This window comes from Eulemur rufifrons, chromosome 8, assembly GCF_041146395.1.
Source record: "Eulemur rufifrons isolate Redbay chromosome 8, OSU_ERuf_1, whole genome shotgun sequence".
Classification (NCBI taxonomy): Eukaryota; Metazoa; Chordata; class Mammalia; order Primates; family Lemuridae; genus Eulemur; species Eulemur rufifrons.
The window spans coordinates 37,580,923-37,803,666 of record NC_090990.1 but is presented as its reverse complement, the minus strand read 5'-3'; the positions used below and the strand labels follow the sequence as shown (position 1 = coordinate 37,803,666).

Sequence of the window (222,744 nt, the reverse complement as noted above, 5' to 3'; positions counted from 1 at the left end):
GGGTCTTGCTATGTTGCTCAGGCTGATCTTGAACTCCTGGCCTCATGTGATCCTCCTGCCTTGGCCTCCCCAAGTGCTGGGATTACAGGCGTGAGCCACCACAATGGACCTGATGTTTTTTTTAAATTAGTTTCTTCCATAGTCTTTCTCATCTCAATAAAAGGCAGCTCCATCAATCCAGTTGCTCAGGCAAAAACCTGGCATCATTTTTGACTCTTTTCTTTCTCTCATACCACACAGTTAATCCTTTAGCAAATCCAGTGGGACCTACCTTCAAGATAGACAGAATCTGACCACTTCTTATCACCCCTCCCCACAATGCTAACACCCTGCCCCAAGTCACGATCACATCTGGATTACTGCAATGATCTCACATTTGTTTCATCAATTTCTGCCCTTGTTTACCTACAATCTATTTCCCACAATAGCCCAAATAATATTTTTTCATTAATTTTTTATTGTGGTAAAATACACATAAGATTTACCATGTTAATCATTTTTAAGTGTACAATTGAGTGGTATTATTAATAAATAAATTCATAATGTTGTACAACCATCACCACCACCCATCTCTGTAACTCCTTCTGTCTTATTAATATAAAACTAAAACTCTATATTCATTACACAATAACTCTTCATTCCCCCGAACCACTCTCCTGGCAACCACCATTGAACTTTCTGTCTCTATGATTTTAACTACTCTAAGTATCTCATATGAATGGAATCACAGAATACTTGCTCTTTTGTGACTGGCTTATTTCACTTAGCATAATGTCCTCAAGGTTCATCCCTGTTGTAGTGTATATTGCATAATTTCCTTCCTTTTTAAGGCTGGATAATATTCCATTGCATGTATATACCACATTTTGTTTATCTTTCATCTGTCAACAGATACTTGGGTTGCTTCCATGTTTTAGCTATTGTGAATAATGCTGCTATGAACATGGGTATACATGTGTCTCTTTGAGGCTCTGCTTTCAATTCTTTTGGGTATATACCCAGAAGTGAAATTGCTGGATCATATGGTAATTCTATTTTTATTTTTTAAAAAATAGCTACAGCAGCTGTACAATTTTACATTCCCACCAACAGTGCACAAAGGTTTCAATTTCTCCACATTCTCACCAGCACTTATTATTTTCTGTTTTTTGATAGTGACCATCCTAATGGGCATGAGGTGGTATCTCATTGTAGCCCAAATAATCTATTAAAAACCTAAGCTACATCATATTCTTTCTCTGTTCAAACTCTCCAGTAACCTTCCATCTCATATCATTTTCATCTCATTCAGAGTAAAAGGCAAAGTCTTTAAAATGGCCTACAAAACTCCACATGATATGGGACACTATAACCTTTCTGACTTCCTTTCATAATCATGTCATCATTTCCCTCCCTCTGCTCCAGACATTGGCCTCTTTGATGTTTCTTAAACCCACCTAAATCCCTGCCTTGCCTCTGCTATTCCTTTTGCCTTGATTGCTCTCCATCCTAGGCATGTACTCTTGGTCACTCTCTCACTTAAAGTCTTTTTTCAAATGTCTACTTATCTGTGGGGACTTTTCTAACCACCGGTAAAATTTCACCCTGTCCCCACTTCTCCTATACTGTCCCATCTATCTTTCTCCTTATTAACTTATGATTTTACATATTTATTTTATATATAATTTATATATAAAAATATATACAATTGTTCCCCTCTTTCCATTGAAGTATAAGCTACACAAAGGTAGGGTTTTTGTTGTTTTGTTTACTGCTATGTGCTCAGTGGCTGGAACAGCCTACCACATCACAGTTACTCAAAAAGTACATCACAGTCATCCCTTGGTATCTGAGGGGCATAGGTTTCAGGCCCCCTGCAGATATAAAAATCCATGGATGGTCAAGTCTCTTATATAAAATGGCATAGTATTTGCATATAACCTACACATATCATCTCATATACTTTAAATTGTCCCCAGATTACTTATAATACCTAATAAAATGTAAATGTTATGTAAATGGTTGTTATATTGTATTTTATATTTGTATTTTTAAATTCATATTGTTGTCTTTTTTTCCGAATGTTTTTGATCCCTGGTTGGTTGAATTTGCAGATGCAGGAATGCAGTGCTGACAGTTTTGTTAAGTTAATGAACAAATCCTCATGATAACCCTATGAGGCAGATTCTATTTTTATCACTACCATTTTATAGATGAGGGAACTGAAGTTTAGATAGGCTAACGACCTTACCTCAAATCACACTAGCATGTGGCATATATCAATTTGGAATCAAGATGTGTTTTCCTTTAAAGCCCACATCTCTAACCACTGTGTAGACTGACTTTTTTCTATTCCTATAATCAGTCCTAAATCTATTATCACTGCTTTCTGCTACAGTTTTGGCCTCAATAACTGTTAACTGAATCTCTTCAAGGGCTCTTTGACCCCACTGCTCCATCTTTTACACAGAGCCAAAGTGACCTTTCTTGTGTGTGTTTTTCTAAATGTACAATTAGGTGGTTTTTAATATATCACAGAGTTGCACAAGTCTTGCCATTATCTATTTGTAGAACATTTTCATAACCCCAAAAGAAACCCTATACCTAGTCACAGTCACTCCTGATTCTGTCTACCCTGTGCTCCTGGCAACCACTAGTCTACTTTATTCTGGACATTTCAAAAAAAATGGATTCATATAATATGTGGCCTTTTTTTTTTTTTTTGAGACAGAGTTTTGCTCTGTTGCCCTGGCTAGAGTACAGTAGCATCATCACAGCTCACTGCAAGCTCAAACTCCTAGGCTCAAGCAATTCTCCTGCCTCAGCCTCCTAAGTGGCTAGGACTACAGGTACATGCCACCACGCTTGGCTAAGTTTTTCATTGTTTGTAGAGATGGAGTCTTGCTACATTGCCCAGGCTGATCTCAAACTCCTGGCTTCAAGTGATTCTCCTGCCTCAGAATCCAAAAGTGCTGGGATTACAGCCTCGTTCTTTTTTATTGCCAAATAACAGTCCATTATATATCACAGAGTATTTATTCATCAGTTGATAGACATTTGGGTTGTTTGCACTTTTGGCTAATATAAATAATGCTGCTATGAACAACCATATACAGGTTTTTGTGGGGGCATATGTTTTCAATTGTTTTGGCTATATATCTAGGAGTAGAATTGCTGGGGCATATGTTAGCACTCTGTTTAACTTTTTGAGGAACTGACAAATTGTTTTCAAAGCAGCTGCACCATTTTACATACCCATCAGCAACATGTGAGGGTTCTAATTTCTTCATATTCTTGCCAATACTGGATTTTTGAGACAATCTCAACAAATTCTTTCTTTTGTATGTGGATATTCAGTTGTTATTGTCCATTTAAAAAAACTATAGCCATTTTAGTGGGTGTGAAGTGGTACCTCATTGGGGGTTTTCATTTGTATTTTCCTAATGACTAATGATGTTGAGCATCTTTTCATGAGCTTTTGATTATTTGTATATCTTCTTTGGAGAAATGTCCATTCAAATCATTTCTCCAATGTTTAATTGGGTTATTTGTCTTTTTATTGTTGATTTATAAGAGTTCTTCTCTTATATTCTGGGTATATATCTTCTGTATATTTTGGGTACAATTCATTTATCAGATATATGATTTGCAAATATTTCCTCCCAGTCTTTGGATTGCGTTTTCACTTTCTTGATGGTGCCCTTTGAAGTACAAAATTTTTAATTTGGTGACGTCCAATTTATCTAATTTTTGTTTTGTTGCTTGTGCTTGTGTTGTCATATCTAAGAAATCATTGCCTACTCCAAGGTAGTAAAGATTTACTTTTTTTCTTAGAGTTAAGTTTCTTCTAAGAATTTTATCGTCTTACATTTAGGTCAATGATCCATTTTGAGTTAGTTTTTGTTTATGGTATGAGGTGAGGGTCCAACTTCAATCTTTTGCATGTGAATATTTAGTTGTCCCAGTACCATTTGTTGAAAAGACTATTCTTTCCCCCTTTGAATTGCCTTGGCACCCTGGTTGAAAATTAATTGATGTATAGGCTTATTTCTGAGCTCTTGATTCTATTCTATTGAGTTCTATGTCTCTTCTTATGCTAGTACCATACTACCTTAATTATCATACCTTTGTAGTAAGTTTGAAATCAGGAAGTGTGAATCTTCCAATTTTATTCATTTTCAAAATTATTTGACTATTCTGAGTTCCTTGAAATTCCATATCAATTTTAGAATCAGCTTGTCAATTTATACCAAGAAGCCAGCTGGTATTCTCAGAGCGCCTGCATTGAATCTGTAGATCAATTCTGAGAGTATTACTATCTTAACAAGCTTAAGTCTTCCAAGTCATGAACATGAGAAATCTTTCCATTTATTTAGCTTTTCTTTAAAATTTTTCAATGATGTTTTATACTTTTTAGTTACAAGTATTGCACTTCTATTAAATTTATTCTCAAGTATTTTTTTCTTTCTGATGTTATTATAAATGTAATTGATTTTTTTTTTTTTTTTTGACAGAGTCTTTGCTCTGCCTGGGCTAGAGTGCCGTGGCGTCAGCCTAGCTCACAGCAACCTCAAACTCCTGGGCTCAAGCAATCCTACTGCCTCAGCCTCCCGAGTAGCTGGGACTACAGGCATGCGCCACCATGCCTGGCTAATTTTTTCTATATATTTTTAGTTGGCCAGATAATTTCTTTCTATTTTTAGTAGAGACGGGGGCTCCCTCTTGCTCAGGCTGGTCTTGAACTCCTGACCTGGAGCGATCCGCCCACCTCGCCTCCCAGAGTGCTAGGATTACAGGCGTGAACCACCGCGCCTGGCCTGTAATTGATTTTTAAATTTCATTTTCAGATTGTTCATTGCTAGTGTATAGAAGTACAATTGATTTTTGTATATTGGTCTTATATCTTGCAACCTTGCTGAACCTATTTATTCTAATAGTTTTTTTGTTGTTTCCTTAGGGATTTTCTACATATACAAGATCATTTCATCTACAAATACAGTTTTACTTCTTCTTTCCCACTATGGATGCCTTTTATTTATTTATTTTTATTGACTAATTACCCTGCTTAGAACCTCCACTGCAATGTTGAATAGAATAACCTTTCTGTAACACAATTTTGGATTTTTATTCCCCCCCCCCCCCCCAGAATCTTTCTCTTTTTTGTTGTTATGGAGACAGGGTCTCATTCTGTTGCCTGAGCTAGAGTGTAGTGGTGCCATCATAGCTCATTGCACCCTCAAACTCTTGGACCCAAGGGATCCTCCTGTCTCAGCCTCCTGAGTAGCTGGGACTACAGGCATGCATCACCACACCTGGCTAATTTTTTTTTTTTTTTTTTGTAGAGACAGGGTCTCACTATGTTGCCCAGGCTGGTCTTGAACACCTGGCTTCAAGTGCTCTTCCCACCTCATCCTCCCAAAGTGTTAGGATTACAGGCATGAGCCACCATGCCCAGTCTCCCTTGGAACTTTTCAATGACTCCACATTGCCCTCAGGATAAAGACTTCACTTTTTATTAGTTTACAAGGCCAGTTTAAATCTCACCGTGGCCTTGTACCCTCACAAGCTAAAATCCAACCCAACTGAATTATAGTACTTTTCCCCAGCTCCTTGCTCTCTTTTGCTTCTGGGCCTTTGTGAACATTATTCCCTCTGCCTGGTATACTCCCTTCTCCATTCATCCCTTGCTTCACCAAGATAGTTAGTATTCATGCTTCAGGTTCCAGTTTATACATAGCTTCCTCTAGGAAGCTGCTCCTTATCCTACAGCACAGATGTTGTATTCTTCCTGTGTGTTCCCACATCACTGGGCTCTTATTCCCTTAATTACATTGCATTTTTAACAGCCATTTTATTTGTCTATCTTCCTCTGTAGACTGTGTGCTCCTTGAGGGTGGGGACTATGTCTTTTTCACTTTTGTAACTCCCCTGCCTTGCAGAATGTACTGAAAACTTACTTGTTGAGTGATTGATTGAATGTATGAATGGGAAGAAACCCACTGATCTGCCTTTTATAAGTCCCAGTCTTCAATAAACCTGTTCTTTGGAATTTTAATCAGTGGTCTGAAAATAAGCCCACCAGGCCAGGAGTTTTTGGGATGTAGTTCAGTGCTCTTTTATGGGCCTGAGATAATTAATAAACCTTTGATGTTCCAATCAGAATCTTCTCTTGTTAAATAACAAATTTTTTTCACAATAGTCTTTGTGTGGACATTTAATTATAGGGATCATTTGTTTTATATAGAATTTCAAATTTATGGTCTTTCAAAAGCATTTGGTTTTCTTGAATCCAATTCTTCAACATTTAGGATTTTCCAGACCCCATTGCATTTTGATGTAACAAAAACTACTCAAAAAATGAGTAGCTTGTAGAATCCTTGTTGTGTGCTAAGAACTTCATATGAATTATCATAATTTCATCCTTGTAACTGCTCAGTGAGGCAGGGATTATCATGCACCTTTTCACACATGAGGGACAGAGTGGTTAAGTAACCTGTTCAGGTTCTCAGAGGCAGGGCCAGGATTTGAACGGAGGCCCTTTTGACACTATATTCATGCTTTAACCATTTACTTCCTCCAGTGTACCCATTTACACATAATTTGTATGATTTTACAAATGTAACAGGTATATCTTACTGGAGGTTAAGCTTGAAAGTCAGTAAGAAAGGCAAAAACTGTATGGTGTCAAAATCATCCTTGAAAAATTCTTTAAGATACTCATTCAATATAATATACAGACACACTGTGTCTGCAAAAGCTCAACACAGTCAATTTTGTCCATCAGTGTTAGGTCAGATCTCTGCTTCTTCTTTTTATTTTTTTCTTCTTTTTTGAGACAGAGTCTCATTCTGTTGCCCAGGCGAGAGTGACGTGGCGTCAGCCTAGCTCACAGCAATCTCAAACTCCTGGTCTCAAGTGATCCTTTTGCCTCAGCCTCCCGAGTAGCTGGGAGTACAGGCATGCGCCACCATGCCCAGCCATTTTTTTTCTATATATATTTTTAGCTGTCCAAATCATTTCTTTCTATTTTTAGTAGAGACGGGGTCTTGCTCTTGCTCAGGCTGGTCTTGAACTCCTGAGCTCAAAGCAATCCACCGGCCTTGGCCTCCCAGAGTGCTAGGATTACAGGCATGAGTTACCGCGCCTGGCCCTATTTTTTTCTTCTTTTTATTCAGTTCCCATAGGGACCATCAAAAATTGCTAATGTCAACTATATTTCAAGTCCTCATGTCAGGGTATTGGGAAAAGTTTTCAATTAGCAATAATCACGCCTCAGATAAACCTCACTGGCTACGATACTGCCACTACACAAAGCTGAAATCCCTGCTTCTTTAGTTGAGTACCAGCTGAAATTCTTGCCTTGCATATGGAGACAATGTTGAAAAATAATGATGTAAAACACTTTCTTTAAACACTAAGCATTCAAGGTGTATGAATACATTCATATATAGTTAAATGCAAACATTATGTTGCTCTTCTATTGACACACTTTGATTTTCTGGACTGGGGGATAGAGTAGGTAGTGCCTCCAGTGTAAGTAGGTGCCATTTTTTGGTGGCTGTTAATGCCAAATGTTACTGTGAAACAGGACAGAGTCCCCTCAGACTTTTAAATTTTAACAGGTTTACTTCAGATCTCTGTTAGGGGAGGGACACAGTGTTTATTAGTAAAGCTAATAAACATAGGGCATTTACAAAGATAACCAAATTCTTCATCATCATCATCACAATGGGTCAGTTCACATTCATTGAGCACTTATTTCCACGTGCCAAGTACTGTGCAAAGTGCTTTATAAGCATTGTCCTTTTAATTCTTTTTTTTTTTTCTTTTTTTTTTTTTTTTGAGACAGTCTCACTCTGTTGCCCGGGCTAGAGTGAGTGCCGTGGCGTCAGCCTAGCTCACAGCAACCTCAAACTCCTGGGCTCAAGCGATCCTCCTGCCTCAGCCTCCCGAGTAGCTGGGACTACAGGCATGCACCACCATGCCCGGCTAATTTTTTGTATGTATATATTTTAGTTGTCCATATAATTTCTTTCTATTTTTAGTAGAGACGGGGTCTCACTCTTGCTCAGGCTGGTCTCGAACTCCTGACCTCGAGCGATCCACCCGCCTCGGCCTCCCAGAGTGCTAGGATTACAGGCGTGAGCCACCGCGCCCGGCCTCTTTTTTTTTTTTTTTTTTTTTGAGACAGAGTCTCACTTTGTTGCCCAGGCTAGAGTGAGTGCCGTGGCGTCAGCCTAGCTCACAGCAACCTCAAACTCCTGGGCTCAAGTGATCCTCCTGTCTCAGCCTCCCAAGTAGCTGGGACTACAGGCATGCGCCACTATGCCCGGCTAATTTTTCTATATATATATTTTTAGTTGTCCATATAATTTTTTTCTATTTTTAGTAGAGACGGGGTCTCGCTCTTGCTCAGGCTGGTCTCAAACTCCTGACCTTGAGCGATCCACCCGCCTCGGCCTCCCAGAGTGCTAGGATTACAGGCGTGAGCCACCGCGCCCAGCCCCCTTTTAATTCTTTTACTCACTCTCTAATGTGGTTTGAATAAAACTCAGGGTCAAAGACTTTTAATAATGTGACCATAGTGTTATAGTTTATAAGCAGAAGACTGTCATTCAATCTCAAATTTCATTCCAAAGCCCATCCTCTTAACCACTGTCCTGATGTTAGGGTTCCTGACCTATAATATTGACTTTTCATTTTAATTTAATATAATTTAACTTAATTTATTTTTTGTAGAAATGAGATCTTGTTATGTTGCCCAGGGAGGTCTTGAACTCCTGGCCTCAAGCAATCCTCCTGCCTCAGCCTCCCAAATAATTGCAACTTTCTTTTGAAAGGGTAGAATAGATTCCTTGGGCTTTAAAGAAAATCCAGGCCACTAGATTTGAAAATACCATTAACACAAAACAAAGATTCTCCTTTGCTTCCAGTGGTGATTTTGTATCTTTAAGAATCTCCAGACACATTTTTCTAAGCCTCTTCTGGTCCAGCCATGATTCCCTCTGGGTATTTCCTAGCACCTCTTCCATCCTTCTCTCTAGTTCCCCCCCTCCCATCCCCACCGTGCTCCATTCCACCAAATACCTCAGCATGCCCCTCACAGTTTTGCTCTTCTGTGCTTTGCTAACACTTACCTGGAAAGACTGGCCCCAATGTAGGTCATGTTTAGGAATTTGATGAGAAATCCCCGTAGGATTTTAACCAGGGAAATGATAAGATCTGATTTATATTTTAAAAAGATCATTTTGTCTGTAATATAGAGAATGGACACAGGTACAATCACAAAGAAGGGAGATTAGCTGAGGAACTTTAGCAATGGTCCAGGAGAAAGATAGTGGCAGTGGAAGTAGAGAGAAGTGCTCAGATCTGGAATATATATATATTTATTTTTTTTTGAGACAGAGTCTCTCTCTATTGCCCAGGCTAGAGTGAGTGCCGTGGCGTCAGCCTAGCTCACAGCAACCTCAAACTCCTGAGCTCAAGGGATCCTCCTGCCTCAGCCTCCCGAGTAGCTGGGACTACAGGCATGCACCACCATGCCCGGCTAATTTTTTCTATATATATTTTTAGCTGTCCATATAATTTCTTTCTATTTTTAGTAGAGATGGGGTCTCGCTCTTGCTCAGGCTGGTCTCGAATTCCTGAGCTCAAACGATCCGCCCACCTCAGCCTCCCAGAGTGCTAGGATTACAGGCGTGAGCCACCGCGCCCGGCCTGGAATATATTTTGAAAATGGAACTAGGATTTTAGATACATATTAGAGATTGAGCCAACAGAACTTGCTGATAGATTGGACTTGGGCTATGAGAGAAAGCACAGAATCAAGGAAGAAAAGTGATGAAGGCCTGAACAAGGCATCCTCTATTTGTGTTATGATGTGAGATATTCAATACATAGTCATGGTTTTAGACTGAGACACAGCTGTGATTATGGCTTAGAAAATCTTCCACTGAAAGAGTTGTCTATTTGTCATTATACTTGTGGTGGGGGAATATATTAGTTTTCCTCGACTATATGAACCAACATCATCAGCACCTGCTATGTGCCAGACACTGAGCTAGCTAGGCTCTTTCACAAAAGTTGCATCATTTAACTTTCCCCCAAACCCAGAGAAGTTACAATATCCTCATTTTAAAGAAAAAGGGAACTAAAACTTAGTTTATGATTTAACTGAAGTTATGCAGCCAGTAAAGGGCTGGGCTGAGATTTGAAGTCAAATTTGACTCTGAAGCCTATGCTCTCATTACTGCACTGATTCAAAGGTACAGAATCAGGATCCTCCCAAACTTTTTTCCTCATTACATGAAGCCTTCTGTTGACTCTCATGTGCCCTACTTTAGAGCCCAAGGCTGACAAACAGGACAGCTTTGTTCTGTCTATAGCCCATCCTCTGATTTGCCTTGTGATTTAGGGCAAGCTTCTTAATTTGATGGTGTCTCAGCATTCACGTATGTTAAGCAGAGCTAGTAATTACTTATGGAGAAAATGCTTTGAAATCTTCAGATGAAAGGACCTGCAGCTATGAGTGCAACTATTTTCTTTCCTGTGGTGTTCTTTTTTTGGTTTCTTATATCTTCCAGGACCCTTCATAAAGGATAGAGAGGAAAGGAAGGAAATAGAGCAAGTATAAAACTGCATTTGCTTTTTCACTAGAAGCCAATGGCACTTTGGGAACATAAATGTAATAATCTCCCTTACTCTATGATATTCAATAAATATGACTAATGGATAAATAAATTTTATTTAAAAAACCATTAAGTGAGCTTTGGAAAACCACTAAAATCCTTTAAAAAGTGATTTCTATTTTTGTATTCTAGCTACTTAAGCCCTAAAAGTTCTCCAGTAGGAAGAAAAAGGAGTTAATACTTACCTAGTATCTTGGCCGGGCGCGGTGGCTCACGCCTGTAATCCTAGCACTCTGGGAGGCCGAGGCGGGTGGATCGCTCGAGGTCAGGAGTTCGAGACCAGCCTGAGCAAGAGAGAGACCCCGTCTCTACTAAAAATAGAAAGAAATTATATGGACAACTAAAATATATATATATACAAAAAATTAGCCGGGCATGGTGGCGCATGCCTGTAGTCCCAGCTACTCGGGAGGCTGAGGCAGTAGGATCGCTTAAGTCCAGGAGTTTGAGGTTGCTGTGAGCTAGGCTGACGCCACGGCACTCACTCTAGCCCGGGCAACAAAGCGAGACTCTGTCTAAAAAAAAAAAAAAAAAAAAAAAAGAACAAAAAAGGAGTTAATACTTACCTAGTATCTGCTGTGTGCCAGGCATTGGGCTTTCACATGTAACTTCATTTAATCATCATCATAGTGTGATCAGGTAGGTGTTATGATTACCTTCAGTTTACAGGAGAGGAAACTATGGCTTAGTATTGTTCACTGACTTCTCCAAAATCACAAAACTAAGAAGCTGCAAAGCCCAAAGTGGACCAACCTGGGCCTTCCCAGTCCTAAATTCAGGCTTTTACCAGGACATCTTGCTGCACTGAAAAGTTAGCAACGATGATAACTTTGAGCTGTCCTATCACACCCCGGGTGTGTGTGGCATTTAAAAATCTCTTGGTGCTTGTTCTTTTCATGGCTCAGTCCCTGGCACAGGGATGGTTATTTGTGTAGCACAATTGTTATTATTGTGTAGCCTCACATATTCTTTCTGCCCTGGGCAAACACGAACAATGATGGGCTATATTTATGAAACCAGCAGCTTGAAAGCATGAGCTCTAGATTACCATTACAATTGTAGCATAATTTTTTTAATCGTTTAGCACCATTTATATGGAAGGCCCTTCTCAAAGTTTCATACAAATAAACTGGTTCTTTGTATATTCAGAGTATTCCTCATAGTTTTTTTCAGTTTCAATTAATCATCCTGCATTTCTCAATTTTCTAAATGCTGACATTGCAGATGTGCAGTGTTCATGAAGAGTTGATAGGATAGTCACTTTCAAAAGCTAAAAAATAAAAAATAAATAAAAATTGTTGTGATTTCCTTTAAGGGTGGCTTGGGGAGGAGGAGTGAAGTTAGAGTAGGCTAGAAAGATGGCCGATGACAAAGCTGTTCATGATGCAAGGTCTCCTCTTTAGGCTAATCCTGTGTTCAGGTTTATCATAAATCCAGAGCCTCATCTTCAGCTTTCCGTGTTCATGAGCACCATTTTATCAAGTCTTCTTGGGGTGATTAATGTCTGCAGGACACGAGTAACATGCCCTAGGAAAAAGCATTTGAGTCAGAAGACATGAGCATAATTCTCAACCTTGTCATTATGAATTTGGACAGATTCCCCTTCTGCAAAATAAGATTAAAATAATCTCTATAGGGTTGTTATTGGGATTAAATGAAATAATATATATGAAAGCAGTAATTTTTGGTTATTAATATTCAGATTTAAGTCATCAGACACAGCTTTGTTTACCTAGGGAACTTTTCCAATGACAGGGATATGTGTGTCAGCTGTTCAAGGCACACCCCCCACCCCACCGCCTTGTAACTAATGCATCTGCAAAACCAACTAAAAATTATTGGAGGTTGCCTGAGGGGTAGAGAGTTAAATGGTGATCTTGAAGAATGGTATTTTATAGCTATAACTTATTGAACGTCTAGTCCAGGCCAGGCTTTTTGATAGGCCTGCACGGGCTCTAATCATTATACCATCCCTACAAAGTACATATTATTATCTTTAATGTACACATGAGGAATATGAGGCTTAGAGACACAGAGATATTAAGCTGCCCTAGAAAAAAAAGGTAAGTCCTTTTTGTCTGCTCCATGCAGCTCATTCTTGTTACAATGAATCAGATCATAAGATATCTTCCATTAGCTACACTTTACTCTCCTAAAATAGATTTGAGATGTGACCCAGTGCTTTGATGAGATCTGGGACACACATTTGCAAATTATCATTGGTGTGTCATTAAAAAAAAAAAAATCTAGTCTCAGAAGTTCTAGGCCTTTTTTGGAGAGTTTGGCCTATCACTCCTATTCCTGAAGACCTGCTCCCACCCCCCCACTACATTCAAGTAATTAAGAAGCCATTACAAATTATTGGTGGTCTGAAAGAGGGTGTAGAGCAATTCCCATATAATGATCTTAAGCAAGTCTTTCCTTTCCTAAGCATGTCTGATTCTTTTTATCTTTTGTTAACCAAGACCCAAGCCTGCTTTCAGGCTCTTACTTACACAAATTATTTATAAAATATTTGTTCCTTGATTTCCTAATCTGTAAAATGTGGATAAAGTGAAGATCCAAATAATAACTACTCATGAGATTATGTGTTCATTTCGATTGAACAAACTTTTATAATGTACCTATTAAACAGCAGGAGTTGTGCTAGATGCTATAAACAGAAACATTTTATAAACTGTGAAAAGAAGTACTATACAAATACAAGGTGTTATTTATTTTTTAAGAGGCAGGGTTTCACTATGTTGCCCAGGTTAAACTTAAACTTTGGGCTTAAGCAATCCTCCTACCTCAGCCTCCCTAGTAGCTAGGTCTACAGGGACCGGCCACTGCACCCAGGTAAGGTGTCATTTTTGATCTAACATAAATCATAAAAAATTATAACAATAACCATTCCTTACATTTCCTCCGTATTTTCCATATTGATTTGCTAATTTTCATATATGAAAACTGAGGTGCAGATAGGTTAAATGGTTTGCCTGAGGTCACTCACTGACTCCAATATTCTCTTTATTACCACACACTGCTTTTCCAGGAATCTCTATGCAATAGGGATTCCACCTTGTTCATCCAACAGTAATACCTTGGCTCTCATATGGTTTGGAGGAGTCCCCTTGAATAGCAAGTGAAATTGTACTCCCAAAAGCAATTTACTCCATGATTTTCAGATTTCTTAATTTGTATATCTATAACTTCAGGCACTTTCATATGTGTTATCTCATTCATCTTCACAACAACCCTAAGGTCATACAACTAGTAAATGGTAGAGCCAGGATTGTAATCGGGATGTTCCTGATGTCTGAGCCCTACTTATTTCACTATACTATACTGCTTTGGGTATTAGTTGTATAATCACTTAACCTCTGTGACCCTCAGTTACCTCATTTGTAAAGTGAGTATGATGATTACTTCCTTTTAGAGCTGTTGTAAAGCTCAAATGTGGTAATGTAAAATATGAAATGCCAGTAGAAACATGAATTGTTGTCATAGCTGATAAATGTACCAAAGTGGAGTAATTTAAAACAGTATTTTGGTGGGGTGCAGTGGCTCATGCCTGTAATTCCAGAATCCCAGAGGCCAAGGTGGGAGGATTGCTTGAACCCAGGAATTTGACACCAGCTTGGGCAACATAGCAAGATCCCATCTCTGTGCTAGGTTAAACTGTGAGAGAGATGTAGTGGTGAGTCAACTCCTTGTCCTTAAGAATTTTACAGTCTAGTGAGGTGCAGACAAGCCCTCAACTCTTAAAAACAAGGCCGAGCATAATAAAGTCATATAATAAGTATAATAAAGCTCATATCAGAACAACTTGGAAGTGGGGTGTGAAGTTCCTAGAAGGCATCTTGAAGTAGATACCACATAAGCCAAAGCTTTGAAGATGAGAATTTCAAGTAACTGGTTATTTCAACTGAAGGTTGGCAGCATCAGAAAGTGTAGGATGTGTTATGTTTAATACAGGCAGGAACTAAGGCCATTACTGAGCACAAACTACAATGCTATGATCTTAGGATATAGAAATATATCAAAAACGGTCATTGCCATTGAGGAGCTCTTAATATAGAGGGGTACATGGGTGTAAATCATTATTAGGGTGATGATGACTTCATAAAGTAGAGAACAAAGGTTAGAAAGGAGCATATGTAACTCTGACTTGGGGAGGAGAGAAGATACTTTGCAAAGGAGGTGACACTTGAGTTGTGTCCTGGAAAAGGAGGAGGAGTTTGCCAGGTGAACTGCAAGAGGAGTTGAGAGTGCTGCAGGCACCTGAGCAGGTCCCAGCATTCTCTTATTGAATTTTCTAAGTGTGACAGGCAGCAGGCAACGAAAGTATCCTTCTCCCTTCCAAGTAGATTTTGGCTCTGGGTGGGAATGACTTAAAAGTCTTTTCAATAAAATGGCAGATGGTTAAATGAAAGGCTTTGGAGTCCAATTTGGATTCTAAGCCAGGTATCTAATCAGCGGTATGACCTTAGGTAAGACACTTATTTGTGCCTCAGTTTCCTCATGTGTATAACCTGTTTGTGTTTCAGTCCCCTCATTCATATAATTCAGAAATAAAGAGCCTAGTACAGAGCCTGGCACATATAAAGTGCAGTTGTTATTTTTTTGTCATTGTCTCATTCAGTCCTTCAAGCAACCTGAACTGTGGGTATAATTTCCCCCATTTTTCAGAAGCAGAATCTCAGAATAGGTAGGTGACCTGCCTGTAAAGTTCACGGGACAATCTGGAGACGCCTCCGCAGCCCGTCCACTTTAAATTTATATCCGCGCCGGGTTTTCCCAGGCGGCCCCGGGGGCAGGCTCTGGTCCCGCGGCTGAAACTCCGGCGCCAGGGTTTGCGCGCCGCCGCGGCCAGCTCGGGCGGGCGGGCAGGCGGGCGGGGCCAGGCGGGGCGGGGCGGGCGTGAGGAGGGAAGTTGTCGAAGTTAGGGGAGACGCCCGCCCGCCAGCCCGGGCCTTGCCTACGGCCGCTCCCTCCGCCTCCTCCCCGCCCCGAGCCCCCGTCTACCCGTCCTTCCTTCCCCTCCCGTGCATGATGGAAACACCATGGCTGCGGCGGCCCAGCTCTCCCTGACACAGGTAATGCCGCCCGCCAGTCCGCCGGGCTCAGCCGGCCGGTGACCCCGGCTCCCTCCCCCCACCGTCCCAAGCTTCGCTTACCGGGGCAGCTTCTCTTGGCTCGTGGGCCGGGCGGCCGGTGTGTGTGAGGAGAGCGTGTGTGAGAGAGGGAGGGCGCCATCCCAAGCCGGAGCTCCGCCACGGCAGCCGCGACTCCGCCCCGGTTCGGTCGGCGCCCCCGGCCCCGCCCCGCGCGGCCCCCACCGCCCACCCCCGGCCGGCCCCTCTGAGTAGCCCCAGAGTGGACTGTGACCCCAGCGTCGCTCAGCCGGTGTCGGGCCCGGCTCGCTCCAGTCCGCTTTCACCCGCCCAGGAAGTTTCCTACTTCCAGGCCAGGCGCACCCCAGGTGAGCTCCTGTTGAGCTCGCGCGGATCAGCCTCACCCCCTGGCTCGCTCGAAGCTCGCCCGCCCCCGGTTAGAGTTGCCTCCTCGAGCCGGGCGCGCGGGCCCCCTCTAAGCCGGGCTCTCCTGTCTGGACTGCTCTTTGCCCACTGGAGTCAAGCGAAAGCCCTCCTTTCCCAGCAGTTTAGTCAGTCTCGCTTCCAGATAAGTCACATCTTACCCGAGTCCCTCCTGTTAGCCCCTTCCTGAATTCAGTCTCTTCTCCTGTGCAGGTGTATCTTCTTGTCAGACCGCCGATTCAGTCTTTTCCTGCTCACGGCGACTTCCACTTCCCTCCACCCCCTGGGGGCTCTCCCCCATCGCTGTCCAGATGGTTCCCTTTAACAGGTGTGGTGGGTCCGCCAGTCCTGGTGCTAGGACCTGCGAGCATTTGTCCAGGGGGAATCTACACCTAAACTTATTCTCAAGGTCTTCCCTCTTGCCTTTTTGCTTCCCCCGGAGTCCTAGTCCTTCACCTAAAACCTCTACACACTCGCTCTGGGAACTTGGTGCCTCCCACTATAACCACGTTGCCCAGGATGACGAGATGACAGACACCTGCCCGTCCCTTCCTGCTCCTCTGACCGAAACTCGCCCCCACCTCACCTTCTCAGCCCGATCTCTCCAGAGGCCGGCGGCCATGTACTTCCCAGTCGGGACCCAGCCCAGCGGGCGGGCTGCCTTGTGGTGTTTCCCTGCCATCTTGTAGTCTCCCCGGCCTAGATGTGTCGGTGTTTCTAAGACTCTAACACTGGCATGGGGCATACGTTTGGGCAGTAGTTTTCTGTTGGGATCAAGTGGCTTTGGGATGTTTTGCCTAGCACTCTAGGATGAAGAGATGGAGTAAAAATGTCTTCTTAGGAACCAAGATTCACATAAAAATATTTGCCTCAGGTAAAAGTCTGCAGGAATTACAAATCTCCTAAGTGGAATCTTTTTCCCAGCTTCCCAGTTTATTTGGTGTTGGTTGTCCTGTTCAGGGAAGAATCCTTTAACGTGGAATGTGGTGGTTTACATGAATCTCTTTGGGAGGGTCCTCCCGAAACTCAAATTTGAGGAATGCCTACATTGACTTTTAGATATTTACTTTCCATGAGTCTGGTTAGTGACTTGCATTAAATAAGATCCGAGTTGGCAGGCTTTTTCTGGCTCTGTTGACCAATTCTGGCAGTTTTCCCCTCGTGAAGATTTTGTTCTCTTGAAGACTTCTGTAGAATTGCATATCAGTTGTGTGAGTACTTTATTCCCTTCCTGGGTAATACTGTGTTTTTAGTTTCTATTTACTATCATTCATCTCTAGAGAATTGCTTCAGGCTCTGTCAGTTTGATAATCACTTAAAAAATTTACATATGTTCTTGTGGTTATGTATTTAGGTATTAACATGTACACAGAGTAAATAGTGAATCAGTAGTGGGTATTATCTTTCAGTGTCTCACATACAAGAGAACATACATCGGTGGTTAATTTTTATTGATGATTCAAATAAGTGAATTTAAAATATTTTGATTTTAAGACACAAAGAGGCATAAGATACATTGTAAAGGCACAGGAAAAAAGAACCTTCCCAGTTGTTAGTATACCCTAATGTGCCTCCTTGTTATTTCAAAACTTTGCAGATTTATGTTTTTTTAATTTAATTTTAATTTTTTAATTGCTTGAGCCCAATAAACAGATAACAATGCATTTTAGTTTCACATTCATTATTGATCTGTTTATATCACCCTCTGTGTTTCTCCCCTCCACCCTCCCAACACACACCCTTACACGTAGGCATAAAAAGTGAGAGATCCTTCAGGGCAGGGACATCTTTTAACTCATCTCTATCCCTCAGTGCCTTTTAACTCATCTCTATCTGGAAGAAAGTGATTAATAACTATTGGATAAATGACTGAAAATTCTAAAGGGCTCTATGACAGTTATGAAGATTAAACAGATGCTGAAGTTAGTTTCTGCCCCTGGTCATGAGATGATGATGATTTTAAAGTAAGTTCATTCGTTCATTCAACATATATATATATGTATATATATATCTATTTTTGGAGACAGAGTCTTGCTCTGTCACCCTGGCTAGAGTGCAGTGGCATCATCATAACTCACTGCAGCCTCAAACTCCTTGGTTCAAGTGATCCTCCTGCCTCAGCCTCCCGAGTAGCTGGAACTACAGGCATGCACCACCACACCCAGCTAATTTTTCTATTTTTTGTAGAGACGGGGTCTGGCTTTTGTTTAGGCTGGTCTAGAACTCCTGAGTTCAAGTGATCATCCTGCCTTGGCCTCCTAGAGTGCTAGGATTACCGGCGTGAGCCACTGGGCCTGGCCTATTCAACAAATATTTTTTTTTTTTTTTTTTTTGAGACAGAGTCTCGCTTTGTTGCCCAGGCTAGAGTGAGTGCCGTGGCGTCAGCCTAGCTCACAGCAACCTCAAACTCCTGGGCTTAAACGATCCTCCCGCCTCAGCCTCCCGAGTAGCTGGGACTACAGGCATGCGCCACCATGCCTGGCTAATTTTTTCTAATATATATATATTTTAGTTGGCCAGATAATTTCTTTCTATTTTTAGTAGAGACGGGGTCTCGCTCTTGCTCAGGCTGGTCTCGAACTTCCTGAGCTCAAACAATCCACCCGCCTCGGCCTCCCAGAGTGCTAGGATTACAGGCGTGAGCCACCGCGCCCGGCCAACAAATATTTTTAAAGTACCTGTTATGTACTAGGCACTGTGCTGGGATTATCTTGTTTATAATTTTTGCCTTTTTGCAGTACTGACAGTTTGGGGAAAAGTGTGAAAAGTGTTTTAGTTTATGCCTTCCTTCCTCTTTCTCTGCCTGCCAACACTCCAACCACCAAAATAAGTTATATAAATTATTATGTTCTAGCTTCTTTAGATGATAGAATACTAGACTAACATAGCATTAATTCCAGTCCCAGCTTTGTGAACAGCTAACTGTATGGATTTGGGTTAAATCTCTTGGTCTGTTTTCTTAACTTTAAAATTCATTCTACAAATATTTGTTGAGTATTCACTATGTGCTAGGATTTATTCTGTGTAGTGAGGATTATTAATGAACAAAATAGATAATTATTGAAGCTTGGAAACAAAACATGGAACTTTTATTCTAGTAGGGAAATTTGAATTAGCTGGTCTAAGGATGTTTCCAACTCTAACATTCTGTTTTATAGATCATATTCTATGATTAGTAGATCTAGTGGTGACTTTCTCAGGATACTTTAGGGCTACACAGCCTTAGTGTTTTCTAATTTCAGTTTTTTTCACTAGATGTTCTATTTTCTTCTTGTCAATAAGAAGTAAAACATGAGTGAGAAAGAGCTTGATTTTTGCTTATAGATTACAAAAAAAGATACTTAATACTTTCTCTTTTTTAAACTTTTCCAGTTGTCCATTTCTTCCTCTAATGCCTGTATCCCTAATAATAACAACAATACTATTTGCTTCCCTGGGTATTACTATATGCCAAGAATTTTACTTCTGTTACTATAACAATCCATTTTACAAATGAGGGAAGTAATTTACATAAGCCAGTAATTGGTAGAGCTAAGATTTAAACCAAGGCCTGTAGGACTTAAAGCTGTCTGCTATGCTATAGTTCTCTGTGTACTAGATGCTTGGCATGTCCAATGCTCCTTTCTGTTATTGATTCCTTTTTTCAGTATGCCTTGTTTTAATTAGGTAGTAAACTTCTTGAGGATAAGTCATCTCTTTTGCCTCTGTATCTCCAGTGCCTTTGATGGTATCTTGATGATACAACTGTGTGTGCACAATTAATGCTCTTGATGATAAAGGTTTGTTTTACTGAGATATGATGTGAGTATTTTAAATATTCTTCCAGCAGTTCGGCTTTGTACTGAAGTTTTCTTGTTTTAGTTTAGTGAGAATTCTTTTTTTAATAATAAAGAAGCCCTTAAAAAGGGACTTAATAAAAAAATCTTACTATATGGTCTAAAACAATAGGTGGTATAAAAGTACTTTTCCTTTTATTGCTTTTATTTATTTATTTATATTTATATTGTAAAGTCAGGGTCTCTAGAGTCCAGAGTCTGTCACCCAGGCTGGAGTGCAGTGGAATGATCACAGCTCACTGTAACCTTGAATTCCTGGGTTCAATTGATCATCCTGCCTCAGCCTCCCTAGTAGCTAGGACTACAAACATGTGCCACTATGTCTGGTTAATTTTTAAATTTTTTTGTAGAGATGAGGTCTTGCTGTGTTGGCCAGGCTGGTCTTGAACTCCTGGCCTCAAGTGATCCTTCTGTCTTGCCTTCTCAAAGTACTGGGATTACAGACATGAGTCACTGTGCCTGGGCAATGCTTTTTTTTTTTTTTTTTAATTGCAAGAGTGCTATAACTGTATTACAGAAAATTTAGAAATCAGAGAAAAAACTCCTATGATTTCATAGTTTATAGTGTTTTTTTCAGTTTCATTTTTAAAGAAAATACACAATGTGTGCCAATAAATGTATCACCTTAGTGGTCTGTTTTAACAATTATGACATTAAATATAGGACAGAGTTTGAAAATTACAACGTGTTCTCAGAAACAGAAAAGGAATATTTTACTCACCATGGCAGATATCTGGGTTCCTACTATGGGAAAGGCACATTAATGATATTTTTCTTTTTTGCCTGTAATTATGGTGCAGTGTATTCAGGAAATCTGTGCTTCCTTCAGAGATATCTAACCAAACCATTCTCAAAGATGGCTTGGAATGTTCAGCACTTGGGAGAGGTTGTCATAGTTAAAATTAATTAGAAACAGTTGGGTTTGTCCAATATAGAGTCTCCCAGGAATAATCTTAAAAGTGTATTTCTTTGTTTTCACTCTATTTGCAGACAGAAAGCTAGTAACATAGTATTAATAACGTAGTAGAAAAAGATTGAGCATCTTTAGTGACCAATCGTAGTTCTGAATCTCTGTTAATTCTAATGTTCTGATTTTAAGGGCTCAAACTAAGATGTTTTACTTGTTCTTCAAGGAATTAAAAGCACTTTATAAACATCTTTGTTTTGTGAGTTTAGGGCTTAATAAAATTGGAAGTCTAGAAACCAAAATGGTCTGAGAGAAAGAGAGACAGATAGATATATGATTACTTGGAGAATTGGTAGAAATAATAAATGGAAAGTTAATCTAGACAGAGTTTATTAGACCCATATGATGGATTTTCATTTTAAAGCAGTTGAACCCTCATCAACAAATAATGACTTCTTTAAAAATTATTAGGAGCTTGTATTAATAATAATCTGAGGAATGTTGTAATCTGAATGTTGTATTACAGTAAAGTGGAAAATTTTTATTTAGACAAATGATCTAACCCAGTTGAGCATGCATAGAAAAAAGAGCGGAAGGCCAGGCGTGGTGGCTGATGCCTATAATCCTAGTACTCTTGGGAGGCCAAGGCGGGAGGATTGCTTGAGGTCAGGGGTTAGAGACCAGCTTGAGCAAGAGCGAAACCCTGTCTCTATCAAAAATAGAAAAAAATTAGCTGGGCGACACCTGTAGTTCCATTTACTTGGGGAATGGGGTGGTGGAGGCTGAGGCAGGAGGATCACTTGAGCTCAGGAGTTTGAGGTTCAGTGAGGTATGATGACGCCACTCACTGTACTCCACCCTGGGCGACAGAGCAAGACTCTGTCTCAAAAAAAGAAAAAAGACTGGAAGAAAAAAACGCTAAGATTTTATAATAGCATGATTATAGTTTTTATTACCTTATTTTCAACAGTGAGCATGTATTCTTTCTGTAATCAACTGATTTAGCATTTCTATATGGCAACATTTTTGAAAATTTACTCATTTAAATTAAAACCAGTAGCTGTGTAAAATATCTACACTTAGATTTCATTTTAAACATTCTCATCTTTGGGTTTAGAGAAATTGCTCAGAGAAATGATAATAATTATTATAATTGGTTTGGAGAATTCAGTTAGAGGACTAATTTATAATTTTGTATGCTGCTTTATAATTTACGAAGCATTTTATGTTCTTTCATTTGATCATCACAATAAGCAGTGAACTAGGCTATTATTATCATCGTTTCAAATTGGAAGATACCGAGGCTCAGAATTAGGGACTTAAGTTTTATAGGTTGTAAATAAAAGAGTCAGCAGAAATCCATGTTTAGAAAAAAAAAATCAAAGAATGCTAGTGAAAAGTCTCCTTCCTGCTTTAGGGCCTCAGTCCCTTTTCCAGAAGCAGCCATTCTTGCCAGTTTCTTGTATGTATTTCCAGTAATAGTCTGTGTATATATAAAAAAAAAGTGTGTGTATATATATCACACACATATATAGTGTGTGTGTATACATATGCACACAATGTATGTGTGTATATATATATTTTTTTGAGTAGGCTGCTTAACTGACCTAGGAGATTGTCCTAGATCAGTACGTTTAGATCTTTGTCATTATTTTCAAAACTTCATGGTGTTCCTGTATATGAATGTACCATTATTTATTTAACAAGCCACCTAATGGTTTATATTATTTTTGACCTTTTGTTATTAGCAAGAACACTGCGGTGAATATTCTTTTACATGTCTTTGTGCACTCATGTGAGTATATGGATTAGTTTCTAGTGGATGTAATTGTTGGGCCAATGGATATTTTTAATTTGTGTAGATACTGCTAATTTGCATTCAGAAACGTACCAGCAACAGTGTTTGGGAGTGCCATTTCTTCCACAGCTTCAGCAGCATAGTATATTATCAAACTTTTTGACCATTGTCAATCCAATATATAAAAATGATATTTTGGGCCAGGCGTGGTAGCTCACGCCTGTAATCCTAGCACTCTGGGAGGCCGAGGCGGGTGGATCGCTCGAGGTTAGGAGTTCGAGACCAGCCTGAGCAAGAGCGAGACCCCATCTCTACTAAAAAATAGAAAGAAATTAACCAGACAACTAAAAATATATAGAAAAAATTAGCCGGGCATGGTGGCGCATGCTTGTAGTCCCAGCTACTCGGGAGGCTGAGGCAGGAGGATGGCTTGAGCCCAGGAGTTTGAGGTTGCTGTGAGCTAGGCTGACACCAAGGCACTCTAGCCCAGGTACCAGCATGAGACTTTGTCTTAAAAAATATATATGGATATATAAAAAAATGGTATTTTATTGTTTTGCCATTTCTTTAATTATGGGTAAGGTTGAACTTATTTTCTTTTTTCTAGAAACCATTTGTATTTCTTTTTTTGTAAACTGCCTGTTTAGTCTTTTGCCCATTATCCTGTTGGGCTCTTGGTCTTCTGTCCCACAGATTTGTAAGAGCTCTTTGTGTATTAGGAAATTTGCACTTCTTTGCAAAATTCTTTGCAAAAATTTTTTTCTCTTTAAAATTTTGGTTTTGGCATTTTTTTCAATTTATTTCTTTTTTTAAAATTTCAGAATATTATGGGGGTACAAACATTTTACATATACTACATACGTTACATATGTTACATATATTGCATTTGCATCGCCCAAGCCAGAGCTACAAGCATGCCCATCCCCCATACAGTGCATTCCGCGCCCATTAGTTGTGAGTTTACCCATCCCCTCCACCCCCCTCACACCTGCCTGGCAACCGATGAATATTACTTCCATGTGAGCACCTAAATGTTGATCATTTAGTACCAATTTGATGGCGAGTACATGTGGTGCTTGGGCATTTTTTGATTATGTAGAAATACTTAAGTTTTATATGTTTAAGTTTATCAGTCTTTTTTCTTAGAGCTTCTGCCAAATCTAGATTTTTAAATTTCAGGAGCAGAATAATATACCTGCTAGAGCAGTGGTCCCCCCAACCTTTTTGGCACCAGTGCCTGGTTTCATAGGAGATAATTTTTCCACAGAGCAGGGTAGGGGGGATGGTTTCTGGATCATTCAAGCGCGTTACATTTATTGTGTCGTCAAACCTGTCTGCTAATGATATCTGTATTGGCGGCTGCTCCCTAGTGCTAGCATCACCGCCTCAGCTCTACCTCACTCAGATCATCAGGCATTAGATTCTTACAAGGAGCCGCAACCCTGATCCCTCACATGCGCTGTTGACAGTAGGGTTGGCACTATGAGACTCTAATGCTGCTGCTGATCTAACAGGAGGTGGAGCTGAGGCGGTGATTCCTGCGATGGGGAGCCATGCAAGCGATGGGGTGGGGAGCGGCTGTAAATACAGGAGAAGCTTTGCTTGCTGGCCTGAGGCTTACCTCTTGCTGCGCAGCCTGGTTCCTAATAGGCCAGGGACAGGTACTGGTCTGCAACAAGGGGTGGGTTGTATGTGTGTAAGAGTGTGTATGTGTGAGAAAGAAGAGGTCAATAGTGGAATAATAATAGCAATAATTAATACTTACTGAGCACTTATGATGTATCAGGTACTGTTTTCAATAATCTTTACAGCCTTTTGAACTTTTCAATAATCTTTACAACCTGGTGATCCTTATATCCCTGTTTTACAAAAAGAGAAAACTGAGGTACAGAAATGAAGTAATTTGTTCAGGGTCACAATACTACTAAGTTGTAGACCCAGGATTATAACCCACTAGTCTAAACAACTCAGTATTGAGTGAATCTGCATTTTTAAGGAGAGAATGGCTCTGATGGACGTCATTGTGGTGCCATTTCTTGGTTATAACTGAACGTATGTTCTAGGCTACAGTATCTTATGTGAAAATCAACTTATTGCGTAGGCCACATCTCTAGAAAGTGATTGTTGTACCAAATTATAGTGGAGGGTTTTTATAGACTTAGTAGAAGGTAGTTTTATATTTTGTAACCTTTTAAGTTTATTGCTCATGAAAACCTAAGCTTGTTTAGGTTAGTGTACATCATACCAATATTTACTTTTTAGCTAGTATTCTCTTAGATATGATTATTTGGACTTAGAGTTTCTTCAGTATTTTATTGCTAATGACAGTATTTATCAGAGAGAAATACCCTAAGAAACAAACCTTTTTATTCATTAAAACCTGGAACCATTAGTTCTAAAGATTTCTGATGCTCCAGATATAAACATTTTTGAGAACTAGCATAAAATAATGACTGATCTTAGGTTTTGAATTCAGAATGTCTTAGATTGATAGATTTTAGTTATTTATAGAGCTATTAATTTTTATGAATGTTCAATTAGAATTTTGATAGATCGCTGATACTAAGAGTTATTGATAACTTCATTCTATCTTATATTCTATAGGTATAACACATATATCATTATGCATATATTAAAAATATGAAACTTACATGTATTAAAGGTGCTTCCAGTATTGCTGATTGATTCTCTTTTATTTCAGAAAACATTTACTGAATGCCTCCTGCGTGTCACTACTAGGGTAGGCCTTGGACATAGAAAGAGAATAAGACCATGACACTCGCTGTCAAGTTTTAGTTTTTTAGGGAGATAAACACTGACTTTCTTGTGTGGTTAAGTACTATGATGAAAGATGATAGAAGTGAGGCACTGGGGTGCTGCGTGAGTATTCTGTGATTATCATGGAACTTTTGGCAATAATTTAGTTTTTAATTTTTTAGTGGTTTTATAGTATCCAGGGTTGATAACTTTAGATGCCATTTTACTTAATAGGACAACATAAAACTGTAGGAACATTTGATTCAATGCAAATTTTGTTTTGGTGCATAGGGTCCACATTGTGGGATATAACATCCATTATCTTTTAGTATGTAAAATATTTTGTGTATTTATTTTAGCACAGTATCAGGATTCTCATCCCAGGGATACTGAGAGAAGTTTTATATAGTGGCAAGTAGGACTTAGTACACAAACGTGGATTTGAATTCTGGTTCCACCATTTGTGCTATCTTTGGGTGACCATGGCAAATTACTTAAACTTTAAACTTTCATTTGCTTATGTATGATGTTTATACGTTGTTGGGATATAGGAGACATTCAGTAAATAGAATTGTTTTTATTATTACTGATACTTATGTTCAGAATTCACATAAATATTTATTTAAATGTTGTTTTATTTCTAATATTCTTTATTCATTCAAGAATACTTGGAACATGCAGAAAAATAGTAAGAAGATGGATCACCATCCACATCATTCTTTAAATTTTAGTTTTTTACTTTTTTTGAACATGGTTGTAATCTCTCTCACACATATACATATGTATGTGTACATATATATAATTTTGTATTGTGTTTTCTTCAGTTTAACATTATAGGTGTTTTTCTATGTGGTCTTCATAAGCATCTTTTTAATGTATATCCTTGGAATATATTAATTGGGTGCTTTATAGTCTACTTAATTAAGCCCTTATGTGGTACAGATATTTTATATATGTATCAATTGTGATTAATACTGTTGCAAATAACTTTTCCTGAATTCTTTTCTATAGAGTTAAATGTGGTACTTGCTGTATAATTGAATTATTTTTCTTTTTCTTTCTTTTTTTTTTTTTTTGAGACAGAGTCTCACTCTGTTGCCCAGACTAGAGTGAGTGCCGTGGCGTCAGCCTAGCTCACAGCAACCTCAAACTCCTGAGCTCAAGCGATCCTACTGCCTCAGCCTCCCGAGTAGCTGGGACTACAGGCATGCACCACCATGCCCGGCTAATTTTTTCTATATATATTTTTAGCTGTCCATATAATTTCTTTCTATTTTTAGTAGAGATGGGGTCTCACTCTTGCTCAGGCTGGTCTCGAACTCCTGAGCTCAAACGATCCGCCCACCTCGTCCTCCCAGAGTGCTAGGATTACAGGCGTGAGCCACCGCGCCCGACCTGAATTATTTTTCTATGTGTACCTTTGAGTTTTGAAACCAAACTTGAGTCATTTTTTAGTTTATATTCTTAAGATCTTCAATGGCGAGGCAGACAGGAGCAATAATTAACTTAGGAGCAATAATCTCAAAAATATTGAAGGAATTAAGATGAGTATATTTAATTTGGTTGCAAAGGCCATTTATAGCTTGTAAAAGTTCACTTAACATGGGAAATTGGCATTAAAAGTTGTGAGCTTGAAGAAAAATGAAATGTTTCAGTTTATATGCAGTTTTCACTTTCTGCAGTCTATGTTACTTTCATTCTTATTCTGTTCTATGTTTTGTTTTGTTTTGTTTTTTTCCTGGCACACTTTGATGCAGGGCCTTGTAATATCTGGGGGTGGATTCTGGACCATCTGGTACTTTAGAACAGTTAAAAAATGTAACTCTTTTGACTCTACTTTGAGCCATACTTGCTTGAAATGTCCTGGTTTGTCTCTGTGTTTGGCAAGTTTTCTTCTTTATACCCTAACAGCTTTTTATGACTAATTTCTTCCTTAGCACAGGAATTTTAACAGTAACAGTGTTCGTAGATTAAAGTGGACAAGAGTTATTTTACTATAACCTCCCCCAAAAAACCCTCATAAGGAAAACCTCACAAAACATTCTGTTTTTTAAATAAGTGTGTAATTGACACAAATATTTAAATGTTCATAAATATTAAAAACTGAATATTTTTAGGTACTAATTATGAGGGTATGTGGAAAGGAAAGTATATTCTGCAAATTGTAAATTTACTGAGTTGATTTGTAGTCCTAGTTTTAAAATACTCCATGTGTCCAAATTAATTTTAAAAATTATATCTGCATTAAACAATATGAGCCATTGTGCACTTCCAGAAAGCTCTAGAGATACTGAATTTATAAAATATTTAAAAATTGTTTAGTTGTTAATAGACTTTGAACTTTCTGCCTTTTTTTTTTTTTTAGTTCATAAAATAGTCAACCTTTAATTCAATTTAGTTAACTACTAACCAAGCCTAGTCCTGGATCAAATAAAAAGTGAAGCTTTTCTCAAAGAATGCTAGTTTCAAGACACTGAACTGTTCACTGGAGTTAGACAAGTGTTTGGAGATAAGTTAATGCAGAATTCATTGGTATTTGCAGACAGTCCAAAGATACTCTTTTGCAAATTCAGATCCCCCTCCCTTCATTTCAGTAATCCTGAGGGCTGCAAAGTGTAAAGTTCTGGACAAGATAATCATCACAAGGCGCAAGACAGCATGCATGCAACCAATTCCATAGCAGCCAGTGATATCATGTTTAGACTTCAGTAAAACAGTAGCATCCATTCTATTAATGTTTTAGTTTTTGAATGCATTTATTTTATAGATCTTTTCATTAAGGGCTATAAACAAAGTTTACATCATCTTTTATGTTTGTAAAAATTAAGAAATAGAAAATTAACTTAAGTCAACATCAATTTAAATCAACATAAGTAGTCACAAGAATTTTCCTCCTTAATATGGGGTGCATATACAAGGGAACTTCAAAAAGTTCATGGAAAAATGAAATTAAAAGATAAAAATTAAAAAATACAGATATTATTTCTCAATATAAACTCCATCAAGTTCAAGACCCTTTGTAAGCAATACCAGCGATTTAGTCCATTCCTAAAGAACTGAGGGTCCTGGAATTTAACCATGTCAGTGTAGTCTTTTTTATATTATTAACTGAAAGAAAAATGAGTGGCCTTTAAAGACTTTTTCAAGATTAGAAAACAAAAAGAAGTCAGAGTGAGTTAAATCAGGATTGTAAGGTGGATGCCTAATGATTTCCTGTTGAAACTCTTACAAAACTGCCTGCTTGATGAGAGGAAGGAGCGGGAGCATTGTCCTGGTGAAGGACTCTGGTGAAGCTTTCCTGGGTGTTTTTCTGCTCAAGCTTTGGCTGGCTCTGTCAAAACAGTGTCATTAATAAGCAGATGTTATCATTCTTTGGCCTTCCAGAAAGTCAACAAGCAGAATGCCTTGAGCATCCTAAAAAAACTGTTGCCATGACCTTTGCCCTTGATGAATCCTCTTTTGCTTTGACTGGACCACTTCTGCCTCTTGGTAGCCATTGCTTTGATTTTGCTTTGTCTTCAGGATTATACTGGTAAATCCTGTACACATTCCATCTCCTATTACAATTCTTTGAAGAAATGCTTCACGATCTTAATCCCACTTGTTTAAACTTCCTACTGAAAGCTCTGCTCTTATCTGGAGCTTATTTGAGCACAATGGTTTTGGCACCCATTGAGTGGAAAGTTTGCTCCATTTTAATTTTTCACTCAGAATTTTGTAACCTAACCCAGTTGAGATGTCTATGGTATTGGCTATTGTTTCTGCTGTTAATTGTTGGTCCTCTTTAATCAGGACATGAACAAGATGAATTTTTTTCTCGTAAATTGGTATCTGCCATGGTGGGCTTCACTTTGAACATCATCTCTTCCTTTCTTAAAAGAAGTTATCCATTTGTAAACTGGTGATTTCTTTGGGGCATTGTCCCCATAAACTTTTCATAAAGCATCAGTGATTTCACCCTTCCTCACCCTAGCTTCACCATAAATTTGATGTTTATTCTTGGTTCAGTTCTGCAGATTTCATGTTGCTTTGATTGGGGCTCTTTTTAAATTGATGTCTTTTCCTTCTTACTGACTGAGACTAGATCCTTGTTATAGAAATCTTCAAATTCTTTTTTTTTTTTTTTTTTTTTTTGAGACAGAGTCTTGCTCTGTTGCCCGGGCTAGAGTGAGTGCCATGGCGTCAGCCTAGCTCACAGCAACCTCAAACTCCTGGGCTCAAGCAATCCTTCTGCCTCAGCCTCCCAAGTAGCTGGGACTACAGGCATGTGCCACCATGCCCGGCTCATTTTTTCTATATATATTTTTAGTTGTCCATATAATTTCTTTCTATTTTTAGTAGAGACGGGGTCTCACTCTTGCTCAGGCTGGTCTCAAACTCCTGACCTCCAGCGATCCACCCGCCTCGGCCTCCCAGAGTGCTAGGATTACAGGCGTGAGCCACCACGCCAGGCCAGAAATCTTCAAATTCTTGATCAAATAAATCTGACAAATGATGTTCTCTAAGAAAACCATCGTTCAATTTTATTCTACCTTCCCTGCATATTTTGAGTAATTATCTTCTAAAGACCCATGCATCTTTTCCCAATATCTCTGAAGGTATAATTTTTTTCCTCCTTAATTCCCTCATTGTGGCAAAGCATGTTTCAGAAGAGGGTTTGTTGAATTAAAAGTCAGCGTATCCTATCAGACTCTCACACTCCTCTGGAATCACATATCTATGGCCAGCTGTGCCAAGAGCTCCTACATTATCTCTGCAGCAGAGAGCCAGAGACCCATCAGCATGTTCCTTGATTCATCTCAATTTTGATCCTGCCTCTCTGCTCCACATCCTCAGGCACAGCCCCTCAAGAAGCACAATGGTGCTGGATTAAGCCAGGACAAGTGAAAACAGGAGGAAAAATCCTGTTTCTCTTTACAAATTTTTATTTTTTACTTTATAAACAGCTTGAGACGTTCACATATCATACAGTTTACCCATTTAAAGTGTATAGTTCAATGGTTTTTAGTCTATTCTTAGATAGGTGCAGGTATCACTTCAGTCCGTTTTAGAGTATTTTTGTTACTGCTAAAAGTAAAGCCTGTACCCCTCAGCTATCATACGTCTGTTTCACATGCTTCCCTCAGCCCTAAGCAACTATTAATCTACTTTTTACCGCTATAGATTTCCCAATTTGGATTTCGTATGAATAGAATCATATAATACGTAGAGTCTTGTGGCTGGCTTCTATCAGTTAGCTTAATGTTTTTGAGGTTTGTCCAAGTTAGAGCAAGTATCAGTAATTCATTCCTTTTTTGAATACTATTCCATTGTGTGGTTATACCACATTTTGTTTATCTATTTGTCCATTGATGGACATTTGGGTTGTTTCTACCTTTTGGCAATTATGAATAATGCTATTATAAACATTTTATGTGGATATATATTTTCATTTCTCCTGGGAATATATTAAGTCATATGGAAACTCTGTGTTTCATCATTTGAGGAACTGCTGTTTTCTAAAGCAGCTGCACCATTTTATATTTCTAACAGCAATGTACAAGGATGAGGATTTCTCCACATCCTGTCCAATGATTGTTATTTTCTAACTTTTTGATTCTAGCCATTCTCATGGGGGTAAAGTGGTATAATTGTTTTTTATTTTCATTTCTCTGATAACTAATGATGTCAACTATGTTTTTGTGTGCTTATTAGCCATTTGCATATTTTCTTTGGAGAAATGTCTATTTATGACTTTTACCCATTTTAAAATTGGGTTGTCTTTTTATTGTTGTAAGAATTATATATTATAGATACAAGTCCTTATTAGCTATATGATTTGCAAGTATTTTCTCCCAAACCATGTGTTTCTTTTCACTTTCTTGATGGTGTCCTTTGAAGCACTTTGAAGATTTTAATTTTGATGAAATCCAATTTATCTATTTTTTCTTTTGTTGCTTATGCTTTTGGTGCCATCTTTTGGCAAATCCAAGGTCATGAAGATTTATCTCTATGTTTTCTTCTAAGAGTTTTATAGTTTTAGCTGTTACATCTAGGCCTTTTATCTATTTTGAATTAATTTTTATATATGGTGTGGTATGAGGTAAGGGTCCAGCTTCATTCTTTTACTTGTGGATGTCTTGTGCTTGTGGTGTGGTGTTTCAACACCATTTGTTAAAAAGACTATTCTTTCCACATTGAGTGGTTCTTGGAACCCTTGTCAAAAATCACTTGACTGTAGATGTATGGGTTTATTTCTGACTTTTAATTCTGTTCTGTTGATCTATATGTCTGTCCTGTGCAGTACAACACTATCTTGAGTACTATTTGCTTTGTAGTAAGTTTTGAAATCAGGACATGCTAATCCTCTAAATTTGCTTTTCTCTTTTCAGCATTGCTTTGGCTATTCTGGGTTCCTTGCAATTCCATGTGAATTTTAGAAGTCAGTTGAGATTCTCATAAGGATTGCATTGAATTAGTTTGGGGAGTATTGTCATTGTAACAAAGTCGTCCTATCTATTAACATGGGATGTTTTCCCATTTTATTTATATCTTTTTAAATTTTGTTCATTGTATTGTAGTTTTTAGAGTATAATAAGTTGTGTACTTCTTTTGTCAAATTTATAACAAATAAATTATGAGTTGTTAAATAAAACTCTGATGCTTTTGTGAATGGAATTGACTTCTTAATTTTTTTCAGATTGTTCATTGAAAGTATATAAAAATACAATTTTTGTATATTGATCTTGTATCTTACAACCTTGCTGAACATATTTATTAGTTTCAATTGTTTTTAGTGGATTCTTTAGGATTTTTTTGTATGTAAGATCACGTCACTTACAAATACAGATACTTTTATTTCCCCACTCCAGTCTGGATGCCATTTATTTCTTCTTCTTGTCTAATTTCCATGACTAGAACCTCCAAGATAATGAATATGTGGCAAGAATGGACATCCTTATCTTGTTCTTGATTTTTTGGGGGAAAGTGTACATATTCAGTACCTTTAAAGTATGTAGTTTAGCCATGAAATAAAACCTAGTGTTATTTGAAAGAGGTTTTTAAATTCACATTTTGGTTATGTTGCTCAGGGATTTTTGAGGGTAGTCCTTGTACCATCAGCATCACTTGAGGACTTGTTTGAAATGTAAATTCTTAGATCCCACCTGGGACCTAACTCTGAAAAAGAACCAGAAACTGGGGGTGGGAAGTTTACTTAGCCTTTTGCATGGTAAATATAGTTCCTCCTAAAAACAAAACTAATAATGCTGCTAATGAGTAAAACATACAAGGGTTTCAGGTTTATGAAACATGTGATATTCACAAAGGCTGTTTATAGTAGACATTTTACCTCCCCTCCACTCCCCTCCCTTTTCCTTCCCTTCCCTTCGCTTTTTTTAAATCTATAAGGAAACAAAACCCAGAGAGGTTGCCAGTTTTCTATGCTTTTGGGCAGTGGTTAAAAGAATGAGTTCTGACATAGTACCGCATATGGCTTAGAATTCTAGTTCTATCATTTGTTAGCTGTGTAAGTTTGGAGAACTCATTTAATAATCTCTCTGTTTATCACTTCTTGGCCTTTTAGCTAAGATCAAGTGTAATAATCTTTCTGTGTTTCAGATTCCACATATGTAAGATGTGAGTAAGAATGCCTGCTTTATAGAGGTGTGAAGATTAAATGAGATGATACAAGTAAAGTGCTGAGAATAGTACCTGGCCCATAGTAAAAGTTCTTAATAAATGAAAATATTTTCTATTACAATTTTTTTTTTTTTTTTTGAGACAGAGTCTTGCTCTGTCGCCAGGCTAGAGTGCCATGTTGTCAGCCTAACTCACGGCAACCTCATACGCCTGAGTTCAAGGGATCCTCCTGCCTTAGCCTCCTGCCTGGCTAATTTTTTCTATTTTTAGTGAAGACGGGGGTCTGTCTCTTGCTCAGGCTGGTCTGGAACTCCTGACCTCAAGTGATCCTCCTGCCTTGGCCTCCCAGAGTACTAGGATTACAAATGTGAGTCACTGTGCCTGGCCTGAGATCTACCTTTTAAAACAATTTTTAAGTGTACACTGTTGTTAACTATAAGCATAGGGTGGGGAACCTGTGGCTTTAAGGCCATATGTGGCCTTCTGCGTCCTTAAGTGCGGCCTTTTGACTGAATCCAAATTTTACAGAACAAATCCTTTTATTTTTATTAATGCATTTTTGTTCCTCTTACATATTTTTATTTTATTTTAAAAATGAACATATTTAAAATACCAAAGAATAAGTTTCAATGAAATAATCTTCCCAGATTGACTAGTACAATTAGAATATTGGTAAGCCATAAGGGCTAAATTGATGGCTGCTACATGCATGATTGAGTTCTAACTTCCCCTACCTGACTGACACCACTGCTCTAGGAGGCTGGTTGGCAAGTGTTTATGGGGGTCAAGTATTCCAGTCTGTTACCAGGTTTTGACAACAGTGCACTGTGTTTATGTTTGAAGTGGAATTTATGAATAGTTGCAAAGCTCTACAGTATTTTTTAATTCTGTGAGCTTAACAGCCTATCACGTCAAAGAAGACTAAGAATGCTGAAGGAAGAAAACAGATTCTTTAATGAGGATTGGGAATTGCAATAGTCTCTTGTTTCTGCTAAAGATGATTTGCTTGCTTTGTGATACTGCAGTATCAACATTACAGAAATTCAATGCTCATCAGCATTATAACACTTATAAGGACCACAAATATTTTAAATTAGAGGGAGAGATGCGAAAGATTGTATCATAGAAATTAAAAGATGAAAAGCAAAAGCAAAGACAATTCTTTCAAGCAGCAATAAGACCTGGAAATAATGCCACTGAAGCAACTTATAAAGTAGCTTATATACTCGGTGCAAAAAGGAAAGCCATTCAGTGATGTAGAAATTGTGAAAGAATGCATTGTTAAAGTTATAGGATGCTTAGACCCCAATAATGTTTCAAAGAACAAACAACTATCTCTTTCAAGGAGAACCATAACTGATCAGCAGCATGAATTAGCCTTCAACTTAACAACTTCATGCAATACTTCAAAAGGAAAATATATATTATTCAATTGCTTTGGATGAGTCAGCTGATACTACTGACTCGGGGCAGGTTTCATACTTCTTTCGGATCATAATAGAAGATTTTCTTTGTTACGAAGCATTACTTTTAGGCACTCTTGTGAACAGGACATGGGGAATAGATATCTTCAACAACTTTCAACATAAATGTTGTGAAGTTGACTGAATTTGTTAAATTTAGTGAGTGTATGTACAGACAGTTCACCTTCCATCACAGGAAAACAGGAAGGGTTTATTGTACAGCTTAAAAAAAAGTATTAACAGATGCAGATGCTCTCATGTCTTTACATTGTATCTTGCATCAGCAAAACCTGTGTTCAAGCTACTATTTTAAGTGACACTTTGCAATAATTTATAAGTATTGGTAACTATATGCGTGCAACACAGCATCTTCAGTTTCTGTAACATGCTAACATTGCATGAGTGTAGATTTGCCATATCATTTTAAGAGTCTTGGTTATCATAGGGAAAGGTGTTAGCCAAAATTTTTCCCTGTGAGAACAGATAGTTAAATTTTATGAAGAACAGAATCAGCAATGTGAATTACTGAAAGAAGATATGTGTAGGAGTGCAGCATTTCTGTGTGATATCACATCAAATCAAAACGACAGAAATTTATTTCTCACAATGGAGGCCAGGAAGTATAAGATCAAGATGTCAGCAGATTTGGTGTCTGGCGAAGGCTGATTTATCTTTCCAAGATGGTACCTCTTGCTGTATCCTCACATGGCAGAAGGGCAAAAAGGGACGAATGCTGTGTCTTCATTGCAGAAGAGATGGAGGGGCAAAAAAAGTAGAGTGCTGTGAGGACTCTTTTATTAGGGCCTGAATCCTATTTATAAGGGAGGAGCCCTCATGACTTTATTACTTCTAACCTTAATACTGTAGCATTGGAGATTAAGTTTCAACATGAATTTTGGGGGAATACAAATATTCAAATCATAGTAATTGAGGTAATTTATTGAATACTGTACTGAAAGTAAAAAACAGAATGGTTGTATGTATACTTGAAGTATGGTTTCTACTAAGAATGTGGCTTTCACACCATTGTAAAGTTGAAAAATCGTTAAGTTGAATCATTGTATGTTGGGGACCAACTATAGTGGTGATCATTACACAGCATTGTGAATATACTTCCACTGAGTTATACACTTAACATCACATCATCCATGAAAATTTATGATCTGCTGGGTACGGTGGCTTATGTTTGTAGTCCCAGCGACTTAGGAGGCTGAGGTGGGAGGATTGCTTGAGGCCAGGAGTTCAAGAACAGACTGGGGAACGTAGCAAGACCCTGTCTCTAAGAAAAAAAAAAAATTGAAAAAAAGTTTTCTTTTTCTTTTTTCTTTCTTTCTTTCTTTCTTTCTTTTTTTTTTTTTTTTAAGCAGGTCTGAAAAAAAGTTTACCCCAGCATGGTGGCACATGCCTCTAGTTCCAGTGGCTGGGGAGGCTGAGGTGGGAGGATTGTTTGAGCCCAGGAGTTTGAGGCTGTAGTGAAGTATGATTGTGCCACTGCACTGTACTCTGGCCTGGGTGATAGAGTGAGACCCTGTTTCTTAAAAAAAAATTATGAACCATTTGAAATATATGAGTATGTGGGTATTTCTCTAGGTCTTTCTTTTCTTTTGTTCCTTTTGTGAGTTGGATAAATAAATTTATCAATGATCAGGCAGAATTGAGGTTTTCAGGATAAAAGCATAAAACCCAGATGTAGGGAAGTCACATTGTTATCTTATGGACTAGTTGGGGAAAACGGGGGTTTATTAACTTTTTTCCTAATTACAAATCTGTAGGTCATTATTTGAATCTCTTTCACCTTTATACTTCACATTTACACACTAGAATTCTGGGTGATTGATTTAAGTGATATTTTTCTCTGCTACCAAAGGACTATGGCAAAAAATGTGTAAGATTTAACAAAAAAAAATTTTTTTTTTGCTTAAATCAACACAAATTTATTATTCTACAATGCTGGAGATTAGAAATCTGAACCGGGTTCTCACTTACCTAAAATCAAGATTTTGGCAGGGCTGCTTTCCTTCTGTAGGCTCTAGGGGAAAATCCATTTCCTTGCCTTCCCTTTTCCAGCTTCCAGAGGCTGTCTCCATTCCTTGGTTCATCGCCCCCTTCCATCTTCAAAGCCGGCAAGGGCTGGTCTGGTCTTTCTCAAGCTGCATCACTCTGACACTCGATTTAACAAATTTTTATATGTCATGATACTTCTAAGATGTGTAAATTGGGTTATAGACATGTCCAAGTGGTCTTGCTTGGCTGATTAATGAGTGTGTCTCATCCTTTGTTGCTTGCTCATAGATGAAACAGTGCATCATATTCATGTATCATTGCAAGGACATTAGATCATATTCAGCCTAATCTTTGGGTGTGGCATAATTAACATTTTTGTGATCTTGGGCAAGTTGCCTATTTCCTTGTATTCTCATTTTACACGGAAAAGGGATTTTCCCCTCAATCTTAAGATCCCCAATTTTCTTCCCCTATTTTTTTTTTTTTTAAATGAGAAAGTCTCACTCTGTTGCCTCGGGTAGAGGACAGTGGCGTTCTCATAGCTGACTGCAACCTCAGACTCCTGGGCTCAGGCAATCTTCCTGCCTCAGCCTCCGAAGTAGCTGAGACTACAGGTACACACCACAAGGCCCAGCTAATTTTTCTGTTTTTCTCTGGCTGGTCTCGAACTCCTGAACTCAAGTGATTCTCCTGCCTCTGCCTCCCAGAGTGCTAGGATTATAGGCATGAGCCACCTCACCTGGCCTATTTTTCTACTGCTTAAAATTGATAACAAAAGAAATTTGTTAGCTGACTAGCAGAGGAGTTAGTTGTGATACGGTCACCATTGCTCTGCACGTCTGTACTTGGTTGTCCATAGAAATATTCATCAAATGATTACTTCATGTGAGGTGGTTACATTTGTAGAGTCACATGAAGTTGAATTTTAACTTAAATTTGAATCCCTAATTGTCTTCTAAGAAATATTCTGTAATGCAATATTGAATGTATTTTTTTTTCTGTATGCAGCATGCAGAAGATTCCTTGCTCATTTCTTTCTTTCATTTCATTTTTATTCCCATATAAAATATTTATGATCTTCTGTGTGTTAAGTACCATTCAGGCCACAGGACAATGAAAAAATTCTGGAACTCAGATTCTAAGTGTCCACTGCCATATGTCACATACTAGACATTAGACTGTAGTAATTGCAAAACTCTTGTAGTATGTTATAGAATTTTCAAAGCAAGAAGAGGTCAATGTGTTGATATATTACTAAATGACTATTATACAAACTCTGACTGTAATTGAATTAATTTACAAAACGAAACTAGGAATTTAAACAAACAGAAAAAAGGAAATATAAGAGAAAACTGCAGTATTTTAAAATATTTTTTAAACTGATGAGATCAGTGTTAGAAGTGAGGCCTAAATTATAGGAAGCAGCAAATCAGTCTGATTCTATGCATAGTTGCCAATGGCTGCAAGCAATTCAGAAGAATCTTCAGATTTTGAATATGAAGAAAGCTTTGACTTAATGTTTGATTGTGATCCTAGGGCAAAAAGGTGGATAAATGTATGCAATCAAAGGTTAATAAAAAAGTGTTCTTTTAAATTACCTCTATTTTGGCAGTAAATTATGTTAAGTGGAAAGTAGCATTTAACAATTAAAGATTTCTTAGAATTAAGGAAATATGGTATACTTCTGAGTGCTGTTAGGTTCAAATGATACAATTTATATGGAAGATCTAAGTAAGATAATGGTGAATATAACAATAACATTGCTCATAGAGGCAACAAACCAAATCATTAAGAGTGAATGTCCTTAAATCAGACACTTAACTATGTGTGTGACTTTGAGTCAGTTACTCAGTTTGTTAATGTCTCATTTTCCTCACCTGTTAAATAGCTGTAAGAGTATGTGCCTCATCAGATTAAATGGGCTTATTGTGTAAGTACTTGGAGTATAGGAAATGCTTAATAAGGATTCAATATGTATTCTTGTTATGAACCTTTGAAATACTGTATGTGTATGATTTTAAAATATAGTGTTATATAAATTCATGCTTTACAGTTTAACTTGCCATTTTAAAAAGCAACATTTCATGCCAGGCATGGTGGCTCACTTTGGGAGGCTGAGGCAGGAGGTTCACTTGATGGCAAGAATTTGAGACCAGACTGGACAGCACAGCAAGACCCCACATCTATAAAAAATACAAAAATTAGCCAGATGTGGTGGCACATCCTGTAGTCCCAGCTACTCAGGAGGCTAAGGCAGGAAGATGGCTTGAATCCAGGAGTTTGAGGGTGCAGTGAGTTATGATGACTTCACTGAATTCTAGCTTGGGCAATAGAGGTGAGACCTTTTCTCAAAAAAAAAAAAAAGGCAACATTTCATTGCTGATTCTTTTGGATCTCTGGTACCCTGTTAACTGAAACATTTTTTTGTCTCCTTTGTACAGTGCTTATATTTTTCTCTGTGAATGAGCTACTCGTCATTTGTCTATATAAATATCAGCATGTTTACTTACCTTCAACTAGTCCAGGTCACCTTTTATAAATTAAAGCTGTTCTGGGCTATTAATCGTCTCACCCAATTGGGTGGCAGCAGTAAACTCTGAGAGTTTGCTATCTACCACTTTGTAAGTCATTACTATTTAAATCATTGATAAGAATTCGTTTTCCCAGGTTCTTTGCTGTTTTGGAAATAAGAAATGGAACAACTAATAAATATGCAAAAATGTAGGTTTTCTGAGATCACTTTAAGAAACTGACTTATTTGGAAAATGGCATTTTAAATTACACTTGAGATAAAAAAGTAAAGTTGTATGGGCATATTTTTTTTTAAATGTTTGGTCTATAGCGTGAAAGGAAGTAAAATAGCAAAGATTTCTGTTGGTTTATATTCCTTGGTTGGGTGTATATGTTTCTGAATACTAGTCAAGAAAAATAAAACCCTTGCTCTACATACTTGCCGGCAAAAAAAAAAAAAAAAAAAAAGCAAAGAAAAAGAAAAAAAAATTATATAAAGCTCATTTTGTCAGCCAGTTTTATATATACTTACATTAGAACCTTTTTGGTTGCAATTGATAAGAAGCACCAATTCTTGCAGTTTTAAGCTAAAATGATTAGCTTATGTAAATAATAGGTACAGGAGTAGAGCTGGCGTTAGGTGTGTTAGGGTCTCAGTGATTGCACCACTCAGTTTTTCCTTCATATCTTGGCTCTAGTCTCAGACAAATTTTCTGAGTACCATTTGTAGCACCAAGATGATTATAAAGCTTCAGGTTTGCATACTTTTAAACTCCAAGTCCAGTGGAAAAGAGAGCCTTTTTTCTGTTAGCTTCCACAGAAGAACTGAGATTTTTTTTCTGATGAGATTGACTAAAGCCACAATTCTACCCTGAAATAGTTGTTATGGAGGGTGGGTTGAAAAGTAGGTTTGCCAGAAAGAATCAAGGTTACTGATTGTTATGAGTTGAGTTGTGTCCGTTCAGAATCCATATGTTGAAGTCCTAACACCCAGTACCTCAGAATATGACTTTACTTGAAATAGGGTTGTTGCAGATATAATTAGTTAAGATGAGGTAATAGCTGGGCATGGTGGTGGCAGCCGGTAGTCCCAGCCACTCAGGAGACTGAGGTGGGAGGATTGCTTGAGCCCAGGAGTTTGAGGCTGAACTGAGCTATGATTGTGCCACTGCACTCTATCCTGGGTGACACAGTGAGACCCTGTCTGGGGAAAAAAAAAAGGGTCAAGGAAGTAAGAAGCCAGGATGTTAGATGGGATGTACAAATTGTTGTTGAAGTCACCCAGTTTGATGGAGGGTTGGTGTGGAGAAGAAGACAGTGAGCCAGGTGCCAAAGCCTTAGATGAATGAGGTGGAGCGACTAGGAGGTTAAGAGATAACAGTGATAAGGAAGAGGAGAGAGTAATTTAGTTGAAGGGTAAGAGCCTCAAAAGAATAGAGCTTTATTTTGTTTTTGTGTTTAAAACAAGCAGTTAAATGGTATAATATGGATAAGCTACTGGTGAGCTAAGAGGACTTTATTTGCATTTCTAGAACCTGAAGTAGGTAGGCATGTCGCTAAAACCAGACAGCTACTATTTAAGAGGGCTACAAGGAAGGTGAGAGAATTTTTATAAATTCATACATTTAGTCATTCAGGCTTAAAGATTATGCTTCTCCAGTGATCTCTGTTTTTTTTTTTTTTTCCCCTAGAATGGCATATACAGGGCTCACTAAATCTTCTGATAAGTTACCAAAGCTATTTTTTGTGTTCACTCTGTCATTGTGTCACCTAGATTTTTGATAAGGTTGAATTGGAACAAAAACTAGTCCATTATTGGTTTGAGTTGCTGGTATGGTGTGTTTATACCCCCTGTTTTTCAGTAGTATCTGCTTGTATATCTTTTGTAAGTTCTTTATTTAAAGTCCCTTTCATTTTTCATTTCTGATGATCTCTAAAGCAAATATATTCTTCAATCTGGATTTTGAAAACTTTTTTTTTGGATACTGTACTTATAGTATTCCTAGGTCTTTGCCTGCTAAATATGTTATCCATATATAATGGTTTGCTGTGGAACAAACATGAAATGTTAGCATGTTTACAGAATGGAACATTACAAATTTTACTAGAATGTAAGCTCTTTTGAGGGCAGGAGCACTATCTGACTATTGTAACTCCAGACACCTGAACCTATTGTCCTATACCTAGAAGGCATTCAGTTCATGTTTGTTAAATTATTAAGTGAGTTGGGAATAAGAGAGCTGAGGATATTACTGTACATTCTGTAAGGGAACTGCTCAGATGGCTGCTTGTGTTCCTCTGTGTCCTCCCACCCTCAAGCTCTGAAGGTGAGGAATGCTCAGGTGACATGCTTTTCTCTACCCTCCCATTCCCTGCACCCTAGCTTCAGAGTTGTTCTCATTGCTAAAATTTCTCTATTACTGGCTTTGTTTTGACTCTTCAAGCAGCCTCTGATTTCTGTTTTCCTTGTTCGTTTGGATTACTGTTGATCACTATTGCTTCTTTTGATTTTTCATTCTTGTCTTTTGTTTACTATTAATTTTCATCCTATTTCCTTTGCATGGTGAAATATACAGGTCTTTTTTAGACATCACAAGCCTATCAGAAGGTTTTAGTCTTCTATCCTGAAAACTGTAAACACATGTATAAAAGCATAGGCTCTTCTTGGTTGTATTCGTCTAGTACTTTGGCCTTAGGAGTTGCTATTCCACCATTAAAGGGGTGATGGTCATGATTGAGATGGGAGTTGAAAGGATGTAATGGCTAGTCCCAGTCTGTTTCTCAGTCCTCTTGAAAATGGAGTATTAGAAGAAGGTGGAATTCTAAGTAGTTGAATTTTTTTATGTTAATATGTCAAAATTAATTTTATGGCAAATTACAGAAAATTGTATGCATTGTAAAACCTATTTTTTATGTTCACTGATACTGCACTGTTACTCATTTTATTAAATTTTTAGAGAGAGCAAAACTAAAAAGATTTTGAGTGATTTATTTGAAGGAATAAAATCTGTTCCATTGTCTTCCTTTCACTACCTAGACTTTATATCCATTTGCCATCACTACAGTGTTCTTTTTGTCTGAATTGCTGCCTCCTCTCTGTTTCACAGTGGCCTTCAACGCTGTCTTTTCATGGGAAGTTGCAAGAGGCAGTACAGAGAGGGCCCCATTTACCCTTCATCCAGTTGTCTCTAATTGTAACACCGTGTATAGCTATAGTAAAGTAACAAAACCAGGAATTCGAAATTCGTATAATTCACAGACCTTATTTAAATTTCACCGGTTTTATAGATACTCATTTTTGTGTTTGTATATCTAACTGTATACATATATAATTTTATCATGTGTGGATTCATGTAACTACAACTGTAATCAAGATTAAGAACTATTCTATCACATAGATCCTTTTTTTTTTTTGAGACAGAGTCTCACTCTGTTGCCCCAGCTAGAGTGCCGCGGCGTCAGCCTAGCTCACAGCAACCTCAAACTCCTGGGCTCAAGCGATCCTACTGCCTCAGCCTCCCCAGTAGCTGGGACTACAGGCATGTGCCACCATGCCTGGCTAATTTTTTATGTATATATTTTTAGTTGTCCAGCTAATTTCTTTCTATTTTTATAGTAGAGATGGGGTCTCACTCTTGCTCAGGCTGGTCTTCAACTCCTGAGCTCAAATGATCCGCCCACCTCGGCCTCCCAGAGTGCTAGGATTACAGGCGTGAGCCACCATGCTCGGCTCACATAGATCCTTTATGCTGCCTGTTCATAATTGTATCTACTCCCCTCTCTACTTTATTAACTTATGTACTGATTATTCTATATCATATGACTTTGCATTAACTGAAAGAAGATTGGCATTATGTTTTAGGGGTTGTCTATTTGTTTTTACCCTTTTCTACGTTGTACTATATCACCATTTGCAATAAGACTAAACCATTTAAAGTTTCAGTTCGTTTTGCATGTTACAGAATCTTGTAAGTCATGTAATCTGACATCTCTTTCCACATAGCCATCCCAAAAAATAACACCAGAAATTCCATATGAAGCAACTCTTGACATTTAATTATTAACCTATAAATTTCTTTAGTGACTGGGACCCCTTTATTTTTTTTTTCTATCTGATAGACTTTGGTGTTAGATTTCCTTATGTTTTAACTTTTGCTAGATTATGCTATACTAAGAAACAACCCAAAATATCAGGAGCTAACGATAGGACAGGTTTATTTATTGCCCACATTATAGATTCCCTAGAAATCAGCTATGTTTCTGCTTTATAATTCTTTTTCATTTCAGGATCCAGGCTGGAGGAGCAGTCCCTATTTGGCAGAGAGAAAAAACTGGCAGAAATACACAATAGCTCTTAAAGCTTCTACTTGGGCCTAGAACTTTCTCGAACTCTTGAGCTCAAGCGATCCTCCCACCTCGGCCTCCCAGAGTGCTAGGATTACAGGCATGAGCCACCACACCTGGCCTAGGCCTGGAACTTTCTCACATTTCTTTGGCCAAAGTAAGTCATATGGCCAAGCCCACTGTGACACCTACAGAGGCACACTACAAGTCACAGGGCAACAGGCAGGGATGTTAATACTACTTTTATAGAGATAGGTTATATACTGTGTGTGTATGAGAGAGAGGAATAGATGATGGTGAATTATAATACCACCTACCATGGTATACTATGCTACAGTTTTGTAATAACTTTTTTGTTAGTAGAGCTTATTATATTCACATTTGTTATGATTATGTCTGGAATTATAATGACAGGTTGTTTTCTTAATGAAAATAGCAGCTCCTTTTGTTTTGTTTTGTTTTGTTTTTGTTGCATTAGTTAGGATATTGGTTCAAGCCAAAATCAGTAACTTAAATAAGAGATTCTCTGTCAAGTAACAGTCCAAGTGGGTTAAGTGTTCTAGGGCTGATATGGCAGCCTCGTGGTGGTGTCAGGGACCCAGGCCCTTTTTTTCTTATTGCTCTGTTATTCTCAACCATGCTTTCCATCTCTCAATCTATTAATAAGAGAGCTGTTCCAGGCACTGTCACTAGATCTGCGTTCTAGCCAGCTAGAAGAAGGGCTGGGAGGTAGAAGGCATTTCCTTTCTTTTTAGGTACACAGCCTGGGAGTCGGACACATTTCCTTCCACATTCTATTGATGATAACTGGGATTGCAAGGGAGTCTGGGAAATGTAGATATTAGCTGGGTATCCATATGTCTATGTCAAACTTAGGGGTATTACTACTAAAGAAAGAAGAGGAGAAAGGATATTATGGGATAACTATTAGGTTGGTGCAAAAGTAATTGCAGTTTCAGACTGAATTTTAAATCATTATAATAGATATCTCGTTTTATTTCAATTTTAATTTACATAAAACCCATGAAAAATAGGTAGTATTACCATTTTACAGATAAGGAGACAGGATTTTCAAAGAGGTAAATAAGATTCAAGATCCTATACCTGTGTAGTAATGGAATGGGCTTTGAATCTAGGTCTATTTGATAGCAAAACCTGCGTTTTGTTTTTACAAACCTATATTGACCTTCTAACATCTCTTATTTACAAGCAGTTTATATTTTTCATACCACTAATAAATAGCAATTGACTCTTTAGAAGGAATTCTGATATTTATGAATATTTAACTTTGTGACAACTAAGAGTTTATGATATTGCCAATGGATAAGTAATCACTTTTAAGTTATAATAACAATTTTAAAAGGTCAAATTTTTATTTTAACAACTGGAGTTAAAGTTTTCCTTTAGAAATTAATGTAGTTGTTAAAAATTCATATGCAATTTTGTATACTGATCAAATTTTAGATTTTTGTATTTTTCCCTAAATTGAAAATGACTTTATTGTTTCATTCTATTTATGTAAGTAGGACATGCTTATAATAAAAAAGTTTTCATGGGCTTCAAGTGAGTGACAAGTGAAAAAAAAATTTTTAGAGAATACAGAGTAATACAAAGAATATAAAAGTCATTTATGATCCCATTATCCAGAGATAATCACTATTACCATTTAAGCTATATCTTTCAATTTTTTTCTTTATGCATTTATTATGTGTGATTTTTTTTTTTTTAGTTTAAAAAGTGATCATATTTAGTGTCTGACGACAATAACAAAAGTCTGTTTCACTGAGGCACGCCAAAAACACTCTTTAGTCATCTTCCTTGATCAGAGACTTGGCAATTTGGATAGCTTTTTCCATTCTCACTTAGCTGTATCACATTAGTATAGTAATCAGAACACTTTAGTGAACTAAACCCTTCTCATATGGGATTATGTAGTAACCAGTGAATCTGTAATGTGACAATAAGGTACAGTTTGCAGCTCAGGATTTCCTACTATGTATGAGGGTCTTTCCCTGGGTACTAAAAAATCTAACTAAAATTAACTCTTCATTACTGAGGGAACATACTTCACTTGCTTTCTCCAGCAAAGAATTTATATTAATACCCTTGTCTGTAAATAAGTGGAAGACTGTAGTTTTTTATTCAAACTGGGATATTGTTGAGAATGAAAGGGGGTACTACAAATATTTAAAATTCTAAACATTTTTTGGAATTTTTTTGATCATTGAAATGGTTTTTATTGCATTGGCAAATCAATAAAATAGTTCCATTCATAGTCTTTTTTTCAAAAATAAAATTTTCTAAAACATTTCATTGCACATTATAACAAAATAAAAAAGTCTTTACATAGACTTTATTTCTTTTTTGAGCAGGGTCTTGCTTTGTTGCCCAGGCTAAGGTACAGTGCTGTCATCATCGCTCACTGCAACATCAAACTCCTGGGCTCAAGCGATCCTTCTGCCTCAGCCTCCCAAAGTGCTTGAATTACAGGCAGGAGCCACTGTGCCTGGCCTACATGACTTTAACTGAATATTTACAAACACAAGCAGAATAATTATTTTTAGTAATAACCACATTTTTATCAGTTTCTTAGTCAAATCTGTCTCTAATATTGTGATACTTTTCTGAACAATGTAATTATTTTCCAATATGCTTTTACTAGTTTTAATTTTTTTATAAAATTGTCTGCAGCCTGACTGTGGCACATCGTGCTTGTAATCCCAGTGCTTTGGGGGGCTGAAGTGGGAGGATTCCTTGAGGCCAGGAGCTTGAGGTCAGCTTGGGCCACATAGTGAGACTCTATGTCTCTACAAAAACTTAAAAAAATAAAAAACTAACTTGGTATGATATCGTGTGCATGTAGTCCTATCTACTCGGGAAGCAGGAGTTGAAGGTTGCAGTGAGCCATGACCGTATCACTGCATTCTAGCCTGGGCAACAGAGGTAGGCCCTGTCTCAAAAAAAAAAAAAAAAAAAAAATTGCAGTATTTTTCAGAGTTGTATTTTATGCTTTGTGGTTATTAACTCCTACAGTTGACTCTTCATTTTAACTAGTTACATTTTTAATTGCTAATGTACTCTGTACATGTGCTGCTATACCCAGTTAGCATAGGAAAAATTTTGCTAAATGGAGATTATTTTTTTTTTTAAGACATGGGGTCATGCTCTGTCATCCAGGCTGAAGCACAGTGACATGATCAGAGCTCACTGCAACCTTAAATTAAGCCTGGGCTGAAGTGATCCTCCTGCCTCAGCCTCACGAATAGCTGGAACTACAGGCATGTGTTACCATGCTCAGCTAATTTTTAAATTTTTTGTAGAGATTGGGTCTCACTATTTTTCCCAGGCTGGTCTCAAACTCCTGGCCTCAAGTGATCGTCCCGCATTGGCCTTCCAAAGTGCTGGGATTACAGACGTGAGCCACTGTGCCCAGCCTGGAGAATATTCTTAATTCTAATTTATTTCTTATTGAAAATTATATATATATATATATATCATTTCCAGTATTTTTACAGGCAGTATCTTTTTGGATCTATTAAAAGTACTCTCTTTGGTAAACCTAGTCAAATAATCTTGTCTCTATGATTATTTTACATGTCTCACCAAATTTAAATGCTACAAAACTGTAGGCCTTCTGTAATTTTATTACTTTCCAGTACGGAATAAAAATTTATCCAGTTAAGACTCTTGATGAAACTCCTACAATTTATTTTAAAGTATAATTTTAAAATTTTAAAATTAAATCTTGTGTACTATTTGAGCTCTCATCATTTAATTTTTCAGTTCTCCCTTTGCTTTTTTTTAAAAAACTGTATTTCTTATTTATTTTCTAGAACTTTTATTTTTGTTTTTTATTTCAGAGTATTACAGGGGTACAAAGGCTTCGGTTACACTAATTGCATTTGCGTCGCCTGAGAAGCACGCCCATCCCCCAGTGTGCACCGCATCCCTTAGGTGTGGATTTACCCATCCCCTCCTCCCCGCTCCCAGCTGCCTGACACTCCATGAATATTATTCCCTTTGCCTTTAAAGGATACATTTCAGTGTTCTGGCAAACTTTGTTTATATTATTATGTCATTAAATCTGAAATGTCTGATTTCAAATCAATAGTGTAGTTTATTATATCTCAAGAAGCAGTATAATTAATCAAAGTGCGTGCCTAAACTATCAACACAATTTTGCCATCTTAACATCTTAATGGTAGCTTGTTTTTTTTTTTGAGACAGAGTCTTGCTCTGTTGCCCAGGCTAGAGTGCTGTGGCATCAGCCTAGCTCACAGCAACCTCAAACTCCTGGGCTCAAGCAATCCTTCTGCCTCAGTCTCCCAAGTAGCTGGGACTACAGGCATGCGCCACCATGCCCGGCTAATTTTTCTATATATATTTTTAGCTGTCCACATGATTTCTTTCTATTTTTAGTAGAGACAGGGTCTCGCTCTTGCTCAGGCTGGTCTTGAACTCCTGAGCTCAAACAATCCACCTACCTTGGCCTCCCAGAGTGCTAGGATTACAGGTGTGAGCCACCACTCCCGGCCTACTTTTTCTTTTTAAAAAAAATTTTCCATTTCTTTTTTTTTCTTTTTCCCTGCTGCACGTGAAACTGCAAGGTAGCTTGTTTTAAACAGCAGCAAAGAAGTGTTTTCCACAGCTTGTTGAGAATTGAATGTTTTTCCTTGCAAGAAGTGGTCCAAAGCCTGGAAGAAGTGGTAGTCAGTTGGTATGAGGTCTGGTGAATACAGTGGATGACAGTTTCCAAGTCCAGCTTGTATAGTTTGAGCAGTGGTGTTTGTGTGACAGTGTTATCTTGCAAGAGTATTGGCTTGTCTCTGTTGACCAATCTTGGCTGCTTAATTCTAAGCATCCTCGTAATGTTGTCCAACTGGTTGTAGTAGACATCCACTTTAATGGATTGACCAGGTTTCATGAAGCTATAGTAGATAATACCAGCGCTGGACCACCAAACAGACACTGTTAGCTTGTTTTGGTGAATATTTGGTTTCATCTTTATGTCGTGACAGCAAAGAAAGGCAAGCTTTGAGACGATTTCTCTTTTGACACTTATTTTAATTCATGCAGAACTCATCTATCCAGCTTCTTTACCTTGCTCATTTGTTTCAGATGGTCCAATATTGTTGGAATAGTAATGTCAAATCTTGCTGCTTATTCATGCATAGGTTGAGATGGATTTGCTTCCACTACAGCTTTCAGCTCATCGTTATCCACTTTGGCCTCAAGTCACCCACATGGTTCATCTTCAAGATTAAAATCACCAGAAAGGAACTTCTCAAACTATCGATGTACTGTGCATTCATTAGCTACATCCTTCCCAAACACTTCATTGATATTTTGAGCTGTCTGTGCTGTATTGGTTCCATGATGGAACTCATATTAAAAAAAAAACAAAAAAAACCCCACAAATGTTTTACTTACCCATGGTTTCACAAAAATTCCTCTAAAAAAATATTGCAAAGATAGTCACAAGCCAAAACGTGCATTTGAAAGAATGAGGATGTACTTTCACAATAAAAAAAGAAACAAGAAATGTCAAAATAAAATGTCAGAGATATTAACTGTCAAACTTAATACTTAAGGAAATTGGACATTTTATACTTAATAACCTATTTGTTATTTGCTAAAAGCTTCAAAAGCTGAAGTTTTTTTTGAGCTTTAGTCATTGAACTTTAATCTTCGTTAAAGGTTTCCAACTGATTTTGAGCAATATGCTACCAATTTTTAGAGGACCTGTTTTCAAAAAGATTTTTTACTGAGACATTAGGTGGAATTTACAAGGTAGTATTTTTTTGAAAGTACTACTAAAATCTGATGACAGGCCCCAAGGAGAGTACACACATTGTTATGTTGAAGTATTTTTAAAAATTATTTAAGACCTTTATTAACAGGTACATGCAGTTTGTTGATTTTGTTTTTAAAGAAAACAAATTGTAAACTTTTGTTGCACATTAAAAATGAATTTTTTAAAAATCTCAACTTGACCAGATATGAAACAATTTAAAAACCTTTAAAGGCGTATTGAGAAAAACCAGGCTTTTTAAAAAAAAACATGTTTGTTATTACCAAAAAAGACATCTTTAGGTAAAAATAATAAAAACCCCATGCTGCATAGATAATACAAATAGTTTTAGTTATCTGGTTAACAACAAAAGCAAGCACTTAAGGTCTTCAGCTCCAATCTTTTGTTCATTTCTTATTGCTGGAATTTCATGTTCATTTCTTCTTGTTGGATGACTAAACCTATGATGGTAGAGATGGTAAGCTGGCATTTGCTCATCTCTGCCCTGCTCAGCCTCCGGAGCATATGAATTCTCAGCTGGTGGATCGGTTGCTTTTGTCTCTTTGCCTCTTGTGGTTCAGGGTTTTCTGGGCGTCTGCGTTGGTAATTGAAGTTGTGGTGGTACCGGCGTTGAGGTGGCTGCTTACCTTGGGTCTCATCTCCTTGATTCTCTTTATCTTCTTCATTGCCATCCTCTCTGGACTGTCTTTGGTGAGGAGGGCCCCTGCAGAATCTTGGTCCATAACCACCCCCTACATATTCTGTCTTACTGGTCTACCTTGTTCTCCTGCACCCTGGTTGTCAGCAGCCTCCATCACTTCTCCCTGCACACAGGAGGGTTGGAATACTGTGGTCAATGCTCATAGGGTCTCTGCATGTAGGAGAAGGGAACCTTTGCCTGCACTAGGGCCGGGGTTGTTGGGCCTGGCCTTCAGGAGCACTCTCCAATCCCTTGATCCCTCGTTCTTTTCGCCACTCTCACTATTCTGGTAATTGCATGGTGGACCCCTGCAACATGGCTGCCTATTGACTGCCTTGAACTGCCTTGAACCAGGGCCTGTAATATTTGCTGCTTCCACACACCCTTTTCTCCTTCAACAACGTCAAACTCCACAGTCTCTCCATCTCCTACACTGCGAAGGTACTTCCTGGGGTTATTCTTTATGGCAGTCTGGTATACACATACTTCTTCCTTGATGTCATTCTTGTTGATGAAACCATATGTGTTTCTTACATTGAACCATTCTACTGTTTCCAAAGCCTTCATTGCAGTGACCTTCTTGTCTCCACTGTCAGCCTGCCGATGTGAGGCTACCCGGGCCACTGCTCCCTGCACTGCTGCCTATGGTGCTGCGGTTGATGTCAGCAGCTCTGAGGAGGGGGCTGCTGCTGGGCCTCGCTGTTCATCGTTGAGGTGATGTTGACTGGCTGCTCCCGATGTGTGATGGTCACAGTGGAGGGGCCGCTCAGGGGTGTCTGGGGTCCACTCTCTGTTCCCGCTACTGATTGAACTCTGAATTTTTTTGTGTGTGTTTAATCTTCATCGAATCAGCTTTATCCTTAAAAATTGTGGATATATGAAAACATTTATAAATTTTGATAGTTGCAGCTAACTCATTAACAGTGATGTCACTAGAGCTCCCATGATAAGTAGTAATAACCTCAAAGGTTTTAATGCAAATTATCTGTCCATCTATCTTCTGGAGAAATGAAAATTTAGTGTGTAGTTCTTTTTAAATACAGTTTCTTCTTTTTAGTTCATTGTTCCTGAAAAGGCTAATGAAATAATAAAAATGATTACCTAACAACAAAATAAACAAACAGTTGTAGATTTATATCATAGAGTAAATGACAAAACCACCCAGAAGTTTTCAGACTGTTGACTCCTTGCATGTACTTCATTTGTACCTAACCCGTAATTTCCCATTGCCCTAACTAGCTCGTGGCCTGGTGTATCTTACGGGTTACTGTACATATCACTGTATTGGCTGGCATATCAAATAGCCAGCAGGAGCACCGGTGTCAAATATTTCCCCTAATATTTCTCAAGACATTAGGAATTAGCTGCCTATGGTTGCTTGTAAGGATATTTCTAGTGAGTTTTCTGCATGCTGTCCTTGAAAAGAAGGTGTTAGTTGTGTTGTATCTGTGAACAATCAGGACAAGAAAGATGGAATTATCACTAGTTCTCTTTCAGATTTCATCATTTGTTCAAGTGGTTAAAGCACACACTATTAGGTGATACCTTCGCCAGAAACTAGTTATATACGATAGAGGTGTACTAAACTCATCCCGGTTTATTTTAATGTATTTTAGTGTAATGATTAACAGTAGTTCATTTTTAAAAATGAGAAATTTGAGACAAATGGTAAACTGAGTGGGATACTGGGACAACAGATTGTAAATCAAGACTGTCCTGGGCAAACCAGGACATATGGGAAGCAGCATAGAGCTTGGAGTGGGACAGGTGTAAGTTTAAGTCTTGACTCTGCCTTTTAAAAGCTCTGACAGGCTAGGCACGGTGGCTCCCGCCTGTAATCCTAGCACTCTGGGAGCCCGAGGCGGGAGGATCACTCGAGGTCAGGAGTTCGAGACCAGCCTGAGCAAGAGCGAGCCCCGTCTCTACTAAAAATAGAAAGAAATTATATGGACAACTAAAATATATATATACAAAAAATTAGCCGGGCATGGTGGCGCATGCCTGTAGTCCCAGCTACTGGGGAGGCTGAGGCAGTAGGATCACTTAAGCCCAGGAGTTTGAGGTTGCTGTGAGCTAGGCTGACGCCACGGCACTCACTCTAGCCTGGGCAACAGAGCGAGACTCTTTCTCAAAAAAAAAAAAAAAAAAAAAAAAAAAGAATAAACTTTTCTTCAAACCATACCCTTCTTTTCTGCCATTGCCTTCGATCCTCAACTGGACTATTAAATTTATTTCATAACTTGCCTCTATATTCTGCCTCTTCTTTATCTCTCCAGGTAAATTATTATAATACCAAGATCTAATACCAAGTCAATAACTTTTGAATCTGTCCCCTTTTCTATCCTCATTTTCTTTACTTCTACCCTATCAGATGAGGCACTTAATAAGTTGTCTTCTATAAAATTTCACAATCTTATTTCCCATCCCTTTTACCATTCAGAGCTCCTGGCTGTACTTTTCAGACATAACTGTGCTTTCTTTTGATTGTGTGCCTTTGTGCATGCTGTTATCTCTGTGTAGAATCACCCTCTCCCCATCATCTCCATACCTCAAGTTCCTGCTCTGTGTCACCCCGATGAAGCCTTCCTGTACTCCAGTCCTGGTTCCAGAACACTTTTACACATTCATATGTAGGCAAACCTGAGCCTTTAAACATTGATGCTCCTAAGCTGCCTTTTAGATGAGATACTAAGTTTGTTTATCAGCTGACCAAGGAACCCTTTGAACTGTTGTGTGAATTTAATGGCACTGCCTGCCTGTAAGCAATTCAGATCTGATGACATCACTGTCATCTTTTTCTATATCAGTTTGCATATTCCTCTGATTATTTTATTGAAGTGGTTTTTGAACTGTATTCATAGGTACCTTGGGTACTTGGGTAGAGGATGAGTGCTTGGGGCTTTGGACCTCTCAAGTGGCTTTAACTAAAGCATTTCACCCCAAATTTGTTATATGTTGGGTTTGGGGATAAAATTGGATAAGGAAAAGAGTTCTGATGTAAAAAATAAATTTAAGATTCTTGTTATATTTCTTGTCTACTTGGTTCTTAGTAACCCATGTGCCTGTCTTTCTTTATTCCGTCTCTTGGCCCTCTCCCAAGAAGAAACAAAACCAAACTTCTTGAAATCAAGGGTATCTTATTCATCTTTGTTTCTCAAATATCTGTTGATATAAGTTATTGAATAGCATATAATTTCTGTTTATTTATTTATTTTAGTTATCAAGTGGGAATCCTGTATATGAAAAATACTATAGACAGGTAAGATTTTAATTTCATTGTTTTCCTAGATTGAACATAACATAGGCTGTCAATTTTTGATTGTATGCATGTAGATTGCCAGCTAGCTGGATGAATTTTGACACCTGGTTTTCAACTTCTTGTGCTTTAGCCTCCTACTTTGAGTACTTAATGCTTTTTGACGAGTTCCCAGAAAAGTGAAGGAAAGATAACTAAGTCTGAACACTTACTTGTTTCAAATATTTATGTTAAAAAGCCATACAACATTAAATATATTTATTCAGATATAAATATCCAAATTAATTTATAATACAGATAGAAGTGGCTTTTATTTATTTATTTATTTTTGAGACAGAGTCTCCGTCTGTTGCCCATACTAGAGTGCTATGGCATCAGCCTAGCTCACAGCAACCTCAAACCCCTGGGTTCAAGCAATCCTCCTGTCTTAGCCTCCCAAGTAGCTGGGACTACAGGCATGTCCCACCACGCCTGGCTAATTTTTTCCATTTTTAGTTGTCTGGTTGATTTCTTTCTATTTTTAGTAGAGACAGGGTCTTGCTTTTGCTGAGGCTGGTCTCGAACTCCTGACCTCAAGTGATCCTCCTGCCTTGGCCTCCCAGAGTGCCAGGATTACAGGTGTGAGCCACCACGCCGGGCTTATGTTGTTTTTAAGACTTATTAAACTATGATTTTCACAAAGTGAAAACCATGACTCTCATACAAATGTAAAATGAGCATGTGTCAAGGGTTTTATTCAACTCATTAATTACTGGGAGAACCAGTAAGATGTAAAATGAGAATATGAGTTATGGAGATTTATATTCTTCATCAGACAAAATCCAATTTGCATTGGATAAGAATCATTTGTATTACTATCAGTTTTCTATAATTTAACCTCTACCCCTACAGAGTATAAAGTAGTATAGTCAGTAGAAAGTCAATCAAGGGTGCATACCATAGATCAGATAATCTGTGGAGGGTATAGACAATCTTATTTGCCCATTTCCAAGTATTGGGTCATTTTTCCTAACAGTCTTCCTTACCTAGTGATCATGATCACAGAAAAGGCTGGTTTGGCTATCTACATCAGTGGTCCCCAACCTTTTTGGCACCAGGGACCAGTTTCACGGAAGACAATGTTTCCACCAATGGAGGCAGGTGGTGATGGTTTCGGGATGATTCAGGCACATTACATTTATTGTGCAGTCAAACCTCTCTGCTAATGATAATCTGTAGTTGCAGCTGCTCCCCAGCGCTAGCATCACCGCCTCACCTCTACCTCAGACCATCAGGCATTAGATTCTCACAAGGAGAGGGCAATCTAGAGCCCTCACATACAAAGTTTACAGTAGGATTTGCGCTCCTATGAGAATCTAATGCCGCTGTTGATGTGTCAGGAGGTGAAGGTGATACAAGCGTGATGGGAAACAGCTGTAAATACAGATGAAGCTTCGCTCACTCCACCTCCACTCACCTCCTGCTGTGCAGCCTGGTTCCTGACATAGGCCACGATGGGTGCCATCCTCAGTCCAGGGGTTGGGGACTGCAGATCTACATAGTTGTAGCAAGTATTAATTAACCATTATAGGCTCTCTTGGTTTTTACTTGCCAATCTAGAGGTATATACTATTTAGCAACTTCTAATGCTGGAGAATTAATTTCAGCCTGAAATTTTTAAAAATCTCAGATTGTATTTTTGAAAGCCTTTGTTATTTATTCATCCATCTTGAGGCTAGGATCCAAACCTTAGAAATTCTCTCCATCATATTTCACCTTCAGTACATATAAATTTGAGTGAATTTATCTCATTTTGAGGTTTCCCAGTTTTGCTAAGGTTCCTAGCCTGCTGGAAAGGGATCTTGTTTGCTACCTGTGAGGCCGGGACCTTACAACATGCAGCAGGCCAGTTTTTTGGGAGGGCTTTGTAGATGTTGGTATCACAGAAAGTTGATCCTTATTCTGTCTGAATAAAAGGGAATCATTCTTAAATATGGCCTTGTTTTACACAATTGGTTTGTCGTGATTAAAAAAGAACAAATTGTTATTGAACCTATGTATTAATTGTATTGCCAGAAAGAGTAAAGACATTCAATGAAAGTATTTACTTTGAATTCTGAAGGGTCAGTGAGAATCAGATACAAGTAAACTATTTCATTCAGTTTACAAAAGCAGAGCCCATTCTTATAAATTGAGGGTTGAGAGAGCCTAAGAAGAAAAAGAAAGGGCTTCTTCACATATCCATTTAGGAAATCGAACATTAAAAATAATACCAACAGTATTCTAAGTAAATATCCATGATTAAATTTTCCTTAGCATTTCATTCAGTCCTGTGTAATTAATTCTTGTTCAGCTGAATCTTGGGTAAGAAGTCTGCTTTCATGAAGTACGTCTGCTTCCGGATTGAGAAACAGTCCTGGAAATCCTGACTTAAGTCTACCAGTACAGTGTGAAAGTATTCTAAGTGATGTCAGCTCAGATGTCCTTACCCAAAAGTCCATTTTTTAATAATAATTCAGAATATGTGGAATAGTATATATCATATACTGTAAAGTATAATCCTTTTCATGATGTTCTGAGACTTTCCTTGTTGAAGAAACAGCTTCTAGCCTGTAGCTTATGGCAAGGCCTTTATCAGAGTATAACAGAAACTGCCTGTAGATAACAAAGACTAAATGGCTGTGTTTAGTTTATTATGGTAACCAAAAGAATGGAAGATAGTAAAATTATTTATTGGGATATAATACATAAATATTTCATAAGATCTTGATTGATGTTTTCCCTGAATACTTCTATATTTAGGTCATGCTGGGTGTAGATATTCCTTTTCTACCCTGGTCACAGAGTGGGCAAAGAAAAGGAGTTCTGGAGAATTCTAGAGGCAGATTTCCCAACCCTTTCTGTACTTCCTTCTTACCCTAAATTTGAAGGATTAGGCAATTCTTAATTTTTTGCTGAGTGCCTGATTTATCCCGCATTCTAGTACTTGAAAGAAAGAGTTTCTCTTTTGCTGCTTTGCTGGGATTGGACTGTCTGGAATGCTTTGTACTGTATGTTTACAGTAAACTTAATCTTTTAACTAAACTGGAAAAACAGCTATCTCATAAATATCCTAGTATCATATTACCTTTCCCATAACTTTTTAAAATTCACTTTTTATTTTTACAAATAGAACTTTAGGAAATCTTTATAAAAATGAGAGTCTTTTATTTTTATTTTTATTTTTATTTTTTTCCTGTTCTATGACCTCATTCTGTCTTAAAGGAAAGCCCCCAGTCACTTAAGTGAATGTGTTTCCCCTAATGTGTTTTAGGACCTTAATAGTTTTTTAAATGTTTCTTAATGTTTATTATGGAATCACTGCTGGTTTTAGAGCTGATAATTGGTTTGACTATTTTAAAAAAGTGCTCCCTTTTCTAAGAGTAGGTATAAAAGCAAAAGGTGATGATTTAAAGATGTTTGAAGAGGCAGATAACACAAGAAGCGAATCCCATTTGTCCAAACGACCTCTCTAGGAAATGCTGCCCTTTTCCTCCTTTTGCCATTTAAGTTTATTGGAATTTAAATGAAAACTGTAGAAGATGGGAGTCAGAAGATACATGTTGATGTTACAACTCCACTAATTTGCATTTACTTCTCTGAGCTTAAGTTTTCTCATTTGTATAGTAGGCATAAGAAAAAACACTTTTTACATTGCAGTGTTGTCTAGGTGGTACTCTACTCATATGGCTCTCCACATATTCCTTGGCTCATATTAGTTTGAGGATTCCTGTTCCTTTCTTGAAAAAACTGGTTCCCAAATCACAGGGATGAAAAGCAGGTAAATGATGATAATTTTGCCTTTGTGTTTTGTTATCTACTTATGGTTTCTATCTTTTCAGGTTGATACAGGCAACACTGGAAGAGTGTTGGCTTCTGAAGCTGCCGCTTTTCTGAAAAAATCAGGGCTTCCAGACTTGATACTTGGAAAGGTAGTATTTGTTCATTATAATGAGATTGTAGTGAATATATAGTACTGTAGATGAATTGGGTACAAATTCAGAAATATACCACTAAGAAACTTAGAACTGAGGCATAGAAGCAGTTACAAAAATGGGATAGAAGGAATTTGTGGTGTGGTGATTTACCCTCTTGAAAAGTAAGGTGTTTTTCAGATTTTTAGAAATAAGTTCCTTTTTAGTAGGATGAAATGAAGAAGTAATACTACATTTGATGGGGAGCAACAGTGCAGACTGGGAATCTTGCCACCCACTCAGATTTGGCTGTATCCCTACTTCCTCTATTGTAACTGTTTCTGTGTTTAATGTGTGGTGAATAGAGTGGGGAATGAGAAGCTTTGGAAGGAGCACAAAGAGGTGGAAAGCCCCTCTCCTGTCAGATCCTTATACATGATACTGATATATATTCAAAATCCTGAAAAATAATCACTATTAGTTTTAATTATTCACAAATAAACATTAACCATCTCAATTTGTCCATAGGAAAGAATATCATCTTAATAGGGATCTAAAATAAGGTAGTATTTTCTGGTAGAAAGAGCATTGGACTCAGAGTTAGAACCTGGGTTAGTGAAAAAAACATTTGACTGGAAGTTAAAACCTGAGTTTTAGTTCATTCCCTGATACTTGAATGTTCTTGAGCCAAATCACTTACTCTCAGTGGGCCTTAGTATCTTTGTGAAAGGTTGCACTAAATAATCTTTAAGGTTTCTTTCTACTCTTAATTCTATGATTCTTATATCTGATTACCAGAGAGTATGGGGTTGTAAATTACGGAGGTTTAATTTATCATTACGATGATTTTCTTTTAAAATGTAGATTGATATTTTTTTCCTCCCTAAATTTCAGATTTGGGATTTAGCCGACACAGATGGCAAAGGTATCCTGAACAAACAAGTAAGAATCAGAGATTCATATGAAATTTTTTTTGTTTTTTTTTAAAGCTAAGAATTGGTTTTTTACCAACATTAGGGTTTTGCAAGGGCAGATGTCAGAACAATGAAAATATTTCCACTCACTAGATGTTAAAATAACTAATTTCTAAAGGTTAGTGTTAGTTTAGTGACATTCTTTTCCTGGAGTTTGTTTTTCTGTCTTTCAGAGAGGCTTTGCTCTTTAATTAAATTTCTTGGGGATAGAGGGTTATAAGTAAAAATGGATTTTGTTAGCAAATGTTAAGATGGTATTGCCCAGTACATTTGAAAGGAAGCTCTTAGCTAATTAAACTTCAGTATTCTGGTCCAGGTCTTACCTCTGATACATATACCAAAAAACAGTTTACTGATCAGAAGTAAACTCTAGACCAGAAATACATGGAAGTGGTCATGCCTAAGGGTGTTGCATATCATCAGTGTACTTTGGAGTGCTGACTGTTGATTTCAGCGTTATATGGGATTGAATTCAAAGTTTGCTACATGCTGATACATTTGCTAAGGGCCACTACTCAAAGCTAATTCCCTACTATGGGGATAGCTGCAACAGGATCAAACCCAGAAAAGATATGGGAAAAATTAGATGAGAGTGTCAGAATACCTAGTCTTTTAATTAAGATTTCAGGGCTAGATTGTAGTTCCCTTTGGAGCCTCTGGGTGGAAGGGCTAGTTCAGTACATTCCAGACAGAAAGACTAAATTCATATGGAGTACCCAGGTACTATGCATTCAAGTTAGCAAATATTTGTTGAGTACCTGTTATGAGCCAGGCTTCAGAAATGCAGAGGTGAACATGACAGATGTGGTGACTATCTTAAGATTTTACAGTATTATAAATTCTTCACTGATATTCCTGGATTTTAGATGTTGAGTTTGAATTGTCTTCATTACTTCCAGGTAGTTGGATTTACTTTGAATTTGCATTGGAGGCATACATTTTCGAATTAACATATGAATGAAAGAAAAGAAGCCAATACTTACAGTTTCTATGTGCCAAAAATGACACTAAGCACTTTTCCTCTTATTGTATAGTTTTTATTTCATTGCTCATAATACACTGCAAGGTAGATATTAGCTACACTTTTGTGGAAAAGTTTTATTTAACTTGATCATGGCCTCATAACTTTAAGTAGCAGAATTAGAATTTAATGTAGAATTATTTCACTTCAGAGCCCATACTGAGTGAGTGCACCTGATTACCTAAGAGTAATTGAATCTCACATAGAGTGAGAAAAGAAAGACCAGTGTTGGAATACTTAAGATACTAGCATTTAAAGGTCGAAGGAGGCATTGACTCCAAGAGAAGAGGCTCGAAAGATCAGAGGAGAATTAGGAGAGTTTTATGAAACTATGTTGGTGGAGGAGAGCTTCAGGGAGGATCATACTTTCCCAGGCTGCAAAGAAAGAATAAGCAGGATAAGGTTTGCTTTTTTTTTTTTTTTTCTGGTTTAAATCAGGTTATTATATTTGGTAGTTAGGAGTTTATTTGTGGCATAGGCTGTAGTTTCTTTAGCTAATAGTGGGAGTTGAAGTCAGATTTATACAGAAGCTTGTGGAATGAATGAGATAAAAAAGGGTATATCTTGAAATAGCATTTGTTTTTCCAATAAATGAGTAAAGGCAAAGGATTATATAAAGTAGACAGCCTACAAGGTGATAACAATAGTAATTGGGTATGAAGCGTGTATGGGAGAATAGGGGGTTTGAGAAAAGTAGTGAAGGGTTGGTTGCATCAGCAGCTGTACTAGGGTATTGACAAGTTGGAAAAGTTAAAACTGGAGTAAAGGCTTTTGTTTCATGTCTATTCCCAGACTAGACTCTAACTCAAAACAACTGAAAACCAGTTGCTTCAACATTTATTTATTTAGTTAGTTAGTTAGTTAGTTTGGGACTGAGATTTCAAATGCTAAAAATCCAGGGACCTTTGGTGGGAGAGAAGGGATTTGTAAGTATTTTGAAGTCAAGCAGTCATAATTGTTTTAGGTGCTACACAGTTACTCTCTGTAGTGATTCTGGAATAGCAATGGCTGAGTCTTTTGAATTACTGATCTAGTTTCAAAATATATAATCTCATAATCCAGAGATGCCTTTTGGTAACATTTAAGTTATTATTTCCTTCTAGGCTTTTTTTCAAAATTTTTTCCTCATTTAAATGATAAAATACATCTCTTAAAATCATTATTCTTTGAAATGTGCATATTCTGTATAATTTCCACTATCACAATTTAAATATCATAATTTAAGTAGTTTCCCATATATATTTTATCTGCTATTTGTAATATTAGGAGCATATTTGTCTTTTCTCAATTTTAAAGCAATTGTTTTTGAAGTAAATGTGCTATTATATTTGGTGCTACATAAAAACCCTGGAGTAATTGTGAATTGTTTAATATTTTTAGATTGTAAGCATTCATATAGACAGTAGAGAAAGAGAGAAAGAGAAAGAATACTCTTAACATTCATACATTTTTTCCTCAGGAATTCTTTGTTGCTTTGCGTCTTGTGGCATGTGCCCAGAATGGATTGGAGGTTTCACTGAGTAGCTTGAACCTGGCTGTTCCTCCACCAAGATTTGTAAGAAATACTTTTAGATTTAAATTGTATTTTTATTTTTTAAAAATGATACCACATAATTTGAATAATATAATTAATATGTTAAAGAAATTCTCCCTTTAACCCCTATCACTCAGCTACCTGGATTTTTTTTCTTGGTGACTACTGCTGTTATTAGTTTCTTGTGTATCCTTCCAGAGTTGTTGTATGTGTATATAAAGAAATATAAATATGTATTTCCTCATTTTATGTTAACTGTAGCATACTCTACATGGCAATTCTATACCTTTTTAAAATAATGTAGTTTAGAGATCTTTATATATCATTATATAAAAGCTTCCTCTTTGTTTTTTATAGCTGCATAGTATTTCCTTGCTTGTATTTATCATAATTTATTTAATTTCCTATTGATAGGCTTTTAGCTTATTTCTAATCTTTTATTATAGTAAATGCTACAATGAATAATAACCTCATATATATGTCATTTTGCATGTGCAGGAATATATTTATATATATAAAATCCCAAAAGTGGAAATACTGTTCCAAAAGTTTTTGCCTTTGTAATTTCCATATATATTATCAACTTGCCTTCCATAGTGGTTATTCTAGTTTACACTGCCACCAGTAACTGTTTTGAGAGTCTGTTTCTCTATACTTTTGTTAGCATGCTGTTGTAAATCTTTTAGATCTTTATCAGTTTGATAGGTGACAGTATGTAAATGTGATTTTAAATTTGTTCTTTTGGGTTAATGGAGTGAGGTTGAATAGCTTTCTTATGCTTAGGAGACATTTACATTGCCTTTATGTGAATGTCTGTTTTTAGCTTTTGCTCATTTTTCTTGAATTGTTGTTCTTTTTCTTATTGAATTCTAGAGACTCTTTAAATATTAGGAAATTAGCTCTTATGTGAGTTGCAAATTTTTTTTTCCATTTCTGTCATTTGTCTATTCTTTTAAGAGACAGAATCTCCATATGTTGGCTCTGTTGGCCTCAAATTCCTGGTTTTAAGCAATCCTCTAACCTCAGCCTCCTGAGAGGCAGAGATTACAAACTCAGGCCACCCTACCTTGCCCTGGTTTGTAGTTATTTTTTATGTAAATAAATTGTGAGGTTTAAAATTTTTTCTTCTTTCTTTTTTTTTTTACATTTAAGTTTGTCCTGATGTAGGGTGTGAGTATGGATTCAAGTTTGTTTTTTTAAGATGGCTACTCTGTAGACCTATTAAAGATTGATTATTCAATAAACTGTCCCTTCTTAATTTGAAATGCCACCTCAATCATGTGCTAAATTTTTATATATATTTGGTTGCTTTTTGGATTTTTTTTGTTTGTTTGTTTTTACCCATTGATCTCTCTGTTTATTCTTATGCTGGTCTTACATTGTTTTAATTATTGTATTTGGTAACATGTTTTTATATCCAATATGGCTAGTTCTCTCCACACCACTCTTTTTTTTCAGAAATTTCATGACTCTTCTTGCTTGTTCTTAAACTCAATATTTTAGAAGTTTTTGGTTTTCATACTAAGAATTTAACTTCAGTTTAGAGAATTTCTGCACTTTCATGTTTATGCATGTACTCAGAGGGTTAATTTAGGGATGTGTTGCCTAACTATATTATAGTTACTTATTGCTTAGTGATGGGGATACGTTCTGCAAAATGCATCGTTAAGTGATTTTGTCATTGTGCGAACACCACAGAATGTACTTACACAAGCCTCAATGTTGTAAAACCTACTACACACCTGCGCTGTATGGTGTAGCCTATTGCTCTTAGGCTACAAACCTGTATAGCACGTTTCTGTACTGAATACTATAGGCAATGGTAACACAATGGTAAGTTTGTTTATCTAATCACAGAAAAGGACAGTAAAAATATGGTATCATAATGTATGGGACCACTGTCATATATGTGGTTCATCATTGACTGAAATGTTGTTACATGGCACATGATTATATTATAAATGTTTTTCAAATATGTTTCTCTGTCTGTTCAACCAGATAAACATAATAACTTGGGAATGCAGTTAATAGGGATCATGTACTTGTAACTTAGAAAATGCCAAGTTGGGTGGTTTTCCCAGTCTGCTTTCGTCAAACAATGTTGGGGAAAAGTCACCATTTAACAGAGCCCTATATATTTTTGTTAACATTCAGATATCTTTATCTTGATCTCAGTTGTAGGATTTCTTCTATAATACTTCTGTGTTTTAGTTAGTGCTCCATAGTTGTTTATGCTACTAACTCCCTGAAGATGTTTTTGTTTCATTGGTACTTAGATGAAGGTCTAGTAAGTGTAAAATCATGTTTTGTGTGCATTGAGAGCCAGCATATTTTATGAATATATTTAAATCCAAAGACCACTTTTTCTTCATTGCTTACTGATATGAGAATCTCACTTCTTTGTGTGCTATCCTTTCCTTTTTAGCATGATACTAGTAGTCCTTTGCTAATCAGTGGAACCTCTGCAGCTGAGCTCCCCTGGGCAGTAAAAGTAAGTAAACTTTTTAAAAAACATCTTTATTTCAGAGTATTAGGGAGTACAAGTGTTCTTATTACACGGATGAATTGTATAATGCTGAAGTCAGGGATTTTCATGTGCCCATCACCAAAATAGTGTACATTGTACCTGATAGGTAAGGTTTATCCTTCACTATACTCACCCTCCCCCCTTCTTAGTTTACAGTGTTCTTTACACCTGCAATCCCCAACCCGCAGTCCGGAGACCAGTACTGGTCCATGGCCTATTAGGAACTGGGCCACACAGCAGGGGGTCAGCAGTGGGTGAGCAAGTGAAGCTTCATCTGTATTTACAGCCACTCCCCATCACTTACATCACCATATAAGCTCCGCCTCCTGTCAGATAAGCTGTAGCATTAGATTCTCATTGGAGAGTGGACCCTACTGTAAACTGTGCATACGAGGGATCTAGGTTGCACATGTGCTCCTTAAGAAAATCTAATGCCTAATGATCTGAGGTAGAGTTGAGGTGGTGATGCTAGTGCTGAGGAGTGGCTGCAAATACAAATTATCATTAGCAGAGAGGCTTCACTGCCCAATAAATGTAATGCGCTTGAATCATCCTGAAAGCATCCCTTCACTCCCCCGCGGGGTCTGGGGAAAAATTGTCTTCCATGAAACCAGTCCCTGGTGCTAAAAAGGTTGGAGACCTCAGCTTTACACCACTTTATGACGGTGTGGTGATAGCTCGCACGTATTAGTGAGAACATATGGTATTTGTTTTTCCATTCCTGAGATACTTCACTTAGGATAATGTTCTCCAGTTCCATCCAAGTTGCTGCAAATAACATTATTTCCTTCCTTTTTATGGCTGAGTAGTACTCCATGGTATATATATCATGGTATGTATATCACCTTTTCTTTATCCACTCATGAATTGATGGCACTTAGTTTGATTCCATGTCTTTACAATTGTGAATTGTGCTGTGGTAAACATTTGGGTACAGGTGTCTTTTTTATATAATGACTTACTTTCCTTTGGGTAGGTACCTAGTAGTGGGATTGCTGGATCCAGCAGTATGTCTACTTTTAGTTTTTTGAGAGATCTCCGTATTGTTTTCCATAGAGGTTGTACTAATTTACAGTTCCATCAACAATGTATAAGCATTCCCTTTTTACTGCATCCTCACCAACATCTATTGTTTTTTTTATTTTTTTAATGATGGCCATTCGGATGGGGGTAAGGTGGTATTTCATTGTAATTTTAGTTTGCATTTCCCTGATGATTGGTGATGTTGAACACTTTTTCATGTGTCTGTTGGCCATTTGTATATTGTCTTTTGAAAAAACTCTTCATGTCTTTTGCCCACTTTTTAATGGGGTTATTTGTTTTTTTCTTGGTGATTTGTTCGAGTTCTTTGTAGATTCTGGATATTAGCCCTTTGTCAGATGTATAGTTTGAAAATAGTGTCTCCCATTCTGTAGGTTGTCTGTTTACTCTGTTGATTATTTCCTTTAGTGTGCAGAAACTTTTTAATTTGTCTCATTTATTTTTGTTGTTGGTGTGTAAGTAAACTTTTTAATCATACTCTCCTTACCCTTGCTTTGCTTCCTACTCACATACATCCTCTCCCTCTCCCTCTAAAATGTATTGCAATCTGCATTAGACTTGCATATGTATGTTCAAGGACAGTAGGGAAGTTCTGGTGCTGGAAATCTTTGAGGGATCTTTCAGCTCTGTCAGTCATTTTGTGATAATTATTAATAGTATTAGTCTGATTTTATTTCTGCCATAGTGTTAAAAAATGGTGATGTCATAATCCTTTATTAACTAAAATATTTGATGAACAGGTAATTTACCCCACTGGTAAATTTTCTTGTTTGAAAATTCTGGTTAACTAAGTATTCTTTTTATGGCTTAAAACAAAGAATTCTTTATGAAATCTTTTTCAGAAATGGGTATTTTGTAGCATAGTTTTTCAGAGACAAAATATTGGCTATAGATATCTTACCAGATTTTTTAAATTTGTAATTTTAAAACAGTATTAGAATATAGCAGATCAGATGATCTTTGATAAATGTGTACAGGTTTTTTTTTTTTTTTTTTTTTTTTTTTATGTTTTTGAGGCAGAGTCCCGCTCTGTCACCCTGGCTAGAGTGCCGTGGTGTCAGCCTAGCTCACAGCAACCTCAAACTCCTGGGATCAAGCAATCCTTCTGCCTCAGCCTCCCAAGTAACTGGGACTACAGGCATGTGCCACTATGCCCGGCTAATTTTTTCTATATATTTTTAGTTGTCTAGCTAATTTCTTTCTATTTTTTAGTAGAGACGGTGGTCTCACTCTTGCTCAGGCTGATATCAAACTCCTGAGCTCAAATGATCCGCCCACCTCGGCCTCCCAGAGTGCTAGGAGTACAGGCGTGAGCCACCGCGCCCGGCCAGTTTTTTTTTTTAAACTATTTTGATTTTTATGTCTGTGTATGCTGTGGCCTGTTAACTAATTTTATAAAGTGTAGGAATTTGGCCTTAACTGGGTAAATGAACAATAGTTTTCCAAATTATACAAGTAACTTTCAAGATTTTTAGGAGATACCTTGTTATTTACAAGAAAAAGGAATCTTGCTTTGGGAAAAATAGAGGAATCTTGATATTTATTCCTTATATCAGCAGTCCCCAACCTTTTTGGCACCAGAGATGGGTTTCATGGAAGACAGTTTTTCCACGGAAGGAAGGTGGGCAGGGATGGAAGCAGAGCTCAGCCAGGTGATTTGAACAATGGGGAGGGGAGTGGCTATAAATACAGATGAAGCTTGCCCCTTGCTCACCTCCTGCTGTGTGGGGCTGCCCCTCCCCCCTCCTGGGTTTCATGGAAGACAATTTTTCCAACAGGAGTGGGGTGGGGGTTGGGGGGTTGGTTTGCAGCTGAGGTTTGAGACCATAGCCTTATAGCAATGAATTTATTTTTAAAAATTTGTGTGAATTTGAAGTATGCCTAACACATAAACTTTCTATGTTTAGAAAGTCACAGAATGTCACTGACTAGCTGTATTATAAAAGTTACTTTCTTGTCCTTGGTCTATTTAAGTGAAAGGGTTGGACTCCTTGCTTTTCAAAGCCCTTCTGTCTTTCTGAAATCTTTTGATTCTAACCTAGGAATAGAAAAACAAAGATGGTGTTCCAGCTAAAAAAGAAATGAGGAATACTGGAATCTTGAGTAGAGTCACTTTGAAATTATAATTTGCTATAATATAAATATTTTTTTCTTGCATGTCCTTCCAATAAATACTATATTTTGATGAAAGTGAAAATGTTTTATAAATGATAATTGAAAAAAACACGTAGTCTCTTCTTTGAGGACTTGATTTTTATAACTGCAGTTAAATCCTTTTCACCATTTTTTAACTTATGATTTTTTTTTTTTATATTGTAGTCTGAAGACAAGGCCAAATATGATGCAATTTTTGATAGTTTAAGCCCAGTGAATGGATTTCTCTCCGGTGATAAAGTGAAACCAGTGTTACTCAACTCCAAGTTACCTGTGGATATCCTTGGAAGAGTAAGATATTATTAAATTCTAAATGTAATTTTTATTTTAATTTTATATCTACCAGGAACACTTATAGCTGCATTCTTAAAAAATACACAGATCTTAATTTTAACACATCAGCTGCCATGTGAGTTGTGTTTAACTCACGCTAGTTTTGAGGCTGGGGCCTTGTGAAGCATATGTAACTCACATGTCTCTTTACCTTGGGAGTTGGCAACTCAACCTGCCATGCTGTAACATAAATGTTACGTGATGGGTGGCCCCCTGGGCAAAACCCTGTAGTTGGTTCCTGAAAATCTTACTTGTTGATGTTCTTATTGTTACAATTAATATTGACAATTTAATTGCATATAACTCACACACTGAAAACAATAAAGAATAATAAATTTTTCATTAAATTACAAAGGATCGTTTTGTTTTCGAAGTTCTAATGCTATTTTCATAATAAAACACTGCAACCCCAAGGAAAAAAAATTTTTTTTCCAATGTGGCAGTGAATGTGTTAAAGTTGTATTACAAATTTTTTTTTTTCTTTTTTTTGAGACAGGCTCTCACTCTGTTGCTCAGGCTGGAGTACAGTGAGGTGATTATAGCTCACTGCAACCTTGGACACCTGGGTTCAAGTGATTCTCCTGCCTCAGCTTCCTGCATAGCTGGGACTATAGGCCCACACTACCATGCATGGCTAATTTTTTTATTTTTGTAGAGACGGGGTCTGGCTATGTTGCTCAGGCTGAGCTCGAACTCCTGACATCAAGCGATCCTCTTGCCTGAACCTCCCAAAGTTAGCCAGCCATGATGGTAACACCTGTAGTCCCAGCTACTTCGGAGGCTGAGACAGAAGGATCGATTGAGCCCAGGAGTTTGAGGCTGCAGCAGTGAGCCATGATGACACCACTGCACTCTAGCCAAGGTAACAGACTGAGACTCTGTCTCCAAAAAAAAAAACACGGAGGAAAAATAAAGAACTTTGAAATTTAAAAGTCTTAGTGAAGGCAAAGAATTAAAGTCTTGCAAGTATCTAGGAAAGAGATCTAGATAGACATGAAGTTCAAGTTAAGGAGTAGAATATATGATTTCAGAGATGAAACTCCTTACAATAAGACACCGTGATACAGCCATGGAGTGGTGGCAGGATTATAAGCGTGAGCCACTGCACTCAGCCATGTTACAGAACTTTTTGTGTTCTGACTTAATATATAATATTATTGCCAATTTATTTCTGTATTTGCTTATTCCCTATAAAATATGAGTGGTTGAAATTACTTTTATATATAAACCCCTTAAGTAGGTCCTTTTTTCTTTGTGCTGATCTCCCAATTGCTTGAGTTCATTTCCAGAGACCATTAGTATTTTACATCTGCCACCCACTCCATGGCTGTATCACGGTGTCTTATTGTAAGGAGTTTCATCTCTGAAATCATATATTCTACTCTTTAACTTGAACTTCATGTCTATCTAGATCTCTTTCCTAGATACTTGCAAGACTTTAATTCTTTGCCTTCACTAAGACTTTTAAATTTCAAAGTTCTTTACTTTTCCTCCGTGTTTTTTTTTTTGGAGACAGAGTCTCAGTCTGTTACCTTGGCTAGAGTGCAGTGGTGTCATCATGGCTCACTGCTGCAGCCTCGAACTCCTGGGCTTAATTGATCCTCCTGCCTCAGCCTCCCAAGTAGCTGGGACTACAGGTGTTACCATCATGGCTGGCTAGCTTTTTTTATTTTTAGTAGAGACAGAGATCAGGCTGGTCTTGAACTCCTGAACTCAAGTGATCTTCCCACCTTAGCCTTCCAGAGTGCTAAGATTATAGGCATGAGCCACCAAGCCTGGCTTCCTCTTTTTTTTTTTTTTTTAATTTTTTTTTTTTTTCATTGTGGTAAATACAGATAACATGAAATTTACTATCATAACCAATTTTAAATTTACCAGTAAGTAGTATTAAGTACATTCACATTGTTATGCAATCATCACCACCATTCATCTCCACAACTCTTTTCATTTTATAAAACTAAAACTCTTCCCCTATCTTTTGGTCCACAGTTCCATGTCCTTATCCTTAGCTCTTTTTGTCATGTTATTCTGCCATCTCTTCTGAATGTTGGAAATCCAGCTTTGCATGAAGCTAATTATCTGCTTTCTCTGTAGTTGCCTGTGGACTACTGAGAAAGTCTAATAAAATTGATGTTACCGTAAATTTATCATCACCAACTTCAGCTGGGTTCCTCCCTATTGCCAGCCACTCTTGTGCTATTTCCATAGTGATTTCTATCTATCTTCTTATTTCAGACCATATCTCCTCTCTTTAAACCTCTTGACCTTTCTTTAATTCCCTGCTTAAGTATATTACATAGGGTCAAATCCTTGGCTGCACCACTTCCTAGTTTTGTGACCTTGGGGAGATCATTAGAAAACTATGTCTGAGTTTCCTAATCCTTAAAATGGGAATAATTCCTTCCCAGTTTATAGGGTTGTTGGGATTAAATGTGATAATGTATATAAGGTGCTACTACAGTGCTTGTTCCATCCTCTTTGGATGCTAGCTGCCATGATGATGATGATGATGATGACCACCATCCCACCAGGACTAGCATACTATTATTGGATCAGTGTTATATAGATTTTAGGTGCTCAATAAATGTTGATTTTTTTTAGTATTGTTTCCTATGAATTATTTCTCCAATGTGTGGTCAGTATGAAATTTCTAAACTATAAATGTAATCTTGTCATTTTATTACTTAAAACTAACCCTTTAGCAGCTTCTCATATTAGAATACATTCTAAACTTCTTTCAAGGCATTTAATGATCAAGTATTTGCTCATCTCCACTCTTAACTCTCACCAGTACACTTTCTTTCCCTGCTCCCAAGTAGCGCATGAAATGAAAATAACATTAATCTTTCTCAATTCTTCTCTTTTTAAGGTTTGGGAATTGAGTGACATTGACCATGATGGAATGCTTGACAGAGATGAGTTTGCAGTTGTAAGTAACCTAATGCTCTTAAGATCTTTAACATCTTAATGATTTTCTCATATGAAAATTTCCTCTTGTAGTTTATTCTTAGAGGAAAACTATATTTCGATCAGATTCTTGGTATATACCTTTTTAGCTAGAATTTATAGGCAGGCAATAAATATTTCCTAAACAAATGGATAACAGAAAATGTGTATTTTTCCATCTTCATTTTATTTGAATTTCAGGTACATAGGACTATATGCTTTGGATAATATACTATAAAGATGCTGAGCGATATTATCTTTTGTATCACAACTTGACCAGGTATCTCAGTACCTGCTTCTGTTACCAAATAATTTTGCTTCAACTATATCCCCTAATTTTCATATTTATTTCATTAAAAGGAAACATAAATAGCACTTTAGTTTCATTTCATTTATGAAGTCAGAAAAGTTTTGACATGTTATCTGATGTTATCTGATGGCATGTTATCTTAGTAATTGGATAGTTAATTCCAAATAGGATTGTATTCATCTCTTTCTTAAATGTTAGGTAAAACTCTGTTGTGAATTTATCAATGGTAAATCTCTGATTTTCCTTTCATTCACTTATTTCGAAGTTAGTCTGTTTAAATTTTATATCTATTCTAATTTTGCTAAGGAGTTGTCTATGTCTTTAATCTTCAAACTCGTTGCTACAAATTTGCATTATTCTTTTAATCTCTTCTGGTTTTGTGGTTGTGCTCTTTTCTCATTCTAAATCTTAAGTATTTTTTTTTCTGTCTCTTTTTTTGTTTAATGTGATTATGTTTGATTTATTGATGTTTTAAAAGAACCATCTTTTGGATTTATTTATCCTTTCTATTATGTTTTGACTTTTTATTTCATCTTTTTCAGCTTTTATCTTAATTCCCTCTTTCTAGTTTATTTTTGTTTACTTTACAAAGAATACTAAATATATTTACTTCTCATCATCTTTATACTGAAATCATTTAAAGAAAATTTTTCCCCCTGAATACAGGCAACTGACTTTTCCTAGGCAACTGACTTTTTTTTTTTTTAAATAAAAGAAACCTTTATTAAAAGGATAATTTAAGAATAATAAATACAATTTGTGGGGAATTATTACTTTAAATTTTGTATTAAGTAGTAAACACCCATGTATCTTCTCCCAGATTTACTAATTGTTAACTATTTTGCCATATTTGCTTTCTCCCCATATGCATTCTTCAGAAATTTTTCCAACTTTAAATTCTAGTTTGTGTGATTTTAAATACTTCCTCTCCTGTTCCCTTTTTGTTTGAATTACCTGATATTTCTTACGTTTATTGTAAGAAATATCTTGAAAATGGCACATTTTCTCTTTCTAATGTTTTATCTCATTTGATTGTTTCTGTCTAAAATAATGATGTACATATTGATTTTGTTTGCCTTACTGTATCTATTTATTTTACATTATTATTTTCTCTTTTTTTTCTGTTCCTTATTGTTGCTGATTATCAAGTTGTAATTTATTCATTTGTCTCCCCTTGTTAATGTGAAAATTCTCTTCTAATGTCCTGTTTCATTAATAGTAAATACAGGTTGAACATCCCTAATCTGAAAATCCAAAATCTGAAATGCTCCAAAATCTGAAATTTTTTGAGTGCCAACATAATGCCACAAGTGGGAAATTCTACACCTGACATCATGTGATGGATCACAGTCAAAACTTGTTTTATGCACAAAATTATTAAAAAGTTTATATAAAATTATCTTTATGCCAAATGTGTAAGTTGTATATGAGATACAAATGAACTTTGTGTTTAGACTTAGGTCCCATCTACAAGATATCTCATTATGTATATGCAAATATTCCAGAATCCAAAAATACCTGAAATCCAAAACACTTCAAGTCCCAGGCATTTTGGATAAGGGATTTTCACTCTGGACACTTTTCCCTGTACTCATACTTATTTCTTCTGTATTACTTCTTTTCTTTCTCTCTTACCTTACAACACCAGAAGATTTTAGAATATTTTTCTGTAATGCAAATTCTAGATTTTGCTCAGTTAATTTAGTTCTTTTGATTCTAGAATTTTCCTTGCAATTTTTTCAATATTAATAGTTTTATTAGTATTCTTTTCATTAGAATTTGCCTGATACATCTTTTACTTTCCTTTTACTTTCATGAGTGGAACAACATGATCTATACTATTTTTAAAAATTATAATTACTACAACATAGTGTAACTACAATTGCAAGTCATTGATTTGTCTTTATTTATAATATTTACAAGCATCAAAATTTTTTAAAAACTGAATTTTAAGAGTTGCTCTCACTCTTCCTTGAAAATTGATATAATTTTAAAAATACTTTTACAACAGTGGAATAACTAAGATAAGAACATTTTAAATTTATTTCCTAAATAATGAAGTATAAAGATAATATACTTATTCATATGATTAGTCCTTTTGGCAATTTATACTCTGCTGTGTTTGGTCTGTTGAAGTATAATATAGGATTTTTTTCCCCCAAAATTTCTTGCTTTACTTATTAATAAAAACTGAATTGAACTTAAGAATCTTTATGTTTAGGACTTACCTTTAAAATTCTTACCATTTCTCTTTGGATTAAAGGTTTTTGTTTGTTTGTTTTAAGGACCCAGTATCTGCTCTTGTGTTTATTTTTTGAATGGGAACAGAAAAAAATGAAATCAGTGAGAGATTCTAACTTGGTTTGTTGAGTTACAAGATAGATTTTTTTTTAAGAATAACTTAATTCATCAATGAACCCAAACTTGATTCAACCTGAATCTTTATGTTCTAGGCTTACTCTTAAAATTCTTTTTTTTTTTTTTTTTTTTTTTTTTGAGACAGAGTCTCACTCTGTTGCCCGGACTAGAGTGCCTTGGTGTCAGCCTAGCTCACAGCAACCTCAAACTCCTGGGCTCAAGCAATCCTCCTGCCTCAGCCTCCCTAGTAGCTGGGACTACAGGCATGTGCCACCATGCCCGGCTAATTTTTTTTCTGTATATATTTTTAGCTGTCCATATAATTTCTTTCTATTTTTAGTAGAGACGGAGTCTCGCTCTTGCTCAGGCTGGTCTCGAACCTCCTGAGCTCAAACAATCTGCCCGCCTCGGCCTTCCAGAGTGCTAGGATTACAGGCGTGAGCCACCACGCCCGGCTTCTTAAAATTCTTAATCAATTTCTCTTTTCATTTATAGCATAAGTGGGATTTTTGGTTTGTTTATTTTTCTGATTAGAATTAATAAAGAAATAAATATTCTAATTATATAACTTCTGTTGCCATGTGAACCTTTAATTAATGGCCCTGTTTCTTTTCAAATGTAAAGATTTGTTCAGATTCTCAGAAACCCAGTGGTGTAATTAAAAATCCAGAATCTAGATATCTTTGAATTTTTTTGATTTCTTTAAAGTGAATTTATAAACATCAGGCGTTGGCATGGCCATGGGTGTTCTGGCCACAACTAAAATGACTTGTGAGTTTTGTGTATGTGAATATGTATGTGTATGTACATATATAAGAATAAAAAATAAAGTGGATTTAAAAAACTGTATCAACCCCCTTGAATCTGGATTTTTTAATATCTGCTATGTATCGGTATTCTGTTTACTCATTGATGAATTATCTGAGTAGATTATAAGGATATTAGAAATATATCTCCCAGTTTTACTTCTTACCCATTTAGTTTAGTAGAAAGTCTCTGATGGCACATTAAGGGGACATTTTGCAAAGGGGCAAAAATTTTCTCTCTGTTAAGAGAGAAAAGTTTGAAAAGTCAAACTGTTTATAAAATTTTGGTATTGCCCTTGAACCAAGGGAAGTGACTGATAATTATGTTAAAGTTTATTGTTTTCTTTGTGGGACAATTTCTGCAAGTATGTAGTCTGCAAGTATGCAAGTATGTGAAATAGTTCTTTGTTTTACTAAGGCTGAATCTACTGCTTTTAAATTTAAAAGGAACGGCCCCTAAATCTAGTAAGCTAGTATTTGGTGAATAAGCTTATGCTCATGCTTTTTCATAGATTTTTAGGGCTTAACAAGATCCTATAATTTAGCTCCTCTAAGCACAGCAATTACTAGCTTAGAATATGGGCTGAACCTGAGCTTTCTAGAGTCATGCTTTTTTTTTTAAATGAACTTTAAATTTTGGAATGATTTTACATTTACTGAAGAGTTGTAGAGATAGTACAGAGTTTCCCAGTACCCCTCACTGTTTTCCCTTATTGTTAACATATTACATTAGCATAGTACATTTGTCAAAACTAAGAAACTAAGATTACTATTAACTAAACTCCAGACTTTATTTGGGTTTCACCAGTTTTTCCTTTCTGTCCCAGGATCCAATCTAGGGCATCACATTGTATTTAGTTGCTATGTCTCTTCAGTCTTCCTGGTATATGACAGTTTGTCAGTCTTGCCTTGGTTTTTATGACTGACATTTTTGAGGAATACTGGCCAGATATCCTGTAGAATGTCTCCCAATCTCGGTTTGTCTGATATTTTTCTCATGATTGGAGTGGAAGAATAGGTTTTTGCAGAGAACGCTGTGGAGGTGAAATGCCTTCGTCATCACATTATATCAGGGGATACATGGTATCCATGTGACATCACTGGTTATGTTAACCTTCACCACTTGGTTAAGATGGTGTTTGTCAGGTTTCTCCATTGTAAAGTTACTGTTTTTACCTTTTCCTACTCTATTCTTTGGAAGTGTAGACTCAGGACGTTTTTACATCTATTTATTGTTTTTTACGTTCTCACTAAGCCATAAATTTTTCTGTTAGGTATGTTATACTGAAAGTGGTCTAAATTTTTGTCAGTAGCATTTGTTGGGTCCTCATCATATGGAAGAGTTTTTGGCATTTGGAGATTTATAAAGGAGCTGTACTTGTCTGTATTAACATGTATGACATTGTATTGAAATTAACTTTTTACATATCTGCTGAGGTCAGGAGTTGGAGACCAGTCTGGGCAACACAGCAAGACCCCATCTCTACAAAAAAATTTAAAAATTAGCCAGGTGTGGTGGGGCACTCCTGTAGTCCCAGCTACTCAGGAGGCTGAGGCAGGAGGATGACTTGAGCCCGGGAGTTGGAGGCTGCTGTGAGCTGTGATGATGCCACTGCACTCCAGCCTGGGCAATAAAGGGACATACTTTTCTGTGGGGGGGGGGGGGGGAAGCTAATTAATTAGACTCCTTAAGTGACTCCAACATGCAGCCAAATTGGAAAACGAAGCTCTAAAGAAAGTTTGGGTATGGTAAAGGCATCATAGAGCACCCATGACTCAAATTAAGTGGGCAGGTTGTATCATCAAAACCTTTTCTTGGTCTGGTGAAGGAGGCTGGACTCAGTCACCAGAATGGAGCACAGCTGCCCACCCCACACCCTCTTAAAAAAAAACAAAATAAATAAACTTTTTATATATCTGCTGTTATATTGGGTTGTAAAAATGAGGGATTTTTTTTTTGTTTGTTTAATTTTTTACAGACAGGGTCTTGCTCTTGCTGAAGTTGGTCTTGAACTCCTGAGCTCAAGCAGTCCTCTTGCTTTGGCCTCCCAAGAGTGCTAGGATTATAGGTGTGAGCCATTTCGCCCAGCCGAGATCTTTTTACCTTTGTATTTCTGGTGCTTAGCCCAATACAGTGCCTGTTGGCCCGCAGTTTCTTAGTAAACATTTTGTTGAACTAAATGGATAAAGATAACTTGTACTACTTGGAAAATGCAAGAAGTACATGATAATTTTGATCCCAGATTGTAATTTTAAGAAATTATAACAAGCAGTTCAACTGCTTGAGTAAACCAGTGAGCAAGTAAAACTCCTAAGGAAACTCCTAAAAAGACTGGTTCTCAAAATGTGGTCTTCCATCAGCAACATCAACATCACCTGAGAACCTATTAGAAATGCAAATTCTTGAGCCTTGCCCCAGACTGAACCTGTGTTATAAAAGCCCTCCAGGTGATTCTGATGGCCACTAAAATTGAGAACTACAGCCTAAAAGCATGGACGATGAACAAATATCAGAAAAAGTGAGCAGCTATTGTTAACTGACTACAACAATAAAGTTAAATTCTCTCTTTTTCTAATTTAGGTTCATTTTTGATGCTTTTACTTTGTTTTCTTTCTCTCTTTTAGAGACAGAGAGTTACTCTGTTGCCCAGGTGCAATCATAGCTCACTTCAACTCCCAACTCCTGGGCTCAAGCTATCCATCCTCCGTAGCCTCCCAAAGTGCTGGGATTATAGGCACATGCCACCATGCCCGGCTTGGTGCATTTACTTTGAAATCATCAAAAAGACATTCTAAATGTTTCTTTGTGAAGTGTCTGTCTCTACCTGTATAAATGCATTTGATAGTACATTTCAGTTTGACAACTAGTTAATAGCCATATTTTTTTGTTATTGTTGAGTATGGCCCATCATTTGATTTAGTTGCAATTTTTGTTTCAGTGGCAGACTTGAATAGGATAAAGTGCAATGTAATAAGAAAACAAACAAAATCACAACTTAGCAGTATTAAAAGTATTCTGTTCACTTTTTCTGTTTCCTTTGGTGGAAAAATTTTTGGCTTCAGTTTTGTCAGGGAAACTATTTTCAAGGCAACATGGAATCAATAATTGTATTTTTTTAACTTTCAAAAAAATGTGTTGTCTATTGGTAGCAGATGGCTAACATTGCTTTTTTGCTTCTAGTGTCCACTTTTCCAGAAAATGATTCTCATCTGCGTTAAGAGGAGTGCTGACTGTTAATGTGCATGCTAGTTACTTCTCTTAGCTTGGTGCCAATCTAATATTACCGTACATATATTTTGAATTTGCTTGAAAGTGTTTGCTAGCCAGATTGTTTTCTTTCTAGAGTTTCAAGCTTTTGGAGATAGAAAGTTTGTATGTTTCTAAAACTGAAACTGAATTCTTCCAAGTTGGCTAGCAAATGGAGAGAGGAGAATTCTTGGTTTGGGTCAAGTGGTAAAGTATGGTTCCTAGACAAATATCATCAGCATCACCTGGGAACTTGTTAGAATGCAAATTCTCAGGCCCAATCCAGGCCTTACTGATTCCAGAATTCTGGGTGTAGGGCCCAGAAATCTGTGCTATATCAAGCTGTCCAAATATTTCTGATCCCCAGTAAAATTTGGGTACCAATAGGTTAATGCTTAGTTTTATTGGTTATAAAGGAAAACATGATATTGTAAAATTACATGGGTGCTGCTAACAAAGCTGGTTAAACCTGGAAGAAGCAAGAGCTTTGTAGCCAGAAGATCTTGGTTTGAACTTTATCACTTCTTTAAAATATTGTGTTGGGCAAGTTACTTAGCATCTCAGCCTCAGTTTCTTCATTTGTAAAATGACATTAGTAATCATGGAAATCATAGATCAGTCTTATTCTATTGTGTGTTCAATAAATTTTGACTTGGAAGCCCTACAAAAACATATAATTAAAAACAAATTTCCTTTTGTGTAGAATTAGGATTTGTAGCGAAAGAAAAAATTAAGAAGAAATGTAAACTTTCTTCTGGTTGCTCTTGGAATCTTTCTGGAGATTACTCTGAGTAATTTCTTATGCTTAAAGATAGCCATGAAAACTGTTCATCTTCTGAAAGTCTTGAAGGTGCCTTGAATCCTTTAAATGGGGAGGATACCATCTCTACAAAAATTAGAAAAATTAGCCAGGCGTGGTGGTGTGCACCTGCAGTCCCAGCTACTTGGGATGCTGAGGCAGGAGGATTGTTTGAGCCCAGGAGTTTGAGGTTGCAGTGGTGCCACTACGCTCTAGCAGGGTGACAGAGTGAGACCCTGTCTCAAAAAAAATAAATAAATAAAAAATGCGGAGGATGTATCCTGGGACAGTCTATATGCAGGTTGTCCCATTTTGTACAAGTGATTTATGTATTTATTAATTAAAAATATTTTAAAGTAGGCAATACATTCTTATGGTTCAGAAATCAATATAAGAAGATATTCAGTGAAAAAATTCTCAGTTCCATCCCTGCTCTCAACTGCTCCATTTACCCCTGCATTATAACCAGCCAATTTTCTTACTTTCTTGTTTATTCTCCTAGAATTTCTTAATGCAAATGTAAACAAATGTGAATAATTGTTTCCTCCTTACCACAAAAGATGACACATTATATACACTGGTCAACACTACTTTTTCATGTTAAACGGTATATCTTGGATGTCTTTTAACACCATTATTCTCTTTTTCCTGGTCAACTTTATTGAGGACTACTTTACATACAACAAACTGCATCCAATTTAAGTCTATAATTTGATGGGTTTTGTCAATTATATACCGGTGAAGGCACCACCACAGTTAAGATAGAGAATGTTTTCCATGATTTTTTTTAATGCTTCATAGTATTTCATTATATAGATATACTGCAATTTTTTAAATCAGTTTTTTTGTAGATGGGCACTTGGGTGCTGATACAAACAATGCTGCAATTAATAACCTTTTGCGTATAGCATTTCATATGTAGGCAGGTAATTTAAGGATAGATTCCCAGATGTGGGATTGCGGAGCCAAAGGGGAAATACATTTGCAATTTGGTGGGTGTTGCCAATTTGCCCTTCATAGTAGGGCAATTTGAGCTCTTTAGGACAGGAAAAATAATTTTTCCTCTTATAAGTTCTTGGCTGGGACCCCTGTAACAAAAGTCAGATTAACAAGAGAAAAAACAGAAGTTTATTAACATGTATATATTTTATATATACATGGGTGAAACTCAGGGAAATTGTAACTGTCAAAGAGGTGGCTTACAATTCAGGCTTATGTAACAACAAAGAATAATACATTTTTAGAGAAGTGACAAGACAAAAAAAAAAAGGACTTTGAGTCTCTAGGGGGCTACAAATTCAATAAATGGGAAACTAATGGTCAATAAAAACTATTTAGGAAAGTTTGTTAGGTAAATTCTTCTGGTGGCATCTCCAGGCTGAAAAGGGTCTAAAGTTGTTTGGGGAGGAACTTTTTATTTTTCCTTGTAGAGAGAGGAAAAGGGACACCTTTGTAAATTTATGTACTGCTTTTAGGCAAATACTGGGAGGGCAGAGAGCTTTTCTTGTATCTGCTACTTTTCAGTTGTCCTCAGCTCAAAATAATCCTTATACCAAAGTAACATGTTTTGAGGTGGCATATTTTGCTACTCCTCAGCTTCCACTAGCAATGTATGAGAATTTCCTCACAATTTGGCAACAAAATATATTATGAAACTTTGGATTTTTGCCAATTAGAGGGAAAATGGTATTTCATTATAGTTTTAACTTAGTTTTCATGTGAGTTTAATTGAGCATATTTTTATATGTTAAAGGATGGGCCATTTATGACATTTACTTTTCTATAAAATATCTATTCATACTCTTTGTCTATTTTTCTGTTGGATTTTGGTTTTTCTTCTAATTTCTAGGACCTATTTGTATATTAGGGAGATTACCTCTTTCTTTGCTGATACTTTTTTCCCAGATTGTCTTTTGCCCTTGACATTACAAGTATTTTAGTTGAAGGGTATGTCTCTAAGTTTTTGCTAAGGATATCTTCCTAAAAATTGTTTAGCTTTGATTTCTTTCCTTTTCTCCCTTCTTCCTTTCATCCTTCCCTCTTTTCTTCCTCTTTCCCTCCCAACCTAATTTCTTAAAAAAGGATTTGAGATAGCTTGAAGATGATTTGTTGATAAACAGTAATCAATTGGGTGAATATTAAATTGTTTTAATATATATAACCCTACTTCATTTATTTTGAAGGCCATGTTTTTGGTATACCGTGCACTGGAGAAAGAACCTGTGCCAATGTCCTTGCCTCCAGCCTTGGTGCCACCTTCCAAGAGAAAAACGGTCAGTATATCAGGCTCTGTGCGGTTGATCCCCTCTTCAGCATCAGCCAAGGAATCTTACCACTCCTTACCACCTGTAGGCATTTTACCTACGAAAGCACCATTAAGACAGGTATAGATTTATCAGTGTTATAGGATTTTTTTTTTTAAACAAAAGTGCATGGCATTTAACAGTTGATTACTTGATAAAGATATAAGGAACAATCAAAGGGAGCAAAAATTGAGAGCTCCCTCTGGTTGAATCTACATAATGTGATGTTCCAGAGGAGGCAGACATTCCATCTACATTTGGCCTTAGGGAATTAAAGTTAGAAATAGAAGATGCTCCATGCTAACATGGCATGCTTGCCCTGGCATGATTAATAGTTGTTTTTGTTTAAGCTCTTGTTAACTCTTGATTTTGGGGATTACATTATCCAATTCTGGGTTTCCCAAGGCCTTTTTTTCCCCTCTAGCCTACCTCATACCAGGTTGAATAAAGGCAGATAATGGCAGGATATGCAAATCAGCTGGCTCTAGTTAAACTGCTTGAGTGAAGGTATAAAAAATGAAGATGGAGAATTATCTGAATATTTTGTTTATACAGACTCAGTTACGTGTATTAATGTGGGCATTCATAAATCAAGAGTTAACTATGCTTGAATTTACTCATTACTTGAAAAAAAGTAAAGTGTACATTTATAAATATAGTACTAACTGACCTATATTTTTCTTCTATTATTTTCACCACAGCATTTTGATTGAGATATGATATGGAAATGATACACTGTTGCTGCAGTTAGAGGGTAGAATTGTTCAAAATTAGTGACATACTGTCATCGATTAAAAGATGACGCTTTAGTTTGTTTCATTTTGGCAGAAGCACTGTTTTTTTCCCCCCCTGTAGTGGGTTGTATCCCCTGCAGAAAAAGCTAAATATGATGAAGTCTTCCTGAAAACTGATAAAGATATGGATGGATTTGTATCTGGATTGGAGGTTCGTGAAATCTTCCTGAAAACAGGTTTACCTTCTGCCTTACTGGCCCATATTTGGTAAGACTTTATTTAAATTAATTTTTTTAAAAATATGATTTTGTATTAACTCCAGTTTTATGCATTCTTACTTTTTGTCATTTATAAGTAGGACAGTTTTTGTTTCAAAATTCTTTATAGAGAAAATTTAAATCTGAAGAATTCTTCTGGGTAATAGACAAAAGCTTGACAATGGGTTCTCAAAAGCTTGAGAATGAAGCATTTTAAGATTGACAGTGTCAGTTAATTGTTTTTAGAATGTTAAAATGCAACAGCTGTTTATATCAGTTAAAGTTAAAATCTTGTGAGAGTATAAATATTGAAATTTAAACAATATAAAAAACAGTATCTTCAAGGCATACCTGTATAATTCTGTAGGGTGTATGTATACTTTCAAACCTTTACATAGGAATAATATACATGGTTCTTAAAAAAGACGAACCTGGCTGGCCCACAACTGTAATCCCAGCACTTTGGGAGGCTGAGGTGGGAGGATTGCTTGAGGCCAGGAGTTAGACCAGTCTTTACAACATATTGAGACCCCCCCCCATCTCTGCAAAAAATACAAAAATTAGCCTGGTGTGGTGGTGTGCATCTGTAGTCCTAGCTACTTGGGAGGCTGAATTGAGAGGATCAGTTGAGCCCAGGAGTTCGAAGTTATAGTAGAACTATGATCACGCCACTGCCCCCCAACCTGGGTGACAAAGCAGAGTGAGACCCTGTTTTGAAAAAGAAAAAGAAAAAAAAAGAGACAAACCTTAGTGTCTTTAATGAATTTCATATAAAATGAGATAATGTGTATGAAAAGCTTTGTAGTGTGCCTACTACCAACTACCAATCTACCTAACTATACCGGAGGTTATCTTGAGGTTTCAAGAGGCAGCAAACATTAGAAGAACCACATAGTTGTAAAGAGAAACCTTAAAAGAACAGAGGAGGACAATAGATCTGCCTTAAAAGGAACAAGAACCCAAGACTGGGAAAGCTTAAATATGCATAATTAGTAATAACTGCCACTTTTGAGTGCCTAGAGTAGGCACTATGCTCAATGAATGGCAGCTGTCACAGGCTTGGCATTATGCCCAGACTTATGTCTTTAATTCTCATGGTAACTTTGCACAAAGGGTGTTATCATCTTTACTTTAAAGATGAGGAAACTAAGGCTTGGAGAAAATTTTACTGAGGTCACAAGAAGAAATAAGTAGAAGGCTGGAATTCAAGGTTTGTTTGATACCATATCCCATAGTCTTTTTATCACATCCTACTGGCTTTCGATGAATTTAACAGATTAGGATTTCAGAAAGCTAAGCTTTAAAAAAAAAAAAAAAAGAAAGAAAGAAAAGAAAATAGAATAAAACTTTTGCTGTTTTTCTCTTCAAGTGATTTTGTAAAGCTTTCCAGATTGCTGCCTTCTCCTCACATGTGATCTCCATTTGCAGCTGTTCATTCTGCTTTGGCATGATCCTTGTATCCGCCTACTCAAGAGTTGCAGGAAGCAAGCTGACATGAAAATTTTTGCTTGTTTTAGAATCATTCTAGTGCCACCAATGAATCAAATTTTTTGAGAGTTAGGTTTCATCTTTAACATTGTTTAATGTTAAAAATTTTGGGAGTAGGGAATGTTGGAATTCTTTGGCCCACCACAACTCTTACTCTGTAGTGGTTTTGGAAATTGGTAAGAAAGCACAAAGTAAACTCAGATTAGAGGATCCTGCTACACACCAGGGTGAACATATAGCTTCAAGTTGATGTGACTGTCTTTTTAAATTCAGCTCATTATTTTTAAAAAGGTACATAGTTGTACTTTCTCCCTGGATTTTTTAGAATAGTAGTTGTCACATTTATAATGTTCATTTTGTTTATTTGTGCAGGGCATTATGTGACACAAAGGACTGTGGGAAGCTTTCAAAGGATCAGTTTGCATTGGCTTTTCACTTAATCAATCAAAAGTTAATAAAGGGCATTGATCCTCCTCATATTCTTACTCCTGAGATGATTCCACCGTCAGACAGGGCCAATTTACAAAAGGTAAGACAACTTAAAAGAAAAACTGAATGGATTAATTTGAAAGGAACAAGTGCGATGTCAAATTACAGACTTGATTTGAATGGAATAGTAGAAAAAAATGTATCTAAGAGCAGAGCAGTATGCTGTTTGTGGTTTAGTTTGTGCCTACAAATAAACCGGAGTGCCTTGTATGACATCCTTGGCCTGCAGTTTGTTTACTCCACCATTCATTAATATGATAACTATATTTTCCAATCTTAAAATTGGAGAAATGTGGTCTTTTTCCTTCCTGGATTTGTCAATCAATTTTTATGAATAGATTATATTGTAAAATTTAAATGAAAGCTATAAGAATTATTGTTTGGTTTGATGACTTACTCTTACAGAAAACAGTACAAATTTGAAAACAAAACCTAGGAAATGATGACTGCTTGGTATAAATTTTACATCAGACAAGCCTCCAAGGAAAACGTTATGTTGAGGGTAAATCTCTGTGGTTTATGCTATAGGTGACCCCTCATTTCTAAGTGTACAGCAGAACTCCATATCTGAACAACTAGATGCATGTTTTAGCTACCTTTGGCTTCTGGATAGCAGTAGGAATTTTCAAAACTACATTGTTTTAGCCACGTTGTGCTTTGGTTTTTCTCTCCTAATCTAGAAACCATTCCTCGTATAGAGTATTTACAATATCTAGGCCTTTAACAGACCTTTATTTATTTATTTATTTTCTTCTTCTTTTTTTTTTTTTTTTGTAGAGATGGGGGTCTCCATACATTGGCCAAGTTGGTCTCAAATTCCTATCCTCAAGCTGTCCTCCTTCGTTGGCCTCCCAAAGTGCTAGGATTACAGGCATGAGCCACCATGCCCAGCCTAATACACCTTTCAAAGGACTTATATCCTGTAGTAGCTATTTGCCTTTAAAAATAAATACACCATCTCTACAAAAAAATAAGAAAAATTATACAGGTGTGGTATAGCATGCACCTGTAGTCCGAGCTACTCAGGAGGCTGTGGTAGAAGGATTGCTTGAGCTTAGGAGTTTGACGTTGCAGTGAGCTATGCCACTGTACTCCAACTGGGTGACAAAGTGAAACCTTATCTCTAAAAAAATAAATAAATAAATAAAAATGAATACTAAATACCTTGTATCTTTATATCTCTTGTGGCTTATAAAGTAACTATTGTTGTGATTCTTGAGAGTTGTATATACAGTAATAGGAGTCGTCAAATGTGTGGTATGAGGAGAACTCTCTTTAAAATATCAATAGAATACTTTGGTTTTACATTAATTTTGTCACATGAATTTTTTAAAATCCCATTTTAGCAAACCTAAAAGTCAAAATTGGAGTTTTTTTCCTAAGTAAACTAAATGAAATTTATAGCCACCAGGTATATACAGAGAGTTAGTTATAGGACTTTTTATCCTTGTTTTTTTTTTTTTTAACATAGAACATTCTGAAGCTATTTGTATATCCTTATTTTTAATAAAATAAATATTTGATTATATACTTGAGCTATTTTTGAGGGGGAGAACATTTTGTGAATTTTTTGAGATTCCTTGTGTTACATGACATGGGTTCCCTAAATTGTGAAGAAAGCTGAAAGTAATGCCACCCAGAAAGATAAAGGCTATTGAATTTGTATTTTTGCCTTTTGCTGTATAACTGTATCTCAGTTATGGAATACTCTGTTGTTTCATCCTTTCTTTCACCTATGCAGATTGATTTTTTTTTCTTGCCTTCCTCATTTTATTACGTACTTAGTCTCCTACCAATACAAATTGCAAATATGACAAATTTCTGAAGCAAATTATGTTTATTAGATTCCCTATAACATTAGAAGACACTTGAAATTGCATCTATTATACAAAGTTTTTTTTTTGTTGTTGTTGTTTTTGAGACAGAGTCTCACTCTGTCACCTGGGCTAAAGTGCCGTGGCGTCAGCCTAGCTCACAGCAACTTCAAACTCCTGGGCTCAAGCCATCCTCCTGCCTCAGCCTCCCAAGTAGCTGGGACTACAGGCATGTGCTATCATGCCCGGCTAATGTTTTCTATATATTTTTAGTTGTCTAGCTAATTTGTTTCTATTTTTTTAGTAGAGACGGGGTCTTGCTCTTGCGCAGGCTGGTCTTGAACTCCTGAGCTCAAATGATCTGCCCGCCTCTGCCTCCCAGAGTCAAAGTTTTTAATTTAGTAGATTTGGCTGGGCACGATGGCTCATGTCTGTAAAAGCACTCTGGGAGGCCGAGGCAGGAGGATCGCTTGAGGTCAGGAGTTCAAGACCAGCCTGAGCAAGAGGAGAACCCATCTCTACTAAAAATAGAAAAATTAGCTGGCTATGGTGGCAAATGCTTGTAATCTCAGCTACTTGGCCAGCTGATGCAGGAGAATTGCTTGAGCCCAGGAGTCTGAGGTTGCTGTGAGCCAGGGTGACGGCACAGCACTCTAGCCCAGGTGACAGAGTGAGACTCCATCTCAAAAAAAAAAAAAAATATAGTAGATTTGTGTGGAGTTCATTTACTAGAGCATAGACACCGTTGTCTACTTGTGTCAGATACCAGTATTATTCATTGAAATGGGATTTTATCACTGTTGTGTTATCTATTAACCAAAAATTTTAACCTTAAAAATTAAAATTTGTATCTTTCAAATAATCTCTTTTCTCTTTATAATCTGATTTTTTTTAGTACTGCATTTTTTGCAGCTTTGACTAATCCTTTTTGAATGTTGCTTTCCTTTCTGTGTTTTTTCTAGTTTGGACTATTTTTTCCATTCTGCAGCACTCTGCTTTTCGCCTTTCTTGTACTGTCAGTTTCTTAACTCTACTCTCTCTCAAGGTTAGAGCTTTATTTTATGCCTTTTTTAGCATTAGACTTTTTGGTTTACAAGATAGATTTTGAAATTAGAGGTTTTTTTATTCAGCAAAGTTGATGCAGAGAAAATATACTTAAGCAGCATGCTTTTGTCACATGTCACTTGGTCCTTGTGTAAATTTTAGCTTGCCTTTCCTAGGCTGTCTGATCCACTTGAAATCACCAAAGTGGAATTTTTGTGTAATGCACAGAATAGGGTGAGAGAAAATATTTTGAAAGAAGGGAACATACTACATTTTTCTTTGTATGCCCTTCATATATTCATATAATATGAGCTGAACTTTTTCTGCGCTTCCTGGTTGCATGCCATTTTAGAATCATCTGGGGTATCACCTTCTAACTTGTTTGAGGTTAAATTAATTTCTCTCACTGTCTCTTTATTTGATGTTTTTGATGGCAAAAGACTATCAAATGTGAGTCATTTTTTTTTAAATTAGTATGATAGAAGAGGTGTGGAAGTCATGAGTTTCTTGGTATACTTGCACCTCTGAAAACAAATTTCTCAGTACCATTTAAATGATGTCAGTTACTCTTGGTGATAAAAGTGAGACCAGTGTTAATTTTTCATTTTGTTCACCTTTCTAGCTATCTGGCCAGGCTTAGCTCATAGTTCAAGGTTAGAGTTAAAATACTAGTAAATAACTGTCACATTCAGAAATTCACTTTAAATTTTCTAAATTAATTTAGCATTGATAAGAGTCTGTGTATCAGTCAGTAGAGCACAGTAAAATAGTTGAAGTGTACTTGATAAAAATCTGTAATTAATATAAAATTGAGATTAGCATTAATTGAAGCCTCATAGTTGAGTTTTGGTATTGATAATGAAAACAAAACAAAACAGCTAAGTACTAAAAGTGCAGTGTAGCATAAGGAAATATAGAAGGAGGAATTATTTGAATTTACTTTTAGGGTAATGGTTTCATTTACCTAAATGATCTTGATATGCAAGTACCAGGGGTCATAGTGTGAAATAACACTTGAATCTAATCAGAAGACTCTTGATCAAACTACCTGTTAGCTGGATTCAACTTCGAGCAAGTCATTTAATCTGTTTCCTCAGCTCTAAAATGGGGTTAATAATAATATCTGCCCTACCCTGAGTCCACTTTTCAGATTAGTTTTGAGAATTAACTAATGGATTTGAAAGTACTTAGTGAATTGTAAATGAGTATACAAATATAAGGAGATGGGATATTACGAGTTTTTAGGTTTCTTCTGTTGGTGACATACATTAACTTTACAACAACATAAGTATTAATACTAAGTTTTATATCCTACTAATAAGTTCATCAATATGTCTTAGTTTTTATATGTTCAGTCCTCAGTTTTAACATTTCCAAATCATGATTATTCTGTAATTTGTCAGTCTGGTTTTAGCATTGATTGTGGGTCAAGTATTTGAGGGAGCAGTTATCTTTTTTGTGCTGACCTCAGCTGGCTATGTGAGGCATCAACAATAGTTCACAAAGGAGATTGAGCCAAGGTAGAAACTACTTATTGGGAGGCCACATATTTTAAGAGCATATTCTCTTGAGGTGTGAATCATAACAATAGCTTGCATTTATAAAATATCATAAAGTTTGAAGAGTGACTTCACATAACATTATCTCATTTAATTTGTAAAGTGGGCAAGGCAGAGATTATTTCCCTATTTTACAGGTGAAGATCATGCAGCTAGTAAAATAGCAGGGCCCAGAATAAACCCAGTTAGGTTTTCTAACTACAGGTACCATTCAGAGACCAATTTTGGCACCTTCAGTATTGAAAGAAAACCATATATAAAGAATGTAATATGAAGACAGTTTTGTATGTGGTGATATTAGTATTTATTATGGAACATGCCTGTGCAGTTGGCTTTACTTTAAATAGAGTAGATGCTAAAAACATTTAACAAAAGTAAATATTTGTTAAATTGAATAAGATCACTCACCATTATAATTCTGAAATGCAACAAAAAGTGATGTACTTAACTCTGTGCCAGAATGACATGAATAAATCACCATCCATTTGCCCAAGAAATTTACACTTCAGTGGAGGAATTAGTTTATATATGTGGTGTCTGTTATCTGTTTTACTGCAAGGTTCTGAACAGGCTAGGATCAAGTGACAAAGACATTGGGATGGAGGTGAGGATGGGGGTGTATATTAAAGAATAACAGCTTTTAGAGAATTTAAGGAAAATGTCTTAGTATATAACTAAGTATATAATTGTACCAAATATGGTTTTCTTAATTAAAAGTGTTAGTAATACAGTAAAATATGCAATGCCTGTGTCTGTGTAGAGCTTTTAATGTTTTTAGTACTTTGCTATTTATTACATAATTTTATAGTAATAATGTATAATTGTGAACTTTTTGTTTTTAGAACATCGTAGGATCAAGTCCTGTTGCAGATTTCTCTGCTATTAAGGAGCTAGATACCCTTAACAATGAAATAGTTGACTTACAGAGGTAGGTAAAGTAAAACTCATACACGCGCAAAGTATATATATGCATATGTGTATATATGCACACACATCCTTCTGTTTCTAATGTATATTTTGGTAAATGCTACCTTACTTGGATAAGTACCATAGTTCTATTTGAATAGAATCACTGTATTTTATTTCGTCAAATATAAGGCAACCTTTAATTGCAGGATGTGCTATTTTCTTATGTACCACTCAAAAAAGAAAGAACATTGTCAAATAACTACTGATACTACTGATTTCAGATTGTGAAAAATGTGAAAAAAAAATGTATGTCTTAGAATGAATGAAAAATAGTTTTTCTCCAACCTTAGATATTTGGATAATATGGCAGGGAAACATTTGTATATAATGCATTTAATGGAATGTTAAATGCAGATACCATGCCAAGAGCTTTCATAACTGTTACTTGATCATCACAAAAACCTTGTGAGTTGAGACAGGTAGTGTTATTCCTATTTTACAGGTAAGGAAGTTAAAGCATTTAGAGGATTATTTTGCCCAAAGTCATACAGACTTGTCAGCTGTAGAGCTAATACCTGATCCTAGGACTACTTGATTCTACATTGAATCTTTCTTATATGTGAATACTGTACAGAACAGACACAAACACAATTAGATTTGAATCTCACTGCACCTGACTGTCTCCCCTTTTTTAAACTTCACAACACTTTTAAGCAAATAATGGCTGATATATTTTGTTATATTGATGGTATTGAGACATAAGGGGATTAAATGACTTATTTGGCCTATGTGGCAAGAACTTGACAATGATTTTACTTCATCTGTGAGACTACATTGAGATTTCTGTAGAGAAACTAAGTTGTTAGAGTTTTTTAGTTTTAAGAAAGAACTCAACTCAAACTAACTTAAGTGAGAGTAAATTTATTGACTTGTGAAACTAAAACATTTTAGAGGTAGGATGGCTTAAAGTATAGCTTGATACTGAGGCTCAAATGATGTAATCAGTTCTCTTCCTTACTCCGTTTCTTGTTTCCGTTTCCACTGGCTTGATTCCATTTTCAGATAGGCTCCCCTTATGTTGGCAAGAGGGCTGTAGCACATCTAGCTTCATGGACTTATAAGTTCAAGTTTGGTGGAGAGTGCCTCTCTTTTGGCAGTTCCTGGGAAGGTCCTGGGATTCAGTCTGATTGGATTGGCTTAGGACCATGCCCACCTCTGAATCAATCAGTGGCCATGGATGTATAAGTTATTGATTTGTCATGAACACATTTGTTCTGGGATTGAGGATGGGGGTAGTTTGCCTACAAGAGTGCTTGGAAGGGGGAATATCCCTGAATGAAAATTGGAAGGTATTGCCAGAAGGAAGAATGAATTCTGGGAAGCAAATGTCTATTGCAGGCATATGTCTACTGTAGGCAATATAGCTTTAAATCTACAGTAATTTCAGTGATCATTTGTAGTATCATCTGCCTCTTTTAACATTTTGATTTGACATTTTGTAAATTTAGTCTGGGAACCTTTTAAATATCATTGTTTAGTTTTGAACACATCTGCCTTATCCTAAATTCTACCAAATTCTTATTTTGATTACTGAGTCTATAGTGGTGTTTTAGACTTTTTATTTTCATATGGTCCATAAATGGTCCATAAACATTTTTGCATGCCTTATATGCATAACATACGTTTTATAGTAGCTAGATTTGAAAATACTTGTCTTCTGTGCCTCTTAAGCTTATGAAAATGGACACATACCCCAGTGTTCTAGGCCTTGCTTGACTTTCAGCAGTACTTGTTTAATGTATAAAATGTTTCTATAATGAGTTTTAGTAGGAATTAGAGCATCATAGATAGAATGCTCTTGCCATTGCAGACATTTGTAATATGTGTTACAATTTTGGTCAACTAAGATTTCAATAACTTTTGGTAACCATAATGTTAAGTTATACCAGTGGCAGTCTTGTGTAGTGAATGACAGCTACCAACATAAAAAGAACATATGTAACATTTCGTAACTGTCTTATTACAAAAATAAAAGTTTCAAAATTTTGTTAGTTTTTAGGTTGTAGTCACATTTTATAAATGTGTAATACATTTATACATGATTTGACTTTTGTGAAAATATTTTCCCTAGGCTTTTAATTTTAGGTGAGATCTACAGTGTAGGCAAACTTCCATCGTCTGTCAACTCCACTAATGTCATAATGAGGCTCATCTACCCATGCTAGAATTATGGTTGTTAAAATTCACTTTTTTAAGTGGTTGTATTAGGTCACTATCACCAAGTCTTCAAGGTGTACTACATTGTTTTTTGTTATTGTGAATAACAGTTTTTTTCTGTGTGAAGTTATTATTCTTTAGCCTTTAAATCTTTCTTTTATTAATATATCAGGATGTAATAAGTATGACTACAAAATGGGAATAAAGAATTTAAAGAGATTTTGTTTGTGGCTTTTACTAAATTGTTATCTGAAAAAGACTAACCCCTTCTTTTTTGGTTTTGGGGTGAAGATATCTAATTTTAGTCCAGGGATCAAACATAAATAAACAGCATCCATAATGTGGAATTGTAATGTGTGTGTAATGAATATGGTGCTTTACAATATTTATTTTTTCCTCTCTTGATAGTTATAATATATATTTGTTGTAAAAATTTGGGAAATACAGAAATGGATAATGGAACAAAAGAATATGTTTCTTAGAATAATATTTTGTTTTCAGCATTGCAAACCCATGGAAATATTGAAAGCTATATAAACTGGAGAGTTGAGTAAAGAATGTTCTTTATTATTGGTCAGAAAATGAGATGCTGTTGTTGTCATCTTTTTTTTTTTTTTTTGAGACAGAGTCTTGCTCTGTTGCCTGGGGTAGAGTACAGTGGCATTGTCATAGCTCACTACAACCTCAAACTCCTTGGCTCAAGCGATCCTCTTGCCTCAGCCTCTCATAGTGTTAGGATTATAGGCGTGAGCCACTGTTCCTGGCCTGTTTTCATCTTGAGTTCACCAAGTTGCTTCTAGTAGAAAATATAAGACATTGAGAGCTTGGGGCAGGATACCTTTTAGAATTATTTTCTTTAAATTTTTTATATGGTTCGTTCAACATTTGCTATTAATTTAATGATTTAATTATGTCAATCAGATAAAGTTGGCAGGATTTTTTAACTTAAAGAATGAAAAGCAATATAGGTAGTTGTAATATAATACTCATCAAATACCTGGATCTCCTGCCTGAGCTCAAGACCTATATTTTTTTGTTGCCTGATAGTGTTTTCATCTGAATGTCCAGTGGAACACGATTTCCTAATCTTCCCCTGATCCCTGTCCTTTACCTCCCTTTCTTAGTGACATCACCATTTATCTAGTCACTCAAGCTAGAAACCTGAGGTTTTTCTTTCTTTTATCTTTACTCTTCTGTGAAATGTCTCTTGAATTCATTCCTACCTTTCCGTCTTCTTTGCCTGATCAACTTCTCATCCTTCAAATCTCATTTCGTTTTTTTCTAAAGCCTTCCTGACTTTACCTCCCAACTCTTTGAGTCTTATTTAAGAGCCTATCTTATATAGTCTTTGTATTTACAACCGTCACACCAGTTTTTACCATACTTTATTATAATTGTCTGGGTTTTTTTTTTTTTATCTCCCACTAGATTATGTGCTGCTTAAATATAGGGGCTGCTTGCTTATTCACAGTTGTATCCCTAGTGTTTAGCTTATAACAGATGAGAAAAAAATTTATTCAATATTGTTGAAATCAATCTTCTCTATTCTACTGTTTCTTTCTTAAAATGTTAGCTTTTATCTTTTATCTGGATCATGGCTGTAACCTTCTCATTGGCCCTCTGCTTTGAGCCTTTCCTTTCTTTCTTTGGACCATCCTACTTCCAACTGATATATAAAATACTACTCAGATCCCTCAGTGATTCCCCATCTCCAGCTGGATCCAGTTCACTTCTGAGCATGGTTTAAAGGCTCACTATTTATGATGTTCTCTTGGCATTCTGACCATTCTTCTGCCTTAGCCACCTTTCATGCTATGGTAGAATCATCCTCCCCTATGATACTGTAGAGCTTATTGAGAACAGACAGTGTATTTGCTCTTTGTACTCTCAGTGATTAGCAGACTGCTTTAACCTACCATTTTAGCTTCATCCCTTTTCTCCAGCCATGTGGTGGATGGGTGGGCTTATTCTCACTTCAATATGCCACCACCTTTATTCTCCTATACCTCTTATCCTACTAGTGTACCTTTTACCTTGTGCTTCAAGGCCCAGCTTAACTATCATATCTTCTGTCAAGCCTTTTCTGAAATTTTTAGATTGCTCCTTGCTCTTTCTTTTACTTCCAGAGACTTTATTCCTTTATTATAGTATTTGCCACAGTTTATTATAGTAATTTATATTTCTTTTTTGGTGAATTTTGAACTCTTTAAGGGCAAGAGCTATGTCTTATTTTTTTTGACAGGTCTAGAAATTAACCCACACAGTACCTGACACTGTAGAATCAGCATAGGGTAGTTGGTTGAATGAATCCATCAAAGTATGTTATAAACATTAGGATATTACCCAGACTTAATTCCTGCAAAGTATATAGCAGAATAGAAGCCATATGTTAAATGTTGAAGTAAGGCAAAAGATCCTCTGAATAATAGTTTATTTTGAAGACTATAGAAAAGAATCTTATACGTAAAAGATTTTTTTAATCTTCACAGGGACAATAAAGTTAGTGGACTGATTTTTCAAATTCTGCAGAATTTGGAGATTTTTTTTTCCAATTTCTAAAATTGTGGTAAAATACACATACCATAAAATTTATCATCTTAATCATTTTGTTTTTAATTTCAAAATATTAATTAAGGAGGCATAGGTGTTTTTATTACATAGATACATATGCTTGGGTCAGGGCTTTTGGTGTGCCCATCACCAGAATAGTAGTCATTGTATCCAATAGGTAAGAATCTAACCATTTTTAAGTGTACAATTCAATGGTATTAAATACATTTCACAGTGTTATGCAACTGTCATTACCATCCATCTCTAGAACACTTTTCATCTTGTAAAACTGAAGCTCTTTACCCATTAAACAATAGCTCCCCATTCACCTCTCCCCTCCACCCTCTAGCAACCACCATTCTACTTTCTGTCTCTGAGTTTGACTGTTGTAAGTATCTCATGTAAGTGGAATCACATACTATTTGTCTTTTTGTGACTGGCTTATTTCACTTAGCATGATATCCTCAAGGTTCATCCATGTTGTGGCATATGTCAGAATTTCTTTCCTTTTTAAGGCTAAATAATATTCCATTGTACTTGTGTACCACATTTTGCCGAGGTGTTCATCTATCACAGACATTAGGGTTGCTTCCATGTTTGAAGTAGCTGTTGTGAATAAGGCTGCTGTGAACGTGGGTGTACAAATACCTTTTCAAAACCCTGATTTCAGTTCTATGGGGTATATACCCAAAAGTGGACCTGCTGAATCCCATGGTAATTGCAGACATGTTTTTGGTCAGGGATTTTCTTTGAGTCTGATGAAGGCTATTAGACCCGGCACCCAGAACAAAAAGAATATGTATACCTCTATACACTGTTTTGTACTTATTGAAGGAGTTCCCAGACACTTAGAAACAATTCATGAACCCATTTTTGAGAACTTTTGCTCTGAAAGTAAAATGCCTCAGATAGAGAATTTCTTTATATTGGAAATGATGAAACATATTAATAGATTGCTTTAGTCACTTGGATGGTGTGTGTGGTGGTAGTGAGTTGTGCTGAGGCAGGAGTTAATATTTTGTCATCTAAGTAGCTTCTACTTCCTTCCTGGCCCTGTCCTTTTAGCAAGAACATCAGGAAGTAAAAGCCACATCCTGTCAGGCCTGTTTGTTATCCTGGTCTTGGGCCAATAAACAGGACAGATAATTATAATATTAGTTATTGGGCATTGTGCTATGCCTGCTTTATGTAAATTCTCTTATTGAACTCTTGCAACATCCCCGAAAGGTAAGTATTTTTATCTTGATTTTTCAGATAAGGAAATGAACAAGTTTTCGTTTTTAAGAAGCTTTCCTTGATATCTGCCTCAGCTCAGGGAGCACTCAGTTTCCTTCACTCAGAGCACTTACAGTACTGAATTATATTTCTTTCCCCAGTAGATACTGAACTCTGTGATGGCACAGACCAACTCTTATTTCTAATGAGGCAATATAGTGTAGTATTTCAGAAGCTGGGCTTCTTAACCAGATTTCCAGATTGCCTAACATGACTTGGGACAAATTTACCTAACTATCTGTGCCTCCATTTCTTCATTTATACAATGGAAATATGAATAATACTATGCACAATGTTTGACACAGTTCTTGGGACATGGTAAACTCTCAATATATGTTAGCCTTCGTCATTGTCATCATCATCATCTCCAACACACAGCTCAGCATTTAGAGCACAGACAGGGTTTACTGAATAGCTGCTTACAAAATATTGAAGTAGCTAAATGAAATCTCTTCCTTAATTGAAGAGAGATTGGAGCTATGTAGCCAGATAGCCAGATTCTGTTTTCCTAAATATGTAGACCTTTGCCATAGTCATATTCAAGAACTGATTTATAAAAAAAAAAAAAACCAAAAAAAACCCAAAACTTTAAAAAATATTAGCATAGGGTTTGAATTTTTGAAAACTTTGTTTTTGGTTTGGTTTGGTTCAAATACCATTAGAATCCATTATGTCTATAGAGTTCATTGCTTATACTGTCAAATCTGGAACTCTTTTGCTTATATAATCCAACTTGTTCTGTTTCTGACTCTCTAAAGACTGTGACACTGACACTAAAAGGTCTCTGTTGTGACTGCCTCAAGAATGGCAGTACTGGTTAATTGTGTAGCTCTAGGTTATAATGTGCATTTGTTTGTTAGCAAAGAGGCAACCTAAGTGATTTTCACATAAAGTGTATGAATCATCATTAAAACTTCTGTTTAGGCTGGGTGCAGTGGCTCACACCTTTAATCCCAGCACTATGAGGCCAAGGCTGGAGGATTGCTTTAGGCCAGGAGTTGGAGAACAGCCTGAGCTGGTAGAGACCGTGCTCATCTCTACAAAAAATTTTAAAAAACATTAGTCAGATGGTGTGGTGCACGCCTGTAGTCCTAGCTACTTGGGAGGCTGAGGTGGGAGGATCCCAGGAGCCCAGGTTAGAGTGAACTGTGATTGTGCCACTGCAACTCCAGCCTGGGCAAAAGATAAACACCGTGTCTCTAAAAAACAAAATAAAATAAAATAGACCTTCTGTTTAGGGGTACTCCTCTTGTTTGAAGAATTGGACCTCTGCTGTCCCATACAGTAGCCACTAGCCATGTGTAGTGATTGAGCACTTGAAATAAGGCTGGTCCAAATTAAGATGTGCTGTTAGTATAAAATATACTGGATTTCAAAGACATAGAATGAAAAAATAGAATTTTAACTATCTCATTAATATTTTTATATTTACTACATGTTGAAATGTTAATATTTTGTATATATTAAGGTAAATTTCACTTGTTTCTTTTTACTTTTTAATGTGTGGCTATTGGATCACTTAAAATTGCATATGTGTGCCGGGCGCGGTGGCTCACGCCTGTAATCCTAGCACTCTGGGAGGCCGAGGCGGGTGGATCGCTCGAGGTCAGGAGTTCGAGACCAGCCTGAGCAAGAGCGAGACCCCGTCTCTACTAAAAAAAATAGAAAGAAATTATCTGGCCAACTAAAATATATATAGAAAAAATTAGCTGGGCATAGTGGCGCATGCCTGTAGTCCCAGCTACTTGGGAGGCTGAGGCAGTAGGATCGCTTAAGCCCAGGAGTTTGAGGTTGCTGTGAGCTAGGCTGACGCCACGGCACTCACTCTAGCCAGGGCAACAAAGTGACACTCTGTCTCCAAAAAAAAAAAAAAAAAAAAAATTGCATATGTGGTTTGTATTATATTTCTATTGAACCTGCTATGGTCTGAATCAATTGTATTTTGTAAGAATTACATTTCTTTTGTGGTTCTAGTAGCTTATTAAGGAGCACTTACCTCTTTCAGTAGAGCAATATTTGTTAAAATGCGTTAAAGTCTGTCTTTGGGGAAACAAAAACATCCACCAAGAAATTTCAGCACCTTGAGGATTTAAGAATCACACTCTGCCAACATATTGGAATCCTAATTGCTATCACTCTGGATGCTTTATTACAGCTTTCAAAAAGCCAGTAAATGCTTTGCTTTTATACCAATAAATAATATAATAATAATAATAATAATAATAGCTGAAGCTTATTTAGCACTAATTGTGTGCCAGGTATTGTTCTGGAGTCTTTCTAAGTGTAACAAATTAATCGTGACCATCAACTTTATTATCCCTATTTCATAATAAAACTAAAGCTTAGTTTTATATTTTTTTCTTTTAGTTTTTCAATCTTTTGTCCTTCTGGATAAGTAGAATAAATGAATTATTTTGTGTTTGCAAAGCAAACTTTTATTTCTCCTTTAGAAAAATGAACCATCTGATTCCAGTTAGGTTCTCTTTTCAAAGATTTATGCCCATGAATATATTCTCTGACGTATTTCTCAAAAATAAAACTCGTTATAATAGACAGCCTCTCAGAACTAAGTAAGAAGTTTATTTATTCCCATACTACCTTATACACATAAACTTTTACAGCATTTATCTTGAAATTATTAATATATTAAATATCTCAACTCCTTCACAAAGCATTTCCAGACTGGAGTAATGTCTTTTGATAAACATATCAGTACTCTGTGTGCAGCTTATTTCACAATTCATCATGCTGCCCTCACTAATATTAAGGAAGCCTTTTCTGACCCTCTCCAGGCAAAATCAGGTTTCCATTCTCTGTTTCCCACAGCACCTGTTGCAGCACCCAGTATACTGCATTGTAATTATCTCTTTACATTCCTCTCCCCAACCCCTCACGCCTGGTGTGTGTGCACATACACTGAATTGAGAGTTTCGTTATGGAAGACACTTACCTCACTGTTTTATGCATCCCTAAAGTATAGCACAGTAACAGGTATGTGATAGGATTCAGTATATGTTTGTTGAGTCAGTAGATAAGTCTTAAAGTTGCATAGAGGTGTATCCAGTTCTGTTGTATATTTTTTTTCTTTCTCTTTTCATGATTCCACATATTATATGTAAAGTAGATATTCTCTATAGATTCAGAAACTAGAACTTATAAAGAGTTTGTTGCTGTTTAAGTTTTTATTTAGCATCTACTATAAACTAGGTGTGTTGGCATAAATTACGTAATCTTTTCTGCAATTGTGAGATACAAGTTTTATTATCTCTCTTTGAAGGGAAGATAACTGAGGCTTAAAAAAGATTGTGACACATCTAACTGGAGCTGGTTTAGGCAAGAACGGGAATTTGATGACTCCATAAAATTGGAAGAGCAAGGGTATAGGTGAGGGAAGTGTTAGGGTTCTCCATAGGAACAGAACCAATAGGATGTATCTATACGTATATATAGAGAGATTTATTTTAAGGCATTTGCTCACACGATTGTGGGAGCTGGCAAGTCTGAAATCTGTAGGACAGGCTGGCAAGCTGGAGACCCAGGGAAGAGTTGATGTTGCAATTCAATTCTCAAGGCAGTCTGGAGACAGAATTCCTTCTTCCTTGAGGGACCTCAGTCTTTTTCTTTTAAGACCTTCAACTGATGTGATGAGGTCCACCTGTATTGTGGAGGGTAATCTGCTTTACTCACATCTACTGATTTAAATGTTAATCTCACCTATAAAATACCTTTACAGTAAATATCTGGATACTGTGGCCTAGCCAAGTTAACACATAAAATTAACTACGATAGGAGCCAACGCCTAAGTCCTACCAAGACTCACTCTCTCCATGATTGTCACCTCAGCTCTTTTGTGTGAAAATTTTATTTATTTTATTTTATTTTATTTTATTTTATTTTATTTTTTTGAGGCAGAGTCCCACTCTGTCACCCTGGCTAGAGTGCTGTGGTGTCAGCCTAGCTCACAGCAACCTCAAACTCCTGGACTCAAGCAATCCTTCTGCCTCAGCCTCTCAAGCAGCTGGGACTACAGGCATGTGCCACCATGCCCGGCTAATTTTTTCTATATATTTTTAGTTGTCCAGCTAATTTCTTTTTATTTTTTAGTAGAGACGGGGTCTCGTTCTTACTCAGGCTGGTTTTGAACTCCTGAACTCAAACGATCCACCCGCCTCGGCCTCCCAGAGTGCTAGGATTACAGGCTTGAGCCACCATGCCCGGCCTGAAAATTTTATTATTATTATTTATGCAGGGACAACAGCTGCCAATAGCACCTGGACTCACATTTGCCTATCTTCAGCATTTCACAGGAATGATTTTTCTTAAGAATGAGTGTGATAATCCATGTAAAGTATTCATCATATAGTACCAATTATGTAAATGCCTAATAAATGTTAGCTTCTGTAATGTATTATTTTTAGTAGTAGTAGTAGTAGATATGCTACTGGTAATACTACTTTTTTATTAGTTCCAAATAAAGGCAGCCGAGGTAAAGATTCCGATTGCTTTGGCTTTGGTCACAGGCTCATTCTTAAATTAATCCCTGTGATTGTGAGGTAGGGTACTGTGACTGGTTAAGCTTTGGTCAGGAACCAATTCCTGGCCAGTCAATGCTCAGAGAGTTAGAGTCTATTAATAGGTGGTATCTTCTGTTTGAAATATATGAGTAGAAAGACATTAGGTCTATCTCTCTTTTAGGGAGAAAGAAGAGTAATCTCTTAAAAGGATTGCTGGACTCTAGAAGGGAAGGTCAGCCAGAACAAATAACTGTTACAGTGATTTAAGATAATCTGTGATAGAGACAGTATTTTAATTCTGGACTGTTTTTCCTCAAATCCTATGCTTTAAAAACCATATAATGAGTTTCTAAAAGTAGAGAGCAGTTAGATGATTTTAAATGATATTTAATTATATATGTGATTATGTTATTTATTCTACAACTATTGGATCAATGTTTTTAACCTTTTTTGTAATGCATAATTCCTTTTAACAAATTTAAAAATTACTTCATCAGCATTATTTAAGATTCTGAATAATGTTATTATTTAGGCTCAAAGGCTGCTTTTTTTTTTAGTTATATGACATCTACATTTTGCTTTATAAATCCTAAAATGGTAGAGATATTAGCATCTGCATATGAAAAATTAGATTGAGGCTCTAAAAGGTTAAGTGACCTAATCAGAGTCAGAAAAAATATTTTTCAGCAGAGCCAAGTTGGAATCCAGGTCTCTAGTTTTTTTTTTTCCATTTTCTTGCTCTCTATAAGACCCAGATGCCTTACTGAAGACCGTATAATGAGAATATACTGCCTTTCTCTATTTGCTTGTAAGAGAGGTTGACAGTTAAGCTACTTAGTAATAAGAGCATTTTTATGGTTAAATGTGCCCCAAAAAGATTTCTATAAATATGTCTCAGGATTGAAAAATACAGCTTTGTTAGTTTCTACAGCTTTCCATAATAGTTTCCAATGGTTTTTAGTTTGTATTGTTTTCTGGTTGTAAAACAGTGGATGCTTATGTTCGGAGAAAAAAACATAAGAGTGTATCTGGGAAGGACTTTGAAGATGGTTTAATCCTGTCTCTATGATAATATTAGAATTATCAAAACAAAGACAGATGGCTCACTCCCTATTCCCCATACACAGAGCCTGGGAAAATGGAGGTGAATTGCGTGGACTCAAGGTCCCTCAGCCTGATTGTCCTTGTGAATAGCTTTTGACTACTTCATACTGGGTTTATGCAGTTAGCAACCTTAGGCTTCTGAAAGCCTACCTTGGGCTTTGCTTTCCCTGATGGTTCAGATACTAGGTTCCACAGAATAAGAACTGTTAACCTTTGCAATACCAGGGAGCTCTATCCCTGACCTCTGTATATAGCTTTGGTACTTGTGGATTCCTCAGGATACGCAAGCCTCTTGGGAGTGGATAAGGCCAGGGAGCTAGTCAAAAATAAAAGGTGAATAGGATCATTTCTTTTTCCTTTTCTGTATATTACTAAGGTGAAAGCAATAGCTTTTCCTGTCATGACATCCAGGATTAGTGGTGGCTTGGGCAAAATACTCACACCTATTTTTTAATTATAACTTACATCTATCTGTCTTTTCCACATATATTGGGGGGCTCCTTGGGAAGGTGCATATAAATACTACTTTTTATTGTGACACAGATCCTTGAAAAGGGAATGAAGTTTTAAAATTACTAATGTTAAACAGAATGCTTTGTATTGATTATGCATCCATCACATGTAGAAAAAATAACATGTTGTTCAAAAGAGGGGAGAATATAAGAAATATGGCCAAGCATCCTTAGTGTATCTAAATGTATGTTTAGATATTTTTACTTGCCTGAAATGAGAATAATTATAGAGGTTAAGAGCTGTTGCAAGACAACAGAATAACAGTTTGACATTTCTGAAATTGTAATCTAGGTCAATGAGAAAATTATTTGATTTTCCATCTGATTTACATGTCGGTCAGGTTTTTGGTCATAATGCTTTTTATAGAAAATAATATAACTGAATACTTAATTTTTTTAAAGTTTTCTATTTAGCAATGTATGTTATAGTACTTGGTTTTGATAATAAAAGAGATTATGAAACCAGAATTTTACTAGATAAACATGAATCAAAATTTAAATTTAATTGTTCTTTGTAGTAAGAGGAATTAATGCCTAAAGATCCCTATGTTTTATTTAGTTGGGAATGGTCTTCAGGATATGTTTGGAGACTTCACCACCACTTCTTCCCCTCCTCCTTACTCCCCCATACAACTCAGATTATGAAGAGAAATTTATCCTCTTCAAGCTTCCTCCATTTTACCCAAACGTAGACTGTGTTTGCTGGTTATAGCTGAGAGTCCTCTGTAATCTGTTTTCCATTTCCACCAATTGCGTTTCCTTCCTTTGCTCTCCCATTCTTCCGTCTTGGCTACTTTGAGTTAGCTCACTGCCTTCTTTGCAGCCGTATTTTCCTGCTTGCACATTTGATCTTAGCAGACACTGTCAGTGACAACAGTTAACAGCAGAGGAGAAAGAATTCAATACAAATGTGTGTGCAGTGCTAATCTGTGACACCGTAATGTTTTCTATTTTTGTTATTATCTACTGTTGAAATGAGGAGCTAAATTGGTATTGACCTTGTGTGGAATGCCTTTGAGGATTTGGGATTGGAGTACGGGGCTAGATTTTCATGTGACTTATTTCTAACATGCTGCAGCAAGACTGAAAACACTCATCTGCTCACATAAGGAGGAAAGAAAAAATTTCCAAGATTGAGCTTGCAGAATTTTCTGGTATTTTCAGATTTTTTTCCCTGTGTTTTTCTATTTTTGAACTTTACCTAATTCAATAAGGGTTGGAGGTGGGAGATGGCCTTTGTATAATAAATAGATTGAGGTATGGAAGGACTTGGCTGCAACAATGATTCACATGGTAAGGGACTGTTTAAAATCTCCACAACATCATGACCCATATTGTGACCCATCTGACAAACGGTTAGTGAGCTCCTTGGCCATCTCAAGTGTTTAAAAGTAACAGTATACAAATAGGTTTATTCCTATGCTTTCTTCCATACAAATCTTGAGAACATTGTGCCTGCATATCCAAAATAGTTGATTTTTGTCTACATTTAAAATCTCACCTCCAAAAGGTGAGAAATATAAATGAAGCATGCAGTTGTCCCTTAAGTATCTGCTTTGGTATAATTTTCTCACTTCCCTTTATGCTAGAGCTAAATGGAGCCTGAGCTTACATTTTGGGTTATGTCTGGGACGGAAACTGAAATATAGTCATGAAGCTCAAAGGAGAAACTGCTATACTATCTGGAGGACTTCTTAAATGCTAGCCTCCCTTCTCCATGTTGCTTTCTTTTACATTTCCCCCCACCCCAAAAATGTACTGCAGAATTTTATGGTGGTTGTTTTTTTTTTTCTTCTTATTTTGTAGAAAAGAAAGTGAAGGGAGCTCTGTGTGTGTGTGTGTGTGTGTGTGTGTGTGAAAGAGAGAGAGAGAGATTTCAGTACAGATGGGCAGTTAAATTTGTTACATCAAAAGAAATAGCTTTATTTTGTAATTCTGTATCTAAGGTTGCTTGGGATTCATTCATAGGAACCCAGGTGTAATTGAAGCATATAAGAATTTAGATATGATGTTTCAAAGTAAAAGTGGAGCCCAGCATGTTTGACTTGAAGAGTAGAGGAGATAAATGCTACTGTGATTCTTTTTTTACTTGGTATACGTTGTTTTATATATTTAATCAATCAGGTTTAATATGTGATCCTAAAATAGCTTTTTTGAGCAGATGTGGTATTTGATAGAGCAAATTGCCTGTGTATTAACAATCTTTTCCATTTTCTCTGTGTTGTTTCATTCTAAAATTGATGCACACCAGTGATTTAAGGGGAAATTAACACTTCAATAAATGTCTTTTTCCTTAATATTGTTGATTGTTTCTATTAGCCATTTTCATTTAATTTGACAGTGCTACGTAAGGGTTAACCTTACAGAGCTGATGCAACTCCTCCTTTTCTTGACCAAAAATTTTCATTGGACAGTATTTCCATAGCAACAGTGAGATCAGTGAAACCTGAGTGTTTCATTGATTATTTTTCTCCTCTTCCTTTTTTAATCTATTCTTTTTTCACCACATTTTAGTGAGAAAGCGATTTTTTTTTTTTTTACAAACAGAGCTGATATTGATTTCTAGTCCATAAATAATTAGAAGAGGGTAGAAAAATCTGCCCTTCATTTAAAAATTGAATGTTTCACTATGTATTTAAAAAGCGATTCAGGATTAGGAGGATGGATAACCATACCAGCTGTAGCTGATGTTCTCAAATATTCTTGCATTGTTTGCTGGTCTTCTAGGGAAAAGAATAATGTGGAACAGGACCTTAAGGAGAAAGAAGATACTATTAAACAGAGGACAAGCGAGGTTCAGGTAAGTGAACCGTAAAATTCAGTATTCTAGTTCTGATTTAGGACTATTCATTTTAAATGTATAGGGTCATTTACTATTCGATGGATGTGGTATTAGGTCAAGGCAATACTTAATATTTATATGATATAAATGTCTTTTGCAAAATGATTGTTCTTGCTTTGAATTCTGGCCTGTGAAGATTGCACTGCAATGAGAAAGCAGTATTTTTCATGTAGATTTCTAATTTTGAAAGTATTTTTTTAAATGATATTTACTTGCATATTATATCATTAAAGGTGTGAGTTTGACTGACTTACAGTGCGAATGTTACTGCATCGGTAAAATTAAATAAGTGAGATCATCTCATCATCATTATCATCATCGTAAAAAACCAAATTGCTTTTTCATGCATGTGAGATTTTGTTAGCTAGGAGACCTAGAGTGTTAAAGGACTGTTTCTCATAATAGTGGTAGGGTAGAAGATGATAGAACAATTTAAAATAGCATATTATGAGTAGCTTATCTTATTAAGATATACTTAGTATATCTTAAACTTTGACATAAAGAGATTTAATCTATTCTTACTAAGTGCTATGTTAAATAGTTTCATTTCACAAAGAGAAAAGATAATAAAACCTGTTTCTGTTTGGGAAATGATCTTTTAAAAAGAGCGGGGTGTTTCAAACATTAAAAGTATGAAAAATTGGGCAGTATTTTACTTAGAGCTGTAAGCAGTACATGTGGCCATGTTATTGGGGTACTGTTTCCTGAATGCTGCACTAGCACATACAGGAAATTGGATGTAGAAGCACTGGTAGCAGTTGCTAGGGAAAGCTCATAGATGAGCATTTTTTAATGTGTTACTTCTATGTTGGATTTCCCTGCTTGTCCTAATAGTTTTAAGTAGGTGAAAGCTCTAAATTGTTAGATCCATTGTTTTGTTTTAATGCAGGACATTCATTAGAGATTATCAGGTAGACTATACTAGGGTGAGGAGAATGATTTACTGGAGGATTGAGGAAGAAGCCAGAAAGACTTCTTGTTGAAATTTATTCTCTGGTTGGGTGATTACATTTTTATGTTTACTGCATTTTTCCTAAAGGCAATGCAAAAGTCAAGAGATCATCACCAATATATTTCTCTTTCTGGCAGTGAGATTGGGTGGGGATAGGGGAGTAAGTTACCTGAATTACATTATTTTGTGCAATTTTTGAGAAATGCTAAAGAGTCACAAACTTTAAGCAGTTATTGCTGAAAATAGTTAAAGAATGGGAGATAAAATAATCTACAAGAGTTTTCACAGTCTGAAGAAATATAGTTACTGATATAATCTTGGACAGCTGCTGAATTTAGCCAGTTACTGTTTTAAAATGCATATCTTGTGACAGACAGTGGTAGTTTGTTATTTGAGTACATCTACCTGTTGGTTTTTCCCTATTGTGTCTTTTGAGGATGTGAATTTAAACAGCCAGTTTAGAAGAGCACTAAAATTTACATTGTTCCTTTTAGGCTAAATGGGCTATCCTTGAATATTTGGTTTCTTATAATAGAAGTTTTTCATGACAGAATATAGAAGTTTTGTTGTTAGTCAGACTTTCTCCATGATTTGCTTGTCCTTTTTACTCAGTGGTGATAGTAAGGTATATGTTAACCTTAAGCTTTGCGAAATCCAAAATTTGTGATTGGCACAGGAAGTCCAAAATGTTGAATGTTTTTTGCGTTAAGGTGCTCCAAGTAAAGCATCTTAAGAGCATAGATAGTATAGACCAAGTAGTAATGGTTGAACATAAATTTGTTGAAAGAACTCTGGATTAAAGCTTTGGGTTAGTATGCTCATTACTTACTCCACCCAAATATAGGTATCTCTGTGTTACCCATGATAATGAGGCACTAGACCAAGAATGACATGAATAATTGAAATCTACAAGTAATTAAAACTCTTCATTTTAGTGATCATTTCTAATTTTTTGAAACACAAGATAACTTACCATAAGTGGTAGTAAGTAGATTTCATTACCTATTTTTAGTTAACTCTGATTTACCCATTGGTAATGAATTAAAATCTATTAAGTAACTCCAACTCTCAGTACTTATTTTCTAATTTCCCTGGCAAAAGGTAATTTACTAGAACTATTAATGAAAACAGAATCAAAGGAACTATACTTCACTGCTTATTTCTTTCCCCACTTTTTTTTTTTTTTTTTTTTTTTTTTTTTTTTTTTTGAGACAGAGTCTCACTCTGTTGCCCGGGCTAGAGTGAGTGCCGTGGCATCATCCTAGCTCACAGCAACCTCAAACTCCTGGGCTTAAGTGATCCTACTGCCTCAGCCTCCCGAGTAGCTGGGACTACAGGCATGCGCCACCATGCCCGGCTAACTTTTTGTATATATATTTTTAGCTGTCCATATAATTTGTTTCTATTTTTAGTAGAGACGGGGTCTCACTCTTGCTCAGGCTAGTCTTGAACTCCTGACCTCGAGGGATCCACCCGTCTCGGCCTCCCAGAGTGCTAGGATTACAGGCGTGAGCCACCACGCCCGGCCTTCTTTCCCCACTTTCTAATAGAGGTGCTAATGAGAAATGCTAAAACAAAGACAACAGGAAAGAGAAGTAGGTGAATTTAGGCCTGTCAGTGAGCGTCTGCTTAATCCAAACTTGGCTTTTCTGAGTGTTCTTGCTTTTCTCTATAATAATAAAGTCACAAATAGTGATTATAGGAGCTCATATCTGAAGCACAGAAACCAAACTTTCAAAGCCAAAAGGTTTGAGTTTGTTTTGTTTTACATTTATATAATCTTCCTAATTCAATTAAAGTAGAAAATCTGCTATATAATTAATGTCTGAATTTTTGTTTCCTGTCTGCATTCCCATGAATTTACCATCTTGAAAACTTTTAGTTCAAGATTTTTTTCTTGAAGATGACTTCAAATTTAATTTCATGAGATGATCACTAGCTTATATGAGGTACACTACTAGTTGATCAAGTTCTGTGGAAAAATTAGGCCCAAAGTGATCCAATTCCAAGGGGGAAAAGTTGTAAAAGGACATTTTATCTCAAATATTTATAGTTTTTGGCTTTTTTTGTTTGTAAGGAGAGAAGGTAGACCCACATTCTTACCTACCTTAAACTGCTTATTTACAATCTTATTAAAATTTTTCTTCTGACTAGTCAACGAATATTCAGAGATCTACCCTCATATGTATTCTTCCTTCAGTTTTACATAGAGGTTTATAGCAACAATTTGAGAGCTTGTTTGGAGGTTCTAGCAGGGGAGTGCAGCTACTCGTATACCCTTGACCAAAGAATGGTTCTCCTCTATTGGGGAAGGTCATCCTCTTTGACTCACTTGCGCAGCTTAGGGAGGGACACACATGGAGCAGTAAGGGAGGAAGGGGACACCCGCCTAGCCGACCAGATCAGCCGAATCAACCCTGGCAATCAATGGGTTGACAGATGTCGCAGCCAGATCACCCTCACATCCTATAGCAACAATTTGATATCAAACAAACTTGAATTCAGTTTCTGGCTCTGCTACTTCCTAGGTTTGTGATCCTAAGGAATTTGACCATTCCATACTTTAGTTTTCTCTTCTGTAACATGGGATAACAAAAATACCAAACATTTAAGAGCTGGTATAAGAATAAAATGAGGTAATACAGGTCAAGTGCATCACAGAGTGATTTAAGTATTCACTAAATGTTCTGATTAGTTTTATTACTCTGTGCCCTGCAGTCATCTGCTTATCACCCTCCCTTCATCTTCAAGCTCTTTCTTCTCTGATTTCTGTCAGAATCAGCATAGGATTTTGCACATAGGACTCCCCAAGTCAAAAATGCCCCCTGTTTTGACTATTGCTGCCACTGTGCCACCAACCTATTTTGCTCTACTTTTATTGCTTTGTGTGGCCATTTTTTGCGTTCCTATCCTTTTAGTAATCCTTTCAGTCTGCTGTTTACTCATACCACTGTGGTTTGATTTTTTTCCCCCCAGAGCCAGGAGTAATCTTAAGGCCAAATCTCTTGGTCCTTCCTATATTTATTACTGCTTTCTTGGGCTATATTCTCTTAGATATCTTCCTACCTCTCTGATCCTTTGGTTCTGTTGCCTTTGCCAGGGACAGGTGGGCAGACAGACTCTATGTGTACGCCTCTCTCTCTCTCTTTCTCTACCCCTCCTCGCCCCGACTTCCTTCCTTCTCCATACCCCCTGTCATCCATATGCTGATGATACCCAAGTATTTATTAAACTCTCATCCCTCCTAAGTGCCAGCCCCACATCTCCAGTTAACAATTTTGGTATTTATCATTTTAAGGTCAATATGTCTAAAATGAATCTTACCTTGTTAAAAACTTGGCTTCAAGTTTGAACTTTCTGTCAGTGTTTTTCTTCCTTACTACTGTCACCCTTATCACCTAACATCTAAAATTTTAGTCAGATTATTAAGCCCTTACCCCATCCTCTCTTGCCTTTCTTCCTAAACCAATTTTAGTGTCATGACTCTCAGATGTGAAAATCTTTACTATTTTCCTCTGCCACTGTTAATAATGGGAGGCTGTCATACCTCACAGATTTATTGGGGATAGAGAAAAAGATGAAGTGCAAATGCTCCTCATTTTTGGCTGATTGACTCTGAACTGTGTGCCTTAAATATTTTTCTTAGTCCCACTTGTATACCTTTTGTTGTTATAATCTAGAATGTTCCCTACCTCCTTGCTTATTTGAATTCCATTCATGCCTAAAAGCCCAGCTGACATCTCACCACTTCTCTTAAACTTTCCCTTCTCTGTCTCATTAGTCTACACCAGTCTTTTTCTGTGTTGGAACTCTCTCAGAGGAGTATATATGCACTTACATGGCATGTACCATATGTTACCTTATAGTGTCAGTTTGGTGTGCATGTATATAGATTCCAGTATCTTCCAGCTTATATATTATGAGCTCCTTGAGCTTAGATATTGTGCCTTGGATCATATCTTCCACTGTATTTGGTAAAATGTTATTAGTTGGAGGTACAGTTAAAGAAGCTGTTAACAACAGAAATGAATACACTTTGATTTTGTGCATGGAATTAACAGAACAAGGCACACCTAGAACCCACAGGCAGAAAGGATTGGAAGCACGGTAAGTATCATGAAGAGTCAGATTTTTTCATATTGTTCATAGTACCCTCATGCAAAAGAAGTTCCCAATTATTTATACTTTATCAATAAAGATTCAGTAATTCCGAGTAATTGTCCATATGTTTTTCATTTTAATTCACTTGGTTTTTTTCTTAGATGAAGAAGGATGACTTATCTTAGTTGGAAATAAAATTAGATCCATGAGCTCAGCATTTGTTTCCTGGCCATAATGCTCTTTAGAACTACTAGGAAACATATGATTGGGAAATAAAGGCAGGCTGTAAATGGGGTTTTCTAACACCTACCCTAGTTTAATAGGCTTCCTTTCTGTTCTTGGACTTAAACATATTGCTCTATAATTCATACATTTTTATATTAAGAATAAGCCTAGGCCAGGCGTGGTGGCTCACGCCTGTAATCCTAGCACTCTGAGAGGCCGAAGTGGAAGGATTGCTTGAGCTGAGGAGTTCAAGACCAACCTGAACAAGAGTGAGACCCCGTCTCTACTAAAGATAGAAAAATTAGCCGGGTTGTGGTGGCACTTGCTTGTAGTCCCAGCTACTTGGGAAGCTGAGGCAGAAGGATTACTTGAGCCCAGGAGTTTGAGGTTGCTGTAAGCTAGGTTGATGCCACAGCATTCTACTCAGGGCAATGGAGTGAGACTCTGTCTCAAAAAAAAAAAAAAAAAAAAAAAAAAAAGAATAAGCCTATAACTTCCCTTTTGAGTATTAGGGCAACAAAGTGAATATACCTGATTATTTCTAGTTTGGAATCAGTCTATAGAGTTGTTTTTTTAATCAAATAAATAATTAGCACTTTGTTTTTTAAAAACTAAATTTTTCTTTTTTTTTTTTTTAGCAACATACACCAAATGTCTGATAATTAGCAATTTCTATAAGATTACTTAAATCTTTAAATTTTTGCTATGATGAGGCCACTGCATCCTAGCCTGGGGCAACAAGGCGAGACTCTGTCTGGAAACAAAACAAAACTTAAAATTCTACTTATTCTCTTTAATAATTCTTTTAGTATTGGTATACTAGTATATATGCTTTGCATGTTTTTTAAAGTGTTTTATTCATAAATTAGTGTCCTTTTGCTTATTTTTTTACTCTGTATTTTCTATGAAACAAATATAAACATATTCATGTTGTTATTATTTCATAGGTTTAATTCTTAAGTTACTTCCTCATTTGTAAATCTGACTTGGGTTGCTAAAAGGAATTAAGTTTCTAATATGTCTAAGAGTTTTATGTATTTGCTTAAATTTTATTTCCACTACCCCGTAGCACTTTATGGGGTATAGAAGGATGGGAGTGAGTTTGTCATTTTTAGTAACTTGATTGTTTTCTAGAAAACAGGACATTTTCCTTGAAGTTTCTTTTTAAATAAAGCCAGAATTCCCAGCTGAAGTATCCCTTCATTCCTGTATGGGGAACCTTGGATGTGGCTTGCTTTGGTATTTTTCTAAACCAAACCTTAGCAATGTATTACACTGGACTTGTTCACTTCATCCTCGCCATTCTCCAATTGCTGTTATCCTCCTTTCTTTTGCTGTTAATGGCACCGGTAGGCAAGTAGAACATGATCAGGGGAAACAGAGCAGAACTAGGAAAGCATCTGCCAATGTCTTCAGTCACCGGAGAGGATGGCAGTGCTGTGGTCATGCACTGACCCAGTAGAGGATTTTCCCAAAGGGCCAGCTTAGGTAAAATTATCCAAGTTCAGTGGAAGGCACTGTTTGCTAGGAGAACCTGCCACTGCTCTAGTTAAGGACATAGTGGGGGAGGAAAAGACGGGGACGAGAGAGGTACATCTGTTGTCTTCATTTAGTCTCAGGATAAGCAATCTGTACCAAAATAAAATAGCCAAGTATATCTGGATACTGATATTGATATGGAAATTACATTGCAATTGTAATAACCTTACAAGTAATTTTGCAGTGAAATGTGATTGTTATTCTTGTTAGCATGTATATTTGCATCTATTCATTTTGAGTTTGTGCAGTTTAATAATTTTAACTCTGCTTACTGAAAAGGAAGACCCATTTTGTATGTGGATTAGTGTTGGAATTTTTATAGAGTAGATCTTTTTTCATATTTAGAAATAGACATAGAGAAACATTAATTATAATGAATTTTAGTATGGACATCTGTCCTGCTTAAAGCTTCTCACTAGTATGAGACCTTTTCTCAGTAACCTTTTCCTCAAGGCCTATAATTTTATTACCTTATGGATTTTTACTGCAGCTAAGAAATGATAAAAGACAGTGAGGCTAGGAAATTTGAGTGAATGCGTTTGCTTTTTGGAAGAGAAAGGGCCAGAATGAGTAAATATTATATTGGTTTGTTTATTTGCTTTCCTCTTACATAAGCCTGTCTTCTGAGGTTATGTTTAAGTGGCTCACCAAAAATACTCTTTTTGAAAAATGGTTCAGTTTATTTATTAAAGGAACATTGATTCTATTATTGGTAGTTCTTACATAAAAATTTAGTTACATCAGAATATTTTTATATTGGTGTGAAACCACCAGAGATATAATACTTTAAAAAACAGCAAATTTAACATTTTCTGATTATAAAAGTAATATCAGTTCATGATAAATTTATAAAATACAGAAAAGTATAAAAAAGGAAAAAAGTATTTCCAGAGAGAGCCATTGTTAACATTTTGTTGTATTTTCTGTGAATATACATAAAAGGCTTTATATTTATTTGTGATCATACTGTATATGCATGTCCTAGAAATTTTCTTATATGACCCTTTTAAGGTAAGTTGTATTTTTCTTCATTGGATTTATAATAAAAGATACCAAAATTATATCTGACTATAAAGACTAGATATTATTAGAGATGTGAAGTCCTAGATTTTTCTTTGTGGTATGAGGAAGGTGAGAAATAAGACTAGAATACTTGCTGATGGGGATAGGTAACATATTTTTCATATTTGCACCCCTAAATGTTTTTAATTAAAGGGAAAAAAAACATTTTTTCCTAGGATTTAAAAAAATGCTTTTGGTGCCATACTGTTATATATAACCTATGTAATAATTTTATGAAGAAAGTAAGGAATTTACAATGGATTATTTTCCCAAACTAATAAAATTACTTTAGAGTTACAGGTGGCATTCTTTGAAAATACTTTGTGGCTGAATTATAAGAATTCTTCAAACCACTGTAATTTTTCAAGCTACTATGTTAAAGTGAAGTTGTTTTTCTGCTTTCTCAAAAGTAAGAATAGTACATAACATAATGTAAAAAACAAATATATAACCACAAGAAAGATATATGCCACCGTGACATGCTAAAGCAGTAAAGATTATTTCCAAATAATGAAAATTTTAAATGTCAGATCAGCTTTGGTCTATAGATTATAAAAATTTTGAAGAAGTATAGAAGTACAGGTATTATTTAAATCTTTTAAAAAAACCATTTATCGTAGGTCAGTTTGAGGCTAGTATTAATATTTAGCTATAGAGTTATGTTAAAAGAATTCACAGTATGTTAAAACAATGTAAGTCCTTTCTTTCTGTCAATCTCAGGCATGTTTCTCATTAGTTTCTCCCACATACTAAAACACTAATACTTCATTAATCCCCTGGAATGTGCTAGGCATTTTAGTAGATTTTGGACAATCAAACAATGATGAAACATGGGCTCTACCTTCAGCAGTTTATAATTTGGAGGTAACTATGATATAGTGTAGTAAGTGTGACAATTGAAGTTAGAGCCAAACTGCTATAAGAACCACAGGTAAAGGAAGCCCAAGATGAGTCAGAGGAGATTAAATTTGGCTGGGACTTGAAGAATGAATATTGGGTTTCCAGATACCTATGGTATGGAAGGACATTTAAGACAGAGGAAATGGCTTAGGGAAAGGTACAGGAACATTGAAGTATATTGTCTATTGGGGAAAGAAGAGGGTCTTCTGAGGCTGGGTCACAGGTAAATATGAGGAAAAGAAGATAGTAGAAGAATAGAGATTATTTAGGACCCAGATTTGAAGGTTCTAATGTGTCTGGCAGCAAGTTTTTACTTTATCCTACAAATAAAAGGGAACATCAAATATTTTACAGTGATTAAAGAAATCTTTGCAATGAATTATTTTTTAAGACAGTTGGACATTTGAAATAGGAAGAAATGAAGGGAGAAAAACCAGTTATAAATCAAGGAAAGGACAATGAAAACTAGATAACTTTGTACACACCGAGATTTTAAGGTAGAATCAATAGGACATGTATGAACGGAGAAAGTCAAAGATGAACCCGGCTGGGCACGGTGGCTCACGCTTGTAATCCTAGCACTCTGGGAGGCCGAGGCGGGTGGATCGCTCGAGGTCAGGAGTTCGAGACCAGCCTGAACAAGAGCCAGACCCCGTCTCTACTAAAAATAGAAAGAAATTATATGGACAGCTAAAAATATATATAGAAAAATTAGCTGGGCCTGGTGGCACATGCCTGTAGTCCCAGCTACTCGGGAGGCTGAGGCAGTAGGATCGCTTAAGCCCAGGAGTTTGAGGTTACTGTGAGCTAGGCTGACGCCACGGCACTCACTCTAGCCCAGGCAACAAAGCAAGACTCTGTCTCAAAAAAAAAAAAAAAAAAAAAAAAAAAGATGAACCTGAAGTTATTAGACTGGGTAAGACAAAAATTGAAGTCATTTTATACATTCATTATGGGTTTATTGAGAGCCAATGCCATGTGCATATCTAAAGCTCTACTCCATATCTGAGTATAGATCAGTTAACAGTATAGGCAAAGGTAAAGATTTAGGCACAAAAAAATTTAGACATGCTGGTAAATTAATGATACAGTACAAGGCCTCACACTGTTGAGGACCTTGGTGTAGTTGGGTTCCCAGGGGCTTCTCCACAGGTGTCAGGTAGGGTGGAGTGAGCAGCTGTAAGTTTCTCTAAGTGTGGGCTTAGGAGCCTTTGCGTCAGAACCACCTGGGGCCCGCTCCTGGGGTTCTGATTCAGTAGTTTTGGCATGTGACCCAGGAATCTGTATTTAATAAGCTCCCCAGGTGATTCCCAGGAGTGCTTGGGGCTGAGAACCTGTGTCCCAGAGTGAGGAGGATGGCAGGGCTGGGGCAAAGACAGTCCGTCACGTTTCCACCAGTTTTGTATGTGTTCTGGGGCCTGATGCTGGGCAGGGCAGGGCAGTGCCTCGCAAGTATGACCACTCTCCTTGGTACTTTGCTTCTTCCCTTGCAGCCAACCTAAGAGTTGGGTGGAAAGAGGCATGTCAGCTGAGCCTTGCCCTCTGCCCTTAACCGGAAAAGTTATTTTTGATCACTTGCCAGTCTCAGAAGACTTCACCCCTCCCACCCCATTTAATTATGAAAAATTTGAAACATTCTGAAAAGTTTAAGGAATTTTACAGTGAATGCCCATAGACCACCATCTAGAAAGTATAGTTAACGTTTTATTGTAGGGAGAGGAGGCTGTGTAGGAAGAAGAAAAAAAAATGATAAAGCACTAAAGGAGCTCACTGTTTTGAAACTATGATCACATAGACTCACAGAATGTTAGCACTGGGGGAGTCTCAAAATCATCTATTGTTTTGGCATTTTTAAATGATTTTCTGTTCCTTCAGTCTCTTTGTCTATCAATGCCAAACTGTCTTAATTATTTTAGCTTTCCAATAATACATGATACCTAGTAGGGTAAGTCCTTTTACATTGTATAATGTAAGTTTTAAATTTACACTAGAAATTATAAGTTGCACATTTTATAATGTTCTTTTTTTTCACTGCTCTTCCAAATATATTTTAAAATCAGCTTTTCATGTTCCTTGAAAAACTCTGTTAGATTAATTAGGAGAGAATTGACATCTTTATGATATCATTCATTATTTACTAAATATTTCTGGAGTACTTTCTACATATTGGGAACTGGGAATACAGCAGTGAATAAAACTTACAAATATACCTGGACCTACTATCTAGTAGAAGGAGATGGACCATAAACAAGATAAATAAATTATGTACTCTATTATTTACAAAACTTTATAGCCAAAAACTGGGAACAATCTAAATGATCATCAACTAGTATATCCCTACAATGGAATACTATTCAGCAATAAAAAGGAACAAAAGGAATAAACTACTTATACGAGCAAGAACACACATGATTCTTTAAAATGTTATACTAGGCTAGGCATGGTAATTCCAGTCTGTAATCCCTCTAATCCTAGCATTTTGGGAGGCTGAGGTGGGAGGATCTCTTGAGCCCAGGAGTTCAATGTCACAGTGAGGTATGATCATACCACTGCATTCCAGCCTAGGTGACAGAGTGACATCCTGTCTCAGGAATAAAAAAAAAAAGTTACACTAGGTGTAAGAAGCCAGATAACAATAGATTGCCTGTTATATGATTCCATTTATGTGAAATTTCTGCAAAAGGCAAAATTATACCAACAGAAAGCAGATCATTGGTTGCCTGGGCCTTGAGATGGGAGTGGGGATTGATTGCAAAAAGAGTATGAGTTAATTTTTTTGGGTGATAGAAGCATTCTAAAACTGAATTGTGATGATGGTTGCAAAAGTGTATAAATTTACTAATTGAAGTGTATACTTACTGTGGGCAAATTTGATAGTATGTAAACTATACCTCAATTAAGCTGTTTAAAATAATTATATGCCAGCATGCCAACACTGAAAACATTATGCTAAGTGAAAGAAGCCAGTCCCCCCAAAAAACCACATGTTGCGGGATTCCATTTATGTGAAATGTCCAGAATAGACAAATACACAGAGATAAAAAGTAGATTGCTGGTTTCCTCCAGTGGGGCAGAGGGAAGGTCCAGCAGGGAAGTGGGGAGTGACTTGCTCATGGGTATAGGGTTTCTTTTTGGGTTGATGAAAATATTCTAAAATGGCTTGTGATGATTGTACAAATTTCTGAATATACCAGAAACCATTGAATTGTACACTTTAAATGGGTGAATTGTATGATATGTTGAAATTGTCTCAATAAAGCTGTTCCAGAAAATAAAGAAAATTATAGGCTATATTGAGGCAGAATTAGGAGTGATATGGGGAGGTGATGGTGGTAGTGGTGAGGAACACCTCACTGAGAAGGTAGCAGTTGAGCAAAGACTTGAGAGCAATGAAGGGTTGATGACGATTCCCCATGTGGATGCTTAGGGAAAGAACTCTGTAGGAAGAGAGGGTAATCAGTGAAAGAACCTAAGGAGGCACATATCTGGCATGTTTGAGGCACAGCAGTGAGGCCAGTATGGGTGAAATAGACTGAGCGAGGAAGAGGTCAGTAGGAAATGGAGTTGGGAGATGGGGTCATGTAGGACCATTATAAGGACTTTGGTTGTGGTTCTGGGGTTTTTTGTTTTTGTTTCTATTTTGTGGTTTTTTTGGAGACAGGGTCTCGCTCAGTTGCCCTGGCTGGAGTGCAGTGGGCTCAAGCCATCCTTCTACTTCAGTCTCCTGAATATAGGAGGGGACCACAGGTGTGTGCCACCACATCCTGGCTAATTTTTTTTTTCTAGAGAGAGGACCTCACTATATTGCCCAGGCTGGTCTTGAACTCCTAGGCTCAAGCAATCCTCCTGCCTAGGCCTCTCAAAGTGCTGGGATTACAGGTATGAGCCACCACGTCCAGTCAGAACTTTGGTTTTTAAAGTGAGTTAGATGGGGAGTCATTACAAGGTTTTTTTGGTTTATTTTTTTATTTTTATTTTATTTTTTAGAGGTGAAGTCTCACTATGTTGCCCAGGCTGGAGTGCAGTGGCTATTCACTAGTGCACTGTAGCATCAAACTGCTGGGCTCAAGCAGTGCTCTTGCCTCAGGCTCCCAAGTAGCTGGGACTACAGGCACGCACCATCACACCAGCTACTGTGCAAGGTTTTGCATAGAGGAGTGACATGATCTGACATAGGCTTTTAACAGTAGCTGCTATGCTGAAAATACACTGAAAAATAGCATGAGTGGAAGCAGGGATACCAGTTTGAAGGCAGCAATCCAGGAGAGAGACAAGAGTGACTTGGACTAGGGTTAAAAAACAAGTGGTCAATTTCTGAATATTTTTTGAAGTAAGAAGCAACAGGATTTGCTGATAGATTACAGATAAGATGTAAAAGAAAGAGAAGATTTAAAGAAGACGCCATTTTTTAGATCAGAGAAACAGAGAGGGAAGATTGAGGTTAAAGCAGATTTATGGGAAAATGCCCAGAATTCTGTTTTTAACATGTTAGAGAAGCCCATTGGACATCCAAGGACAGATTTGAGTAAGCAAATTGAATATATAAATCTAGAGTCTAGGGAAGGTCTAGGTCCTCAAGTAAAGATTGTGTTAATATTTAGAGCTTTTAGTACTTTAATGCATCCACAGAATATATTCAATAAGACAAGATTTTATTTCCCTTAAGATAGACTTTAAATTATTAACTAAACTTCCTCTGCTCCCAATGAGAATAAATATGTTAATTTTGTTGTATTTCAGGATCTTCAAGATGAAGTTCAAAGGGAGAATACTAATCTGCAAAAACTACAGGCCCAGAAACAACAAGTACAGGAACTCCTCGATGAACTGGATGAGCAGAAAGCTCAGCTGGAGGAACAACTCAAGGAAGTCAGAAAGAAATGTGCTGAGGAAGCCCAGCTGGTAACGTCTGGCTGTTTACTGCTGCCTGCATCTATACATAACCTTAGTTGCTTTTCTTGGCTTAAGATGAAAACATTCTCTACTTTTTTTGTTGTTGTTGTTAAGTGGCAAACTAGTCAGCAGTTGGGCACATGAGGGAGATGGAACAAGGTTCATTCGAAATTACAGGCCCTCTTTAGTGGAAATAGAAGGGCACTTCATGTACTGTTCTTCCAAATTTTGGTTGGAAATATGGTATCTATGCTGTCAACTCTCGTGTATCCCTCCCCTAATTATCCTTCTCTACCAAAAATATACATCTAAAAACACCAAAATATAAACTAAACAAATAAGTGTGTTGCATATGGAACATTTTAATGACCTCTTCTTTTTTTTTTTTCCTGCTCTTACTGTCATTCCCAATGACCTCTTCTTTTAATCCCCCTTTCTCATCATTCACCTCCATGTTACAGATCTCTTCTCTGAAAGCTGAATTAACCAGTCAAGAATCGCAGATCTCCACTTACGAAGAAGAACTGGCCAAAGCCAGGGAAGAGCTGAGCCGCCTACAGCAAGAAACAGCAGAATTGGAGGAGAGTGTGGAGTCAGGGAAGGCTCAGCTGGAACCTCTTCAGCAGCACTTGCAAGATTCACAACAGGAAATCAGTTCAGTAAGTCTTTGTACAGCAAGAAATATGTTCAAATGGACCCTCATATATCCTTTTAGTCAATAATACTTGCCAACTTCTGCTCCTTCTCCCTCTGGTCTAGTTTGCTATTCATTTTTCAGTCATTTTATGCAAATAGGTTTCTTTTGTTTGTTTGTTTTGAGACAGGGTCTTGCTCTGTTGCCCAGGCTAGAGTACAGTGGCATCATCATAGCTCACTGCAGGCTCAAACTCTTGGGCCCAAGTGATCCTCCTGCCTCATCCTCTCAGGTAGCTGGGACTACAGGTGCATCCCACTATGCTTGACCACAAATAGATTTCTTATTACCTTCTATATGTTAAAAGTATCATACATCTTATACAGCTGATGATTATTATCATTGGAGTAGTGATTAAGAGTGTGGGCTTTGTGGTTAAATGGTCTAAGTACTGGCTTTGCCACTAACTATATTACCTTAGTATCAGATTCTTCAACTTTAAAATTGGAGAATTAACAATTCCCCCACGTCTTAGGGCCACTATGAGGATTAAATGAGGCAAACCTGTGAGACATTTTAGCATAATGCTTGGTATGTAAATGCTCAGTAAGGGTTAACTTATTTTTATGAATAAAAGCCTAATGTTTTCTCTTTTATGATTCCAATTTTAAATTCAGTTTTGTTCATTTGGAAACCTTTTTTTTTTTTTTAATTAGGAAATCGTTCCTTCTGTAGATAAATGTGCAGTGTGTACTTTGTCCTGTATATAGATCCTTTGCTTTTTTATTTCTAGGCTCCTCTACATGGAGGCTGATGTTTTAAAGAATGATAGTAAGGCTGTGCGTGGTGGCTCCTGCCTGTAATCTCAGCACTTTGAGAGGCTGAAGCAGGAGGATCACTTGAGCCCAGGAGTTCAAGACCAGCCTGGGCAACATAGCGAGACCTTGTCTCTACAAAATATTTTTTTAAAAATTAGCTGAGCATGGTGGCACATGTCTGTAGTCCCAGCTACTTGGGAGGGTGAGACAGGAAGATTGCTTGAGCCCAGGAGTTCGAGGTTATAGTGAGCTATGATTGTGCCACTGCACTCTAGCCTGGGTGACAGAGCGAGACCCTGTCTCAAAAAAAACTTAACAAACTGTCTTAAATAGAATTGTTTGATAGGCAGATATTTTCACTTACTGCTTCATCTTTATGATGGATATTATTTTAGTGTTAAGGTTTTAAATACTAGACTGTAAGATGTAGTAGGTCAAGAAATTGATTCAATGGTCATGATAAATTGTTTTTTAAATAAAATAAAGACTAGGAAACATCAGTGCATTCATATTCATGAAGGATAAGTATTCATGAAACTTGTTTGCATGTATATGTGTATATATATGACTACACACATATGCATGTGTGTTTCTACATTATCAATATATATGTTTATGTGTATGAATACATATGCACAGAGACATATCCAAATATATACATATATATTTACTGTGTTAGAATGCATATATTTCTTTCTAGGGGTTACAATAAAAATAAAAGTTTATAAGCCACTGCTCTATAGCACTAGGATATACAGGGATTATGCTGTGTATTACAAATACGTAGTGTTTTTATTTATTTATTTATTTATTTTTTAATTTTATTTTTTTTTAAAAAGCGTACAGCGCCTGGTATTCCCAGGCAGTCTCCCATCCAAGACTAACCAGGCCTGACCGTGCTTAGCTTCCGAGACCAGGCGCGTTCAGGGTGGTATAATTCTAAGTAAAATGCAATTGGTGTATATATACACATACCATATATATATGCACATACCATATATATATATACTGTGTATATATACATATGCTTGTTAATGCCTACTATTTAAATTTGTAGATATAATACTAGTGTTCATTCAGTGAACATATATTAAGCATTTATGGTGTGCATCATTGTGCTTGACATTGGAGATACAAAGTTTATAACAAAAGTTGTGGTCTCTACCCTCAAACAGCTTAAGGCCTTTAACATTTTAAAAAATGCAGTGAATTAGTAGAAAGAGGACAGAAGACAAACAAGATGCTGGGAAAACTTAACCGCTATGATAGTGAGAATTGCAGTGTGCTATTCACTTTTACATACATTGTCCATCATTTATATAGACCTTTACATTTTAAAGAGTTCTTTCAAATATCTTTTGAGCCACATAACAGTCATCTGTGAAAGTGTTCTTACTCCCTCTGGGGATTAAGAAAAGAAAACTTGAAGAGGTTACTTTGACTAAGATCTCCTAAGTAGAAGAAGATAATAGAACTAGGTTTACACCTTTTCTAATCCAGTGTAGTGTTATTTCCCCAGGTATGACCTTGAAAAGACCTGTAGTCAATTACAGACTCCAACTTGAGCAATTTAAAAATCTTATGGAGAAGATAAAATTGAGGGAACAGAGCCTTGATTTATGAAAGGTTGATAGATAATTTATGTTTGCTAAAAACAAAATACACAGCATGGTAATAAGGGAAATTCAAATGTAATTTTTCTAAAATATATTTTATGAAAAATGGAAACTATTCACTAAAATTTTATTTGTCCTTTCTTTTTCATTGGAAACTTAATGAATGTGCCTTCTGAATTTTTTTGAGATATTTGTAAATTTGTTTTTCTTTATTATAGATGTTGGTATAAGTAAGCATTTATTCTATTGTCTCTGTTCACAACATTGGCTTTTTTAATATAGTACAATTTGTTCAAATCTTTCTGTGTCCCACTATTGTTACAGGAATATAAACTCACGTGGATGATGGGGTCAAAAAACTTTGAGTGTTCCTTATTTAATATGCTTGGCATAGCATTGATTTACAGCATACTTTCTAGGGTTCTAACACATTAATAAGTAGTGCCAGAGCATAGGACACTAGCTCATTTTACCTTTGTCTTCATTGCCCTCCTTCCCAATAGGAATATGGATGGTTCCAAAGCATTGTGTACTTTTCTTCAACTTCCTTTATCTCTCCTAAAGCTTCATCACAAAATCTTCTCTTTCTCAGTTACTTTGCTTTTTCCCCAGGACCCTGGCCCTTCTTTTTCTAATTATACCCCCAAAGACTGCCAATTTACAGGTATTTGAATCAAAATTCTTAGAGGTTTCAAAAGATGTACAAAAGCAAATCCGTGTATCGTGGAATTTTAAGAGGAAAACTTATTGGGAGAGGTTACTGAAATCTTTTTCTGTAAGTCATACAGCATTCTCAGAAGATTCTACTTAAAGGAAGCAAATTTTTCCTTGACCAAGTCTAGGAGTATAGCCATTTTTATCGTTCATGTCTTTCTTGTAATAAATTCTGTTCTGTGTTTCTGCTTTGTGTTGGTAGATGCAAATGAAACTGATGGAAATGAAAGATCTGGAAAGTCATAGCAATCAATTAAATTGGTGCAGTAGCCCACACAGCATTCTTGTAAATGGCGCAACAGATTATTGCAGCCTCAGCACCAGCAGCAGTGAAACAGCAAACCTTAATGAACATGGTGAAGGCCAGAGCAACCTAGAGTCTGAGCCCATACACCAGGAGTCTCCAGTGAGTCTAATAGTTCTATAATCTTCATAATCAACTTCCTGATGCAGTCAAAGTTTTGTTGTCATCATACCTCATATAAATATGTGGGCCTTGCCTCATCTGAGGACAATTGAGATTTCTTTTTTAGAGGCAGAGAGTGGGTCCTGATCGAACAATTCTAACAGTTTTAATTAGTAGAAATATGTAATTTTAGTTAGCTAATTTATTTTTTATAGAGCATGTTTTTAAAACAGAGTTCTATAGATAAAAACTTTTTAAAAAGTTTTTGAAGTACCCTCACCCAACACTAAAAGTAATTCTTTATTACATAATATTGAGGGCATTCACTTACCCATTATTTGGAGAACAACAATCATATGCAAGAGTGCTGTATTATGTGTGAGAGCAACAGAGACAAAAGACCTTTAACCCTTCCTTCAAGCAGCATACAGTCTAGTAGTATAGGGCTGTGATAACGGAAGCACAAGATATTCAGGCAGGACAGTTTGGAAAGGGCTTAGAAAGGATTTTGTAGGGAAAGCTTTGCAAGTGAGCCTTGACAAGTAAGAAGAGGTTAAACAAAGAGGAAGGTGATAAATTTCTGAGAGAACAGTATTTGCATAGGTACAAGGTGGGAGAAATCATGTAGCACAGAATCGTGAGAAGTTTTGAAGGATATATTGTGATGGTGGGGAGGATACTGGTAAGAGATGATGCTCTCTCCTAGTAGGCATCTGCATTACCTCTGTCTGGTACTTTATCAAAATACAGATGTATATTCCCTATCCCAAATTTGCCAAACTAGAGTTTCTGGGATGAAGCCAGGTACATATATTTAAAAACCAAATTCTATAGGTGATTGTGATGTGTACTTGGATCAAAATGACCAGGTACTTTTAGGTTAGGAAGAATCAGAGGGTAAGAAATTTGGATTCATCTTAAAGCATTGGGGGATTTATCTTACTGCAGTGAGTAGCCATTAAAGAATTTTAAACAAAGAAGTGACATAATTAAATTTAGAAATGTGGAAAATGGATTGGAGAGTGAGACTGCACACATAGAGATACGTTAAGAGACTGTTGGAAAACTCTATGTAAGAGTTGTTTGTTTTAGTCTGCACTGAATCAGTAACAGGAGAGATGATGAGAAGAATACAAGTTTGAGAGGTGTTAAAAATGAAAAATTAACAGACTTGATTTTAGTTAGTGAAGTCATATGTACATTATACAGTTTTCTTTCCATCACAAAAGGCAGATTACTAGGTTATTCTTCAAACACATAAGAGTAGTATGAAATAAAGATTGCCTCTGCTACTTCTTTAGCCTTTTACTCACTGTCAGGAAAGCAATGGGAGGCCGAGGCGGTAGGATCACTTGAGGTCAGGAGTTCGAGACCAGCCTGAGCAAGAGTGAGACCCCCGTCTCTACTAAAAATAGAAAGAAATGATCTGGACAGCTAAAAATATATATAGAAAAAAATTAGCCAGGCATGGTGGCACATGCCTGTAGTCCTAGCTACCCAGGAGGCTGAGGCAGAACGATTGCTTAAGCCCAGGAGTTTGAGGTTGCTGTGAGCTAGGCTGATGCCACGGCACTCTAGCCAGGGCAACAGAGCGAGACTCTGTCTCAAAAAAAAAAAAAGGAAAGCAATGGGAAACCACTGAAGGACTTGTAACCAGAAGGGTCATGATAAAATTCACATTTTGATCTATTACTTTGACTACTATGAAGAGGATAATTGGAAGAGCATATATTAGAGGTAGGAAAGCAGTTGGAAGGAAGATTACTACATTAATGTGGACCAGAAATGATGATACTGTAATGATAGTGACAGTGAAGATGGAGAAGAAGGGAAAGATTTGAGAAAGGGTTACGTAAGAGGTAGAGTGAGCAAGACTTAGGAGTCTTATCTAGCTGGGGTTTAAAGAGGACCTGGAGGCTCCTGACATGAGTAACTTTGATGCTTGATGACACTGTTTTCCTAAGAAAGATCATTCAATAAATATGTTCTGCTTTAAAAATTTTAAATTTTTAAATAATTTTTGGTTATCCTTTGTCAGTTTCCTCTGCCAAGTAGAAAAGTATATTGTTAGTCCATCAGCATTAATATTTTGTAGGCAAGAAGTAGTCCTGAAATACCACCTTCAGGTGTGACCGATGAAAATGAAGTGCTGACTGTAGCTGTTAATGAAGAAGTTTGTCCTGAATTTGACAGTGACAGACATTCAAAAGAGGTAAAAATAATTTTATATTTAAATGTTCTCATAGTCAGATGTGGTGGTATGTGTCTACAGTACTAGCTACTTGGGAGGCTGAGGCAGGAGGATCACTTGAGCCCAGGAGTGTGAGGCCAGCCTTGGCAACCCTGGGCCTTAAAAATATATAAACAAATTAATTATTTAATTTTAAAAATATTCTTATCACTGGTTTCCTTAGATGAATTAGACTCTGTTTTAGGCTAAGAAAAGAGAAAAATGTGCTAAATGTTAATAACTACAGAATTATTTGTTATATTACCATCAGTTGATCTTTCAAAGTATGTGTATGACATGAATATGTATTATTTTATTATAAAATGTTACCTTCTAAAACTTTGGTTTCTAAAAAAACTTTTTTTTAATTTAAAATTATTTTTAGGAAGATCCATTTAATGTAGACTCAAGTTCACTGACAGATCCAGTTGCAGATACAAACTTGGATTTTTTCCAGTCTGATCCTTTTGTTGGCAGTAAGTACTCTTTTTTTATATCATAGATTTACCCCCAAAAAGGGCTTTTTAATATATTAAACTGTGTAAGAATCAGGGCTTCGGTTTTGAGAGCCAACTTGTCACAATAAAAGTAGAAATGAGAGTGAGGGGTTTACATGTTTAAATTTGCTAGTATTTATCTTCCACAGGCAACTAAATCCTGGGACTAAGCCTTTGAGTATGCCTTAGGAGCCCCCACTCAAGAGTATGTTTCTTCAGATAGGGACCAAAGGAAAGAGATGTTATAGACCAGTGGAGGAGATTGGGTACTCTTATACTCTTAAGTCAACCAGCAGTTATTTACTAAAAATGCCAAACTGTGTTTTTAAAACTGTGGAAGATGTAGCAGTGTTAGAAGTCTGATCCCTCCCCTTTAAGGTGCCTACCTTAACTCTTATTGAAAAAACAAAGTTTGATAAATTAAAATGTCTGATGTCAGTATAAAACATGTTAAATACTGCTTGTGTCAAAGCTTTTTTTCATTTTCATTTTATTTCCAAAATTACCTTGTGAAACTGCTTGGTTACTTGATGACAGTTTTAAAGATGGGAAACTAAGGCACACAGGCAAAATAACTTGCTCAGGGTTTTGGCAGAAATGAACTCAGATATTAGAACTCTTTTTCTTTTCAAACATCAAACAGCTTTATTGAGATATGTAAAGTGTTGAAAGATATAGAAATTGTACATTTAAAGTGTACAATTTAATGGTTTTCAGTATAGTTCCAGTTTTATAGTCATCACCACAATCTAATTTTGGAACATTTTTCATCACTCCATAAAGAAACTCCATACCCAATAGCAGTCAAGTCTCAGCCTCCAGCCCTAGGCAACCACTAATCTACTTTCTGTCTCCGTAGATTTGCCTATTCATGGAATTATACAATATGTGTTCTTTTATGTCTGCCTTCTTTAACTTAACATAATAATACCTTCAAGGTTCACCCATGTTGTAGGATGTTTCAGTACTTCATTCCTTTTTATTAACGAATAATATTTCATTGGATGGATATATCACATTTTACTTATTCATTGGTTGATGGACATTTGGGTTATTTCCACTTATGAATAAGCTGCTGTGAACATTTGTGTACAAGTTTTTGTGTGTATATATGTTTTTGTATCTTCTGGGTATATATCAGGTCATATGGTAACTATGTTTAATTGGTACCTCTATGTTTAATCATTTGAGGAACTGTCAGACTATTTTCCAAAGAGGCTGCACCATTTTACATTCCTACTAGCATTGTATGTGGGTTGCAATTTGTCTATCTCCTTGCCAACACTTGTTATTATCTAACCTTTTAATTATACCCATACTAGTGGGTATGATGAATGGTATCTCATTGTGGGTTTGATTTGTGTTTTTCTAGTGAGTAATGTCAAACATCTTTCTATATGCTTATTGGCTATTTGTATACCTTCTTTGGAGAAATGCTTATTCAAATCATTTTGCCCATTTTTTAAATTGGGTTATCTTTTTATTGTTGGCTTGGGAAAGTTCTTTACATATTCTGAATACAATTCCCTTGTCAAATGTATGATTTGCAAATATTTTCTTACATTCTGTGTTGTCTTTTCATGTTCTTTATGGTATGCAATTAAACATGAAAGTTTTTAATTTTGGTGACGTCTAACTTATCTATTTTTTTCTTCTGTCACTTGTGCTCATATCTAAGAAACCATTATCTAATCCAGAGTCACAAAGATTTATTCCTATGTTTTCTTGCTCAAAGAGTGGTTTTCTCACTCTGTCGCCCCAGGTAGAGTGTAGTGGTGTCATCATAGCTCACTGCAACCTCAAACTCCTGGGCTCAAATGATCCTACTGCCTCAGCCTCCTGAGTAGCTAGGACGACAGATGCCTGCCACCATGCCTGGCTAATTTTTTCTGTTTTTGATAGCTTTTGCTCAGGCTAGTCTTGAACCCCTGACCTCAAGCAATCCTCCCACCTTGGCCTCCCAGAGTGCTAGGATTACAGGTGTGAGCCACCATGCCCAATCCCTTTAAGAGTTTTATAGTTTAGCTATTACATTTATATCTTTGATTCATTTTGAGTTCATTTTTTTATATGGTGTGAGGTAGGTGGTATATGGGTCAAACTTTATTCTTTTGCATGTGGATATCCAGTTATCCTAACACCATTTTTTTAAAAGACTGCTCTTCCTCCATCGTTGTGTTCTTGGTACTCTTGTCAAAAATCAAATGACCATTAATGTGAGGATTTATTTCTGGACTCTTCAATTGTATAAAATGATTTTTTTTTTGCTTTAGTAAAGCTCAATATCTTCATTTCTGAATGGATGTTGATAATACTCTCCCAGTCTTCTTGTGAAGGGTAGAGGTTTTGTTAGTAAAATTTTTGCTGTCTTATTTGTCTACCCCTCTATCTGTAACCTCAGCTTGTGATCAAGGTAAGTATAGTTGGCTCTACTTCAAATTTGCCTCATTAGCCAGGCTCAGTGGCTCATACTTGTAATCCCACCTCTTTGGGGAGGCCAAAGGTGGGAGGATCGCTTCAGCTCAAGAATTCAAGATTTCAGTGAACTATGATCATGCCACTGCACTCCAGCCTGGGTGACACAGCAAGACTCTCTAAAAAAACCAAATTTGCCTCTTTCATGAGGTCTGTTGAGTTCTGCCTATATACCCTATGTTATTATTTTATGTACTTTGAGGTGGAGTTATTGATTTGCTTCAAGAAACTTTGCTTTGCTTTTGTTTTAAAGTAATAATGTCACAACAATAAAGGTTGTTATTTTGATTTCTGCTTATTTATTTTATCACAGGTGATCCTTTCAAGGATGATCCTTTTGGGAAAATTGGTCAGTATATTATTGAGTTCCATCTTAGCTTTAATTCAGTTCTGCTTAATTATAAGCTTATGTTGTATTTAGAAATGAGAGGTTACAAATTGAGTAATAACAGTTATAGGAAATGGACTTTCTTTTTATTTAGTTTTGAAACTGATCTAAAGCACCAGTAAGATGCTGTATGTGCCTGGCATTTTCAGAAAGAGAGTGGTATATTCTTGTGAATTTGCTTAATAAACTGTTAGCTTTTAAAAAAATGATGTTAGTGTTTAGACTTTGGTGCTTATAACATTTATTTTGATTTCTCCTTATTAACTAAAGGTTACATGAGCACAATGACCTACACTACTACAGAGTTTAGAAAGTAATTTTGTCTTCCTAAAATTATAGCCCGTTCATTGAATGGGGGGAAAGAAACTTCTAGAAGAATTACTAAATGTCAGACTTTTAAAGATATTCTTTCTTTGGGAGTTTTTATTAAAATAAAGCAAATCTTGTTTATCATTCAGTTCTGCTTCCCAAACCCGTTCTAAACTGTTGGCTGTTAGTCATGAGCTCAGAGAGAATACATTTAGATGTTTTTGTTGTTTTATTTAATTATGATAGGATAGAATAAAGGGATATAAAATTAAATTCCTTGCAATTATATGCTACTTTAAAAAATAAGTGTATTAGGTGAAAGGCTCTGTATCTTTTGTCAAAATCACAAAGGAAATCTATGAAATAAGTACCTAACTTTGATTCTGCATGAGTTCAAAATGTCTTTTAAGGCAATAATTATGCCTACAGGTGATGGGAAATTTAGTGCAAGGATTTTGTTAGTCACTTATATTTGTGCTTTATTTTCTTAGATCCGTTTGGTGGTGATCCTTTCAAAGGTTCAGATCCATTTGCATCTGACTGTTTCTTCAAGCAGTCTTCCACTGATCCTTTTGCCACTTCAAGCAATGACCCTTTCAGTGCAGCCAACAATAGCGGTACTACATCGGTAAGTGGGAGGATTAAAAACTCTTAAATGGTTAATGTGTCCTAAGTGAGTTTCTTGAAATATAGTGATGAAAGAATCCTCATTTAGATTACTTCTAGTGAGTCATGTAAGAATTTCAGTCTCATACCAACTCATCTAGTTTTTGGTTCAGACTGGCATTTCATAGTTTGATCACCCACTGGAATTAACTAGAGTGACTTACAGTGTCCAAAAGTGAAGTCCATCCTTCAAGGGAACAAATCTTATCCCATGGAGAGTATTTAAAATGATCGGAAGTCCATAAGCTAGTAAAATTTTTCTAAAATGTTTGGTGTGTTATTAAAATAATGAAAATTACTTTAAAAGGAACCACAATGATGTTTTAGAAGATAAAATCATTGTATGTTATTTCATAGACACATCTGTAATATTAATCTTATAAAGTACTAATTCCCACTAAATGTCAGGCTCTCTTTACAATGGTACAGACCTACAACAACAATCACTATTTAATAACTACACCCTGTGATCCAGGTACTTCTGTGTGTTTTACATTCACTGTTTCTAATTTTCACATCAACCTTATAAAGGTGTTGATACCCCTTATTTCAAAAATAAAGGACACTGGGACTCAGAAAAATTAACTTACATGCTCAAGGTCATACAACTAAGTGCTTTGTCATCTGGAGGCTTCTAAAAAAATCTTTATATTATGGATATTTAAAAATACTCAAAATAGAGTAATATAATGAAATATTTAACAAACCTCCATGTAGCCATCATCCAATTTTAATAATTATGAATCGTTTTGGAGGTTTTTGGTATTTTTTTTTTTATTTATATTTGGAGACTTAGTTTTTAAGGCAGCAGTTTCATGTCTATAAGTAAACTGGACTCACAAAGGGGCAATTGGTTGATAGGCATTTGAAGCAAAAAAATTTTTCTTCTAATACTCTTAGATTAATAATACTTCCTTAAAAGAGTAATTGATTCTTTTAAACTTTTTAGTGTTTTTGAATTGCTTCTTTTCTCTCTTCAGCAAAGAGCTACTTGGCCAACAGCTGGTATTTTCCATTGATGTAAAACTGGATAAATACCTCTGTAACTGAGTATTTGTTGTTTCCACAGGCTACTGGATACTCTGTTTTCCTATAACACTTAGTTGCAATGTAGACCCATTGCACCCATTTGCCAAATTCTTCTAAAATTGCTGCAACCTGAATTCTTTTCCTCTTCACCTCTCATTCTCTAATCCTATCATTTAAAGAGCAAAAAGCCAAATCATCTGTTCCTAATTTAAAAATAAACATGTTCCTTCTGTTCCTCTCCCCTGTGAGGTTTTTCTACCATTTGTTCTACTTTTTCTTTTTTCTTTCCAGATTTCAAAAGGAACATTGCCCTCGTTGGCAGCTTATGATTTCACCATTAAAAATGAAACAAAGCCTAAATTGGCAATATGATAACAGCTGTAGTTGATCTAATCTCTTCTATGTACCAGGGATGGTTCTTTCTATATATTGTCTCATTTAATTTTCACAATAATCCTATGAGGTTGTTATTGTCAAATAAAGTAAATGAGGCTTAGAGAGGTTAAGTTGGTATTAGGTCATTAATCTGAAATATCCAATTTCAAATCAAAAGTATAGTTTATTGTATCTCAAATAAGAAGCAGCACAGTTAATCAAAGTATGTGCCTAAACTATTGACACAGTTTTGCCATCTTAACAGTAGTTTGCTTATGCCAGCAAGGAAGATGCCTAGAGAGTGAGTGGCAATGAAATCATGAAAGGTGTTTTCCACAGCTTGTTGAGAATTGAATGTTTTTCCTTGCAAGAAGTGGTCCAAAGCCTGGAAAAAGTGGTAGTCAGTTGGTGCAAGGTCTGGTGAATACGGTGGATGACAAGAAAGTTTCCAAGTCCAACTTCTGTAGTTTGAGCAGTGTTATTTTTTGTGACATGTAGTCTTGCAAGAGGATTGGTCTGTCTCTAACCAATCTCGGCTGCTTAATCAGAAGCATCCTCATCATTTCGTCCATTTGGTTGCAGGAGACATTTGCTGTAATGCATTGATCAGGTTTCATGAAACTGTAGTGGATAATACCAGCGCTGGACCACCAAACAGACACTATTAGCTGTTTTTGATGAATATTCAGTTTTGTACTGTGTTTCAACACTTAATCTTTATCAAACTATTGTGCCAAATTCTTGCAATTGTCAAAAGAATCCCTTTTTCATCTCACGTAACAAAACAGTATAAAAATGGTTCGCCTTTATGTCATGACAGCAAAGGCAAGCTTCGAGACAGTTTCTCTTCTGAAGCTTAATTCATGCAGAACCCATCTATCCAGCTTCTTTATGTTGCCTGTTTGTTTCAAATGGTTCAATATTGTTGGAATAGTAATGTCAAACCTTGCTGCTAATTCACGCATAGGTTGAGATGGACTTGCTTCCACTATAGATTTCAGCTCATCATTATCCACCTTGGTCTCAGGTCACCCACGTGGTTCATTTTCAAGATAAAAATCACCAGAATGTAACTTCTCAAACCATCAGTGTACTGTGTGTTCATTAGTCACATCCTTCCCAAACACTTCATTGATATTTCTAGCTGTCTGCGCTGCATTGGTTCCATGACAGAACTCATATTCAAAAATAACATGAATGTTTCACATCCATGGTTTCACAAAAATTCCTCTAAAGAAAAAATGTGAAAGATAATCACAGGCCAAACATGTGTTTGAAAGAATGAGGTTGTACCTTCACAATAAAAAATAAAACAAGAATTGTCAAAGTGAAATGTCAGAGAGATCAACTGTCAAACTTAGTACTTACGGAAATTGGACATTCCATACTTAATAACCTAGTTCTTTGGGGAAATTTCTTCAACTTTTCCCCATTAAGTATGATGTTGGCTATGGGTTTGTCCTATATGGCCTTTATTATTTTAAGGTACATTCCTTCAGTGCCTAGTTCATTGAAAATTTTTATCTTAAAGGGATGCTGGATTTTATCAAATGCTTTCTCTGCATCTATTGATATGATCAGAGGTTTTTGTCCTTAATTCTGTTTATGTGATGTATTATTAATACATTTATCAATTTGCATATGTTATACCATCCTTGCATCCCTGGTATAAAAACCCACTTGTTCATGGTGTATTATCTTTTTGATGTGCTATAGGATTCTATTTGCTAGTATTTTGTTGAGGATTTTTTGGTCTGTGTTCATCAGGCATAGTGGTCTGTAGTTTTCTTTTTTTGTTGAGTCCTTTTCTGGTTTTGGTATGGGTAATACTGGCCTCATAGAATGAGTTGGGGAGAATTCCCCCTTCCTCAATTTTTTTTTTTTTAGAACAGTTGGAGGAAGATTGGTATTAGTTCTTCTTTGTATGTTTGGTAAATTTTGTCTGTGAATCCATGTGATTGTGAACTTTTTGGGGGGAGATTTTTTATTGCCAAATCAATCTTGCTACTCATTATTGGTCCACTCAAGAGTTATATTTCTTCCTGGTTCAGTCTTGGGAGGTTGTATGTTTCTAGAAATGTATCCATTTCTTCGAGGTTTCCTAGTTTGTGAGTGTATAGTTGTTTCTAATAGCCTCTGATATCTTTTATATTTCTGTGATATCAGTTGTAATGTTTTCTTTCTTCATTTCTGATTGTGTTGGATCTTCTCTATTCTTTTCTTGGTCAGTCTAGCTAGTGGTTTATCAATTTTGTATATCTTTTCAAAAAACCAACTTCCTCTCCTTGTTCTTTGTATTATTTTTTTGGTCTCTGTTTCATTTAGTTCTGTTCTGATCTTTGTTATTTCTTTTCTTCTGCTAACTTTGGGTTTGGTTTATCCTTGTTTCTCTAGTTCCTTGAGGTATGATGTTTAAGTTGTTAATTTCTGATCTTTCAACTTTTTTTTTTTTTTTAAAGAGACAAGGTCTCACTCTCTTGCTCAGGGTGGAATGTAGTGGCACAATCATAGATCACTACAGCCTCAAACTTGTGTGCTCAATCCTCCCACTTCAGTCTCCCAAATAGCTGGAACTACAGGTGTGCGCCACCATACCCAGCTAATTTTTCAAAATTTTTTTGGTAGAGATTGGGTCTCGCTATGTTTCCAAGCTGATCTGTAACTCCTGACCTCAAGCAGTCCTCCCTTCTCAGCCTCTCAGTTCAGTGCTCAGCTGGGATGACAGGCATGAGCCACACCCAGTGCTGATCTTTCTATTCTTTTTTTTTTTAAACCAACATGACCTGAGATAAACTTTCTGCTTTTTGATGTAGACATTTAATGCTATAAACTTCCCTCTTAGCACTGCTTTTGCTATATCTCATAGGTTTTGATATGTTGTATTTTCACTTTCATTCATTTCAGAAAAATCTTAAATTTCTGTGATCATTCAGGAGCATGTTGTTTAATTTCCATGTAATAATATTTGCATAGTTTCTGAAGTTTCTTTTCATATTGATTTCTAGCATTATTCCACTGTGGTCTGAGAAGATACTTGATATGATTTTGATTTTCTAAAATTTGTTAAGACTTAGTTCATGGCCTAATGTGTTCTATCTTGAAGAATGTTCCATATGCTGGTGAAAAGAATATTTATTCTGTACTTGTTGCGTAGACTATTCTGTAAATGTCTGTTAAGTCCATTTGGTCTACTGTCCAGTTAGACCAGTTGGTGTAACCCTAACCCAATGTTTCTTAGTTGATTTTCTGTCTCAATGATCTGTCTAATGCTGTGAGTGGGGTGTTGAAATACCCCACTATTGCAGTCTGTCTCTTTCTTTAGGTCTAGTGATATTTGTTTTGTGAATCTGGGAGTTCCTAAATAAATATATATATATTTATATATAAATATATATATATTTTATATATATTAGGATTATTGTATCCTCTTGCTGAATTGATGTTCTTATCATTATATAATGAACTTCTCTGTCTTTACTGTTTTTTACTTATAATGTGTGTTTTATCTACTCTTGCTCACCTTTGATTTCTGTTTGTATGGAATCTCTTTTTCCACTCCTTTACTTTTAGTTTATATATGTCTTTACAGGTACAGTGAATTTCTTGTAAGCAGCTTATAGTCAATCATGTTTTTCTTATCCATTGTGCTAGCCTATATCTTTTGAGTAAAGCATTTAACCCATTTATGTTCAAGGTTAATATTGATATGTGAGGCTTTATTCCTCTCATGTTGTTAATTGTTTTCTAGCTGTTTTATGAATTCTTTCTTTGTCTCTTTTTGTCTATGTGGTTTGATGAAACCACTTTGTGGTTTTGCCATTTGATTCTTTTCTCTTCTTTGTGTGGCTGTTTTATAAGGCCTTACATTTTATATTTTTGTGTTTTTTTTGAATATTGACCTTTCATTTCTGTGTTTGAGACCCCTTTGCATGTTTCCTATAGGACTGATCTAGTGGTGACGAATTCCCTCAGTGTTTGCTTGTCCAGGAATAGATACCCTAAATAGATTTTCCAATTTCTTTGTATTGGTTTTCTGATTTCTCTTGTATTTCATTTCAGCTTCTTTAAAATCAATATTTTGAATTCTTTGTCTAGCATTTTGTGGAGTTTTTTTTTTTTTTTTCTTTTTCTTTTTTTTTTTGAAACAGAGTCTCACTCTGTCACTGGGCTAGAGCGCGGTGGCGTTGTCATAGCTCACTCAAATTTCTGGGCTCAAGCAATTCTTTTGTCTCAGCCTGTTGAGTAGCTGGGACTACAGACATGTGCCAACCTGCCCAGCTAATTTTTATATTTTTTGTAGAGACGGGGTCTCACTGTGTTAGTCAGGCTGATTTTGAACTCCTGGCATCAAGTGATCCTCCTACCTTGGCCTCCCAAAGTGCTGGAATTATAGGTGTGAGCCATTGCACCCAGCCAGAGACTCTGTCTTTTTAGGGGGGGAAAAAAAAAAGGAAAAGGACATTAATGGAAAAACTGGTGAAATCTAAATAAAGTCTGTAGTTTATAATTTTGTACCAGGGTTAATTCCATAGTTTTAATAGATATACCATGATTATATGAGATATTAACATTAGAGGAAGCTAAGTAAAGAATGTATGGGAACTCTGTACTATCTTTACAACTCTTCTGTAAGTCTAAATTATTTCAAAATAAAAAGTTAAAATAGGCCGGGCGCGGTGGCTCACGCCTGTAATCCTAGCACTCTGGGAGGCCGAGGCGGGTGGATCGCTCGAGGTCAGGAGTTCGAGACCAGCCTGAGCAAGAGCGAGACCCCGTCTCTACTAAAAATAGAAAAAAATTATATGGACAACTAAAAATATATATGTATAGAAAAATTAGCTGGGCATAGTGGTGCATGCCTGTAGTCCCAGCTACTCGGGAGGCTGAGGCAGGAGGATCGCTTGAGCCCAGGAGTCTGAGGTTGCTGTGAGCTAGGCTGACGCCACGGCATTCACTCCAGCCTGGGCAACAAAGTGAGACTCTGTCTCAAAAAAAAAAAAAAAAAAAAAGTTAAAATAGTGTACATCTATAAAAATAGCAATTATATGGAGAATAAAGAAATGAATACTACCAAAGTCAGAATTGTGATTTGAGAGGGCCACATGAAGACTTCTGAGGTTGTTGGCAGTTTGCTGGGAGATGATTACATGGGTGATCACTTAATACTTATTTGTTAAGCCATAAATCTATTTCAGGCACTTTTATGAATGAGTGTTTTTCATAGTTAAGATTAGAAAATAAAATATTTCATTTAGTAAGATTGCAAATCACTTGGGGGAAACATTTGTCTCTAATGCTTGTATTCTTTAATTAATCTAGAATTTGGAGTGGAAATGAAGTTTTAGCCAAGAAATGTTGCCGCTCTCATTCGTGGTTTTATATAATTTGTTTAGGTAGAAACAGTGAAGCACAATGATCCTTTTGCTCCTGGTGGAACGGTTGTTGTTGCAGCAAGTGATTCAGGTAAAGAAATAATTTATCAATTTTATTGAGCATTAAACATTACATTTTAAGATTCTTTTTTCTTTGTCTCTAAACATTCTTCCTATTATTTATGGCTTTAAAATTATTCATAATTTGATTCAATCTACTGGCTGGGCACAGTGGCTCACACCTGTAATTCTAGCAGTTTGGGGGGCCAAAGCGGGAGGATTGCTTGAGGCCAGGAGTTTAAGACCAGTCTGGGCAACATCGTGAAACCCTGTCTCTACAAGAAATAAAAACATTAGCCAGGTATGGTGGCACATGCCTATAGTCTCAGCTACTCAGAAGGCTTGAGACAGGAGGATCACTTGAGCCCAGGTGTCCAAGGTTGCAATGAGCTCTGATCACCCCAGTGCACTGGAGCAACAGAGTAAGACCCCATCTCTTTTACAAAAACAAAAGTCATCTACCAATAATAATAGCAACAAGCATTTCTATATCACTTTCTACTTTTCTTATTCATTCGTTATCTTATTTATCGTTCATGTTAAAAATCTTATTAGAATATGTATTCTACCCAATATCAGTAAAACCAATAGAAATATTTTGCTTTATAAAAGGCAGTGCTGCTTTGCAGCTTCAGAGTCAACATTGACTCTAACAGATCTGCGTCTAAGTTAAAATATACATGGCCTCCAATAGATAATGAAAATACAAATAGATTCTGTTAATAATACAGAGAAAAGCCAAATGTTATTCTAGTATCCAATCTTCATGCTTTATTTATGATATCTAATTTTTCATTTATTCTTTTAATAACCTTCAAATAATAGCTTCATTTTAAATGTAAGGAAACTGAGCACCAGAACATTAAGTAACTTGATGAAGATTGCACAGTTTAATAGATTTAAGCCAGGTAAAGCCAAGCTTCAAACCTAGGTCTGACAGAGTCTAAAAGGTTTTCAACTTAAGTAACTCTGCTTCTTTTCCACTATTCATTTAAAAATAAAACAGATAAACAGATCAGCTATTGTTTGGGAGAGCAGTAAATTAGAGGAACGTGAACTCAAACATGTAAATAGTTTAATGTCGTGCCGAAAATAGTTTGCTTTAGTTTTCCAGATGAATATGGGGCAAGTTGTTACAAATTTACTAATTGAGACAAATTAAAGATTATGAGCATAGAAAATGATTAGTAGAAATACCTTTCCAAATTGCATATCTTATATTGAACAAATGGTAATAAGATGAGATTTGGCAGAGTGCATTGTTTTCAATTTGGAAGTGAACTCCCAACATGAGTAGCAAGAGTGTGGAATGTTAAAAGGAGGTAAATAGACAAGATTTAATGTAGTGCTGGATATTGATTTAAACAGAAACATAGAATGAGAGCAAATGAGACTTCTAAAAGGCTTGTATTAAAAAAATAATAAAAAATAAAAGGCTTGTATTAACTGTGGTTAAATTATATCTTAAAATAGATGCTTATTACTAAACTGGTTAATTAATATATTGCTAGTGATATTATATGATTAGAAAGGCTAACCTAAGAGAATAAAATGAAAGGTTAATACATTTATAATTAACTCTTAATTGCCCACACTGTGGAAATGGTAAGCACCATAAAGTTAATTAAAGCTACAAAGATTTAAAGAAAGGGGAGATCACATTAAGGGCAAATCATGAGTGATTTCAAAGGAGAACGTGGCTTCTGTGGTACACCTTGAAAGCATGAGCTAGAATTTTAGAAAGTAGATACTGAGAGAGAGTGTGTGTAAAACAAATAGAGCACCATGAACAGGGTATGGAGGCAGTACATATACAGCATGTTCAAGGAAAAACAGACATTTTGCCAAGAGCTTTTTTATAGGTAGAAGAATAGTCAGGTTAAGGCTGAAGTGGTAGATTACAGTCTTACTGTAAATGGTTTCTAATGGCGTCTCCTCTGTTGGTCTTCCGTTTAAATTCCAGCTCCTGGTTATTTCCTGTAAAGTGGTAGAATAAATGACTGTAGTAGCCTAGGAAGGGCTAAGAATTATTATTGTTAATCATGATAATAATAGCTACCATTTAGTGAAGGCCTTGCAGAGTTCCAACACTCAATGCACTAACCATTTTCCTGGTGTCAGTTAATTCTTGCAACAGCTACATGACATAATTGGTATTATATTTATTTTACATATAAGGAACATCAAGGCATGGAGAGATGAAGCCATTTTCACAAGATTAAAGAAACAGTAGTAGATGGACCCAATTCAAATGAAGTGTCTGGTTTTCCACCTGCCTCTTTGGTCATTCTTTCTCAATCTCCTTTGCTGATATTTCTTCTTTTCTCCAACCTCTTAATGTTGTGTTGTTCCAAGTTTTAATCCCTAGACCTCTTTGCTTCTCTATCTGTATTCTCTTGGGGAACTCATCTAGTTTCACTGCTTCAAATACTGTCTATATGCTGATTTTCATCTCTAGTCACATCTTTCTTGAACTCCAGACTTACATATCCTACTACTTATTTGATATCTCCACTTGAATATCTGATAGATACATCTGACACCAAACCTGCTTCTTTTGGAGCCTTCCCTATTTTAATTCATGGCGACTTCATCTTTCATCTTTTTTTTTTTTTTTTTTTTTTTTTTTTTTTTTTATTAAGAGACAGGGTCTCACTCTCTTGCCCAAGCTGGAGTGCAGTGGTGTGACCACAACTCACTGTAATCTCAAATTCCTGGGCTCAAGCAGTCTTCCTGCCTCAGCCTCCCAAGTAGCTAGGATTACAGGCACATGCCAGCACACCCAGCTAATTTTTTTTTTCCTTTTTCCTTTTTTTTTTTCAATAGAGATGGGGTCTCACTATGTTGCCCAGGCTGGTCTCAACCTCCTGGCCTCAAGTGATCCTCCCACCTCAGTCTCCCAAAGTGCTGGAATTAAAGACATGAGCCACCACACCTGGCCTCAACTTCATCTTTAATGTTTCCCAGACCTACAACCTTAGAATCATCCTTGGCTCTTCTTTTTCTCTTACTCTATCTCTAATCTGTCAAGAAATCTTATTGACTCTACCTTTAGATTATATTCAGTAAAAGCCTTACAGTGACCTACATACCTTTCCAACAACATCTCTTAGCATTATTCCCTTTATTCACTCTGCTGCAGCCACACTGACCTCCTTGCTGTGGCTCACACAACAGTCTGGTGTTCCTTTGGCCCTTTGTGCTAGATGTTCCCTCTTCCTGGGATGATCCTTCTCCATATAACCACATGAAGATCTCTATTACCTCTAACAAATTTTAGTTCAGATGTCACCTCCTCAATGAAGCTTATTCTGGCCACTCTATCTAACATTTGCAAATACCACTACCCACCCCAGCACTCCCACATTACCATTCTGTACTCTTTCTTCTTTCATAATGACTTACTACTTTTGAGCATACTATATAAATTACTTTATTTTTCTCTTACCTGTCTCCTTCTCCTCCTACTAGAACTTAAGGACCATAAGGAACCAGGATGTTTATTTTCACTGATACATCCCAAGGTCCTGGAAATATGCCTGGGCACTAATATTATTGAATAAATGAGTCAGCTACTCTCCTCAGAGAGCATATAAAGGGAGCCCAATCAATGAGAATCTTTCTTGAGTGGAGGGTGGAGAGTGGGTGGATACTATTTATTTTGTTCTGATAATATGGTTTTTTAAATTGTGGTAAAATATACACAACAAAGTTTAGCATTTTAACCATTTTTAAATGTATAATTCAATGACATTTAAGTACATTCACATTGTTGTGTAACCATCGTCACCATCCATCTCCAGATCTTTTGTCATATTTCAGAACTGAAATTCTGTACGCGTTAAACAATAGTTCTCCATCCTCCCTCTCACCAAACCCTAGCAACCATCATTCTGCTTTCTTTCTCTATGATTTTGACTATTCCAGGTACTTCATATAAGTAGAATCATAAAGTCTTTGTCTTTTGTGACTGGCTTATTTCACGTACCATAATGTCCTCAAGGTTCATCCGTGTTGTAGTATGTATCAGTTTCCTACCTTTTTAAGGCTTAATAATATTCCATGGTGTATACATACCACATTTTGTTTTTCTATTCATTTATTAATGGACACTTGGGTTGCTTTCATATTTTGTCCATGTGAATAATGCTGCTGTGAACATGAGTGTACAGATATGTGTTTGAGTCGTTGTTTTCGATTATTTTGGGTAGAATTCCAGAGGTAGAGTTGCTGGATCATAAGGTAATTCTATTTTTAATATTTTTAGAAATGCACATACTGTTTTCCATAGCAGCTGTACCATTTTATATTCCCACCAACAGTGCATAAGGGTTTCAGTTTCTCCACATCTCTGTCAACACTTACTACTATCTCTTTTATCATAGTACCCATCCTAATGGGTGTAAAGTGATATTTATTTGATTTGCCTTTCCCTAACAAATGGTGATGTTGAGCATTTTTTCATATGCTTATTGGCCACTTGTATATCTTCTGTGGAGAAATGTCCATTCAAGTCCTTTGCACATTTCTAAATCAGTTGTGTGTTTCTTATTGTTGAATTGTAGGAATTCATTATATATTCGAGATATTAACCCATCTCCTATATAGAATTTGCATATATTTTCTTCCATTCCATGGGTTGCCTTTTCATTCTGTTAATATTGTCCATTTTAATTTTGACATCCATTTTATCTATTTTTTCTTTTGTTGCCTATGCTTTTAGTGTTATAACCAAGCAAGTATTGTTAAATCCAATATCATGAAGCATTTTTTTCTGTTTTCTTCTATAAATATGGGTTTTATAATTTTAGCTCTTATGTTTAGGTCTTTAATCCATTTTGAGTTAATTTCTGTATATAATATGAGTCCAGCTTTATTCTTTTACATGTGGATATCCAATTTTCTCATCACCATTTGTTATAAAGACTATCTTTTCCCCAATGTGTGTTCTTGACACCTTTGTTGGATACCATTTGACCATATATGTGAGGGTTTATTTCTGGACTCTGTATTCTAACCAGTTGATCTATATGTATATCTTTATGTAATACCACACTATTTTGATTACTGTAGCATTGATATAAGATTTGAAATCAGGAAGCTTAAGACCTCCAACTTTGCTATTTTTAAAGATTGTTTGGGCTATTTAGGGTCCCTTGAGATTCCATATGAATTTTAGGATGAATTTTTCTATTTCTGTAAAAAGATGTCATTGGGATTTTGATAGGAATTACCTTGAATATGTAGATCATCTTGGGTAGTATTAACATCTTCACAATATTAAGTTTTCTAATCCATGAATACAGGTTGTCTTTCCATTTATTTGTGTCTTTAATTTCTTCTAGAACATGTTACAGTTGTCAATATATATTAAGTCCTCTTTGGTTAATTCCTAAATATTTTATTCTTTTTGATGCTATTGTACATGGAATTGTTTTCTTAATTTCCATTTCAGATTGTTCATTCTTAGTATTTAGAAATACAACTGATTTTTTATGTCAATTTAGCTACTTTGCTAAATTCAAATATTAGTTTCAATTTTTTTTGTGTGTGGAATCTTTAGGCCTTTCTGCATATAAGATCATGCTTTTTTTTTCTTTTTCTTGCCTAATTACCCTGGCTAGGATTTCTAGTACTATATTGAATGGAAATGTTAAATGCAGGCATCCTTGTTTTGTTACTTATTTTAGAGAAAATATTTTTAGTCTCTCAACATTGAATATGACATTAATGTTGGTTTTTCATATATGGCCTTTATTATGCTGAGGTAGTTTCTTTCTATTCCATGTTTGTTGAGTGTTTTTACCAAGAAAGGATTTCAATTTTGTCAAATGCTTTGCTGCATCAATTCAGGTGATTGTGTGTGCGTGTGTGTGTCTGTGTGTATGTTTCTGTCATTCTGTTAATATGTTATATTAAATGATTTCATTGAACCATCTTTACATTCCAGGCATAAAGCCTACTTGATTGTGGTATATAATCCTTTTAATGTGCCATTGAATTCTGTTACTAGTATTGAAGATTTTTGTGTCGATATTCATATAGAATATTGATCTATACTTTTCTGGTAGTGTCTTCATCTGGCTTTCATATCAGAGTAATGCTGGCCTCATAGAATGAGTTTAGAATTTTTCCCTCCTCTTATAATTTTTTGGGAGAATTTGAAGGGATTGATCTTAATTCTTCTTTAAATGTTTGGTAGAATTCACCACTGAAGCCATCTAATCTTGGGCTTTTCTTTGTTGGCAGGTTTTTGATTATGGATCCAATGTCTTTACTATCATTGATCTATTCAGATTTTCTGTGTCTGCATGATTCAGTCTCCATAGGTTGTGTTTCTTGGAATTTGTCCCTTACATCTAGACTATTAAATTTGTTGATGTACAATGTTCATAGTGCTCTCAACAGTCCTTTTTATTAATATATCTGTGAAATTAGTAGTAATATCCCCTCTTTCATTTCTGATTTTAGTTATTTGGGTCTTCTCTCTTTTCTTCTTAGTCTAGCAAAGGAATATCAATTTTGTTGATCTTTTCAAAGAACCAACTCTTGCTTCTGTTGAGTTTCTGTATTAGATTTTCTATTCTCTGTATTGTTTGTCTGTGTTCCAATCTTTATTGTTTCATTCCTTCTACCACCTTTGAATTTAGCTTGCTCTTATTTCTAGATCCTTAAGGTGTAAAGTTAGGTTGTTAATTTGAGTTCTTTCTTCTTTTTTAATGTAAGTATTTATAGTTAGAAGTTTATCTCTTAGCACTGCTTTTGCTGTGTCCCATAAAATTTGGTAGTCTGTGTTTTTATTTTCATTTGTTTCAAGATACTTTCTGATTTTCATTATGATTTCTTCTTTGACCCATTGGTTGTATAAGAGTTTGTTGTTTAATTTCCACATATTTGTGGCTCTTCCAGTTTTGCTTCTGCTATTTGATTTCTAGTTTTATTGTATTGTGACTAGAAAGGATACTTCCATAATTTCAATTTTCTTTTTTTTTTTTTTTTTTTTGAGACAGAGTCTCACTTTGTTGCCCAGGCTAGAGTGAGTGCCGTGGCGTCAGCCTAGCTCACAGCAACCTCAAACTCCCGAGCTCAAGGGATCCTCCTGTCTCAGCCTCCCGAGTAGTTGGGACTACAGGCATGCACCACCATGCCCGGCTAATTTTTTTTCTATATATATTTTTAGCTGTCCATATAATTTCTTTCTATTTTTAGTAGAGATGGGGTCTCGCTCTTGCTCAGGCTGGTCTCGAACTCCTGAGCTCAAACAATCCGCCCACCTCGGCCTCCCAGAGTGCTAGGATTACAGGCGTGAGCCACCGCGCCCGGCCTCAATTTTCTTAAAAAATTTTTTTTAATCACCACTATACTAATGAGGAATTTTCTTAAATTTATGACTCTTGCTATGACTTGGGGTCCAGTTGTCATCTGTGGTGTATGTATCTTGCTCTATTAACCTATATTTTGCTCTTGCTCTATAATCCAATCTTGCTCTCCCCCTCAAATTTCACCTCATGCTTGCCTTTAAAAAACAAAAAAAGACATGTTTTATGGCCTAAAGTATGTTCTTTCCTGGAGTATGTTCTATGTGCATTTGAGAAAATGTGTATTCTGCTATTATATTATTGGGTACAGTGTTCTGTATATGTCTGTTAGGTCCAATTGTTCCAAAGCAGCGGTCCCCAACCTTTTTGGCACCAGGGACCAGTTTCATGGAAGGCAATTTTTCCATGGATAGGGGAAGGAGGAAGGAGATGGAGCTCAGGTGGTGATGCGAGCGATGGGCAGCGGCTATAAACTGTAAATACAGATGAAGCTTCACTTGCTCCCCCACCACTCACCTCGTGTTGTGTGGACCCCTGATTCAAGGGAAAACAATTTTTTCCATGGTAAGGGCAGGGGTTGGAGTTCTTCAGACCCGTCTGCAGACAGGGCATTGGGGACTACAGCTCTAAAGTAATGTTGAAGTCGCTATTTCCTTATTGATCTTCAGTCTGTCATTCTATTCACAATTAAAAGTGGGATAGTGAAGTCTTTGACTGTTATTGATGTAGAGCTGTCTGTTTCTCCCATCAATCCTGTCAATGTTTGCTTTATATATTTTGGAAGCATATTTGGTGTATGTGTGTTTATAGATATTTTATCATCTGGGTAAATTGACCCTTTTGTCATTATATAATGTCCTTCTTTGTCTCTTGTAACATTAAAGTCTATTTTGTCTAATATTAGTATAGACTTCCTGCTCTCCTTTGATTACCATCTGCATGGACTATCTTTTTCCATCCTTTCCCTTCCTGTCTTTCTTTGTGTTTAGTTGATATTTGGTAGTGGCATGTTTGATTCCCTTCTCATTTCCTTTTGCTCTTTCCTCTGTGGTTTCCATGGAGATTACATAAAACATCCTAAAGTTACAACAGTCTATTTTAAACTGATAAAACAATTTCAGTTGCATAAAATAAACTGCTCATTTACAGCTCTGCTCCCCATTTTATATTATTGAAAGTCACAGATTACATCTTTATAGATTGTGTACTCATTAACATAGATTTATAATTAATTTTTATGTTTTTATCTTTTTAAAAATTTTTTTTAGAGATAGGGTCTCGCTCTTTCACCCAGGCTGGAGTGCAGTGGCACGATCATAGCTCATTGCAGCCTCTGGCTCCTGAGCCCAAGAGACCTCCCACCTCAGCCTCCTAAATAGCTGGGACTACAGGCACCACACGAGCCACCAGACCTTGCTAATTTTTAAAATTTTTTGTAGAGACAGGGTCTCACTATTGTTACCCAGGCTGTTGCTCAGGCTGTTCTCAAACTCCTGGCCTCATGTGATCCTCCTGTCTCAGCCGCCAAAATTGCTGTGATTACAGGCGTGAGCCACCATGCCTGGCCTATTTTTTTTTTTTTTCATCTTTTGAATCTTGTAGTAACACTTATCTTAAAACACAAATACATTATACAGCTGTACAAAAATAATTCCTTTCTTTATATTGTTATTCTATAAGCTTTTTTCTATTTTTAAAATTTTTCTCTCTTTTTTTTTCGTTTTTAAACTTCTTTCTTAAAAACTAAGACACAAATATATACATTAGTCTAGGCCTACACAGGGTCAGGATCATCAATATCACTATCTTCCACCTCTACATCTTGTCCCACTAGATCTTCAGGGGCAGTAACACGCATGGGGCCGTCATCTCCTATGATAACAATGCCTTATTCTGGAGTACCATCTGAAGAACCTGCCTGAGGCTGTTTTACAATTAACTTTTTTTTTTTTTTTTTGAAACGGAGTCTCACTCTGTTGCCCCAGCTAGAGTGCAGTGGTGTCATCATAGCTCACTGCAACCTCAAACTCCTGGGCTCAGGTGATTCTCCTGCCTCGCCCTTCCAAGTAGCTAGGACTACAGATATGTGCTACCACACCCAGCTAATTTTTCTATTTTTTGTAGAGACAGGGTCTGGCTCTTGCTCAGGCTGGTCTTGAACTCCTGAGGTCAAGCAATCCTCCCACCTTGGCCTACCAGAGTTCTAGGATTACAGGATGAGCCAGAGTGCCCATCCTAACATTTTTTTATTAAGTTTTAGAAAGAGTATACTCTAAAATAAAAATTTTTATCTAAAATAACAATTTAAAGTATAGTAAATACATAAACCAGTAACATAGTCATTTATTATCATTATCAAATATAGGTTGCGCATCCCAAATCTGAAAATCTTAAATTTATAATGCTCCAAAATCCAAAACACTTTGTGCACTGACATGATATGCCAAGAAAATGTTCATTGGAGCATTTCAGGTTTTAGATTTTCAGATATGGTATGCTAAACTGGTAAGTATATATAACGCAAATATTTCAAAATCTGCAAAAATCTGAAATCCAAAACAGTTCTAGTCCCAAGCATTTCAAGTAAGGGATACTCAACATGTACTATGTATTGTACATAATTGTATATGTTATACTTTTATATGACTGACAGTGCAGTAGGTTTGTTTACAGTAGCATTACCATAGACATGTGAGTAATGCATTGCACTACAGACATTATGATGGCTATGAAGTCACTAGGTGATAGGAAATTTTCAACTCCATTATAATCTTATGGCACCACCATCTTACGTGTGGTCTGTCATTGATCTAAACGTTGTTATGTAGTGCATGACTATGTATGTGTATAGCGTGTGTGTATTTCTCTCCTCTGCCCCCTTTCCATTTACAAAGAAAAGAAACTGAAACCTTTTTTGTAAAGTCTTTCTTCCATATAAACCTATGTATTGTTGCTTCTTTACTATCTTTGAACTTTAAACTTACTGTATAGCAATTTTGTACATGTATATCACTTAGTGAAATCATGAGTTCCTTGAAGGTAGGCATTGTGTCTTATTCCTCTCTAATAAATCTGTAGTACTTAGACTTGAACAAAATAGAGCTTAGTAAGTGCGAGTGGATGGGTGGGTCAGTGAGTGAGTGAGTGAATGAATGAATGGATTGAAGGCCAGCTTGGGAAAATGGATCCTTCATTGATGACTAACACCTATACCTGAAATTATTCATGGGTAGCTCTTGAAGGTTTTTTTTTTAATGAGATTGAGCTTGATTATCTTATAGCAGAACGGATCATGGAGGAAAAAAAGGTTTCTTCCTCCTCCCAGGATTCTCTGGTAGATAGCTATTCTTTGGGAAACTTTTATTTGTGAGCCTTAAAACTGTTTTCCCTTATTCTGTGTTGTTGCTTGTTGTACTAAGAAATATTATGATACCTGTTTGGAAGATCCTTAATAGATGGTTTCCGTCCTTTTTCTTTCACTATTTTCAACAAATATGAGCCTCTCCTATATGCCAGACCTTGTGTTAGGCCCTGAGGATACAGTAGGAAACAAATCAAAGTTCCTGTCTTCATAGAGCTTATATTGGAAGATAGGCATTAAACCAGTAGATGTCACGTACTGGTGAGTGCTATGATTAATCAGGGTAAGAGGATAAAAAGTAATATACCTAAAATGTGGCTTTATCATTCACACCTTCACGAAAAAGCTTATCAGCATAGCATGATAAATGTATAAGAAAAAAAATAACCGGAAAAAAGTCTATTAAAGAAGTATGCTAAAAGGGTTATAGGGGTTCTTTCTGATGATGAGATTTATGGATGATTTTTTTAGTAGGCTTTTATATATTTTTTCCAAAGTATTCATTACCTTTCTTCTTGGGGAGGAGAGGGTGCTAATGAGGTCACGTATGTATTTAAAGCCTGGTTCTGCTGGCTTATAGCTCCTTTGTGCATAGGAAGAAAGCCACCTACCTGGTTTCTCCTGACATATTTCTGGGACTTCCCTACCAGGTGTCTCACATGTGAGCTGAGCAAGTTCAACTCAGTGAGTCCTTCCAGCTTCTAGACAGACATCTGCTGCTTTTTTTCCCCCACCCCCTGGTGGTTGCCAGCAGTCTTTGGCGTTCCTTGTGGTGGCATAACCCCAATCTCTGCCCCCACACCCTGGTTTTCACATGACCTTCTTCTTTGTATGTGTCTTCTCATTGGTGTCTTCCAGTGGCACCAGTCACTGGATTTAGGGCTCACCCTAAATTCAGGATGATTTCATCTTGAAATCTGTAATTATATCTGCAAAGACCTTATTTTCAAATAAGGCCACAGTTGAGATTTCACTATGTAGGGAGGAGTCAAGGGTCCCAGGTGTAGGACCCAACATGCTCCTGTTTGAAGGGCTGGTGTTTATGGAGGGCTTTCTGTGTACCAAGTACTGTTATTAACTCATTTAATTCCCACAGTAACCCAGTGTAGGTTACATCTGGGGAAACTGAGGCAGCAAGCTGTTCAGTAAGATGCCCCAGGTACACAGCTAGTGAGTTCAAGTGCTGGCAGGGACCTGAAGCCAGGCTAGCTGACTCTGGAGTCCATGTTTTTTATTGGTTTGTTCTTTTAAGAGATGAGGTCTCGCTTATATTGCCCAGGCTGGTCTCCAACTCCTGGCCAAGCCATCTTCCTACCTCAGCTCCCCCAGTAGCTGAGATTACAGGCGTGTGCCACCATGCCGGTGGTGGGGGGAGTCCCTGTTCCCAACATGATGCTCTACCACCCGGGGCAAAAACCTGATTCAAATTAGCTAAGGAGGAAGGAACTTAACTCGAAAGACCCTCAGGCAGCCTCATCAAATCGAAGGATGGGCCCTGGGAAAGGCTGGGGATGACCGGAGCCAAGGCGCCTATGCTCCCCACCTCTCTCTGCTTCTTATCAACCATGATCTTCATCTGAGAAAGCTCTTCCCAAAGTCTTAATTTCCCAATTTGGGCAAAAGTGCTTTGTCATTCATCTAACAATATAATACATTTCCCCAGTGTTTGGACTAGTACTAAATAGGTCAATTATGAAGAAAGTGTAGAAAAACTGTCTAGTAAGCTACATGTTCTTCATATAGAAACGTCATTTTTTAATTAATTTCTTTCACAATGTACACTTCACAATATTTCAGTCAAACCTGCCCTAACTCAGTGTTGTTGCACACGTGTTGTGACTTCTTGTAAATGCTGTGCGACAAGGGCAGAGAAAAGGCATGAAGCACATTTTTCATTCCCTCCAGTGAAATGAGTCCAACTCCTTTTCTCTTGTCACCAATCAGTAGAGCTTTTGTACCCTGCTCAGGCTGTACCTCAGCCGCTATAGCATCAGGAATAACAGGAAGAGGAGGAGAAAGAAGGGAAAGCCTGAAACAGTACCCGTGATGATGCTGAGCCCTAGGCTGGGCACTCAGCAGATGTGTGTTAATGAAAAAGCATCTTTTATAGCTAAAGTTGTAGGATTTCCTGTAACCCTGGACTTTTCAGCATCATCTTCAGGATCATAATTGCTCATATCTCCCTAAAGGACTGATTTTTCTATGCTTCTACCCACTCCTTTCACCCACTTCTATCCCATGCCTTGGTGACAAATTAAACAAAAATAATACATCTTCCTTGCTCCTCTCATTTTAGTAATTTACCTATTACTTTACACATTTAAATGGGTGAGTGGGCACACTTTTGTTCTAAGAATGGTTTGATGTAAAGATGAAGAGTTGAGGAAGACCAAGGAGAATTATTCTGTGTCTCTTTGTCTCGCCCTCTCTTTTGCAATTCTCTTTCTTTCTTTTTTTTTGAGACAGTCTCACTCTGTTGCCTGAGCTAGAGTGCTGTGGTGTCAGCCTAGCTCTCAGCAACCTCAAACTCCTGGGTTCAAGTGATCCTTCTGCCTCAGCCTCTCAAGTAGCTGGGACTACATGTGTGCACCACCACGCCTGGCTAATTTTTTCTATTTTCAGTTGTCCAGGTAATTTCTTTCTATTTTTAGTAGAGATGGGTTCTCCCTCTTACTGAAGCTGATCTCAAACGCCTGACCTCAAGCAATCCTCTGGCCAGAGTGCTAGGATTACAGGCGTGAGCCACCACACCTGGCCACAATGTTCTTTCTTCTCCTTCCTTTCCAACTCTTTCCTTTGTTTGTTTCCACCTTCCTCTTTTGGGCAGCAATTGCTATAAACATTCTTTGACTTTATTGGTAGCCCTAATGCCTAAATAGGTGAAGCCTATCTCAGAGTAGACAATTTCATTCCAACTGACAATGTTAGTCTACTTGGTATATGCACCATGATAGAAGAGATAACTTCTCATGCTTGTGCAGCGTTGCTTAAGTAATGCTTTTTCAGTTACTATTCTTTCTGCCTGGTAGCCTGATGTCTCTCCCATACATCCATTTATTTGGCAAAACCCATTCCTTATTCAAAAGACTTTGCAAAAGCTCAAATGTAATGGCTTCTTTGCTACTTTTCCTGATTGTCCCAAACCTTAGTGACTGCCACTAATAGGTTTTTCATACTTCTCTAATAGCTCATATAAAATTGTTTTATTGTTGTTTATATATCTTTTCACCAGACTGTGAACTTTTCAAGGCTAGGAACTGTATCTTCTTATTTTCTTGGATTTGGCATATTGTCAATAAATGTTTGTTGACTGTTCATTCTTCTTTAGGTAGGACTTATTCCCTGTTTTCAGGACCTTACTGTCAAAAAGGGTGATTATCAGCCAGGTGCGATGGCTTACTCCTGTAATCCTAGCACTTTGGGAGGCCAAGGCAGGAGGATTGCAAGAGCCCAGGAGTTTAAGACCAGCCTGAGCGAGGGCGAGACTCCGTCTCTATAAATATTAGAAAAATTAGGCAGATGTGGTGGCACATGCCTGTAGTCCCAGCTTTTCAGGAGGCTGAGGCAAGAGGATCTCCTGAGCCCCGGGAGTTGGAGGTTGCAGTGAGCAGTTATGATGCACTGCACGCTAGCCCAGGCAACAGAGCAAGACTCTGTCTCAAAAAAAAAGGCAGGGGGGTGATTATCAATCAAAGACAACCATGGTACAAACTAGAATGCAGTTAGTGCCACAGAGAAGGAAAAAAAAAACACTTCTTGCTGTGGGAATTAACGATACCTAGATTACTCCATGATTTGTGGATGAGGTTGCATTTGAAATGGGCCTTGAAAAACGAATGTGAATGGGTACGGTGCACACTGTCTGGGGGATGGACACGCTTGAAGCTCTGACTTAGGTGGGGCAAGGGCAATATATGTAACCTAAACATTTGTACCCCTGTAATATGCTGAAATTTAAAAAAAAATTATAAAAGAAAAATGAATGTGAAATGTGACATTAATGCTATTAGCTTTTTGTACTTCTTGATGTCTTCATTAGCAATAACTTAACTTGATAGGAGCTGTATTATTTGATACATATTCCAGAGGCTTAAACACTTTACCTAGAGTTAGTTCACCTGTTTTCTATCTTGAATCATTCATCAGCTGATTTATATAAAGGAATACATTTTGTGGGATTATCATTGTGCACTCTTTGTGAATGTGAGTCATAAATTTAGGAATTAATATTTGAGATTAGATATTTTCCATCTGTCTGAATGTTACTAACCAAAAGATGACGTGAAATCCAGTGTCTTTCTGCCCTCTTACATTGATTTTCTTTATTCATTTTAGCCACAGACCCGTTTGCTTCTGTTTTTGGAAATGAATCATTTGGAGATGGATTTGCTGACTTCAGCACATTGTCACAGGTAATCTACAGTAATTAATGGGAAGGGAAAATATACTTTGTTTCTACCAAAGGAGCAATCCACCTTTCAATTGTATGACCCTCTCACAAAGTTGCAACTTGATTTCAGGAAGTCACAGCAAATGTTGATTTCAGATAGAAATGAAAGATAAGATATAGTTAAACTAGGCTGGGCAGGAGCAGTGGCTCATGCCTGTAATCCTACCACTTTGGGAAAATGAGTCAGGAGGATCCCTTGAGCCCAGAAGTTTGAGACAAGCCCTCGGCAAGAGTGAGACCTTGGCTCTACAAAAAATTTTAAAATTAGCTGGGCATGGTGGTATACACCTGTAGTCCCAGCTACTTGGGAGGCTGAGGCTGGAGGATCACTTGAGTCCAGGAGTTGAGCTATGATGATGCCACTACATTCTAGCCTGGGTAACAGAGCAAGACTCTGGCTAAAAAAAAAAAAAATTTAGTTAAAGTGTACATATTACTGTATATAAATAGACTATGTTGATGGTACAGGTAATTATAAGTTTCTGTTGACAGGTTTGCTCAACAAGTTCATATTTAGAGTTTTCTGTCTTTTAAACATATTTCTGCCAATTGAACTACATTTTTCCCATTGACTGTCTCTGTCAATAGCTGTAAGATCTGGGAATTCATTCCATCCTCTCTGTATTGGTTACTTGATTTTAGGTCCTGAGGTTGTTAGGGTCAGTATTAAGATAATTAATACACAAAGCCCAGCATTCAATGTCCATTACTTTTTTTTTTTTTTTTTCCTTCTTTGAGATAGAGTCTCACTCTGTTGCCCGAGCTAGAGTGCCGTGGTGTTAGCCTAGCTCATAGCAACCTCAGACTCCTGGGCTCAAGTGATCCTTCTGCCTCAGCCTGCCGAGTAGCTGGGACTACAGGCATGTGCCACCATGACCAGCTAATTTTTTCTATATATTTTTAGTTGTCTAGCTAATTTGTTTCTATTTTTAGTAGAGATGGGGTCTGGCTCTTGCTCAGGCTGGTCTTGAACTCCTGAGCTCAAACCATCTGCCCGCTTTGGCCTCCCAGAGTGTTAGGATTACAGGCGTGAGCCACCGCGCCCGGCTAATGTCCACTACTTATTTTCCAGTGTATAGCTCTAGTATTGATTCAGGCCAAGAGAGAAGGATTAGAGTTTATGTCAAATTTTTATAACATTGCTTCTCAACTGGTGGTTATTTTGCCCCCTAAGGAATGTGTGGCAATGTCTAAGACATTTTTGGCTGGCACAACTAGGTGGGGATAGAGGCCAGGGGTGCTGTTAAACATCTTACAATCTACTGTCTAGCCCCCCACAACATACAGTTATGTCCAGCCCAATATGTCAATATTGTCACTGTTGAGAAACACTGGCCTAAATAGATCTATAGTTGTCAAGTCTGATTCATTATAGAAAAGTGAATGTTTCATTACTCCACATATGCAAAAAGCAGGGTCTTTAGACACACATTAAGACTTACCATTCCATGGGATCAGTTTGCTTTAAAAAATTGACTTTCAATTTGTCCTTATAGTTTATCAGATAAGATGCCATTTTCTTTGCATTAGTATTAAATCTTTCTTATATTTAAGTGCATTGGGAAGTGTAGAATTAGTGTTTTTTTCTTTGATTATCATTTGGATCAGATATTCATTTGAGGGAAGTCATACAATCTCTTTAAAATGGGGCTCAGTACATCTTATGGCATAATGTTTAGGAAGAAAATTAAAAATAAAATGGTACCCAGGTGGTGTTGTATTGAATATTGCCTAAAACTTGACAAACCTTTAATCTAGAATTGGCTTGGTTTGGTTTGATCTGTTGCTCTTAATAAGTAGTGATGTTAGAGTCACTACTCCTATAGAACAATTTATTTTTTTAATTTCTCACATTTGGCCCTGAATGCAAAGGTAATGGCAGTGGTCTCAGAATTGAAATAAATAAAGCTGCATAATACTTAAATAATTCTTCTAAGTGCTACATGACCATGCATATATATATAAAACCATGTGTAAAACATTTCTTTTTAAACAAGGTCAACAATGAAGATCCTTTTAGTTCAGCCACATTGAGCTCTGTCAGCAGTGTGGTTACTACAAAAAATGTGTTTGAGGAAACATCGGTCAAAAGTGAAGATGTACCCCCAGCACTGCCACCAAAGATCGGAACTCCAACAAGACCCTGCCCACCACCACCTGGTATGAGAGTTGGTACATTTTTTCATCAACTAGATGCCTTTTCTCTTTCTGAAAAGTATTGTGTAGGCCTTGCTTATATAAAGGGCCTTAAACAAAACAAGTCAAACACATGTTAGAAGCCTGCTGCTGTCATTTGTTTTGACCTCAATACAGACTTATAGATGTGTGCCTAAGAGACCAGCATATATAACTGTCATGAACTGCCTTTCTAGAAAGAGCTTTTCTTTCCTTAGTCATTTCAGAAAGACAGTAAATGGAGAAAGGAAAGCATCAATGAAATCTCTTGCTTTTTGGAAGCTTATTGATTATCATTTGAACAGCAGTTTCCTGTACTTTAATGTTTTAATTATGATTTCTGTAAGAGCAGATTAATTCAAAGTCCCCTTCTTTTCCTGCAAAATATAAAATCTTCCTTAAATCCTTTAATGTGAGAATATATAACCTCTTTGGTAGCCAGAATTCAGCAATATGGTGGTTTAAAAGCAAAGTATTGCTTTACTTAAAGAAAAATAGGATTTTAGCTCACTTAAAAGACTCTTTTATTTTATATACTGAATTTTTTTTTTTTTTTGGTCCCAAAACAAATTCTTTTTTTTTTTTTTTTTTTTTATTTCAGCATATTACGGGGGTACAAATGTTTAGGTTACGTATATTGCCCTTGCCCCACCCAAGTCAGAGCTTCAAGCGTGTCCATCCCCCAGATGGTGCTCATTGCACTCATTATGTATGTATATACCCATCCCCACCTCCCCCTCCCATCTGCCCGACACCCAATGAATGTTATTACTATATATGCACTTAAGTGCATGGTCAGTTAATACCAATTTGATGATGAGTGCATGTGGTGCTTCCAAAACAAATTCTTAATAGCTTTATTTTTGTTTGTTTTTTCCTTGTGTGTATGTATGTGTTTAGCACTATACAAAGGAAAGGTTTGTTTTGTTTTGTTTTGTTTTGAAGGAAGATAATAAAGTTCATAATAAGTAGCTAAAAAGGTAATCCCCTGAGTAGTTATAGTGCTGTTAAGCTGTTGTATGAGAAGACACGTTTGGCACATTTTTTTTAAATTGTATATTATTCTTGGGAAATTTTTACTCTCAGTAGTTATATATTATTATTCTTGCCTTTTCATCATAACCCCACTGTGGTATTTCTTGAGCAGATATTTTTTTCTTCCTTGACTTAAAGGAATACATGTATAATTGTTAATACTCAATTATCTGTTGAAAAATCAGATAAATGAGTTAAGTGCTTTTGGTCTTCTAAGGAAAAGTAGCCTGTATCATATATTGCTAGAGGTAAAAAAACAAATAATAGTCAATTTGCTCATTTAAGTTTTTATACCTGTACAGTGCCAATAGTGAAGTTATTTTTTAAATCCTAAGTAAACAAAAAAATAATAAAATAAATCCTAAGTAAAATAATATACTACTGCATTGATTAAATCTAAGCATCTTCAGCAAATTCAGTGTATAAAACAGATAAAGGAATTTTTGGAAAGAGCACTTGACTGAGAACCTAAAGATCTGGGTTCTGACCATGAGCAAAATAATTTTGTGATGAAAGAATTCATAGCTACCAAGAGTCAAGAGAGTGATTACCGACCAATTACGAAAAATGTGACCCAAAAGATTGCAGAATACAATAAAACCATTGTGGATGCTCTACATAGTACTAGCAGAAACTGAGTCTGAATCAACTAAAAGTCTCTAAAGAAGTATCCTCTTCCTGCTAAACTTGGTACAAGCTGACTAAAAAAAAAATAAAAGAACAACTTACCCTTGAAGTGTTTTACCTGAAATTTCTGAATGCTGTAACTTTTGTGGCCTCTTTGAAGAGTAATATTTTAAATGTAATAGTTCAATAAATAGTTTACATATTAAAAAAAAAAGATCTGGGTTCTAATTCTGGATATCCCCTGACTAGCTCTGTGATTTTAAGTATATAATTTGCTATGTCTGAGCCTCAGCTGCCTCAGCTGTTAAATGGTGGCAGTAATTCTAATTTTGCCTACCTTCACAGGATTGTTGGAACGATTAGTTGAGATATGAGATGAGCATCTTTTATAAGCTGCTACAGTGATGGAATCTGTTGTTATTATTGCTATTACCAGCTTAATGCATTTTAGGAAAATAAATTTAAAGATATTTTAACTCCTTATTACCTTTTCTTCAAGAAGTGCTAAGTTTAAGTAAGTCTTTAAAATTAGAGAACTGGTTTGAAAATGATAATTAATTAATGAGTGACTAACAAGACTATATGCTATTGTTTGGTCAAACATTATTTTATCAGCAACCACAAAGATTTAGGTCCTGGGCTTCAAAACATTGTTTATTCTTTAGTTTGAAATATTGTAGATGACAAAAAGTAGGTGAGGTTTTGCCGAGATAAGTTTTAATTTTATTCTCCTAGGTATTATATATAGATCCAGAGAAAAATCAGAAGAATTTTGCTATTTTTCAAAGGTCTTTTGCCCTTATTCCATTAGTGGACAACTGTATAAGTACCAGGCTGAGGGTTATAACAACAGAGGCCGTTTTTGTCTTTATTCTTTATTATTCTGCTTCTATTTTATCCATTCTTCCCTCTCTTCTTGAGAACATGCTGCTTTGGGGGAACATTTAATTTCTGGACAAAAATAATGATTCCTGGTCCATCTTCCCTTTGCTATTTTTTTCATTGAGCTGCACATAGCTGGGATGTATTTGAGAGATTGTATATGAAAAATTTGAGAGCAGGTTGTTGGTGTGGCCATTTAAAACAATATTAAGAACGTGTTTTAGGTACTCACCCATCTTCTACTTGCTCAGTTCTTTGATGCTCTCTGTGTACATGTTCTTGTGTGTTTGTGTTTGCTGTATATACTGGTTGAGTTAATTGTAATGATTTTGATCCAGGGAAAAGACCCATCAACAAATTGGATTCTTCTGATCCCTTTAAACTGAATGATCCATTTCAGCCTTTCCCAGGCAGTGATAGCCCCAAAGAAAAAGATCCTGATATGTTTTGTGATCCATTCACTTCTTCTACTACTACCACTACCAATAAAGAGGCTGACCCAAGCAATTTTGCTAACTTCAGTGCTGTAAGTACTGTGAATGGGCTATTTGGGGGAAAATCTTTCCATTTACAGTTTAAAGAGTTTTCAAAGATTACAAATTTGCATCATTTTAAGTAAATTTACCAACATACTAAAAATGATCTTTCATTCTTCCCCCAAGTAAAACCTCTCTTTGATGATTCTACAATTATTCCACCGCACAAATGATTTTAGTAGTCTTAGTTCTTGTGATATTTATAAGTTATTTTTATAAACCCTTCTCTTAGTCTTGGTAATATAAATTTAAGTAAAATCCTGATAGTTATTATTTTGCAGATGGTTATGGATGATGGTGATTTAATAGACCGTTAGAGTGTCATTGCTGTCTGCCCACTGGATGAATAATGCCAGTAATGAGCTTGTGTATTTGTAACTGTGTATGTGTGTTTGTGTATAAAGTTCTAATGATTTCTGGAGACCAGTCAGCAACCATTATATGAGAGGATAGGGCCAGAGATTCTTTGAAGAGAAAGTAAAACTATTCACTATATTTCTATAGTAGCTTTTTAAAAATGTAAATATAAGTTTTAGGAAATAAATGATTGTCAAGATCTAAACAATCTTTAATTCACTACCTCTAATTTACTAGCTTCTCGTATTTTTACTTTGCATTCTCAGAGCTAACAAAAATAGGAAAACTGTTAGAAACAGTGGAGAAGGGTGCCATGATAATGGCATAAGCAGGGCCTATAAGATCACAGCAATGGGACAACCAGCTATGTAGGTATCACTCTGGAGAGACATGAAATGTCCTATGTTCCATCATTATTTGGGTAAAAACAAGTTACTTTATTTTTGAATAAAATTCTTGGAGTAGGTAACAAAATTTCATTTTCCCAGTTGTTATTTTGTTTGTTTTTCAGGCAAAAAGACCTTTATTATCACTGCCTATTCTATAACACAGCAGTTTTCTTCTGTTTCTTACCCTATGTCCTTGAGATGGTTTTGGAAGTAGGAGATCTAGTGGCCAGGTGATCCAGCCACAGTCTGCCTAATGTTTCCTCCTCAGTGTAGCACTGGTCACTCAACCAGTTGCTTTATCCCTGCAGCTATTTCTAGTTCGAAAGGAGGTTTGCAAGAATCTGCAGCTGAGCTACTCAGCTTTTGAATCGGTACTCTCAGTTCCAGTGGCTTCTCCAGAATGTGAAGGAACAAAAATAGGAGTCAATATTTTGAATATTGTAAAAATGGAGTGTCAGAATTACATTGACTTAACTTTCAATGGGTGGAATTTGATTTGTTTCAGGCAGAGAATCAAGAATTGGCCTTCTAAGTAGATTATAATTCTCTTAGTGTAAAATAACCCTCTGGCAGTTTGTGGAATTTAATATCTTAAATATGGTTTTAGCAAGTCAAAACCTGGTTGGAATGAACCTTGAACAATAGCTGAGGCATTTTACTTATTTTATACTCCAAAATCTCAATATAGTATAATATAAAGCAGCTTATAAAAAACATTTCTTTTTTCATTGTGAAAGATTTGTTAAGTATTATAAGTTTCCAAGGTTCACTTAATTCTCCAGGGGCAACAGCTACCATTTTCAAAAGCCCTGACAAATTCTTTTATTTCATCCTTTTACGGGATTCCTTTCTGTGACAAGACTTGAAACCAAGTAGAATTTGGTATTTAGTATGTGCCAAGGTTGCTGTTTTGGGTGGATAAAAATATTTCCCCGACCTAATAATTACTAGCATTAAGGTTTTATTTAGACTGGGTCTAAAAGTTCTCAAAGCCTGGCAAAATCTTCAAAATGCTTTTCTTTTTTTTGAAACAGAGTCTTGCTCTGACACCCTGGGCATTATCATAGCTCATTACAACTTCAAACTCTTAGGCTTAAGGGATTCTTCTCCCTCACTCCCTCAGCCTCCCGAGTAGCTGGGACTACAGGGGTGCCACTACACTCGGATAATTTTTTTTATTTTTGTAGAGACACACGGGTGTCTTACTATATTGTGCGGGCTAGTCTCAAACTCCTGGCCTCAAGCAATCCTCCCACCTTGGCCTCCCAGAGTGCTAGGATTACAGGTGTGAGCCACCAAGCCTGGCCCAAAATGCTTTTTAAAAAAATAATTTGGTCCACATCTTGCTTAGTATACCCAATACTCTTATGTATAGCAAAATCAGCATTCTTTTTTTTTTTTGCTTCATAGTTTTTCTACATCTGAAGGGCTGAGATAAGGTAGAAAATCACCAGTGGGATTAAGTTAAAAATAATTTATCATGTGAGGATGCTTACTAAAGTTGAAGTTAGCAGATATTTTACATTAGATCAGAAAAGGCTAGGCCCTCTCCTTTTATTAAATCTCCTAATTTACCTTAAGCATTTCTACTTTAAGTGATAAAATTTTTACTGTTCAGTTTTATAGATATTCTATCTGTAGACTGAATTAATTTCATAAACCACAGTTTAATAAATGGTTACAATTAAATGTTTTTTCAGAAGAAAAATTAACAAATAACAAGACTATTTCCAGAATCCTTCAGGTGAAACAAATAGTTAATGACCTTTTATATTGCTTTCTTTTTCTTTTTATTTGTTTTACTCATTGGTTTATTCATTCATTCATTTGTTCATTCATTTGATCTTTTAAATGGCAGTATCCCTCTGAAGAAGATATGATTGAATGGGCCAAGAGGGAAAGTGAGAGAGAGGAAGAGCAGAGGCTTGCCCGACTGAATCAGCAGGAGCAAGAAGACTTAGAACTGGCTATTGCACTCAGCAAATCTGAGATATCGGAAGCATGAAGAATTCTTTTGTCCTTTGTCAACAATACAGTACTCTTCTGCCTGAATACTGAAGCTATTTACAATGTGTATCAAAACTACCTATAAGCATGGGAATACAAAATGTTTGAGATTCCTGTAAATGTGACAAAATTTTAGGTTTTTGTTGGTTTTTGTTTTCTTTTTTACTCCATTTCAGGTTTGTCACTTTTTTTTCCTGTAAAAGCAGTAACCCAGTCAGATAACTTCACTGAGGCCTCTGCCTATGCCTGCCTATGCTACTTACTTGTAAAGCTAGAGCACCCAAGCTTCTGCCTTCTGGAATATAGAGAAATAGTTTCACCCTGTGCTATACTACCTTGTTCTGTAGTTATTCTGATGATAGCCAGTGGGGTTCTTAAAGTTTGCAGTCTTCTCCCCTGATTTGAATGGCTGAGGGAGGGTAAGGGAAAGAACATCTTATTTCTTTTATGACTGGTGGAAATTGGCTAGTTTAAAGTGCATTTTTGTATTTCTCATAGTAAAAATACTGTTTAATTTGTTTTTTAGAGACAAGGAAAAATATTTCAATATTGATATTAAAAAGGGACGCTTTAGGTTGAACCATTATAGCTTTAGATTTGATCTTTTCCTAAATAAAAACGTTAAAGCTTCATGTGTGAAATAAATTTTTAAAAAATTTCTCTGGATTTAAAGAATTTTAGATCAACAGATACCTCTCCATATGTTTGGTAATTAATAAAATCAGTTTCTTACAAATAAGATTTGTAGGCAAATGTTCATTTTAAGTGCTAGCAGTGGAGAAAAATTATCACCTAAAATATCCCCATCAGTATAAGGTAAGCAATCATCTTAAAATGGCAGCTATTCTGCCTTTACTATGGCCCTGCCCTCTTTAGTTCATAATAGGTTTGTTTTAGTACTTTTGCAGAAGAAACTTTAGCAAGCTAGAACTGGAAGGTACTTTAATTTTTCTTTTTCTTTTTGTTTTTTCCTTTAATGAAGGCTCAATTACTTGAAATGTAAAAACTTCCACTGAATACAAATGGAAAAAGTGATGTGTATTAATTATATTGCTTTTTGTCCATCTTTCTGGTTTAAATTATTTACTTTTCAGTGTTTTTCTCCTATAAAATTGGCAAGCTAGCAAAAATTCTTATTTTTTTAATTGGGAGAGAAGAGACCTGCCAAATTATCAAAATTATTCATATGTTAAAAGACCATTTCCTGTAAAGCTGATCTAGCAGACAAGCTGAATTTGAAATAGACTGTGAAGTAGGCTATAACTTGTAATCATATTTTTTTAAACATGAGTTACTGATTTAGATGATGTATTGAATACCATGATAAAGAAAAATGCACCTAAAAACATTAAAATTCTCTGGGGTCACAAGTCAAGGTGGTTTTGATTTGTGTTAATTAGAGTAACTTACTGCCTAGCCTATAAATAAATTCCAAAATATCCAATTCATTTTATCTTGAAATGGTGCTTTTTTTCTTTCCATACACAATTGGACTGCTGCAGTTTAAAACAAACCACCTTCTTGCACTGCTAACTTTTTTCTACCTTTGTAAATAGAAACATTTCAGCACAAAAGTCATACATATGAAGCAAGGGCTGCATCATAATTACAAGGCTTTAATTTTGATAAACTAATCCAGCGATCTAAGGATTTACTACAAAAGTTGATTGAGACGGTAGTGTTGGGAGTTGTGATAGGTGGTGTTTTTTTGTTTTCTTCCCCTTACTCTTTAGGAAAAAGGTAAGTTGACTTGAACAACCTTCTTTTGCACTGGGAAAATGAAGATATGTTTGAAATGCTTTTAAAATATTTTTTTTAATTAAAAAAACACTCTAGAAAATATTAAATATATGTAACTTATAAACACCAACTTTTGATGTAATAAGTGTACCCTAATCTTATGTATGTTTAACTGGATTACATAGATTCTTATCTTTTGTTAAAATATGTATACTCAGTGGACCAATACAATATTAAAGTGTGTATATATTATATAAATATATATCTATATCTCCATGCTCACTTGTGTAGGATGAATGTCTTAGAGTCGTTGTGATATTTTATGTTGTTGACTCTGGCTCCAGGGCCTGTGCTTGAAAAGGACAGTAAGTACTGCCTGAGAGCTAAGTGGCACTACTTACAAAGTTTTAACCATCTTCTACATACTGGTTCAGGTTTATTTGGACTCTCTTTATAGAATTTTCTCTTATGTTTCAGACTTCTAAATTGTAGCCTATAATTATGAGAATAAACTTTAAATAATAATAAAACATACTATCCATATATCCAATTTGCAGTGGAATTTTGCACAGTTCTCTGATTATGTCCATGCTGTGTCCAAGGAGAGCTAGGTATATGATCGGCATAGATTAATATGTGGAAAGTGTTTGGGACAGTACCTTGTATAGAATAAGTAATAAATGTTAACTATTATTTTTAGTTATCATGTCCTATTTTTATGAAAGAAAGATAGGAAATGTGTATACACAGAGACAGTGCCTGAGAACATACATGGTTTTATATATATTTGTTGAATAAGGATTTGTGACATGGACTCTTGGAAGGCACTATGATCTAATAAATTCATACAATCCTGGGTTTGAATCTCTTTTCTGCCATTTTTGATAATGTAAGGTAAAGATGACTTTGAGAAAGTTATTTAGCCTCCCTAAACCTCATTTTCCTCATCTAATGTACATCATAATACCTAACTCACAGGATTGTTCTAAAGGATTTTACTTTGACAGCTTTTTAATATTATTTATTTTGAATAAAGAAATTCAGCCACATTATTAATAGTGAAAATAGCTATTGGTATTATGTGTGAAGCACTCTAATAAGCATTTGATGTATCTTATTTAATCTTCACAATAGCCTTAAATATAATAGTAGGCACTGTTTTACCCTATTTTAGAAATGGTAAAACTGAGGCTCAAAAAGGTTAAAATAATGTGCTTCAGATCATCCATCTAATAATACGTAGATGAGCTAGGAATTGAATTCTGGTCTCTCTGATTCCAAGCATGATATTCTTCCGGTATACCATGCATTGTTTCATTTTGTGTGAAAAAAATTTGCCTATAGGCAATGGTAGCAATAGGACAAGATAAATAATAACAACAAATAACATTTATTAAGCTCCAGGTGTGATCCTAAGTGCTTTACACATGTTAGTTCATTTAATCCTCACAACAGTAACCCCGAAATGCATAGTTTGGGTACCTCCTCATTTGACAGAGGAGGTACCCAAACTAGGCCACAGTTATGCAGCTACTAAGTGGCAGAGCTGGAATTTGTACCCAGGAGACTGGCTTCAGAAATTTAACCGCTACTGTCTTCCTGTTAAGGCTGAGAAGCCAGAGAAGAAATATCACTAATAAAATAATCCATGTAATCTTTCTGCTCTTGAGTATTAATGAAATAAACCTACTACATTGCGCATGGCATCTTACGAGACATTTTCCAATTCATTCTCCTATTTAACTCTTACGAGGGTTTAGAACAGTTTCTAACACATGAAATCACTCAATCAAATTAGTTGCTAATATTACCATAAGTGATAAATATACAGGGGAAATGGCCAGCCTTGCTTTTTATTAAAGAAATATAAAATTTAAAACCACAAGTTTAGGAAAAATGAAAAATAATTTTTCAGTGCTGACAAGGCTCTGGAAAGAATACATAAAAGGGAGGCAGAAAGTAAGTTTTGAAGTCTGAAGTAGCTCAGTGTATGTGGCTAGAGTTTAGGTTTGTGGGCAAAAGAGAGGGGTGTTCCTGTTTGTAAGAAAGATCTCATTGGTGGTGATTTGAGGGATTGCTTTAGGAGAAGACTAGGTAAGGCAGGGCGTGCAGGTAACAGATGGTTGCAGTCATGCAGGTGAGATGGTAACTTAAAATGTGGTTGTGGCTGACGCCTGAGAGAAGGGGACAAATTTGAGAAAGATTTAGGAGAATTAACAGGCCTTAGAGTCTGATTAGATATAGATGGTGAGGGAAAAGGAGTAGGTCTCAAAATTTAGCAAGCATCAGGATCACCTGGAGGGCTTGTTAAACTGCAGATTGCTGGACCACCAGAGTTTCTGATTCAGTAGGTGTAGGTTGGACTCAGGAATTTGCATTTCTAACAAGTTCCCAGGTGATTCTGATGTTGCTGGCTAGGGGCCTCACTTGGAGAACCACTGGAGTGGACTCTAAGTCTCTTTGTTCTCCTGCAGGTTTTATTAAATCCACTCAATCACTTTGCAATGCTATTGCATCTTGTCATTCTGTATTTGACCTATGTGTTTTGCATCTTAGTGTAAAGCATCTCCAATCTTCCTTGTGAATAGTTTTTAAAAAATAATGGCAAGCTAACATTCACATGACATTATGTGCCCAGTACTATTTGAAGTGCTTTATTATATATACTGATTAATCTCTATAACAATCCTTTAAGTTAGGTACTGTTATTCCCTGTTTACAGATGAGAAGGCTGAGATACAAAGGGGTTAAATAATTTGCTCAAGATCACAGAACTAAAAAGTGTCAGAGCTAGGATTCAAACCCAGGCAGTCTGGTTCCAGAATTCATGTCCAATCATTCTTTTCTACTGAAACAAGTTTACATTAAAATACCTTTTTTTTTCATGCATGGATCTATAATGTACCTCTTATTGCCAGAAAGCTCTGTATTGTCTGTGTTTTGAAAATACGCAGTGAGAAAGTCATTATCGTTCCATTGACTTTTGCTAAGACCTGTTGTAAGCTGCGCTAGGGACAGAGAAGACTCACATGAGGGCCTTGCCATTAGTGCTATAGTAGAGCAGATACATTTAATTTCATAACATCTCATATTAAGGATTACCATAAGAGTGCTGGGACACCCAGAGGGGGGAGAGACTAGTTCTAGCTGAGAGGATTAGGGAAGACTTCCCAGAAGAGGTGTCACCAGGACACTGTACTAGCATTAGTATTAATAAAAGCATATATGGTGACTGTTGAATTTTTTTTTAAAAAGAACAGCTCTCACAAGGCCATGCCATTTGATGTTAGGGCTCTGTCAACTAGGAAAGGCCAGCAAACAGTTTCCTAGGAGGCCTCATTTAGGTGACATTCATTGCTTTAGTGAATTCAACCTAGTCCAAGGTCTAACCTTTAAGTTTAGAAACCTGATATTCATCAGTAAAACAGAGACAGCTTTCATTAACCAATTCACAGGGACTGATAAAGAGACCAGAATGTCACTTTCAGCTTGGAGTACTACTCCCTCTCCCTTGCTGGTGCGTGGATGCCTCCTGCCTCTGAGGCTCCTCTCGATTTCTGTAGCCAGGGTTGCCTGGGCTCCTCCGAGGGACGTGTTTCAGATTAATATGTTCAATCAGGTTACAATCTGGTTTGGCTGGTTGGGTAGCTATAATGTCTCTTTGGAGTGACTTTGCATATCTTTGCTTTAGTCCATTGTATGTAAATCTTTAGTATGTTAATGAGCATCATTTTTAAAACCATGAAATAGAATTTGTTATTTGAATATGTACTGGGTTACAAGATAAAATGAAAGCCACTGATTTTTAAAATCTCTTTTCAAATAAATGCAGGTCTTAATGTTATGTATCCAGGTGAATGATGTAAAAGATTACCTCATGGAGGGGGAGACCTTTCTACAGAAAGACCCCACCCATTTTTTCTTCCCTACCCCACAAAGTGGGGTAGAGTGTGTTCAGCTGCCCAAGACCTAAGGGCTTAGTTTCAGCCCCTCCTTTGTTTCCTCTGGTGTCAGAACTTGAGGATTGAGTTATTTTGCAGGAAGGAAAAGAGGCAGGGAAAGTAGCTGACACTGAGGACCTTCTCTGAGCCTGGCACCACAGCTCTTTATGTATAGGTATATATATATATATAAATAAAAAGTCTTAATCCTCACAACACTTAAAACAGATAGAAAATATGAGGTATAGAACTGAGGGGATTGGGAAAGGCTCTAAGCAAGAAGTCCCCGTCCAGCACATAGCAGACCCAGCACCCCTCTGAGCCTCTGTAGGACACAAGAGACTCTGAACAGAACTGCCTGTTCAGCCTATGGGCCTTTTAATGATAGTTGGACGTGTCAAGAACAAGACAACCCTGAACTGTTCTCATCCAGCATGTGGGTCTCTATGTGGTCTGTCAAGTCCTGAGTTAAAGATCCTTCCAAGCACTATGACATACAGAGACCTGGATAGGGTAGAGGCTCCACCTAATTGAATCAAAACTCTAGGCCTAGAATAGGAAGAAGCAGGTTAGGAGTCCCCCCCCCCACCCCCCACTCCCTTGCAGAATGCTGACTTAATCATATAGGAGCAACAAAAACTCTGATTCATCACAGTTTTCCTGAGAAGGTTCCTGGCCTTATAGAAGGAATCCAGACATCGGAGTCTTATAAAAATGAATCTAAATTCTGGCCTTATCATTTCCTAGCTGTGTGACTTTGGGTGACTCTGTTAACCTCTCCGGTTCTCAATGGGGATAACAGTTCTTTCACAGGGTTTTTTGCAAGGATTATAAAGATGGATATAAAGTCTTGGTTCCTGTTGCATGACAGATATTCAGTAAGGAAGAGCTATCATGCCCATGTTTAAGAAGACAGAAAAGGTTATAAGACAGTTTAGGGAAATGTGAATCTATGAAGGGGATAAACATCAATTATCTTGAAAGTTCATCTATATGGAACACCTCATTTCCCTCTGATTCTGGGTAAAACTATCACTGTAAGAGGTGCACATAACACATACTGTGTGTCCGACACTATTCTGTTTTGTTTGCATTAACTCGTTTAATCCTTAAAACAACCCTTGTAATAGGTTCTGTTATTGTCCTCATTTTACTGAGGAGAAAACTGAGACACAAAAAGGTTAAGTAACTTGCTTGAAGCCATATAGCTAGCAAGTGGTGGGGCCAAGAGTCTCACAGTGTGGCTCCAGAGTAAGAGAGGCAGGGAAGAACAGAACCTATTCTGCCTTGGGATCGTTATGAGATCCAGAATAAAATAAGCTTGGGAAAGTGGTTCACAAATGCTTTGTGCATGCTAAGAGCTCGTGTGGCAGGCAGGCTGGGGCTGGGGTTAGGATACAGGTTCTCAAGTGGCTGCTTGTGTTGAGTCCCAGCTCTGCCACTTAACTGGTTTGTGTGATCTTGAACAAATTAATCCCTCTCTGCTTTAAACTATAAAATTGGGATTGCAAAAGGACATACCTGATAGGGTAGTTTTGAAGATTAAATGAGTTGGTATGTAAGAAGAGTTTAGAATAATGCCTAAATAGTTGAAAATAGATGATGATGAAGAATAGGAAACAAGCCTTCAAGGTTAAAAACCCTGGGATTGAATCCCAGCTCTTCATCTGATTTTAGGAATATATCTAAACTTCTGACTCAAATATTCTCAAAACAGAGTTGCTGTCCAGACTAGAGGAAGTGTATGTAAAGGCCCTCAGCATAGTGCCTGCCGCTCAGTAGAAACTTGATAGATATTAGTTCCTTCTTTATTTATTCAACACTGAGTACCTACTATGTGTTGCAGTGGTGCTAGGCTCTGTGACAGACACAGATATGAGACATTCTAAAGAGAATAAACTTAAGTTATCCTGAAAGTTCATTTATAGGGAACACTTAATTTCCCTCTGATTCTGGATAAAACTATCACTATAGTTATAGAAATCTGAAGAGTGAGACCAATATGGTTGTAGATAACTAATACAAGGATTAAAAATATTTAGTGCTAAGTGCTGTGAGAGTGACAGATAAAAAAATACGACCTCTGAAGAGGGAGTGACCCCTTCAATGGGGAGATGCTGGAGGGCTTCCTGGAGGAAGTGGTGTTGATTGTAGGCTCAGAGGCTTGGTGGGACTTTAATCCTCCATCAGTAGACTGCGCTTATAGGAGGGTCAGGCTGCCGAGGCCCTATGGTATTCTTGCCTGTGAGCCCAGGATAAAGTTGGCTATCTGCAGTGACCAATCTGCCAAGTGGGACAAGGCTGGACTGAGGGGTTTGGGCCCCTGGGTGCACTCTAACTGGAATTTCCAGATCTTGAAGCGCTAGCTGTGTGATCAGATAGGCAGCATTCTCAGGCCCTTGTTGATCTGCCAAGACCATACCATGAGTGCTCAGAGAAAGGGAGAAAGGTCATATCATCTCTGCTGCCTACTGAGAAAGTGTGAGAGAAACTGCCCCGATAGTCCTTGAGGCTTCCGCCCTCTGGGCAACTTTTCCAAGGGCCTCCCACTCCATTCCCAGCCCACCCAGGGCCCACAGGCAGGACGGGAGGAAAGCACCAGAAGAGTTTAAGACCTGGCTCCACAATTCGGTCTCAAAGAAGATAGCCCCTCTGAACCTCAGTTTCATCAACTGTAAAATGGGGATAAGCGAATATTTAATAAGATGAAAATAAATGAGAATTTGTGTAAAATACCTGGCTCAGGGATTGGCACATTAGAGAACACCTGACTCATGAGACTCAGTCACCATTTATTGGACAAAGATGTGTATTGCACAAGTTCCTAGGATACAAACCCAGGCTGAAAGGAAACAAAATGTGATCACTTCCTTAGCTACCCTGCCCCTGCCCTGTGTTCACCCCCACCCTCTCTCCATGGGAAAAATCTCCAGGGGTCCCTGAATCCATTTTCACGCTAGAGCTGGAGTCCTCAGATTCCTCCTCATGGTGCTCCCCTGCCCCTTGTCCTTAGTTGGGCCTCCCATAGACGCTCGCTGGACTGCACCACCAGGGATCACCTTGCTCCAGAGCTGATTCCACTTGTTGGTATTAATTTAAAATAAAAACCAAAAATGCATATGACCTAAGATAAAATATGGGGCTTCAAAGAAAGTTTGTACTGGAGACAGGCTGTGACTCATTCTCATTCGTCCCCCACCTCCCACAGGGGACTGGGAATCTTAGAAGTCAGTGAACTGGGTCATGTCCCAGTGCCTTGCCTGGCCTGGTCTGCAGCCTCCAGCCTCAGGCCCAGGCAGCTACTTCCCACCTCCCTGCTCCCCTGTCAGCTCCCTGTCAATCCTGCTCTGTGCCCTACACTTGACCCAGTCCCAAGCCCCTGACCCCACGGTTTTGTCTGCAGGCAGGAGGAAAGCAGTTGGCGGTACCACTTTGTCCGCCATGACGCTGCTCATTGGTATGGAGGCCAGGCTCTAGACGGAGTGGAGAAGGCTGCATGATCTTGGACAAATCCCTGGCCCTCTCTGGGCCTCAGTTTCTCCTGGTTGCCCAATGAGGTGTCTAGACGTGTTCGAGATCCTTTTTGGTTCTGAGTGGGAGTGGGCTTGCCCTGGGGCCCCAGGCCCGCTCCTGGGACACCGACGCCCTTGCCGGGCAGGGAGGCGTCTGGCAGGGCGGGGAGGAGCCGCCGGTCCCGCCCTGCCCGCCCGGCCAGGTGCTGCCACCCGAGCCGCCGCCGCCACCACCGCGAGGGGCCGCCCGCGCCCCCGTCCGAGTCCGGCCCGCGCCCATGGCCTTTCTGACCACCCGGAAGGGGGCAGCCTCCCAGAAAAGCGACCGCAGGTACCGGGCGGAGGCGGGCACTCGGCGGGAGGCGCGGATGGGACGGAGGGGCCGCCGGGGGTACTCAGCCAACCACGGGAGGGACAGCTGAGGACACGGCTGGACGTAGCGCTGTGCGGGCTGCTGGGCACAGGGCTAAGGCCGAGGGGGCCCGGGGAGGGGCAGCCCAGCGCCTCTCGCATCCCCACGTGCCCCCTGCGCGCGTGTTATCGCCCCTGGCAGCGCTGGGCCTGGGGGTGAGAGGATGCAGTCCCCGACCTGTCAGGGCAACATCGGGTGGGGCTGGTGAGGTGTTTCCGCTCAGCCCTCCACTCACTCACCTGGCTCTCCCCAGCTGTGCATGAGCCACATCGTGGGCACCTGTGTGCCGGGACAGACGGGAGCAGCCACACTGTCCCCCTGAGGGGTTGTCCACATCCGAAGGCAGCAGTGTGGTGGTGGGGGGTGGGGAGTGGAATCCTGCGTCCCAGTCCCAGTCCAGGGTGGAATTATGTGCACCACAGTTCCTCCAAGGTCAACCCTTCAGGGATGTGTCATTGTGTCACCTCCCCAGCTTTCCCCAACTCCTGAATGAGTTGGTGCCTTCAGATGTGTTCCCATGAGAGGGGATAGCCCTGACCTCTCTTCTGAGCTTTGGCCCTCCCCACAAGTCCTTCATATTTACATATTTAAAGCTCACCTTGCTATCCCCAGGAGAAGGCAATCCGCCCGTCCTCCCAACACTTCCATCTGACTGTCCTATGAGCACCTCGAAATTGGCAAGCCCAAAACCAAACTCAACATCTTCACCCCCAAACCTGTTCCTCCTCCTGTGTCCCCATCTCAGTGAATGGCATAGTCATCCACACGGTTGCCCAAGCCCGAAACCTCAGAGTCATCCCTGATACCTCACTCCCTCACTCCCAGCCCAGTCTCCAAATCCTGCTGATCCATCTCCTGACATCTCTCAAAGCTGTTCCTTCCCCTTGGGCTATTGCAACAGCCCCTAACTTCCCCAGCTCCTCCAGTGTCTTCCTTGCCACACATCCTTTATGAAGCACAAACCAGAACATGTCATTTTTCTACTTGAAAACCCTCCCATGGCTCTCCATCACCTAGAGCTTAAAGTTCAAGCCTCTCAGAGCAGAGGCTGTGCCCCATGCTGGCCCGTTTCCCATTACTCCCTGACCCTCACTCTGTTCCAGCAGCACCAGGTGGCCCTGTGGTGCTCTCACAACTGTGCTGGGGCTACTCAGGGTGGCGTCGAATGCTCCCTCATCCCTCCTGATGCTCACTCCCTAAATGTCAACTTTAGGTGACCTTTGGGAGGGGCTTTCTAACCCTGTCCCTGAGTGAGAGTCATCATCTCCAGGGCTGCAGCCTCTCTGCTTCCCTTCGTGGCTCTCATTCAGTCTTTCAGCACACACTGTTGAGCACTTACCGTGTCTGGGCATTGTGCTATGCAGGTACGGTGTTACTGCAGACATACAGGTCCCTGCTCTTGGAGACCATGTTCTAGTGGGAGAGACAGACAGAAACAAGTAGACAAATTAGCGAGTAAATAGCAGAAGTAGATGCAGAAGTAGATACTGTGTAAGACTTACATTAAGGCAACGTGATGCACCGTAAAATCAACCATGCCCAGGGCATTCCAGACAGTAAGGGCAGCTCATGGCAAAGCCTGAGGTCCATCTGAGGAACAGAAAGAGGGGCAGGTAGTTGAAGATCGATGCCTGCCAAGATCCAGGAGGCAGGCTAGCCAGAGCAGACAGGGCCAGGAGTTTGGATTTCACTGTGTGTTGGGGAGCCACTAGAGCCACATTTACTTGTTTAAAGATGATCATGCTACCCTATGGGGAAAGGATTTTGTGGACAGACCATTTCAACACTGGGTCCCTGTCATCTACTCCTTTTCCGTTTCCCTACTACACATGGGGAGGGGACAGGGTTCATCTGCTCCCACATCCCTGGAGCCCAGCACAGAATGAGGCTCAGAGTGCATTTCCGTTCGATGAGGGTCGTCATCCTTCCCTCATGTCTGAGAATCCCCTGGTGGGGGTGGCAAGGACTGGCTCTGTCCAGATGGCTTTCTTGCCTGCCTGGGAACTGCCCTGATTGTGAGAATCTAGTGCTCTGTCCTGTAGGGGCCAGGGAGCCTTCTGAGTTTCCGAGTGTATGTTATGTATGTCACAGTGTGGAGGGAGAGCAGAGGGGAGGCTGGAGTGATAATCCGGGCGAGATGCTGGAGCGTGGACTGGGAGAATGGAGGGAAAGGGGGATGGAAGCTAAGAAGGAAGAACTGAGAAGTGCTGAATGGACGGGCCAGGAGGTGACACCCAGAATCACCCATGCTGGGAGGGAGGTGAGGGATGGTGAGCAGGAAAGGGAAGGGGGCCCAGTGGAGGCCTCCACCTCCCTCAGTGGGCCTGCACCACTGTGCCTTTATACTCCAGCTGGAACTTGTTGGGCACAAATACCCAGGGAATTCTTCACTCCCGGTTGTTCCCACAAGCTCTCACACCTGAGGCTAAAACCTGTGTCTCCATTCTCCGAGCTCAGGACCTGTGACCTCTCTACTCTCACCCTTCGTCCACCGTGTGTCCCACAGCATGGCCGAGGGGGAAGGGCTTGGGAGGGTGCTCCACCCTGCCCTGCCACTCACTCACTGGCTCTTTGACCTTGATTCTGTTACTTGATCTGTGTGAGCCTCAGTTTACTCAGCTGTAAAATAAAAGCTATTCCCTGAGCTGTGAGAAGACCTGGTAAAGTCACACTTGTAAAGGACTAACAAACAGCCACTGGGGCATATTTGGTGTTCGGTAAATGCGAGTTCACTCCCGTCTTAGTCCTGGTATGAGTTATCTTCCTTCCAGGGTACTTGCATTGAGCGGAGGGATTCTAAAAGATTTAGGAGTCAACGGTGGGATTCCAGGCACCAGGATTGTGTAGCCAGGAACTGCTGGGAAAGGAAAGGGGACTGTTCCTGGTGCCCATACATCTTACGACAGGACCACTGCCTAGTCAGTCTACAAACAGGGGCCCTTCCTAGCCATACCGTAGCCCCGAATCGTGGTGGGAAATGGCACCAAAACAAAGGGGAGGTCCAGGCAGGTAGATTGCTTTTGAGAGAATAATGAAGTGGCAGAGCTGCTGTGGGATGGAGGGGCCTCCCCAAGCATGGAAGGGCCCAGCCAAGGAGGCTGGAGGCCTGCTGGGACTGCTGTAGTCAGAATTCCTGCTCTTGGTTTAAGCCTGAGCTAGAGGAGCTGTCCCAGACACCTCCAGGTTGGGACCTTCTAGTTTGGTGGCTGGAATCCTTGGGTGGCTTTGGAGTCTATTCCTTGGGAATGGATCTGGACTTGAAGCCCGTGTTGAGTTTTTACCTCTGTGACTCCCAGATCCTGTGAGTTCAGGCATTTATGTTTCCCAGACTTGTAATTTAAAATTCCAAGGTTCTATGATGTTGGGTTGGGCATGGGGGCTCATACCTGTAATCCCAGCACTTTGGGAGGCCAAGGTTAGAGGATAGCTTGAGACCAGGAGATCAAGACTAGATTGGGCAAGACCTTGTCTCTACAAAAAAAATTTTTTTTTTTTTACTTTTTTCAAATTTTTAAAAACTTAGTCAGGTATGGTGGCCTATAGTCCCAGCTACTCAGGAGACTGAGGTAGGAGGATAGCGTGAGCCCTTGAGTTCAAGGTTACAGTGAGCCATGGTCATGCCACTGCACTCCAGCCTGGGCAACAGAGCAAGATCATGCCAAAAAAAAAAAAAAAAATCCAAGGTTCTACGTTGTTGAAGCCTCTACTCCCAGGATTCTGATCTACCTCCTGCTGCTGAGGGCAGCTGTCTGGAGGAGGAGAGGTCTCTAGTGTAAGAAGAACATGTGGTTCCTCAGATCCTCAATTCCTGGTGACTATACCATGAAAAACCTCCAAGTAACTTTTGTCCCATTTCATCAGTTATGGAGGGATTCAGACTTGGAACATTTTGGGTCCTTTTTGAGATCATTAGAAATAGATTTTGTGCTGTAACTTCAGTTCAGCCAGCCTGCCACCTTTCCTAAAATATCTTAAATCTGTGACTTGAGTTGCTTTGTCCTTTCCTGAAAATTTCTGCCTCTCAATTCAGTGTCTCTCTGTGGCCAGCACCCTTCTCTCCTAACACTCACCTGTGTCTCCACTCAGTGCAAGGTAGGGCTGCCAGCAGCCTCCAAGCTCAAGTCCTGGGACACTAAGACAAAGCAGTGAAAAGTACTCTGGAACCACACAGGCTAATTTTGAACCCGACTCAGACTCTCTAGCAGTATGGCTTTGGACAGGTTGTTTAACCTCTCCGTGCCTCAGTTTCCTCATCTGTAAAATGAGGACTTGTCTCGCAGGATTGTCATGAGGACTGCATGAATTAGTTTATGTTAAGTACTGAGAACAGTGCCTGACACGGTGCTGTACCAGTGCTAGCGACTATTACAACAGGAGCTGCCTTCAGCAGCTCTAGTTGGAAAAAGCTCAGGGGAATATTCTGATTGGGCCTTCCTTCAACCAATCACTGTGCCCAGAGAGGTGGGGGGGGCGGGGAATGTAAGAGCAGGCTCCTCCCACTCAGCCAATGGGCTGGAGAGGAGGGAAGGAGAAACAGTTTTCCAAAAACAAGGGTTGGGGGCAGTTAGCATAGATGTGGGCACTGAGCAGGTCTGAAAGCTGGAGGTTTATGAAGTAGTCAAATTATGATGTATTCGGCGCACTCCGCCCATCTTTCTAACAGTCCCCCAGCTGTTTCTGATGCCCTAAGATCTGAAAACTGAAAAGTCCCCCGTGGCCCGCTCTGGGGGCCTGTGCCACCCTCCACCCTCCTGCGATTCTGGCTTTGCCAGATCCAGCCATTCTTTCTCTGATGGCCACCACCACCCTGGCCTGGTGGGGACTGGCCTCTGGGCACTTTGCTTCATCACCTGTCTTAATTCGTGCCTATTCAGCGCACTATAACAAAATATCATAAGCTGGGTAGCTTATAAACAACTGAAATGTATTTCTCATGGTTCTGGAGAAAGGGCAGTCCACAATCAAGGCAGATTTGTTGTCTGCTGAGGGCCTGCTTTCTGGCTCATAGATGGTGCCCTCTTGCTGTGTCTTCACACAGTGGAAGGGGTTAGGGGCTCTCTCTTGGGCTTCTTTTATAAGGCCACTAATCCCACCCATGAGGGCTCTGCCCCCGGGATCTAATCACCTAATACCATCACCTTGGGGATGAGGATTTCAAAATATCAATGCTGGAGGGACACAAACATTCAATCTATAGCAATCACCCCATCCCATGGGTGGACAGACCCTTCCCCTGATTCCCCACCAGCTTGACTGGGACCAGGCTATAACTATTAAGAACACCTGGGCCGGGCATGGTGGCTCATGCCTGTAATCCTAGCACTCTGGGAGGCTGAGGCAGGAGGATTGCTCGAGGTCAGGAGCTCGAGACCTGCCTGAGCAAGAGTGAGACCCCGTCTCTACTAAAAATAGAAAGAAATTATCTGGCCAACTAAAATATATATAGAAAAAAAATTAGCCGGGCATGGTGGCGCGTGCCTGTGGTCCCAGCTACTCGGGAGGCTGAGGCAGAAGGATCACTTGAGCCCAGGAGTTTGAGGTTGCTGTGAGCTAGGCTGACGCCACGGCACTCTATCCCAGGCAACAGAGTGAGACTCTGTCTCAAAAAACCAACCAACCAAACAAACAAAAGAACACCTTAGGAAGCAGGGAGTGAGTAACAGGAGAGTTTTATGATGCCATGGCCCTCTCCAAGCTCCTCAGCCATCCTGGAAGGACCCTTCCTGCAGAACATCCACTTTTGGGAGGACCCAGTGTATGTCTTCTAACAGCTTTCTTCCTGTAAGAGAGAAGGAAATTTTTCTCTTAACCCAAGACTGCCAAGCCTTCCTTTCATATCCCAAGATCAGTCTCTCCCAGCTGAATGGCAGTGCAGAAATCTACCACTTTCAAATAAAATCCTTCCCCTGCTCTATGAATGGCTGGTCTTTGCCCCGTGACCCTCAACAGGAAGGTCATAGCAGGACTAGGTGGGACTTCAGGCACCCATCCACAGGGAACTGGGCCAAGACACTCCATTCCTTTTGACCCCCTTTCTTCCCTACTTTTTGCCTCCTGCAGCCTCAGATGTTCCTCCTTACTCCCTTATTAGAAACAGCTCTGACCAGCACCTACACCCTGCAAGAAGCAGCAGCACAACTTCTCAGTTCATTTCCAGCTGAGAAACACCCTTTCCCGGATAGAGCAGCTAAATCTCATATTAAAGGTTACTCTACAGTGTTCTCAACAAAATGAGTGTGTGGGCACTTGCTTTACATCTGGGTGACCGAAAGGCCTACCTGGTGGCTGTCCCTGAGCACAGGACAGGCCATTTAAAGGAGGACAACATCACTGAACAGCCCCGCACTCAGATCATTACCCTTCTCCTCCTTTAGCTTGCCATTGCTCCCTCCAAGCCCCAGCTTCTCTCCCCTGGGCACCTTCTATACTAGCCCCCTGCCTCCAGAATGCCCCCACCCCCTGCCTCTGTGAGCTGTAAGGACAAGGAGACCTGCCTTTGATTGTGCCCCGGCAGCCAACACTTGACATGCATCATCACTTTTGATCCACACAACTCTAACCAGCGGGAGCCTTGTTGTCTGCAATTTAATAGATGAGGAAAACTGGGGCTCGGGGAGGTGGAGTGTTGCCCCAGATTACGGTGAAGAAGCCAAAATTCAGATTCGAACCTCCTATCCCTGACACTGTACCATATTACCTCTCCCAGCAATGGCTTCAACACCTCCTGGTGCTTTCTATTAATAAAATGCATAGATATTGGGGTTTTCTTCTTAATACTAAATAGACAAATTTGTGTTATGTTTTCTTCATATTTTCCCACATTCTAGCAAATTCATTTATGCAACAAGCATTTACTGAGCACCGCCTGAGGTCGGAGGGTGCCTGGCAGTATTTGGAGATGAGCAAGGAGGCCGGTGTGGCTGAACTAAGGACAAAGAATACAGGGAGGTGCTGCTGGGGAGCTGCCGGGAGCACACAGCCTGGGCAGGGCCCCCTGAGCCATACAGAGCCTGGAGCTTCTGCCCTGAGAGACACAGCAGAGATGTGACATGATCTGGCCTAAGTGTCACATGAGCCTGGTCCCTTGTGGAGGACAGACAACAGGGGACAGGGATGGGGGCAGAGAAACCAGTTAGAAGACAACTATTGTAACCCAGCAAATGAACTCTCTATAACACAATTTAAATATCTACCGAATAGTTTACCCTATAAATTGACCATAATTCATTGAACTAATCCTTTACTGATGGACATTTAGGTTGTTTCCAATTGTGTCCTTATTATAGAACACACTACGAAAGCATCTTTGTACCATAAATCTTTGTCTGGGCACGTGATCATTACCTTAGGACAAGTGTGCTGCACAGGTGTCACTGGGTCATCTTTCACAGACTTTCCATCTATAATTCCAATTCCCTTCAGAAAGATGGGGCCACTTGGTTTTCCCGCTGGTAATACTGTGTCTCTGTGGTCCTGGTCAGGTCCCTGGGTGCACACGTTAGGAGAAACCTCTCTTCTCTGGACAGCCTCGCATGGTTCCAAAGTCCTTTTGGGTCCATTTGCTTGTTTGATGCTCACAGTAAACCTGTAATCCCTGCTTTATAGGGGAGGAAACTGAAGCTCAAAGAATGATGATACGGTCCTGTTCCAGGTGCTTTATATGTATTTCCTCATTTAATCCTTGCAACACTGCAGTGAGACTGGTGCCATCGCTATCCCTATTTCAGAGATGAAGCTGCTGGCCCAGGGTGTCAGAGCTGGGGTGCAAGCCCTGGCTTTTGAACCTGCTCTCTGAACCGCTCTCTGATGACTTGCTTGGGGCTGCCCAGCTGAGTCATGGTGGGGCCAGTAGTTCATCCAGATCTTCCTGGCTCTGCAACCCAAGTTCGAAACCCTGACAGGATGCCACTCAATGCCAGAAACACCCTTCTTGGAGCTCTGACTCTTTTTTTCAACCAGAGCTGTCCTTGGTCCCTCGTGCTTGGCCCAGGTTCCTTCCTTAAACCAACCTTGGCAGCTCCTGGAGACTAGACTTCGGTAGAAGAGTCCAGATCCTAGAACCAAAGCCATCAGAGAAGGGAGGGCCCTTCAGCTCCTGGTCCAACCTTCTCTCCCCTTTATATTTGGTGGGAAGAGGGAAGCTAAGGGCCAGAGTGGGGCAATAAGTAGCCCAAGGTCACAGAGCCAGTGGGGCGGAGAGTCCATGGAGGGAGGAGGCCTGTGCAAGCAGCAGACCTAGAGGCTCCCTAAGGGACCTTGCCAGGGAATATTTAAGAGCTGTAGGCCGGGCGTGGTGGCTCACGCCTGTAATCCTAGCACTCTGGGAGGCCGAGGTGGGCGGATCGTTTGAGCTCAGGAGTTCGAGACCAGCCTGAGCAAGAGCGAGACCCCATCTCTACTAAAAATAGAAAGAAATTATATGGACAGCTAAATATATATAGAAAAAATTAGCCGGGCATGGTGGTGCATGCCTGTAGTCCCAGCTACTTGGGAGGCTGAGACAGGAGGATCCCTTGAGCTCAGGAGTTTGAGGTTGCTGTGAGCTAGGCTGACGCCACGGCACTCACTCTAGCCTGGGCAACAGAGTGAGACTCTGTCTCAAAAAAAAAAAAAAAAATAAGAGCTGTGATTGTCACAGCCCTCTTCAAGGACCCTTTATTGATAGACCTGTTCACTTGTGAATAATTAACAAGCCAAGCCTCTAACCTGTTGGGGTGGGGTCACTCCCTTTAAGAAAACTTGCCTTATAGTCACCAGTTCAACTGGGCTCAGAGGGTTCTGGAGTCTGAGGAGGGGAGATCGGGCCTGGTAGAGACTGTAGGTTTAGGGAGGGGGCACTTCATGCCAGGGAAGGGCTTGGGGAAAGGGACTGAGATCAGGGCTGAGAAGGAAGAAGGGGTCACCCAAGTAATGCTCAGTAATCCTCACAGCACCCCTGAGAGTTTGGGGTTATTATCCAAGGTTTACGGTGGGAAGACTGAGTCTCAAGATAGAGACAGAGCTGACTTCACAGCTTAAGCTCTTTCTACAACAGAGGCATCACTTGTCTCATGTTTGCAGCCCCCATTTCTGTGAGCCCCCATTTCTGTGAGCCCCCATTTCAAACGCCCCTCCTTTCTTCTCTTCTTTCCCCTTTCCCTTTAGGGTAGGAATCAAGACCTGGGTTCAAGCTGTGACTATACCTTGGTCCATGTCACACTTGGTTCAACCCTCTACGTTCTCATCTGTAGGATGGGAGGTAATGCTACCACAGACTTTCTGGGGCACGGTAAGGAGCTTTCACTCAACATGTATTTAGTAAGGCCCTTGTTAAGCTAGGAGGTGGCACAGGGAAAGCAGTCCATGGAGGTTCTCAGGGCCATCGGGAGGTGCGATGACCTTGGTGATTTGTTCTCGCAGGCTGGGGAGGAACTGAGGGAGGAAAGGAGGCCTAGCATCTCCCAGGTAGAAAACACCAGGAAACAGGTTTCCTGACAGGGGAGGAGGGAACCCGGACTCAGGATGATTTCCCAGTCCCCAGGGCTCGGCTGTAGGATCAAGGTGGGGATGGGCAGGTGATCCAAGTAGGGTCACCTGGATTGGGAGCCAGAAATAATGATGGTGACTCACAGGTTCCTCTGGGTTGGGGCTGGGCCAGAGCTCCCGGGGGGGCTGGGAACAGCCTGGGTGGGGCCCTTTGGGGTGTGAGCCACTCCGCTGCTCTGACTTAGCAGGTGAGCGGCTCCAGCATCGCTGCCCTGTGGTGGTGTGAGGAGGCAGCTCTTCTGCTTACCTTGCCGAGCTCAGTTGGCATCTGTAAAGTGGGGACAAAGGTAGTATGTAGTGTACCGCCACAGCCACCATCAGGACACTGATGGAGCACTGTGCTACGTGTAGACACCATTCTGGGCATTTTACATATATGAATGCTTAATCCTCACAATGACCCTTTGAAGTAGGCAGTATTATTATTTCCATTTTACTGATGAGGAAACTGAGGCTCAGAGAGGTGGTTAAAAGTGAAAATTAAATGAGATAATCGATGTTCTACACTTAACACCATGGGTAGCACATAATACGCCTTTGATATACATCGGTCATTGTTATCATACCTATCTCAGGCGGAAATGGTAAAGTGCTAGGCCCAGTGTTAGTGTCTGGTGATTAGTCAGTCACCTGGTGGCAGGCCCTGAGACAGAGAGATGAATCAGACTGGGCCCTATCCTCAAGAAGCAGAGAGTCATATACAAACCTCACTCCTTACTCCCCACCCCCCGACACACATGCTACACACAGACCTTGATGGCCCAGGGTGATTAGGGTAGGTCAGAGGAGCTGAGGGCAGTGGGTGCCCATGGAGCCCCTGGCCAGCTACGGAGGGAGGGCTTCCTGAAAGAGGTGGCATCCGAACTGAAACCTGTAGGATGAGTAGATTTGGCATATGTCAGTTTGTTGGTTTTTTTTTTTTAAGAGACAAGGTCTCACTATGTTGCCCAGGCTGGTCTCGAACTCCTGTGCTCAAGTGATCCTCCTGCCTCAGCCTTCTACAGGTGTGCACCACTGCACCTGGCTGTCAGGTTCTTAATAAACATTGATCAAATAGAGTAAAGATTTCCCTTGGAGTTAATACAGCTTCAGGATTACTTCAGGATTTCTCACTCATCTAGCCTCTCCCAAGACTCTGGGAGGACCCCAGCAGTTTTATACAGGCCGAATATCCCTTATCCCAGATGCTTGGGACCAGAAGTTTTTGGATTTCAGATTTTTTTGGATTTTTGGAATATTTACATATACATAATGAGATATATTGGGGATGGGACACAAATATAAACACAAAATTCATTTATGTTTCATATACACCTTAAACACATAGCCTGAAGGAAATGTGATACAATTTTTTTTTTTCCAGACAGGGTCTCACTCTGTTGCCCAGGCTGGAGTGCAGTGGCATCATCATAGCTCACAGCAACCTCAAACTCTGGGGCTCAAGAGATCCTCCTGCCTCAGCCTCCCGAGTAGCTGGGACTACAGATGTGCACCACCACACCCAGCTAATTTCTCTATTTTTTGGTAGAGATGGAGTCTCACTATTGCCCAGGCTGGTCTCAAACTCCTGGCCTCAAGCGATCCTCCCACTTCAGCCTCCCAAAGTGCTAGGATTACAGGTGTGAGCCACTGCACCTGGCCTCAAACAACAACAAACAACAAACAACAGCAGACTTTCAATGTCCATGTCGGTGCTCAGAAAACTGAATGTTGGAGCATTTTGGATTTTGGATTTTCAGATTAGGGATGCTCAACCTGTATTGGTAAATTTGTATACTTTTTTGAAAAACGGCCTCTCAATTATAAGCTTCTGGATCCACTCCTGGCTAAATGAATAATAGGTGACAAGAGAAGAAGGTGTGTTCCTGGCAGAGGGAACACCATGCGTAAATGCTTAGAGATCTGAAAGTGCCCAGGACTGCCCTTTACACACACTGCTGGTCTTCTCACCAGCCTGACAAACTCCCACTGTCACCAGGGTGCCTCTGCCCACCTCCATGCCTTTATTCATGCTGGTCCCCGATCTGGTATACCCTCTCCACAACTTCATTGTGTCTAAATAATATAAACTTCAAGGCTCAGCTCTGTCCCTACATCTTCCAGGAAGTCCCCCAGACTCTCCCTCATCTGGATTCTCTATAGTTGCTTTATACATTCTTTATCTGGTGGATGTCATCATAGCCTGCTTCTTGTAGTTAAGTATCTTTTTCATGCCTATATATGAGACTCCCAGAGGTGGGACGATTCTTGCAAGTGAGCATCTGGCCTCTGTTTACATATGGGCAGGACAGGAAGTCACTGCCTTTCCAGGCAGCCTATGCAGATTTATGCAGTAATCCCCAAACCCCTCCCCTCTACCACCAAGCCCAACCTGTCTGGCTCCTGGGGGATCTGGTCCAAGTCCTCGTCCCAGCATAGCTGCTTCTGCAGGCTGCCCCCTTCTGCTTCCTCTTCTGACATCCTGGAGCTCAGGGCTGATCCAGGAGAGCTTGAGTTCCTCCTCCTTCTGTCCCCTCCTTTGTGAAAGGACAGCTCTAATGGCAGCCACATGCTCTGATGAGTCATGGTTAGGAACATCTGGGGCCTGGAGGTGACGGCTGGTTAACTCCTCATGGGCCAGTGGCTCTTTCTGCCAGGAGATCAGGTCAGGTTGGGCCGAGATACCCACCTCAGGGCCAGGTGCACAGTGGGCGTCTGGGGAGTGTTGTGGGTGACCCACACTCAGCCATTGGGGGAGAGGGGACAAAGGGGATAAGTGGCTGGAGCGTTAGTTTTGGAGTCAGGAGGGCTGGGTTCCTGTCTCAGCTTGCCACTTAACTAGGTGAGTGGCCCTGAGTGAGTCACATGAACTCCATGCCTCAGCTTCACCATCTATAAAATGGCAGTTATGGGGAATATTTGAAAAGGCAGGTGTGCATTTCCAGCCGCAGGGAGTGCTAAACCGCGTTATTTCCCGCCACCTCCTGCACACAGTCACTCAGGAGGCAAGAGGGTGGGATTAAAATCCAAGCCTGACTCTGGAGGCTGTCTTTTCCTGTATGAATGCCCCCCATTAATGCAGTAGGATGATAATGGGCGGGGGCCGCTTCGGGGCGAGCTGTGGGGGAGGGGTGGTGACAGGAAGGTGGACCTCAGGTCTAGGAGAACTTTCTGGCGCCAAATAGGTAGGGGTGTCCGAGGAAGGCACGAGCTCCGGGTCCGGGTGGTGTGTGCACAGAGAGCACGCTGGCCTGGGTCCCGCAGACCTTGAGCCCCCGTGGCTCTTACCTGTCGGAGCTGGGGTGGGGGACATCCCCCAGCGCGGGCCGGGCGGAGGTCATGGCCCCACTGCGCGGGTGGGCAGACCGAGGCCCGGCCCGGCCCCGCCGCCTTCCCCGCCCCCGGCGCGCCCCTCCCCGACCGCCGCGTCCCCGGCTCGGCCGCACAGCGCCCGGCTCGGGGTTCCGGCGGCAGCACCTGGGCCGCGGCTGGCGTCCGGCGGGGGCAGCGCTGCCCGCCCCCCTCGGCGATGACCACGGCCGGCGCCCCGAGCGCCCAGCCCGCGGGGTAAGTGCGCGGCGGGGCGGCCCCCGGGGGCGCGGGCGGCAGTCAGGGCGTGTGGCGGGCGCCGCGCCAGGCCTCCCCGCGCCACCCGCCCCGCGGCCCGCACTGCGGCTGCCAGCCCCCTGCCGGGCGGCGCAGCGCCCCCTCCCCGCCCGGCCTCTTGGTGCCGCCGCCAGGAGTGGGATACCGGGCTGCGGAGGAGAGCTAATGCGCGGGGACCCTGGGTCGGTCACTCCCCTTCTGGGTCCCAACTTTCTCGCGAAGCTGTAGTCACAGCCACGTTCAGAGCCGCCTTTGTCACCTACTCCATGGCGTTTACATCTCTGGGGTGGGCCTTGTTATTATCTTGCCCCTTAGAGATGAGGAAACTGAGGCACAGCTCTTAAGTTACTTGTCTTCGGTCACTCAGGAAGAAATAGTTGGGGGCTGGGATTTGAACTCAGCTATGTCTGATGTCAGAGCCCCCACCCGCGTCATCTTCAGGGATATTCAGGGGATTTAAAGGGCTAAGGCATGGTCCAGCTAGGCCCACTGGGTGCAGCAGGAACCTGGGTGGTAAAAGGTGGGCATTGTCACTGGCAACATGGCTCTCCAGCCCAACCCTACCCCCACCCCACTGAGGAGCCCTGTGGGACCCCTACTTGGCCCCTGTAGCAGGGACAACTGCTAACTGCCGGGAGACCTTCAGCAACTCTCTGCTTTCCTGTGCCCCAGTGGGTAGGGGCAACTGCTGGGAGGTTGCTGGGTAGAGATCCCACCTAGGTGAGCTGGGAGGGGTGCCCGCCCTGCCTGGAGCCTCCTTACCGTGACAATATTTGCTAAAGGCCCGAGGCCTGACACATGAGCAGGGAGGTGAAGAGGGTAGTGCCAGCTGGCAGCTGGCAGCTGGTAGTCTCCATAGGGCTGTGTGTGTGGCCCCAGGCTAAAGGCTTGGAAGCTGGGTTGTTGGGGGACACCCTGGCCTGGGAGAGGGTTGCCTGGTGAGTTTTGCCTTGATCATTTTTGTTTTATGACTCTGGCCACGTCCTTTACCCTCCCTAGACTTCTAGTCCCTCCTTTGGAAAATACGGGAGGGCTGGGCTGGCTGCTCCCTTCCTGCTCTGGACTGAAGTCTTTATAAATCTGGAGCTTGGTTAGGTCCTTTCTGCCCAGCCCTGACAGAGCACCACACTGCTGCGTCCAGGAGAGAAGGAGGCAGGGAGCAGGGTATCCATCAAAGAATCCTAGGTTCCCAGGCTGAAAGCCACATTCATCCCTCTTCCTTGTTGGCTCGCACCCATGCCTGAGTCCCCCCTACAACCCCGGGTATCTCTGGCTCTGCTGTGGGCCTTGAGGGCCATAATCTCACTCTTCTAGCACTGGTAGGCCTTCCTCTTAAGGAACCATATCTGCCTCCCTGCGTGCCTGCCCACTCTTCCTTGAGGCCACACAGGTTCATCTGCCCCTGCCCTGCCCCTGGTCAGTGTCATCCTGGTGGGTTCTGGAGGAGGGCTGAAGCAGGACCTGTCTCACCTTCACCGTAGATACTAGCAACATGGCCACGCTGTTGTTCAGTCACTCAACAAACACTCAGCGATGACTGCTCTGGGCCCAGCCCTGGGCATGATGGTTAGTGGTGAACAAGCCAGACCTTAAATCTCTACCACTTTAAAAATTATGAAACATTTTAAGCTTTCAGAAGAATATAGCAAATAATACAGTGAAGTCCCATGTCCTTGCCACCCAGCTTTATCAGTTATTAACACTGTACCCCACTTATTTCATTTTCTTTTTAAGAAATAAACTGCAGTGGAGATCACTGAAGTCCCTGTGGAAACCTCCTCCTCCCTTCCCTCTCCAGAGATACTTGCCATCCTGGTTTTATCATTTCCCTGTCTGTTTTTATTCTTTTGCTGAGTGTGTATAAGTCTAAAATGTAGTTTGTTCTTACTTTATTTTTTTTTCACCCTGTCCTACAGTTGAACTTACTTTAAAGTTTTGTATAAATGGAGTCACGCGGCATGTGTCATCCTGCAGCTTGCTTTTTCTCATGCGACACCAGGTTTCTGAGATTTAGCCTTCTTGATCCTGCAGCTCTGGTCCCCACTTGTCTTGATGACTGATACACCACCCCACGTATCGACCCCCATTTATTTCTTTGTCCTTTCTGACAGACATTGAGGTGTTCCCAGTGCCTTGCTGTTCAGTGCAGATTCTTGTGCGGTTGTCTGCTTCACTGCGGTAGTAGAATTGCTGGGTCTTTGGATATGTGCACTCAATCTTTTAAAGTTATTTAGTTTCATTATAAAGTCAGTGCTGCTTGATAAAAGAAATGGTGGCAATATATAGTCTTAGAAAAAATAATGATCACTAACATTTTCTGAGTACTGACTATTGTCCTTTCCATGGTCTTAGTCATTCTTTACAACAACTCTGGGAGGTAAGAACTGTCATTCCCATGTCAACGATGAGGAAAGGGAGGCTCGTGGAGGGTAAAGAACTTTCCCAAGTTTCTCTAGTAAGTACTTGCTCAGATGCAGCTTGAGTCCAGGGTTGTCCCCTTTCAAAACTCTTGAAGGGCACGCTGCATTAGGTCATGCCGTGTCACTCTGTGACCCATGGTACTCGCTTTATGTGCAGCTTAGGGGGACTCTTTGGAAAGAGTCACAATCATGTTTGCAATTTAGAAAGGCCACTTTGGAAATGGACAGGTATCTTCAGTTCCTCCAGTGGTGGAGCACAGATTAAAATCCAGCTCTGACTCCAGTCTGTTCCTAGGGTGACTGCTCCACTGCCTCGCCTTGACTGGGGTCAGGGTAGGGAGATTTTCTGCCCCCAGCGGGGACTGAGGGTCTCCCTGTTCTACCCAGCTCTGCCCATGAGACACTAAAGTAGCAGCGAGGCAAACTACAGTAGGTGGGGGGAAGGGGAGAATGGGGGTGGCTACAGGCTGCCTGACACCCCCTCCCACCCTCCAGCTCCCCCTCACTTGGACCTCAAGTGTGGGTGGGATCTGAATGGGAGAGCCCCCACCACCATGCTCCTGGCGTTGGTCACCAGCCTGCTCCATGCTATAGCTCCATCCAGCCCAGTGCCTCCCCTCCACACCCTCAGTTCCCCAAGGCACAATGGAGAGGTCACCATCACCACAGGAATATATATCACCCGGGTCCAGCAAGGTGCCCTGGAGCAGAAAGGCCTTGAAGACGAGGGGATGGCTTGTGGAGAAGTGGGGGCCTCAGTCTCAGCCAGGGGAGGATAAAGGTTTGGTGCTGTTGCTTCTGCAGAAAGCATTGCTGTCTTCTCTTAGGCTCCTGGGAGGAGCCAGACCGGGTTCCTGTCTTCACAGCCTTCATTCCCTCATCTGTCACATCGAATAAGAGTGTGCAGTCATCAAGTTAGATAAAGTGGTGTGATATTTTCTTTGTGGTGATGGGGTGGTTGTTAATGCTATTATTTAAGTCAGATGGGGCCGATGTCCCCAGCCTTCCTGAGCTCCCCAGCCAGCCTGGCCTCACCCTCCATTTAGCCACCTTCTAGGGCCTCTGTCTTCCAGCCCTTCCAGACTACTTGTACCTCCTAACTATGGTGTCATGCCTCCAGCCCTTTGCACATATTGTTTCCCCTTTTTGGATTTCTTCCTCCATCTTGTCCTCAATTCAGTGCCGTCTTTTCCAGGCAGCTTCCTTGAGTGCCCAGGCTGGGTTAGAGGCCTCTCCTGTGACTCCCACTGTCACAGCCCTGAGCAAGCTGGCAGCCACTGCCTCTGTCTGCATCTGTGTGAGTCCTCAAGGGCAGGCCTAGGTCTGGGTCACTCTGGGTCCCCAGAGCCCAACCCAGGCCTGGCCTAGAGCGGGAGATTCGTGAGTGAGCCACTGTGCCCGGCCCGAGTAATTTCTTTAGATCTTTTATTTCCCTAGTTTTCTCTTTAGGTGTATATCTGATCTACTACTTATCCTGTCTACTGAGTTTTTCATTTCAATGATTATATATTTATTTTTAAAAATTTTTTACCACTTCCACTTGATGGAAATGATTATATTTTTCATTTCCAGAAATTCTGCTTTGTTTTTTTTCAAATCTGTTTGGTTATTTGAGGCAGTATTTTGGTCCATGCTTCAAGTCTGTCTTTAATTTCTTTATACCTCTTAAACACGTTTATATTCTATATCTCATAATTCTAGCATTTTGAACTCTCGAGGAAACTAATCCTGCTATTTCCTGTTTCTGGTGCCTGCTGCTCACAGTGATTTGTTTCCTAGTGTGTTCTGGAATTTTATCATTTTACCGCCACCCAAAGCTGCCTCTGCCCCCCTCTTCCTGAGGCCAGGACCGTGTCTGTATGTGCCCAGGGGCTTAGCCTACTGATAGGTGTGAAGTCCATTCATCCCTGTTGGGCGAATCAGTGAAGAGGCAGTCAGCACCTCCTGCTCTGAGTATCTAAGTGGTGTTCTCTCCAAGAGCCCTCAACATGCCCTGTGAAATAGGATTGTTGCCTCCACTGCAGATGAGGAAACTGAAGCACAGCAGAGAGGTGACTTAGCTAAGGTCACACGCTCAAGCATGGGTTCTGACCCAAGGATCTGCTGAGCCAGTGCCCATCAGCTCAGCCCCAGGGAGCCAAGTCCATTGCCGTGGCTTATGCCAACCTCTGAGCAATTCCAGAGCCAAGAGCCTGCCTCCCACTTCTGCACACACACCTCTCCCCCACCCCTCCGCCCCCCACCAAGGAAGAGTTTCTTCTCGCTTGGTCTACCTGGAGAGAAAGATGCACAGCCTGATGGACAGATGTGCAGACGTGCCTATTCCCCCTGACCTGGATTGCTTGAGGCCGGGAGTTTGAGACCAGCCTGGGCAATAGTGAGACCCCATCTCTACAAAAAAATTTTAAAAATTAGCCAGGTGTGGTGGTGCTCGCCTGTAGTCCCAGCTACTTGGGAGGCTGAGGCGGGAGGATTGTTTGAGCCCAGGCGTTTGAGGTTGCAGTGAGCTATGATGCCACTGTACTCCAGCCTAGGCAACAGAGTGCGACTCTGTTTCAAATAATAATAATAAATAAATAAATTACTCAGAATCTAACAGTGAATAATGAGATGGTAAAGAAGTGAGTTAAGGCCGGGCGTGGTGGCTCACGCCTGTAATCCTAGCACTCTGGGAGGCCGAGGTGGGTGGATCATTTGAGCTCAGGAGTTTGAGACCAGCCTGAGCAAAAGCGAGACCCCATCTCTACTAAAAAATAGAAAGAAATTATATGGACAGCTAAAAATATATACAGAAAAAATTAGCCGGGCATGGTGGTGCATGCCTGTAGTCCCAACTACTCGGGAGGCTGAGACAGGAGGATCCCTTGAGCCCAGGAGTTTGAGGTTGCTGTGAGCTAGGCTGACGCCACGGCACTCACTCTAGCCTGGGCAACAAAGTGAGACTCTGTCTCAAAAAAAAAAAAAAAAAAAAAAGAAGTGAGTTAAGAGACATGAAATATAGAATAAAAAGATCTAACAGAGAAGAGAGAAGGGATGGGAGGTGGCAGGAGTGGAAGGTGGAGTCTTCCAACAGACTGGGTAAAGGTGGTAGTGGCCTGGACCACAGGGCACTGGGCACAGAAGGAGTGGACATTAAGAGATGTTGGGAAGCAGAATGGATAGGGTTAGTGATGGAGTGGATGACAGAGGCCAGGGAGAGGGATGTGGCAAGGATGACTATCAGATTTTTGGCCTGAGGAACTGGGTAGAGGGGTGTCACTCCTGAAAATGGCAAAGACTGGGGGAAGAACAGATCTGAGAGACTGAACAAGGCACGTGTTTCAGTTTGCCTGGGAAGATCTACTGATGCATCACAGAGGAAGAGACATTAGAGCTGGGCCTCGAGGTATGTGTAGGAGTTTTCCTGGTGTAGAAGGGAATTTCTCTTAACTAACTTTTGGGAAACAAGATTTCCCTTCAGTGAGATCATTGAGCCTCCTTCTGGAACCTTCTTTCACTCAAAACTGGCCCCTTGAGAGGAGGCATTATCAAGACCATCAAATAGGCCTCAGTGATCTCTTAATATCATCTTTCATTTTTCAGATGGGAAAGCTAAGACCTAGAAAAATCAGGGATTTGCTTTCCCAGCCTTGCCCTCTTCATTCACTCATTCCTTCCTTCATTCATTCACCTAGCAGATATTTATGAAAAGCCTACTTTGGGCTGGGCACAGTGGCTCACACCTGTAATCCCAGTACTTTGGGAAGCTGAGGCGGGAGGATCTCTTGAGCCCAGGATTTTGAAACCAGCCTAGGCAACATAGCGAGACCCCGTTTCTACAAAAAATAAAAAAATTAGCCAGGTGTGGTGGTGTGTGCCAGTGGTCCCAGCCACTTGAGAGGCTAAGGCAGGAGGATTGCTTGAGCCCAGGAGTTGGAGGATGCAGTGAGTTATGATGATGTCACTGCACCCTAGCCGGGGCAACAGAGCAAGACCCCATCTCTAAAAAAAAAAAAAAATGCTTTGTACCAGATGCCAAGTGCTGAGGATACAGCACTAAATAAATAAAGCCAAGAGTCCTGCTTCTGGAAACTTAAACACAAAAATAAGTAAAAAAAAAAAAAAAATCATGTCAGGGGGTGATAGAAGCTGTACAGAGAAACATAAAGACTGGAAAGTGTAAAGTATAGTGGAGGTGCCATCGGAATGGTGAGTATGAAAGGCCCTGAGCTGCTCCCCTCCCCACCCCCACAGCACAGCCCATTGTGACAGTGTCTGGGGTTCTAGAATGCAGGCCTGGGGGACGGGAGGAGGCCTGAAGAAGGAGGAGGGAGAGAAGGAGACTGAAGAGGGATTTAGGGGGTGGGCTGTACCCCCCAAGGGGGGCAGCAAAGCCCAATGGGTCAGAAGGGCCACAAAGACTCCCTTTACCCTTGCGGAAGGTGAGATAAGTTTATCCCTAAGGCCGCCTTGTACCCCGGGCTCAGCCCGTCCCACACCCTCCATCAGATCTTAGATGACACCCCCTTCCGCTCCTCCTCCCACCCTTGAGAACACCAAGACGTGGGTCTAGGTTGTCCCTGTGTCCCAGTACAGAGTGGGCAGCCCAGGGGGAGCTGGTGACAGGCATCCAGGGCCAGCCAGGGAGGCTGAGTGGGCTCTGTGAGGCTCTGTCCTGGCCAGGAGGAGTTTGAGGGGCCCCAGGGTCACGCCCTGCGTCTCTCCCCACAGGTCTCCCGTGAGCAGCCTCCACGAGGCCCTGGACCAGTGCATGACTGCCCTGGACCTCTTCCTCACCAACCAGTTCTCAGAAGCACTCAGCTACCTCAAGCCCAGGTAAGGCCGAAGCCCTGGTTGGGGTGGGGATGTGTAGGGCCAGGCAGAACTAGAGGTCTCGTGGGAGAGGAACCCCATGTCACTGAACGCCTTCAGTTTTCTGGGTCACCATGACCCCTGAGAAGTCTCGTAAAAATGACTCGGGCTCCACATCCCACAGCCCTCTCCAAGGTCACTGTGACTTCCTTCGCCTTCGGTTCCTGAGGCCTCTTTTTTTTTTTTTTTTTGTTGAGACAGAGTCTCACTTTGTTGCCCAGGCTAGAGTGAGTGCCGTGGCGTCAGCTTAGCTCACAGCAACCTCAAACTCCTGGGCTCAAGCGATCCTACTGCCTCAGCCTCCCGAGTAGCTGGGACTACAGGCATGCGCCACTATGCCCGGCTAATTTTTTCTGTATAGATTTTTAGGTGTCCATATAATGTCTTTCTATTTTTAGTAGAGACGGGGTCTCGCTCAGGCTGGTCTCGAACTCCTGACCTTGAGCAATCCACCGGCCTCGGCCTCCCAGAGTGCTAGGATTACAGGCGTGAGCCACCGCGCCCGGCCGTGAGGCCTCTTCACACTTTGGTTTCCTGTTCCTGCTGCAGCCTCTTGGGGTGTCTCCGTCAGCTCTAACACAGACCCTTTATTTTCCCCCAAAGCACTAAGGACCTGGTTGCCTGCTTTACTGAGCATTTTAGGGCAATAATGCAGGCTCCACACATAGCCATTTCTTCTAGCATTTACTGCCTTGATTCTATAAATATAAATAAATAATGTGCTTATGCCCCTTTTTCGTATCATTTTTTTTCAGTTTTTAACGTTGAGATATAATTCTTGTACCATAAAATCTTCCCTTTTTTACTTACCACTTTTTTGTTAACCTTCATCCTGTATGTAATGGTGTTGCTTACCACTTTTAAACATTGTCTGTTGGCAGATAAAAATTCAGCTTTCCTATGCCCCTGCCCTACCTCCCTGCCGTCATCCTCCTGTCATTATATCACAGTATTTTGCTAAATTGATAATCAGTGTTTGCATTGTTATTGCTTTGTAATTAATGCTCATTGCAGAGACAAAGTAGGTATTAGATTGTTTCCTTTCTGGAGTTAATAATTGTCTTGGTTTTCCATTTGCCTAATTTGCTATACATTTAGCATTAACTCTTTATAACCCATTATCCTATCATCAGTTTTTCCCAAAATGCTCACACATACCAAGTAGGCTATCAGTCCCTCCTGTCCCTGGAAACCTGTCCCTTGTCTTCTGGCCCCCTCCTAGCTGGCTGCTTTGCTTCTCTCCTTTGCTTCTCTCCTGTTTCCTTGATCCTGGGTCTTTCTCTCTTGTCCCCTCCCTCATTTTACCAGAGCATGTCCTCTGGAAATTTCCTAAGAAAGAGTCGCATGAATATCAATTTTTTCCCTCAGAATTTTGAAGACATTGCTCCCTGGTTTCCTAGCATCTACTGTAGCCATGAGAACCCTAATTCTTCTTACTTTGTGTGTGACCTTTTTTCTTCTCCAGAAATATTTAGGGTCTTCTCTTTTCATCTTGAAAATCTGGGATTTCACAGTGATGAGCTGGAATGAAGGTCTTTTTTATTACATATTTTTATTTGGAAACTCTCAGTTCTGGGAGTTCTCTTGTATAATCTGTCTATCTTCTGTTTCTCTTTCCTGGGCTTTCTTTCCATCAGGAATTGGACTTCCTGGAGCAATCCTCTTCTAAGCCTCTTTTCTCCCCCCTTCCCTGCCCTTTTGCATTTCTTTATCTTTTTCTCCTCTGATTTTTGGGATAGTTTCTCAGCCTTATCATTGAGTCCTTCTGTTGACTTTTCCTTATTTTTATAATCATGATGAATTTCCTTGTACTCTTTATCCTCTGAATGTTCTTTTTTGCCTGTAACATCTCATTCTTGGCTTACGCTCTATCTTCTTTATATCTGTATTTGGCCCCTTAGGAAGGGCCCTGGCATGTAGTAAGCACTCTAATATTTATTGTTTATTATTATTATCACAGAATATTGTCTCTTTTTAAAATGTTTTATTCTTTTCCTGCATAACTTGTCTTTCTCCGTATTCCTGAATTCTGTTTATTGGTGGGAATATCCCCTTCTCATGGGGTGCTTTCCTCAGATACCCACTGATCTCTGGCTGTCAGTCTGGTCATATTTAAACACAAGTTCACTCAGAGACCAGCTGGAAAGTCCGTGCCGAGCCACCTTGGCAATGATGGGATTGGCTCTGGCTGAGCTGGCAGAGAGTTGGCCCCCAGGTGTCAGCCTCTGGGGCGGGTCAGCGTCTCCAGAGGAGAATCCCACTTTCCTTGGCCTGGACAGAGAACCCCTGGCGGCTTCAATTCTGAGACTGGAGAAGGGAGGAGGGCCAGGGTCTACTCAGGCCCACTGCCTGCTTTCCCTGACCCCCTTCTTTTCAGCCCTCGGCTGTCCCCTGCACTGCCGGGCCTGCTTCCCCAAGCCCCCAGGAACAGCTAACACTGAGGCAGGAGGACTGGTTTGCACAAGTCCCCAAGCCCGACCAGTTCAGTTTCTCCACTGACCCCTTGCTCTCCTGTCTGGGCTCAGTGGCCCAGGTCTGGGGTGGGGTGGGTGCTCCAGGCTGTGCTGATCATAATGAGTCCTCCTGGTAGCTGTCCCCACACCTCACTCCTGCCCTCTGCGGGGACCTGGGCTTGAGGTGGGGCAGGCCAAGCCACATCCTGCTCCAGCACTGAAGGTCCAGATTCCCTTCCTGGTGTTTTTGGGAGACTCCCCAGCTCCTATGTCTTTCCTGGTCATTTCCTGTCCTTTACTTGGCCCAGCCCCCTGACCACAGCCACCCGTGGGCACTGGAAACTGGCTGTCCCAGGCCACAGCTGCTCAGCCTGTCCTGGTGCACCCCGAGCATAGACACTGGCCTTTCTCCTCCTCCCCGAAGCCCAGCTAAGACCAGGCCACACCTTGGTCTGCTCTAAACTGTCCCACAGACCTGGGGCCAACACAAAGGAGTTAGGCCACAGAAGAAAATATTAAAACCAGATGCCGTGGCTGCACCCAGGCCCTCAAGCTGCCCCCACCACAGAGTCCCTAAGAGGGCTGTTCCCTCTGAGCCCCTCCATGCCCTCCCTCGCCTCAGGGTGCTCCAGGAGTCCCACAGTGCTCAGGCCCCCAACAGGAAACCTGCGTCCTAAAGGTGGCGCCCCAGGGATCCCGTCTTCCCGTGAGGCCGCCTTTTACCTCACCTATGAAGCAGTGGGGCTTCTATATCTTAACCCCTGCCCTGTTTCAGAAAGGCTCTTTTCTTTCTTTTTGCGCTTACGAGTTCGACTCCAAACAGTAGTGTCAGCAGCACACTCCTGCCACACCACCTTGTGACAACACAAAGTCTCCAACAATTGCCAAATGTCTCATGGGGGATAAAATTGACCCCACCTTGTGACACCAAAAAATGTTTCCATAAATTGCTGAATGTCCTCGCCACTTCCATTGAGAGCCACTGATGTAAAGAAAATAATTGTTGCTAAAAAACAGCCTCCCTTCCTTGTTTGTAGCCATTGAAACTTTAAAAGATGTCAGGGTCCCATTTCATTCACTGCTCTTCATTGTACACACATTGTCTCATTTAATTGTCCTTACTCCTATGTAGGGGGGCTGTTATCCCTCTTTCGCTCCTCAGGGAGGTGGCTGGGCCCACCAACTCCTTCCCCCTGCCCTGGCATTTGCTTTCCCTGTGTCCCTTCTTTGAATAGCGTGGTCTCCACTTCCCCTTTGCTTACACGGTGTCTGTCCCTAAGCACTGTCTCTGGAACATGGAGGCCACTCTATTTTTCCTGATGAATCAATGATTGTGATTAATAAGTGGCTGAGCTGGGATTCAAACCTAGGCCCCCTGGGTTGTCTGAGCCACACTCCGACTGCTGTGCTATCTTGGGTCTCAAGCAGGGTGGAGGCATTTACCTTGGGCGGGGGGCCTCACACCTGCCTCCTTCAGCCCTGCTAGTAAAGAAGGTCGAAAGGGTGTGCACAAGGACCTGTGTGTGCTGGGCTGGGGCTGGGCGGGGGAGGAAGTTCATGGTGTGTCCCTGCCACGTCCTGGAATTTCTCTAGGAAATGAGGCAAGGTCACCTGCCAGAGTGAGGGGCCAGGCAGTGGTGGGGGGGATGATGAGGAGAGGGGAAAAGGCGTTTCTGGACAGCATAATGGGCTGGCCAAGGCTGCAGGCCCCCGACTCAGAGTGTGCCTGTCTGTGTGCTGGGCAGCTTTCTCCAGTGTCACTCAGTGGCAGCGTGGAGAAAGCCAGTGATTGTGTGGCTCCTGGACTGGGGTCCTAACTAGGGGTAGCAGAAGGTTGGAAGGCTTAGCAGTTTGCCAAGAGAGGAGCTGGTATGAGGAAGCTAAGTTGAGAGGTCAGGAAGAGAGGACAGGCTGGAGGTGGGAGGAAACGGCAGTGGGAGGGATGAGCAAGGCAGGGGGTTGGGGAGGGAGGGGTGGCGGTTTCCTTTAAGACTCCAGACGCAGAGCCATTCTGTGTGATGAGGATGAGGTCAAGGTGTGATCCAGGGAACGGGGTGGTTGGGCGACTGTCGCCCGTTCATTCAGCAACACGTGGCCTGGCAGTGTGCTGGGTGCTGGGGCTACGGTACTAAGCAGGACATGGGCTGTTCTCAGGGTCCAGCAGGGGAACAGTGGAACCAGCAATAAGCAACAAGCACTGACAACCCAGCCTCAGAGAGGCTCCAAAACGTACCAGGGTGCTGAGAGCTGCACAGGGACCCCAACTCGTGGGAAAGGGGCTGGTCAAGAAGGCCACATAATTCTCAGGGCCCATCGCACAATGAAAATGCAGGGTCATTTGTTCAAATATCATTAAGAATTTTAAGACAGTGACAGCAGAGAATTTAACCAGGCATGGGGCCTTTTTAGATATGGAGCCCTGTGCAACGGTACAGATCACATGCCCATGCAGCTGGCCCCGGAAGCTAACTGGGAGAAGTGATATCTAAGCTGAGATGGGCTGGATGAGGAGTCAGCCAGGTGGAGAGGGTGTTTCCAAGGCCGAGGGAACAGCCTGGGCAGAGGCCTGGCAGTGAATGAAGCCTGAGAAATGGAGACGCTCAGCCTGCCGGGAGTGGGAAGCTGAGGCAGGTCCCAGAAGGAAGAGGGCAGGGCATTGGAAGGTAGACTGGGGGTGTGGAGTCCCCTGGCAGCTGGGGCTGGGGGGGGGGCAGTGAGTGGGGTCTGAGAGGACCAGAAAGTGGAGCAGGAGGAGCTTCAGTGAGGATGAAGGGGCAGGGACTTGCAGAGACAGAGGGGCTGCCTCTGCCTTCCGGCATAGAGGGCCCTGAGAGGGCCTCGGGAAGGGAGGCTGGGACTGCGCTGGGGTGGGTGGGGCCCAGGAAGGAGTGGCAGGGTTGGGTCAGGCTCAGGGAGCCCAGATGATAGGGACAAGCCCAAGGGCAGGGTGGGATGGCTGACAAGTGTCCAACAAGGCCCGAGCCTTGGGTGTTAGCTGAGGAAGGACGGGCTAGAGGCCGCTGGGCTTAGCTGCCCTCCAGGTGGCCAAGGAGTCCTCAGCCCCAGCACCCTGATTTGCTGGTGGCTCTTCCAGCACCTTCCCTATCTTGACAGCTGATCTGGGGCCAGAAGGTGGGACCCCAGTGGGCTTCATGTCCCAGAGCTGGGTTCAGCTCAGGAGTGAGGAGACTGTTGCTCCCAGAGGTCTGGGTGCTATATACGCAAACGAGAACTTGTGGGGTGCAAACTAAACTTGGGTGTCTGAGGCTTGAGGGTTTTCATACCTCTGTACCCCATTTCCCAGTCCAGACCGCAGTTAGGGGGCTTCCAGGTGATAGGCTGGGGAGAATCCAGGCTTCCTAGCCACAGGTGCATGTTGGGAATGTGGGCCTCAGACTAGAAATTCCACTTTGTCTGCCAGCTGCCTGGGTGGGGCTGTCCCTCTTCCTGGGCCGAGCACCAGACTGGCTTCAGCAGGTGGGGCTGGGCAGTGGTGCCGAGTCCCTTGCGGTGAGAGAGGACAGAGAGGCAAGGGCTTGATTAGAGAGGCCTGGGGGACGGGTCTGTGTGCTGTCAGGGAAGCCCCTCCTCAAGGAGAAGGTTTTATGCAGGGAAGCGACCCTTGACCCTGGTAGGACATGGAGGGATTCACATTTATTGAGCATTGGTGATGTGGCCCCTGGCTTTGGCATCCTATCTAAGCCACTCGAAAAGCCCTGGGAGAGAAGGGTTATTGTATTTGTTCTACAGGAAGAAACCTGAGGCTCAGAGAGGCTCTGAGAAGTGCCAGGGTCACACAGCTGGTGCCTGGCAAAGCCAGATCCCAACTTGAATCTGAGGGACTCTGAAGCCAGCCGCTTCCTTTCCACAAGCTGCTGCCCCCAACTGCGTGGTCCTGGCAAAGGCCTGGGAGGGGCCCTGCTGGCGGCCAGGGCCAGTGAGGGGTACAGCAGACTCTCTTTTCTACCTGAGGGTCACCCAGAGGTAAAAAAGCAACTTAATTCACAGGTGTTTCATGCATGAGGAAGGGAGGAAAAATGAGCAAAGTCACATGATCTTACAATAAAACAGTGTATTAACCTTAGTCATCTCTCTCCTCTGGAGTTCCTAGCACATGCCTGGCCCTGAGGAGCTTCATAAATAATTAACAAAGGGCCACGGGGGAGGGAGGGAGAAGTGCCCAGTGCCTCCTGTCCAGGCAGGGGCTCCCCCGTCAGTCTCACTGGCCCACAGAGACCCGGGCAGGCGGCCACTACCATCCTCGTTTTGTAGAAGCAGAAACCCAGGCTCAGATATGTCAAGTGACTCCCGCAAGTGCAGAGAGGGACTGACATTGTCACCATCCCTCCTTGCCTGTTGCCCTCTCTGTATCTTAGGATAAAGGCCCCCAACACACCCTGTGGCTGAGATACCCGGGCTGTGGCAGAGCAGGGAGCTGGGGGACCAAGGTTTCCTGAGGCCATCTTGGTCGGCCCTGACACACTGCTGCTGAGGACAGAGATGTGTCACACACAGGCTCTGTCCTCGAGGTGCCCACAGTCTGGGGAGAGAGCTGGGCCTGCGCTGCCATCAGTTCAGTGTGGTGGGGCCTCCGTTACAGGCGCACAGTCCCTGAGGAGGAGCCCTGGGCTCCCAGTGGCCTCGGAGGCATCCAAGGGCCTTGACGGACGAGTGGGGGGATGTGGAGGTGGGGCAGGGCACTTCAGGTGGAGGGAGCGGCATGTGCTAAGGCCGGGAGGAGGGAAGAGTAGGGTTTTCTTGTGGAACGTCTGTGTGGTTCAGTGGGCAGGGGTGCATTCTTGAGTGTGACCAGATGGGTGGCTGGGGGGAGGAGAAAAGCCACAAGAGGACTGGAGAGGTGGGCAGGGCTGGCGTCCTGTGGCCTCGGCCCAGGCATTGTCTCGTGGGATGTGGAAGCTGCAGGAGGGCACCGTGATCAGGGGATGGGACAGGAGAGGGAGAGGCAGCGGCTGGCCAGCAGGGGGCCCAGGGAGTGGGCATGGGGTATGCCCAGGGGATCAACAGGGTCTCACAGGCAGGACTTGGGCCCAGCCTGCTAGAGGCGGGAGCAGAAGGCAAGAGGCAAGCCCTGGGCATCAGGAAGGGCGGCCACAGGCCCACACGCTGCCAAAGCCCTTTTTCAGTCCTCACAGCAGCCTGTTGCTGCCACCCCTACCGAGCTGATAGGAACTGGGGCTCAGCTCTGGACGATCACTTAGAGCCACTCAGCAAGAAGAGGAGGAGCTGGGAACAGGATCTGAGGTCTTTTGAGTAGTAGTGAAAGGATCAGACCTGGGCAAGGCCCTCCCTATCGCTGGACCTCTGTCCCATCTGTCCCCCATGTAGAAGGAGGAGCTGGTGGCGGGATCTACCCAGGGCCAGCTACCTCTGGAGTTCCAGGAGTTGGTGCTCTCAATGTCCTTCTTTCTGGCAGAACCAAGGAGAGCATGTACCACTCGCTGACGTATGCCACCATCCTGGAGATGCAGGCCATGATGACCTTTGACCCTCAGGACATCCTACTTGCCGGCAACATGATGAAGGAGGCGCAGTCGCTGTGTCAGAGGTTGGGGATGGCAGGGGACGGGGTCGGGGCGAGGATTAGAGGTTGTGAGGCCCACCCTTCTGTCACCTTGGCCCATCGTAGTGCCTAAAATGCCACTATTTGTGCTGCTTTCTGTGGCTAAGATGTTGTGTCCCCAAGTGCTAAGTGCTGTCTTTGTCAGCCCTGCCTTGGACTTGTTGTCTAAGCCAGTCACTAAACAGCTTCTAGAGACCAGTTTTGATTGGGAGAAAACAAATTCTGGCTCTTTCACTTAATGACTCATTGACCTCTGGCAAGTCCCTCTCTGGACTCAACTTGCCTTATCCGTAAAATTGGTGTGATGAGACACCATAGGGTTATCCTGGGGACTTCATGAAGACACCAGTCACAGGACCTGGTGCATAATTGGTGGTTGGTACACATTTGCTGGTCGAATGAATGCACTGACAGACCCTGAGTGCTCGTGCACTGGTGGAGCCATCGCTCACTGGGCACACGCTCACCCCTGCTCCCGGCTGGGCCCTGTGCAGGGCACTGACGACCCCGGAAATAATCAGACCTGGGCCAGTCTGATGCCCACACTGCCTGGTCAGGGAGGCACAGACAGTGACTTCCCGGCATGATGCAGGGAAGCTCAAGGTGTCATGGGGGTCCCGCCACAGGAGCAGGACAGGCTTCCTGGGGTAGACGATGCCTGAGCCAGGGGCTAAGCGGTGCCTAGGAGCTGGCCAGGGTAGAGGGGAGAAGCCAGGGGGCTCCAAGCAGGGGCAACAGCAGGGGCAAAGGTGTGAGAAAGCCCGAGCCTGGGGGACCTGCCAGGAGTTCATGTGTCTGGAGAATCTAGTGGGAGGAGCCTGCACGCCTTGGAGGCCACAGCAGGAACCCAGGCTGCGTCCTCCGGGAGGCGCAGAGCTGTAAATGTTCTCAGCCGGACACAGCCTGTTGGGAAAACTCCCTGGCACACGGGGAGGGTGAGCAGGCACCAAGACTGGGTGGGCAAGGGTGATAGGACAGGCAGGGCATGAAGAGACCTCCATTAGGGAGAGGAACCCAGAGCTAGGAAGGCTGGGAGAACAGTGTCAGCTAGGTGGGGGGCAGATTGGCCAGGGGGCTGCTTTATATGCTCAGCCCCGTGATTGATGTGGTGTTACTATCCCTGTGTTACCTAGGAGGACAGTGAGGCTCACAGACCATTTTGCCAGAATTTCAAACCTTCTCTGTCTGACCCCAAAGCCTATGTTCTTTCTGTTAGTGCTGCCTCTCTAGGAGTTTATTCTGGAGTGTGGCAGAGAGGGGCAGAGCCAAGTGTGGCCCCTTCTTCATCCTCATCCCAGGCCCCTTTCTCCCCTCCAGGCACCGGAGGAAGTCTTCCGTAACAGATTCCTTCAGCAGCCTGGTGCACCGCCCCACTCTGGGCCAGTTCACAGAAGGTGTGGCATCTGGACGTCCTCTCAACCATGCTGAGCCCAGGTGGCCTGGCTCCAGGCCCAGGGAGGGGCAGGAAGGGCAGTTATCCTCCCAGTTTTTGCCAAGGGGGCCCCAGGCCCTGGTTCTCTGGTGAGGGTGGGGGGGGCAGGTGAGACCCACTTACCTGGCGGCATGCCTGGCTGAGAGCCTGGAAATCGAGGAAAGGAAAAGCTGTCACAAGGTCCATAGCTTTGCTCCGCAGGCAAGGGGTGCCTAGAATTGTGCGTGCAGTTAGGTTTGCTGATTAATCATCCTAGTGATTGCGTGTGCAGCAGAGGGAAATGTGGCTCTAGCAGCTGACCCGGGGCACGAGACAGCTGACGGTAGAAGAGGTGGTCTTGGCCGTCGTAGCCTGTGGGATGTCTTTGTTCTGTGACCATACGTGGCAGTCCTGGAGGCAGCAGTGGGCAACCACAAGCAGTTAGGGGAGAGCCCTGGAAGGTTCCAGCACCACACAGTGGTGGTGGGTGCGCAGCGTCTACAGAGATGCTGGGGGGACAAAAAGGAGACTGTGCCGACCTCCTGGGTGGTGGTGGGGGGGACCAGAAGGTGAGGGGGGTGCGAGCTGACTGCCGACAGTGAGGGTGCTCTGAAGGAGCTTGACCAGGCTGACACAGGCTCCCTTTGTTTTGGGGGACATGGGGTCAGGTGGATTTGGCCCAAGTCTCCTACAGAGAGTCCCAGGAGGCCGCGGGGCTTTGTTTTTCTCCCCACAGAGGAAATCCACGCTGAGGTCTGCTATGCAGAGTGCCTGCTGCAAAGAGCAGCCCTGACCTTCCTGCAGGTAGGAGCGCCCGACTTCAACAAGCGGGCGGGGAATTTTGCATCAGTCACCACGTCCAAGCATGACTCATCCCTTTGTCATCCAGGCGAGGACTGAGGCTCAGCGACCCCACTCTCCTGAGCCTGGCCAGGCTCGATGTGGAGGGTGAGCGTTGCCAGGGTGCTGCTTCTACCTCGTGACTGCTGCATTTCCTGCCAGGGTCACATGGTGGTGACAGGCACTGACGCAAAGCCTACTTTACACTTGATTCATTCAGCAAATGTTGTAGCACCTATGATGTGCCAGGCTTTTCGATGATAATACAGGTGTGTAGTTTTTACATACCTTACACGTGTTACAGTTTGCTTTTTTGAACATTTACATTTATTATTTAATCTTCACCTCGGAGGCCTGCAAAGGGGAGAGAGGAGTTACTTTCCCAAGGTCACATGATCAGCAAATGGTGAGCTGGGATTTGAAGCTGGGTCTGACCAGGTCGGAGCCCGTATCTCCTCACAACACAGCGTGATTTCAAGAACTGTCACTGTAGGTTCCCAGAAAGCCTGGTTACATATCATCGTATCATCATCATGTATGTGTATGTATTTGGAGGGAGAGGGACAGCTACACATTAGTGTTGGGTGCTGTTTATTTTTCTTAGCTCTTTTTCTGTCTTTTTGGGCCTCAGGTGATTAGAATTGGATTAATCCTAATGCTTGGTTTGGGGCTCACTCTAATAATTACATCATGCATTTTATTTTATTTATTTGTTTATTGTATTTTTACAAATAATGAACACCCAATCCCCCAGCTGGAGGACAGAGGCTGGTTGGAGCTCTCCTCGCCCTCTGGGCCCCTCCGCACCCTTTCCCTGCCCCACACAGGGGAACCACTGCCAAGAGTTTTGTGTTTATCACCCCCACTCTATTTTTTTAAAAATAGTTTTATCTGCTTCATATTCATGTCTGAACAGCATATTGTTATGCTTTAGTTGCTATTGGGCTTCTTCTGCTGTGTGGGACTCCCTCCCTTCACCCAGCCTCACCACGCACCACGCTGTGTTTATCCGTTCTGCTGCTGTGGGGCGTTTGGGTTGTTTCTGGTTCCTGGCAATTATGAACATCCTTGAAGGTGACTTCCACAGCCCATGTCCTCCTGTTCCCCTTGGGTGCACACCCGGAGTGGAGCTGCCAGTGGGCTGTAGATATTGGTGCTTTAAATTATAAATGTGACAAATGCCTGCTTGTTGTAAAAACTGTAATCCAACAATAAGTATCCCCCTCCTTTCCCACAGTCCCACCACCTAGAGGGAGGCCCCGTTAGCCATCGGAGTGTCCCCTCCAGGCCTCTCTGCGAGCACATAGTGTGTGCACATGTGATGCTAGTTAAGGGAGGTTCTGGTCCCTCCCTGGGCATTTGGAGGTTTGTTTGGTCAAAGGCCAGGGAAGCCTGGTTTGGCTGACCTCTGACCCCATCCTCCCAGGGTCCCTCATAGATTTGGGCACAGGAAGGGGCAGTGGAGGCCCAGAGCCTTGTATGGTCCATCTCAAGCCTACAGCTACCTGCCTGGGCCAGGCCCTCAGCACCTTTCCCCCCTGCAGGATGAGAACATGGTGAGCTTCATCAAAGGCGGCATCAGAGTTCGAAACAGCTACCAGACCTACAAGTGAGTGGGGCTGGGGGCCACAGCGTCTACTACCCTGTCTCCCTCAGGCTGCTTTGTGGAAGGAGGGGAGTATTAACTGGAGGTCAGAAGCTAGGATGCTATGTGACCTCAGGCAAATTTCTGCACCCTTGGGACCTCATTTTTCTGGAATAATATTCCCCTGGTTTTCCAGTTGTCTTTGTTCTTTTTGGTCCCCTAAGTACCTACTCTGTGCCTGACCCTCTGCTAGGGGAAAATAAGACATAGATTCTGCATAAACAGCTCGGTCTTGTGGGGGCAGGGAGACAGCTACAGGACCAGTCATTTAGGGACTAGCAATAGAACTGCATATCTGTTAAGGCCCAGTCCAAATGCCACTTTCCCCAGCAAGCCTTCCTTGACCCCTCTAGTACACAGGGATGATGTGTACACACACACACACACACACACACACACAAGCTCCCTGGGGGGCCAGGGTCATTTCCACACTATCTCTGCGTCCCTGACATTCAGACTGGGCCAGGCGCAGGCCATGTTTATGGATGAGAGTGAAGATTCCGTCCAGAGCACTTGTACTCAATATGGCTCTACAATGCCTTATCTACGGTTCCCAAACCAAAAACAACAACAACAACAACAACAACAAAATGCTCTTAAAACCCAGTTTTCCCTTGCCAAGTTTTGCATTAAAACTTATTTTCCATTAAAAGGTGATTTGAGGCTATTTATCATCATTATCTTCCCCATTTAATGCGACTGTCTCCCTGCAGAGACGTCGCGAGCTTGCTTGCCAGGTATTGCCGAGGCACCACGCGCCCACAGCGTGTGGATGCCACGTTCCCCGGGGGCCTGGGCTGGAATTGTCCGGAAAACCAGACAAGTGCTCTGGCCCCTTCATTCTTCCTCCCGGCTGCCAGAACGATGTCTCCAGAGCAACACCTTGTCAGGCCACCCCGTGCCAACCCCTGAGGCTCCTTGTGTCCTTAGAGTCCTGGGTCACTGCCAAGTCGTTCCTTGGAGCTCTCCCTGCCCTCCTTACCACATGTCCCACCTCACTGTGCCGCAGGCCCTTAGCCATCTCCTCAGTTCTTCAACTGTGCCAGGCTAATTCCTACCTCAGGGCCTTGGACACGCTGTTCTGTCTGTCAGAAACACTTTCTGCACCAGGGCAGCCCCAGCTCCTCCCTCAGACTTCAGCTCAAATGTTACCTCCTCAGGGAAGCCTCCCCTGACCCCCAGACTGGGTCAGGCCCCAGGATTCTTCTCCTCTGAGGCTCTCAGCACCCTCACAGTGACTCACTGGGGGTCTGTCCCATAGAGTGGGAATGCCATGGGGTCAGCAGCTTGGTGGCTTTGCTCCCTGCTGCTCCCAGTGCCTGGCAGAGAGAAGCTGCAGTCAGTGCTTGCTGATCGAAAGCCCTCAAGATGCGCTCAGCCCAGGAAGGGGGCAGACACATCGCTGAATCCTCCATCTTGCCCCATGGGGGCTGGGCTGTGGGCTCCGTGCAGTTGGTGACCAGGAGAAAAAGAGTTGAATTCCAACCAAGGGACTCCAGGAAGACTTCCTGAAGAGGGGATGTTTGAGTTCGCCCAGTGGTTTTCAATTGGGGGGCAATTTTGCTCCCCATGAGACATTTGACAATGTCGGGGGGCATTTTGGTTGCCTAGCTCGGGAGAGGATGCTACTGGCAGCTCATGGGTGGAGGCCAGGGATGCTGCTAAACATCCTATGATGCACAGGACAGCCCCGCTTCCGCCCCCTCCCTGACAAAGAATTATTCAGCCTAAAATGTCAGTAGTATCGAGGTTGAAAAACCCTATTCTAGACAGAATGCAGAGACAGACAAATGCCCAGAAGCTGGACAAGGCAGAGAGCACCAGGGCCAATGTGGCTGGAATTCAGGGGTAAGGAGTATGTATGTTATCACAGTGGGAGATGGGGTTAGAGATTCCTGGAATATCAGCTCTTGATCACCAGAACTTTAAGAATCCACTACCAGAGAGTTCGGAGAGCAGCTTGGGTGGGAGTTTACTGGGCCCCGCCCCCAACCCCCAGCAAGTGGCTGAAACAAGACTTGCTATCTCTCCGCAGGGAGCTGGACAGCCTCGTCCAGTCTTCACAGTACTGCAAGGGAGAGAACCACAGGCACTTTGAAGGAGGGGTGAAGCTCGGTGTGGGGGCCTTCAACCTGGTGAGTGGGCGTGCCTGTCCCCCATTTCCACAGTGTCTGGCTCCGGATAAATCTTCCCTGCATGTCCCTGCCCCACACGTGGTCATGGCTGAGTGCCACCGTGCCTGGCCGTGTGCCGGGCGACAAGACCCAGCGATGAACCAGGCCTAGGCGAGGTTTAAGGGGCTCCCAGCTGAGCGGAGTCCGTCTGTGCATTTCTTCTCAAGTCAAGTCCTTAGCTTGAAACCCGCCATGGTGGGAGTCTTTTTTTTTTTTCTTTCTTTTGGTTTCTATTTTTTATCCCAGTGATCCACTGTCATTCCCAACACAGTGGGAGTCTTGACAGCACCACAGCTTGACAAACACAATAAATCAGGGCTCTTTCTGCCCCGGAGAGCTGGTGGTTAAACACTTACCAGTGTCAGGGAAGGAGACAGGCCTGAAAACAGCTGATGACCCGGGAGACAGCCAGCCAAGTCCTCTTCCTGGCGGGACTTTGGAGAAGGTTTCTCACGGGTGGGGTAAGCATTTGAGCTGGATCCTTAGGATCCCCAGGAGTCTCCCAGGTGGGGAGGGCATTCCAGATGGAGGGCACGGTGTGAGTGGAGACAGGGAGGCTTGGAAGAGCTGTGCTTGCTTGTGGAGCTTCCCAGGGAACACTTAGAGCTCTGGCCCTAGGAGGCCGGGGACCTTTCCAACATAGGGGGAGCAGAAGTGGTGGCTCTCCCCCTCCAGGTAAAGCTTGTTTAAAGAGCAAGCCTTGAGGTGGTGGGGGAGGTCCCCGCCCCACTCTGGGGCACCTTCTGCACGTGCTCATTTGCCCCCTTCCCTGCAGACGCTATCCATGCTCCCTACGAGGATCCTGCGGCTGCTGGAGTTTGTGGGGTTTTCAGGAAACAAGGTAACCACCTGCCTTCTAGCGCCCCCAACCTGCTGAACGCCAGGCCTGGAGCTGGGCTGGACAGGGTGGGGCTGAGGGGATGCAGGGTCTGGGTGCCAGCCCTAGCTCAGCCCCCCGGCCAAGGCCCAGACCTCTCTGGGCCTCGTCTTCTCTCTGGTCGAATGGGACCAGTGATACCCGCCTGTGCCCCACAGGGTGGAGAGGCTCTGGGATAAGGCTGGATGTGAAGGGCAGCTGTGTAGAGTGGCCTGGGGTCACATTCTCTGAGCTTGACAGGTATCAGGAGCCTGGTTCTTCTCCCCACAGACAGCTCCTCACTTCAAGGCCTTGAGCAAGGCCTTTCCTCCAGGGCATTTTCTAGTGCTATCCCCTCATCTGGGAGATGCCTTAAGGAGGAAGCAGAGAACTCCAGTACTCAGACTTTACTGAGGGTTAAAGGCAGCAGATCAGGGAGGACTCCCTGGTGGAGGAGGCCTGGTGTGGGGGAAGGAGCATTGGCTTGGAAGTCAGGAGCCCTGGACAGCTGAGCCTCATGGCCTTCTCCCTGTGACTCTAAGCAAGTCCCTCCCTCCTCTGAGCCTCTCTTCAGTGAAACAAGGGGCTTTCTGTAGACCAGTACGTGTCCCCAGAGGTGCACTTTCTCTAGCCCTTGCCAATATTGGCCACTTCCATGGGCTTTTGTATTATTATTTATATTATATACTTTTTGCAAAAGTAACTCATAATCTTTACTGAAATTTATTTAAAAGAAACATTGCTACATGAATACCCGTATTATTTGGCATGATAAGAACATAATCAGGCGGGGCGCGGTGGCTCACGCCTGTAATCCTAGCACTCTGGGAGGCTGAGGTGGGTGGATCATTTGAGCTCAAGAGTTCAAGACCAGCCTGAGCAAGAGTGAGACCCCATCTCTACTAAAAAATAGAAAGAAATTAGCTGGACAACTAAAAAATATATAGAAAAAATTAGCCGGGCATGGTGGCCCATGCCTGTCGTCCCAGCTACTCGGGAGGCTGAGGCAGGAGGATTGCTGGAGCCCAGGAGTCTGAGGTTGCTGTGAGCTAGGCTGACGCCATGGCACTCTAGCCCGGGTGACAGAGCGGGACTTTGCCTCAAAAAAAATAAAAATAAATAAAATAAAAAAAAAGAACATCATCACAAAACTAAATACCACGAGGCCCAGCAGTGTTAAGAAAGCCCTGCTAGACTGCGTGGTTGGCCCAGGCTCAGCCCCGGCTGCTGCTGTGAGGAAGGGAGCTCTGGTGAGAGTTGCACACACGCGGCGCAGGCCGGGGGCTTTCTCCTGGGCACCATCAGAAGGCTAGAAGGAGAACTGAGAAGGGAAAACCCTCACTTGTGACTCAGTGTTCCCAGACCCCAGTCCACGGACCCCAAGAATCTTGGTTGCCATCTGCGTGGCCCCATCTGTGCCCGGGGCCTGTGGTCAGGGTTGTCGGCCTCCTTGTTCCTCCTCCCAACCAGACTTGGCTGCGCAGCCGTCCATGCCCAGTGCAGGGTGTTCGAGCAGGTGCACACAGGGAGGACTGGGGATGTGGCTGCTAAGGAGGTAGGGGACGCCCAAGGCCTGGCCAGGCCTTTGCTCTGGCCTTGGCAGCAATGTCCCCTCCCTTCAGGAAGGTTGCTGAGGCACTGAGAGAGGCACCTCTTGCTCAGGGCCACACCGCTGACCCAGCCTCCAGAGTCCCAGGGCTCTCCCGCCCTGGGCCCTGCCCCTTTCTGGGAGTCTCAGCCTGTTCTCCTGTCCCCCAGGACTACGGGCTGCTGCAGCTGGAGGAGGGCGCGTCAGGACACAGCTTCCGCGCCGTGCTCTGTGTCATGCTGCTGCTGTGCTACCACACTTTCCTCACCTTTGTGCTCGGTAGGCTTCCCTGTGGGGCAAGCCCTGGCCCAAGAGGGAGGGGGCTGCAGACCCTGTTCAGGCCCCTTAGGTCTGGGGATGGGGGTCCTGAAACCAGAAACAGCAGAGCCACATCAGCCAGCTTAGGGCTTGGCCTGCTCACTTCCTCACAGCGTGACTGGGTTCCAGCCTCAGTGTTCTCATCTGTGAAAGGGGCATGGTCGTGCCCACCTTGTAGAGGGTATGAAGACGCTGTAGGCACAGCCTCGATGCACATATGCTCCTGGTTAGTGAGCCCTGTGATGTGCCAGGGATGCTACCTGCACTACCTTATTTAATCCTCACATCACCCTGGAGATAGGAAGAATTATTATCCCCACTTCACAGAGGGAGAGATGGAGACCCCAGGAATCCCCTGGTAGGTTGCTGGATCGCGGGAGCCAGTGGAGGTGACGTGTTATGTTCCCCCCACTTCAAGGTACTGGGAATGTCAACATCGAGGAGGCAGAGAAGCTCCTGAAGCCCTACTTGAATCGATACCCTAAGGTGAGCCCCACCCTCTGCCTGGCCCCCCCAGCCCATGAGCACCCTGCAGACCCACAGGGACCCACGTGCGTGTCATTGCAGGGCGCCATCTTCCTATTCTTTGCGGGGCGGATTGAAGCCATTAAAGGCAACATTGACGCAGTGAGTGATGGGGGTCCGGGAGAGTGCTGAGGACCGCTCAGGGTACCACAGGCACACACAGACATACTCAGGGACAGGGCAGACTGGGAGGAGGGCCTAAGAGAGAGCCAGCAAGAGGGCAGGGGTGGGAGAGGCACTTGGGAAGACGAGGGAGGAGGTGGCATTCGTGGTAAGTGGGCTTTTGACAGGGAGATGAAGGACCGTGGTGCTCCTGGAGAGGGAGGGTGCTAGAGGAGACAGAGAGGTAGGAAGGACCACCAGTTCAGGGCGTGGTGATCAGGCTGGCAGTTGGTGAGTAGAGTGGTGGGGCCAGCGGGGTGAGAGGAGCTGTCAAAAGGGTTAGAGATGGGAAGGGTCATGGTCCCAGCGGACACCCCAACACTAAGCCAAGGCCCAGGCTGGACTCCACAGCATGGAGTTCTGGGCTCTCCAGCCGGCTCTAGCTATGATTCCCCAGGCAGCAGGAAAAATGCCCCAGGTCCAGGTAACCTCTTGGAAACTGCTGGAACCTTTGGAGTTTGCTCTGAGACAGACATTATTTTATCACTATAATATTACCACTTTCCACTGCCTCTTATCCCCTCCATTATAGCTCTGTCCTGACCTCTCGTTTTTCAACTGAAAAACTAGAGTTCCAGACAGGGGTAGTAATTGGGCCCAAGGTCATGTGAGACTTAGGGGTAGATGCAGGACTGGAGGCCAGATCCCCTGGCTCCCCAGCCCCCACTTGAGCCTAGCACAGGGCTGGATCACAATGCACTGGGGGGCGGCGGGGCTGCTCTGGAGTTGGGAGGGTGTGGCGGGTATAGAGGGCAGGGTGGGGCTGGGTGGGCACCCACCAGGCTGACCAGCAGGTGCCTGCAGGCCATCCGGCGGTTCGAGGAGTGTTGTGAGGCCCAGCAGCACTGGAAGCAGTTCCACCACATGTGCTACTGGGAGCTGATGTGGTGCTTCACCTACAAGGGCCAGTGGAAGATGGCCTACTTCTACGCCGACCTGCTCAGCAAGGAGAACTCCTGGTCCAAGGTGGGCATCGGGAGACCAGGGCCCCCAGACTGAGGGCCAGCTGAACACAGATATGTCAGCTGGAATCTAAACAGAACCACAAATTCTAATAGGACTAGAAGGAACTAAAGACCACAGGAGCAAGAGAAACTTTAGAACTACAATCACGTCAGTCGAGATTTTTAGTCACAAGGGACGGAAACATGGCTCACACGCACTGTCCGATAAAACTGTCTGCTGTGGTGGAAATGTTCTATTTCCGTACCATATTCACTTGGAATGTGCCTGGTGCAACTGGGAATCTGAATGTTTTAAATATTATTTAATTTTGATGAATTAAACTTTAGCCACATGGGGCTAGTGGCTACCACTTGGACTATGCAGATCTAAAACAAAAGGCTCATTGGCTCACAGAGCTGAAAATTGTAAGCACATCTGACTTTAGGAAGGGCCGGGTCCAGGAATTCAAATTCCCTCTTGTGCAGGCAGATTCGCTCCATGTGGCGGGCAGGGTGGCTGTGGGCTGCCTCTTACATTTCCCCCTTGGTTTCAGAGTCTCACAGTGGAGCTTCATTGGTGTGGCTTAAGGCACATGTTAATGCCTGAGAGAGGGGACTCTTCACGGACTTAGAGTAGGAGGGGGTGGTTCCCCAAAAGAAAAATGAGGTGACGTACCCAGAAGTAGTGTGTATGGGGGGGGGCAATAAAGAGATGCCGTGTCGGCAAAACAAACAAAACAGATGCCTGCCCACCACAGATGACGTTATCGTGGTAAGTGTTGAAATAAGTATTAGCCTTTATCATCATAGTAATGATAGCACAGAAATCCGAACCAAGAGTCTTAGAATCACCTAGCCCAGAGAGCATCGAATCTGGTATTTGCAAACACAGCATCACTTGCCCACAGCAGACATTGCTAATCGATCCTGGCACTCTGCCGTGAGCCTGCTGTGCTTAGAGGCCTTCTCTGCAGAGCGCTCCAGGCAGCCATTAGCACTGGCCTGCACTCACACACGTCAGGAGACCTGCTTGTCACCTGCATCTAGCCCCTCTGAAGAAGGAAGTCCTTCAGTGCCCCTGCCTGGGGGCCAGGTGGCTGGGGAATTCTCTGGGTCTGGGCAGGTGGGGCTGGGGGAGGAGCAGGCTTCCACTGAGCTCTCACTGTGTCTCCATACCACACCCCGCGAGGCGGAAGAAGTTACCAGCTCCATTGGGCACATGAGGGCCACTGAGGCTAAGAGAGAGTATGTGACTTTCCTGGCCCACATAGCTGTTGGTGACAGACACTGGATTCGAGGACGGTTCTGTGTGACTCAGAGAGGCCTCTGCTTTCCCCTTGCTCCTCTGGTCCTCCGGAGGAGGCCAGGCTTGCCCTGAGCCCACCCTGCTGTTGAAGGTGCTTCCTCAGGCCTGGCCCCATCCATTCCTCACCTCCTCCCTCCTCCGGCTCCCAACAAGAACAAAGCCCCAGGGAGCCTTTTTGAACTAAAAGTGACTCTGGAAGCCTTCCTGTGGAGTGGGGCAGGCAGCTGGGTCCGCCCACACAGGGAAAGGGAGGCCTGGGGTGGCCACACAGCTGCTGTGAGGAGCAGAGGGAGAGCCAGGCCTCCCAGGTGTCAGGAAGTCTGGCTGAGCCCCAGCTCAGTCCCCAGATCACTGTGACTTTGGGGTGGTTGGTCCCCCTCTCTCTGCAACACTCTCTTCAAAAGGACTTGCTGTGAAAAATGGGGATTGTAACACCCCAAGTTCTGGGGCCTCATCCATTCCTAATCTCTAGCACTTGGCCACCACAGAGTCTGCCAACTGCTAGTCCTAGGGACCCAGCCTCTGGCCACGCCGTATGCACCAGCCCCCATGCACGGCAGCCCACTCTGGTCTGGACCCTTCAAGGTCGACCATGTGGAGGCTTCGAGTTTCCCCCAGTGCTTGCAGCCTGGAGGTTGAGATGGCCAGAAGCTAGGTGGTGACAGTGTCATGTTCAGGACTATGGTGAGGGAATCCTAGGGAGCTCAGAGGCATCCTGGGCATCCTGACCAAGAGTACAAGGAAGGCTTCTGGAACAAGAGACCTCTGAGCAGAGTCTTGAAGGATGAGGAATTAGGGTGGCAGAGCAGAGGAAGCGAGAGGACACTCTAAGCCTGGAGAACAGCAGGAGCAAAGTCTCAGAAGCCAGGGTGCTGCCAGGGGGTTCTGTATGGCTGGAGCGCAGGAGGCCTGGATCAGGGGAAACAGCTGCTGTCTGCCATCAGCATGGCCCCATAACATCCCTGGGGAGCGTGGATGTCCACAGTGCTGAGTCACTGCATCCAGCCCCATCCATTCCTCCTGGTGGCACAATGAGGGTGAGCTTTCTGTGGGGTGTGGGGAGAGGCTCTTGGAAGAATGAGCTGGGGAATGTGCCTGGCTGGGAAGGGACAGTGGCATTCCAGACAGAGGAGCAGCACGGGCAAAGGCCTGGGGTGGAGTTGCAGGAGTGAGCAGGAGGAAATGGCAGAAGATGAGCCAGAAAAGGAGTTTAGAGCAGGTCCTGGAGGGCGTGAGTGGCTGTTTGGGCTTTATTCTAACAGTAGGGGAGCCTTGAAGCCTTGGGGTTTAGATCTGTGCTTTGGAAATCCCACCTGCAATTTCTGGGCACCCTGACGTGCCAGGTCCTATTCTAGGCCAGGAAATACAAGAGTGAACAGAGCAAGGAGCCCTCTCAAGGCTCCAGTCCTGGTGGGGAAAGAGACAAGGAATAGACAAACACGTTGATGTCCAGTGTAATACGATGCCAGGTTCCAGTAAGTGCAGTAGGGACCAAGCAAAGTGAGGGGCAGGGAGTGGGGGGCTCTTTTGTCTGGGGTGGCCAGGTCTGGCAGAGGGCATCCACATGGAGTGAAGGAGCAAGCATGTGGGTGGCCATCTGAAAGGGATGTTCAGGCAGAGGGAGCTGTGGGCCGCAGGGGCTGGGCAAGGGCGCATTTGATGTATTCTAGGGACAGCCGGAGGCCCGTGAGGCTGGAGTGATGCTACGCTGGCTGGCGGGAGGGAGTGATGTGCGTGTGTGGCGGGGATTGTGCAGTCTCGTTTGGATTTTACCCTAAGTGTGATGGGATATCACCAGAAGTTTTCCAGAAGGCGCTGACGTGATCTGTGGCCAAGGTGTGGGAAATGTCCCAGATGGGGGCGGGAGCAGGCAGAGCCCAGACCTCCCCAGGGCAGTAGGGAGACATCCTGGTAGCCTGGAGCAGCTAGGCGGTGTGGAGATGGTGGGGCGATAATGAAGAGAGTCGCACGGGCAAGGCCAGTTAGTGGCATTCAGGAGCTAGACAGGAGGTAAAGCCACTAGGACTTGGTGCCTCCACGGCAGGGGCAGACGAAAGAGGGAGAGGGCAAGAGCGACACCGGGAGGTTCAAGATGGGACGGGGAACAGCTTTCAGTGAGGGAGACACTTCCCACCGTAGCCCACAAAGACCAGCTTTTCCTCGTGTTGTAAAGGCCTGCGTGGGTGGGGCTGCCAGGTGGAGACCGGACCCCAGGAAATCCTGGTCCGTCTCCTCCGCCACCCTCCTCTCTCGGCCTTCAGGCAGGAGCTGTGGTTCAGGGCTCGGCCACTGGAGGGCAGCACAGAGCCCGCTCCCCTCAGGGCCGTCCGCGGAGGGGCGTGGCGTCGGGGAAGGCGGGGCGGGGCGGGGCCTCCTGCCGGCCGCACGTCGCCCGTCAGGGCTGGTCGTGGGTCCGGTGGACCGGGTCCTGCGGTCGAGTCCCAGCTCTGCCCCAGCAGCTCTGGGGTCCCAGGAAGCAGGGGTGGGGAACAGATTCCTTTCTGGCACCGTCTTTGGGATCAAGTGTGCCGGATGTGAGGTGCGTGGCACACAGTGCGACAGTTCTCCCCAGGAGGCCTGAGCTGAGCGTCGCCCCAGGGCCCTGCTCACTCTTCCGGTCTCACCTCCTCTTTTGTGCCTCCGGTGCTTCGTGCCTCTCCTCCGTGTCCTACCCACACACACCTGCCCCTCCCTGGCTTTGCTCAGGCCGTCTCCCTTTCTTGGGCCTCTGCGAATCTTCCCGGGGTCCTTCAAGGGCCCACTCTGGAGCTCTTGCTTCCCAGAAGCCCTGAGTGCTGTCCCTGGCCTGTGTCTCCATCCCAGCCTCGCGTGTCCTGCCCGTCACTAGTTGCTTGGGTCCTTCTCTCCACTGCTTCAGGTGCAGAGGGTGGCTGCTTCGACATGGCTTGTCCTGGATTTAACTCCCAGCTCGGGTCCTCCGGTTGCAGGGCTTCCTCACCTCAGTTTCTCGCCGGGGGCCTGGGGCGGCGGCGTGGGCTGCTGTGCTGGGCCACAGGGAGGTCTGCGTGGGGCGTTGGTGCCGCGCTGGCTGTGGCTGGGGGACGGCCGCTCACACCTGGCTGTTGCTCTGCCTCACACAGGCCACCTACATCTACATGAAGGCCGCCTACCTCAGCATGTTTGGGAAGGAGGACTACAAGCCTTTCGGGGATGACGAAGTGGAGTTATTTAGGTGGGTCCTGCCGTCACGCTCCCATCGCAGGCCTCAGCTGTGGACAGACCAGCCAGGCCACTCTTACTGCGGGCGCCAAGGAGGGGGATGGTGGGGTGGTCATCTCCCCGGCTCCGAGCTCCCTGCCCCTGCCCCAGGATTGCCCCATGTGCTTGTCTTCCCCTCCCATCACCACCCCATGCTGCTGCAGCTGCCGGTTAGAGCCCTTTGAATCTGTTCAGAGGTTTTCTTTCCCAGAAGTGGTTTTGTCAACATCCTCTACCACTGAGTCTCTTTCATCTGTTCAGTAGGACAGATGTGAACTCTGAGGTCCGGAGAGGGGAAGGTCCTTCATTCTGCTGAGTGAACCAGATACACTCAGAGAAGCACAGCAGAGAGCCCAAGAGTTAGACTCAAACAAGCGGGACTAAACTGAGCCTCTGCCATTTCTTTGCTATGTCACCTGGGACAATTTCAGCAACTATAAAACAGGAATAACAACCTTCACCTAGCAGGATTGTTTTGTGAATCAACTAGTTAATATATTTAAAGAGCCTGGCATAGGACCTGGAACTTAGTAAGCTGCTCGCCAAGCACCAAGCGGTGGCTGTTTTCATTCTTATCTGTACCACTGTGTTTACCTCCTGCAAAAGGTCATTAGAGCACAGCTCAGCCTTGACAGGCTGAGGAGGGAGTCTAGAGCTTTCCTCCCGTCAAGGCGAGGTTGGCCCCAATTTGCAGACCTGGAAGTGGGTGTCATATGAGCGTCATAGGCTCCTGCTGTCACACTAATAGGGCATTTATCACTTATGGAGTTCCTGCTACTACAGTGAACTCCATGTCCCCATCTCATATAACTCTTCCAGAAAGCCTTGTGAGGGAGGGTGGGTGTCATCTCCAGTTTAAAGATGAGGAAGATGAGGCCCAGAGAGGTTCCACAGTGAGTAAGCAGTGTGTGGGGACCTCACACCTACATCCAGCTATTTCCTGAGCCTAAATGGCTCAGGCCTGAGGTCATAGCCACACCTGGTGACTGTGGCAGAAATCAGAGGAGGGTGGGATGGAGTTGGGTGGGTGAGGTCCCAGATTTGGAGGCTCACCCAGCTGCATTCCATATATTTTGCTCTGCCCTTGGAAACAGCTGAGAAGGCCACAACTCAGGAGGTAAGAGTTAATTAAGGGTTTGAGCTGTTTGGTGTTGGATAGGTCCCACCCATTTTCTGGGTGTTAGTCTCCCCTGTGAAAATGGGATTAGATTTCCATAGGGCTCTTCCCAGAAATAGGGCCTGGGAGTGGAAGAGAGAAGTGGAAGTAGGAGGCAGAGCAGGCCTAGGAACATTTAGGTGCACTCTCACCTCTGCCAGCTGGTGTGGAAGAGCCCCTTGTCCATCCACAGGAAGTGGCCAGGTCTTGAGCAGGGCCTGTGAAATAAGACCATAGACACGGGCTGTTTCAGACCTATGAGGCTCTTTAGGGTCCAACACTGTCATCATACAGGTGGGGAAACAGGCCCAGAGAAGGGCCAAGCAGAGGCTGGGTAGGATGGGGACCCTCAGTCCTCTCTTGCTTTTTCTCATCCTCTCCATCTCTTTTGCAGAGCTGTGCCAGGCCTGAAACTCAAGATTGCTGGGAAATCTCTGCCCACAGAGAAGTTTGCCATCCGGAAGTCCAGACGCTACCTCTCCCCCAACCCGATCTCATTGCCAATCCCTGCTCTGGTGGGTAGGAAGGTCTGGACTGGTCCTGCCTTCTGGTTTAGGATTTTGGGGATTAGCTGAGAGCCACTGAAGTGGATGAGGAGAAAGGCCTTCATGCCTTGGGCCTGGAGAGGGTTTTACAATTTACCTGGGCCCTGGGGAGGAGGAACACAGATGAGTCTGACTCAGCCCCTGCCCCTTAGAAAGTGATGGTCCAGGGCCCTCGTGGCTCACACCTGTAATTCCAGCATTTTGGGAGGCCAGGGTGGGAGGATCTCTTGAGGCCAGAAGTTTGAGACCAGCCTGGGCAACATAGCAAGACCCTATCTCTAAAAAAAAAAAAAAAATTTTTTTTTTTTTAATTAGCCGGAAGTGGTGGCCTATAGTTCCAGCTGCTTGGGAGGCTGAGGCAGGAGGATCGCTTAAGCCCAAGAGTTCAAGGCTGCAGTGAGCTATGATGGTGCCACTGTACTCTAGCAGCATGGGCCACAGAATGAGACCCTGTCTCTAAAAAAGACAAAAGAAAGAAAGTGAAAGTGATGGTCCATTGAGTGTGGGGGTGGAAAGGAGACAGGTGAGCAGCTGCAGATACCAGGAGGCAGCAAGAGCAGCCCTCCTGGACAGCCCCATGCCCCTGTGCCCAGACGGGGTACCACCTGGCTGTCTGCGTTTCCAGCCAGTCTGCTTCAGTGTTTATACGAGGCAGATGATTATAACTGTTGTTTACACTGTCCCCTTCATGTGACCAACCTTTTCATGTTATATTCAACTCTGAACTAACAGTAAGTAATAGCCAACATTGCTCCTGGGCACTTGCTATATTGCCTATTGCCTCCTTTGGACCTCTCCTCAACCTTCTGAGTAGGGGCTGGTGGTGTCTCCAGTTTACAGGTGAGGCTAGCAAGGCCTAATAGATAAGTAGAAAGTTTAAAAAAGCACTGTCCAGGTCACGCAGCTAGTGAGTTGGAGTCAGAATTTGAACTCAGCAGTTTGGCTTCAGAACCCATACTCCAAGCCATTATTATGATGCTGAAATTTCATGCATGATTTGAGCAGGCATCAGATAACATTCCAGTTTGTTAAGAGTCCTTGTTATTCAAATAGTAAAGCAGCCAGAAAAGCGGAAGCTTTGCTTCAGAGACCTTTTTCTGATCCCGGCTCTACCATTCACTAATTGTGTAGCCTTAGATAGGTTCCATCTTCCCTTAATGCAAAATGGGGATAATAATACATATTTTTCCCATTTCATAGAACAGTTATGAGAATCAACTAAGAAAATATGTTAAACACTTTATAAATTGAAAAGTTCGTATTTGTATAGAATTTTATTTAGAGCTTATATCCTGAATATTTCTAAACAAATTTTAAAATATTTTATAGTAAAGCTATCACTACCAAATGGAGAAGGAGGATATTTTAAGAAGGGCAGGCAAGTAACTATACTAAAAATTTAGGGGAGAATTTCCCAAACTGTAATCTGCAAAATACTGTTTATGCATAAAGTGATTTCTGTGATTAGTACGTTTGGGAAAGACTGGCCTAAACAAAGTTTACACACTGTAGACTTTCTTGGAGCCCTTATATGCTAATCTGCGTGGTGAGTCTCCAAGAAGCTCAAAGATGAGGTTCTTTTCTACCTTGTTTGGCCACAGAACCCTTTTTTTAAAAAATGAAACATTTGCTAACTCGGGACCACAGAACAATTTGAGAAATACTGTTCTAAATTTAAATTTCCTTCCTAAAACATAATAATAAGAACCTCAACAATAATGTATTTCTAGAACTTTATACAAAGCACTTTCATATCCATTACTTGGTTTGATAGTTTAGGAAATGCTAATTTAACACATTAACTACCTTGTGAGTTATATTTAACTGATGCTAGTTTGGGGCCCGGGGCCTCATGAAGCAAAACCCCACAGTTGGTCTGTGAAAACCTTGTTGATGTTCTTAGTGTTACAATTAATATTGACATTTTAATTCTAAAAACATGGATTGCATTGCATATAACTCATACACAGAAAACAATAAAAAATAACAAATTAGAAAGGATCATTTTGTTTTAATAAAACACTGTGGCCCCAGGGAAATTTTTTTTTTCCTAGTGTGGCAGTCAATGTGTTAAGCTAACAGGGTTACTATGAATGAAAATTTAATTTAGTATTCTGAACTTCCTGGCAGTCCAGACAAAAAAAAGGAATCAGGGTATGTTTTATGGTTTTCATGATGATAACTCAAGTCTAAAGGAAATGGAATATGAGTTGTCATTTTTGAGCCCATTGTTTTGGGGGAATAGGAGAGAAGATGACATAGTCTTAAACTCTGTTGTCCTGAAGTGCTTAAGTAAATTATGGTTCCTCCAATATGGCAGGAGGCCCTGCCAGCTGGAGACGGAGAAGAGCTTCCTGGAAAGCGTGGGGCATGGCCTGGTCTTTGAAGGATGGAAAAAAATTGCACACAGAGAGACTGGGAAAAAGGGCATAATAGTACCTAGGGAAGCGACAAGCAGAAAAGTAGCTGGAAAGTATTGGTAGCTATAAACAGAACAGTGAAGACATTGATCCATCTGAAATCCTCACTGGGGTAAGGCAAGAGCTCAGCAATAAGTGACGAGGTCCCTCCATAATCTCCTTGAGCCCGTAGCTTTACACGCTGGGCTGAGACTTGTCATGGATAAGAGCTAGAAGGGCCTTTAGTGATCCCCTGATCTGAGCTGCCCATTTTACAGATGGGAAAACTGAGGCCCCATTGGGAAAGAGACCTAGGACTGACTTGCTCCCCTGCCCTCAGGAAATGATGTACATCTGGAATGGCTACGCTGTGATTGGGAAGCAGCAGGAACTCACAGACGGGATCCTTGAGATTATCACCAAAGCTGAAGAGATGCTGGAAAAAGGCCCAGGTGACTACACTCAGGCCCTGGAACCTGCCAGGCTAGGTCAGGTCTTCACAGTTGAAGGTTCCCTTTGCCAAAATGTCCTTCCTCCCTTCTCTACCCTGTACTTTGTCCTTTCTCTACCCTGAGTTGTCCTCAACTGTCCTTTGTCTTTCTAGACGGAGCTCCAATGTCAGCTCCTCCAAGCAGCTAGCCCTTGTCCCCTAGGTAGGGTCAAAGCTTCCTTTGGGCTCCCACAGCTCCTGGGCTTCCTTCGGTCATTGTCTCAGTCTCTGCCTTTCCTTCTCCAATGTGAGCCCCCTGAGAATAGGGACCATGTCTGATTTACCTGTGTCCCCTGGGCCCAGCACAGAGTAGAGGCTCCGTGCATATTGGTTGCAGAAATGAGCAAGCCTGTCTGTCTTCTTCCCTCACATCTCTATTTTCAGAGAATGAGTACTCAGTGGATGACGAGTGCTTGGTGAAATTGCTGAAAGGCCTGTGCCTGAAATACCTGGGCCGTGTCCAGGAGGCGGAGGAGAATTTCAGGATCATCTCTGCCAAGTAAGTGCCTCTGCGGCTGCTCCTGCTGGGCCCGGGTCTCCTGGGTGGAATTGTCGGTGCTTCTCCATCCTCACGCCCACTGCAGTGGCGGACCTGTGCCAGCCCCGTTCACCACACATGTACCTGTCCACTCTGTGCCAGGACCTGGGCTGGGCACAAGGGGCACAGATAACTCAGAGCCAGCCCCCAGGGCCACCAAACTGCCTGACTACAGGAGCCCACCCATGTTGTTTCCAGTGAACACTGCCCCCAGAGTGTGTGCCTCAGCGGCTGTGCCCTGCCCTTGGGAGGGCACGTGCTACAGAGGCTGGCTACGGGCGGCTCCGCCTAGGATGATCAGGGCTGTGCTAGAGGAAGGCCGAGAGGACAGTAGGTGCCCTGAGGAGGGACCTAAACAAAATGGGAGGTACTAGGAAAGGCTTTTCAGAGCCAACATTTAAATTGGGAAGTTTATCAAGCAGAGAAAGCAGGGGGTGGAGCAGGTACAGCACGTGCAAATGCCTGGATGTAGGAGAGACTCCCGAGGTTGGGGTGATGGTGATTAGACCCTTCCCTGCCTGGGCTGAAGATGAAATGAGGAGGACCAGACTGAGAAGGGCCTAGATGTTTTGTTCACAAGGCTAAACTTTATCCTGCAGACAGGAGAGAACCAGGAAGGAAACCAGGCAGGGCAGACTTGGGTGGTTTTTTTTTTGTATAGGGTTTTGCTCTGTTGCCCAGGCTGCAGTGCGGTGGTATGATCATAGCTCACTAGAACCTCAAATTCCTGAGCTCCAGTGATCCTCCTGCCTCAGCCTCCCGGGTAGCAGGGACATGGGTGCACACCACCACACCCTGCTAATTTTTTTTTTTTTTTTTTAGAGACTGGGTCTCGTTATGTTGCCCAGGATAGTCTTGAACTCCTGGGCTCAAATGGTCTTCCCACCTCGGCCTCCCAAACTGCTGGGATCACACGTGTGAGCCATTGTGCCCAGTCAGACATGGGTTTTAAAAAGATGTCTCTGGGGCAGCATGGAGGGCAGGTCAGAAGGGGCCAGATCAGAGAAAGGAGATTTTCCAGTTTAATAAACCATTCAACATGGAGAAAAGTGGGGTTGGGGCTTAGGCGAGGGTGGGCTAAGGACATGACAGGAGCCATAGGCTGTCAGGGAATTGGGGCCCAGGATACAAGACTGGAAGATTCTTCCATGGATCCCAGCCTTTCTAGTGCTAGGTAGTGGGAACCTTCCAAAATTGAAATTCAGATCAGGAAATCCTCACATGAAGTTTGGGGAAGGCTCAGGAGGAGGAACTGAAGGACGTCTCAAGGGCAAAGCCTGTGAGCCACGTCCTCCTCTGTTCTGCAGTGAAAAGAAGATTAAATATGACCACTACTTGATCCCAAATGCCCTGCTGGAGCTGGCCCTGCTGTTTATGGAGCAAGGCAGAAACGAAGAGGCCATCAAACTCCTGGAATCTGCCAAGTAAGGCTTGGGGAGCCTTAATCTGTCCTTTGCTCCTCTGAGCTCAGCTCAGGAGCTGGCTGGGGACAGAAGCCGAGGCAGCAGTGAGTGGCAAGGGCAGTATGGCCGTCCAGAGAGTGGACCCACATCCTTGGGAACTTGGCTCGCACCTGGCATAGGAAGGCTTCCTCTTCATCTACAAATGAGCAGTTAGAATCTGAGGCAGGAAGTGAGTTGCCCAGGGTCACATCACAAACGAGCTGCACTGCTGGTTTGACGACCCAGGTCTCCTGTCTTCCAGTCTCAGGATCTGTCTCCCAAAACCACCCATTCAAGCTTTGGTCCTCAACAGGACCAAGAGTGGTATCGGGGGGCATGATACCAGGGGTGAGGGGCTACAAACTCTTTCTGTTAAGGTTAATCCTCCCATTGGGTGGGGCTAAACTTTTTTTTCTTTTGAGGCAGGGTCTTATCCTGTTGCCCTGCCTAGAGTGCAGTGGTGTCATGATAGCTCACTGGAACCTTAAACTCCTGAGCTCAAGCGATGGTCCTGCCTCAGCCTCCCAAGTAGCTGGGACTACAGGCGTACAGTACACCACCACTCCCAGCTAATTTTGAAAATTTTTTTTTTTAAAGAAATGAGGTCTTGCTATATTGCCCAGGCTGGTCTTGAGTTCCTGGTCTCAAGCAATCCTCCCAGGCCACTCAACTCTTTCTTTGGACATGGCAGAGGGTGGGTCTCACACTGCTCAAACTGAAGAAAAAGACTTCTGGGAGCAAGCAGCCTCACATCTCTGATTCTCTGCTCACTTCCAGGCAAAACTACAAGAATTATTCCATGGAGTCAAGGACACATTTTCGAATCCAGGCAGCCACACTCCAAGCCAGATCTTCCCTAGAGAATGGCAACAGATCCATGGTCTCATCAGTGTCCTTGTAGCTTTGTGCAGCATCCCAGGCTGGAAGACAAACTGAGACAGCTGGATAGAGCTCCCAGAAACATTTCAAAAGATCCTCTCCCCCTGCCCTGCCCTGCCTTTGGGGTCCACCGGTGCTCCCGTGGGATGGCACAACATGGGTACCCATGCAGAAGCCAAGCCGGCATTTTCATCAGTGCGGCCAAGGGCCTTTGCCAAGGGCAGAGCAGGTGGAGCCCTCTGCCTGCCCTATCACACATACGGGTACTTGTTTTTCACTGTGATGTTTAAGAGAATGTATGAACAGTTTACATTTTCCTTAGAAATACATTGATGGGATCATAGTTGGCTTAAAAAAAAAAAACAAAAAAAAAACCAACTCCAACCAACCACCTGTAAATCTTTGTTTTCACCCATCACGATCTGGAGATAATCTCTTCATATGAAGCCAAAGGGCAAATTGCTTTTCAAACTTCAGCAAGTTCCCAGCTTCTCGGACTGGAAGGACCTTCCTTTCAGCAGACCTGGGCAATGCCCAGGAGAGTCTGAGCCTCAGGCTTTGATGCTTCTGGGGGTTGGGCACCAAAGATGCGAGGATGCGCACAGACACCCACCACCATACTTCTCACACTTCATTTCACACCCTTTGTAACTTCCCAATTTAAAAATCTAGCTTGTGTGAGATAAAATTTGAGCCTATCTGTAGAAAAATCAGTCTCCACCAGTAGGGACTGTGGATGCCAAGGCTTGACGGAGGAGCTGTGTGGCCCTTTCTGTGCCAAAGCCAGGCACTGTGGGGGGCAAGGGGGAGGTTCTCAGAAACCAGTCTGCGTCCTTGCTGTATGCCAAACTGAAACCACTGGGAATAATTTATGAAACATAAAAATCTTTTGTACTTTGCTCCAAGGTACATTCATTTACTGACAGCATTTTTCTTAGAAATAGAGGGGTTATTCTTGGCCTGTTGTATATGTGTTAGATTTTTCAGTTAAGAGAAAAGAGATATTTAAATTATAAAATTTATACACTTAAGAGATCATGCAACATTTATTTCGGTAAAATATGTGTTGCTTGAATTCTTGGGTAAGGCAAAAAGTCTTGATCAGAAGCCACATGGCCCGTGAATGGTTTCATTTAGAGAACATAGTGTTTTAAACATTTTTGAGGCTGGTTGCAATGGCTCATGCCTATAATCCCAGCATATTGGGAGGCCGAGTGGGAGTGGAGTTCAAGGTTGCAGTGAGCTGTGATAGCGCCACTGGGTGACAGAGCAAAACCCTGTCTCAAAAATAAACATTTTTGAATCAGTTACCAACATTTACAAATGGGGAGATTTCACAAATGAATCTGGTCTCTGGCCTCTAATTGAAAAAAAAAAAAGTGGCAACATTTAGCCTCATTCCCACAAGACAACAATCAGCTGGAGCTAAGTAGAATTTATTTTAAACACTTATATTACCCTAAAAGCATCTGAATTTGCAACCTCTGGGACTGTTAAAGTGAGAAGGCAAGTTCAGGGACCAAAACCAAGTTTTACCATTCACATTCTAATTTCAGCACACTACAACTTAACCATTTGCCTGGAAGGAAAATCAGGTACACAGTAAAAAATATACATCTGTGAAAATGCGGCTCCCCAAATGCATGAATGCAATGTCTAGAAGAGATAAACTACAGTCAGCTTTTCCAGTCTCCCAGCATTGCTGTATTCACCACTTATGAGCATCTGCCAGGACCTGGGTTAACATATTAAAACACAGTCAACCAGGCCCCTATGAATGATACTTAATGAAGTCATAGGTTTTAGGCAAAACATATTAGGAAAAAAAACAAAGCAAAAAAATCTCATCCAAGATCATCTTTTGCACTGAGTACTGTCGCAGTAGAAATGCTATGAAAAAAATCTCTCTCATTTTGTCAGAGCTAGACAAAAAAACACAAAAAAATGCTCTCCATAGAGAATAATTGCTTTACAAGCTCTCTCTTTTCCAAAGCCTGGATGAGTAGGACAGGGTGAGGGGGCGATTAGAGACAGGCTGTGGAAGGAGGGTGGGCTTTTGTGGCTTCCCCACATGTTAGAATGCTGCCTGCTGCTGTATCAAAGCAGCGTTGAACACAGGACACCAAACATATAATTTGGAAAATTTCAGTTTACAAAAAAAACCTCATCACAACATTCATTTCAGGTGCTTCTGCTTTCCACCTGCAACTTCTGAGATAATGTATCGAAAACATTTATGTGAAGGAGAGTAAACACATTGAGTTTCTAACACCGACATATCCTATGCAGGGACCTTTGAAAAATGAAAATCCCATCGTGGGTTTCTCAGTGTCTTGAGTCATTTCTGGTCATTGCTTCTCTAATAGTGCAGAACTTCCCAGCACATGTGCCCTGGAGAGGCAGCGGACCAGGTGGACAGTTTTGCCCTGGAAATATGGAGACCTGAATTCTAGTCCAGACTTTGCTGCTGATTTTCAGGTTGACCTTGACCAAGTCACAGATCCTCTAAAAATGAGCAGTTCGGACTGTATTAAGGCTCTTTCCTGTTCTCTACAGTTTCTGTTTCTGGGTTTTCATCTTCAAAATCAGGCAACAGATACACCTGCCTACCTTCCTGTCAAAGCCTTGTGTCCCCAAGCAGTCCAACCAGAAATAATAGGCTTCCTTAAACGGGGGCTCTACAGTAGCCTGGACACCCAGACAGCAAGTAATTCTCATTTAGACAAAGCGTAAATCCTGCACCACACAGACAAACTCAGTTGTTAGGGAAGTAGCAACTGTGTAACATAATCTGAACAGACCCTGGGCAACGGGCAGTCTACCTCAGCCTCTCACTGGTTAAAGGCCCTCAGACTGGCAGGGAGCCTTCCAGTAGCATGCGGGTCCCTATCAGCTCCCCCATATGTTGGCAGGTTTCCCTATTACTTATCTCATGAGTCAGAATGGGAGTGTTTCCAAGGCAGTTATCGTCATTCACAGCAAAAAGCCACGACCCAACATCAAAGCCAGGACCCTAAAAGGCCAACATCAACCCAAGATTTGGCTGCAGTCCAGCTGGGAGGTTCCAGCAACTGAAGAATGGCACTAGGAGGTTTGCAGAAAGCCCCAGCCTGCTGAGTGCTAGAAACATTCAACAAGGTAATCAAATCCAGACACTTTTCTCTGGGGTTACTCCCAAGTTCATTTCTTACAAGATGATTGGGAGTTAATAATAAATAGTCTTTTCCTTGTTTGCTTCCAATTTAAAGCCTAACAGAGTCCCTTTACAACAACCGTTTCCTTGTGTCCTTAGCTTCATCACACTAATTCAGTAATAAATGAGTTGTCCGGATTCTAAAATCCAAGCAGCAAATGGGAACTTCTTATGCCCACCCCAGATGTATCTTTCCAAAGTGCCTTTCCACTTGGGTTAGCACAGCTCCTTTGAAAGCTAGAGCAAAGCTCATTACTGACCAGTAGGGTAAGTCCACAAATAAGAAGCCTCATTTAGGGGCTTGAAAAATCCATTTCTAAAGCAATCTATGGCTGCTTCCACTGTATAAAGTCAACTGTTAAGTGATAAAATGTGCATAGAGCCCTGCGGGGAGGCACATAATTAATTACTGCGGGTTTGCTAAAAGTTGACATGTAAGTTTAATCAGAGACATTACAGCTAATACCTCACAAATGACTGGACTTGTTTTTTTCTTTGCCTTAACAAACACTTCAGAACATTAGACACCATATGCTCTGGGGAGAATAAAAGCGAATATTAAGTGCTCACTATCAACCAGTTGATAGTCTAAGCACTTTACATTTATGTAATCCTCATAACTACCCTGTGAAGTAGGGACTATTGTTGCCATTGTACAGATGAGAAAACTGAGACAAAGTTTAAATAACTTAGGCAAGTTCACACAGCCATTTTGCAGCAGAAAGATTTGGAGTCAGGCAGCTGAATTCTAAAGCCCATGCTTTGTTACATTGCTGGTCAAACCGTAAAAGTCACTTTAAAGCTGGACCTGACTTATACTGACTCTTGGGCCACTGCTAAGGATGGAAGCAATACTGGCTAATAACCACCGGAAATCCTTGGCTAGGAACACATGGAGCATGTTTGTGTGGCATTGTTCTGACGTGGAAAAAGCCAAAAGAAAAAACCCTTCAGCAACAGTACTTGCTCATAAAATCACTGAGGGATGATGGAGGAAAGGGCATGATCTAACCCCCCACTTGGACAGGAATAGTTCAGTCAACTACCCCAAGTCGGGAAGTGAAGGCCTCGGGCCTGGACTGAGGTTTGAGGGGTAGCAAACCATATGCTAGAAAAGGCTTAGTATGAGACAATGAGAAGTAGAAACATTGGCTAACTGGAAACATGATGCTACAGGCACTCAAAAACGTTTTTTAGTTTTAAGCACGAGTGCTTGGCTGAACATATCACACATGTGGGTCAAAGTGATCCATGGGTCATAAATTTGTCCCTCCTGAGCTGGAGTTGACTTTGTGCGGTTATCTCAGCAAAACAGGTTGTGAGCAAATTCATAGCGTAAGAAAAGCCTGGTTTACTAAAAATACCCAAGCTTATTTATTTTTTACGGACAAGGTCTTGCTCTGTTGCCCAGGCTGGAGTGTAGTGCATAGTAGTTCACTGCACCCTCCAACTCCAGGGCTCAAGTGATGCTCCCGCCTCAGCCTCCTGAGTAACTGGGACTACAGACGCGCACCACCACGCTTGGCCTCAAGTTTTAAGTTCTGTCAATTCCATGGGGTAGTGGATAAAAGCCCATACTGTATGCAACTTAGTTGAACTACTTCACCACTTCAAGAATCAGTTTACTCTCATGTAAAATGGGGCCTAATGCTGATTGCTTCACAGGGTTGCTGAAGATAAAAAGAAATCATGTAAATAAATAGCCTAGCACAGCCCCTAGTATACAGTACTAAGGAGGTAAATTTATTGGCCCACATATGCTGTGCAAAGGCAGTAGTGTTTGGAGTGAGGGATGACTGAATCAGGGGCACTAGTGGGGCCACTAAGGCTTCTTCGTCTCTTGGCTTTGTTCCTGTGTCAGATTTATTTCTTGAACTGGCTTCTCCGTGGGGCAGAGGTACACAACAGTTTAGGCCTCATGTCCTTTTA

The 222,744-nt window shown here is 40.5% G+C and overlaps 2 protein-coding genes and 1 non-coding gene across 6 annotated transcripts; 2 read left to right on the top strand and 1 right to left on the bottom strand.

Moving 5' to 3' along the window:
- Positions 1-7,155: 7,155 nt before the first annotated feature.
- LOC138390976 (U4 spliceosomal RNA) lies at positions 7,156-7,295 on the bottom strand. Its single transcript, XR_011234628.1, has one exon. It is a non-coding gene; the product is annotated as a U4 spliceosomal RNA (small nuclear RNA).
- Positions 7,296-15,601: 8,306 nt separating this feature from the next.
- Positions 15,602-158,739, top strand: EPS15 (epidermal growth factor receptor pathway substrate 15). 3 transcript variants are annotated; one of them, XM_069479953.1, is made up of 25 exons: positions 15,602-15,745; positions 53,135-53,176; positions 57,034-57,123; positions 58,000-58,047; positions 60,560-60,655; positions 63,060-63,125; positions 66,522-66,647; positions 69,559-69,618; positions 79,339-79,428; positions 80,314-80,459; positions 82,310-82,466; positions 87,686-87,771; positions 102,652-102,724; positions 116,286-116,447; positions 116,900-117,097; positions 120,423-120,626; positions 122,722-122,838; positions 123,242-123,332; positions 126,142-126,177; positions 127,017-127,153; positions 133,989-134,058; positions 149,043-149,119; positions 151,155-151,317; positions 154,215-154,402; positions 157,017-158,739. In XM_069479953.1, exons 1-25 carry the CDS (start codon positions 15,713-15,715, stop codon positions 157,161-157,163), a joined length of 2,703 nt encoding a protein of 900 aa, XP_069336054.1. In that variant the 5' UTR covers positions 15,602-15,712; the 3' UTR covers positions 157,164-158,739. The 3 variants fall into 3 exon arrangements, with proteins under 3 accessions (XP_069336054.1, XP_069336053.1, XP_069336055.1); XM_069479952.1 differs by having other exon boundaries at positions 79,339-79,539; XM_069479954.1 differs by lacking the exon at positions 79,339-79,428.
- A 21,064-nt stretch (positions 158,740-179,803) lies between these two features.
- On the top strand, positions 179,804-217,926 carry TTC39A (tetratricopeptide repeat domain 39A). Of its 2 annotated transcripts, none has more exons than XM_069477936.1 (18): positions 179,804-179,841; positions 187,011-187,115; positions 195,039-195,170; positions 196,503-196,579; positions 197,333-197,400; positions 198,981-199,045; positions 201,117-201,216; positions 202,031-202,096; positions 203,870-203,978; positions 204,436-204,503; positions 204,585-204,644; positions 205,509-205,670; positions 210,056-210,147; positions 211,724-211,844; positions 214,614-214,725; positions 215,148-215,262; positions 216,609-216,725; positions 217,521-217,926. In XM_069477936.1, the coding sequence occupies exons 1-18, from the start codon at positions 179,804-179,806 to the stop codon at positions 217,642-217,644; spliced, it is 1,731 nt and encodes a 576-aa protein (XP_069334037.1). In that variant the 3' UTR covers positions 217,645-217,926. The 2 variants fall into 2 exon arrangements, with proteins under 2 accessions (XP_069334037.1, XP_069334036.1); XM_069477935.1 differs by lacking the exon at positions 179,804-179,841 and adding an exon at positions 186,678-186,721.
- Positions 217,927-222,744: the final 4,818 nt, after the last annotated feature.

Coding starts and splice junctions, on each gene's coding strand:
- EPS15 (XM_069479952.1), top strand. CDS start 15,713: ATGGCTGCGGCGGCCCAGCTCTCCCTGACACAG. Junction 102,725..116,285: donor AGAGGACAAGCGAGGTTCAG/GTAAGTGAACCG, acceptor GTTGTATTTCAG/GATCTTCAAGATGAAGTTCA. Junction 122,839..123,241: donor GTGACAGACATTCAAAAGAG/GTAAAAATAATT, acceptor AATTATTTTTAG/GAAGATCCATTTAATGTAGA.
- TTC39A (XM_069477935.1), top strand. CDS start 186,678: ATGGGTCAGAAGGGCCACAAAGACTCCCTTTACCCTTGCGGAAG. Junction 202,097..203,869: donor TGGGGTTTTCAGGAAACAAG/GTAACCACCTGC, acceptor CCTGTCCCCCAG/GACTACGGGCTGCTGCAGCT. Junction 211,845..214,613: donor CATTGCCAATCCCTGCTCTG/GTGGGTAGGAAG, acceptor CCCTGCCCTCAG/GAAATGATGTACATCTGGAA.